The sequence below is a fragment of the Haliotis rufescens genome, unplaced genomic scaffold (assembly GCF_023055435.1).
Source record: "Haliotis rufescens isolate VD_foot unplaced genomic scaffold, xgHalRufe1.0.p SCAF_59, whole genome shotgun sequence".
Classification (NCBI taxonomy): domain Eukaryota; kingdom Metazoa; phylum Mollusca; class Gastropoda; order Lepetellida; family Haliotidae; genus Haliotis; species Haliotis rufescens.
The window spans coordinates 308,958-514,926 of NW_025964323.1; the positions used below are offsets into that span (position 1 = coordinate 308,958).

The 205,969-nt window shown below is 40.0% G+C and overlaps 8 protein-coding genes across 11 annotated transcripts; 3 read left to right on the forward strand and 5 right to left on the reverse strand.

The window, feature by feature from the left end:
• Positions 1 to 756: 756 nt before the first annotated feature.
• Positions 757 to 19,735, reverse strand: LOC124142815 (amiloride-sensitive sodium channel subunit gamma-like). The gene is made up of 11 exons (XM_046511482.2): positions 18,364 to 19,735; positions 14,904 to 15,100; positions 13,822 to 14,030; positions 13,374 to 13,474; positions 11,828 to 11,994; positions 10,941 to 11,057; positions 10,332 to 10,482; positions 9,744 to 9,822; positions 4,006 to 4,164; positions 2,797 to 2,872; positions 757 to 1,392 (listed from the first exon to the last, which is right to left on the reverse strand). The coding sequence occupies exons 1-11, from the start codon at positions 18,521 to 18,523 to the stop codon at positions 1,210 to 1,212; spliced, it is 1,599 nt and encodes a 532-aa protein (XP_046367438.2). The 5' UTR covers positions 18,524 to 19,735; the 3' UTR covers positions 757 to 1,209.
• A 7,258-nt stretch (positions 19,736 to 26,993) lies between these two features.
• On the reverse strand, positions 26,994 to 29,958 carry LOC124142813. The gene is made up of 3 exons (XM_046511479.2): positions 29,829 to 29,958; positions 29,349 to 29,511; positions 26,994 to 28,832 (listed from the first exon to the last, which is right to left on the reverse strand). The coding sequence occupies exons 1-3, from the start codon at positions 29,883 to 29,885 to the stop codon at positions 27,940 to 27,942; spliced, it is 1,113 nt and encodes a 370-aa protein (XP_046367435.2). The 5' UTR covers positions 29,886 to 29,958; the 3' UTR covers positions 26,994 to 27,939.
• Positions 29,959 to 34,083: 4,125 nt separating this feature from the next.
• LOC124142872 (monocarboxylate transporter 13-like) lies at positions 34,084 to 54,664 on the forward strand. 2 transcript variants are annotated; one of them, XM_046511559.2, is made up of 6 exons: positions 34,084 to 34,207; positions 48,065 to 48,285; positions 49,884 to 50,027; positions 51,322 to 52,095; positions 52,929 to 52,979; positions 54,146 to 54,664. In XM_046511559.2, exons 2-6 carry the CDS (start codon positions 48,090 to 48,092, stop codon positions 54,334 to 54,336), a joined length of 1,356 nt encoding a protein of 451 aa, XP_046367515.2. In that variant the 5' UTR covers positions 34,084 to 34,207; positions 48,065 to 48,089; the 3' UTR covers positions 54,337 to 54,664. The 2 variants fall into 2 exon arrangements, with proteins under 2 accessions (XP_046367515.2, XP_046367514.2); XM_046511558.2 differs by lacking the exon at positions 34,084 to 34,207 and adding an exon at positions 45,131 to 45,348.
• Positions 54,665 to 57,666: 3,002 nt separating this feature from the next.
• On the forward strand, positions 57,667 to 64,031 carry LOC124142812 (Sjoegren syndrome nuclear autoantigen 1 homolog). Its single transcript, XM_046511478.2, has 3 exons — positions 57,667 to 57,821; positions 61,504 to 61,703; positions 62,701 to 64,031. The coding sequence occupies exons 1-3, from the start codon at positions 57,770 to 57,772 to the stop codon at positions 62,812 to 62,814; spliced, it is 366 nt and encodes a 121-aa protein (XP_046367434.1). The 5' UTR covers positions 57,667 to 57,769; the 3' UTR covers positions 62,815 to 64,031.
• A 1,222-nt stretch (positions 64,032 to 65,253) lies between these two features.
• LOC124142811 (B-cell lymphoma/leukemia 10-like) lies at positions 65,254 to 78,012 on the reverse strand. Its single transcript, XM_046511476.2, has 3 exons — positions 77,642 to 78,012; positions 67,720 to 67,999; positions 65,254 to 66,072 (listed from the first exon to the last, which is right to left on the reverse strand). The coding sequence occupies exons 1-3, from the start codon at positions 77,741 to 77,743 to the stop codon at positions 65,939 to 65,941; spliced, it is 516 nt and encodes a 171-aa protein (XP_046367432.1). The 5' UTR covers positions 77,744 to 78,012; the 3' UTR covers positions 65,254 to 65,938.
• Positions 78,013 to 81,661: 3,649 nt separating this feature from the next.
• Positions 81,662 to 184,912, reverse strand: LOC124142808 (dipeptidyl peptidase 2-like). Its single transcript, XM_046511472.2, has 11 exons — positions 184,734 to 184,912; positions 180,136 to 180,275; positions 100,533 to 100,696; positions 97,267 to 97,402; positions 93,364 to 93,451; positions 91,069 to 91,235; positions 89,592 to 89,774; positions 88,737 to 88,893; positions 87,535 to 87,599; positions 86,011 to 86,081; positions 81,662 to 83,768 (listed from the first exon to the last, which is right to left on the reverse strand). Exons 1-11 carry the CDS (start codon positions 184,897 to 184,899, stop codon positions 83,681 to 83,683), a joined length of 1,425 nt encoding a protein of 474 aa, XP_046367428.2. The 5' UTR covers positions 184,900 to 184,912; the 3' UTR covers positions 81,662 to 83,680.
• Positions 122,834 to 166,372, reverse strand: LOC124142810 (5-hydroxytryptamine receptor 1-like). 3 transcript variants are annotated; one of them, XM_046511474.2, is made up of 2 exons: positions 166,203 to 166,372; positions 122,834 to 127,919 (listed from the first exon to the last, which is right to left on the reverse strand). In XM_046511474.2, the coding sequence occupies exon 2, from the start codon at positions 127,249 to 127,251 to the stop codon at positions 126,301 to 126,303; it is 951 nt and encodes a 316-aa protein (XP_046367430.1). In that variant the 5' UTR covers positions 127,252 to 127,919; positions 166,203 to 166,372; the 3' UTR covers positions 122,834 to 126,300. The 3 variants fall into 3 exon arrangements, with proteins under 3 accessions (XP_046367430.1, XP_046367431.1, XP_046367429.1); XM_046511475.2 differs by lacking the exon at positions 166,203 to 166,372 and adding an exon at positions 147,534 to 147,695; XM_046511473.2 differs by lacking the exon at positions 166,203 to 166,372 and adding an exon at positions 144,258 to 144,417.
• Positions 184,913 to 191,584: 6,672 nt separating the features above from the next.
• LOC124142871 (3-oxoacyl-[acyl-carrier-protein] reductase FabG-like) lies at positions 191,585 to 203,147 on the forward strand. The gene is made up of 9 exons (XM_046511557.2): positions 191,585 to 191,718; positions 193,324 to 193,463; positions 195,102 to 195,194; positions 196,348 to 196,486; positions 198,265 to 198,305; positions 198,726 to 198,795; positions 200,188 to 200,224; positions 201,521 to 201,584; positions 202,681 to 203,147. Exons 1-9 carry the CDS (start codon positions 191,661 to 191,663, stop codon positions 202,837 to 202,839), a joined length of 801 nt encoding a protein of 266 aa, XP_046367513.2. The 5' UTR covers positions 191,585 to 191,660; the 3' UTR covers positions 202,840 to 203,147.
• The last annotated feature ends 2,822 nt before the right edge of the window (positions 203,148 to 205,969 follow it).

Consider the following 205,969-nt stretch of genomic DNA (forward strand, 5'->3'; position numbering starts at 1 on the left):
GTTATGAGGTAGACTGCTTATTCCAAACTGTCAATATTTGATGCATAGGATTTTCATGACTGCAGTGTTGTAATCATTATTTGAAAACATTTAAACATTATATCTTTTCTTTGATTTATGTTTTTAACATTGGCGATTTATCTGTAGTCACATGCAAATTTTGTTTCCTTATTATTCTCAAACGGTTTTGTCAAGATGTGCCAACATGTTGACAGCAAAATTTGTTTTCGTAAAATGTCGATTGTTTAGAACGTTTTGAAGGTAACCTATCCACGCTAATCAAATATGTTGTTTGACTAAAGTTTGAAATCACTTATAATCACAAGTAGTGCAGTATTTGTTCACAGCGATTTAATACTAACATGCCAATATGTCATTGTAAAATAGATCCAAAGTGTGTTTTAGCAAACTGAAAAATGTCAAGATCTGCGTTCTTTAGAAACAAAAGGATATGTGCGTGTGTGTGCGTGTGCGTGTGTGTGTGCGTGCGTGTACGTGTGTGTGCATGTGTGCGTTGGTTCGGGCGGGGGTACGGGTTTGGGGGCAAGGGTGTGCTTTATTTCAAAACACGTATGTGGATTCAATAAACCTCAATTCACACACACATACACACAGAAGACACAGACACACGCCGCTGTATAGTAAAGTAAGGACACTAACAAAGTAATGTGTAACTACTAGTATTTAGTTTTGTATGACTTGAATCAAAGCTGGAATTTCGGCAAACCTATGGCACGATCAAATGATTGTTGAACAACATCATGAAGCTTCAGTCCCCGTCTTCACTCTGACAATATCTAGCAAAGCTAAAGCAATCTCATTATTTATAGAAAATGTTAGTATTAGTTTTGAAAACATGACACATGTGTACTTGCATTAGCGTTGAACTCATGGCTCACTGCAAAGTATTATTGTTGAAATCATGACTTTTGTTGAGATTATAAGTGTTGAAATAATCGCATTTGTGCAAGATTATTAGTGTTGAAACAATAGCATTCAGCAATAGATTATTAGCGTTTTGTGCAAAAGTATTAGTGTTGAAATGATAGCATTTAGCAATAGATTATTAGTGTTGAAATGGTGGATTTTAAGAGTGAATTCGTATTGAAATTATATCTTAACGTATTCGTGTAGAAGTCACGTAATTGAGTACAGAAATATATTGACTGTCATTAGGACGACATCACGGCTAAAACAACAAATGGACTTCTAAAAGTGCACCTCGCCCCTTTTCTCGCCTGGATTCACCCGTCCTTTGTTTGATCGGAAAGGTTTTGTGCATAGATGGATGACAACGTCCACGATGAGTTCGAGAATCTCGGCCAGGGTGAGGAGGGAGAAGCCCAGCCACAGTCCAGCCTGTCCGCCGACATCCGACAACAGACTCCTCCACTGGAACACAGACACACTTTGTCAGATAGGTGCATCTCTTCAAAATACATTTGGAAAATTACATTTCAGATTTAATTCTCGTTGGTCGCCCATGTTTCAGGATTTCTATACACGTAATCATAGTTTATGGTTTAACACAAGCAACATGTATATATTTTTAGGTTCAGCAGTCACAAAGACACATGTACGTATTCCTTGAGAAAATATATCCCACTACTCCATTCTCGCCAAAACAGCCGAGGAAAATGTTATTATGTTTGTTTGTTGTTTAACGCCTCACTCAGCAATATTCCAGATACCTGATACGATGATGCTCATGATATCAATCACTGGATTGTTTGGTCCAGATTCGATAATTTACAGACCGCCGTCATATAGATGAAATATTGCTGAGTGCGGCGAAAACAGTGTTTGACATCATGATCATCGATCTACACAGCTGGGATACGATGACATGCAACAACCAAGTCAACGAGCCTGACCAAAAGATCTCGTTGGTCGCCTTTTAGGACAAGCACAATCGCCTCTCACAACAAGCATCGGTTGCTAGGGATCAATTCTAACTCGGATCATCACGGGTATGTTACTATGTGTCAGCAGTGTGGGACCTGGTGTATATTGTGTGACATCGTATCCTGAGGTCATGAACCGTTGATCTCACTATCACCTACACATTTGGTATGTTACTATGTGGCAGCAGTGTGTGACCTGGTGTATATTGTGTGACATCGTATCCTGAGGTCATGAACCGTTGATCACATTATCGCTTACACATTTGGTATGTTACTATGTGGCAGCAGTGTGTGACCTGGTGTATATTGTGTGACATCGTATCCTGAGGTCATGAACCGTTGATCACATTATCGCTTACACATTTGGTATGTTACTATGTGTCAGCAGTGTGGGACCTGGTGTATATTGTGTGACATCGTATCCTGAGGTCTTGAACCGTTGATCTCACTATCACCTACACATTTGGTATGTTACTATGTGGTAGCAGTGTGTGACCTGGTGTATATTGTTTGACATCGTATCCTGAGGTCATGAACCGTTGATCACACTATCACCTACACATTTGGTATGTTACTGTGTGGTAGCAGTGTGGGACCTGGTGTATATTGTGTGACATCGTATCCTGAGGTCATGAACCGTTGATCACACTATCACCTACACATTTGGTATGTTACTATGTGGTAGCAGTGTGTGACCTGGTGTAAATTGCGTGACATCGTATCCTGAGGCCTTGAACCGTTGACCACACTATCACCTACACCCAGTGTCCCAGATGTATTTTTCACTGGTGGTCGTGATGTAGCCTGCATATGAGGCTGAACATTTTACTTACTCCAAATCTACATAATCTATCATATGATATGTTCTTACTCATTCACTCACTCTACTTACGTCATATGCCGGCTTTGTCTGTATCTTCTGATAGTTTAGTTGCTTGTAGAACACGTTTAATCTCATCATGTTTCTCCTACATAAACAGACGCATGTTATAATAGTAAGTATGTAAATGTATTTATTTAAAGGAGGCCATCGAGAGGTGCACAAAGGCTGGAAGACCCAAAGTAACACGTGGCCTATATACGTCACAATAAAGTTCTATTTCAGCACATGACACCAATGTAAGATCTACCAGTTACATACGTGTAGAAGAGCCAGTGACGCTAAGAATAGAACGATAATTTAAGTCTCGATGACTATCTTTACGGTCCACTGAAATGAGTGACGCAATTTTGTCATGAATCAAAATACTCAGGTGAACACTCAACTTGCCGTCGCATGTGTTTGTGACGGGCGCCACCTATAGGGGCGGGATACGCACGCCTTGTCGCAAACACATAACATATTCACTATTTGAAAGTGATTCATAAACACGTGCTCATGAAATATTCGAATCTTACAATCGACACTGCTCTTTGCAGAGATGTCCATTGAATATGGAAAGGTTTTTGTCTCTGTTGTTTACAATATACGAAAGTTGAGTGACTCCCTAACTCAATTTCTTTTTCCTGTTTTCATTTGTTTCTATCCAGATGCTTCACGTGCTCCAACTTACTTTTCATTGTTCACATTTTTGAAACATTTTAATATATAATTCAAGACTCATTAATGATTCAAATATTTTAGCCACTTGCCTACCAGTCTACCATTGTCATTCTTTTGGGGTGTTACAAAAACCTTACCTTATATATTATTTTCCCTTTTATTAAGGTACTCGTTTCTGATTTGTTACTGAATGGGCCATGGTTTTGCTCCGTACCCCGCGGACAGATAAGGCACAAATTTCATATTACCTGCTGGGAAACTCCAAACAAAATATTCCAACTTTTTATTTCTGTCTATGCTGAACTTATTGCGTGTTCCTTTCGTTCTTACGGATGGCAGATGATACAAAAATGTTGGCTTTTCGTCACTATTCCTGCACTTAACTCTCACCTGACCCGTGACTCTTAACCCTAACCTTGACCCTAACCCTGACCCTGACCCTAACCCTAACCCTGACCCTAACCCTGACCCCGAGCCTAATCTTGATCCTGATTCTAACCCTGTCTAACCGTGACTTAAATCCTGACAATGAGATTTGATTTAACATATATAACGCACCTGAAAAAGTCATCTTTTTCATCGGCAGAAGCATTCTTGTTGATAGGCGGTGCACGCTGCCTTTTCGTGAAGCCTTTGATGAAGGTATCTACAAGGCCGGAAAGATGACTACTAGCTGGCCACATGGCTGTGGAGATCTCCAACTGATGAGACTCATCTCTGAATCAAGCAATAGTCGTATAATATTCTGCAACATGCTTTCGACATTTTAAGATCATTTGTTGTCTCGAAACACAGTTAAGTTGTTAAAAACGTATAATTTCTTATTCCATAATGAGCAATCGCTGGGTTGAAAATATTTAACACAATGTGATATCACACATCACATAGTAAGGTTGTTGAATATATTCAACATCACATAGTAAAGTTGTTGAATATATACAACATAATGTGATATCACTCATCACATAGTAAAGTTGTTGAATATATCCAACATAATATGATATCACACATCACATAGAAAGGTTGTTGAATATATTTAACATAATGTGATATCACACATCATATAGTTAAGTTGTCGAATATATTCAACATAATTTGATATCACACATCACTTAATAAGGTTGTTGAATATATTTAACATAATGCGATATCACACATCACAAAGATATTTATTCAACATAACGTGATCTCACAAAGCACACAGTAAAGTTGTTGAATATATCCAACACACTATGATATCACACAGCACTTAGTAAGGTTGTCGAATATATCCAACATAGGATGACATCACACAGCACATAGTAAGGTTGTTGAATATATCCAACATAATGTGATATAACGCAGCACATAGTAAGGTTTTGTTTGTTTGATCGTGTAAGGTTTCTGAATATGAGCTTGGGCGGAGAGAGGTTGGGGAAGGACTGGACAGTTCACAGAAGACACCTGAAACCCCAGTGGAGACGAACAGAAAGTACACGTAAGACAGCAGCCTAGACGTAGAAGACAGCAGACTGTAGACAGTACAGGAATATAACCAAAAGACAAAATACACGACACAGAAGAAAGCGAGCAGAACACATTAAACAAAGACAACATACAGTAAACAGAAGATAACAAAAATTATACAGTACACGGAAAATAACAGAGAGAAGCAGGTAGTACCCTATTAAAAGACGACAGAAGACAACAGAGAATACACAAAAGCCGGTAGACTATACACAGCAGAAAACAACAGACAGTACTCAATACCCAGGCAACAACAGGAGTGCACAGAAAATATTACATAGTTCACAGGAGACATGGAAAACAGCAGACAGTACGCAATACCCGGAAGATAAGATTCAACACATACGACAACAGACAGTACTCAATATCCGGGCAACAACAGGAGTGCACAGAAAATATTACATAGTTCACAGGAGACATGGAAAACAGCAGACAGTTCGCAATACCCAGAAGACAAGATTCTACACAGACGACAATAGACAGTACACAAAACCCGGAAGATAAGATTCAAAACATACAACAACAGACAGTACTCAATACCAAGAAGACAAGATTCTACACAGACTACAACAGACAGTACTCAATACCCTGAAGACAAGATTCTACACGGACCACAACAGACAGTACTCAATACCCAGAAGACACATTTCTACACAGGCGAAAACAGACAGTACTTAATACCCAGAAGACAAGATTCTACACAGACGACAATAGACAATACTTAATACCCAGAAGACAAGGTTCTACACAGACGACAACAAACAGTACTCAATACTCAGAAGACAAGATTCTACACAGACTACAACAGATAGTACTCAATACTCAGAAGACAAGATTCTACACAGACTACAATAGACAGTACGCAATACCCAGAAGACAAGGTTCTACACAGACGACAACAGACAGTACTCAATACCCAGAAGACAAGGTTCTACACAGACGACAACAGACAGTACTCAATACCCAGAAGACAAGATTCTACACAGACGACAACAGACAGTACACAATACCCAGAATACACATTTCTACACAGGCCACAACAGACAGTACGTAATACCCAGAAGACAAGATTCTTCACAGACCACAACAGACAGTACTCAATACCCAGAAGACAAGGTTCTACACAGACGACAACAGACAGTACTCAATACCCAGAAGACAAGATTCTACACAGACGACAACAAACAGTACTTAATACCCAGAAGACAAGATTCTACACAGACGACAATAGACAATACTTAATACCCAGAAGACAAGGTTCTACACAGACGACAACAGACAGTACTCAATACTCAGAAGACAAGATTCTACACAGACTACAACAGACAGTACGCAATACCCAGAAGACAAGATTCTACACAGACGACAACAAACAGTACTCAATACTCAGAAGACAAGATTCTACACAGACTACAATAGACAGTACGCAATACCCAGAAGACAAGGTTCTACACAGACCACAACAGACAGTATTCAATACCCAGAAGACAAGGTTCTACACAGACGACAACAGACAGTACTCAATACCCAGAAGACAAGATTCTACACAGACGACAACAGACAGTACACAATACCCAGAATACACATTTCTACTCAGGCGACAACAGACAGTACGTAATACCCAGAAGACAAGATTCTTCACAGACCACAACAGACAGTACTCAATACCCAGAAGACAAGGTTCTACACAGACGACAACAGACAGTACGTAATACCCAGAAGACAAGATTCTACACAGACGACAACAGACAGTACACAATACTCAGAAGACAAGATTCTACACAGACCACAACAGACAGTACGCAATACCCTGAAGACAAGATTCTACACAGACTACAATAGACAGTACGCAATACCCAGAAGACAAGATTCTACACAGACGACAACAGACAGTACTCAATACCCAGAAGACAAGATTCTACAACAGACGACAACAGACAGTACGCAATACCCAGAAGACAAGATTCTACACAGACGACAACAGACAGTACTCAATACCCAGAAGACAAGATTCTACACAGACCACAACAGACAGTACTCAATACCCAGAAGACAAGATTCTACACAGGCGACAACAGACAGTACGCAATACCCAGAAGACAAGATTCTACAACAGACGACAACAGACAGTACGCAATACCCAGAAGACAAGATTCTACACAAGCGACAACAGACAGTACACAATACCCAGAATACACATTTCTACACAGGCGAAAACAGACAGTACTCAATACCCAGAAGACAAGATTCTACACAGGCGACAACAGACAGTACGCAATACCCAGAAGACAAGATTCTACAACAGACGACAACAGACAGTACGCAATACCCAGAAGACAAGATTCTACACAGGCGACAACAGACAGTACACAATACCCAGAATACACATTTCTACACAGGCGACAACAGACAGTACACAATACCCAGAATACACATTTCTACACAGGCGACAACAGACAGTACGTAATACCCAGAAGACAAGATTCTTCACAGACGACAATAGACAATACTTAATACCCAGAAGACAAGGTTCTACACAGACGACAACAAACAGTACTCAATACTCAGAAGACAAGATTCTACACAGACTACAACAGACAGTACGCAATACCCAGAAGACAAGATTCTACACAGACGACAACAAACAGTACTCAATACTCAGAAGACAAGATTCTACACAGACTACAATAGACAGTACGCAATACCCAGAAGACAAGATTCTACACAGACCACAACAGACAGTACTCAATACCCAGAAGACAAGGTTCTACACAGACGACAACAGACAGTACTCAATACCCAGAAGACAAGATTCTACACAGACGACAACAGACAGTACTCAATACCCAGAATACACATTTCTACACAGGCGACAACAGACAGTACGTAATACCCAGAAGACAAGATTCTTCACAGACCACAACAGACAGTACTCAATACCCAGAAGACAAGGTTCTACACAGACGACAACAGACAGTACTCAATACCCAGAAGACAAGATTCTACACAGACGACAACAGACAGTACACAATACTCAGAAGACAAGATTCTACACAGACCACAACAGACAGTACGCAATACCCTGAAGACAAGATTCTACACAGACTACAATAGACAGTACGCAATACCCAGAAGACAAGATTCTACACAGACGACAACAGACAGTACTCAATACCCAGAAGACAAGGTTCTACACAGACCACAACAGACAGTACTCAATACCCAGAAGACAAGATTCTACACAGGCGACAACAGACAGTACGCAATACCCAGAAGACAAGATTCTACAACAGACGACAACAGACAGTACGCAATACCCAGAAGACAAGATTCTACACAGACGACAACAGACAGTACTCAATACCCAGAAGACAAGGTTCTACACAGACCACAACAGACAGTACTCAATACCCTGAAGACAAGATTCTACACAGGCGACAAAAGACAGTACGCAATACCCAGAAGACAAGATTCTACAACAGACGACAACAGACAGTACGCAATACCCAGAAGACAAGATTCTACACAGGCGACAACAGACAGTACACAATACCCAGAATACACATTTCTACACAGGCGAAAACAGACAGTACTCAATACCCAGAATACACATTTCTACACAGGCGAAAACAGACAGTACTCAATACCCAGAAGACAAGATTCTACACAGGCGACAACAGACAGTACGCAATACCCAGAAGACAAGATTCTACAACAGACGACAACAGACAGTACGCAATACCCAGAAGACAAGATTCTACACAGGCGACAACAGACAGTACACAATACCCAGAATACACATTTCTACACAGGCGAAAACAGACAGTACTCAATACCCAGAATACACATTTCTACACAGGCGAAAACAGACAGTACTCAATACCCAGAAGACAAGGCTCTACACAGACGACAACAGACAGTACTCAATACCCAGAAGACAAGATTCTTCACAGACGACAACAGAAGAAAACAAGTAGTAGACAGAAGACAGCAGACTCTACACAAAAGGCATCAGCAAGTACGCCGAAGAGAGCAGACAGTACTCAATCTACTGAAGACAACATGTACTTCATAGAAGCTGGTACACAGTGCCAGTAGATTGTTCGCAGTTGAGAGCAGAAGGTTAACAGAAGACAGCAATTCACATTGACAATTAATCAGCAGACAGAGAAAAAGTGCGGTGAAATGGGGTTTAAGACAGAACATTACAGTACACATCTCATTGCAGCCTGAAGACAGAAGAGAGCAGACAGTGCAAAGAGGACAATACATAGCAAAAGGTATATATCAGGCAATACATGGTGCAAAGGAGACACTAGACGGTAGACAGTGGACAGTACACAGTTCATTGTAGACATCATACGGTAAACAGAAGACAGTACATAGCAGACAGTAGACGTACACAGTGGATAGTATTCAGTATGTAGAAGACGTTATACGGTAAACAACACACAGTATGCAGTATGCAGAAGAGCAGCAGCAGACAAAACATAGACGACGGTACACAGCAGATAGTAGACAGAAGAGGGTACACAGTACATAGCAGACAGTAGGCGGAAGAGAGTTGACTATACTCAGTGCATAGCAGACGTAGACGACAGACAGTACATATCAAATATCAAATATGCGGCAGGCGGTAGACAGTGAAAACGGTAGACAGTACGCAGCAGACGATAGACAGTCCATATCAGACGGTAGACAGTTCACATCACATAGCAGACGGTAGACAGTAGATGTGTGATGTACACAGGAAACAGCAGTCAGCAGCTACATTGATCACGACAACGTACTTGCAGTTTGGGTCACAGCTGTCTGGACAAAACATCTGGTTATTTTCTAGCTTATCCGACACCGCTGATGCACAAGCCGCTGGAATACAAGTCCGACAATCAGCATGTATGTGTAGGAAATGTGGAGACAGACACATACAGATTACGTTCTCGCATTTCGCACATTCTACATTTCTAACCAAAGGTCTTCATTCCACTATATACTGTCTCGCCATGTACAATTCCATTGTGACGCTTAGGCCACGTGTTCCTCTTGGTCTTCGAGCCTTAAAGTATAACTCGATGACCATCTGTAAGCCTAATCATATCCGCACATGTACATCGGGGGAATCCATAACGTTCTTAAACTTCGAGAATATCGCGTGTATGCCAATGTGATGTTTAATTCACTCCACATTCAAAAAGCCGAAGGTCACACCTAAGACTCCAGTTCTATTACCCACAAAGATACAATACGTGAAACTAATTATTAGTTTCTCCATCGATATAATACTTAAATACAATTGCTTACTATCGTGCGGCGTAAAACACCCACCCAGTGAGGACGACACTTCCAGTTGACACCAATAACGTTATTTGCTAACGTACCTTTCGTCTCGTCTTGAAGGATACAAAACCCGACTGTGTTTGTGATGCTAGAGTTGATGATGCTGAGGGCTTTGTGGTCGCAGGGATAGAGGTTGTTACAGCAGCCGCACTCCGACACAAGCATCTTCTGCACACACGTCTTCTTGCACGTCTACTTAGAAGTAACCACAAGTTACATATCCCCATAGCAACCGGATCAGTCAGCTTTCAGTCTACGTTATAATCTCATTACTTTAAAGTAATAATAACAATAATAATAATAATGATGATGATGATGATGATAATAACAACAACAACAACAATAATAATAATGATAATGAGATTGATCGCCAGATGTAGCCTTTGGAACTGCTTTCTAACAAGCAAATGCCAGCGAGGCGAACCAAGGGTAATATTCAGGTTACTCTAGGATTCGAACCAGTGATCAGCGGATCCTTACACCCCTTATCAGAACTCATCTCTGCACCAAGATATCGCTACCAATGCCCGCTTAGCAATCACTTATTACCGAACGTGTTGCCTGACATATTCAGGGTAATCAAATGTTTCATGAATTCAGTCAAAGATTATTTTGTTAACTGTTTTGTCATTTAATGTCAACGCCCCCACCTGATCACTGTAGGTGATGTTAGGAACCTGGGTGGTGAATATATTGGGTGGTTCTTCTACCCCCGATCCGTAGCCCTTGCAGTTACCGTAGGGGGCCGAAACACGTTCTGTGGTTACCTGACAACATGCAAGGTTGTTTGAGGGTGAGACAAATCAGATAATGATAAGAATTGTATGACATTTGGTTTAACCGGTTCGTGTTCATATATAGATTATTTGTTTAGAAAGTTGGGGAATATGCCGCATTAAGTAATATTCCAGTCTTTTCATGAAAACAAAGGCCTACAAAACGCCGAAAATAAGATGTGATGATTTTTCTCCACTTCTTGAATTTATATGTCCACTTCGATAGGCATCCTGATTACATTCCTGATGCGTTTAGGTTTCGGAGGTGAGTCCATGGCGCACAGATGACCGGTATCGTCTGCCCGTCAATGTCGGTCAAGGGAATTCCCTTATGACGTCACGGGAAAAACACCATACTCTTTCTATCTTCGACAGAAGAGAGCTCCCTGTCTTAGCCGCGACAGCTGTCGTAGCTAGGACACGGCTACGATAGGTTTAAGTCAGCTTCAAGAATAGCTCTTATGGCAGTCGTATTTTTTTGTCGTAAGTCGCTAAGATTTGTCTTAGCAAAGACAGCTTCGTGAATATGCCGCCTGGTTATTTGACAAGCCAACTTTCTAACCACTGGGCTATCCGACCGCCCCAGTAAGATATAGGACAGACGATATGTTGCACTACTGTATTCAGTAAACCCCGGAGGCATCAGAATCTCGTGCTAACATACAGTGACACATCAAGTGTTCCCGATACTGTCGAGAGAGTGACTGTACATCTCATGAAGGCCTCTGTCCAGTTCATCCTAACACTACATTTATCCTCACCTTCGTGACGCCGACGGATGTGGCAAACCCAGGGCTTGTGTCGAACCCCTCGTCCTCTGGGAATGGCATGGTATTGTGGTTGTGGACGACCACCTTGAAGCCCACGCCGCTGCTGCCAAGGCTGGAGATATACTTCTCCTCCTCAACGTATAGCATCAGAGCCAGACCTGTTGGAAAACATATAGCACTAGACACAGACAGCAGCAGATACAAACAGTATTAGACGGACAGCATTAAAACACGGACCTGTGGAAACACAGACATCAGAGACAGACCTGCGGGGACACATACAACAACAGTAGACAGACAGCAGGCAGCAGATACAAACAATATTAGACAGACAGCACTAAAACACAGACCTGTAGGAAAACATATATTATCAGTCGCAGACAGCATCAGAGACGGACCCGCGGGGACACAAACAGTATCAAAGACAGGTCTACGAGAAAAGAAACAACATCTGAGACAAGCCTGTGAGACCAGGAACAGCATCAGAGACGGGCCTGCGGGGTACCGACAACATCAGAGGGAAACCTGTGGAGACCTGTGGAACACTAACAGTATCAAAGACAGAACTGCGGGGACACAGACAACAACAGAGTAAGACCCGCGGAGACACAAATAATAGAGACAGGCATGTGGGGACACAGACAACATCAGAGACAGACCTGCGGGATCAAAGACAACATCAGAGACAGACCTGCGGGCACACATACAACATAAGGGACAGACCAGCGGGAACACATACAACATAAGAGACTGACCTGCGGGGACTCCGACAACATCAGAGACTGAGCTGCGGGGACACAGACGACATCAGAGACAGACCTGCGGGCACACATACAACAGAAGGGACAGACCTGCGGGGACACAGACAACATAAGGGACAGATCTGCGGGCACACATACAACATAAGAGACTGACCTGCGGGGACTCCGACAACATCAGAGACTGAGCTGCGGGGACACAGACGACATCAGAGACAGACCTGCGGGCACACATACAACAGAAGGGACAGACCTGCGGGGACACAGACAACATAAGGGACAGACCTGCGGGCACACATACAACATAAGAGACTGGCCTGCGGGGACACAGACAACATCAGAGACAGACCTGCGGGCACACATACAACATAAGAGACTGGCCTGTGGGGACACAGACATCATCAGAGACTGAGCTGCGGGGACACAGACAACATCAGAGACAGACCTGCGGGGACACAGACAACATCAGAGACAGACCTGTGGGGACACAGACAACATCAGAGACAGGCCTGCGGGGACACAGACAACATCAGAGACAGACCTGCGGGGACACAGACAACATCAGAGACAGACCTGCGGGGACACAGACATCATCAGAGACTGAGCTGCGGGGACACAGACAACATCAGAGACAGACCTGCGGAGACACATGCAACATCAGAGACTGACCTGCGGGGACACATGCAACATCAGAGAGAGACCTGCGGGCACACATACAACATCAGAGACAAATTGTGTAAAAGTTGAACATTGGATACATAAAGTGTGACAGTATGTACCGTACAACGGCCCCGTCTTGCTGATAAAGGTGAAGGCTTCGTCTTTTGGGATGAAGGTGTAGCAGTTCCCGTGCATGTAGTTGTAGAAGTGGGTGAAGTTGCTGTAATTTCATGTTAGAATTATTATTCTCTTCAGTTTTAAGCCATTGTGTTATCAATTAATTCATATTTATTCACATTCAGTTCTAATGTTTCACTGGTTCGTACATTAAGTTCACTTCCCCGCTTTCTATGTATCCATCTATCCATCCATCTACCCAACCGTCATCCATCCATCATCCCTCTCTGTCCCTCCCTCTCTCTCTTTCCCTCTACCCCTTCTCTCTCTCTCTCTCTCTCCACTCGAACTCACTCCTTCCACCTCTCTCCCTCCATCTATCTCTCCCCTCCTCTCTCTCTCTCTCTCTCTCTCTCTCTCTCTCTCTCTCTCTCATTCTTTCAGTCTTACCTAGGTGTGCAAACTTTTCCTTGAAAGGAGCAATCCAACAGCATATCTTGGATCTGATGGCCGATTTGGACTTTCAGTGCCTTCTTCGTTGTTGCCATTACTTTCTGGAAGTCGATGGCTGTCCGGTGGTCGCTGTCGTAGGCATCGAATGAGATTGAGGAATTCCCCCAGTCTGGGAAGTCTTCATCCCTTGTACGTGCACTGTTGTTCTGTGAACAGATGCTGGCCACTGAGTAACCTCGCATTTTACCAATGCCTACTTAAAATCATTACGTTAAATGTTTGCTTTCTTAAAGAAAATATAACCGTCAATCATTTTCAGTTGGAAATATAGAACGCCAACGCCAAATAACACCAATCTCAACTCTCCAACGAAACAGATTCCATTAGATGTAAAAGGCAAAATAGCATTAAACGTTATAAGAATTGATCATTGAAAATCAATGATGACTACAGGTGTGAGCAAAATGAGGAATCATGTCCTGCTCTACCTGTAGCAACCGACACTCAAAATGTTCACAAAAATGTATGTTTGTTGCCAGATACCGCACAGCAGCACTCCGACCATGCGACGGTATGTAAACTTGACAATCAAGTGGATAGACAGTCACATTTTTGCTGATTTTGTTATCACTAAAAACGATATAAGCAAATTTTAAATTACGTCTGCTGTGTACAATTGAAGAGAATCTGCTGTATGTTATATGATGTTGTCTTCAAGTACTTAAACCACAAAACAGGGAATTGTTTTGAAAAAAGGCATCTGTTCTTGAAAATGCTGAGACCAATACTAGTAAATTGTAAATTGAGTAGTAAATTGGCCAACGGACAAGCTGGAAGTTCCGAAATATAATGTGTAAAGGGAGGAAATACATTCTTTTTCTCCTCTTTCAGAAAAGAAAAGTATGTGTCTTTTAACGCTGAGTGAAAATATGTGTTGCAAACAAACCTCGAGTATTTTCCATATTCATGGTTGAACCAGAAACAGAGATGCAAACGGATTTTCGATTTCGTCAATTTCCGGTAGATTTCGTAAATTTCTACATCAAATGATGTGTTGTTGCTTTACAGTAAGCCATTACCTCGTATCGTAAAGCTGTTTTCAAGTCGTCAAATTCCGCCTGTACCCCATCAATACTTGTCTTCCTCACTGGGTTGAGGTTGCAAATGGTCACGGCTGGGAATCGAAGTTTGGAGTTGTATTCGAGTTTGATCACCGTAGATACCTTCCAACTGCTGTAGGCGGTGCCTATCGTCCAGATGTTGTACATAGCAACGCCTTTAAAAGATTATGGAAATAAACTGGACATACAAAATTATATTAATTTACATTATCATTCTTTATGATAATCAATATATATGAAATGTTTCTCAAAGCATACACGTTTAATATCATAAAATAAGATATCACCATGGCATTGTCATTGTAATCAATCTGTTACTTTGAATTCATGGCTTTTCCACTCTCAACCCTTCAGTCACACACGCACTCATACTCTCCCTCTCTCTCTCTCTCTCTCTCTCTCTCTCTCTCTCTCACACACACACACACACACACACACACACACACACACACACACACGAGGGCTCATAAAGTTCTAAACCTGACTAACTTTCAACTATGGACAATAACCAAGTGAACTAGTCAATTTTGTTCATTGTTTGAGCAGTTCATTGCAAGTGTATTTGGTCTGTTGAGGCCGCTTGTATAATAGTGACAGCCAGATGAACGTGATAGGGGTCAAAATGGACACAGAAATGGAAAAGAACGAGTACCGAGCAGTCATCAAGTTTTATCATTTACAGAAAAGTACTCCCCAAGAAATTCATAACCTCATGTCACAAGTGTATGGGGATTCCACTGTTAAACGTTGTGCAGCTCTGTTTAAGGCTGGCACCATTCCACTTCTCCGGCACCAAAGAAATTCAAGTCTTCAAGATCAATGAAGAAAGTTATGGCTACTGTATTCTGGGATACAAAGGGTGTGATCCTGGTTGATAACTTAGAAAGCCAAAACACGATTACCGGTGTCTGCTATGCTGACTTGGTTCATCGCCTGAGAGATTCTATCAAAGAAAAGCGGCGAGGAATACCTCTTCTAACACCTCTCGACTTGAAAGGCTGCTGTGCGACAATGTGGGTTCGAAGCGCTTCCTCACCCTCCATATTCGCCAGACCTGACACCAAGTGATTTCAACCTGTTTCCTAAACTGAATGAACACCTTCGTGAAAAGCACTATGACGATGACCTCAAAGCTGCTGTGAATGGGTGTTTCAGGGTGGCTTCGGAAAACTTCTTCCTGACTGGTATTGAACAACTATCGACATGAGAAGTGTATTAAAAACCAGGGAGAATATGTTGAAAAATAAAATTAAAAACACATTTACGGTTGTTGGTTTTGTTTGTTAGGTTTAGAACTTTTTGACCAGCCCTCGTACACACACACAAATACTAATACACACATATACACTCTCACTCACTCTCATATACACATATTCATCCTTTTTTAAGCTTGGACACACTTGTTAAAATGAAGCAAGGCATCAACTGCTTTAATTGCACACTGCACTTTATGTGCATTTAGCAGACAGTTTTCAAGAAGTGTTTTGACTTTATAATTCATGCATGGGTTGTCAGCGTTAGGTTGGGTTAGTCATGTGATACACAGCCATTGTGAAAACAACCATACTGGAATCATTGTCTTTACATCTTGATGTAATAAAAACAATGTTTTTAAATGTTGTTTGCTCTTCACCGTCAGAGTATGAGATACTATGCGAGTGTGTACTCCGTATACTGTTATGATTAGAAGTGAGAGAGTGAGTATGGTTTTACGCCGCTTTTAGCTATATTCCAGCAATATCACGGCGGGGGACACACATTGTACCCATGTCGGGAATCTAACCCGGGTTTTCGGGGTGACGAGCGAACGCTTTAACCACTATGCTTCCAGACCGCCCCTATGCTTTTTAGCGATGTCATATGATTATAGAAAATGTTTTGTCGCATTAATAATAAACATACGAAAATATCAGTTTCCTTGGCATGATATCCCCCTTGGAATATGTGAATTGTATATCTACCTAAGAATATGATGGATTCAAAGACGATCAAGGACAGAAAATCAAAACCAGTCGGACAATACTTAAAAATGGTGGAAAAACATTTCCAGGATCATAAGCACTAGAAACTCTACCGAAAGTAAAGTCCATATCATAAGCATGTGTGAATCAAGATCATATGAAGAGGATGCCAGGCGCTCATTCATGCCTATTTATCTTTCAATATTCCAAATTGAATATCTGGGCATCAAGTATCAGACATGAAAACTAAATATTCATGCATGTAACTCAAATAAATCTCAAGAGTTATTATGCAGTTCCACCGACAGCAAATACCATTTGCAGACCACATGCAGGGCAACAACGCATGCAACGAGTACATACATAACAATAAATGTAATTTGAAATGGTCTTTCTGTAAATTTTGACAAATGTGTCTGTGTAAGAAAATGTTTCTTTAAGTAATCCCTTAAGATATCTTGTTCTACATCATGGACAGCATCATTTCTCATGAAATCTCTTTCTGTATAAACAATTCGATCTTCAAGAACACTAACATGTGCGTTTGTCTGGTGGTATATGACGGCGACCTGTATATAATCAAGTCAGAACCAAACAATCCAGTGATTGATATTATGAGCAACATCCTACTCCTTCGGAGTATTGACCGCCTCCGTGGTCTTGTGGTAGAGCGTCCGCCCGGAGAGCGGAAGGTCCAGGGTTCGATCCCGGGCCGCGTCATACAAAAAGACGTTAAAAGATTGTACTTGTTGTTACCCTGTCTGGCGCTCGGCATTAAGGGGCTAAAACAAGGACTGATCGGCTCGGAGTCAGTATACTGTGTCTGAGTGGGGTATTCATGTTAAACTGCGGCATGGTATCTCAGTGAGCTAGCACTATAAATCGGCATCAGTCCGGACTAGTACAAGCAGCCACACACACACATACACGTGCATGCACGTCGCTATATAAGTGCAATAACCTTGGACGCGACGTTAAACCCAATTTCACCTCACCTCACCTCACCTTCGGGGTATTATGACACACAACCAACCACGTCACCGTCTCTGGCCGCCCGATTAGCACCTCTGACAAGCATGGGTTGTTGGGGACATAATCTGACCCGGAACTACAGGACTTATACCACAATAATTTCATTCATTCAGATGAACAAAAGACACAAAGATTCAGAAAACGCCAACTTAAGCAATATGAGAAATTAAATACAAGTCATTCAGATTTTTCTCTAACGACAGAGCATATCACTGCTGCAAGCCATATATTTAGTCTTGGGTTCTTTTAACGAGCTATATATTAATTTAGAAAAGTTGCGTGTGTGTTTTGTGGAGAAAGAACTATTCGGCCCACGAAAAGCATGACAGCATAAAAATAGCAAAGAGTTGATGGATCGTCTAAACATCTGTGTTGGGTAAAATAAAACACAAGAGATGAAACGTAAGAAAAATTAGGCCACTCACCAGCTCCGGTTAACACCGCCAGAACCCAAAATGTTCTTCTGAAAAAACCCGTTTTTCCAATAAACCTTGATATCCCATGCATGCTCGTGTTTTCCGCGAAGTAATTGATGAGGGAAGGAAACGATTCATTCCCATTACTGTCCATTTTGTTTCCATGCATTGCGTCACTGTCTCACAAGTCCTCGGCCCTCCGAGTGTATAACTAATACCAGTCCTCGCTCAAGCTGAATAAGAAAACATCCTTCATAATCAGACAGGGTTAATACGGTAGGCCTTCACCCATCCAGTCAAGTGGTGTCCTGCTGTGTGAGGTTGGACAACGACAATTAATGATTGTGTAAGTAACCAAGAACAAATGAAAATCCTGACAAAATAGCAATGATACGACTGTATATCAAGACGTTTCGGCTTAATTAAATAATAATTTACAAATCTTGTAATTGGTAGTCAATTGTCACATGACAGGAACACCAGAAGATCAATGACGCTCGGGATTTGGCCTTCGCGAGTGAAGTTGGCAGTCAGTCAGAACATCTTTCCTGTACAAGACGAAGGCCCATCAATAATTCCTTTATTCTCTGGGTGCACGTTGATATATTTGAATCAATACAACAGAAGAAAGAATGACTTAACTTCCTTCGTCATGCAAAACAAGCGGAAACAAAGCCAAGCATAAAGTTTTCATGTTAACGGTAGCTATTGGTATTAGTCACAGTTGTTGCAGACGGGCCTTTAAATATTAAACACTTGAACATCTTAAAAGCATAACGACAACTGTATTGTTTTTAAGTACTGTCCTTGATTTATAACAGGAACTGATGTATTCACATGTCACATTACATTTGTGACGTCATTCTATTTAAAACGTTCCATTAGTTTTCTGGAATGGACAGTTGGTTATATCCATACACGCGTGTCGGTTGTTTCCGTGGATCACACGCAGCGGATTACAAGACACTGAGTCTTGTGCAAAAGCTCTACTAATCCAATTACAAGTAACGTTAGTCACTTATTATGCTCGAAACTGACCACTGATCTGCTCCTACTGCTGACCATTGAAGAGTTCTGGGCCCCGTTCCTCAAAGCGATCGTAGCACTACGATTGTCGTAGGTCTATGTTTAAGTATGGGTTTTTTACGATCGTCTTAACGTTACGATCGATTTGTGGAACGGGGCCCTGCACCTGACTACTAAACAGCCCGTACCTGACATCTGACCACACAAGACCTAACCCACCGATGACGGATGACTAAGCTATCAGAGCCTTAAGTGACAGTAGTACAGTATAGACCATAGACTGCATGTCACTGGGCTACCTTGGGCTGTGGGTGAGAGTACAGTATGGACCATATGTAGACTGCATGTCACTAGGCTACCTTGGCCTGTGGATGAGAGGACAGTGTAGACCATGGACTGCATGTCACTAGGCTACCTTGGCCTGTAGGTAAGAGTACAGTGTAGACCATAGACTGCATGTCACTAGGCTACCTTGGCCTGTAGGTGAGAGTACAGTGTAGACCATGGACTGCATGTCACTAGGCTACCTTGGCCTGTAGGTAAGAGTACAGTGCAGACCATAGACTGCATGTCACTAGGCTACCTTGGCCTGTAGGTGAGAGTACAGTGCAGACCATAGACTGCATGTCACTAGGCTACCTTGGCCTGTAGGTGAGAGTACAGTGTAGACCATGGACTGCATGTCACTAGGCTACCTTGGCCTGTAGGTAAGAGTACAGTGCAGACCATAGACTGCATGTTACTAGGCTACCCAGGCATGTGGGTGATAGTACAGTGCAGACCATAGACTGCATTGTCACTAAGCTACCGAGGCCTGTAGGTTAGAGTACAGCATAGACCATATGTAGACTGCGTGTTACTAGGCTACCTAGGCCTCTGGGTGAGAGTTCAGTGTAGACAATAGACGGCATGTCACTAGGCTACCTAGGCCTGTGGGTGAGGGTAAAGTTTAGACCATAGACTGCATAACACTAGGCTACCCAGGCCTGTAGGTGAGAGTACAGTGTAGACCATAGACTGCATAACACTAGGCTACCCAGGCCTGTAGGTGAGAGTACAGTGTAGACCATAGACTGCATAACACTAGGCTACCCAGGCCTGTAGGTGAGAGTACAGTGTAGACCATAGACTGCATATCACTAGGCTACCTTGGCCTGTAGTAAGAGTACAGTGTAGACCATGGACTGTGTGTTACTAGGCTACCTTGGCCTGTAGTAAGAGTACAGTAAAACCCATAGACTGCGTGTTACTAGGCTACCCAGAACTGTAGGTGGGAGTACAGTGTAGACCATAGACTGCATGTCACTAGGCTACCCAGGACTGAAGATGAGAGTACAGTGTAGACCATAGACTGCATGTCACTAGGCTACCAAGGCCTATGGGTGAAGGTACAGTGTAGACCATAGACTGATTGTTACTAGGCTACCTTGGCCTGTGGGTGAAGGTACAGTTTAGACAGTAGACTGCATGTCACTAGGTTACCCAGACCAATTGGTGAGAGTAGATTGTAGACCATGGACTGCATGTCATAAGACTACCCAGGCCTGTAGGTGAGAGTACTGTGTAGACCATAGACTGCATGTCACTAGGTTACCCAGACCAATTGATGAGAGTAGATTGTAGACCATGGACTGCATGTCACAAGACTACCAGGCCTGTAGGTGAGAGTACAGTGCAGACCATAGACTGCATGCCACTAGGCTACCCAGACCTGTAGGTGAGAGTACAGTGCAGACCATAGACTGCATGTCACTAGGTTACCCAGACCAATTGATGAGAGTAGATTGTAGACCATGGACTGCATGTCACAAGACTACCCAGGCCTGTAGGTGAGAGTACAGTGCAGACCATAGACTGCATGTCACTAGGTTACCCAGGCCTGTAGGTGAGAGTACAGTGCAGACCATAGACTGCATGTCACTAGGTTACCCAGGCCTGTAGGTAAGAGTACAGTGCAGACCATAGACTGCATGTCACTAGGCTACCCAGGCCTGTAGGTGAGAGTACAGTGCAGACCATAGACTGCATGTCACTAGGTTACCCAGACCAATTGATGAGAGTAGATTGTAGACCATAGACTGCATGTCACTAGGCTACTCAGGCCTGTAGGTGAGAGGAGTAGAGTGCAGACTATAGCCAGTTTCACGAGCTACTCTGGGTTAAAGGAGGAAGCAGACAGTGTAGAACATTGACTGCATACTGCTAAATTACCAAACTCTCCGTGTGGCATTAACACCTTAAAACAAACAGAATCTCATTGTCCTAATGTTTTAATGCATATCATGTGGATGTAGTTTAAGATCTAACGGTATGATTAGCCTAATGAAAGATTTAGCAAGTATGTATAGTGGAAGAGAGGGTTAACACTACACAACATTACACACCATTACACCACAGTACACAAAATAACACTACATTACACAACATTACTACACAGTACACAACATTACACATTATTACACAACATTACACTCCATTACAGCACAGTACAGGGACCGTCTCCGTGGTCTTGTGGTAGAGCGTCCGCCCGGAGAGCGGAAGGTCCGGGGTTCGATCCCGGGCCGCGTCATACAAAAAGACGTTAAAAGATTGTACTTGTTGTTACCCTGTCTGGCGCTCGGCATTAAGGGGCTAAAACAAGGACTGGTCGGCTCGGAGTCAGTATACTGTGTCTGAGTGGGGTATTCATGTTAAACTGCGGCATGGTATCTCAGTGAGCTAGCACTATAAATCGGCATCAGTCCGGACTAGTACAAGCAGCCACACACACACATACACGTGCATGCACGTCGCTATATAAGTGCAATAATCTTGGACGCGACGTTAAACCCAATTTCACCTCACCTCACAGCACAGTACACGACATTAAACACCATTATACCACAGTACACAACATTACACACCATTACACCACAGTACATAACATTATACACCATTACACACCATAACACCACAGTACACAACATTACACAGCATTACATGATAGTACACATCATCACACCACAGTACATAACATTATACACCATTACACACCATTACACCACAGTTACACTACCTTACAATGAGGCAGAAAAGGTAGAAGGATTCATTCACATTATTTGTGATTCGCGGACATCCTAACCATTGCGAACTTGCTGGCGAGTGGAAATAAACTCTATGTATGAAGTTAGAATCCTGTGAACTTCAAGGTTCAAAACATCCAAACACTGTCTTGTGACTCCGATGTACGATTTTATCACTTTATGTTGTTATGATGAAATCTTTGCTTATGAACTTTTCACTAATTGTCATCAAGAAAACAGTTCTGACATCCAAACATTTTGTGACTGTCTTCATAAACTTGGAAGGAATTGCAATTTTATGTTATAAAGTTTGTTTGGAAACCACAGGTACTTAGGACAGCACATATATATGTTTGTAGGTTATACACTTAGTTAGGACAGGACATATATATGTTTGTAGGTTATACACTTAGTTAGGACAGCACATATCTATGTGTGTAGGTTATACCCTTAGTAAGGACAGGACATATATATGTTTGTAGGTTATACACTTAGTTAGGACAGGACATATATATGTTTGTAGGTTATACACTTAGTTAGGACAGGACAGATATATGTTTGTAGGTTATACACGAAGCTAGGAGAGCACATATATGTTTGTAGGACATTCATTTTGCTAGGAAACCACATATATATATGTTAATATATTATGTGTGCGTGCCCGAGTGTGTGTGAGTTGCATATGCGCTCGCTCTTCTATATTTTTCAGGCGTAACGTGAAGGCTTAACGCCCATCACTACGTGTGACCTACGAGGAGGTACATTCGTATTGCGAGAAGGTACATTTTATATTGTACATCGTATCGTACATTTGTACGGCAACTCTCTGGTGAGACAGTTAACACTTTTCTTGGCACTGGTGATTTTATTGAAGAATGACCTATCAAACCTTTCACTGAGTAAGGGCTGCACTTACCATGAGTGAACTGGTCAGACGGTAAAGGTAAGATTTTTTTACGATAGTAAAACCGTTTTCATTCTTATACACTATTACCCCTTGCTGTCACTGTACACGTTACACAGCAGTACACAACTGTACATATTACACTACAGTACTCAACATGACACACCATTACTCCACAGTACACACCATTACACACCATAATACCATAGTACACAACATTACACCACAGTACACAACATCACACGCCATTACTCCACAGTACACAGCATTACGAACCATTACACAACATTACACACCATTACACCGCAGTACACAACATTACACACCATTATACCACAGTACACAGCATTACGAACCATTACACAACATTACACACCATTACACCACAGTACACAAAATTACACTACATTGCACAGCATTACTACACAGTACACAACATTACACATCATTACACAACATTACACTCCATTACAGCACAGTACACGACATTAAACACCATTATACCACAGTACATAACATTACACACCATTACACCACAATACACAACATTACACACCATTACAGCACAGTACACGACATTAAACACCATTATACCACAGTACACAACATTACACACCATTACACCACAATACACAACATTACACACCATTACACCACATTACACACCATTACACCACAGTACACAACATTACACACCATTACACCACAATACACAACATTACACACCATTACACCACATTACACTCCATTACAGCACAGTACACAACATTACACACCATTACACCACAATACACAACATTACACACCATTACAGCACAGTACACGACATTAAACACCATTATACCACAGTACATAACATTGCACACCATTACACCACAATACACAACATTACACACCATTACAGCACAGTACACGACATTAAACACCATTATACCACAGTACACAACATTACACACCATTACACCACAATACACAACATTACACACCATTACACCACATTACACACCATTACACCACAGTACACACCATTACATCGCAGTACACAACATGACACACCATTATACCACAGTACACAACATTACACACCTTTACACCACATTACACACCATTACACCACAGTACACAACATTACACCACAGTACACAACATTACACACCATTACACCACAGTACACAACATTACATACCTTTACACCACATTACACACCATTACACCACAGTACACAACATTACATACCTTTATACCACATTACACACGATTACACCACAGTACACAACATTACACACCATTACACCACAGTACACAACATTACACAACATTACACCACATTACACACGATTACACCGCAGTACACAACATTACACACCTTTACACCACATTACACACGATTACACCGCAGTACACAACATTACACACCATTACACCACAGTACACAACATTACACACCATTACACCACAGTACAAAACATTACACACCTTTACACCACATTACACACCATTACACCACAGTACACAACATTACACACCTTTACACCACAGTTCACACCATTACACACCATTACACCACAGTACACACCATTACACCGCAGTACACAACATTACACACCATTACAGCACAGTACACGACATTAAACACCATTATACCACAGTACATAACATTACACACCATTACACCACAATACACAACATTACACACCATTACAGCACAGTACACGACATTAAACACCATTATACCACAGTACACAACATTACACACCATTACACCACAATACACAACATTACACACCATTACACCACATTACACACCATTACACCACAGTACACACCATTACATCGCAGTACACAACATGACACACCATTATACCACAGTACACAACATTACACACCTTTACACCACATTACACACCATTACACCACAGTACACAACATTACACCACAGTACACAACATTACACACCATTACACCACAGTACACAACATTACATACCTTTACACCACATTACACACCATTACACCACAGTACACAACATTACATACCTTTATACCACATTACACACGATTACACCACAGTACACAACATTACACACCATTACACCACAGTACACAACATTACACAACATTACACCACATTACACACGATTACACCGCAGTACACAACATTACACACCTTTACACCACATTACACACGATTACACCGCAGTACACAACATTACACACCATTACACCACAGTACACAACATTACACACCATTACACCACAGTACAAAACATTACACACCTTTACACCACATTACACACCATTACACCACAGTACACAACATTACACACCTTTACACCACAGTTCACACCATTACACACCATTACACCACAGTACACACCATTACACCGCAGTACACAACATTACACACCATTATACCACAGTACACAACATTATACACCATTACACCTAAGTACATAACATTATACACCATTACACACCAGTACACCACAGTACACCACAGTACACCACAGTACACCACAGTACACACCATTACCGCACAGTACACACCATTACACATCATTACACATCATTACACCACAGTACATAACATTACACCACAGAACACACCAGTATACAAGATTATACCACAGTACATAACAATACACACTATTGAGGAAAGTTGCCTTCAGGCTCTAAAATGATCAAATATCAAGGTAATACATCAACTGGATTCCTCCATACATCAAGGATGGGTTCAATACATGTGGCCATATAAACGTTATAGTTGATACATTTAATATTCACGTGGCTGCATAAAGGTTCAAGTTAATATATTTATCATTCACGTGACTCAAAGGGCCATCTATTATTATATTGTTGTGAGTGGTCTGTTGACGTTCATTCATAAACAATTTCGCTTCTTTCGCAATACCAATTGCTTGGATAGAGCTGAAATATTCTGACCTTCAGAAATTTGTGCTTGCTTATGCCATGAAAATCAGTATTCATTATTCATGATCAGTACAACATGTAAGCATGGTGGTCTTCATTGAATGTTCTTCGTGTATGTGCGTGCGTGCGTGCGTGCGTGCGCGCTATATAAGTGCAATAATCTCAATCTCATTAAAATCAAATCTTAGTTCTCGCTATCGCTTAACAAAGCTCTGAGGACATCCCAGTAGGGGGTCACGTCTGAACGACCTTTCATCCGACCAATCAGAGCGTCGCTTACCAGATCATGAAAGTGACAGTCGGGATGTGATTTCTAATCATGCATCCTCGAAACCGGGGTATTCCGAACGATAGTTTAGGGTTTAACGACCAAATCCATACAATCCATGTATTAGCCATTCCAGAATGTTCTTTTGTTCAGGTTTCAAATTTTTAATCGAGAATTTGTCAAAATATGTTTCGAAGTGCAGTCGCCAATTCAAAATTAGTGCCGTAAAGCTCGAGGAAGCTGTCTTCTGATTGGACATGCCATTGGTCGGTCAAAGTTCGCGCAAGGTCGGTCTGACGTGACTCGTAATGGGGTATCCTCAGATCTTTGTTTAGCGGCAGCGAGAACTTACGAGCGTAGATCTGATTTTAATGAGATTGCAATAATCTAGAACGCGACGTTAAACCCCACTTCATCTCACAGACAACACGAATAGCACAACCAGCACATGATTGAAGCATATTTTATTGCCAATAGGACAAATAGACAGTACACAAGTTCACGGCGTCACCAGCACACCCCCGTTATATCGTCATTACATTATTGTTTGCTTGTTGTTTAACGCCGCACTCGGTGGTCTGTAAGTAATCGAGTCCGAACCAGACAATCCAGTGATTGACATCATGAAAATCGATCCTCGCAATTGGGATACAATGACATGCATCAACCAAATCAACGAGCCTCACCACCCGGTCACGTTAGTCGCCTCTTAAGACAAGCATAGTCGCAAGCATGGGTTGCTGAAGACCTATTCTCTACCCGGAACTGCACGGGTCCATTACATTACTCACACAGAGGGAACAGTAACAGAGTATACAAATAGAGCATCACAGTTCACATGTATACACCACGAGGACTGCTGCAACGAAAAATCATATATTTAGAAGTTAGAACACTTTCACTCACTTTTTGTTTTGTAAGGTAATTGGTAACTGTTTTCAAATGGGTAGTGAACCAGAAGGATGAGTTAATGTACAAGGGGTTTAGCTAATGCAGGTCGTGAAGGAGTATGCCTTGCATAAGGTAACTCGTACAGCTCGGAATACAATAGCCCATACCAAGATTCATTGTATGAAAGATTTACGGAGCATTTCCGCATAACATATTGGAATCTTATTGTTGATGGCTTTAATCAGATTGTATCTATGCGACCTCACATTATTACCTGAGGAGAAATAAGAAAGAAGCAGTACCCAAGCTTCAAATTACATCGATAACGCCTTTCCTTTATCGTCCTCAGCATCAATGATAGTTCTGTTTAAATTTTGAACATTTTTGTATGAAGTGAAAAATACTCAACCTTCACCTTGATAGAAACGCACTGAAAAACCGCAAGGTGATTACCGGTGACCAACCTCGTTACCAGAACATGAGGTGACCGCACTCTCTCTTCCCCTAACACGTTGAACGTACGGACAACGTAAACGTCTCTTTGATCCGCCCACTCCCACTCTGGGCCGTACAAATATAGCGACCGGAACTAGCAGTGGTTGCATTCCTGAAGCGGAAAATTGTGTGTTTATAATACGCTTCTTCAATGTCCAGACGATCTACCGTCAGGCTGAGGTCAGTGCCATTCTTCGCAAGCGTGATACGGGGCGTGGGGTTGCCCAAAGCATACACATGTAAGTCGGCATCCTCGTGCTTGTCCACCACCACATCATTCTGCCAGCCGAAGAACATAACAGTATTACGTTCTATGAAGTCGCTGTTAACGATGGCTGGTTTGAAGAATGTGCGCTGAACGGTGTGTACTGACTTAATTGGGCTGGTCGGGGGAGAGAACGTGGAACTGACAGCAAGCATTCCCCGCGACCCTGTTGGGCGGGACACTGACACAAGGTTAACCCTCTCGGCTGCCGTCTGGCCAGGCGAAAGGCTGCCTATCCAGTCGGTTCGACCACGGACAGCCTCTATCATCGTTGGTACAGACGAGTGAACACCAACCAGCGGTCGGACAGGCCGGCTACAGTAGTCAGGCATGATCATCATGCTGTGAAGTCGAAGATTGCTTGCCAGCGAGTCGCCGCCGACCCACATAACGGCGTCGACGTGGAAGTCCCCGATGTCCTCCTGTGCGTACGTGACAGCCTCTTTGGGGGTGACATGTAGGGTGTGGTTTGAGATAGTGTATCTGCCTGGAGTTACCTCCCCTACCCGGAAGTACACGCTTTCCTGATACGCCGGCAAGATGATTGTGGCCATTACCGACGTGTCTGGGTCAACACGCACCAGACGCAGAGACGCAGAGTTTTGACCGGACATTGTGGCGAAGTTTGTGTCGAAGTCTGAAATGTTATATAGATTCGTCGTACTGAACTTATTTCTATCATAGTACTAGAATATGAGGTACATGTCACTCAGATTCACTGTAGCTTTGCCATTATTACTTTCGATTGCCGATGAAAAATCAATCAATTCGTTAAATACATTACATCGCATCCACATATTATTAGTAGTGTGTGAGTGAGTGGGCATTGTTTTACGCCGCTTTTAGCAATATTCCAGCAACATCGCGGTTGGAAACACAAGGAATGGGCTTCACATATTGTACACATGTGGGAATCAAACCCGGGCCTTGTGACGATTGAACGCTTCAACCACTAGGCTACAGCATCGCCCCCTTGAAACATTCACACAAAGAAGATTATGCATTACAATCCAATCCTCCCTGAACGTTTACGGTGAAAGTATAAGATATGTATGCAGGTGCATAATGAACAATTGTCAATGTATAAACAAATTCAAAAATATCATTTTATATTTTTTTATGGATCACTTAATTAATGTATCATGGTACTTACGCATCACCTCTTTTCCATCAACTTGCCACAGCACATGAGTCGTGCTTGTTGCGGTGTAGGAGACACTCACCACCCGACCTCCGATGTTCGGCACATCTTGTATGTCCACAGCCTGGATTTGGACGTACCCGGGCAGCTGGCCTGATAACGGACGCCAGGTGACCTGTGGGGTCGAGATGCTACTTATTGTAAAATAAAAGACAAGTCACATTGTGAGGGAAGAGTACAGAATTTCAAGAGAAAATTGCGCCGATTGGTAGCAAACCCGTTTCGGAATGGCCGCTGCATTTAAGGTTGTTAAATACCGATTACACCGTAACAGCAGCAAATTTGACCACCCACTCCCCATGTCAGTGGTCCAGTAGGTGGTCAAGGGCCAATGCAGCCCCAGGTCCCCAACAGCGGTTCTCCTTTTATAAGTAATAGAGTACATGAACTACATGAGAACAAACATAGGTAAGGTGCCTCCATTCCCATCACCTCAGTCAGCACAAGGTCCAAGGCCAATAGTAGAACGACCAGAAAGCGTCCCTCCATGTTCGACTTCGTTAGATAACTACGGCGTGTAGAGGAGGGCCGGACGGAACAATCAGTCCCTCTGGTGCCGGTCATTAAAGTCAATTTATATTCTATTCTATTTATCTGTCAGCACTGATACAGAATCAGAATGAAGGATGTCAGCATTGTTACAAGGACAGATGGAAAGGTTTCAGCACATATGCTTCACAAGGAGACTCATGATCAAGTTGAAAATATTAAGCAGTGCACATAAGGAAGAGAATGTATGGATGTAGACTTCTTTATTATGAGTAACACAACGTTTTGAAGTAAATGAATATACTTACAGTTTGTTTGTTTGTTTGTTTACCACCGTACTCAGCAATATTCCAGCTATATGACGGCGGTCTGTAAATAATCGAGTCTGGACCAGACAATCCAGTTAGTGACATCATGAGCATCGATTTACGCTATTGGGATACAAAAACAAAAATCTATAAATCAGCGAGCCTGATCCCGTTAGTCGCATCTTACGACAAGCATCGTCGCCTTTTACGGCAAGCATGGGTTGCTGAAGACCTATTCTACCCCGGATCTTCACGGGTCACACCTTCATCAGGTTAGTACATACTCCGAAACGTTGTGTTCCTCATAATGAAGAAGTTGACATCCGTAAATTATCTTCCTTTAGTGCATCACTTCCAAATGCCTTTCAAAGACTTGATTAAGCAGCACACATTGAAACGGATCATACAAAGACTTTCATGTTGTACCGGACGTGCTTACATAGATGACGTCTGAATCAGTGTTTTATTGGCCATTTACTGCACTTACTGCAATAAAAGGTCACGATGAAATGGTAGAGGCCTGAACGCCTGAAATATTTCAATTGATGTTATTTATATCATTACATGTGGTCCGAGAACAGGCTGGTCTGTATCTAAACGTCATACTGTCAACACTTAATGCATGACTTTTGGTACTCTTGTATTTGACACAGCCGTATGTTTGAACAGTAGCACATACCGATTCGCATTGAAATAATTACCAAACAGGCATATGCAAAACGTTTGTCGTGCAACACCGCGCCTTCCCCAGAACGTTTGTCCTCGTGGGTTTGGGAGGCAGGACAATACCGGCTTCATTTTTCCAGAACAATTAATACAAATGCGAACAATACACTGACAAATACACATTGAGCGAATTGTACTCAAGGGGATCCATGAGCGGAGTTTCCAGGGCCCACTTGCACAAAGCAATCTTAGCGCTAAGATCATCTTAACCCCCATACTTTAACATAGGCTTACGGTAGTCTTAGCGCTTAGATCGTTTCGGGCAAGTGGGCCCAGCTCAGACAAACATGTGGTGAGCGGAATTTCACCTCGTTAGCTTCCCGCGACTCAAATTGACTGTAAATTACAGAACAACAAGATGTGCGAAATCGTATCTTCAGGATACAGTCAAACTCTGGAATTCCTTGCCTACTGCATATACTGAAGCAAGTACATTGAAAGATTTCAAAAGAATTATAAAAGGTAATGAAAAGCATTGCAACAGGCATGATCTAAACGATGGCTCTAGATTCAACCAAATTGTGCATTATTACTTGAGACTTGGCTGTTGTGACATCTATGCTCACAGATATAAAGTGTTTTTATCAGCTAATCCAAATTGTTATTTTGGCTACCACCACAAAGATGCACTTCACTATTCTTTTACCTGTACCAACTACACCGGCATAAGAAAAAACATGTATTTTTACTCCAAAGATTATGATCTAAACTCTATTCTTTATTGAAATGCAAATGCTACAGCAAAGACTAATTTAGAAATACTAAAATTTGTTCATAATTTCATAACAGCCTCTGGCAGATTTCCAACCTTTGTCAAAATGCAAACTATCGTTTAATCTCTCATGTAACTGATGTTGTATTCATACGCCACTGTTATATCAACGTGTTTTTTTATAATTTAGATGAATATGTAAAATTAAATGAGTAATAAATAATGTTCAGATACACACATTGTAATAAAAACAGTATCTAATGCGACCCGTGGAGATCCGGGGTAGAATAGGTCTTCAGCAACCCATGCTTGACGTAAAAAGCGACTATGCTTGTCGTAAGAAGCGGTTTACGGGATCGGGGGGTCAAGCTCGCTGGCTTAGTTGATGTATGTCATCGTATCCAAACTGTGTGGATCGATGCTAATGATGTCAATCACTGGATTGTCCGGTCCAGACTCAATTATTTACAAACCGCCGTCATATAGTAATATTGCTGAGTGCGACGTTAACCAACAAACAAACAGTATCTAATGGGGAGGAGTTTAGTAATCTATATATAGTGTGGCACTCAACACATATTTGCATTGTATTTAAATACTTTACCTTTTTCCTTGTTACCAGCTTTGTTAAGAGGCGTCTTTGTTGCCTGTGGACTACATATCTACGAAAGCCTAACTGTGCCACTTTGGTGGCTTCATTTTATTTTTCGTGAATAGCAATTTCTCGTTATTCCAATTATTTTCTCGTAATTTCGGGTTCTTTCTCTTTACCTCGAACTTTTTCTCATTGTTTCGATTATTTTTCTCCTTACTTCGATTATTTTCTCGAAATTACATGTTCTTTCTCGTAATATCGATTTATTTCTTTTTAATGTCAAGTTTATTATTTCAAATCGAAGTTACAAATATACTAATTGAAAAAACAAGAATTTAAAAATCAGAAATTAATCAACTGTGTGATAACATACAACATTCGTCCATGCCATCAGTGCCACTGTTTTGACTTCCTTGACTTTGTTAACCCTCTGGAAGTGTGACACCGTGCCAATGACATTCTAACTAATGTCACGTGCCAAATGTATTGATCTTTAAGAACGTGAGCAGCATGAACACAACGTCAGTTTGTTTTAATATATTGACTTATCCGTAGTTTGATACATGCCGGGTTTTGTTATTAGACCATGGTGATAAAGATTCTGAAAAGCATAACGCAACCATGAAGTTATCATCAAAATGTTGCCTTGGTAACTGTAACAGACAAATAGATGTGTTCATATTCTGGTTTTAACTACACGGTTATGGGGAAATATATTGTTTTGAATGTTTTAATTTCTAAGTATGGTATGAAGAGTTGTCATGGTAACGTTTTTAATAATGTTCCACCACTTCTATGTTTCTTCTTTTTTTTGTGTGATTGTGCACACATATGAGTAATAACAACTGGCACTTCTTCTTCTGCAATTTGTGTATGGTTAGTATGGGTTTTGTTCGCAGACTGACTGGACTCCGTGTGGTCTAGAGAAATAAGAAACTCTTAGAAAGTAGGTCCAGCAATAACACACCACACTAATAATAGACGAAGTAGACCTATCTCATGTTTCTTCACATATCACACATTTTTAGTACCTTTGTGACAGTTCATGACAAATTAAGGAGGTGGGAGGCATCATCTGTAAAATGGAAGACATCCCTGTCAGTCCTGTTTCAGTAGATTCAGGCTTCTGTTATTGTGTGTGTATTTCTATTTCGGGTGACGTGGGAACGAACATTTGATGTGTCTATTGATTTGCCATCGTTGAAAGTAATAGCGTCTCAAATTATTTCGGTATTTATACACTAACAACCAAAGTGAGTGGGCTCAGATTAGCACATATTTGTTTGAGTTACTATGTGGGTGAACTTAAATCATATACCTGCAGTTGAACTCACTGATTGGCCGTAAGTAAGCTCAAACTCAAATAATGTAGTCTCTATTTGAATAATGTTTTCGGAACACAGAAGCACTTTTCAGCTTGCCCAGTCAAGGCCGTAGTTTATCTTTTGACATGGGGGGTGGTGGCAAATATTTGTACAAGTTTGACTTGTCCCAAACTTGTTTCAAATAAAACTGTTTTCTATAGAAAAAGTTGGGGGGGGGGGGGGGGGGGGGGGGCAACTGCCTCCTGCCCCGCCGGCTGGCTACGGCACTGCCAGTGTTTAATCCCTAAAAATAACACATCACAATGCCTGCAGGCAACTTTCTGTGCCACAAAGGCCGATCTCCACGTAAGACACCCACTGTGCTTAATGCATGGAGAAGTCTTATTCAACCTGCACAAATCGATATTAGCACCAGATTAAGACAGAAATCTTCAGCGGAGGTGTTAGAAAACTGCGAGTCAAGCGTCGCTGATTACTGTATAAAGTTATCTCCCTTGTCGCACCTGGCAGACGACACATTGTGCTGTTGAATGTTGCGACTCGATGGGCTTACCGATGAAGTTGCGTGAAAAACAATGTTTTAATCGCCAAATGTTCGCCGACTGGGAGGAATAAACAGAAGACATATCTGGGGCGTTGACGGACTTCAGTCAAAAGTAAGAAAAATTGGATTGTATTAAATTAATAACACGTAATCTGATCTCACTTTTAATATATTTGTGTCATGTTGAAGATGGATTTTGTGTGTAAGGTAGATGTGTTTTCAGTTATGTAGATATTTAAATGCTCGAAACACCATTCCATTATCACACCTTCGCCATGAAAGACTCAAACCTTTACCATGTTTACAGTGTTAAATAACGTGATAGTGTCCGTGCCTCCACCTCCAGTAGAAGGAATTGGACGAATGTAAGAAAGAAGTGACTCTACGCACAAGTAAGCTGTTAATCATGTGTTAACACGTGGTTACATTATGCTTCGCCGGTCACTGGCTTTACGTACCGAGCGAATAATAAGCATCATCTGTGCACAGGAATTCGTAGGCAAACTGACTAGCGACCAGTTATCTCAGTTATAGCCCCGTTATAGCGTACACGTACACGTACACGTATTCGAACTTCGTTTTACTTTTGCTCGTTTCATAAGGAGAGAAATATTTATACACAAATGATGAACAAAACTGTCTCTTGTGAGGAAGTAAAAACGCACCATATAATCACCTTGCTCAAATACAACTTTAAAAGTGAGTGAGTGAGTGTGGTTTTACGCCGCTTTTAGCAATATTCCAGCAATATCATGGCGGGGGACACCAGAAATGGGCTTCACACATTGTACCCATGTCGGAAATCGAACCCGGGTCTTCGATTTAACCACTAGGCTATCTGAACGCCCCAACTTTAGAAGAGACATACGGGCGGAGTCACGTGACTAATTCACATGTAAACCAAAATCCAACAACACGATGATGCACATTCAGTTATGTCATAGTTTACTATCTTTTTGTCAATTCTTCCCCAAATTACAATTCTAAAACCTATTTGAGCTAGCTACTTTCCCCCAAATGCATAAACATGAGTGTATATAACGCAAAACCCAAAGTACATGGTATTGCGGATGAGCATGTTCTAAATCGAATTTGGGAAATATAAGTTTGCAGACGACAAATTGATAAAAGCATTTGTTATTGATTTCAATAAATATACAAATTGAGTGCAATACCAGAGATAATAGAAAATTTAATTTGTATAACTGAAGCGGTGTGAGTGATCACGTGACAGGTGCTGTTTAGACAATGACGATAACTGGTACAGTTGGTTGGTCGAAGAGAAATGTCTATTTCAACTTTTTTGATTCCCTGTCGTAGCGTTATAACAGAAATCTACTGATTTACTTTCCGCGGACAGAAATACGCTTTACTCACAGTTTCAAACAAATCAAAGTAATTTGCACAGTTAACTTAGCACATGGAATAGTTAAGAAATAACATGAAAACAATGGCGATACCTGGTCGGTGACCAGCACACAAATATAAATACTGTTTTATTACTCCTATGTCCTACGAGAAGGAAGTCCTCGGGGCATTGAAGCTATGCAGTCTCTCTGGTTGGATACATGGGCCATTAAATGTATATTTATGTTTGTGTAAAACTAGGCCGTGATGTGGATACTTGAATTGTTCACATTGAGGTTGTGTATAGAGCCTAAGTGGGCCTCATTACTGCGTTGAATACGAAAGATAATCATGAAGGGTATAGTTCAGTTAACTACATGAGTTACACCCAACTCGACACAACAAATTCAGCATATCCAGGAACAGGTTGGCTGGGGTAACAGTTGTGATATACATGTTATCTGACAATAGGACAAACGTTCTATTTATAATATATTTTGTTGCACTATCTTCATCATTTCACTCTGAAAAACATTGTGTCATTGAGGTACACTGTAAGTAGTTCTTGCTTAAAATATTGTATCCGATTCGTTATTTCACTAGATTTGAATATCATATCCATTTTTGGAGATAAATATAGTAATTCATCACAACCTTTAATACATACTAAATGATTTTTTTATAATATTTTTTTTCGCCGTTTTTTCTTTATCAAATATATTCACAGAGAAATGTATATTATATCATCCAGAAGAATACAATATATTAGTGTCATTATTTCATGAGTACTCAGCATTATATTGTCTGCCATAGATCAAAAAGGGGTTAATTGAGCTCTATGTTGCGCTGTATACAAAGGAATACACGAAAAACAGATTTGCTGCGTGGGAAGACATCGGCGAAAGGTGGGATGAATTCGATTGTGAAACTTTAAAACACGTAAAACACGAACTAACATTAAAGATATACTGGTATTTAAACCATGTCACACATGAATTAAACGCGTGGTCGATGGGTTTTCAGCAAAATAGATATTTACATGCCCGAAACACTATTCCATTATCACACGTTCGTCTTCAAAGAAGCATACGTGGCTCCTACACTAAGCAGCGTTACATAACGTTTGGCGTCCATATCTTCTTTTCGAGTAGAAAGTAAGGGACGAATGTAAGGAGCAGGTGCAATATATAAGTAAATTTCATAAAGATCAGCAGTTGGTCATATTACACGAGGGTAGAATTACTTTGCCCGCCTCTATCTTTATGAACCTAGCGAATATTATAAGTTCAACCTGACAGTGTCCTATTCAAAATTATTATTTCACCGCCATGTAATTGTTTAAATATACACACAGAACATAATTAAGCACCCTCTGGGTTTTTCACCATGGCTCTCAACAAAATGCATTAACTTCCCGTCTCATCTGAATTATACTCTTCCAAAACACCCAACACAAAGCCAGATTTGTGTGAGATAGGAAAATACATTTATACGAGGAACCCTATCAGGTATAGAGCCAAAATGTTGTGGAGAGAACACTTGGTGATTTTAGTCATCCCAATTATCGGTACATATGAAAAGTCCAAGGTGAAGGTCAGCTACCATTAATAACGCGCATGTCCCCCGTTGGAATCGACAGCGGCCTGGCATTTCCTGCCCATGGAAGAGACGATTATGCGAATCTCATCCTGGGGAATGGTAGCCCACTCGGCCTGCAACGCAAAAAGCCAACTGCTGCAAAGTCTGGGGTTGTGGTTGACGTCGGCGTAGCCGTCTATCCAGTTCATCCCACAGGTGCTCTATCGGGTTCAAATCCGGGGATCTGGAGGGCGAGGGGAGAACACCAACATTGTTGTTGTGTAGACAGGCTCTTATGATCCGTGCTGAATGCGGCCGAGCGTTGTACTGCGTTGGCTGCAATTGGGAGGACGTGTGGTAGGGGAATTTCGTTGATGTATCGTTGAGCCGTAAAATTGCCCTGGATATGGGACAAACCTGTCCTGCCATGGTGAGAGATATTCGCCCACATCATAACACTACCCCCACCAAACCTGTCCACTTCCTGTACGCTGTTTCCGGCGTAATGTCATCCCTAACGTCTGAAGACCCGTGCCCTTCCATCCCCTCGACGGAGGAGACATCTTGATTCGTCGCTGAACCAGACATCTCTCCATCGCCGTTGAGGCCATACCCTGTGTTGACGACACCAATGCAGTCGTTGTTGACGATATTGCCGACTCAATATGTCGCGTCGAACAGGACGTCTTGCTGGTAGAGCTGCTGCTCTTAAACGGTTTCGTACGGTCTGGTCGGAGATTCTGCGCAGTCCGGATATTTGAGGTGCGGTTGATGTGCCTGTGTTCGTCCACACACGTAGGTGGCGCAGTCGGATGTAGCGATCTTGGGCGGGCTGGTTACTCTTGGTCGTTCCGACCTTGGCCGATCACGTGTTGACCATGCTGTTGAAACCGATCCCATAGCCTTGTGATGGTGCTGGGCACTACATTGAAAATCCTGGCTACAGCTGATCGGGATTCCCCTGGCTGCAAGCGGCATATGACGTTGTTTCTTTGCACTTCTGTTAATCTTTGTAAGTTGTTGAACTGTCAATATTCGATTGACGCAGATGCCAGGCAATCAAAAGCCCTGCACTTTAATACCGTTCATAGTGCTGCTGCACATGCAGTGCGTGCAACGCCATGGCCCTTTTGTTAATGCAATCCGTATTTCGTTTCTTTTTTTTAACAGTATATGTGTGACGAAAAAAATACACTTTATCTGAATGATAAGTCTCCTGACTACCAAAAGCACAAAAAATGATGCATAAGTTCAATATTTTCACATTTTAAAAGCCAAATTTCTACAGTGCTGTATTTAAGTTACCAGATGAACTAAGGATCTTGAGAGTTACACGGGCTGTTGAAATTGACTCTTTGAAACATTCATTGTAGTCCCGTTGAGATATCTCAAATCCAAAAGGCAGTAGCGAGTGTCACCGCCGCGTGACCGGATGACAACCTGTCCCCTTGACCTCATACTGGGCACGCGTGATACGGTCAAGAGGAAGCTGCTGCCGCTCCCTATGTAAGGCAGCCCACATAGCTGCCAGATTCTGCACAGGTGGGTCCATTACCTGCACACGAGGTCCAATAATATCCCAAACATGTTCAAGATTCAGATCAGGGCTCTGGGCAATAAGGTGATTGGGATGGTCTGCAGAAACGCTGTCAAGGGACGGGACCGCTGAGACCTGGTGTTGTCATCCATAAATACAGGCCAAAAGACAAGTTCATGGTTGTTACAATGGGGAAGACTAACTGGATTGAGGATGTTTTGGATGTTGCGATTGCCGTTATGGTTACCCTGCACTGTCACCATGTCACTTTCATGTTTAATCAAAGTCCAAGTACTTGCTGAAACGAGAAAATCTCGTAGATAACAATGGGTCGTCAGCGGAGGTTTTTATTGATGGCGTGAAAACCATTCCTCTGGCGATGGGGTCTCATACTGGATAGTCAAGACATATTGCCCGTCGGACCCCATCGCGGCTCCCGGCTAGCGCGGCATTTCTCACCACAGACTTTGTCCAGTCGGAACATTGTGTATCGTAGACGCCACCTGGGGCAATATGCGCTCCGGACCAGTCGTACATTTCAGTATTGAAGCTCTCAATGATATTAGCCAACACTCGCTTTGTAAAGTGGGTGGCAATTGTAGCTGAAGAGTGTTAGTTTATGTCTGATCTTGAACTGAAAATCGTGAACAGAAAAGAAACTCCGTTACTGATTGAGTATAACTCGATTGAAGGATACAATACTGCTGGACAGAGTGCACCGTCTGGAGCCCTGGCCGACCGCCAATGACGTGAACCGGTCAGGGGAGCAGCGCCCGGTCAGCGAACATAAGCTAAGAACGACCACGAGTTATGAATATAATAAGAAAGCCTATGATATCTCTGTTCAGACAGACTTAAAGCAAAGGACAGCACACCAAACTGGTAAGAGACAGACTGTTTGTAGATGGCGAGCGAGTTTTCCCTGATGAGCACAGGCACTCCATGAGTTAGGGAAGTCGCGGTGGCTAATCATGGCTATTAATTACTTGATATGTGTAAAAATTATCGATTGTGTATAGTAAATGGAGGGATGGCTGAGTGGGTTATATCACTGACTTTGTGTGCTGGCGATTAGGTGCCTCACTCTGAGAGTGTGGGTTCGAATCCCGGAAGGGACTCAACCCCCAAATGTACGCGAATTTGTAGTTTACTCAGAAAGTGTTATCCCACGTTTATTACATCAGATATTATTTGTCAATGCAAGAAAATAACCAATCTAGATTATCCACCGGAATAGATTCCAATTGGCGCGATAGTCAGATAAATTTAGCTGTGAATATTTTGTGAATGGACCACTGAAAAACAGTGATTTCATGGGTGTTCGCGAAAAAACGTGTTCTAACTTAAAGAATGGTTTGGACGTGAGTGCAAAGTAACAGGTAGATTTGTTTATGTACCTGAACGACGATTTAATACAAATTGTATTGTACAATTGTACAAATTGTGTGCTGCCGATTAAGTGCCTCACTCTGAGAGTGTGCGTTCGAATCCTGCATGGACTCAACCGCAAAACACGAATTGGTAGTTTACTCAGAAGTGTTATCCCTGATTTGTTGCATCTAAATATTAATTATTAATGCAAGAGTATAACCAGTATAGATTTTCACCGAAAAGGATTCAAATTGGCGCGAAAGGCAAAATAGCTGTGAAAATGACGTAAGTGGACCACTGAAAATCAGTGATTTCACCATGTGTTCGCGAAAAACGTTTTTCAAGAATGATTTGGACGTGAGTGCAAAGTAACAGGTAGACCGTTTATTTACCTGAACGACAATTTAATGATATTAGAATTAAGTAACAGAAGAAATTCGATGCTTTGCATCTGAATGATGAGTGTGTAAAAGTGATGAGAGACTACCGCCCCTTGACAAACTCTTTGATTCGTTCAAAAATATATACAACGAATCAACAGAGACATCAATATACACTCTTCAAAAAAAGAAACGCATAGTTAAAAATAAGGATATATATTAAGCGGATGTAAAAGTATCTACACAGAATATACGTGAACACAATCAAATGAAATTAGACACAGTGATCGACAAAAGCATTGTCGTCATTGTCAGCATTAATTCAGTTCAGTCATTGCGCATGTGTAGCCACAAGGGGGCGTCATGGTCAGTACCTGGCCACCCCACCTCTTGCAGCCGTCACTGCTCGACACCTCCTTGGCACAGATTGCACAAGTCGTCGGATTTTTTCGTGGGGAATTCTTTGCAATGCCTCCTATAAGGCGTTGGCGAGTTGTGCCAGTGTGTAGGGACGCTGGTGACGTTGACGGACGCGTCAATCAAGTTCGTCTCACAAATGTTCAATCGGGTTGAGATCAGGCGATTTGGACGGCCATGGAAAGACATTGATGTTCTCATTAACAAGGAAATTAACTGTTGCACGTGCTGTGTGGGACCGAGCGTTGTCATGTTGGAACGGCTCCCTCTGGCGGTCCAAAGTTGGGAGGAGGTGAGGACGCAGAATTTGGTCTATGTATCGGTTTGCTGTAAGATTGCCCTGGACAATCATCTGCCCGTGTAGGATATGGCTCCCCACACCATGACACCCCCTCCACCAAATCGGTCCAACGGTCGAACGTAGTTCGGCGCAAAACGTTCATGTCGACGTCGGTATAGACGTTGTCTTCCATCCCGTCGTTGAAGTTGAAAACGTGACTCATCGCTGAGCCAAACGCGTCGCCAGTTCCTGAGATCCCATGCCTGTACTCTGTTGCACCAGCGGACACGTCGTTGACGGTGTAGACGTCGCAAGACAGGTCCAAAGTTTGGTCGTCTCGCTCGTATTCCCACTTCCCTCAGACGATTTCTGGCGGTTTGGTCGGATATTCTTCGCATACCGTGTCCGTTGCTGTAGCAAATCGATTCCGAAGGTGATGCAACCGGATGTACCGATCCTGAGCAGGGGTGGTCACTCTTGGTCTTCCACTTCTGGGATGATTTGGAGTCGAATTAGTGCGGGTATATCGATCCAATAGTCGAGATATGATGCTTTGGTGAACGTTGAAGTGTCTTGCAACGGAAGGCTGGGACTCCCCTGCTTCCAAACGTCCAATAGCGATATTTCGGTCAGCTGACGTTAATCTTGGCATTTTTCGATCTCCGTTCACGTCAGAAAATTCGTAATGAACTGATGAATTTTGTACGGTCTTTTATAGTCAGTGTCACTACTTTTGTTTCCAACACTTTGCACGTGCATTGTGCTGAAAACTTTTTCTGAAAGCAATTTCCGTGCATCCTTTGCATTTTTGCTGATAAACGTTTACAAAAAAACATTTTGAGATTTGTTTGCGCGCATTGCACAACAAACATGACATGGTTAACGGGAATCAAACATAAGAATTGTCTTTATGACGGTGCTTGGAAAAAATCTAATTGGAATTCTCAAAACACCTATGCTTTTCTTTTGTTTTGAAGAGTGTAGTTACTAATGAAGCAAATGTCTTTCTTGATCGTCCAATTACGGAGGAAGAAATATTCTGCACACAATTAGACTTAATATACTGAACGGCAAAGGAAACGTCACCCCAAGTAACATTGCATGAAAAAATTAAATTTAAATATCTGGGTAATCTTTGTCAAAGTTTCTAAAATTTAACATTACCTTGTCCTGAAAAATGAAATTGGATGATAAAAAACCCAAAGCAGATGACAATAAAACCGATCGCCCAGAAATCAGCGACACCAAGCACTTGGACGATTGCAAGCTGGACAAACCGCCCGGCAAGTAGCCAATGCATTTCAAGTCAACGTAAGGACCATATACAGGCTCCAGCAACGTAACCAGACCACCAACACTAAAGAAGACCGACCACCTAGTGGCAGACCCAGGGTCACCCCCTGACGTCAGGATGGTCAGATTGTGTGACAGCATCTTCAAGATCGCTTTGTTACTGCTGCGGACAGACCAAGGGGACACACCAATGACACATTAGTGCGGACACCGTGCGTCGACGATTGGCGAGCAGACCCCTCCACTGTCACAGGCCACACCGAGGACTGATTCTGACACCACGTCATCGTTGGGAACGCCTTCAGTGGGCAACACAGCACCAGCATTGGCGCCACCAGCAGTGGAGAAGAGTCCTCTTCTCAGACGCGAGCCGTTACTGTATCTCAACAGCAGATGGCAGAGAGAGTCTGGCGATGCCGTGGGGAACGTTATTCGGATGCTTGTGTTGTTGAGAGAGACTTGTTGGGTGGTCCGAGCATCATGGTGTGGGGTGGAATTTGTCTTGCACAGAGGGTCGGCCCTGTGGTCTTCCAGAACATCGATCCAGGGAGAGGCAATGGTATGACAGCAGCTCGGTACATTGATCAAGTTTTGAGACCACACGCCCTACCTCATTTGGCACGTCGCCGCAACCACGAGTTTCAGCATGATAACGCCCGTGCCCACACTGCGAGAGCAACAAGAGACTTCCTCCAGCAGAATGGCATCAGAACCATGCAGTGGCCTGCCCTCGGTCCCGATTTAGATCCCATTGAGCACCTGTGGGACGAGATTCAAAGACGGCCGAATGACACCTGTGGGACGAGATTCAAAGACGGCCGAATGACGCCCGACCAACTAGTGTTGTGTTTTACTTTAAGAACATTTGACACTTGAATTTCAACCTTGATGATCAGTTTTGCCAAGTTTCATCTTTTTAATATGTCTCAAAGTATGTTTACAGTGTTTGGACAAATAAGGTTTCTCATATATCTATCCATTGTGACGTTTATTTTGCGGTTCAGTATATATATTAAACAGAGAGACTACAAAGAGATCCTTAGATATATATACCAATGCTCTGTTATCATTTACATCTGCACTGAACAATAGACTACATGTACCTGCATAATTAGACTCATAGTCAAAACTGGCAGTACAACAGGTGAACAAAAGTATAGTATTGTACAACTATTGAGAAAGCTTAAAAAAGCAAATTGTTCTGTGCATTTATAGACTTAAAAAGCCTTTGATTGTGTCTGGAGAATAGGTCTGTGAAGCAAACATCTAAATATGGATTCACTGGAAAATGTCAAATCATGTCTGTGAAGCAAGGGTTACACTACTGGATATTGTAATTGTCTCAGAGGAGTTAGACAAGGAGATAATTTGTCCCCTATCCTATTTCACATTTCCTTCATGTTCCTAATCAATGTAGTGATGCCACTGTTGATGACAAACTGTTGAATATGTTCATACAATCATTTGCCCTGTTATATGGTGATGATGACACTGTGTTATTATAGCTACTACGAAAGTGGAACTACAACAATTGTATGTTTTATTTTTGCGAATATTGTTATAAATGGAAGCTTTAAGATAAATGTCAATAAAATAGATGTAAATGTCTAATATTCAATGGAAGTAAGAAAGAATATGAAAATACTTTTATCCTACAAAGCAATCTTCAGAATGTTGAAGAGTATAGATATTTGGGATTAATATTCCATTAGCAATGTACTGTAACATCAACAACAGAATCACTATGTGATAAAGGCCTTTATGCTATGAACTTAAAAAATATCAAAAGCTAGATCTTACAATGTGTCCAGAAGTTCCCAACTGAAGCTACTTGATGTCATTGCAACTCCTATTTTAACATACGGTTCGGAAATTGGGGGCTTTCAGAACTTAACAATGATTAACAAAATTAACAGTGATTAACAATCTTAACAACGATTGACAAAATTAACAATGATTGAAAGTGTTCCCCTGCCTTTTACAAGACAATTGCTTCGAGTTGAGAAAAACACACCCCTTTGTATACTGTATGGTGAAAGTGGAAGAAAACCTTCATATATTGATGTGTACTCAAAATTGATCACCTAATAGGCAAAACCTGTAACAGGAATATCAACAGGACTTCCTTGTCTCATATACAAATTTCGTCCATGTTATTTTTGAAAAATAGTAATGATTGACCAGAAAATAAGTGACTCAATTGTATCTAAACCATTCCCTTCCAGGCTGGTAATATTTACATTTGAACTTCTCCTACAATAGAAAAAAACAAACTTCCTGAAATTGGAAATAAGAAACTGTCACAAATTACCATTATATTTAAAATTTGGAGATCTGACATAGAATCCTCACCTAAGGGTGAATTCTATGAGATACTAATCAAGGATACTATTGAAAATGATTTTTTTTACAAAATCTGCCAAATAAATGGATTTCAACTTTAATACAAGTTAGACTTTTAGACCACCAATTACCAGTTGAGCTTGGTCGATGGCACCATAAAACTTTGAAGGAATGAAAATGTGTTTATGCCAATCTAATCAAATTGGAGACGAGTATCACTATTTATTTATTTGTGAATACTTTTCAGAAGTAGAAAGAAATTATTGTCATTATACTTTCTAAAGAAGCCGACTGTGTTCAGTATAATAATTCATTTTAAAGTAAAAATACTTTTATATTAAAGACTCGTGCTAGAATATGCTGTATATAATCAATATATGTAATATGTAATTGTCGCCATAAGTTTGTATATTGATCTCTGATAACTACCTAGTTATCATATGCTGTGTAGCCTTGTGTGAATAAAGTTCTGCTCTGTCAGATCATATGGCGGTTCCTGGCTAGCCTCAGGGGTTATCAACCCCAGGGGAAATATGAGGTCCGGACCAGTCGTTCATTCAACTATTGTGACTCACAATAGCTTTGTACAAGTGGGTAGGATCGAGATCGTATCACAGAAGACTGATAGTTCATGACTTATCGTGAGCAGACTGGCTTAGCTATAGGGCAAGGCCACTTCAAATAGGACACTATGGCGGATATCTGTTGTAAGTATATCTTGTTAATGCTTAGTTCACGCCTTATTTACAACGTGAAGGTAGTTAACGCGGCGTTAACACGTACAGGAGAGCAAGGTCAACACACTCGACGATTACCTGTTTACCTAGTTGTCACATGGTCGAAATTCAAAGTTAAAAAATGAGCGTGGTCGTTTAGGATAGTACTATGAATACAACATTCGTAGCTTATTATTCGACTATAGACAGTTCTCTCACGGTGCAATATGGCAATAAAGTGTGCAGCTGAATTCGAGATCGATTACAAGAAACGATTAAAAGCCGATTCTAAAATCGTGTTCATTATAGCATTTATATACATAAACATATGCCTTCAGTGGATTATCTTGCTTCAAACTCGGTTCAGTGTAGGCGTGGGGGCCCGCGAGACGAGCGATTCATTAAGGCTAATTGTCATGTTGGCTATCTGACTTCGTAGGAGTTATAAGCATGGTTATATCTATTTTGAATTTGATTGTAACTACAGGGTACAGTTGCACATTGCTACCGACGCCACCATTCGAATGACCAGCTGTTGCCAAACCTATTCCCGACCGCACCTGATATCACACAATGTGTAATGGAGGTGTATGTGACACGCAGTGCAAGAGATAACCGAGTTCATAAGCATCGTATGTGGACTTGTGCAAATATCACTTCACGCTCACCGGTGCATTGTTTCCGTCATCCAGACGGCATTCTTGAAGTTATTCGAATCTTATTGTAACGTAAGGTCAGGCGACGTCACACTATAGAAACTGAAGCTGAAGATTGTTGATGTTATGCGATAATTGTGGTTTTCTGAGACAGCGTTCGTGAAAGGGGAGCTCTAAAGGATGAAGATCTGAAGTAACAAAGAAATTATTACACTCGCATGTGTACTCTCTATGTTGTTATTAAACGGGTGGGACGCCGGGTGATGAGCATCTACCATTTGGGACAAAACACATGTTAATCTCGCCATAGCCATTCAGATGTTCTATTCCAACAAAACGAGTTTATCATTTTTAAGTATATCAATCGTCCATGTCGATATATTTAACGTTATGTCGTGTTACAAGCCATATATTGCATGTTGTGACAAATACCAATAAGTAGACCATCAGAACACGCAAACCCATAATGGGTCGCATTGATATTATTATAGATAACATTGATGTGTATCTTTTAACTTCAGTATTGATGTATGTCATATATAGTAGCAGCGAAAATATAAGATGAAGTGCGGATATATGCTGACCAAAAACAGATGGGGATCTTAAATATTGTGGGGATATTTTTGTAGTGATGATTGAGCTCATAATGTCAAAACAATATCCAAAAACATATTTATGATCCTCAACGTGTCTATTGTTGTTAACTAACATGTTTATTTCATCGTTCCTCTGACAAAAGGGATAAGTTCAGGACGGACGCACGAGTGAAAATGTGAACGTGTTCAGGTCACGCGATGCATAAATGTGTTACTGCCTATATCATGTTTGAGAGACCAGAGTGTAGTGACGTGTGGTGGTTCTCATATAGATTGATGCTGGAGTCCACGTGCGGGAAATACACACAGATGATACTTTATACAATTTACTATTCATTCCCCTTTAAATAAAGCCGTCTAGACATTACACCCCACCATACACATGGAATAATTATTTCAACCAGATTGTCATTACAATTCATCATTAACGTGGTTAAAATACATGCATTGTAATTACACTCCCTATAAACATTGTTTAAATACAGTCCTGTAACCATTAGACCTCACATTAAACGTGGTTTAAATACAGTTAGATAACCATTACACTTCACTCCAAACATAAGCGTGCCTTTGTCCTATATTCATCTGTAGTACGCCTCATGAGTTGAACTCTTAGTTCTTAGGACAGACATGCCTTTTGTATTGCTACGCATGCAACGGCAGGGCAGAGTATGGATGCGCATAAAAATTAGTATTAGGTAATTAAATGGCACCTATCCTTACCATGGAAATGTAAGCTTATTTATTGAAACCACACTCACTATGCTAACCCAGACACCCATGGCATAACATCATCTACTGGCCACCATGACAGCTGAAATGTTGCTGAATGCATCATTTAACAACCAAATGGAAAAAAGATACATGTTCATATGATTTTTTTAAATAGAGAATCTCTCCCCCTAAATCCCCTCCCTAACCCCGTATCTTCTGATATCAAATATATCGACACGAGTCGATAAAAATGAAAACAAAATCCTATTCTTAATCATTCCTCCAACTTTATCGGCATCTCTTAATCTGGTGTGGTGAAGCTGGATGTTTGTGTATTTGCAATGGAGGTGGATCTTCACAGACCTTTTATTCAATTCTAAACATGTCCCCGGTGGCAGCGATACCTAAACTGAATTGAAAAAGATTTATACACCCATGTTTGATGGTGGCTAAAATGAAACAAACAAGAAATGATTATCCAACAGTGATGTTTTTGATACGGGTATCATAGTTGTGCTTTGGAACTTTAGTTTGTTTCGGCCACTGTTTTCAACATTTTGATAACCTTTGTAATTTTTTCATCCAGTTTTCAAGTGTATACTTTCTTTTCCCGACCAGTTTATAACGTCATGTTTGCCAGAATCAGGCATACACGTACAGGAAGTCTATATAACACTGTTGTATCACAGTCTGCCAAGACACCAAATTGTTCATATCATTTGTGTTCTGCTGCGCTTTCAGAGGCGATCAGACAACAAGAACAGCCATGCTTTCTGACAAGGACATCGATGGAGGATGGGCGTGGGTGGTTCTGGTGGCCACATCACTTGGCATGGTTTTCAGAGGCAGCACGGCAATATCTCCTGGGTTTCTTCAAGTAGAGTTCTTGAAGTATTTTTCTCAAAGTACAGGCTACACCAGCCTTGTGACGTCCACGTTTCTGTGTCTGGAGTTCGTTATGGGTAGGTTACTTAGGACTCCCCTCAAGTTCAATTTTTAAGTTTGTTTTGATATTTGCGGTCATCGTTCCATCTGTACTTTGTAGACTTTTTCTCTAAAATCAAAGGCACACGTGATAGGGAATAGACGTTTCTCACCGATTTCAAAAATGTCATTTTAAACGGTATATGGTCTTTTCCATCCTTGAGTTCTGTGACGATGTCCTTCACGAACATATTAATTCTTTCGACATGTATTCGAAACCACGAGTCTATAAAGCACATATGTTGCATGGAAATTCCAAGCAATAGTATCATATATACTACTAAAAAAAGTTACGGGCAACGCCATTCTATTTTATTTTCTAATATATTTGAGTAGTATACATTCTCCCATACTTGATATTTTTATATTTACTCCATATTTGATTTAGACATAATCACAACATTGAAATATGTTTTCTTATAACGCAGGCTTTTAATTCGTTACGAACGTTAATATGCAGTAATTACAGTTGCATGTAATATTCCAAAATGACAAATGGCCCATTCACACAGACAGGACATCTTTTAACATCTTTTCGTTTGACGCTTTCGGGAATCGAATCCCTGACCTTACCATTAGAGGACTGTGTGCAGTGAATACAGTGCTACCTTTGTCTAATATCAGACGGTAGTATGCTTCAAATTAATAGTGGCTAGATTGTATTGAAACAGTAGATCTTTTACCTTTGGCTGCTACCTAAGAGAGGCGAGATTGCATTTCAACTGTAAATCTTCTATCATTGTTCATTTAGAAAATACACCTACTGTGTTTTGAAAGTTGATGTAATCCCACTGTAGATTGTTTAATTTGCAACCGAGCCCTTTAGCGCGAGGTTTCAAATTAAAATAAGAGATAACTAATCCACAGTGGGACTACACCAGGTTTATCTCCTTTCTACCATGACGACCAGAACGATTTGAAAATGGTGCTCTCTTTGACGCGTAATTACACATGGCTTCAATGGGTACATTGGTAGTTATAAATGTATCAAATAATACATTCAAGATCAAGATCACAGTCTTGTTTTGTTCAAAATAAAGATTCAAACACATGTCTTTTTAAAAGAAGCTGTCAAACAACCCTCCAAAGATATATTTGCACTGCTTGGACTCAACCAAGTCATTTCTCGGACATGGACGTAACATGACATCTCCTATTGTAGGGGTGACAGGTTTATTATTCAAACAAACTATTAAAAAACAGGATTTAAGTTATCATGAAGTTGTACGTATGTGGCACTTGGTTTGAAATATCTCCCCAACAGCAATACATATAATTACAAATAACTATCTCTCAACCCCGAAGGGGGCGGTCGGGTAGCCTTGTAGTTAAAGCGTTCGCCCGAAGACCCGGGTTCGATTCCTGACATGATATTGCTGGAATATTGCTAAAAGCGGCGTAAACCAATTTAAAGGGGCATCAATAGGAAAAGGGATACTAATCAGAATCAAGCATTCTTTAATGTCATTGTAGAATTCTTTAAATTTACTAGATTGTATTACATCTGTTCTACCCACTGTCTATTTTACCATATCCACCGCTTGTATGGCATATTATACATTTGGTTTTTTTTAAGGTCCAATATCCAGCGTGTTTTGTAACGTGTTCAGCGTCAGGACGGCCATGATGACCGGTGGCGTGTTGATGTCGCTGGGTCTTGTCATCGCTAGCTTCACCACAGACATCGTGCAGCTGCTTCTAGCATACGGAATCTTTGGTGGTGAGCATCTTTTTGTGCAGAACCCAACTAAACCTGGTCATGATACATTATTGCATACTATCACTGAATGTGATAAAAACACAGATTGTGAATGCGTTTGGTTTAATGCCGTTTTGAACAATAATTCAGTTATGTCACAGCATGTCAACTTTATGAGGGATTAAAAGCCCAAAGTGATGCAGGCCTTTTATTTCTCGACTTTGGTACTTAGATATCAGCTGAAATCTGATATTCGAACCCAAATTGTGAATAATTAGCAGTGCAATAAGCACTTTATTTGACACAGGCACCAATACCGACTAAAGGTGATGATGTGGGCACTGTATGAGATACAAGAAACACAATGGAATACTGGCACTATAGACACTAAATGTTATACAGGAAACTAGGGTTTTACAATTTATCAGTGAATCAATGCATCCCGATTTTACACCAGAATGTAGGATACACGATATGCCTTCTGACACCCCTGATCATTGGAGCAGAGATCCGTGACACCCTCCAATGTATCCGGTTGTTTTTTAATTCTGTACCGATTGTCAAAATGTCAAAAAATAATATTATTCATCATCTTTTTCAATGTTTGTTTAAAGTAATCGAGCGGTGGAGCAGTCTAAAGTGAGTGAGTGAGTATGGTTTTACGCCGCTTTTAGCAATATTCAAGCAATATCACGGCGGGGGACACCAGAAATGGGCTTCACACATTGTACCCATGTCGGGAATCGAACCCGGGTCTTCGGCGTGACGAGCGAACGCTTTAACCACCCGGAGCAGTCCAGAGGTTACAGCCTTCGGTCGTCACGCAGAGGCCAGGGTTTGATTCCCCACATGAATAGATAGTGTGAAGTTCGCTCGTGATAATGTTCGAATGTTCCCAAAAACGGTGTTACGCCATACTCAATTTCTTTTTATAAAAAAACGACAAAAGCAGTAAATTTCCATAATCATGATACGGAAGCTAAAAGCATTATACGATTGAGACTAAATTTTACCCTACTAAAGTGTGTCTATGAATCACAAGCAAATGGTAATGTTACCATGTATTCGCGAACAGGTACGCGTATTCTGCCCAATCGGTGGGACCCGTCACAAACACATGCAAAGGTAAGTCAGTTGATGATCTTCCAAAATTGCATCCAACATCATTTTTGTCACTGATGCGTCAAATTTGGAAATATCCTCAACATGTCTACCTTAAACGTTTGGAAGCATTGACAGCTTTGTTGAGGCTTTGAATGCTGTAACTTTGCTCAAACAACTTTTAAAGAATAACGACTTTGTTTCTGTCTTTCAGGTTTGGGGTTCGGCTTATCCTACACGCCTCACAACATAATTCTTGGTTATTACTTCAATCGGCACCAACCTTTAGCAAACGGGGTTTCCCTAGCTGCTTGTGGTTTTGGCCTCGCCGTGGGACCATTCTTTGTAATGTGGCTTATAGAATCGAGGGGATGGCGAGCCACAATCGCAGCTTTAGCTTGCTGTAGTTTGCAGTTCTGTGTGGTTGGCTCTTTGTTTTTCCCTACAAAACGTGAACGATCAACGAAATATGGCCCAGGGAGAATGAAAATCCAATGTGGCAAGTGTCATACACCGGAAACATGTTTATGGTATTTTAAAGACGTCCGATTTTGGATAATGTGCATGAACTATGGACTTTTAATGGTTGGCTATGGAATCCAGATTGTCCACTTTCCCGCATATGCTGAATCACTGAATATACGTCCAGACCTCCTTTCATGGTTGTACACTACCTTTGGAATCGTCGTAACTATAGCACGGGTGCTGTGTGGAGTTTTATGTAACGACAAAGCGGTGGACCTCCTGATGGTATATTTCAGCACCCAAGCCCTACAGGGACTAGTCATCGTGTTTATGCCACTGTACGCTAAAGACTACTTTGGTATGATGGCCTATCAGGTACTGGTGTCCATCTTCTATGGATCTAGCCAGGTCCCTCTGTCACCGCTCGTTGTGGAACTGTTTGGTGTTGACAAATTGTCCACAGTATTCGGGTGGATGATGCTGTGGGGAGGTGTAGGAGCTCTGGTTGGACCGGTAATTGCAGGTAAAAATGTTTGTTGCGTTCGGATTTAGGGTGTCACGATTTACCGATATATCGATGCATCGCGAATTTACACCTGACGATACTGTATACCATACGCCTGCCAATGTATCGATTCATGTTTTAATTCTGTACCGATTTCCAAAAAGAACTATTTACGAAGTTTTGCAATAACCCTCCTTGATGTCTACTCGGGTAAAATAGTAACAAATATTTACGTAACACAATTAAAACAAAGCAACAAATATCAACAAACTGTATTATTTGTGAAAACTGCAAAATGTCTGTTTCATATCAATAAAATGTAGTGTTAATTGCTAAACAAAAAACTACTGTTAGCTCCGCCTTTTCAACAGGCTTACTCCAGCGAGGGCAGTCGTCTGCTCCGCTGTCAGCAGTCGTAATTTAACACCAGTGCCTAGATAAAAGTAGATAAAACATAATTTTATGGACCTATTTTGAGTGATGTCGATGCGAGGATCTGTTCATGAAAGATTTATATATGACTATTTTATATCTGCTGATCCCGAGCTGCAGTAATGATTACGGAAATAACATTTGAAGAGCGAAAGTTATGAAGTAAAACGTTGGTTGTATCTATCTATTTTTACGTTACATTGATCGGACGTGCTCAGAAATAGTTCTGATGTATGCTCAACTGTGATGTGCGTAACAATGCTTCAAAATGTCCAACATTTTATGCCTAAAACTCGGTTAATGAACTATTCTAACAACCAACCACCATCTACGACGTGGTCTGGTCTGCTTCAAAATGAGCACACACTTCATGTTGGAAAAGGTTGTAAATTCTCTCTAGACAGCTTTCCTTTTTGCAGGCTGGCTTCATGACGTCACCACTTCGTACTCCAGTGGGTTTCATGTCGGAGGTAAGGGGGATAACATTTTGTTTGATACCACTGTGACAAAGCATGGATATGCCTTATTCGGGTTGAGGAGAGGTGGAATGTTGTCAGAGAGTACAACTCATGAGCGTCTGAGAGTACAACGGGTAGGTCAGAGCGTACAACGGATGAGTCAGAGAGTTCAACACATGTGCGTCTGAGAGTACAACTGGTGAAAGGAAGAGAGTACAACGGGTGAGTCAGAGAGTTCAACAGATGAGCGTCGGAGAGTACAACTGATACAAATCTGAGAGTATGACCATACGAGTCAGAGAGTACAACGGTTGAGTCAGAGAGTTCAACAGATGAGCGTCGGAAAGTACAACGGATGAGTCAGAGAGTTCAACATATGAGCGTCTGAGAGTACTGGTGATAGTAAGAGAGTACAAAGGGTGAGTCAGAGAGTTCAACAGATGAGCGTCGGAGAGTACAACGGATGAGTCAGAGAGTTTAACAGATGAGAGTCAGAGAGTAGAGCGGATGAATATCTGAGAGTACAACCAATGAGAGTACGAGAGTACAATAGCGAATATCAAGTACAATCGAAGAGAAAAGCTTCTGCGACAGTAACTTTTATTGAAAATCTTGAATCATATTAAATCATCTCAAAGTACTAAGTTCATTATCACTATTAGATCATTTGAAATTCAGCGGCACAACAATGGACAAGAAAACATCTTGAGAAAGATCACTAGCGCGAATACATCCTTCTGGAGAAGGAGGGGTGCACTATGGAATCGCGAATTAACGTACAAGATAAATACGATTAAACCGAGACGCTATTAATTGTATTTGGTTGTGTTAAATTTCTAAGAAATAAGCAAATAACTGGATACTACATGCTTACCCTTTTTGCGATCACCTGGTGTCATCACTGATTTTTAGTGGTCCATTCATGTAATTCCCACAGCTATTCGCATTTACGCCAAGTGGAATCTGTTTTGGCAGAACATCTAGGCTGGCTATTCTCTTGTATTGACAATTTATATTTCCATATACCAGACAGCTGGCAACAATACTATCGACTACAATGATCACTGGTGATATTCTAAACGTTATATAATACATCCAAACAACAGCAATTTACTTCACATGCTAATTGTTATGTTTAACACATACAATTGCTTACTATTCTCCCTTATCCATTCTAGGTGTTCTGGTGATGTTAGCTGCAGTGCTCGTTCTGTTCATCCCCGTGTGTAAACATGAAGAAAATAGAGAAGAAATCACAGAACCGGAACTAGCGGAAAAACTTGTACACAAAGACAAAACTATTGTTGTGACGTCTGACTTTCAAACAGACGATGTGTTGTGTCGAAGATCATTAGAACTTGAAGAATAGAAGAAAAACTTCTCGTTCGAACCAAGCCATGTTATCCAAGCCCCTCGCCAACGGGGGGTATTTATCTCAGGACATGTTTCATTCTCAGGGATTGGGACAGGCATGATACGTTCAGAAGCTTGAGGATATCCAGATAGTCAGGGAACTGGACAATCCGTAGCCACGGAGATCCTTTTTTAAAATGTATTTCGCAATAGGTTCCACCGTTTTACAACAGACCCTGGCCCGTGAAGATCTTCAACAACCCATGCTTGCCGTAAACGGCGACTATGCTTGTCGTAAGAGGCGACTAACGGGATCGGGTGGTCAGGCTCGCTGACTTGGTTGATGCATGTCATCGATTACAATTGCGAGGATCGATGCTCATCACTGGATTGTCTGGTCGAGGCTCGATTACTTACAGACCGCCGTCGTATAGCTGGAATATTGCTTAGTGCGGCGTTAAACACTCCGACTAAACACTAAACCCGATCCCGTTAGTCGCCTCTTACGACAAGCACAATCGCCTGTGACGACAAGCATGGGTTGTTGCTGAAGACCTATTCTACCCCGGATATTCACGGGTCCCGAAATAAAGTACGAATGCTCCAAATCAGGTACGGATCGGACGAAAGTTTTAGGTACAGGTTAGCCCTTTTCGGTGGGTAAGAATCTCCGTGGGTACGGATCGTCTTGTATCCGTCAGTATCTGACATCATATTGTTTCATCAATATCATGAATACTAAGTATTGATTTGATCTCATTCAAGATTTGAAGTATATACGTAGTTAAGGAATAAAGTGCATATTGATTAATGTGTTTCGTTGAAAGATAAAATTATATTTAAAGTTGAACATAACTATACATCAAGATCTACGAGAAGAATGTAAATGGTTTTACAGGGGACATAAATCTGTAATTCCTTGCGCGGAGTAGGTATGTTTTCTCTTTTTAACCACAGTTACATCATTTCCAGTCACCTCGTGTCTCATACTATCAACCATAAAAGCGTCGACCTGGAAATGTATTGAGTTTCAACATTGGTTGGAAGGAGCTTGTGAAGTTTCAGGGCCATTGGTCCAGTAGCTTCTGATGACGTCTCCAGTGCGAGGAAATCCACTTTGAGAGAAGTTAGGAGCATGGTTAAAGTGAAAATGTCAAATAAACGTCAACATTTTAAATATCGCAAAACACGTAACGAATTGTTAGTCCCACTACTAACTACATTAAATCTTGAACAAGAGTGGCTTAGAAATGGTCACAAATAGGTTTTTCATGGAGGCGGCCATGTTGAAAATCGAATTCGCACCTCTCGAAAAACAGGGGTTGTTATCATTGGTGGGTACAAGTATGTGAAGTGTCAGCTTCATTGGTCCAGTGCTTTCTGTGGAGATGACATACACGACGCCCGACTGACCTTGAACAGTATTTCAGTTATTACACTATGTGCCAGCTTGGTGCTAGTGGAAATCCCAAAGTGATGCAGGTCTCAGATGCTTACCACTTTGGTGAAGCCCACGAACACGGATATGGTGCTGAAAAACCAAGAAACATATTTAAGGCGATTCTGGTCTTCTGTCACGCCTAAGGGACGCAACTCTACACACAAATTGCCAGTCGGTCAAGTGAACGAGATAATTCATTTAAAATGGTGGTGTTCTAGATTTTGCTAGGATGATTTCAGTATCAGACGATTCGTTGGTTCATTGGATGATTTGAGGGCTATATTATTGAATAAACAATGTAGAATTCCGTTTGGACAGCATTCTCCTTTTGAAAACTATTTTTGTTTTCAATTTGAAGGGTCCACATAAGTAGCTTTCAGATCTTTACTAGACTCAAACTTGAATATGTAAAAGTGTTTCCTCCTATGCTGGCTTACGAACCATTGTGTGAAGCCCATTTCTGGTGTCCCCCGCCGTGATATTGCTGGAATATTGCTAAAAGCGGCGTAAAACCACACTCACTCACTACGAATAACCATGCATTATATACCTGTGTGCATACACATCACATGTATATATAGCGCGGTCGGTTTCATGTAACAGGAATCTACTGTGATAAAACATGCAATGCCTGGTTGGTCAAATCATCGGGGTTGCAGCGTTCCTGCTTTTCAGACCAGCTAGGATAACTAGGCCACTACATGGATCGAGTGGTCAGAGTCAGTGACTTGGTTTATACAGACCATATCGCTGGAATTTACTAAGAACGGCGTTAAAACAACAGACAAATGAAACAAAACGAACAAACATATTTTCACATCTTCATACAAATCCAATGTATCCCTATCTCAGGGTAAGGATAGTGATATCGAACAGGGAGGCTAAATACAAGGACCCCTAAGTACAGTCTCCGCGGTGTGAGGTGAGGTGAAATTGCGTTTAACGTCGCGTCCAAGATTATTGCAATTATATGGCGACGTGCATGCACGTGTGTGTGTGTGGCTGCTTGTACTAGTCCGGACTGATGCCGATTTATAGTGCTAGCCCACTGAAATACCATGCCGCAGTTTAACATGAATACCCCACTCAGACACAGTATACGGACTCCGAGCCGACCAGTCCTTGTTTTAGCCCCTTAATGCCGAGCGCCAGACAGTGTAACAACAAGTACCATCTTTTAACGTCTTTAAAAGACGCGTATGACGCGTCCGGGGATCGAACCCCGGACCTTCCGCTCTCCGGGCGGACGCTCTACCACTAGACCACGGAGGCGGTGCAGTCTCCACGAAGGTCCCGAGAAGAGCGCCTGATCAAGTGCATGAATTCACGTCTAGATTGCCTCAGTTCCTGAATGAAATTATTTTGTTCACATATAATTTTAAATAAGTTCGGGAACTAATTATCAGTTTATTAGGGTCAGTCTACACCTTTACTTGTTTGTTTGACTGCCATCACTACACTGTTCTGAAAATTTGGAAAACAGTTTTGAAAATTGGATTATATGATAATAATTCTATGATTGCATGTATGCCTTGGGCATTTTGACACAACATTTTCCATTAACTGTATTATAAACAGGAACGCCGTGATATAACTGGAATGCTGTTAAAAGCGACGTTAAACCCAACTCACTCACTCACTCACTATAAACAGGATATTTGTTTGAAAAAAGCTGAAATACCTTATTGTTATTGAGATTTGTGTGTTTATTGTCAAGTGGACTTTATAACCCAACACAGACCTTTAAAAACCACATAGAACCGCCTGAGATGTACGCTAAAATTCTCCATTTCATGCTGCATTCCACGAGAAGAAATATGGCATCGGAAAATATCATCAGCCCTAGGAACAAGGGAGAGAACTCTGTATGTCATAGTGGATTTTGTTATTATCATAAGCGACTCCTTTTTCCTGTACACACATTTTGTGACGTAGTCCACACACAGTTGTTTGGGCACGTTCAAAAGAGTGGTTGCCAACGCGCGTTTCCACTAAAACTATTCTCAAAATGTCACAACAAGGAGCTGCTTTGCAAAGTTATAACAACGAATTGGTCAAATGTAAGTTCCCAGGCATATTTGCGATACCCCATGGTCAATTAGGTGAATTGTGAATTCCGTCGACAATCGAGTGAAATTTTGATTTGTTTACAAATCAGGTGTTTCCAATGTTTGATCAGACACATATGTTATGATCAGCTGATCATTAATTTGACACAATTGTCGTTAGTTTTTGTTTTGACCGTCCGTTACACAATGAGCTAAACGAAATGGAAGTCATAATGTGAATTGCTGGCTGTACATCAGGTTTTCTTTTTGTCAGATATTCTGTTATTTATAAATATAATATTCTTTGGCAAAACGTCAAATTTATTGTAGATTTGCAGTCTATGTTAAATACTTTTAACACTACAAGCCAAACCTAGTCTATTGGCATGTTTCAGTCGATTTTAGTGGTAATTTATGGGCTATTATTATTAGAGTTGTGATTATTGCTGGGTGCAATTATTAAATCTGTTCACCCCCCAGTATAATAAAAGCTCAATATATCTCAAGAACAATTATTTGGTGTTTGCTTCATCTCATGTGCCTCTCCGATCAATCCTTAGGGTTAGTTGGGTAAGGGTAAGGGGATAGGTACCCCCAACTCAATCCTTAGTCCTTTGATCCTTGAATGAAAATATTCCAATTTTCAGTACACATGCATTATACCGGACACCTATCCGCCATGTTTGTTTGATGCTACTGATAAAGCCGCACGTGACAGAATCAATATTTTAAAAATAGGCTTTACTGACGAAAGAATTTAATTCGAGCTGTTGAGTGGGGGGGCAAGCCCCTCAAAGCCCCTGTTATTTTAGCAAGGCGACATAAATGGTGTCTGAAAAACCGTTACTAAGGTAACATCCCTTACCAAAATGGTTGCAGGTGTCGGGTATACTGCATTCTTGCCTAATTTTCTTTATCAGCTCTGATTGCAGTATACCAGATACCTTCCACAACTTTCGAAAGGAATGTTTACAAGACATTGAAATTGAACACGATTCAGGTTTGGGACTTTGGCTACAAACATGGTACTGTAGGTATATGTGCTCTTTAACCACACAAGCTGATACATATTAAAGTTTAACATAGTTAAGATACCACTGAATTTAACAAATATTTATATTATAGAAAAAATCCAGTTTTGAACATTTTGTTCTACTTTGCCTGGTTAGGCCATTTAGTTTCCAAGATAAATCCTTGCAGGTGGTCAGGCTCAGTGACTTGGTTGATGCTGTGTCATCATACACCAGTGTTTGGGATATAAACCACTTGATCCAAACTCAGTTATTTACAGACCTTTGCATATAGCTGGAATATTTGTTATGTCCTTCACTCCAACACTGATGATACAAACAAGGGGGAAGGAGGGTGTTAGCCTAGTGGTTGAAGTGCTCACTTGTCACGCCAAAGACCCAGGTTTGAGTTCCCCAGATGTGTACACTGTTTGAAGCCCATTTCTGGTGTCACCTGCAGTGATATTGCTGGAATATTGCAAAAAGCAGCGTGAAACCATACTCACTCAGTCTGTATCACTTTCTACTTTACTTTTTTGTACTACTTTGAGGAAAACTGACTCATTTTTAATATGACTGCCCTAATGACTTGCCAATATGATATGAGTTATGAAATATATCTGTCCTTATCTGTTCAGGTATGAAATCTGACTGCCCTGAGATGCTGATATTTGAATGCAATTGCCTGGTCAATACGCATATTTACAGAATGCCGTCATATTGCTGGAATATTGCTGTTTTTTGCGTTAAACAACAATGAAAGAAAATGATATGTGAATACAAGCATGAAATCTGACAGTGCTGAAATGAATATGATGAATGTCACTGTTAAAGTGAATTTGACTGGTGAATATCAGTATGACGCAGGGTTAGAATTTAATTTTTATAGGCACAAGCAAATTTTTGCTTGTGGTTTTAAAAGTTACAAGCAAAATCAAAAATCAACAAGCAATTATTTTTTCTCAACTCAAAACTTCAAAATATATATCACAAGATTGCATGATCATGATTTATGCTGCATATAAATAATGGCTGATTATGCATGTTATGACATTCAGATAACAAAGTAATTAAATTACACTCATAAAACATTTATCAAAGAAAATATCTGCATGTTTGTAAAACATCTTTGCTACCACATATTATACATCATTTCAAGTTCCAATCCTATTGTTTATAACATATGTTATGTTTATCACATTATTTAGATAATGCATTTACAACTTAATTATGTTCGTTGTAAATAATGAAAATGTAAACACATTCATAACGTCCAGATTAAGGACCAAGGAAGCGCAAAATTGACGATATTTGCAAACAGAATCTATAAGATTTCATAAAAAACGCAATTCGAAAAATATTTTTAAAAGAATTGTAAATAGATCTGGTATCTGCCATCACCCATTTCCCGATAACAGCGGCTGTCCGTTCAGTAACATGAAGAGATACCTCCGTTTTCAAATAACACGTTCGTCGAAGACTGCCATGTGACACGTCGCTAGAAAGCTTCGATAAAATTGGTTTCTAATGACTCTGTCTTTGCCAAAATCTGCTACAAGGTTCGTGACTGGTCAAATCTGAGCACGTGACCTAAGTCGGCCAATCAAATTACATCTATGGTATGATAAATTTCAGAATTTGACGAAAGAATTTTGTTAAATCGTGTTATTCTGAACGTTTTAAGCAGGAAATTGCGATCTATATTAGAAATATGGAACTTCATAGATGTAATCGTGCCAGGTTACGAGCTGTGACAAAGATTTTTCATGCTTATATTTTTGCATTAAACATCGTCTCCGAACCGAGGAAATTGAGACGACGAAAGCCGAGATGTCATTTGACTTACATTACACGCGATCGCACGAAAAGATGGAAATAATAACTTATATGTAAGTTTGACAACTTTAAGATATATTTTTAAAATTGTATCTATTACTTTGTATAATATATAGCTTGAAATGTCTTTACATTGCTCTTTGACATGTTCGATGTGGACCCGTTGTCGAAAAGTGTTTTCGAGATTTTATTTTCAATAACATTGCGGGAAATAGCCTAGTGAATATTTTTTAATTTATCGATAAGAAATGATAAATTGAAATGGAATACGTATTTAAGACATTGTGAAATGTGATAGATTAAATAAATTAATCATAGGACAGGTAGGTTGATAAAATTATATACTATTTTGACGTGCCTACGGGTGTCGTCTGGGATTCGAGGATGGCATGTCATCTTAAAATAAGAAACGACCTTGGGTCAATTGAATAAATTACCGATGACATAGTTTTTACGGCATTTGATTGGTCTCCCGAAAATAGACATACGTCATTTGCATAATATTAATCTCCGTGCTATATGTTCATTGGTCAAAAAGAGCTCGGAATAGTCCGCGTTCACGAAAGTTGAAAAGAAGTAAAAGTTTTTCCCGGAAACGCGAATGGGGAGGTAACTCTAAATTGGAGGTAAACAAATCAAGGATAATCTTCGCGAAATCAAATGTTATCACGGTGAATTTAGAAATTTAGGTATTTCTCAACCAATTGTTAAACGGAAAAAAGCAAGACGCAAAAAATATCGTCTTTATTTTGATTTATAGACGCAAAATCATAAATTAAGACGCATTTTGCGTCTTAGCGTCCCTAAATTTCGAACCCTGCAATGAGTAACAAGGAACTGTGTTGCAGGTATTGAGGACCTGTGCGGCAAAAGGGATGAGCTCCACAAACACATCCTCCAGGAGGAGGAAGAGAAGCAGAAACTACAGAATGACATGCGCATCCTGAGTGAGAGGCTGGCAAAGGTTAATGAAAGTCTGGCCAAGAAGATGGCATCCAGGAACGAATTTGACAAAACAATAGCTGAAACGGAGACTGCATACATGAAGGTAGGTGAACACACTTACCTTACCAGGCTGCAAATATATCTTGATTACTGATTCAGCTTACACATATTTTAGTCAGGTTAAGCATGTGTTAAGTGGACTTTTAGTTCCCTTGAACCAGCATTAATATCAGGGTTGAAATTGTTTGTATAACTATGCCAGTGGCCAAGTTTAATGAGTTCCCAGTCCTTAAAAAATGTTAAGGGCACACTTGATAATCTTTCATTTTTTAAGAAAAATACCATGTGCATGTTGTGGTGGTGTTTATTATATGAAGTCAGTGATAAATGTTGGTGAAAAACTGATATCAATAAATCATTGAGTAGGTGCATTAACTAGAGCAACACCAGCAATGACAAGGTAGTCAGATGCCTGATATATAGTAATGATTATGTGTGTCATATCATCACACCATCAGCTGCCAGTGTCATTGCTGGCAACAGCAGTATTTGACAAATACCCTGGTCCAGTGATTTCTACAAATACCAGTGAACATTAATCAGGACCATCAATTTCTTTTTAAGGTGGTTCACAGACTTTTCCACAAATTCCAATTCGGTCGGATTTTTTATTGAATAAAAGATTCTGACAACAAAGTCAAGGTACCCAGATGTCGCTGGAGTTATTACCCTTACTGTCAACACTGAATTGTCACATAAATCATTAGAAGCGTTCCTTCTGCAAAGTAGAGTTTTGATGTCCAGTTGTCTCATAACAGTGTTGCAAATTATAGAAATTAGTTTTTGTTCTGATACCCACCAAAATTCAGGTCGATGGTGATAAATATATGTTATAAAATTATATATGTTTTTCCATTTTCCCAATATTTTGGGTCAGAGGATCATGATAATTATTCTTGTTATGACCCAGTCTATTTTCTGAGAATATGTTTTGCTTTTCTGATCACAAATCGAGACATCAGCATGATCAGCCCAGTGGTTATTAACAAGGGAGATAGTTCTGTAGATATTTGAGATGACTGTTTTCTTGTTTTTCCCAGATATTGGAGAGTTCGCAGACACTATTGAATGTTCTGAAGAGAGAGTCTCACAGTTTGAGAGAGAAGTCCATGAGCCAAGGCGGCTCCACACAGCGAACACTGACACAAACCTAACCACATCATCCTTATCTCCACTTGTACAGATCCATGTGTATATAGACCCAGTGTTCCCTACCCCCAACTGTTTCTGTGATTGCTGGTGTGCCTGTGACAGTCATGAGCTTATGTATTTGATAGATATTATCTTTAACATGAAAACAGATACTTACCATGTAGATCATGGTGAAAACATTTCATTTTTTAAAAAAATAAAAAATAATGTAGATGTATTGCCTGAAAAATTTTGCCTCCAGTTAGGATCTATATTTATTTCTAGGAGAGATTCAAAATAATGTAAAATATTTGCCTGGAATGTTTGCCACCAGTTAGTCTCTATATTTATTTCTAGGAGAGATTCAAAATAATGTAAAACATTTGCCTGGAACGTTTGTCTCCAGTTAGTCTCTATATTTATTTCTGGGAGAGATTCAAAATGATGTAAAATATTTGCCTCGAACGTTTGCCACCAGTAAGTCTATATTTGGATATTTGGGAAGTCTGTAAGTTATTTTCTTAAATATCCTGGCGCTAATGGAGAGAACTAAATGCAACTAGTCCAAAATTCATTTCGAACTAGTTTTTCATGTGACATTACATGTACATTTTTTTTGGGAAGACTACCAGTCTACCGGTACTTTTCATAGTGATCCAGTCAAAGACTGTTAACATGTTTCAATGCATCTTTTTCTGCCTTAATCATTAAATTGAATTACATCTTTTGTCACAGGTCTAGTAACAATTTATAAATGTATCTAATAGGTGGCACAAGTATGACAGAGCATGTTGTATCTGCAGTGTATGAAATGAACTTGTCAAAAATCATGAAGAGTTGAATTAATGGCATAAGGGGCGGTTGGGTAGCCTAGTGGTGAAAGTGTTCGCCACCCTGGTTTGATTCCCGACATGGGTACAATGTGTGAAGCCCATTTCTGGTGTCTCCCACCGTGATATTGCTGGAATATTGCTAAAAGTGGTGTAAAACCATACTCACTCACTCACTCACTCTAAATGGCATACATTTTACATTACCATGTTAGAAATATTTGTCAGTGTCAGCCTTATTCTTGTGTTAATGGAAATGCCCCAAAGTGGCCTTTGATATTTTTTTGCTCACTCTACCCTGAATGTATGGTCCTGATGGTCCTTGTATAGTACACACTGTGCAACTCATGCTGTGTATTCAGGCCAGGCATCTGCTCATGGTGTCCTTGTATATAAATTTTGTAATGAAACCTTCATGTCTTCCTTGTTGATTTTTCGCCTTTGCAAACCAAAGTGAGCTTGCATTGTGGCCTGTTCTTGCTTCCAAGATGTCAATTATTTTCTCCTTTTTCGGAGAATCAGTTTGGATGTTTGTCACCATAACGATGTTGAAATGTCAAACTAATAATAATTTTTTAATTTGAAGTTCCGACGTTCATACAGTTTGGCCCTCACTCTATGTAGGTTCATACTCCAATGAACTCACACAAAGTGAGGGTTAATTCTTAAATATACTATGTTTGCATGTCATCACACCTAGATGGACAGAAATTAATATGATGTGTTTTGCATGTCAGCATACCTGATGGAGTGGATCTGTTGCTCATGATATCGGTCACTGGTTTGTCTGGCCCAAAATATGATATTTACATGGTGCTATAATATAACTGGAATATTGCTGATAAACATTCATTTCTTAATAAAATTAAGAATTGAAAAAATCTTGACAGTTTCTTGCTGATAGAATTTTTTCCCCAAACAGGAAGTGTTATCATCAGTCAGAAGTGCTTCCATTTTGTGCATCAGATCCTGCTGCAACACCCTTTTATTTTCTGAAATTTCTCATATTTACCTTTATGTTATACCATTATACAGGCTTTGGAATGTTGGGGGCATTTATATTCCGCTTTTGTAAATCAAATAAATAAGGCCTGGTCAAGGGCAACGAAGATCATGATCAAAGACCCATGCCATTCTGTACAAACAATCACCTACACCTACATGTAAGTCGCAGAGCCCGACCACTTGTGCCCTTTTCAAAGTACTCACTCTGCATTCTGATCTGTGACTCCAGCACTGGCTTTATCAGATAACTGGGATCTGCCTCTAGCCAAAGAATAACACTGTGATGGATGATTTTATCACATCACACATTTTATTAGTGGAACATTTCCACATCACATATTTTCACTTAAAGCATATTTCATTAGTGCAAGGCGACTACGGGGATCAGGCTCACTGATTTGGTTGATGCATGTCACCATATCCCAATTGAGTGGATCGATGCTCATGATGTCAATCACTGGATTGTCTGGTCCAGACTCGATTATTTCAAACCGCCGTCTTATAGCTGGAATATTGCTGAGTGCAGCGTTAAATAACAAACAAACAAAACATTATTGCACCATAAACCGTGGTGGTTGACTTCAGTACAGTTACAATGATGACCAATGTGTAGGTAACATGCTTGACTAAAGTGCATCATTAGGTTTTTATTCAACAATGTGCAGTTGGAGAATATGAATGTGTGGAAGTTGTTGTCTTAGGAACACATTCACACTACTGGTGGAATTAGAATGAGATGTCCTGAAGGTTATTTAAGATAAAAGAAATGTTTGAACACTTTTGGACCATATCCTATGTATGTCATTTTCTTGGCAGTATCAATGCAGCAAACATTTCCAAGACATTTTGGTGATGTTCACTATTTCCTTCATGTCATCCTATGGCCATACCTTTCACCTCAAACTTTCCAATACTTTTCAAACTTAACCATCACATTGACCAGCTTCAAATTCACACCATGTGATCAAATGAAAATTGCTCATTCATCAAGAACATTTTGCTGCATCAAATAAGACTAGAAATTGCTTCGGTGTCCCTGAGTCTTTAGAGGGGAGGGGGTAGCATGACTTCCAGTTACATTGGACATCACTACCAGCGCGTTATTGGTGGTACAGCATGCCGAAGTTCTTTGTGGTGCAAGAGTTGACACTATCAAATCGAAGACGGACTGCACGAAGTATTCTTGGTGTTTTGCAGTGGTTCAACTCATCTCAGTACCCAAACGTAAAGAAAACGCAGATGTCAGTAAATGTTCCAGATAGACTGTCACTTAACATTCTGTCCAGGGGCAGTCTTGCTCCCGTGTGTGGAGTTATGCTGTTGAGTCATCTGAGATACTCCACTGCTTCGTGCTTGCGAGCGTGGGTGGGGGAGGGCGTGGCAGGGTGTCTGTGTCCACGGCCAGCTTAATGGTGGTAGATCTGTTCACACTGGCCTGGAACAGTGCTGAAACAAAGAGAATTGCTGAAGTTCAATCTGAGCAGAAGCAGAAATGGGATGGTCTTTTCAGTTGACCAGAATCCTGGTATTTGAAAAAAATAAAGTAAATGACAAAACACTGTTTTATATCAGTAACGACCCATGAAGATCCGGGGTAGAATAAGTCTTCCGCAACACATGCTTGCCGTAAAAGCATACTATGCTTGTCGTAAAAGGCGACTAACGGGATCGGCTGGTCAGGCTCGCTGACTTGGTTGATGCATGTCATCGATCCCAATCACTGGATCGATGTTCATGATGTAAATCACTGGATTGTCTGGTCCAGACTCGATTATTTACAGACCGCCGTCATATATAGCTGGAATATTGCTGGGTGCGGCGTTAAGCAACAAACAAACAAACAAATTATATCAGTAACAAGGTAAGAAAAAAACATCTCATGTAGAGTTGCTGTTTCAAAAATAATGTAAAAGTTATGACGAACGCCTATTCCTCCCGCTACCACTTTTTCTTTCTTTTACTAATTACCATTTTTAGAAAATTAAAAAAAAAATGTTTGAAATTGAAATTCTGTAAAAAAGGTCCGGCCCATGTGGATTTTTCATTTGTCAAGGAAGGGGCATTTATGTTACTAAGCAATAACAGCACTAGAACCCTTTTGCAACTTTTGCACACACAAAATGTAAAGCCCACTAGTTCAGCCCGGGTTCGATTCCCCACACGGGTACATTGTGTGAAGCCCATGTCTGGTGTACCCTGCCGTGATATTGCTGGAAAATTGCCAAAAGCAGCGTAAAATCATATCACTCACTTACTCACTTGGTTCGAAACCAAAACCAAATACATGTATTGCCAAGGCCGATAGCATTCATTGGTCCATCCTGTGTTTTGGCCATGTGTTGAGTTACGAGAAAATATTGGGCACAGGCGATTGTATAATCAAGATGTTCCACCACGAGTGCTATGGACTATGGTTTATCCTTCGCCAACCTACACCAGAGATTTATCAAGGATTCCAAACTCGGTTCCATTGGCAAGTGAACTATTGTGTTCAAAATTTGACTTGATTGAAGTTCTTATTTTCTTAGGTTTAAATGCATATTGCATTCAATGAAATGGTGTAAATTACAGCCATTTCCCCTTTATTGTTTCCGATTCCTGTTACCACTGAAATACAAGTCACCTGTACAAATCCATAACATTAATTGGAGCTTTATTGACATGAATTAGGAAACATTAAATTCCAATTTGCGATTTTCAACGGACATTTGCTGCAGACTTCGGGCCGAATATCGGCCTCTGGGCAGGTCTAGATGAATACCTGCACCCCTTCCTGCAGAGAGACATCTGAATGGGGAGTTGGGGAAGAATACAGGTCCCATGCACCCTACGGTTGTCTTAAGAGCCGAATCCTGTTGACCTCCGTCGTGATATGGCAAGGATGTTGCTGAAAGCAGCGTAAAACCAACCCATTCACTCGAATATTTACAGGCCTTTAATACTGGGTGCGGCATAAAACAACATGTATTCACTCGTACAGGAGGAGGCGATATATGGCTGAAATATTGCCGACGCGACGGTACATATTAACTAATTCCCTCTGTCATGGGAATGGTGATCTATCACCACAGTATGTTACACCAGCACACACACCTTTACAGTTGTTCATCTTGTTCTCGTACTCCATGTTGAGGGATTTGAGCAGGAACATCTGAGTTCTCTCCCTTAGAAGACTCTCGCACAGGCGGTCATACGCGCTGCCTCCGTGGTCAAGTAGTTTGTCCAGCATGAGGCTCGCCTTCTGCCGCCGGGTCACCTTGTGGTTTATTTCCTCACAATCTTCCCCCGACAGGACACACTGTGAACGCAGGAAGTCGTAATGTCGATCTGGGTTCAGGAATTTTACCAACTGCGCTCGCTTCTCTCTCAGGATCTGCGGAAAAGAACCGACGGCAGCGATCATTAGGATATGGAATTAGAGAGTGGTCATTTATCATAAGCAAGAGGAGGGGTACATTTTATGCAACATGTATGAAGTAGAGCAGCAAGAGAGGAACGGTCAGTTGAGTTGCCAAAAAAAAGCATCGATCAAAGGATGAACCTGTAATCTCTGCTGACCAATGCAATGACACCTATGTGAAACACATGTTTGATTCTTTGTTTCTTAGTTGTTTAACGCCCCACTCAGCAATATTCCAGCTATGTGACGGCGGTGTGTGATTAATCGGGTCTGGACCAGACAATCCAGAAAATCGATCCACGAAATTGGGATACAGTGACATGCATCAACCAAGCCAGTGGGCCTGACCACCCGATCCCGTTAGTCGGCTCTTACGACAAGTGTAGGTTGCTGAAGGTGATGCAGGTCTCAGGCGTTTGGTGGAACGGGTATGGTGCTGACAAAAAACCTAGAAACATAATCGGGGCGAAACGGGATTCGAAGCCACGATCACAGGTTTCTGGTGTGTCCAAGGGACGCAACTCTGCACAGTGAATTGCGGCGCCTTGGGCGACTGGGCCACCAATGCCCCTACTTCATTGTAAAAGCCGACTTAACGTTATGTGGCTGCTGAATTTGACTTGACTTTATCTTTGGATTCCGACAGCATGGATCGTTGTGGTTGGTTGGTTTGTTGTTTTACGCCGCACTCAGCAATATTCCAGCTATTTGACGGCGGTCTGTAAATAATCGAGTCTGGACCAGACAATCCAGTGATTGGGATCGATGACATGCTTCAACCAAGTCAGCGAGCCTAACCACCCGATCCCGTTAGTCGCCTCTTACGACAAGCATATAGTCGACTTTTACGGCAAGCATGGGTTGCTGAAGACTTATTCTACCCCGGATCTTCACGGGTGGGATCGTTGTCCAAACTCGATTGTTTATCGGCCACAGTGTCCTTGTATGCTGAAGACAGCATTCACTTACACGGGACAGAGAAACAGGAAAATAGAAGTAACTCGTGTCCCTTGTTTTCCCACGAGAATTAGCTGAACGATAATGTCGATTTCATCACAATACACCATGTCAATCATTAAATACAATACAATAAATCATTTTGCATCCTGATCCTATTGACAGACAAGACGGAGGAGGAAAGTCTTGTGTCATAAAATATGTCAGGTCATCACAATAAACATCCCGTTCAGGTTCAGATCAATCTCAGATTTTAAAAAAATAAAATAAAGTGTTATAACCGTGCTTCGCAGTCAACCGGAACTGTCGTGAAGGCGTCACAATGACAGACAGACAGACAATAATTTATTTGCGTCTCACCCATAAGGTACATTGTACAGTATACATATAAATCAAAACATGTTTAAAACTTACGGCCAGTCGTAAAACGACTTATGAGAGACGATATGATCATAAAACCAACTTATATACTAAAATGAGTATACATACAATATATACATCATGAATATAAAATAGATCGGCGCTTCAATAAAATATCATAGCAGGTTTTGGCCACGTAAAAGGTGAGATCGGAACTGGATAAAAGTAGTGTAAATTGCTCACAGTAGGAATAGCCTTTGAAATACGGATCGGTAAAAGTACATCGTTTAAGAAGATCTGTTCTCACATCATTATATAATGGGCATAAAAGTAAGACGTGTATCTCGTCCTCCACACAGTCTCTACAGTTAAAACAAAATCGCTCTTCTGCTGGAATATTAGAATAGCGGCCAGTTTCTAACTTTAATGGGGCTACCCCGCATCTAAATTTAGCGAGCGCACTTCTGTGGCAACGACTCAGTGGTTTCTTCACGTATTCTTCATAACAATGTGTTATAACGTGGCTGTCAAAGATACACAAGGAAAAGGGTTGTTTTTATATATATCCCGAACTTAGAAGTGACATGTTTCACGATGACATTGAAGCCTAGAAGGGAAATTGTCGCCCTTACTACTAAATATCAAAGCCCCCGACACTGCAACCACGCGACAATTTGCCAATTTTTCGCATTGTCGTCTTTTGAACGACAACTCTACATTTTCTTAGGACAAATTATGTCGCCTTGTCGTCCCATTTAAAAGGTGTAAAAGTTGTTGAAAGTGGCGATCTAATGAGGCATGCTGATATTGAATTAAGGGGAAACAACACTCAGTCGTCTAGCTGGCGCCATTTAAATAAGCGCTATCACCAGATGCGACCCAACAAACTGGGCTTCGACCACCTCGTTGACAGCGAGGGGGAATCCCCTTGAATTCACGCATTTGATTGGATAATGCTTACTATAACCTTGCAAAGTTCGTATTATTTTTGCAACAATACAGGCAAATTGCATATGCATAACAGCATTACTACTCCCAACTAAACCCTACAGCTGTGTATTTGTCGTCATTCCCTTGATTTTTCAGTTAATGGCTTTATTACATGTATAATTAGTGATAGAACCACTTAGATTACCCGACAGACTATGCAAACTCAATAACGTTCACCCCTGCCTCTGAGGGTGTCAAGGATAAGTAGCAATCATTGGTTCGCATTTGGCTTTTCTTGTGGGTTAAAAAAATCATATGTGCCCTAGGGTAATATTACGTCACGAGACAACAGTGTATTGTTTCCGTCATCCGGACGGTATTGTTGACGTCAATCGAATCTTATTTTGAATCCTATATTTAGAAACGACGTCATAGCTGAAGATTGTTGACGTCATTCGACAAATTGTGGCTCTGCTGCTGATGCGATTTTCTGTCCTTATAGGTGAACACTAAAATTCGTCTCTGTATGTAGTCATCTTCTTCGGTAATAAATAGATAGAGGATATTTCATGTGAAAATCATGTTGCTCTTCTCCAGTGACGGAGAGAAAGGAGATATTTTCACGAAAAATATCGTGAAAATATCACCTTTTCCCTCAGTCACGACACATCGACAAAATGTGGAACTAACGTTAAAAGGAAGTCAACAGATGGTGTACGGACCAGAAACTTACGATAAAGGGAGACAATGTGAGGGAAGGTCACTTCTGTATGACAATAGTTCCGTCAAAGTGTTATGTTCACTGCAATGAAAATATCATTTTCTCAATTTCGGAAAATTCAGTTTTCCGGTAGATTGGTAGAAATGTGCGTAGAGCTGATTGCTATATCCGGCTCAGCTTATGAGAAAAATACACACGGTAATCAAAACAAAAACAGATGTCAGTTTAGCTGCAGTTCGTTATTGTATACCTTTCTTATGATATACAGCTTCTCATTCTTCGATCCTTGGATAGGTCTCGCTTCGCGCAGAATAGCGCCGAACACAAGTAAAACCAGTCGAAATATTAATCCATAATAAACAAATTTTGAATCCGCGAAGAAAAGGCCGATCCATGTTTCAATACTTTCAAAGTTGGAGTGTTGTTTCCCTTTTACTGTACACATACGCCGAAATTGTTCTACTCCTTTTAAAAATCCAGTAGTCTTTTATCTTTCGCTCCAATGGTGGTACAGGTTGCTTTTCTTAAAATGAAAATAAATCTTTGGTCGTTTCTTAGAAAATATTTCCCATGTTGAAACAAACTCTTCGTACTTCTATTTCATAAATTCCAATCTCCAATAGCTTTCCAAATCGATGAGGGACAATGGGTGACGCGACCGGCTAAGGCGGCGTCACTCGCTGTGCAGAGTTGCGTCCCCTTGGCCTGCCAGCAACCTGTGATCGTGGGTTTAAAATCCCAGAACCATGCACATGCATCACCCATAAGTGCTATTTTTATTAACATTTTTATAGATGGCATAGCTTGAAATGATTTATTTCTAGAAAGAAAAAAAAAGTTGGAAAAAAGAAAGAAACCAAACATAAAAGTGAACGATTTGTAATGGCAAAAAATATTCTATTAAAACAGTTTCCAATTAAACATGGCATTTTGTGCTAGAGTGTATCGTGTATTACATTTGGTTGATGTTGGCTGATGGTCGGCAATCCGCGTGAAAGTTAGCAATGAAACAATGCTGCACTAAGGTTGAGAGAGACACCAGTGTGTTTATTTAGGCCAAGAGGATGTTCTAACCGGAACTTCGGCTACATTATCTAATACACCAACTGACTTCGTCCCACCAGACCAGGGCAAGACTTACTGAGGCTGTTAAATTAAACAAACATGATGTGTGTATAGTAGACTGTACTGTAGACTGGTTACAGTGTTCTAATGATGTACAAGACTGTTAGACTATCATTCTGCGTGCAGAGTATTGTACACTGCTTTGTAGACTTGTTACAGTGTTCTATAGATGTACACGACTGTTAAACTATCATACTGCGTGCAGAGTATTGTAGAGTGTATTGTAGGCTGGTTACAGTGTTCTAAAGATGTACACGACTGTTAGACTATCATTCTGCGTGCAGAGTATTGTACACTGCTTTGTAGACTTGTTACAGTGTTCTATAGATGTACACGACTGTTAAACTATCATACTGCGTGCAGAGTATTGTAGACTGTATTGTAGGCTGGTTACACTGTTCTAAAGATGTACACGACTGTTAGACTATCATTCTGCGTGCAGAGTATTGTACACTGCTTTGTAGACTTGTTACAGTGTTCTATAGATGTACACGACTGTTAAACTATCATACTGCGTGCAGAGTATTGTAGACTGTATTGTAGGCTGGTTACAGTGTTCTATAGATGTACACGACTGTTAAACTATCATACTGCGTGCAGAGTATTGTAGACTGTATTGTAGGCTGGTTACAGTGTTCTAAAGATGTACACGACTGTTAGACTATCATTCTGCGTGCAGAGTATTGTCCACTGCTTTGTAGACTTGTTACAGTGTTCTATAGATGTACACGACTGTTAAACTATCATACTGCGTGCAGAGTATTGTAGACTGTTTTGTAGGCTGGTTACAGTGTTCTATAGATGTACACGACTGTTAAATTATCCTACTGCGTGCAGAGTATTGTAGACTGTATTGTAGGCTGGTTACAGTGTTCTAAAGATGTACACGACTGTTAGACTATCATTCTGCGTGCAGAGTATTGTACACTGCTTTGTAGACTTGTTACAGTGTTCTATAGATGCACACGACTGTTAAACTATCATTCTCCGTGCAGAGTATTGTAGACTGTATTGTAGGCTGGTTACAGTGTTCTATAGATGTACACGACTGTTAAACTATCATACTGCGTTCAGAGTATTGTAGACTGTATTGTAGGCTGGTTACAGTGTTCTATAGATGTACACGACTGTTAGACTATCATACTGCGTGCAGAGTATTGTAGACTGTATTGTAGGCTGGTTACAGTGTTCTATAGATGTACACGACTGTTAAACTATCATACTGCGTGCAGAGTATTGTAGACTGTATTGTAGGCTGGTTACGGTGTTCTATAGATGTACACGACTGTTAAACTATCATACTGCGTGCGGAGTATTGTAGACTGTATTGTAGGCTGGTTACAGTGTTCTATAGATGTACACGACTGTTAAACTATCATACTGCGTGCAGAGTATTGTAGACTGTATTGTAGGCTGGTTACACTGTTCTAAAGATGTACACGACTGTTAGACTATCATTCTGCGTGCAGCGTATTGTACACTGCTTTGTAGACTTGTTACAGTGATCTTGGATGTACACGACTGTTAAACTATCATACTGCGTGCAGAGTATTGTAGAGTGTATTGTAGGCTGGTTACAGTGTTCTATAGATGTACACGACTGTTAAACTATCATACTGCGTGCAGAGTATTGTAGACTGTATTGTAGGCTGGTTACAGTGCTCTATAGATGTACACGACTGTTAGACTATCATACTGCGTTCAGAGTATTGTAGACTGTATTGTAGGCTGGTTACAGTGTTCTATAGATGTACACGACTGTTAAACTATCATACTGCGTGCAGAGTATTGTAGACTGTATTGTAGGCTGGTTACGGTGTTCTATAGATGTACACGACTGTTAAACTATCATACTGCGTGCAGAGTATTGTACACTGTATTGTAGGCTGGTTACAGTGTTCTATAGATGTACACGACTGTTAAACTATCATACTGCGTGCAGAGTATTGTAGACTGTATTGTAGGCTGGTTACAGTGTTCTAAAGATGTACACGACTGTTAGACTATCATTCTGCGTGCAGAGTATTGTACACTGCTTTGTAGACTTGTTACAGTGATCTTGGATGTACACGACTGTTAAACTATCATACTGCGTGCAGAGTATTGTAGAGTGTATTGTAGGCTGGTTACAGTGTTCTATAGATGTACACGACTGTTAAACTATCATACTGCGTGCAGAGTATTGTAGACTGTATTGTAGGCTGGTTACAGTGTTCTATAGATGTACACGACTGTTAGACTATCATACTGCGTTCAGAGTATTGTAGACTGTATTGTAGGCTGGTTACACTGTTCTAAAGATGTACACGACTGTTAGACTATCATTCTGCGTGCAGAGTATTGTACACTGCTTTGTAGACTTGTAACAGTGTTCTATAGATGTACACGACTGTTAAACTATCATACTGCGTGCAGAGTATTGTACACTGCTTTGTAGGCTGGTTACAGTGTTCTATAGATGTACACGACTGTTAAACTATCATACTGCGTGCAGAGTATTGTAGACTGTATTGTAGGCTGGTTACAGTGTTCTATAGATGTACACGACTGTTAGACTATCATACTGCGTTCAGAGTATTGTAGACTGTATTGTAGGCTGGTTACAGTGTTCTATAGATGTACACGACTGTTAAACTATCATACTGCGTGCAGAGTATTGTAGACTGTATTGTAGGCTGGTTACAGTGTTCTATAGATGTACACGACTGTTAAACTATCATACTGCGTGCAGATTATTGTAGACTGTATTGTAGGCTGGTTACAGTGTTCTATAGATGTACACGACTGTTAAACTATTATACTGCGTGCAGAGTATTGTAGAGTGTATTGTAGGCTGGTTACAGTGTTCTATAGATGTACACGACTGTTAAACTATCATACTGCGTGCAGAGTATTGTAGACTGTATTGTAGGCTGGTTACAGTGTTCTATAGATGTACGAGACTGTTAGACTATCATACTGCGTTCAGAGTATTGTAGACTGTATTGTAGGCTGGTTACAGTGTTCTATAGATGTACACGACTGTTAAACTATCATACTGCGTGCAGAGTATTGTAGACTGTATTGTAGGCTGGTTACGGTGTTCTATAGATGTACACGACTGTTAAACTATCATACTGCGTGCAGAGTATTGTAGACTGTATTGTAGGCTGGTTACAGTGTTCTATAGATGTACACGACTGTTAGACTATCATACTGCGTGCAGAGTATTGTAGACTGTATTGTAGGCTGGTTACAGTGTTCTATAGATGTACACGACTGTTAAACTATCATACTGCGTGCAGATTATTGTAGACTGTATTGTAGGCTGGTTACAGTGTTCTATAAATGTACACGACTGTTAAACTATCATACTGCGTGCAGAGTATTGTAGACTGTATTGTAGGCTGGTTACAGTGTTCTATAGATGTACACGACTGTTAGACTATCATACTGCGTGCAGAGTATTGTAGACTGTATTGTAGGCTGGTTACAGTGTTCTATAGATGTACACGACTGTTAAACTATCATACTGCGTGCAAAGTATTGTAGACTGTATTGTAGGCTGGTTACAGTGTTCTATAGATGTACACGACTGTTAAATTATCATACTGCGTGCAGAGTATTGTAGACTGTATTGTAGGCTGGTTACAGTGTTCTATAGATGTACACGGCTGTTAGACTATCATACTGCGTGCAGAGTATTGTAGACTGTATTGTAGACTGGTTACAGTGTTCTATAGATGTACACGACTGTTAAACTATCATACTGCGTGCAGAGTATTGTAGACTGTATTGTGGGCTGGTTACAGTGTTCTAAAGATGTACACGACTGTTAGACTATCATTCTGCGTGCAGAGTATTGTACACTGCTTTGTAGACTTGTTACAGTGTTCTATAGATGAACACGACTGTTAAACTATCATACTGCGTGCAGAGTATTGTAGACTGTATTGTAGGCTGGTTACAGTGCTCTAAAGATGTACACGACTGTTAGACTATCATTCTGCGTGCAGAGTATTGTACACTGCTTTGTAGACTTGTTACAGTGTTCTATAGATGTACACGACTGTTAAACTATCATACTGCGTGCAGAGTATTGTAGACTGTATTGTAGGCTGGTTACAGTGTTCTATAGATGTACACGACTGTTAAACTATCATACTGCGTGCAGAGTATTGTAGACTGTATTGTAGGCTAGTTACACTGTTCTAAAGATGTACACGACTGTTAGACTATCATTCTGCGTGCAGAGTATTGTACACTGCTTTGTAGACTTGTTACAGTGTTCTATAGATGTACACGACTGTTAAACTATCATACTGCGTTCAGAATATTGTAGACTGTATTGTAGGCTGGTTACAGTGTTCTATAGATGTACACGACTGTTAAACTATCATACTGCGTGCAGAGTATTGTAGACTGTATTGTAGGCTGGTTACAGTGTTCTATAGATGTACACGACTGTTAAACTATCATACTGCGTGCAGAGTATTGTAGACTGTATTGTAGGCTGGTTACAGTGTTCTATAGATGTACACGGCTGTTAAACTATCATACTGCGTGCAGATTATTGTAGACTGTATTGTAGGCCTGTTACAGTGTTCTATAAATGTACACGACTGTTAAACTATTATACTGCGTGCAGAGTATTGTAGACTGTATTGTAGACTGGTTACAGTGTTCTATAGATGTACACGACTGTTAGACTATCATACTGCGTGCAGAGTATTGTAGACTGTACTGTAGACTTGTTACAGTGTTCTATAGATGTACACGACTGTTAAACTATCATACTGCGTGCAGAGTATTGTAGACTGTACTGTAGACTGGTTACAGTGTTCTATAGATGTACACGACTGTTAGACTATCAATCTGCGTGCAGAGTATAGTAGACTGCTTTGTAGCCTGGTTACAGTGTTCTATAGATGTACAAGACTGTTAGACTATCATTCTGCGTGTAGAGCATTGTAGACTGCTTTGTAAACTGGTTACAGTGTTATATAGATATACTAGACTGTAAGACTATCATTCTGCGTGCAGAGAATTGTAGACATCTTTGTAGACTGGTTACAGTGTTCTATAGATGTACTAGACTGTTAGACTATCATTCTGCATGTAGAGTATTGTAGACTGCTTTGTAGCTGGTTACAATGTTCTATAGATGTACTAGACTGTTAGACTATCATTCTGCGTGCAGAGTATTGTAGACTGCTTTGTAGACAGTGTTCTTTAGATGTACTAGACTGTTAAGACTATCAAACTAGGTGCCTTTTAGGGTAAGGATCTATCTGCCTAGGAAGAAAAGTCAATATTTACATAGTCCTTTATCTGCCTCCAACCTGCTGTTGAACCACTCCTTCACGAGAACTACAACTATTTTTATCACAACTCTATTATCGATATAGACCGACAGGAGACACTCTCCATTAAGAATCCCTGGGTATACAGTAGACGTGTAGGTCGGTGTTCTGTATGTTACTCTACTGTGGCATACTGAAATACGGGAGTCACGTGATCAAGTTCGGACCCCTGCCTCTTACCTCGACTTTGATCCCGTTCAGAATGCTGGCCTCGTCCATAGTGTCACAGTCACTTCTTGAATACACGATTTCATCCTTTGGGTATACCATCCTACTGCTCATGGATACGTGTGCGGTTGTCACCACGTTCCCAAGGCCGACTGTACCCGAAGCCTGATTCGCTTTAAGTTTCGTCTATGGGGAATCGCGTTGATTCGCCTATGGGGAATCGAGTAGTTGATATGAATTGCCCAACTGCAAAATAGGTAATTAAACCCAATGAGGAAAACAAAACTCCGGTGACAGCTTGACGTAACGACCCGGCTATTTAGGTGTGTGTGTGTGTGTTTGTCAACTTCCTGGTAAGAGGTCAGGTCAATAACGACCGCCGCTCATATGAATACTCAGATTCACGATGAAGTTAAAGGTCAATACGATGACGTCATCTTTGTTACTGAAATGTGATATCAATTCTTGGAAGCCTCAGCTTAAAGGTTATGCTGAGAATAATACATGTTTATAAAGGCGTGAAGTATCGAGAGCTCTCTGGTCCAGTGAGGTCTAAGGGACATAACTCTTGTACCCTTACCTGACCCGGATTCTTGTCCGTGAATTTCTGGTGTGCATGGATGGAATGGGTGAGTGTTCTTTTACGCCACGTATGTCGGTATCGATCTCAAATGCTATGATGTTGATCATAATATCAATCACTTGATTGTCTGGTCTCACCGTTTCGTGGATTCGTGAGTTCAAATTGTACATCGCACGGGAAATATTGCTTCAATATAATGATGGGAACAAGTTATTTATTTATAAATAATACATTTGAGTTTTAAACAATTTATTGAGGATCATGGAGGCTTACAGTACCTTTGCTTCCTTTATTCTCCGCTTCAAAGCAAAGAGTCTCACGCTTTTTCCAAGCCGATGGATGTCACGTGATAAAGCGCAAGCTAACCTCCGCTCAATCGAGCAGCTATCAATTTGGAATTTATTTGAATTATTTTACAATGTCATATTAAAACATGTCGGCAAGATGAATTCATTGTACAAAGATCACAATGGGTACATGGGGTTTTATGCGTCCCTCGTTAGGTGTTATACCACGAGCAGGATATGCTCCTGCGTTAGGTGACCGCCTCCGTGGTCTAATGGTAGAGCGTCCGCCCGGAGAGCGGAAGGTCCGAGGTTCGATCCCCGGCCGCGTCATACCAAATGACGTTAAAAGATGGTACTTGTTGTTACCTTGTCTGGCGCTCGGCATTAAGGGGCTAAAACAAGGACTGGTCGGCTCGGAGTCAGTATACTGTGTCTGAGTGGGGTATTCATGTTAAACTGCGGCATGGTATCTCAGTGTGCTAGCACTATAAATCGGCATCAGTCTGGACTAGTACAAGCAGCCACACACACACACACACACACACACACACACACGTGCATGCACGTCGCTATATAAGTGCAATAATCTTGGACGCGACGTTAAACCCAATTTCACCTCACCTCACCTGCGTTAGGTTGTGTACCACGAGCCAGAGGCAGGCTCTCTCAGTCGGGATTATATATCTCACCCAAAATGTATTTACAAACAACATCTTACTTTTTAAACCCTATTCAAACGTGGAGTGGTCTCTGTGGTTTTATACTGGTTATGTAACATTTGATATTTCAATAAAAAAATAGAATAGAGATGTCCGTCTATTTATGCTCCTGAAAATAAGTGTTTATGTTACATGAGAAATATGTAGGCGAGCTGTATCACTGAACAACATGGGTACAAAAACAAGATACACATGTGCAAGTCTTTCTATAGCGACCCGTCAAGATCCTGATTATAATAGGTCTTCAGCAACCCATGCTTGACGTAAAAGGCGACTAACAGGATCGGGTGGTCAGGCTCGCTGACTTGGTTGATGCCTGTCATCTATCCCAATTGCGTGGAAGGATGCGTCCAGACTCGATTTTTTTACAGACTGTCTTCATATAGCTAGAATAATGCTGAGTGAGGCGTTAAACAACAAACAAACTATAAAGCAAACATCAAATAGACCAATACAGATCATTTAATGTTTGTTTGTTGTTTAACGCTGCTCTCAGCAATTGTCCAGCTATATGACAGCGGTCTGTAAATAATCGTGTCTGGACCAGACAATCCAGTGATTGACATCATAAGCATCTATCCACGCAATTGTGATACGATGACATGCATGAACCAAGTCAGCGAACATGGGTTGCTGAAGACCAGCTCTACTCACGGGTAGATAATTTAATGAGAAATGACACCGTAAATGCGAAGATATGCACCAGAAGGGCCTTTTTCTGCATGCACTCAGTGAGATTTGGTACAAAACGGAAATGTTGTGTGTCTCGTCAGCAGTCAATTTTCGCCACAACACAGCCGTAAAATGCCACATTTCACATTCTGCAAAAGTCACAAGGTCATCTGTCTTCTTGAGCCATGTTTCCCAGCAGGAAGTTGCCAGGGTCATGAATGTTGCAAGTACGGTAAGGTCTTGACGTATTTCACAGTATATTCTCTCTAACTTAACCCCACCTGGCTTCTTCTCTCACGACTTCCAGAATATATACATGAGGTAGGCATTCGTGACACTAAACTGGTTCCCTGTTGGTTTGCTCAGCAAGATTAGTCCAGTGAAGGAAGACAGGAGCCCAGCCAAATGTAGAAGAAGGCATGTATCAAAAACCATAATCATCTGCTCCAGCACCCTTATCTTGTTTCTTTGAATAAGAGGGTACTGTATCCAGTCATCCAAGATGGGCAATTTGATATGCAGAGTTGCATCCCTTTGGCATGCCAGAATCCTGATTTACACTGATTAGACTACAATTTTTATTTCATGGTTTTCCAACATTTGCTGGTTAGCTTGATCGTTCTGATCACATTTCACCATACCATGTGAAAAGGACAGAATGCTTGAATCCTGTACACGGTATAACCTCAATTCAACCTCAAAACCATAATTATGGAAATATGGGATGATATTCACTGACCAACCCTGTCGGACACTGTTTCCGTAGTTGCCGCCCACATGTTCTGACAACACCCTTGCATCTTGGACACAGGTTCCAGACAGCAACTCCCACAGCCAGTACCACCCAGGCCTATCTGCTGGGACAGTCAAGAGGGGCAACCCAGGCCTATCTGCTAGGACAGTCAAGAGGGGCAACCCAGGCCTATCTGCTAGGACAGTCAAGAGGGGCAACCCAGCCCTATCTGCTAGGACAGTCAAGAGGGGCAACCCAGCCCTATCTGCTAGGACAGTCAAGAGGGGCAATCCAGGCCTATCTGCTAGGACAGTCAAGAGGGGCAACCCAGGCCTATCTGCTAGGACAGTCGAGAGGGGCAACCCAGGCCTATCTGCTAGGACAGTCAAGAGGGGCAACCTAGGCCTATCTGCTGGGACAGTCAAGAGGGGCAACCCAGGCCTATCTGCTAGGACAGTCAAGAGGGGCAACCCAGGCCTATCTGCAAGGACAGTCAAGAGGGGCAACCCAGGCCTATCCCCTATGACAGTGAGGAGGGGCAACCTAGGCCTATCTGCTAGATCAGTCAAGAGGGGCAATCCAGGCCTATCCCCTACGACAGTTAGGAGGGGCAACCCAGGCCTATCTGCTAGATCAGTCAAGAGGGGCTACTCAGGCCTATCCACTAGGACAGTTAGGAGGGGCAACCCAGGCCTATCCACTAGGACAGTCAAGAGGGGGAATCCTGGCAGCAGAACATCAAGGTTTCTAGTGGTGCAAACAACAGTATTTATATGGCATTTGGCATTAAGTTGTTAGGGTGGTTTAAAACCAACTCCATCCCTCAATATTTGAATAAATGTCTAATTAAAGAAAAGAATTTTTTTGGTTTAAAATATATAGCAATAGAAATTGGCACAAGCCCTACAGTCCAAACTGCCCAATAGTTAAGATATAATAAGGACTAGTAGAAAGGGATTCGCTTTTTGTGATCATTATAAGAACTAGAGGACTACAACTGTGAGACTGAAATACCAACAGAAACAATAAACAAAAATCATCAGTAAACATAACTTTATTATTTACATAATACCAGTAAAACTGAGCCAGTACAAACAATGTATCAAAAAGGAATGTTTCTCCATGTAACCTACCTACATCAGTGACAATGTGTTCAAGATGATAAGGTATATATCCCCACCTTCTGAAGCACATGTCCATCCTGGTCGAGCCATTGTAAATAACTCTGTGTAATAAGTGTGGCCATTAACTGCTGCATTGATATACATCATATGAGTTACTTTGTGACTGTGTTGTGATTAACCCTGCTTTGAACAGTATGACAACATTTCAGCTTGATGTGGGAGGAAATCCTGAAGTGGTTGGTTGGTTTGTTGTTTAACGCCGCACTCAGCAATATTCAAGCTGTATGACAGTGGTCTGTAAATAATCAAGTCTGGACCAGACAATCCAGTGATTGACATCATGAGCATCGATCCACGCAATTGGGATCGATGACATGCATCAACCAAGTCAGCAAGCCCGAAGTGATGTAGATCTTTGACATTTACTACTTGGGCAAAAATTCACAAGCATGGAATGGTGCTGACATACCTCAAAACATAATCACAGCAAATCTGGGATTCAAACTCTTTACTTTCTATGTCCAATGACTCAAGACAAGAATCCTCTCAAAGATAGGAACAAGGAGAGGTGGACATTATACAGTCTTCATGCGATTTTTTTTTTCTGATTCTATTGTGATGATAGTGAGTGAGTGAGTGAGTTGGGTTTAACGTCGCTTTTAACAGTATTCCAGTTATATCACAGAGTGTCAGCTTAATGTGGGAGGAAAGCCTGAAGTAATGCATGTCTCAGATGTTTACCCCTTTGGTGAAACCCACAAGCACGGGTATGGTGCTGACAAACCTAGAAACATAATTGGGGCGAACCGGGATTCAAACCCATAATCATAGGTTTCTGGCATGCCCAAGGTACGCAACTGTGCACAACAAATTGCAGTGCCTTAGACAACTGGGCCACCCATGCCCCCCTTGTCATGATAAGATGCATATGACAATACACTATTTCAGGAAAAAAACAAAGATTTTCTCTAACAATTGCTTTAAACAATAAAGTGTAGACCTCATATGATCACGTTATTTTAAGACAATACCAATTCATGATCAGACTATAAAAGTGGCATCCTTCTTTAAAAAAAACTTAGATAATAATCAGAAGCTGCAAGGTTAACAACCTGATGTCCAGGGTGCCGTTGTAGAAATCGTTCTTAGCACTAGGGTGACTCCCATACCTTAACATAAGGATAATTACAGCTCTAACATAGTTTTGTACAATAGCACCCAGATAAAAAAAATACTTTTAAACATGAATTTGGAAGAAAAGCAAGAGGACAAAATCTTCAATATCCTCCGCAAATACCGGTACTTGGGAATAAATAAATAAAACTTGTTGTTGTCAAAAACTCGAATAATATCTTTTTATAACTCCCAAACTATCAAAAGGCACCAGTCCATCACTAGACCTATCTACGTACCAAATTTGGTGAAGAAATATTTTGTTTTCAAGATCTGCTCTGGAAACGACATCTTGCAGGGATGGACGAATGGTGTCCTTTTTAAAAAAAACACCCACACACACAAAACATAGTGCTGGAATAACCAGATGACTTCTAGAGTCCTTGATAGGAATGTGTTCCATGATGATACACAAGACTAACAGTCATCACACAACACACAAGTCAATATTTCTTGCATGTTTAAATAAGAGAATAGAGATTTTCAGATTACTAAAGATGAAGCAACAATAGACAAGCGAATATACACATCTTGCACTGATATGTTTTACTCATTATGTTTTATAGATAATATAACAATATGACAGTAGGTACCTGGTTTTTCAATAAAAAACATACATCTAGACAAACATAGACACTAAGATTTTTTTGGATCTTTATTTCAAATAGATAAAGAATGGTAAAAAATTAAGTCATTATTAATGTACAGCTGTACAGCGGTTATGTTGACGTCCATGTCAGTGCTGTTGTTGTTGATGGGCCTAGGGAGCATTTACCCACTGTCTGATGTTGGACTTCTCGAATTCCCGGGCCTTCCATACACCAATAGGGTCAGATGGGTTCCAGTGCCTGCAGATATACAACAGTGTGTGGCTACATTGGCCATACAGACACAGATCTTGCACACACCAACAGGGTTTAGATGCGTTCCAGTGCCTGCAGATATACAACAGTGTGTGGCTACATTGGACATACAGACACAGATCTTGCACACACCAATAGGGTTTAGATGCGTTCCAGTGCCTGCAGATATACAACAGTGTGTGGCTACATTGGACATACAGACACAGATCTTGCACACACCAATAGGGTTTAGATGTGTTCCAGTGCCTGCAGATATACAACAGTGTGTGGCTACATTGGACATACAGACACAGATCTTGCACACACCAATAGGGTTTAGATGTGTTCCAGTGCCTGCAGATATACAACAGTGTGTGGCTACATTGGCCATACAGACACAGATCTTGCACACACCAATAGGGTTTAGATGCGTTCCAGTGCCTGCAGATATACAACAGTGTGTGGCTACATTGGACATACAGACACAGATCTTGCACACACCAATAGGGTTTAGATGCGTTCCAGTGCCTGCAGATATACAACAGTGTGTGGCTACATTGGCCATACAGACACAGATCTTGCACACACCAACAGGGTTTAGATGCATTCCAGTGCCTGCAGATATACAACAGTGTGTGGCTACATTGGCCATACAGACACAGATCTTGCACACACCAATAGGGTTTAGATGCGTTCCAGTGCCTGCAGATATACAACAGTGTGTGGCTACATTGGACATACAGACACTGATCTTGCACACACCAATAGTCAGATGGGTTCCAGTGCCTGCAGATATACAACAGTGTTTGGCTACAATGGCCATACAGACACTGATCTTGCTGTTACCAATAGGGTCAGATGGGTTATAGTGTGTGCTGATAACTATGCCATCATATAACTCACTTGACAATCAGCCACGTGAGCCACAAATCACGATGTTTTTTCCCAAATTCTGTGAGTAGGACGATTATTGAGATCACAATAATACATCGTAATTTAAGAAACTGCTGATTGGATATTTTCTTTGACTTTTCTTCTCATAATTTTGGATATGTCTGGGGGGATTTTTCAATTACCCAACTTTGTCAACTGTATAGGTTCTGCAGAAACAAACAAGATACTGTATTTTAATAATTTTGTTCATCATTTGTGACACTTGTGGTCTGCAGGTAAATATTTGACAAGAGCCTGGATATGGAACGTGAAAATGTTTGTGACACTTGTGGTCGGCAGGTAAATATTTGACAAGAGTCTGGATATGGAACGTGAAGATGTTTGTGACACTTGTGGTCTGCAGGTAAATATTTGACAAGAGCCTGGATATAGAACATGAAGATGTTTGTGACACTTGTGGTCTGCAGGTAAATATTTGACAAGAGTCTTGATATGGAACGTGAAAATGTTTGTGACACTTGTGGTCTGCAGGTAAATATTTGACAAGAGTCTGGATATAGAACGTGCAGATATTTGTGACACTTGTCGTCTGCAGGTAAATATTTGACAAGAGTCTTGATATGGAATGTGAAGATGTTTGTGACACTTCTGGTCTGCAGGTAAATATTTGACAAGAGCCTGGATATAGAACGTGAAGATGTTTGTGACACTTGTGGTCTGCAGGTAAATATTTGACAAGAGTCTGGATATAGAACTTGAAGATGTTTGTGACACTTGAGGTCTGCAGGTAAATATTTGACAAGAGTCTTGATATGGAACGTGAAGATGTTTGTGACACTTGTGGTCTGCAGGTAAATATTTGACAAGAGCCTGGATATAGAACGTGAAGATGTTTGTGACACTTGTGGTCTGCAGGTAAATATTTGACAAGAGCCTGGATATAGAACGTGAAGATGTTTGTGACACTTGTGGTCTGCAGGTAAATATTTGACAAGAGTCTTGATATGGAATGTGAAGATGTTTGTGACACTTGTGGTCTGCAGGTAAATATTTGACAAGAGTCTGGATATAGAACGTGAAGATGTTTGTGACACTTGTGGTCTGCAGGTAAATATTTGACAAGAGTCTTGATATTGAAGGTGAAGATGTTTGTGACACTTGTGGTCTGCAGGTAAATATTTGACAAGAGTCTTGATATTGAAGGTGAAGATGTTTGTGACACTTGTGGTCTGAAGGTAAATATTTGACAAGAGCCTGGATATAGAACGTGAAGATGTTTGTGACACTTGTGGTCTGCAGGTAAATATTTGACAAGAGCCTGGATATGGAACTTGAAGATGTTTGTGACACTGACCTGAGGTCAAGATGGTGAGCTCCACCCTGCACCCACACTGCTCTCACTGTACTGGACACATCCTTCGTTACCTAGCAACACATCAACCAACGTCAGGCTGTCATTCATCCACCATTATCGAGAATTTCACACCTCCCTTCTATAAAGACCAGTACCCTGGAACCATTTGCCACCTCAGCTTCTATTTGAGGGAATTTTGAATAAAACAACCAAATTGCACTGTTTCTTCATGATTTAAAGAAGCAACCATATCACAAGTACTCAAATTTTGCATTGCAAATACAAACACAATCTCATTAAAATCAGATCTAAGCTCTCACTGCCGCTAAACAAAGATCTGAGGACATCCCATTACGGATCACGCCAGAACAACCTTTCGCGAACTTTGACCGACCACTGAAATGACTAACAAGAAGTCGACATCAGCCAATTAAAAAAAGCAGCTTTCTCAAGCTTTACGGCACTCGTTTCAACCTAGCAACTGCCATTTCAGACTACGCTTGAAAAGTATGTTGACACAGTTCTCGATTAAAATTTAAAAAACTAAACAAACGAACATTCTGGAATGTCTAATAAATGGTTGCGATTGTATGGCAGTGCTTCCCACATACTGTGCAATGCCTCCTCCATTCAAATGTTTATCCCAAGGAAATGAGAGATAGACAATAACTTTGATGGAGTCAGTCGTACTGGCCGTGACTGTAGTTCGGAATAACCCGTGTTAAAGTTTTCAAGGTTGCATGATCAGAAAACACATTCTGACTGTCACTTTCATGATTTGGTAAGCGATGCTCTGATTGGTCGGATGAAAGGTCGTTCTGACGAAATGGGATGTCTTTGTTTAGCGATAGCGAGAACTAAGATCTGATTTTAATGACATTGATACAAACAGAGCGTCTTGTATCTTAGTTACTTCCATCCCCTTGTCATAGCATAAAGGAACACATCTTTTTCCTGAAAAAAATCTCTTATAACAGTCTTTTAATTCATTTATTCACACTGAGAGCATCTGAATGAGGTTGCAATTTTGAAAATCTGTCTTTGTCAAACTTATGTACAGGAGAGGGATTTTGATTGGTTGTTTATTTTAAGCTTGCAGGTGATAACATTTTGAACGATTGTTTCCCTGTTTGACTGAAAAAAGCATTTTAGAATCCTTGATAAATCCCTGGTATTTTTCATAAGAGACGGGAGATAAGACACAGTGAGTAATGACTGTCATTGGGAGACATAAACCAATATAGAAAGACAAGATATTCAGGATGTCACTGCACAACATGACATCACGTCTGTCTCACGGCTGTTCAGGACAGTATGGTATTTTCAATGTCAATAAATATTATGCATTTCCATATTTTCTGCTCTTATTGAGAATTGGTTGCCATCCTGACCGATTTTAACTTTGACAAGAATTACCATAATGTTTATCGTGCTTGTCATAGATATATATATTACACAAAACAAATTCTTCTGCTACTTTATGACATCAGTTTTACATTTTAAACACATGAAAAATATATCTACCCCAGCTCCGCTCCATGGGTCAAGGTTACCGTTGGAGAAGACAAGGTTACTGGTACTCTTGATATCTGCAAGAATACATTAAGGTTGCACTGATCCTATGAATATTTTTTTCAATACGGCATTGTGTCGATGGAACCCTCCATGCAGACACTTTTATCGACCTGTGGTCACCAAGATGATTTTGGATGGTAAAATATCAATTAAATTGTGTCTTTTACTAACTTTTACTTACTCTCTTTGTAAAGGCCTAACAAACCCACCTTAGAAGGTCATGTCAGGTTAACTTTATCATCAGCCAATCAATGTTGAGGCTTTTTATTTCTTAGTACGAACAAGATATAAGCATAAACAAACCTAATGGGCAGTTCCAAATGAAAGTAATTAAGGCTGTGCTTTATGGGTTGTTGATACTTCTGAGTGTCAGAGCATCTAGAACCAAATGGGTGGGGCAGTGGGGTAGCCTGAGGGTTAAAGCTCTTGATGCTCAAGGACCATGTTCGATTCCCAAAATGGGTGCCTCAGTGAAGCACATTTTTGGTGTTCCTAGACATGAAATTGCTGGGGTATTGCTAAAATGGGTGAAGCAGTTCGTGCTCACTCACCAAAATGGGTGTTTATCTCGGAAATATTGGTGTTCAGTGTTAAAATCAAGACTTCTTGTATCCTTCATATCAATTCGGAGGTCGTATTCGAATAGGGTTCACCTGCGAGAACCTCCAATGAAGGGTTTGTGAGATCTTCACCTAGACATCATATCGGAGAAAAAGATCTAACTGACTCCATGGTGCCCAAGTAAGGATAAACATATTCATTAACTCACCACAGGATGAGCTCGAAACTTCTATAATTAGCATTTCAGTGACACCTTAATGTGGCAGGAAAACCTAAAGTGACACAGTTACCATGATGTATATCATTTGTTGAAACCCATATGGTGCTGACAAACCAAGAATAATAAGCAGAGGAATCTTGGATTAGAACCCATGATCATGACATCAGAGCACCCCTGAGGGATGCAACTCTCCCCAGTGACTGGGTGACCTGTTAAATCATTCTGGGCTAAATCTGGGATTCCAACCAACAGCACCAGATCCTGGCATGGCTAAGGAACATAACTCTGCAAAGAGAGTTGCGACCCCTTTGACACCTGGATCCCCCAATAAATAGAATTATGTCCATCAGGAATACTAATTGAGACTTACTTTGGCCGAAGAACTGTACAAAGGACCACTGATCTCGTGGCGTGACACCCCATGTTTTCTGGCAGTACTGGTTCCTCATGTCAGTGGTGAAGGGCAGCACTGGAAACATGTCCGTCATGTTGTTGCTGCCAGCGGGGAGCTTGATCTCTGTACAAGCCTAAGGAGGAAATACTGAAGAGGGACTGGTCATCTATTACAGGGAAGGTGGGATTGGGGATAGTGAGATTAAGAGCAGTCATGAAAAAATGGCACAGTGAAAGATGGGGAGTTAGGGACTGGTCATGTATCATAGGAAGTAGGGGTCATGGACAATTGTTACCGTATTTGACGTAATAAGCGCCCAGGGTGCTCTAAAAATTAGAAATAGGGGGCTCTTATTAGAATAAACTTTTGGTGAAAAAAAACAGTGTTGAAAGATTGTAAATTTAGTGGTTTATGCTGACAGCCTGAAATGATACAAAAGAAAAGTCTGTGTGTATTATACACGACAGATATATTTTTCCAGAATTTAATTGCCCATAATTAAGGGTGCATATAACACAGGAGTGCATATTATACATAAATAAATAAGTTTTGTGTACATTTATCAATTGGAAGGGGTGCTAATTAGGATCGTTCACTAGCCAATATATTAGCAAATATCGCCGTGGGCGTTTATTACGTCGAATACAGCATATGAAATAGGGGGCAGTGTCAACAAGATATGATATGGTTCTAGGACCAATCTCAACCCCCACTCCCTCCCTAGCAAATTTAAGTAAGTGGTCCAATGGTTTCAGAGTAGAATCTAAACCGTGAGTTCTTGTTCACAGAACACATTTTAAAGACAAATGAGAGAGCCTCCGTTCTCATTACCTGGTAGTCCCATGCTAGAGCATTGTTGCCAGTGCCACAGCCTGTAGGGTCAGCACACTCGATAAACTCTGCGTCAATGTCGTAACACTTAAGTGTACCTGCTGTGCCGTTGTAGAAGATGCCTGCTGCTTCAGCCAGCCCTGTCACCACGCTGCTGGCAGAGTTGATAGCCACACAGCCTGCCTGGATGGAGACAGAAACATCAGTGTTTGTAAGCATTTAGTGACTTCGGCCAGGCTAATTTGTTGTATGGAGTTTCGTAGTCAACATGCATGGATGCAGGTATTGAAATTAAGAAAACTTGCAACTTTATAGATTTATAGACTTTATAGAACTTCTGGTTTATGTTTAGATGTAGATTCTTACACCATTATCAAGCTGGGGTGACTACAACCAAGTTTGTTTGTATATTTGTTGTTTAACGCCGCACTCAGCAATGTTCCATCTATATGATGGCAGTCTGTAAATAATCAAGTCTGGACCAGACAATCCAGTCATTGATATCATGAGCATCGATCCACGCAATTGGGATACGATGACATGCATCAACCGAGTCAGTGAGTCTGACCATCGGATCCCGTTTGTCGCCTCTTACGACAAGCCTTTTATAATGAGAGGTATATATATGCATGACATGTTGTGATAAGCAGCAGATGAACATTAACAACAACAGGTGGACAACAAGTAGCACACAAATAAAAAAACACATTTTTTCATATTTTAAGGCACTATTTTAAGTGAAGTTTTTAAAATTATAATTATAGGTATTTCATTTTCAATTTAAATTCATTTCATGTGAGCTGGAAAAGAGAGAAAGTGTATGGATTTACACCTTACATATTTGTATTTCCCTATCACTCTATAGTATTTTCTCACTGGCAAGGGGTAGCGTAGTGGTTAAAGCGTTCGTTAGTCTCTGAAAATATATATTTTTGATTTTTTTAACAAATACCTCTATTTACAATGAAAAGGTGCCTCTGTGAGATGGGAGCCTGAGAAATCTTGACTTGCTTCATTTAGAGCTATAGCATTACATAAAGTGCTGGGCGAAATGGAAAATAACATGGTTCAGGGACTGTAAGACAGACTAAAGGACCAACTTTATCATATTCACGAAGGTCTGGGATTATTTTGAAAAAAACTGTTCTGTGAAAAGATTTAATTCTTTCACTACTCCTTTCACAGAAAAATATTGTGTGTTTCGAAGCTGTGAAAACATAATTTATCTGCACATGCCGGATGTTGATATATAATGTTACAGGAAGAAATATTGAAGGGTTTTCAAGTTCAGCTTCATAACTGTATGTGATGGACGGATGGGGGGGGGGGGGGGGGAATATAGAATGCCATGGAACAATTTTATTTTTGGGGTAAATCCTGGGAATATATAACAATTTTTTTAGAGTACAATTTAGAAATTAAAATTAAAAATCACATCCCCCTCCACTCCCAGAAATCAAGTTGTCGGGCCCCTTACCTTGACAGGATTGGCTGGGAGCTGAGCCTCGAATGATGCCTTGTAAGGGTAGTCCAGCATAGCCATGAAGGTGAAGGCGTTCCTCACCCACCCCAGGAGATGCTGGAACGCCTTGGTGTCTGCCAGAGGCTTGCACAGGTTGAACATGCGAGAGATCTCACTCAGGCCTGGAGAAACACATTGTGATTAGGGAGGGTTTAAGTTATTTTACAGTTATGTTTTTCAGGTTTGTTCTTGTGTTGCCACGTTCAGCAAAATTCCAGCTATATAACGATGGCCTGTAAATAATTGTCTGGACCAGACAATACAGCGATTGATATTATGAGCAATGATCCATGTCATTATCTCATCACTGCATAGGTTGCTTGGAACAAATTCTAACCCGTACTACCTTCGATTTTTAAAAATTTAATTTCTAAATTTGTATATGCCTCTCACAAGTTTTACAATTCTTTCCAGGAGGAGGGGATCAAGGGCAGATCCAATATTTTTAAAAGGGAGAGGTCCAATAACAACAGTGAATTTGACACAAAAGACTATATATAAGTCAATGATTTTGACCCAAGAAATATAGTAAGTCAATGGCGTCAGTCAGCATGGTCAGTCAGTCAGTCAGTCTGTCAGTCAGTATTGTGGGGTATGTAGCAAATGTGATGCTTTTAAAAAAAACAACATAAAAATGCTGGAAAATGTATTTCTTCAAACAGCATATTTAAAATTAAGGCAACTTCTCTGCATATGTCAGTGTGGGTTATGGCAGTAAAAATCCAGAGTTAAATCAGTAATTTTAAAAAAAGCAGGCATAGCTTCCGTGCACTGGGATACCTGCCTTAAACTTCACCCCCCATCCCGCAGACACAAGGACAAATGTCACAAGCGTGCAATGTCTGACCCTTTCCCAATGTTGAAGCATATTGAAAAAAACTTACTGTGTACTTACTTATGTTATGTTGAAAAAACAAGACAACATTGCCAACAGAAGACATTAATACAACATATACCGGGTAATATCATTGTGTCATAATAAAGGCATGGCGTTTGAAAACAGGACAATATTTGTACTGTACATTCTCAGAATGACAAAACTTTATGAGAGCATTTCATTGTCATCAAAATCGATGCGGTAAGTAGGAATAATCCTTACAATTTACTTTTTAATCCCGAAGTTATGAAAGCCAAAGCACATAGCCAATGACTTTCCATTTTTTCTGAATATGCTTCACACATTTGTCCCCATGTCGCTAATCGAACCTGTGATCGTCAAGTGAACGCTTCATGTAATCAACTTGGTAAAGTCTTCACACAAACTTAGAGTGGGAAAGTCTTCAAGGCTATTTTCTAAATATCACAAAGATGCTACTTGCAACCACTTGTTTATACTCTAGTGAAACAAGCTGTACTTAAGAGAAAAGGAATTGCAAGGGCTAAGGATTCTTTGACAAAGTACTTAAAGTCATATGCGCATTCTGACTGGTTTGTCATGTTTTCGCAAATAATATCGATTGATAGTCTTTTGGCTGTTGATGGAAAGAGGTGAGTGGTGATGAATGCTGGCTGATTTTGTGATATTGAACTCTGATTGATGCTCACACTGTCAACCTGTGGTTTGGTTTAATGCTGCTTTTAGCAATATCACTGTCACACCGGTTCGCCCCGATTATGTTTCTAGGTTTGTCAGCACCATACCTGTGCTCGTGGGTTTCACCGAAGTGGTAAACGTCTGAAACCTGCATCACTTCGGGCTTTCCTCCCACATTAAGCTGACACGCCGCAATATTACTGTTAAAAGCGGCGTTAAACCCAACTCACTCACTCACTCACTCACTCACTCACTGTCACAGAATGTCAGCTTCATGTCGATATAAAGCCCAAAGTGGTAGCTGACAATCAAATACAAGTGTGGGTGCTCTCAGACCAATATCATCATCAAAGTGAACCTGGAATTTAAAACTTCCAACTGTCTATGGATCCTGGTATCACAAAGGGAGGCAACTACTCACTGCCAACTTCAACCACTTTGCCACCAGGATCTGCTGTTAGTGGGTTCTAGTCAAGGATGGAAAGGCACCATTATTCACTGTGCACATTTGTCTTCCTTAGGTGAGCCCGGATCCTATGATTGTGGGTTTGAATCCAGCAGGGTGAAATTTGAGAAAAATGTCATGAAAGGATTGCTGCTTATCTTTTTATAATATAATGACACAATGAATGACAACACAAAGAGTTACCTCCCTTGCAATACTGACCTACTTCATATTTTGCAGTTAGAGTGCCATGCTTGTGAATGTCACTGACCTGACTGGCCTTGGGCGGCCATGTCGTTGAGCTGACTGAAGGCCTTCTTCACATTGTCCTCACAGCCTGGCATGGCCTGGTTGAAATCCTGGTTCACACAAACAACCAGTCATCATCCTAGCTCAGAATATTTTACCGGATTCAAATTATTGCATCCTCTATGTACACAAATTGAGAATTGACACAAATAATTTACATTGCGAGTCCCGTGGGACTGTTTGAATTTATAATGATAATATTGACACTTCTATACTGGTTAGATGTATAGTCAAAGTTTAGAGTATAAGTTGTTGATTTTCTTCAATGTTTAGTGAGCATGCGTGGCGCATGTCTGTCTGCAGTTTAATGGAGCACTAACCAATATTCTAATTAAATGGCAGCATCTTGTACATACTCGTGTCTGGACCAGACAATCATTTGAAATAATTATCAACAATCCATGGGGGGATGTTGACATGCCGATCCATTAAGTCACTTAGCTCAGTGACTACTGAGACGGATTGCTATTGGCCAGTTTTAAGCCAGAATCCAAAAGGTTCTTAATTTAGTCCCCTCTCATGACAAGAAATGGGGTGTGGGGACATATTCTTCCCCAGTCCCCATGGGGTTACCTCCAGTGATATAAAAAATGATACAGGTCGCCAGCCATGGATGCCTATGTTCATGATTTACTGCTCATGAATTACTGTTAATAAAGTACAGCTCATGAATTACTGTTAATAAAGTACTGCCCATGAATTACTGTTAATAAAGTACTGCCCATGAATTACTGTTAATAAAGTACTGCCCATGAATTACTGTTAATAAAGTACTGCCCATGAATTTCTGTTAATAAAGTACTGCCCATGAATTTCTGTTAATAAAGTACTGCCCATGAATCACTGTTTATGAATAACTGTTCATAAATTATTGCTCATGAATAACTGTTAATGAATTACTGTTAATAAAGTACTGCCCATGAATTACTGTTAATAAAGTACTGCCCATGAATTACTGTTTATGAATAACTGTTCATAAATTATTGCTCATGAATAACTGTTAATGAATTACTGTTAATAAAGTACTGCTCATGAATTACTGTTAATAAAGTACTGCCCATGAATTACTGTTAATAAAGTACTGCCCATGAATTACTGCTCATGAATTACTGTTAATAAAGTACTTCTCATGAATTACTGTTAATAAAGTACTGCCCATGAATTACTGTTAATAAAGTACTGCCCATGAATTACTGCTCATGAATTACTGTGAATAAAGTACTGCTCATGAATTACTGTTAATAAAGTACTGCCCATGAATTACTGTTAATAAAGTACTGCTCATGAATTACTGTTAATAAAGTACTGCCCATGAATTACTGTTAATAAAGTACTGCCCATGAATTACTGCTCATGAATTACTGTTAATAAAGTACTGCTCATGAATTTCTGCTCATGAATTACTGTTAATAAAGTACTGCTGATGAATTACTGTTCATGAATAACTGTTCATAAATTATTGCTCATGAATAACTGTTAATGAATTACTGTTAATAAAGTACTGCCCATGAATTACTGCTCATGAATTACTGTTAATAAAGTACTGCTCATGAATTACTGTTAATAAAGTACTGCTCATGAATTACTGTTCATGAATAACTGTTCATAAATTATTGCTCATGAATAACTGTTAATGAATTACTGTTAATAAAGTACTGCTCATGAATTACTGTTAATAAAGTAATGCTCATGAATTACTGTTAATAAAGTACTGCTCATGAATTACTGTTAATAAAGTACTGCTCATAAAGTACTTCTCATGAATTACTGTTAATAAAGTACTGCTCATGAATTACTGTTCATGAATAACTGTTCATAAATTATTGCTCATGAATAACTGTTCATGAATTACTGCTCATGAATTACTGTTAATAAAGTACTACTCATGAATTACTGTTCATGAATAACTGTTCATAAATTATTGCTCATGAATAAATAACTTTTCATGAATTACTGCTCATGAATTACTGTTAATAAAGTACTGCTCATGAATTACTGTTCATGAATTACTGTTCGGGAATTACTGTAAATAAATTACTGTTCATGATTTACTGACAGTTCCCTTGATTACAAAATAGATATATCCAGGAAAGTGCGTGGATACGTGACATGAGTGATAGGGGACTAGCCAATCAGACGCTATATACCAAGGGACAGTGTCAGTGGTAGACAGGCAATCAGATCTGCATGTGTTTGGGTCAATATCAACTTTTTGTTTTGACTGTGCTGGAATACAGGCATTGTTTCTTTGCAAACTTGCTGTAGCTGTACATGCGTTTTGTCAACATGTGTTCAACAAAGATAATATCACATGGCCTGCAAAGGAAAATGGTTACGGAACTGTAACTTGACACACAATAGGCAATCTCATTAAAATCAGATCTTAGTTCTGGCTATCACTAAACAAAGACATCCCATTACGGGTCAAGTCAGAACGACCTTTCATCCGACCAATCAGAGCATCGCTTACCAAATCATGAAAGTGACAGTCAGAATGTGCTTTCTGATCATGCAACCTCGAAAATGTTTACACGTGGTATTGCGAAAGATAGTTACGGCTTGTATGACTGATTCCATCAAAATTATCGTCTATCTCTCGCTTCCGTGGAAAGAACATTTGAATGGAGGAGACGTTGCACAGTATATGTGGGAAGCACTGCTATACAATCTGAACCATATATTAGACGATCCGGAATGTTCCTTTGTTCAGTTTCCAAATTTCTAATCGAGAACTGTGTCAACATATTGTTAGTAGTCTGAAATGGAAGTCGCCAGGTTGAAACGAGTGCTGTAAAGCTTGAGAAAGCTGCTTTCTAATTGGCTGATGTCAACTTCTTGTTAGTCTTTTCATTGGTCGGTTAAAGTTCGTGAAAGGTCATTCTGACGAGACCCGTAATGGGATGTATAAGTGCACAACAGGTGATAAAGTTATAAAAGAAATGTCAATCAGTAATAGAAAGGGTCTCAAGGATAATTACAGACTATTCACTGGCCCACCCTGCAAGTGAATGAGTGAGTGGGTGGGTGGATGGTAATGAGTGAGTGAGTGAGTGAGTGAGTGAGTGAGTGAGTGAGTGAGTTGGGCTTCATGCTGCTTTGAACAGTATTCCAGTATCATGGGTTGTCAGCTTAACATGAGAGGAAAGCCCAAACTGTCAGATGTACCCCTTTAGTGAAACCGACAAGCATGAGTGTGGTGCTGACAAACCTAGAAACATAATTGGGATGAACCAGAATTAGAACCCACAATGATAGGTTTCTGGCATGACCAAGGGATGCAACTCTGTACTGCACTTTGCTGCACCAAAGACAACAGGGCCACGAGTGTCCCTGTTAATTTTTGGAGACCTAATTTCCGATTAATTTATCTAAAGCTTTCAAACTGTGACAGAGATAATTTATCAATGATGTGTCAGTTTATTAGGTCACTAGTTTTTCTGTCAAGAGTGACTTTGGTTCAGGGCCACTTGAACAAAATTTCATTGACATCGTGGTACTGTCAACTTCACACGAGGAGTAAGGCTGAATTGGCCCCAATTTTAGATAATTACCACTTTTCTGAAAACATGAACCATTCCATGGCAAGGACCATATATAGGGTGAGTGTGGAAATAGAATTCATTTGTTATAAGTGGGGAAGGGGCTGTTAATGTTAGAGGCAGAATATGTTTTTCTTTTAACAGAAGCCGAACATTTTTCTATATTTTCAAAACAAAATTCATGACATCCAGCATATCTGTTGAACAATTATTTGGTATGTGTAAAACCTGAGGCAAAATTATATTTTTGTATTTAGTCTGTTACAGGTGAGTAGTGGTATGTGAGTCTGACACAGACAAAAGTGTTTCACAAAAGTTGTACGTACATTTGACACAATGGGGAAGAAAAAATCTCTGGGATAGGAGGCATCCAGCATGTAGATCGGGGCACTGGCTGCGATGCCACCATCGATGATGTTTGGATACTTGAACCTCATGTATGCAGTCAGCATTCCGCCATAACTACAACAAGAATCACATAACCTGCATACACCTCACTCTCTCATGTCGATGTAGGCAGTCTGCATCACCTCACTCATGTAGGCAGTCTGCATCACCTTACTCATGTAGGCAGTCTGCATCACCTCACTCACTCATGTAGGCAGTCTGCATCACCTCACTCACTCATGTAGGCAGTCTGCATCACCTCACTCACACATGTAGGCAGTCAGCATCACCTCACTCTCACATGTAGGCAGTCTGCATCACCTAGCTCATGTAGGCAGCCTGCATCACCTCACTCACTCATGTAGGCAGTCTGCATCACCTCACTCACTCATGTAGGCAGTCTGAATCACCTCACTCATGTAGGCAGTCAGCATCACCTCACTCACTTATGTAGGCAGTCTGCATCACTTAACTCATGTAGGCAGTCAGAATCACCTCACTCACTCATGTAGGCAGTCTGCATCACCTCACCCATGTAGGCAGTCTGCATCACCTCACTCACTCATGTAGGCAGTCTGCATCACCTCACTCATGTAGGCAGTCTGCACAACCTCACTCACTCATGTAGGCAGTCTGCATCACCTCACTCACTCATGTAGGCAGTCTGCATCACCTCACTCATGTAGGCAGTCTGCATCACCTCACTAACTCATGTAGGCAGTCTGCATCACCTTACCAATGTAGGCTGTCTGCATCACCTCACTCACTCATGTAGGCAGTCTGCATCACCTAGCTTATGTAGGCAGTCTGCATCACCTCACTTACTCATATAGGCAGTCTGCATCACCTCACTCATGTAGGCAGTCAGCATCACCTCACTCACTCATGTAGGCAGTCTGCATCACCTCACCCATGTAGGCAGTCTGCATCACCTCACTCACTCATGTAGGCAGTCAGCATCACCTCACTCATGTAGGCAGTCTGCATCACCTCACTCACTCATGTAGGCAGTCTGCATCACCTCACTCTCTCATGTAGGCAGTCTGCATCACCTCACTTACTCATGTAGGCAGTCTGCATCACCTCACTCACTCATGTAGGCAGTCTGCATCACCTCACTTACGCAGGCAGTCTGCACCGCCTCACTCACTCATGTAGGCAGTCAGAATCACCTCACTCACTCATGTAGGCAGTCAGAATCACCTCACTCACTCATGTAGGCAGTCTGCACAACCTCACTCACTCATGTAGGCAGTCTGCATCACCTCACTCACTCATGTAGGCAGTCAGAATCACCTCACTCACTCATGTAGGCAGTCTGCATCACCTCACTTACTCATGTAGGCAGTCTGAATCACCTCACTCACTCATGTAGGCAGTCTGCATCACCTCACTCACTCATGTTGGCAGTCAGAATCACCTCACTCACTCCTGTAGGCAGTCTGCATCACCTCACTCTCTAATGTTAGCAGTCTGCATCACCTCACTCACTCATGTAGGCAGTCTGAATCACCTAGCTCATGTAGGCAGTCAGAATCACCTAGCTCATGTAGGCAGTCTGCATCACCTCACTCTCTAATGTTAGCAGTCTGCATCACCTCACTCACTCATGTAAGCGGTCTGCATCACTTAGCTCATGTAGGCACTCAGCATCACCTCACTTACTCATGTAGGCAGTCTGAATCACCTCACTCACTCATGTAGGCAGTCTGCACAACCTCACTCACTCATGTAGGCAGTCTGCATCACCTCACTCACTCATGAAGGCAGTCTGCATCACCTCACTCACTCATGTTGGCAGTCAGAATCACCTCACTCACTCATGTAGGCAGTCTGCATCACCTCACTCACTCATGTTGGCAGTCAGAATCACCTCACTCACTCATGTAGGCAGTCTGCATCACCTCACTCACTCATGTTGGCAGTCAGAATCACCTCACTCACTACTGTAGGCAGTCTGCATCACCTCACTCTCTAATGTTAGCAGTCTGCATCACCTCACTCACTCATGTAGGCAGTCTGCATCACCTAGCTCATGTAGGCAGTCTGCATCACCTAGCTCATGTAGGCACTCAGCATCACCTCACTCACTCATGTAGGCAGTCTGTATCACCTCACTCACTCATGTAGGCAGTCTGCATCACCTCACTCTCTCATGTTAGCAGTCTGCATCACCTCACTCTCTCATGTTAGTAGTCTGCATCACCTCACTCTCTCATGTTAGCAGTCTGCATCACCTCACTCACTCATGTAGGCAGTCTGAATCACCTCACTCACTCATGTAGGCAGTCTGCATCACCTAGCTCATGTAGGCACTCAGCATCACCTCACTCACTCATGTAGGCAGTCTGTATCACCTCACTCTCTCATGTTAGCAGTCTGCATCACCTCACTCTCTCATGTTAGTAGTCTGCATCACCTCACTCTCTCATGTTAGCAGTCTGCATCACCTCACTCACTCATGTAGGCAGTCTGAATCACCTCACTCACTCATGTAGGCAGTCTGCATCACCTAGCTCATGTAGGCACTCAGTATCACCTCACTCATGTAGGCAGTCTGAATCACCTCACTCACTCATGTAGGCAGTCTGCATCACCTCACTCTCTCATGTTGGCAGTCAGAATCACCTCACTTACTCATGTAGGCAGTCTGAATCACCTCACTCACTCATGTCGGCAGTCTGCATAACCTCACTCACTCATGTTGGCAGTCAGAATCACCTCACTCACTCATGTAGGCAGTCTGCATCACCTCACTCTCTAATGTTAGCAGTCTGCATCACCTCACTCACTCATGTAGGCAGTCTGCATCACCTAGCTTATGTAGGCAGTCTGCATCACCTCACTCTCTCATGTTAGCAGTCTGCATCACCTCACTCACTCATGTAGGCAGTCTGCATCACCTAGCTCATGTAGGCAGTCTGCATCACCTCACCCATGTAGGCAGTCTGCATCACCTCACTCTCTCATGTAGGCAGTCTGAATCACCTCACTCATGTAGGCAGTCAGCATCACCTCACTCACTCATGTAGGCACTCTGCATCACCTTACTCTCTCATGTTAGCAGTCTGCATCACCTCACTCTCACACTTTCTTTCTGAATTAAATGTTGAGTCTGTTCTGTTTAAAGGGGGTCTGGACAACAAAGGTATCCTGTATTTGCTTTCTGTTACAAGCTCAACGTTTTAAGGATCCAGTTTCTCACCTTCCACCAAAGGAGATGACACGGCACTTTGTAGCATTGAGTTGTTGCTTGAGGTCTGTGAGGAAGACAGCGTAGTCGGCAAGGGCTTGTTCCATCGTCAGGAGCCCGATCTGGGGAGACTTGAAACTGTCAGCGCCAAACGGGAGGGACTTGCCATAGAATCTCTGTTGATTAAGGAAGAAACTCTGTGAAAAGGCGTGTATATCTGTGTTGATCGCCAAATTGTAACAACATAATTGTTACAGTGTTACAATTGTGTTGTCTTTATTTGAAGTCTCCCATCTGTTTTATAGAGATGCTAAAAAGAGTATCGATGAAAAGATGAACCTGTAACCGCAGACATCATGCACATAGTTGTCACGTTGTTATCTCTGCTGACCAATGACACCTATGTGAAACACATGTTTGATTCTTTGATTCTTTGGCGTTTAATGCCGCACTCAGCAACATTCCAGCTTTATGACGGCGGTCGGTAAAAAATAGAGTCAAGTCCAGACAATCCAGTGACTAAAATCATGAGCATTGATTGGGATACGATGACATGCATCAACCAAGTTGTGTACATGACTGTCCTTAGATCAGATTATTTCACATGAAACACTGATGTTGAACTGGGTAAATGACGTATTTCACTCAGTTAAACAACAGAGAACACACTTTCAGAAAATCTAAAATCGATTTTGTCAGTGATATAAATATAGAATACAACGTTTATAACAAAGACGCTTATATCGAACTGATAAATATAACAAAACGTTGTTTTGGTCCCGGCCATTTGCTGTATATTATATCATATAAAATTGATGGATATAACGAACACGCTTTTAACAAAATAACGGATATAGCGAATTCACTTCGCTGTCTCATATGAACTCTGTCAATGACAATTTTCATGTTATAATGAACTGTTAATCTTTGAGCTGCTCACAAGTCACCAATCAGCCTATCAAGACACCTCTTGACGGCTCTTCAAAGCAGAAATAAACAATTAAAGTCCAGTGATTAACTGGATTAAGTACTGACCCTCAATAAAGAATAGTAAAACAGTGATAAGGCTGTAGGTTTTTGGTGTAGATATATTCTTTAAAATGCGACAACTAGTGTGGGGAAATCAGTAGTGAAAAATTATGATGGCAGACACCTTGCATTTATTAGCGGAAAGCTTATGTGTCTGTATGCTAATGAAGCTGTATCAAAATATATTGATAACGTGTATTTACTTGTCTGTCTGTTTGCTTGTGTGTGGTCTGCATGTGTGCATGTGTGTGTGCCTGCTTGCTTGCATGTGTGTGTCTGCACGCACTTCTACTATGTATAAGTCCAGATTTATGCTGATTTTACAGTGCCAGACCACTCAGATACCATGCCGCAGTTTCAACATATAAAACCCCACTCCAACAGTGTCCGTATACTGACTCCGAGCTGACCAGTCCTTGTTTTAGCCCCTTAATGCTGAGCGCCAGGCAGGGTAACAACAAGTACCATATTTTGGTAGGACTCAGACGCGTACGGGGGATCAAACCACCGACCTTGAACAGATTTCCTTGCAGATGCCATGGAAGCTGAAGATACCAGGATAGCGAGGTGTGAAACAGTGTCGTTATGAATACATTTCAACTTCCATGCCAAAGGGAGCTAAAAGCCATGACATACATTCTGTCATGAGCTATATCACCTCAACAACAAGTCTATCACAATGATTGAAAAAGTGTGCATCTCTCATGCAGGCGGCCACAAAGTATGGAACTTGGCAGGTTAGGGACCCACTGGGATTACTTTGAGAGACAGGCTATATAACAGGTCACCGTTTTTTTCTCTGAAATTAGGAGAAGGAGATTTTCAATTTTTAAGGACATCCAACATGGCCAACATACAATTCACTTTTTTTCTGGAACAAATGAAGAAATTATCAGCGATCACTTAGATGATATCGTGGTCTTGTCACATGCATCTCCTAAATCTTGACTGCATGTCACATCGCTGTCTTGCCTGCATATTTTAGTGTAGATTAAGAGAAGACATCAGGCAACAGCCATATCTATTTTTTCACTATGCAAGTAGGTTTTAAAGGGGGAAGTTCAAATATATGCTCACAGTTATTCTGATAAGGATATTTTCTTCAACCATTTAAAGTCATAATATTGATTGGAATAGGAGAAACACTGGCGTTTGAAATATAAGTAAAAGTATAATTCCCAAGCATTTTTTTTACAGTGATTTCTAAAGGAATAAAAGGCATAAAAAATAATTCTGTTTAATGGTCTATTTTCATAAATATATTTTTTGTCAAAATGTTACAAACTATATATAAGTCCTTTTCCATTATTGAAAGTTCGAAACAGATGCACTTGATTGTGAAACATTCTTAAATCTTGATTAACCAAGTCATAAAAGTTTAGTTCTCTAGTTCTAGTTCTTTAGTTCTCTGGAACATGAGCTTGACAAGTACCGGTAGTACAGCTCATTATCACACAGCTAAACCCAGTGTTATTTTCCCCCCAAACAGTAATTTACATTCTTGAAATGCCAAACAGGATATTTACCAAAACAAGAGTTAAAAAAGACAGTAAATAAGTTCCATAAGACACAGAAATGTCAAAAAATATATGAGATATTGCTTCAAAAACATGTTCAAAGTCAGACACAAGAGATAATGGCGCCATTACAAGATGACTGAAGTACCAGACAGAAATTCCTTATTTACCTGATGGTAATGTCAAAACATCACAGACACTATATCAGGTGCAGTAAACATTGACTAGTGGTGCTGAAGAGAATTCATTATAATACTCATCGAGACATATTCTAATCCTTTGATTTCAACATCAAACAGGAGTTCAAATATCTATTGGATATCAACTTGAACACTTTTAATGTTAAAGTATTGTTAACATTAAACACTATTGTTGTGACTGTTGTTGCAAACTGCACCTGTGAATGTTGTTTTAAGTTCAATGCATGTGTATGTTTGGGGTGTATTGGATGTCATGATGTACATATGGATCACAATATTGCTGTTGTATGGCTGAGAAACTGTTTTTTTTAGACAATTCCAAGTCAAATGGATTGCAGTGAATAAACTCTGAACTGGGACATTTGAAACAGTATTGATTCGGGACTGTAACAGTACAGCAGTATGTATGAAACAGTACTAATTAGTCTTAATGTTTGTTTGTTTGTTGTTGAACGCTGCACTCAGCAATATTCCAGCTATATGACGGCGGTCTGTAAATAATCGAGTCTGGACCAGACAATCCAGTGATTGACATCATGAGCATAGATCAGCGCAATTGGGATACGATGACATGCATCAACCAAGTCAGCGAGCCTGACCACCAGATCCCGTTAGTCGCCTCTTACGACAAGCATTGTCGCCATTTACAGCAAGCATGGGTTGCTGAAGACCTATTCTACCCTGGATCTTCACGGGTCAATTCGTCTTAATGATGATAACAGTACAGCATTACATATAAAACAGTACTAATTAGTCTGAATATGTTTGTTTGTTTGTTGTTTATATTTCAGCAATATTTCAGCTATATGATTGACATCATGAGCACTAACTGGAATAACCATGACATGCATCAAGTTTAGCAAAACCATGTCATAAGCAGTAAAACATGATGAGCAACAATAAAATATGATAAGCAGTAAAACATCATGTGATGAGCAGTAAAACATCATGTGATGAGCAGTTAAACCATGTGATGAGCAGTAAAACATGTGATGAGCAGTAAAACATGAAATGAACAGTAAGAACATATGTGGTGGGCAGTAAAACTATATGATGACTGACGTGTGTACTCAGTAAAGCCAAGAAACTGGTGGTAAACCAAGCATATTCAAACCATTGGGATGTCAATCTTGAAACCATGTGATGAACAGTAAGACCGACATGTAGTGATGGGCATCAAGCTGTGTGTGCACACACTGCACAGTATACCGGTAACCATATGATTGGTAACAAAACCATGTAATGATTAGTAAAACCATGGTATAAATAGTAAAACCTGATGATGTAATGATTAGTAAAACTATGGTTTAAATAGTAACACCCTGTAATGATTAGTAAAATGATGGGATAATTAGTAAAACCATGGGATAGTTATAAAAACCATTGGGATAGTTAAAAAACTTGGGATTATTAGTTAAGAAAACCATAGGATAGTTATGAAAACCATGGAATAGTTACGAAAACCATGGGATAGTTATGAAAACCATGGGATAGTTAATGAAAACCTTGTGATTATAATAAGTTATGAAAACAATGGGATAGTTAAGAAAACCATTGGATGATTAGTGAAACCATGGGGTGACTAGAAAACCATGGGGTAAGTAGTTAAACCATGGATAATGAGTATAATCATTTGGATACTTGAAGGAGTTGATCAATGTCTGCAAACCATCAAGATGGCTAAGATCAGAGCAGAAACAACTACTCTTAGTGCCATATAGAACAAACAAACCAGCTGAAACAGCATTTTCAGTCAAAGCTCCAACTCTGTGGTACAGTCTCCCTGAAAACCTAAAACTCATAAAAACTGTGTCTTCCTTTCAGGCCCGGCTGAAAACCTTTATCTTCTCCAAAGCCTACCCAGAATAACAAGCTCTTCTTTTTTCAGCAAGCGCCATTGGGCAGCATATAGTTAGAAACAAGGTGCTATACAAATCCATCATTATTATTATTAGTATTAGTAGTAGTAGTAGTAGTAGTAGTAGTAGTAGTAAAACCATGGGAGGATTAGTAAAGCCATGGGATGATAATAGTAGTAGTAGTAGTAGTAAAACCATGGGAGGATTAGTAAAGCCATGGGATGATAATAGTAGTAGTAGTAGTAGTAGTAGTAGTAGTAGTAAAACCATGGGAGGATTAGTAAAGCCATGGGATGATAATAGTAGTAGTAGTAGTAGTAGTAGTAGTAGTAGTAGTAGTAAAACCATGGGAGGATTAGTAAAGCCATGGGATGATTTGTGAATCCATGGGATATGTAGTAAAACCATTTAATGACATGAATGATTAGTTAACCCATGGATGAGACAGAACATTAGATATCCTTCATCAAGACCACATGCTGATTGTTTACCAGTGAGAAATAAAAAGGTCCACATGCTCTGGTGGAACACAGCTCCTGGGAGCTCTGGATATATTCACTGATAACCTTATCGATTTGAGATCTCTGAGGAGCCATCAAATATTCATTAAAAGGGCAGTTTTACTTCTCAAGTGTACAATCAAGGAAATATTTTACACCAAAATGAAATTACAAGGAAGGTTTTTTAAAATCTACAATCACATTTATCTTTAAGCATTTTCCCATAAATATCTAAAAATATATTGTTTCCTACACTCAACGGTTAAACTTGTTACATGATGAAACATCAGGCAAGCTTGTGTACCCTTTTCAAAGAAGTTTAATGGGAAATCAATTTGTTAAAAGTGTCTTGGCAGCTTGTGTTCTGTAGATAATCAAGTTATTTCAGTCCACTAAGCAATGTATGGATGAATAAGTTATACAAAGGTAGTGATCAACTTTTTAAGGGCTCCCAAGGCCTACTTGGAAGAGATGAATATATCAGCCTCCAAGCAGATTGTGTCTTGAGAGATTTTGTGAAAAAGTATTGTCTTGGGACATAATGTCAATGAAGTATCGTTTTCAGAACTTTGGGGTTGTATTTCAATAGAATCAAGATGCTTCTCGAAGATTGGTTCTCTGCCACTGAAGCAGAGATGCCCAGCTGAAATGCGGGTGTGTAGACCAGTGTGAATACCCTTGTGTGTAGACCCTTGCTGTTAAGACCCTTGCTGTTAAGACCCTTGGTGTGTAGACCCTTTATGTGAATACCCTTGTGTGTAGACCCTTGCTGTTAAGGCCCTTGGTGTGTAGACCCTTTATGTGAATACCCTTGTGTGTAGACCCTTGCTGTTAAGGCCCTTGGTGTGTAGACCCTTTATGTGAATACCCTTGTGTGTAGACCCTTGCTGTTAAGGCCCTTGGTGTGTTTATCCTTGGTGGGTACACAATCTCTACGAATACCCTTGTGTGTAGACCCTTGCTGTTAAGACCCTTGGTGTGTAGACAATCTGTGTGAATACCCTTGTGTGTAGACCCTTGCTGTGTTTATCCTTGGTGTGTATATCCTTGGTGTGTAGACCATCTGTGTGAATACCCTTGTGTGTAGACCCTTGCTGTGTTTATCCTTGGTGTGTAGACCATCTGTGTGAATACCCTTGTGTGTAGACCCTTGCTGTTAAGGCCCTTTGTGTGTTTATCCTTGGTGGGTAGACCCTTTATGTGAATACCCTTGTGTGTAGACCCTTGCTGTTAAGGCCCTTGGTGTGTAGACCCTTTATGTGAATACCCTTTTGTGTAGACCCTTGCTGTTAAGACATTCTACGGTTTAGACCCTTGGTGTAAGACCTTCGGTGTGTAGATCCTTGGTGTGTAGAACCTTGGTGCAGAGACTCTCTTCAGTAGATACTTTGTAGCATAATATTTCAGATGTTCAGTGTCATTGTCAACTCAGTAGAGCAGATTATAAGTGTTCCCTGTGCAATTGGTCATGAGTGAGTGAGTGAGTGAGTGAGTTAAAATTTAACGTCGCATCGGCATTATCTCAGCCACATAGCGACGAGACCAAGTTGGTCATGAGACAACTGACAGATTGTATAAGGTGAGAACAGCAAAGTTGGAATTTATGGCAATAACGTAAAAGAGGTGTTTAAAGGAATTATACAAAATCAACAAGGCTTGAAGTCTAACAAGACTTAGTCTTCTAAGATGTCCCTTACTATTTTCAAACACAGTTGCAATGAACAGGTCTCAATAATGAACACAGTTAATGACATATCCCAACCATTTCTAGACAGTGTAGACAAATATACATCCTACCCAAGATAGATACCCTATCCCAACAGAATCATAAATCATAGGTACACTCCACTAATATTCTCCATCTGTGTTTTACAGTGGTTAGTTAGCCATGGACATACTGTCATTTAGAACTTGTTAACCCAGGCACGGTTTGTGCATCTGACTTAATGAGCTCCACTCCTCCAATGTGCAGTACAGTGTGTCTGTGTAAAGGTAAGTATTCTCTTCAGGAGGAACACATGTTCCTCTCACCAGCTTGCTGGAATCTTGAGAATGTTCCCGAACAGACAGATTGTATAAGTCCTTCTGCTACTCAATCATCTTCACATTCATCTATATCTTTTTGTTTGTTGTTTAACACACTCAACAATATTCCAGTTATATGTAAATATGTCTGTAAATCATCCACCAGACAATCCAGTGATTGAAATCATAAGCATCGATCTATGCAACTGGAATACAATGACACGCATCAACCAAGTCAGACCACCAAATCCCATTCGTTGCCTCTTACGACAAGCCTGGTTGCTGAAAACCAATTCTAACCTGGATCCAAACAAGTCACATGCATCTGTATTGCACCTGACAATCATGTTTCCTTAGTTCAGATATTTTATTTCCACATCTATTTATTGCTAACAGATAGTTTTCTAGGGTCAATCATCTAACACAAATGGAAATGTTTGTACAATAAACACAGTGGCTCCTTGACTTTCTACAACTTGTTTCTGAAATGTTCCAGTATTTAGGAGGGGCATGGTGGGTATGTTGTTTAGGGTGCTACAATTCGCTGTGATTTGTTGCATAGCACGATTTTGGGTTCGAATCTTGTTTCACCCTGATTACGTTTCTAGGTTTGTCAGCACCATCCCTGTGCTTGTGGATTTTCCCAAAGTAGTAAGTGTCTAAGAACTACATCACTTCAGGATTTCCTGCCACATCACTTGTGTTCTTTAACCTGAAATACAGCCAGTATCTCTCAGTGTCATTTCTACACACAGGGAGGATCTTTGCTGTCAGTATCTCATGTTAAACAACACAAGAGACATTGGCAAGTCTAGACATGCAGAAAATACATTGAGAGATGGTGGCTGTCAATATCTCAGGTTAAACAACAAAGAGGCAAGGGCAAGTCTAGACAGGTGGAAATGACACAAAGAGATGGTGGTTGTCAATATCTCATGTTAAACAACAAAAGAGATGTGGGCAAGTCTAGACAGGTGGAAATGACACAAAGAGATGGTGGTTGTCAATATCTCATGTTAAACAACAAAGAGGCATGGGCAAGTCTAGACCGCAGAAATGACACGGAGAGATGGTGTCTGTCAGAATCAGGTGTGTAAGGCATCAGGTATTCCTGTGAACTTCTGGGAGAAAGAGGCAGTAAACACACACACAAACACATGGTGTTGTTGATGCTCACCAGCTACAAGGGAGGAAAAAAATACCCTGGGTTGATTTCAGCTCACATACCGAGCCAACTGACAGGGTTTAGCTACCAGACTGACATATAAATGTGGGCCATCTATAGAGGATTCATCATGTAGACTGCCAATGTGCCAAATACCAATCCAATCTTTGTCCATGCAGTGTTATTTGTCAGCCTTGGCATGGCCATGATAATTAAGGGCTGACCATTTGATATTCTGGGAGGGAGATGGTCTGGCTTCTGGGGGCTGGATTCTGGCTTCAGGGGACTGGATCCTGGCTTCTTGGGACTGGGGACTGAGACTGTGGACCAGGAACTGGGGACTGGCTTTTGGGGACTGGGGATTGGGGACTGGATTCTGGCTTCCGGGGAATGGGGACTGGCTTCTGGCTTCTGGGGACTGGGGACTGGGGACTGGATTCTGGCTTCTGGGGACTGGATTCTGGCTTCTTTGGACTGGCTTCCGGCTTCTGGGGACTGGATTCTGGCATCTGGGGAATGGGGACTGGCTTCTGGGGACTTGGGACTGGATTCTGGCTTCTGGGGACTGGGGACTAGGGACTGGATTCTGGCTTCTTGGGACTGGGGACTGGATTCTGGCTTCTGGGGACTGGCTTCTGGCTTCTGGGGACTCAAGGCTTCTGGCTTCTTGGAACTGGAGAGTGGGTTCCAGGTTCCAGATTCTTGGTTCTAGGTTCTGGGGTCTGGGGACTTAGATTTATTTAAACAATTTGTCCTTAGGTTTTACCCCAAAAATAAATTGTTCACTTGTCATGTCCTTATATAATGTGTGTTGAATTTTTAAATGTTCAGTTCTTCCATTTACAGAATGACATTATGTATCTTGAAATTGTGTGCCTACCAAAATCCCAGAAAGAGTCACAAATACTGTTTTCAAATAAAGTGAGTGATACTGCATCAGGATTCCGACAGTTACTTGTGGTAAAAATGCAAATTAGAATCCCAGGGGTTCTTTAAAATGCCAACCTAAATCACACACATTATCAATGGGAGAATAACCTTTCAACAGACACTTTACATTATGTTCTCTTCATGCATGTCAAAAAGTTTACATTGTTTTAAGACTGCCTTATAACAAAACATATTTTAACTTTCTCAACACATACAAATCAGCATGTATTAATGATTAAGTAGACAAAATGCAAGTCTGGGAGACACGTCACTATTGTCCGGATCCTTGACCTAATTCCACAAAGCGATCTCTTGTCTATGACTAGTGTAAATCCCAGGACTTGTTAATAGATCATGGTAATTTTACAACTGATGAGATGGCTTTGATGAATAGGCCACAGCTTTAGGTTCTTTCATGTACCATATTCTCTGTAGTAAGCACCCTGCTCCAATAAGCACCTTCTGACCAATTTCTGAACCAATCTGAACGTCATCTTTATAAACAGCCCCTGCTATTAAAATATTACTGACAGTCCATATTGTCTTGTTTATTTTGTTTACTGAAAACAGCAGTGTACAAGGGTTAAGTAACTGCCTAGTAGCTATTATCAAAACAGTTATCAAAACAGGTTTACTTTCATCGATGTTTGAACTAAGTTTGTTCACTCCCAATTGATCTCTGAAAACAAATTTTACTCATTGTCAATGGTTGTCCACTTTTGTCAATAGGGCCTTTATTATGGCGAATATGGTATACCTTCGATTATTTATTTTAGGGATTGGGTGGGTGGGTGAGTTGAGTTTAACACCGGTTTTATCAGTATTCCAATTATATCATGGCATGTCAGCTTAATGAGGGAGGAAAGCCCGAAGTGATGCAGGTCTCAGACATTTACCATTTTGGCGAAACCAATGGTGCTAACAAACCTAGAAACTCAATCGAGGCGAACCGGAATTCGAACCTACAAATCATAGGTTTCTTGCCTGCCCAAGGGATGCAACTCTGCACAGCAAAGCGGTGCCTTAGACGACTGGGCCAGCCATGCCCCCATTTATTTTAGGCAATATTCAGTTTCATAATTATATAATTTTGTTGGTGACAGATTGTTTCAGTTACTGTCCCATAACATACCATGTTTAGAACAACACATTTTTTCAGCACATCCAGTATATTCAATAATTCTTTAAATCATTTTCTTGAACAAAATATTTTTTTCAAAAACACCCCAGGCATATGAATGGTTGGTGCTATAGTCAGTTTGTCTTGGCCAAAGGGATGGGTCATTAATTACAGTGATGGGTGGGTCAGACGTTTTTGATGCTCCCATGTACTGAAAGTAAGTACCCTCACCTAAAGCTTGTCATATTTTTCATTGACTCTAACAATGTCCTGGTTCATTCTTTCCATGACTCTCCCCAAATATGTGTATTATTTTTATGACCCCCTCACACCTTCTATCCCCCACCCCCATCCCACCCCACCTTATACAAGGGTTAAGGACTGGTCCCTAATAAAGAAACAGATGTGGATAACTACACAACAATTGTAAACCAGTTCCTGAATTATTTGTCGTAATTTGATCAAGACATGAACATATGATCTGATGGCTTTATGTACAACATAAACGGGGGGGAAAAGGTTTTCACACATTTTCTGATAATTACCCTTGGGAACAAAGACTGGCACAAAGTATTTTCTTTTCTCATGTTTTGATGCATAATTGATGATGTACCATCAGGTCGTCTGGATGAATTACATCACTGTTGATCATGTTACAAAGCAAATGCTACAAACATCGCTGTCTCTGTCTGATGTTTGACAATCGTTGCATGACACATCCAGGCTCCCTGGAGAATGTTTTACTTTAATAATTAAGCATACTTCTGTTTCTGTCTAGCGGATCAGGTACATCTGTTGATGATGCTCAGCTTCAGTTTAACATCAAAGCTAATGCAAGTCTGCAGCTGTATCAAACCATCTTGTCAATGATTGGGCTTATTTATTGATTTAACGTTTTTTTAATTTCTTATTCCAATGAAAAATATTTTTACAGAATAAGGAGACAGACTTATGTCTACAGTCTTCAACCATTTCTGTTTACTGATTCAAGCTAAAAGGGACAAAAAGAAAATAGAAAAAGTTTGAATATATTTCTCTTTGCCAAGCCACTCTCTATTCAATGGATTAAAACAGAAAGAAAGGTTGAGCCACAAACAATTCCAATAAAAAGAAGTTTTTAAATAATGATTGATCAAATATGATTCTCTGACATTTGTTCATAAACTATTCTTCACAATTAAAAAATAGACACTTTTTTTGGAGAGTCATCGTTTATTGTGCAATCGTGAAACTCTTCACAACACACAAGTCACTGCTCTATCTACTCATCTCTAACAGGTCTGCAAAAGAACACATAAATATCTTTCATTCTTTAACTCAAAAGTGTTCCAGGTAAGGATACAGGGTCACGTTCCACAGAATGATCTTAGCATTAAGACGATTGTATTTCTCACATCATAACATTGGCCTATGGTAGTCATAGTGCTCAGATCCTGCAACAGGACCCTAGTCCCCACAACCAATGCTGGTTGTATGCAGCGATTTCATGGATCAGGTGGTCAGATGGGCTGATTTGGCGGATGGCATGTCAGCATATCCTGATGGCGTGGATGATAATGCTCATATTATCAATCATTGGATTTTCACAAACGCACACACGGACACGACGCACACTTTAACTGACTATATAGTCATCAGATTTACCAAAATATCCACTTGATTTCAACAGATGAAGAAGATGCTTTGCCATGAAACATCATTACAAAACATAAGACATTATCTACAAATAATAAAGACATTATCTGCAATAAAGTAAGACATTTTTTCTACAAAAATATAAATGTTATCTACAAAAAAATGAAGATGTTATCTACAAAGGTTTCATGTTATCTACAAAAAAATAAAGATGTTATCTACAAAGGTTTGATGTTCCCCTGACCGACCACCACACTGACATGTAATCCACGACACATTTGTAACACATTTGTGTGAAATGTCTTTCACATAAACAAGGTAAATGTTTTCAAAACACATTTTCGAGTCAGATCTGAATCTAAACAAGCATAACCTTTCCTGATCATATGTGCCAAATACAGCGAATGGATACCTTGTGCTGGGAGCTATATATATGCTGGTAGAACACCTCAGTAACACACAACACATGCAGGTAGTCCCATGGAAATAATCATGCCTTCCTCTTCAGTTTCAACTCAACTCATAGATGTACATTTAGAGAACCAGCAACGAGGTCATATGGGTTATCTGTCCTGAGTGAATAAATTTCCTAAATCCTGAGCCTTTGGCGAGCATTGCATGATTCACAAGGGACATATAATCCTTAATCCCGATGTTTCCAGTAGGTTATTCTATAAACAGTAAACGTTTATAACAAACTGACCGATATAACAAACTTATTTTTTAGTCCCATTTGTTGTATATATATATGCTGTATATATGCTTATAACGAACTACGGTTATTATGAATTAAATTTCGTGGTCCCTTCTTGTTCGTTACAACTGTAGTGTACTATATTACTCATTGAGATTATAAGAGAAAATGAAGAAAACCATATGAAATGACAACCCTACCGAGAAACTTCACTGAAGGCAGCCACTTGTTCAGATGATGTCATGGTATCAATTTGAGACTTCATGAACAATGGATGACATCACAATGGATGACATCATAAATGGATGACATCATAAAAAAACACTAAACTTCAACCATCAAGATATTGAGTAAATAAGCCATTTCCGACCATATGAGCAACTGCCCAAATCACAACTTCAGGTGGGAAAACACCCAAATCCTCTCCAACAACATCACTCAAAGGAGTCCAGATTCGCCGCCACAAGCCTTCTATCAACAGAGATCTTGGCTATCTGTACTATGAACTCATGAACTATGAACTCATCCAGCAGTAGTTTTTCCAGTCATCCCACCTAGCAATTTAATCTGGCTAAAGTGGCTTCCTCATTGTGTTCTCTGTCCATCATATTGCAATATTATCCTTTTGTTGTTTTCAGTTGACCTACTCATGTTAATCCCTCACATGTATGACAATTGTTGTTACTCTTAATCCTTCACCTACCATATATACTTCTGTACCATGTTCATTGGTCAGTCTTGCTTGACAACAGTAGAGGGATCAATACTGAAACAGTGTCTGCAGCTAGGGCAGTGTCTGTGACAGGACAGTGTCCACAGCTTGGCAGTGTCTGAGGCTGGACAGTGTCTGTGGCTGGACAGTGTCTACAGCTTGGCAGTGTCTGTGGCTGGACAGTGTCTACAACTTGGCAGTGTCTGTGGCTGGACAGTGTCTACAGCTTGGCAGTGTCTGTGACTGGACAGTGTCTACAGCTTGGCAGCGTCTGAGGCTGGACAGTGTCTGTGGCTGGACAGTGTCTACAGCTCGGTAGTTGTGGCTGGACAGTGTCTACAGCTTGGCAGTGTCTGTGGCTGGACAGTGTCTACAGCTTGGCAGTGTCTGTGGCTGGACAGTGTCTATAGCTTGGCAGTGTCTGAGGCTGGACAGTGTCTACAGCTTGTCAGTGTCTGAGGCTGGACAGTCTCTTTAGATTGAACCATGTATAACAGTTATGTATGATGTACTCATAAGTCATGGCAAAAAATATCTTTATGTGAAATCAAAAATAAACACAATAATAAGTATGAGTAATGTCCTGAGGAGACTGTGATACTTATTTTAAGAAACCTCCTGTAAACGCCAAGGGCTGCCATTGCAATAACTAGCAGCACTATAATGCAAGCAGTAATGAGGAAAATAAACCACCAGTACGAAGTGATGTGAGTAAAAAGCATGGCCTGTCATGGCATCAAGGCATCACTCATCCACCTGCCAGCAAACAACCTTTTTGACTGCGATATATAATTACAACCAGTACATGTTGTTGAATAAATTCAGAATACTTTACCAGAAATAGACAGTAATGCAGTTTCTCCTGAAATCAATAGTTTCAATTCAATTGATGCTGCATGTTTTCTGCACCTGAGACTGATCTAAGTAGATCACAGAGGCCAGGGAATGGGTGTTTGATGTGGCTTGTCATGTAGTAGGAAATGATAATCTAATGAATTGTGAATTAACAGTGTTTGTGCCTGACAGACCAATTGCTGTCAGCACGGCAACTTGATCAATGATTATACTTTCTTCATGGCAAACTCATTTCATTGAAACAACAATAATAACAACAATAAAAATAATAACAACAATGATAATAATAATAATGATGATGATGATGGTGATGATAATAATAATAATAATAATAATAATAATGAGGATAAAATATGAGGATAAATTATAATAATAACAGCATCAAAACTGATCAGTTATTAAAAACAATGCAATTTATCATAGCACAACAATTATAAAACATGATAGCAAATTATTACAGTCACCAGCCTACAGCTGCACCAAAGGAAATAAAAGGACTAAGTTAAACACTTCAATCACTAAATGCATAGCACATTGAATTCACTGTTGACAAGAATAATACAAAAAAAAAGGGTGAAACATTTTTTTTCTAAATCAACAAACTGTCCAGATATCAAATTGATGTTTGATTTTTTTTTTAAGGTAATATCTTCAAATATTCTCAAAACTTGTTAAGTGTGTAATATACATAATAAAAAACAATACGCCCTCTCAGACACTCAAGGCGCTACATTGTTACACTAGTCAATTGATCAGTGTGCACGTTTGTTTGGTTGGTTATTTGCATGTCTTGTGAAGATTCCGGGTTAGAATTGGTCTTCAGCAACCTAATCGCTTGTCCTAAGAGGCGATGAACGGGATCGGGAGGTCAGACTTGCTGACTTGGTTGATGCAAGTATCCCAATTGTATCCCAATCGTAATAGATCTATGCTGGATTGTCTTGTCCAGATTTGATTATTTACAGACGGCCATCATATACCGTATTCGACGTAATAAGCGCCCCGCTCTAATAAGCGCCCACGGCGATATTTGCTAATATATTGGCTAGTGAACAATCCCAATTAGCACCCTTCCGATTGATCAATGTACACAAGACCTATTTTTCGTGTATAATACGCACTCGTGTGTTATATGCACCCTTAATTATGGGCAATTAAATTCTGGAATATATATATCTGTCTATATATACTTTTCTTTTGTATCATTTCAGGCTGTCAGCATAAACTACGAAATGTACAATCTTTCAACTCTGTTTTTTTTCTCACCAAAATTATATTCTAATAAGAGCCCCCTATTTCTAATTTTGAGAGCGCCCCGGGCGCTTATTACGTCGAATACGGGAGTTGGAATATTGCCGAGTGTGTTATGAAGAAAAAACAAGTAACTTCACTTGATTTGGGACCAGTGTGTGGACCATGTGCCACCATATATATAACTGTACCATGATGCACAGACAAGAAGGAAAGCTATGGAAATAAAAGCGACAAAACCCTTTCAATATTCTCAAGAAATCTCTTCGAAAAGCAGAGTATATTGTACGATTCTGACTATATCACTAGAATGTGTTTATGAATCACTATCAAATAGCGATGATATCAGGTGTTCGTGAAAAGGTGAGTTTATCCTGCCCCACCAGTGTCGACTGCCCAAAACACATGCAACGGAAGGTCAATTGATATCCCGTTGGTTCATTTAGATGCACTGCAGGATTTGCAAAGTATTTGTATTGTCAACTGGGCATCTATCGATATTTTCCCAATTTGTTCATGCTTCAAATCAAGGTGCTCATGTAATTTGAAGCATTTAGTGAGGTAAGGCTGTTTCATAACACTATAGATCTTGATTATTGATCAGATCATCTTGACAGGGGGCTGCGATTTTGTTTGAAACAAATGCAAGTATTAAGATATATGACTCGAAATAGTCACTGGTGGTGCTACCATCAAGCCATGAAATTCCAGCAAGGGTAGAAACTGGAATTTTAATGTCAATAAACTTCCTTGCCTTGGGGAGATACAGAAATTGTTGCTATATGTGAAACATATCGTTTTTATTGGTTCATCAGTTCTGAAAATTGATATGTATCATATATAATTCCTGTGTGTCAACAACAATGAGTGAGTGAGGGAATTGGTTTAACGCCGCCTTGAGTGGTATTTCAGTTATACCACGGCATGTCAGCTTGACGTGGGAGGAAAGACTGAAGTGATGCAGGCTGTGGATGTTTCCCAATTGGTGAGACCCTGATGAGCAAAACAAGGATTATAAGGCTAACCGTTTCTACATATTTACATGGTTTACATATTATTGGTTAACCTGTCAGTAAGGGAAGTATTATTTATATTTGGGTAACTCAATATGTTCTCATTTTATTTTGCATAAAGTTGAGTCTCTTTAGGAGGAAGGATAAATGCTAATAATGTTTAAAGTGCAGGATGTTTACATTTCCAGTAGACTGTACCAATTTACTCTTGTTTGCATTTCTTACAGTAACAGATAAAATTTGGTGTCATTTCTGACAGTACCAATTTACTCTTGTTTACATTTCTGACAGTACCAATATAATCTTGTTTACATTTCTGACAGTAAGAATATAATCTTGTTTACATTTCTGACATTAACAATATAATCTTGTTTACTTGTCTTATATCAAAAGAAAAACATATTTTCTTTATAGTTATATCAGGTTATTTTCCTATGAAAGATAGACACAATAGAGTATTAGGCAAATAGAAATAAATAAAACTATGTGTAAATTTCTGTATGTAAATTGTTTTTTATGTTTATCATTTTTTATTCTGAATCTGTAAAAGATATGTCGCATGATCTGCATATCAGGGTTTCAAATCAATGATCTGTGTATCCTGGCACAACAAAGGAATGCAACTCTGCACTACAAAAGGCAGGGGCCCAGATAACAAGGCCACCCTTGTCTCCATTCAGTCGTGAGGTGTCCTGGAATGATACACAACGTGCCTCCAAGTCACTGACAGCACCCTGCATTATATACCAGGAACCAGCCGTTAGTCAGCTCAGCTCAGCTCAAGTACATGTGTCTGTAAGTTTCCTGTACACTGCCTTCTGAAGGTAAGGAAGTCTCCTAACTTCCATCACATTCCTCTGCCCTGCTGTAAACCTGACTTAGCTATTGGCTTAGGAAATGAATATCCCAGTCAGTTTCAAGGAGGAACATCTCTACATATTCCTGGTAATTGAAGAAGTAAATGATATCATGCATGTGTAAATGGCGCCATCAGAAGATGCTTCACTATAACATAGCTCTCATGCAAAGGAGGTGCTCAAGTCATACATCTTTAGGAATCTTAAGAGATCTAAAATATTTTCAAACCCGTAGGAATATTTTGACCAAAAGTACAACTATGATATGTTATAAACTGTTTAAGAAAATAGAAATGCATGTACCTTTATTCAATTAACCATAAGTCCCATATGCAATTACCAATAAGTCCCACAGATTTTTCAGAAAACTATTACCAACAGACCACGGCTGCATGGTCACACTTTGGGAGGAAAATATAATTTGGATACAGAAAGTAAATAAATGTTAAGTTTATTATTGTCCCATCCTATGAGTGAAACCTTTGTGGTGACATCGCACTGATGTTGTTGAAGTGGTTTCAGAGACAGGAATTCACTGGCCATTCTAAATATACATAAGCAAATCTGACGCAACTATAAGTCATTATGCAAAATTATAAAGAAATTATATGTCAACCATAACATAGTTTAAGTCGGAAAACATCACTTGAATTTCTAGATTCCAGAAGTGGAACCCACAGATTTTCATGATTTCTCCATTATGTAATAAAAAATGCAGGTTAAAAATACCCAAAAGACCACCCCTGAACAAATGGATGGTCCCTCAAATTTGAAATGTGGAACCACAACTGTCCGGAATCAGTTTAATTGATATCCTGGGTACATCCTGACTAAACCCAAGTAACTGCTGAGATAATTGCACCTGCATCCTTGGTGACTGGAGTCAGCATTGTAGAGCAAGCAGGCTTCAAGATGCCAACAGAATATCAATCTGCTCCCCACTGGGACCATAACACTATTTCCCAGCCTGATCAATTACCACCTGTCACCTGCACACTTATGTAGATGCTATGTGAAGATGCAGGAATGCTGTGTGCCTATTACAGATTACTATGGCAAGTCAGGCATTTACCTTGGGCTATATTTGTGGTTTGTGGGGATTCATGGTTCATACAGAAATGAAACACTAAAATTTGAGGCCTTTTTATGGCTTTCAAGGCTTTTTTAGTTGGATTATTTGCCTTAGACTGTCAATATTTTTTGTAAATCCAGCTTTCTGTTAAGTCATTAGACATAAAATGCAGCATGAAAATCACACATTTTTCAAGATTTACTTTAACCAACAAATAAAATAAAATAAGTCTGTCATGAATTTTAATACTTTTATAAACAAGTATATGTCAAGTTGTACAAATTCAAAGCTTTTTAAGCCATTTTGGTTATTTTCAAGGCTTTTCAAGGTTGACACTAAAAATCAAGGCTTTTCAAGAGGGACCTTAACGTTCAAGGCATCTTCAAGCCATATGTACCTTGTAATAGATTTTTGGGGTTCTTATATGAGTTATTAAGAAGGTAATCCAAGGATGATCCAAGTATGAGATGGGTAACTGAGCGAGAATGATTTTACACTACTTTTCACAATATTCCTGCAATATCACCACTGGCTTTCCATAATGCACCCATGAGGGGAATAGAACCCAGGCAGTGTGACGAGCTAATGCTGTAACCACCAGGCTACACCACCAACCATTATACCCAGGACGATCAGTGTTGGACCATACAACATGTACAGTACAAGGAATGTGTGATGTCTGTCAATATGCTTGTTATAGATGGTGATTTCCTTGAAGAAGCAGTGCAGTAGCCAGCCGGGGGGCAGGGGGGGCAGTTGCCCCCCTGGATTTTTTATAGAAAACATTTTTCCTTGTGAAAGTTGAATAAAAAATGAATAATCTAATTTGCCCCCCCGTCAAAAAAAGTTAACTACTGCCTTGAGAAGTTGTTACTTGATTGATTGTCCAAACAGATTGTATTTCTTATTAGAACAGAAGTGCCAGAATTCTTACGTACATGTTTCAATTGAATTGGCTTTGCTTAGTACAAAGTCGGTAATCTTTTGCATCCAATAGTATTCATAATCCAAAATTTGCACATGGGCTGGTAGTCCAAATTTACTACCCGGGTACCCAAACCACTATCACCCAACCCTATCCGGTTCCCCACTGTCTCAAGCTGGGTAGTAAATGTTAAACTGTTTTACCGGAACCCTGGTAAAGTATTTAGAAATAGTATAAAACAATCTGATCATGCATATACACTGAAGTTGACTGAAGCTTCATCTTTACTCAAACATATAAAAGTCAGAAGGAATGCATGCATAGTCAGAAAGAAAAGCCAACATTGTACCAGTGTAACCATGGAATTTTATTGTTATTGTCTTTAAACAATATACCACATGACTGATCACGTAGACCATGTTTCTGTCCTGCCTGTGCCAGATTGCCTTGGCAGCTGAGCATAACTTGCCCTCGACTACATGTCAAGAAACATCCTGAAGAGCAGTGGGACTAGTGAATGCTTGATGATGCGTCTTCGCCATACCGGAACATGGCCACCGATCCATTTAGATGCCTCTTCTGACCAGCATGGGTTGGTGGCAAGTTATATAGTTTTTTGGTTTTTTTAAATATATTTTTTTCAATTCAGTAGACATAAATGTAACATTGGGGTATATAAGTATAAGTTTGTATGGGGTATATAAGAGTAGCAATTCATAGAATCTTAAAACATGGTCAGATATGGGTATGTACAAATATTGGATTGACTGAGAAATTATGTTAAGTAGGCTGGTAATGCCTTCCATTTTCTGTCAAATATATTGATACTACTATATTTCATTGCAATAAATGTTTCTATTTAACATACATCTTTCAATATTTCTATGAAGAAAGGAAAGCATAATGGAGTTTTCTTAATGCTTGACCGGTGAATGTATTTTTTTGCATGTAATATAGTTGTGCAAGTGTCCTTGAATGTCTCCACATCCTGCATCAGACTTCAGCATTATTTATCAGGCTACACCAATTTGTTTTCTTGTTTTATTGATGAGTGGATGAGTTTTGCAAAATTAAAGATATAAGAAGAGCAAGAATGTCATGTTTGAAAAATGTATTTTTTGGAGTAAAATATCATTCATTCTTATCCTCCTACTCATACTAATTGCTCATCTCTCTCTTTTCTGAAAGGTAGTGGAAATTTCCTGAACTGTGTTTCCAGAGAACAGCTCTCCCAAATGGACCTCCTGAACTGCACATGCACACTGGAACCACGTGACCAAGCAGTTTTTTGTTTGAACTTTACTTCTAACATTTAACTGAAGAGAATTTTTGGAAATTAAAGTGACAACATTTTTATACCCACACCAATTTACTCTTCTACATTTCTGACAGTAATAGCTTACACATTAACATTTCTGACAGTAATAACTTACATATCTACATTTCTGACAGTACCAATTTACTCTTGTTTACATTTCTGACAGCACCAATTTACTCGTTTACATTTCTGACAGTACCAATTTACTCTTGTTTACATTTCTGACAGCACCAATTTACTCGTTTACATTTCTGACAGTAAAAATTTACTCTTGTTTACATTTCTGACAGCACCAATTTACTCATTTACATTTCTGACAGTACCAATTTACTCTTGTTTACATTTCTGACAGCACCAATTTACTCGTTTACATTAATGACAGTACAAATTTACTCTTGTTTACATTTCTGACAGCACCAATTTACACATTTACATTTCTTACAGTACCAATTTACTCTTGTTTACATTTCTGACAGAAAGATATAAGAAGAGCAAGAATGTCATGTTTGAAAAATGAATCTTTTGGAGTAAAATATCATTTATTCTTATCCTCCTACTCATATCATATACTCATACTAATTGCTTATCTCTCTCTTTTCCAAAAGGTAGTGGAATTTTCCTGAACTGTGTTTCCAGAGAACAGAAAAAACAGCTCTCCCAAATGGACCTCCTGAACGGCACCTGCGCACTGGAACAAACTGACCAAGCCGTTTTTTGTTTGAACTTTACTTCTAACATTTAATTCAAGAGCGTTTTAGGAAATTAAAGTGACAACATTTTTATACCATCTCCCAGAATCAAGTAGTGGTTAAATTATCGCAAAAAACACTGAAATCATCTAAACGATGTTTTCAACTTTGGGTTCATTGCTTTGAGATATAAGCTCTAAAGATGTTACCTGTGCTGTTAAGGTTCTGAGTAGGACAAGAATCCTTTGTTGAGCTGAGGTTCTACTTTAGGCCCCCACGACTCGTGTTTCAGGTAACCTGACCGTACCGACCCACTGCTTTACTTGTGACCGAATAGTTTTTATCACAGCAGGAAACAGCCTGATTTATCAAGAAACACATTCGGGGCAAAAATTGGATGCTTCTGCCTATTATCATTGCTGCAGCTACTAAGTCTTGGCCTACAAGTTTGAGAAACATTCAGTTAACATCAGTTCTAAACTAACCATCAATGTTAACCATTATAAAAAGATCTTAAATTAAAAAAAACCTAACACCTACTGACCCTTTTCTGTGGGGCCATGTTACCTGAAACTCAAGTACTTTATTGGGTGGTCAGGCTCGCTGACTTGGTTGATGCATGTCATCGATCCCAATCGCGTTGATGTCAATGATGTCAATCACTGGATTGTCTGGTCCAGACTCGATTATTTACAGATCGCCGTCATATAGCTGGAATATTGCTGAGCGGAGTGTGAAACAACAAACAAATTTTATTTGGGGTCTGAACTTACAGCAGGAAAAACTGTTCAAAACAAGGCAGAAAGTGAGTTGTTTTCAAGTTATAGGTCACTCCAAACAATATCCTCGGAAGGAAGGATGGACGGACGGACGGACGTAATTCCTTGGAATAACTATATACCCCCGCCCTTTTAGGTTGGGGGTACAATAAAAACTCTTGGGCAGTATTCACAAACATCAAGCATCTTTAATCATGTTCTTCAGCATACAAGATCACAATAACACCTTGGCTATGGAGAACATTAGCAGCATTATGTTACAGCTGAACATTTACAAATATCAATGAATGACAAGACTTGTGAGTGAGTAAGTTGGGCTTAATGCTGTTGTGAACAGCATCCCAGTAATATCAGCGTGTAAACTTAATTAATGCTGGCGGAAAGCCTAAAGTGATACAGGTCTCAGACGTTTACCACTTTGGAGAAACACATGAGCACGGGTATGGTGCTCACAAACCTTCAAATATAATTCAGGTGAACCGGGATTCGAACCCATGATCATAGGTTTCTGGTGTGTCCAAGGGACACAAGTGCTCAGTGAATTGTGGTGCCTAAATAGACGACTGGGCCCCCTTTCCCCCTCCCAGAAGACTTGAATATACCAGGTTTTCAAAATAGACTAAACTATACAATAACAACATGTCACAGTTACTTTTACCCTTGAGTATACCTTACCTTCATGTGACAACACACTTGAATGTGATATTTACCCCTCATTCTGGAGCGAACAGAGGCCCACAAACCTGGTCATGACATCTTTGTAATTGTCATAAATGATTAATTGACATGATTATTTATCATCCAAACCTGGCTTTCATAGGAGATATCGCTTGGTGAGGTCAAATGATATCATCTAGGACATATCGCTACAGTGAATTGCATCACCATGCTTTTGAGATCATTTTGGTGTCATTTGTTACCATGCTCTCACAATCAAATTACATCACCAATCTTTTTCCCATTGAGTGAGTGAGTGAGTACGGTTTGATGCCGCTTTTAGCAATATTCCAGCAATATCACGGCAGGGGACACCAGCAATGGGCTTCACACAATGTCCCCCCGATGGGGAATCAAACCCGGGTCTTCGGCGTAATGAGTGAATGCTTTAACCACTAGGCTACCCCACCGCCCCTCTTTGCCATTAAAGCTGGCTAGCTGTAATTTTTACATTCCAGATACTGGTTATCCCTGTTTACAAACTCAAAAAAGTTGGAAGAATGATTTCGGATGATAAATAGAATCTCATCCTCTGTGACCTTAATATCAAATATGCCAACTCTCATCGAAGAAATCTTAAAATTCCATGGCAATCCTTGGCGTTTTAAACTTTTATTGACTTTTTCTTTGCAATTCTTTGTATATCCCTGTCATGCTTGTTTGTTTGCTTGTTGTTTAACGCCGCACTCAGCAATATTCCAGCCATATGACGGCAGTCTATAAATAATTGAGTCTGTACCAGACAATCCAGTGACTGACATCATGAGCATCGATCCACACAATTGGGATCAATGAAATTCCTGTTATGGTACACATTGTTTTATACGTGATTATATGGACACAGTAATCACCTGAATACCTTTGCCCTTGTGATCTACTGGTGTTTCACCAGAAAATTACCAATATTTATTACTCCAGTGATTTGATCACAATGATTATAAGAATAAAATCTGAACCTCTTGCCTTTGAGTATAGACCTAACAATACAATTATGTGCAGTTATGTTTCTCCCTGAAAGACTCATGTGATGAGTATAGTCCACCAGTGTGGTGTCTGATGTACTTGATGGTAGTGAGGACTTGAAGGGGATCAGACCAAGCACAAGTTTTTTTGTTTGATTATGTCTTCACAGGGCCCATTCTGAATATGACTGTAGTGTATTGCGCGCCTTGCTGTAGTGTGGTTTATTGTGTGAAATGAGGAGACCAGCTTGGGCCCATACTGAATCTGACTGTAGTGTGGTTTATTGTGTGAAATGAGGAGGCCAGCTTGGGCCCATACTGAATCTGACTGTAGTGTGGTTTATTGTGTGAAATGAGGAGGCCAGCTTGGGCCCATATTGAATCTGACTGTAGTGTGGTTTATTGTGTGAAATGAGGCCAGTTTGGGCCCATATTGAATTGACTTGAACAATAGTTGATGAGATTCAGGCTGCGGCTTATCAATGATTGAACAGATCCTAAATGCAACTTACCAATAGTTAATGAGATTCAGGCTGTAACTTATCAATAGTTGATGAGATTCAGGCTGTAACTTATCAATAGTTGATGAAGTTCAGACTGCAACTTATCAATAGTTGATGAGATTCAGACTGCAACTTATCAATGTTAGACCAGATTCAGATTGCAACGCAGCAATTCTTTATCACATCCAAATAGACTCATTTCAATATCTGACCTGATCCACATACAAACATTTTCACGTCAAATTACTTTCAGAGAATGTGTGCAGTGTTATTCATCACACATATATTGAACATTTATATTGCCCCAAGACATCTAATCAATACTACAAAGTGATAAATTATCTACATTTTATTTTCCGATTATCCCAGCTACAGTGAGGTCACTAGAAGGTCATCACAGAACAGGATCAGGATATAATGTACCATATTTGTCATAATAAGAACCCTGGGTGCTTAGAAAAATGACAAGGGGGTAGCTTATTAAAACCATACACAACGAGTTAAATCTGTTTTCAGAGATTGACTTAGTTCAAACGTTGATAAAACTAAAACCTTTCCTGTAAGTTACAATTCACTGCTGTCTACGGTAAAAATCATCCATAAAATACACAAGAAAATATTGACTGTCATGTAAAGTTATGGTCTTTGTAGGGCCCCCATAAGGATTGCTTACAGATTAGTCTGGAAGTTGGTTAGAAGCTTATTGGAGCAAAGCGATATGGCGAATATGGTAAAAATATTACTGTCAACACAACTGTTGTCCAACATTGTTCCACTGTACAGCCAGCCTCTCCAACAGAGCTATTGTGAAGTTCATCTTACTTGTTGTGTCACCAACAGAGCTATTGTGAAGTTCATCTTGCTTGTTGTGAAGTTGATTTGGAGCTTTTGCAGAATAAATGTCCATAAACACATCCCCTCTTTATTGCAAACTGCACAGCATGGATGCCATAATTTTTGTTTAAATTTTAAATTTCCACTTTCTCCACTGTTTCAAACTTTAAAAAAATAACAAAACACATACATCTCTATCACTGTGGCCAACCATCATCCCTTGTTGGCTATCTGTGTCTAACTGCAGACATTTTGATCACATAGTCATTTTGATTAAATACACATCTCAATACATTCGAAGATGTGCTTAGTTTCATGTATATTCACATTAACATCATCTTGAAGCTGTTTACCTCAGACCCTGCACAGAACAGACACATTTTTTTAAAAGTGTACAGAACAGACACGTTTCTTGAAAAGTGTACACCTCACACCATAAAACAAAACAGGCATGTTTCTTGAAAACTGTACACCTCATACCATATTGAGAACAGACACATGTTCTCAGGAAACAAAACCACAAAATCCTGAATCAATGTTCTCCTCTTTTGGAGTCCAGACTGTTGATTCCGTTTCGGGCATTATCACATAAAACTTTCAGCAAATCAATCAACAGGATCTATTTCTCTGCTATGGTAATAAAATTGACGTTCATATCATTGGTTGTCTTGCATCCTACACAGGCACAGTCCAAACTGTGGGCATAGAATATCTCATTGATTCCTTGTCGGAATTCTTGACTCATCACCAGATAGATGAAGAACTTGAGGAAAGCGTTGCTGAAACCCAGCCAGAGGAAATAGAAGTGCAAGAGACCAGGGGACAAGCCAGCGTAGTTAGTACTCACTTCATAAAGACGAAGGATGCAAAACGGCAACCAGCAAAAAGAATACACAAGAGAAATTACAAAGTTGATATGATAGTTCCATGGCCGTGTTTTCCTATCTCGGAACACTCTCTCGTATAAGTGGATATTGCCCTTGAAGGCCTTGGTGAAAAGATATGCATTCGTTACAATAAGTGTTATGACTGCAGGGCCGGTTACTAATAGGCCAGCAGTTATGAAGTATGCTTGCTGGTTTTTGGCATCAACAATGCAAACAAAGGCTTCGGCATAATACTTGGCCTTCTTGAGAGAAAACAATGGAGGACAACTGAAGCAGAATGCTGCCACCCATGCAAATCCGATCCAACACAAGGAGCGTGGTGTTGACATCATGATGTCGTAACGTTCGGGTTTCCGCACGGCGACGTAGTGATCGACATTAATCCAAGCCATTGAGTAGAGTCCGGCGATGAGGAAGATGGCCACAAGGTATGCTTCGATGCAACAGAAGATGTCATTCTGAAAAACCCACTCTTTGTACAAGGAGTTGAATATTGCAAACGGAGTGACAAACAATCCAAGGAAGAGGTCGCTGAGGATGAGGGAGTACAAGAAGCACTTGTTGACATTTCTAAATGACTCGGTCCAGCATGCTACCATCAGGATCAAACAGTTGAGGCAGATGATGGCAAGAGTGAGGAATATTGTCACAAAAGTCTCGAAGGTGAACACTGCTTCAGACATCACGAAGCTCTGTCCGCTCCGCTGGGAAATAAACCCGTCACCTCAGTGAAGGGAGAAATATGTGCAGAGCATCCTCGGTTTCAACAGAACACAGCTTTACTAATTGACAAATTAATCTGACACTTTCAAATGTCAGACGACAACAGCAATTAGTTTCTGAGCCCAAGGCAACAGCTTCATGGTCTGTGTTTCTGTGCTGTCCAACATAACAGATGTGAGAAATAATTATGTAAACTCACAACTGAAACATTTTAATAGGATGAATTATTCCCACAAAATAAATTCTTCAGGTTTGCATATTACAGTTCATACATGACTCTCCTTCAATTGTACATTTGTATAAATCCACTCAAAATGGCTTCTGAATAAAACGATGGTTCACTGATATTTCTTAGCTTAATCCAAATACCATGAAAGTTTCTGGTGATGACAAAGTATCAAAAAGCAGATATTGGTCCACCTCTTGAATATGATTCACATATCAATCTTGTCAATCATTCACATATCCTGTTTATCACTTGTTCAATCATCAATCCTTGAATTCTCTTTGAACTGTTGTGTTCATCCCTAATGAATCCACTTCTTCAATAATTAACACATATATTCCTTGAATCATTCACTCCCAAAATCGATGAATTATCTCTTCATCTGGAAGGTCTTCTCACCATCTGCAATTGATAAGGTCATAACTATAACCTGTTATCAATAATTAATCACTCATAAATCACATGATATCAGCTGATAACAGCCAACATTCCTATGAATAAAATTAAAATCATTTGACATAATTGGTTAACATGATAAAATGATTTGTTTTCATCACTTTATTCTCGTGGATTATGGTATGTTTTGATTAGATTTCCTGTTACCACACACATAAATAACAGTAACATATATAGTGAGACACATTGAAAATGGATCTTCGATTGGGAGATATAAGCAAAAAAAATAAATCTTTTCTGATTTTGAGGTAAAGTTGATTATGTATTGTCAATGTGTTTCATTATACTATGGTAGCAGTCAATGCTATTACATTGACACAGCTTCTGTGTTCAAACATCATGTGTTACATAAATAATACATTTCCAGTTAAGTTACATGCACGCTTTGAATATATTAATTCAAATTTTCAGTTACTCAAATCATGTATCAGTTCAGCATAAGTACAGTTTGCTAATAATACAACTGGACAACAACTGATACCTATGCTTAGGTAAATCATTCTGAAACATGATGTTCAACCATTCTAAATCCTAGAGGACTAAGTGTGTGCACCAACAAGAACAGAAATATTGAGGATCTTGGTCAATGGTACCAGGCACTAAGAACAAACCCAACAAAGTTCACCTGATAACAAACCCAACAAAGTTCACCTTACAACAAAGTTCACCTTACAACAAACCCAACAAAGTTCACCTGATAACAAACCCAACAAAGTTCACCTGACAACAAAGTCCACCTGACAACAAACCCAACAAAGTTCACCTGACAACAAAGTTCACCTGACAACGAACCCAACAAAGTTCACCTTACAACAAAGTTCACCTGATAACAAACCCAACAAAGTTCACCTTACAACAGAGTTCACCTTACAACAAACCCAACAAAGTTCACCTGACAACAAAGTTCACCTGACAACAAACCCAACAAAGTTCACCTGACAACAAACCCAACAAAGTTTAACTTACAACAGAGTTCACCTTACAACAAACCCAACAAAGTTCACCTGACAACAAAGTTCACCTGACAACAAACCCAACAAAGTTCACCTTACAACAAACCCAACAAAGTTCACCTGACAACAAAGTTCACCTGACAACAAACCCAACAAAGTTCAGCTTACAACAGAGTTCACCTTACAACAAACCCAACAAAGTTCACCTGACAACAAAGTCCACCTGACAACAAACCCAACAAAGTTCACCTGACAACAAACCCAACAAAGTTTAACTTACAACAAAGTTCACCTTACAACAAACCCAACAAAGTTCACCTGACAACAAAGTTCACCTGACAACGAACCCAACAAAGTTCACCTTACAACAAAGTTCACCTGACAACAAAGTCCACCTGACAACAAACCCAACAAAGTTCACCTGACAACAAACCCAACAAAGTTTAACTTACAACAAAGTTCACCTTACAACAAACCCAACAAAGTTCACCTGACAACAAAGTTCACCTGACAACAAACCCAACAAAGTTCACCTGACAACAAACCCAACAAAGTTCACCTAACAACAAAGTTCACCTGACAACAAACCCAACAAAGTTTAACTTACAACAGAGTTCAACTTACAACAAACCCAACAAAGTTCACCTGATAACAAACCCAACAAAGTTCACCTTACAACAAAGTTCACCTGACAACAAACCCAACAAAGTTCACCTTACAACAAAGTTCACCTGACAACAAACCCAACAAAGTTCACCTTACAACAAAGTTCACCTGACAACAAACCCAACAAAGTTCAACTTACAACAAAGTTCACCTGACAACAAACCCAACAAAGTTCATCTTACAACAAAGTTCACCTTACAACAAACCAAACAGAGTTCACCTGACAACAAACCCAACAAAGTTCACCTTACAACAAAACCACTATCTTAGCAGTAAGATCGCTTTTTGGAATGATGCTTTGGCCAGGAGATTAGGTTTTGCCTGGCACACCAGGTCCCACTCTGAGACAGCAGTTTGTTTGTTAAACACCACACTCAGCAAAATACCAGCTATATGACAATATGGGCATCAATTCACACATTTGGGATACAATGACATGCATCAACCATTAAGTCAGTAAGTCCAACCACCCGATCCCGTTAGTCGCCTCTTACAGCAAGCATGGGTTGCTGAAGACCTATTGTCCATGTTCTACACAGCAGTCCAAGTTGAACCAAGTCCGTTACCTCCCAGATTGTACTTACATCTAACCCTGTATAACAATAACACTGCCATGCTATTGATCACTGTCAATTTACATGATGGCTTGAGCTTGCTACTAAACACAGCAGAATTGATGCATGACATCAGCTATCCTGACACAACAATAAAACCTTTTATGCTTGCAAATGTCCTGAACACAAGCATCCCTTTCACTGATCTGTGATAGACATTTCACAAAGGCCACATCAGCTTGACCACATGGCATGTCAACCACGCTAATTGCATGTGAAATTGACATCCATACGTTGATTAAATGGACCATCAAGTCAATATACAATTAAACAGCTAATTGAAAGGTTACAGAATAATGCCTGAGCAGTGAGTTAGATGATGGTTGTATTTCAGTTGTATGGGTGGGTGGGTGAGTTGGGTTTAACTTCGCTTTTAACAGTATTTCAGTTATATCACGGCGTGTCAGCTTAACGTGGGACTGGGTGGAAAGCTGGAAATGATGCAGGCCTCAGACGTTTACCACTTCTGTGAAACCCACGACCATGGGTATGGTGCTGACAAATCTAGAAACATAATCGGGGCAAACCGGGATTCGAACCCACAATGATAGGTGTCTGGCGTACCCAAGGGACACAACTCTGCACAGCAAATTTGGGCACCTAAGATGACTGGGCCACCCGTGCCCCCACAGTTGTATGGAAATAAACTAATCTCAAATGATTTCTGATAAACTATCTCCATATTAATACAGGAGTTAACATGACAATTACGTACACTGTGGCATCCTATACATATTGAAACGCTGACCTTCATACAGTGGTAGGCAGTATACATGATGAATGTCAAACGGTTATTCATAGCTAGCTGATGCAGAACTCTACATTCTCTAGCTCTCCAAAAATGGCCACAGGACATGCAACACAACATGCATAAAGAACTATTGCCAAAATTGTGGAGTTAATCATAGCTAGAACTCTGGCCCAGATGAACACATACTGACATAGCCCTTTATTTGTTTCAAAGCTGTTGTGTTGCATACCTGGGAGTTGAGAAGGCACAATGAATGTTCACATATGTCCTGTATGTGGGGTGGGGTTACTGAGCGTGTGTTGTTTGCAGTTTGCAGCGTCAAAATGTATTATTGTTTTTATTATTATCAATATCACTATTTTTATCATTATTGTGATAATTATTAGTTACTAAGCAGCAGTAGTTTTAGTAGCAGTAGTATTAGTAGTAGACAGATTTAGTAGAAGCAGTAGTTTTAGTAGTAGAAGCAGTTTTAGTAGTAGCAGTAGTTTTAGTAGTAGCAGTAGTAATTAAGTCATAGCAGATGTAGTAGTATGTTTGGTAGAAGTAGTAGTTTTAGTAGTTGTAGTAGATTAGTCTACGTAGTAGTAGTAACTTTAGTAGTAGAAGTAGTAGTAGTAGTAGTAGTAGTAGTAGTGTCATTATTGTTGTTAACATCAAGTACAGAGTAAAAACATTAAGGCATTAGATTACAAGGATTACAGTATTAGTTGAACGTTTCACTCTGTGATGAACATTTAACAGTCACTGTACATACCACAGACAGATCCAGGATATTATCTCAAGACAACAATTATGTCATTCTGAAGTGTCGCGTAAGTCTGATAGCACCAGACAAAATATACATCAAACCCACTTACAACAAGAAAGAGAATATTAATGTATGGATGTCAACTTCTTTATTATGAGGAACACAATGTTTCTTAGCATATATACCTACGCCTCATACTCTGAAATGATGTGTTCCTCATAATAGAAGTTGACATCTTATCCATATATTCTCTTACTTATGTTTATCACTTCTAAATGCCATTCAAAGATACTTAGAACAAGGAATAAAATACAAAACAAAATGTTGTTACACAATTTCTCACAACTCAATCCCTTTCTCACCATCCCCTGCATGGGATAACTCGTTAACTGCACTTACGGTAACAATAACCAGCTACAGAGGCTGCTGTCCCAGCCAAGCCATTTGACACCTACAGTGTGATGGGCACATGACCCTACACACAAGAGTCTGGAACCACAGAGACAGTAATAACGTTCGGTACCGCAGCCTTGGACTTATGATCGTGATCAATCATCCTCAAAAAGATCATCTGATATAGTGATGAAATGCACACCTGAGTGACAGCTATGAACGTTTTGGCAATTAACGTCTACAAAGAAACTCTAAGGTCTGTCATTGCATGAAATGAGTAAAACTTACCGGGAAATTTGTATGTTTGGACATATGCCATATTTCTGTACTCCACACAGGTCACAAATAGGGAAAGTTCAGGTATATTGATTGCAGAGAGTAGATGACTGAGGTAATGTGTTAGGCAGCATAACACTGAGTTTCTTGGGCTTCGGTTATGCCACACACTGAAACACAGGTTTCTCCTTAGGCAAGCAGTGTTCAAAATATGCCAATGTTCACCCAGCCAGGAATGGGTACCCGGTAGGATGGGGTGGTAATATGACTGCAAACATATCGTCTCAGCAGCAGGAAAGTCTGTAATCTGTTATTGTTATTCTTGCAAATGAATAAATTTGAAATACGGCCTTAAAAAGACAGTTTTCTTACATATATTTTATGTTTTAGTTGTGACTAATTGCAACGACTGAAACTATCGCTTGTTATGCATACTGTCAACAATAAAGACAATTATAAAATCATATTGATATAATACAATCGTAGAGCAAACAACTGCAATACATTGATAGTTTGATATATCATCACTTTCATTCCTACTGGAGGAAGCAATTGCTTACTTTAATTAAGACCAAGAAGTCTGAAATTAGAACATGTTTAGTGCAGTGTTTACCAGAAACCGATTCATCTCTATGTTTACGCTGTAGGCTGCCTCCATCAGCTTATATACTCCCACCTGTCTTTAGTTACTGGGTTATCTGAACTGCTCAATTATTTACAATTCCTGTCAATACAATGGACTTGCTAAAATTAGCGGTACTGATGAATAAAATATACAGTTGTCTTGACCCAGAAACCTGCCAAGAGTGCGGTCACCTCAAATTGTGCTGATTCAACACTGTTGAAATAGTATTGCGAAATACAAATCTTAAATGATGACTTTGACATTTTAACATATTTTACCATACTTAATCTTTAGATTAACATCTTTGTACCGGATACTCATTTTCTCAGACATTGAAATACGAGTTTAATGTTCATCAGACAAGTCTTTCCCATTAACCTGATATCCCCAGGAATCGTACATTATGGGAAATTTATAATAATTCTTCGTATCACTCTTTTCAAAGGGAAGAAAATGAGCTGAGCTGTTTGTCTGGTTTGTCTTATTGTTTCAACAGAATTTTAATATATCTTCACATTCTTTTGACAAATGTTCATAGCTCAATTTCTCATGTTCTCATAAGTTCCAGAGATTAAATGTTATTGATTTCTGACTTTAAGCAGCTTCATTCAGCTGATGCTAAGCTTGGGTTATAATATGTTCTCAACCTTTATTGCCCGTGTTTGTTTTTTAGCTTATAGACTTCAGTTAGATATCTAAATTATATACCTACCGTATTCGACGTAATAAGCGCCCAGGGCACTCTCATAATTACAAACAGGGGCCTCTTATTAGAATATTATTTGGTGAAAAAAAAACAGAGTTGAAAGATAAATTTCGTGGTTTATGCTGACAGCCTGAAATGTTTATGTACGACAGATATATTTTTCCAGAATTTAATTGCCCATAATTAAGGGTGCATATAGCACACGGGTGCGTATTATACGTGAAAAAATAAGTCTTGTGTACATTGATCAATCTGAAGCGGTGCCAATTGGGATTGTTCACTAGCCAATATATTAGCAAATATCGCTGTGGGCGCTTATTAGAGCGGGGCGCTTATTACGTCGAATAAAGTATTTACATATTTAGATAAACATTAAGTGTCTTGAGATATGCAGGTTTTTTTTGTGGATACTACACATGAAAATTTCATTTGGAACCAACAGCATTAGCCAGAAGTTTCAAATTATAAAATTTCCAAGCATGAGTACTCAATAACACCTGCAAAACTGAAAACACATAATGCTCATCAAGAGCTATTGGAAAGTTTCCATTGAACTCTCTTTCTACAAACACTCACAGCTTGAGACATATACTGATGGAAACGAATAATTAGGAAACAATGAAAATTATAGGGTAATAAGCTTTACTGTCAGTACATATAAAATAGCACGAATACAATTCAACACGTCAGAATCAAATGTTGAGATGTGTTTGTGTGCGTTGTTTCCAATGTGTATTTGGTAGACGAGACTGGAAACCCACGATAGCATATCACTTTACTCTGTACAAAGAGTTTCCTTATTCATTTCCATCAGTATATATGACGTTAGTCAGGAATACTTTTAATGACGTCATGATACAGCGGATGATCTGATCTTGAGACGGGGTCTTGAAAAATTAAATAAATCAAAGTCTATTTCTGGTAACGATTAATCCAGTAATATATAATGGATGCAGTATTCTTGATAGCATGCCGAGTGTTGCATTTTGTCAATTTTGAGATACTGTATTTATCATGTAAAATATTCATATGCAGTGAAAAGTCCAGACGATTTCCTGGATTTAAATCCGAATTTATAATGTTTTTCAACCAATCAGATTGCAACACACATTCTGAATCGTTTTACAGTAGTAACTTATTCATGATTACAACATGAACAAATCAGAACCAAACATAAGAAGAGTCATCAGGAGATGACATATCCCCCCAGTCTGGTGCAGTTCGGAAATGGAGTTTGGTTCATTGCCATTGGATACGCTATTTCCCCCCGTTTTGAAAAAAGTGGGGAAAAACAGACTTTGCAGACAAATAGATGAGAAGATTCTTCAGAACAAATAAATAATTCACCATGACCTTAGATCATTTGAACACTCAATCAATTCAGGTGAACCATTAATCCATAAAAGGTTGCAATTTAACAAGTGATGTTTGCCAGATTCGAATTTGGAAATGACTTAGATTTCTTTCAACATGATGATGATTGACTCGTCACGCAGAATAGTGTTGTTATGAGTGTAAACCCAACTCACTAACTTACGCTAAGTAATACCTGGATGACTCATGAAGAGAATCCTCCCAGAAAGACTCTCCTCTGAGAACACTCCCTGTGAGACAACAAATTCCAGAGACACATCATACAGTCACGTTCACCTTTGGCTACCTGACAACTTGAGTGTACTCCATCATATAGTCTGATTGTTTACTTACACCACTCTTGCACAAACATTTCATGTTAAAATGGCCATTAACGTACATTTTCAGATCCTAAGTTCTTTAAGAAGTCTTGAATCTGTTTCCTACAATTCCAATAGACTGCATCCCTACATGTTTCCATAGATTCAATGATCTTCAAAATAATAACCTCCCCAAACTGTACATGTAACTTCTTTATACATCTTCAACGTCATAAATTTAAACTGTGGTTACATTAAAATAAACTAACAATATTTATTTGGATTTGTTGGTCGTGGGTTCGAACCGAGATTATGAACAAGCCCCAGGTAAATTTTATCGTCACACATTTCACTGAGATACTGTTTGTCTTCTTTTGTTTGTTTTGTATGATCATTGTTTAACTCTGCACTCATCAATATTCCAGCTATATATGACAGCCCTTTAAATATATGGGTATGGACAAGACAACACAGTGATTGACATCATGAGCATCAATCTTCACATTTGTGGTACAATGACATGCATCAACCAAGTCAGCAAGGCTCATCCGATCCTGTCAGTTGCCTTTCTTGACAAGCAAAGGGGACTGAGAATAATAAAACTCTACTCACAGAGACGTTAAGCACACCTTTTACATATAGCTGATCAACCCTGTGTTATATCTTACTATGTTGGTCACATCTGACCTCATATCACTAGCGCTTGTTATGTTTTGTGCACATGCTGAGATTGGACTGGTGGGGGGTGGTGGTGCTGACAGAATACTTACAGTACACACAGTGATAAAGGATTCAACCTTCTCAGCTAATGCCTACAGTGCTGAAGTACCTATCATGCTTCCGGAGGTTGCTGACAGAATGATGTACAGATACTTCCAATTCACATCCTGGCCCTAATCTCCTGTAGGGTTTCCCTGGACACAATACATCATCTGAATTCTGTGCTCAAAATGCTTTAGCGTTTGATCTGGCTGATTGTGTGACATGGATTGTTGCTCATGACATCAACCACCAGTTTTCCTGACCAAGAATCATTACTTGTAGGACAATCTTAGTGGATCTGTAACATGAGGATCTAAAACAACAATCACATCCCGTAAGAGTGAGTGAGTGAGAGATGGAGAGAGAAACAGTATTTCAGTTATATCACAGCATTTCGGATTGATGAGGGAGGAAAGCCCGAAGCAATGCAGGTGTTAGACGTTTACCACGGATGAAACCCACGCAATGGGGCTGACAAACCTTAGTAAGAAACATAATCAGGGATTCCAGCCCACACGTTTCTGGCACGCCTAAAGGATGAAATAAAGCACAGAGAACTGTGGACACCCAGCGGTGCCTCCTCCTTACTGGAACAATTCAGAAACCAACTGTAGAATATCAAGTGGCCACTGAACATTTAGGCCACACTTTTTTAATTTTATGTTTCACGTATTTATTCCAGCTTTTCCACACAAGGTCAGTTGAAATAACAATTAAAATAAATAGCTATATGAATCATTTGTTTATTTATATGAAAGTCATTCTGCCATGGAGTTCAAACTGCAGCTGGCTACTTGAATCACTGATAGTGATCTAGACATGGAATTTATATATAACATTTAATATTGTATAAGAGGGTCCATATTACTAGCGGGAGATATAATAAAAATATATATTTTTATGTTTAATTTATTTCTTTTCCAGCTGCTTTTCAGTAGGGGTGACAGGCCCATGAAACGAAAAAAACAAAACGTGTGGCCTTATTGTACAAAACTGGTGTTGTTTCTGTCACAGACCCTGTCAATAATGGGAGAAGTTGGTGGATTTCTGACTGAAGGACACCATCAGTTTAGCCCAAAGGATCAATATTTCAGACTCATGAAATAACCGTTTCCCATCAACATATTTACATACTAGACACCCACTGGGGTTTCCAGTGCAGAACAGGTCACACGGAAAAATACTTACCACATTAATTATTGAATGAGTTCACACAGTTCGGTTTGCATATACATGAATTGTCAAACCATGCATGAATAATCCTGTTTTGTGCCTGGCATAACTGACAATTACTTAAAAAGAGATTTTGGCAAGGCTAAAATTTGAATCATCATAGCTATTTTGATTGGACATGTAGTCATTTTCTGTCTGCAGGGATGGTTGACACATTGGTTATGAAATCCAACTTCCCAGATTCATTAACTCAGTTGTTTCATTGGTGATTGGTCTGACCTGACTTTCATACTGCAATTTTTTATGTACGACAACATATCATATGCCTTCTTTCATCTGTAATTTCTTACGAATCTGAATAAAAATAACCCAAATCACTTGGTCCAAAATTCACCCATATGTTGTACTTCCCCAGCACATTTTTTAGCTGTCTGCCATTTTGTTGGATATTTCTATGGTGACACTGCTACACAATACACATATACAGGATGCTGCCCAAGAATTGTTTCACAGAAATCAGTTGGTTATTTCGGAATTTCAATGAAAGAGGTCAAAAGCAACAAATGTTATGTGTGGGATAACACTTTGTTAGTAAAGGTCAAATTCTTGTACTTTTGGGGGTTGAGTAAGATCCAGGATTTCAACCCACACTGTGAGACTGAGGCACCCAATCAACAGCACCCAAAGTCAGCGTTCTAACCCACTCAGCCACCGAGGCGTTTCTTCCACAAGGTCCGACAACTGGTAGTCTAAATCACATACTTTGTGTACCCCTCTGACAAATATAATTAGGCACAGCTCCTATGGCTGAAAGTTATGAATACATAATGCCATTTAGAAAGTGGAAAAGATGAAAATAGGCATGATTTTGAAATATGCAATAAACCTGATTTTCCAAAAGTATTGTAATATGTATTCACTAGTATTTCAAATCACGGCAAACCAATACTACCACACACCTGTTTGTTTTATCATCACTAAATATGATAGCTAGGAAGGAAGAATATTCTTTAAATTTTATCTATTTGTGAAATTTGCCTTAAATCCTCTCAAAGAACTTCATAACAGACAGATATTAATTATCACACAAAAAACAAAACACATACAAAATAATAATTGATAGTCTGCTAAAAATATTTATCCAAACATAAAGCATACAGTCATGTTCATATTTACTTACTCCACATGCAAACAGTGTTGCACCCAGTGTCACACACCTGAGTTCGACCTATCACCATATCAATATGTCCTGACACCAAATTGAGAACATGTGCCTAGACCTAATCTCTACTTTACTGCCTGAAGCTACACTAAGATCTGGGCCATTGTATATTACATGATCATTGCATTTGATCCTGACTACCAGCTGATGCCTCCCTTAGGGGGTTGCCATAAAAACCAATGGACAGATCAGTTTCCATGGTAACAGATATCTACTTAATAAATAAACATGTATGAATTGCAATTTATATCAGAAGGGGGGGGGGGTTGTTTGCGACAGAATATATATATTTAAAGTGAGTCCTTTAAGACGTACATGTTTCTCTCAAAGGACAAGCCTTACAACCTCATTTTCTTCAGAACATCAGCCTGTCCAGTGAAAGATTTTTGTTTGCTTAAACATATAATTTTATTTTTCCCAGCATTTTCACAAACAGATTATTATTTTTGTCCAAAAACATCCCAGGACCCTTAAGTACACATGTACTAAAGCCTATAACCCATTCTGAATGGAGCACCGTTTACATCTCTTCAAACGGAATAGATTCTGTTCTTTTTCCTTCCAATTGTTGTCACTGATGTCCAGTCAAGTTCACTGGGCCACGGTCACGTACCTAAGATCAACTCACACTTGTCTGACAAATAAAAATACTGTCCATGGTCGTGGGGCAATGAGTACTTCTAAACCCTGATAATCTTTAAACATGAGGTACCCGTGCGTACACGTCAGTGGTAAAATCAATGTATCAGTAATGTCAATATTTCAAACATCATGAACTTGACTTCATCCCAGAGGATGGGATGATATTGCTAGAAAATCTTTAGAAAACACACTTTCTGTTTTAGTCTTGATAACACCATGCCATGCTTCTAATCAGTATGTCATCAGTATGCCATCTGTATGTCATCAGCATGCCATCTGTATGTCATCTATATGTCATCAGTATGCCATCTGTATGTCATCAGTATGCATCTGTATGTCATCTGTATGTCATGAGTATGCCATCTGTATGCCATCAGTATGTCATCTGTATGCCATCAGTATGTCATCAGTATGTCATCTGTATGCCATCTGTATGTCATCAGTATGTCATCTGTATGTCATCAGTATGTCATCAGTATGCCATCTGTATGTCACCTGTATGTCATCAGCATGTCATCAGTATGTCATCTGTAAGTCATCAATATGCCATCTGTATGTCTTCAGTATGTCATCAGTATGCCATCTGTATGTCATCAATATGTCATCTGCATGTCATCAGCATGTCATTAGTATGTCATCAGTATGTCATCAGTATGTCATCTGTATATCTTCTGTATGTAATCTGTACAAAATTCTTCCTTTTATTCTTCTGACAATTCATTACAGAACCCACTGGGGTATAATAATCCACACATTACTTACTGCTGCTGTATTGCATGCGAACTAAGCTCCCATGAACTGATTCTGATGTGTCTATTTCTGACCAACTTTCACATCAATATGCCAGAACTCATTGTTTTAACAAGGGAAGCCAAGCAGAAATGGTGCTTCAGCCTGTCAAAAATATACAGCTGGAGATCAATAATCAATATATTTACCCTCATATGTAATCACTTATACTTTGTGAATCAGTATTGAACATGGGATCAATGATTGTCTTGTTGGATAAATGCTCCTTGGTTGATGCGTTGAATTTTATCTGTAGAACTTACAGATAAAAATATTGAATAATCCCTCAATTTGTAACTGTATATACAAAAATGTTCTCAAAGTATTGACAGAATGAACATCCCACTGGCAGTGAGATGACAAAATCATAATATTGACTAAAAAATCAAAGACTGACATGTTATATGCTGTAAAACGAACTTAATATTTCACAATCTTGGTCGAGAAGATGGTGGGCTTGAAATCAATAACTCTTCCATAGCTGACAATGGTGCTTTAAGGCGTAACTGGAGGGAATGTGTGCTCTCTTACAGCATGGACGATCAATGGCCACGACTTCACACCCCCTCCCAAAATATTAGCGTTGTTCCCAATGGAAGTCACAACAAATTGAACACACATTCACCTCATTCCTTGCACACACTGCCAACACGAGGTCCCGCCAGCCCTTGACTGTGAGTGTCAGACATGCATACAGACAGGCAGTAATCTGTTGGTTGTTTTATGCCACACTCAGTTACTATTCCACCTATATGACAGAAACCTGTGAACAATTGTGTCTGGACCCAGCAAACCTGTGTGTCATAGTATAAGCAATGTCGATCACTGTCTGGTATGATGACACACAATCAGAAGCCAGACAACGAGCATCAGACCTGCTGAACCCAGAACCCCGAGTAGAGTGTCAGTAATAAATGGAGTCATTCAGCTTTTGTCTACAGCATGTCAAATCTACATGTGAGTGAGATATTCCTGCTATTCTAGGTAATTCTAAAAAAAGTCAGCCAAGGCAAAGGTTGATGACATGCCTTTATGTCATTAAACATGCCATCATGACCACCCATTATAGACTCTACTTGAAACTTGAAGTCTATACTAAGGCTTATGCTGGTTTTATGGTAAAAAACTCATTTATCAAATTAATTTTTTTGATGTTTTAATTGTTAAGATTCATGATAAGTTATAACATAGTTTCATTGCAGTTTTCTGGGTGACATATTCCAACTGGTGATAATATTGCATTTCTTTCTGTATTGTACAAAGGACAGGGTAACAGAAAGTGTTCTCGTTTTCAATAGGCCCCGTGTCAGTCGTCACTTTAAATTACCTATTAGAAAGTACCCACTTGTTTTGACAATCTCATCAAAATCAGATCTATTTCTCCAATACAATATCAGTCTGCCACGGTTTTATAGTGTAAACCCACGCCACAGTTTAACATGGATACCCCTGAGATACATTATACAGACTCTGACCTGGCCAGTCCTTGTTTGATCCCCTTTAAATGCTTAGCACCAAGGGACAAAACAAGTACCATCTTTCAACATCCTATTTTTTATGACATGTCAGGGGTTTGAACCACCGACCTTCCGCTCTCCTGGCAGATGGCCTCTATCCACTCGACCACTGAGGCGGTACCTATTATGACAAGAATGGGGTACTGGGGCCTATTCAGCACCAAAATCCTTACGCGATTACTCATGCCGTTTCTTACCAAGATTAACAGCATCAGTAAACATGAACATTTTTAATAGGACCGGTCCATCCTTACTTTAAAACTTTGCATACAAGTGATGATTTTAAGGACTTGTTATTCCAGAATGTTTATAATTATATAATTAGGTTTAATAAATTCCTCAGACAAAAGATACTGAGTAAATTATTTAATAGACCGGCCAAAATTCACCATCCCTCATTGCCAGCATTGCTTTTTTCAAAACTTGCTATTTACTCACTGCACTCTCGCTGCGTGGTGTTGTAATATAGCAAGGCACTACACTACCTCCCCCTGGTAATATGGCTGATTACTTACACTCTCACCACAGATGCAGTGTTACCTCATCTCTGGCATATGCAGGATGCACAAGATGATTTGTGGCTATGGCAGCAGTTGAACTCATCATCTTTAATATAATTGGGAACATTCTTCATTTCCTAACTTTTGAGTTCCTTTGGTATTCAATTACATAATGAAGAGACCAGTATTTTCAGAGAATATTAATTGGGATTACCACATATTGAACAATATACTTGTAATGCCATATTAAGGGAGTGAACACCTCTGTGATCAGTATTCCAGTTACTGTATTCGACATAATAAGCTCCCAGGGCGCACTCAAAATTAGAAATATCAAGGCTCTTATTAGAATATTATTTTGGTGAAAAAAACAGAGTTGAAAGATAAATTTCGTGGTTTATGCTGACAGCCTGAAATGTTTATATACGACAGATATATTTTTCCAGAATTTAATTGACCATAATTAAGGGTGCACATAACACACGAGTTGGTATTATACGTGAATAAATAAGTCTTGTGTACATTGATCAATCGGAAGGGGTGCTAATTGGGATTGTTCACCAGCCAATATATGAGCAAATATAGCCGTGGGCGCTTATTAGAGCGATGCGCTTAATACGATGAATACGGTATATCATCTGGGTACGTCAGCATCATAAATGTGGGAGGAAAGCCTGAAGTGATGCAGGTCTAGACATTTACCACTTTGGTGAAACCCACAAGCACGGTGAGGTGCTGACAAACCAAGGATCATTATCAGCATAATCTGAGATTCATGACGCCCGTGAAGGTCTAGGTTAGAATTGGTCTTCAGCAACCCATGCTTGTCGCAAGAGGTGACTAACAGGATCTGGTGGTCAGGCTCGCTGACTTGGTTGATGCATGTCATCGTACCAGATCTATGCTCGTGATATCAATCACTGGATTATCTGGTCCAAACTCAATTATTTACAGATCGCCGTCATATAGCTGGAATATTGCTGAGTGGGGCGTTAAACAACAAACAAACAAACAAACAAACAAACCCTGATCTGGTAAACCAGTGTAAGTCCATCATAACCAGCAGGCAACACTGAGATGAGCGGACACGAATCATATTTCAATTGTGTGTCATGTTTCTTTCCATAATGTTGTATTTCCTTAAATGTACACACACACACTGAAGACTTATAACTTGAGGTGATCAATATTAAATACAATCATATTTTCCTTACAACATATGCCAACATACTAATGATATAGAATAAAGTTGAACATACAAAGATCAAATTTTGGAAAGAAGACGCATGAATAACCGAAATGCGGAGAAAATAAAACATTAAGAGAAGTTGTGTTCAACAGTTTGCAATCTTCTGAGCAGTAAACCTGTATTACAGTGTACTTAGTAATCTATAGTACCTAAAATCTATCAACAAATATAAATTTACACATGTTGATTGACAATTTTTCTGATCTACTTAATTTTAATTAATACCACCATTAGTCACTTCAATATGATAATGAAAAATGATAAGGAGGGTCTTATTTGAACAAGTTGATGATCAAGTTCAATTTGTACACTGTAAGGCTGATCCTTTTAAGTGACTCTCAAGAATTGTTGTAGTGTATATAAAGTGTAATATTTACACTAACAGTAACCATTACTCATGATTTAAGGAAGACATAAGTATTTTGCATTAATGGCTTAACATTCTAAGACATTTGTAGACAATATGAAACCACTATTATACTCACTGAATTACCATAAATCACTATCAACTATCACTACCGTATACGACATGAATAAGCACCCAGGGCGCTCTCAAAATTAGAAATGGGGGCTCCTATTAGAATATTATTTTGGTGAAAAACAACAGTTGAAAAGATCGTAAATTTCATGGTTTATGCTGACAGTCTGAAATGTTTATATACGACAGATATATTTTTCCAGAATTTAATTTCTATAATTGAGGATGCATATAACACACATATTATACACGAATAAATAAGTCTTGTGTACATTGAACAATCGGAAGGGGTGCTAATTGGGATTGTTACACTAGCCAATATATTAGCAAATATTGCCGTGGGCGCTTATTAGAACGGGTCGCTCATTACGTCGAATATGGTATTATAAAAATAAACAGAAAACACTGACATTGAACAGTTACAATCAATATACATTTACATCATAAGAATAATTGTTTAAAATCCTCACAGTAAATGAAAAAGAAACATCATAATGATACCAAATATTAAAACAATAAACTAAATAAACGAAGACCAACAAACCTCATCAGATTGCTATATCCCGTCCTCCCAATAACTTATCTTCTGTTACACAACCCAAACCTCCTTGCATCCACCAAAGCTCCTAGCAGCCTTACAAGACTCCAAATATCACTCCCCCGATCTATAAATTCATCTTCCTCAGAAATGGTTGGGACTGCAAAGCATTGTGGGACAGGAGAAAGCGGGAAGATTCAGTAAGCTAATTAGCACCACATGTCGACATAGTCTGGAAATGAGGCTTACAGCTACGCAACACAATAACCCCATGATACAGAAGTCATTTACCAGTGGCAGCGTGTACTTGCACTGTTCTGGGAATACCTCTCAAGTGATGACCTTAACAAGATACACAAATATTGATGTCTTTCTTGGGTTCTCAATGAAGCCACTATTACTTGGTTTACAAACATATATGGTTACTATTTAATAGATGTGTAATGACGCATTGATTTATCGATATGGCTATAACTGATTGTACATATATTGGTGCATTAGTGCTTGCACTTTGACCTTTAGAGGGACACTTGGCATTGAGGACAAAGAAACTACATCATTATATCAACTTTTGATATGACATTTTATTACACACTATAGGGTTTCACATCACTAATTTTTCTTGGGTGTTGACTGATTGTTGCAAAAATATCCTAAGATATATTTTTCAAATTTGGTAATGTTACAGAAGAATGTCCTAAAGAAAGTTGAGAAAAGAGGAACACATCTCTTAAAGCCATTGTCTCCAGCAAAAGCACTGTTAAATTATCATTAACACATTTGAAAAAGAGTGTGTGTGTTTGTTGTCTAACATTCCAACTATATGATGGAAGTCTGTAAATAATTTATTCTGAACCAGTCAATCCAGTGATTGATAAGATGAGCAACGATTCACATCATCAGGGTCAACCTAGTAATCACCTTATCTATTAATAGATCGCTATAGGGACCTAATTCAACCCCAAATACCCATGGGTTCCCCATCTAGTTGCCCACAGAGAATCTGAAAAAGAAATCTTGAGATATTCTGGATGACAATAAGTGTCCTGGAAAATTAACCAATTAATTGGTGATTTGTTTGCATGTCATCGTACCACACTGCTTACAACATCAATCACTGGATTGTCTGGTCCAGACTTGATTATGTACAGGCTGTAGCCATATAGGATGGATATTGCTAAGTGTGGTAACACAGGTGTTGGAATATGGTTTGTTAATATATTTCTGTAACAAATGTATACCAGGATACATTGTATCATGATTGTGGTTACCATACCATCTCTAAAAGAAATCAACAAGATTTATTTCTAACTCCACAAACACCGTCAACTGAATAAGTAAAAGAAACTGGCTTGTGTAATTCAAACTCATAATGATACCAAACTCACTATAGTATACCAACTAATCAATGCTCATTAATAATGCCGAACCCACAATATTAAAAACTCTTTATAAAATATCAATGACAATTTAACATGTTTAATGCCAAACCTAGCTTACAAATGTCTTCATCATATGCACAAAGGACATTCACTGCATCTAACAACAAGCTCTAAACCATTTATCTAACAGAATGGCCAACTAATTATAATGCCAAACACATTACATAATGCCAAACTCATAATAATGCCATAGCATCTGCAATATAACAAAGGAAAATTTCTTGATCTTCTAAGAGCAAAAGAATACTTGAATGTTACAAAATGTTCATGTGTTCAGGTTGCTGAAGATAATTAGTTATGGCTTACAATGTAGACACAAATTATGGCTTATTGACTACTTTTGGAAAGTAATAAAACTAATATTATTATGTCATGTCGTAAAACATAAACATGGTTTATTTTCAAAATTCAATAAATGAAGTCTTAATTTTTCGGTGACACTATAAAGGTATGTTCAGGTAAAGGAATTTTCAACTACAACAAAGTTGAATATAAGGAAGAGAATTTATGGAAGTGATACACATAAGGAAGAGAATATATGGATATCAACTTCTTTATTATGAGGAACACAACGTTTCGGAGTGTATGCTTACTGCGTTGTGTTCCTCATAATAAAGAAGTTGACATCCATATATTCTCTTCCTTATGTGTATCACTTCTAAATGCCTTTCAAAGTCCAATATGACAAAACCTAGGAGAGAGTGGAAAAAGGCCTTCCAGGACTCATCTGAGAGGCATATTGATTTTTACAGGAATGTGGCTGAAGAGAAAAGATATTTATATAGCAAGGATGATCATTACTTTTAACATCTTCTAAATTTCAAAAGAAACATTAATTATCAAAGATGAGATATTCCCATAGGCCTTCTAATTAATTTAGTCAGTTGACTTTCACATTGTCAAGAATCTAAAACAATCATGACAGCAAATACGGCATGGCACATCCTTTATGCCTTATTCCTGTGAAGATATTTCCTACATATCTAAGAAATATTTTTCTATAGTTATTATAAATTTAATGCATATTTTCTTTATTCTACCTTTCAGTCCATATGTTTAAGAAATAGATTTTTGCAATTTCATGTTTTTTTCAATCAGGACGCAACTTGGCACTTAAGGTCGCTAGCCTGAGCCAGGTCATCTAACGTTAAAGGTATCCCTAAGGTTTTTAAGGAATGTCCCTATATGTTAGCACTATTCAGGCTAGTGGATGTTGCAGGTTATTTGGCATTCCTGTATTTTTAATTGTTTTGAAACAACAACATCATAAACAAATTGTAAAGCCAAACGTTCTTCAGATGGAAGATTTGGAGTTCTGGTATTAAGACTTTGGTTTGACATCCTGCAGTGCACTCACTGTGTGACAAGAGATTGTTTTGCAAAACAGGGACTCACCAGATACTAACAAATTCTTGCAACATGGCAAGTTAAAGTGGTGCAAAACCAACTTCCCCCCCCTCACTCACTCACTGAAAACACTGGTTTTAAGCAGTCTCCAAGATAATCAAGAACACCCACATTCCAATTATTTTTTGTGAACTGATACCAAACCATCTCCATATGATTCAGATTCAAAACATTTTTTTGAAACAAATATTACACAAATTGAAGAATTGACAATCTCAACTTTGCCACCCTTGCTAATAAACTTTGGACAATTAAGTTAACAGATTTCAAATAACCTCTACCCGATTAAAAATATATTTGATAAAAATATTACACACATTCACAAGGCATAAACGTTTAGGACCTTGCTGTTCTTGCTTCTAAAATTGGAAGACAAATGACAAGTTCTATTGATCATGGCATGTGCACATAATGACGACAATGTAATACTTACGTCAACCACAAAGCAGGGCAATACGTGACTCCAACCTGAAATATACCACTGACAGAGACGTCTTACCCTGGACACTGAGAGAAACAAATGCACAACATCCAGGTTCTCCTGATAATATCTGCGCTATGTGCATGTTAACGATGTTACATCTCATCTTCTTGAAGCATGATTTTCCCAGATCAATAGCGCGGATAGCTCGCTGATTGCAGCTTAGTTTGAGTGACAGAGAGAGACACCAGGCGAAACTGACACCAAGCGAAGCTGACTCCATGTGGGTATCTGACTTGCTGATGCAGAAATATCTAATTAGGGTATGGATCATTGGATCTGTTGGAGATGATGATGATGATGATGATGATGATGATGATGATGATGAGATGGTCATGTCATCATTATTGTTTTATCATTATTATTGTCACTACCTTAACTGTCATATTTCTGTCTTATACCACCTGGTCATGACTTGTTCTGAATTACCATCATCTTCCTTGTCACCATTGCATCACCATCAAGTCAATTTATTGTCACCATCACGTCACAATCAAGTGAATGTATTGTCACCATCTCATCACCATCAAGTAAATTTATTGTCACCATTGCGTCACCATCAAGTCAATTTATTGTCACTATCACATCACAATCAAGTGAATGTATTGTCACCATCTCATCACCATCAAGTCAATTTATTGTCACCATCACGTCACAATCAAGTGAATGTATTGTCACCATCTCATCACCATCAAGTAAATTTATTGTCACCATCAAGTGAATTTATTGTCACCATCAAGTGAATTTATTGTCACCATTATGTTACCATCAAGTGAATTTATTGTTACCATCGCGTCGCCATATTGTCCCCTGCACATCATCATTGAAATGTCGCCATCACATCATCACTGACATGTCACCATCACATCACCATCCCGTCACTGTCAAGTCACCTTCACATCATCACCTGATGATTACATCACCATCTCTCATCAGCATCACACCATCTCTCATCAGCATCACTGACATGTCACCATCATATAATGATTACCCTCATTCATTGCATTTTCCATTGAAAATCACCATCATCACTTTCTTTTTTGTTGTTTACTGCTGCAGTCAGCAATATTCCAGCAATAAGATAGCGACCTGTACATAAACAAGTATGGAGTAGACAAACTAGTGACTGATATTATGAGCAACACCCTATACCATTGCATTCAACCAAGTCACCAACCACATGATCATCCATTTAGCTGTCTCTCCCAACAAGCAGAGGTCTGACCCTCTTGGTGCTCTTGGTTAGAATAAATACCCAGTTAAACCTTTTGTGACCTTATGTGAAAACAAAATGGATCTTGATGGCATGGCTCAGTGACATGGCTGATCATCAATCCCTAATTTGTCCAGATTCAATTATTTACAGGACACAATCATAATAATTGGTGCATAGCTGTCACAGCACATCTTAAACAACAAACAAACAAGGAAATAACACTCTCACTATCCCTTATAATGGCCACACACCTCTTAAGGCATAACACATCATTTTCACTGTTAATAATGTCAATTTGGGTGGTGTCAATTTGGGCGGTGGGGTCGCCTAGTGGTTAAAGCGTTCCCATGTCATGCCGAAGACCCGGGTTTGATTCCCCACATGGGTACAATGTGTGCAGCCCATTTCTGGTTTCCGCCGCTGTGATAATGCTGGAATATTGCTAAAGTAGCATAAAACAATACTCACTCAGAATGTCAATTAAACTGTACCATCCACCCTTTTCATTATGTCATACACATATATACAATGTCACCTCAATGACAAACCCCAAAATACTCAGTTTGCATAATGTAAAGCTATTTATAAGGATCTACTTGGGACTTTTCACTGATCAATTAGGCCCCAAGATAGACTGTGCATGTAAGACCGTCAATATTTACCACTGACAAATATGTACCCAGCCATCGCAATCCTGATATACTACTCAAAAGAAGTAAAAGAACACAATTCTTTCATGACTATAGTTAATCTGTCATGACTGTTGGGTATTGCGACACAGGCATCCAATTGTGGGCATTCCTTAACTTGTTTTGAGTGATATATACATGAGCATCATCAGAGTGTCGCAACCTTCCACTTGTGACTATGTACACTTTACTGAACATTTTCTATTGTGTCATATCAGTGACAAATAGGATCAGAATAGACATTATTCATTGATTAACCTGGTACTGAAGGAGAATATTCAGTTTCCATGTTAATGTCCGCAGATGCAGGATGAATCACATAATGCACTATTGACAAAATAACATGAGAAAGGAGGAGGATGCAGCTCACTAAACTGATTTACATCCTAGGTAATCAGAACATTTCGTTTGGGCTTCAACTTTGTCATTTTCAAAGGTTATTTTGACTTGGATATTATGAGTGCATAATATTTCAGAAATAAAAAACGAGTGGAAGTTGTTGATCGTAAACACTAAAAGACAAGTTGTTTATCGTATCGAGTGGTTTCTCCTCCCTGCATTGAACGAGGACCACGGGGCATTTATTTCTTATATGAGATATCAACATTATTTACAGCCTCTTTAAGGATAATGATAAAATGTACAAGCTTTAAAAATATTTACCAGTATCTTAATAATTATTACTCCCTCAATAGAATCCGACCTAGGCAATGTAGGACCAGTCCATTTTACACACAGGTGAATATTTCCTGCATATCCTCATGTCGATTACCTGTACCTTTTCTCCCAATACTGATTGTCATATTTCTCCCGTTTTGGATGCGAACATTCGGCCATCATATTTATCTACGTTGCTCAGCTATATCTGTAGGGATCAACTCACAAGACACTCCCCTCTCAAAAATAACGTTGTCCCACATACATCATCAAGTTGTAGAGCGCATGTTAGAATCTCCAGAAATGAAGTCATGATAGAACAATGACCATCTATTCTGCATTGAAACCAATCAAATACCTTGCAGAGATGTCTTTCTGCCCAATCAAAATGTTGCATAATGCTCTGGTACACTGGCAAGGTTCATCAATACTCAAATCTCCTTTCTCAACAAAACAGTTGGATGGAAGTAACACTGATAATAAATTCTGATCTTGCAGTAACATAACTCTCACAACCTGTCCACTTTCCCTTTAAACAGTCAATAATGGATCCTCTATATCTCCAGGGCTCGCATGTCAGTAAACCTACACTAACCCCTGGATCCCCTGGCAATTCAACACTGAAAAACTGACTGACATGCAAAATAAAACTATCAAAAAACATTTTGATGAAATAGTAAAGGGTTTCTTCATGTCTGGTGGTGCCAAGTCCTCCCGGACCCATTTCCTTATCTCAACAACTGATTGGTTGGTAAAAGTGTATGGGAAAACATTTGGTTGTGTGTAACAACCTCCAGGGGTTGGTGTAGGTCTACCAAAACGTGAGCCCAGGAGATACAGAGGATGCATGATACTGCACAGTCAGCACACTTACAGCTCCACATGTCATTCTGTGTATGCAAGCCTAAGGAGACTGATGCTTGAGTCTATAGTAACAACTATTTTGGTCTTGCTGGTAAAAGTTCAAACTAAATTATACTTAAAAGTCTGATCAGTAAACTCAAAATTTTGTGGCAAACACAGCCAGTGAAATCAATGCACTCCAGCTACTAAGGAGCCAACCGCTTGACATTCTGGGTGATAAAGTGGGGAGGAAAGAGGAGGAGAAAGCGGGATTTTGATTTTGTGATTACCCGGTAAATTAGAAAAAAAATATTCTTGGTCACAAAGCTTGAAGACATATACTTTCTCTAAAAGAAAGAGACGAAGAATTATTTTTTTTCCCACAATGTATTTTTTTTCATGACATCTAGTACGTCCAGTGGATCCCGCGATTATGTTTCTGGAATATTATTTTGTTCTTTTTAAGAAGTCCCAGGCCCCCAAGAATATCAAATTGTTGTCCCTGATGTCGGATAGGTCAAACAACATTATAAGAATATTCATACAGTTATGGTCATGAAATTTCATCCTGTCTTGCATATATCTTGAATATTATAGGTATATTCTTTATCTGGACATACGTAAAAACTTTTGTGCACAACAACAACATTGTGATCAGTAAATAATGGTTTGCAGATATTTCTTTTTTAATTTTTTGTAAAAATTAACAAAACATTTTCAAATGATTATCGCAAGTGTGAAATAATATTAAACAATGACATGAAAGAGACATATCCTGTTTGAAATGTATTTGAAACTGTTACTTCTTTTGATTAATCTACGATTTTACAGAAATTTGTCAACAGGCTTAAAAAAAGAATAGGAATTAAAGAAATCTGTCATTAGCTTTTTTTTATTTTTGTAAAACTTTCCCCAGATCTGTTCAATAATTAATAATAAAAAAAATATGTACTTTAGTACACATGTAATCCGATAATGGCATCAGCTTCAGTTCAACCAACCATGCAATAAGCTTACCGTACTTCATCTGTGGCTTGTCTACTCAGTGACATTACTGGTAATGTTGTCAGAATATTCAGCCAGATCAGTCGCTCAACGCCCTTCATGTTAAAAGCCACATTGATCAATTACCATTAATTATTGAGCATCTCATCAAAGGAGATTGCTATACCTATATTTTCTGGTTGCTTCAACATTAATGACCATCATCACCACAGGCGCCTTAATATACTGTAGGTTCCTTGGGGGTATTTAAGGGTAGAATAGATCCTTGACATCATCTGCTTGTCTCACCATTGGGATTCTCGGGTAGAATAGGCCCCTAACACTTGTCTCACTGTAGGGATTCTGGTGTATAATATTTCTCTTAATGCTTGTTTCACCATTGGGATACTGGGGGTTTAATAGGACTCTTAGTGCTTATCACATCTTTTGGATTCTGGGGGTAGATAAGGACCCTGAGTCCTTGTCTCACATTGAGATTCTGGGGTAGAATAGGCCCTGAATGGTTGTCATTGTAGGGATTCTTGGGTAGAACAGGTTGATTAGTGCTTGTGTCTCACCATTGGGATTTGGGTGTAGAATTGGCCCCTAATGCTTGACAACTGTCGGGATTTGTGGGTAGAATAGGCCCTTAATGCTTGACAACTGATGGGATTTTGGGGGTAGAATGGCCCCTAATGCTTGACAACTGATGGGATTTTTGGGGTAGAATGGCCCCTAATGCTTGACAACTGTCGGGATTTAGGGTGTGGAATAGGCCCCTAATGCTTGACAACTGTTGGGATTTGGGGGGTAGAATAGGCCCCTAATGCTTGACAACCGTTGGGATTTTGGGGGTAGAATAGGCCCCTAACACTTGACATTTGAGGCTAGACTAGGTTCCCAGAAACCCATGCTTGTCTCCCAATGGGGATTCCAGTGTAGAAGAGGTCCATGGGACACCATGCTAGTCTCCCATTTAAATTCCTGGGCAGATTAAGTCTTCTGAGTATCCCATGCATGTTATAAGAGCAGACTGAAATAAAAACCTAACAGCATGGTCTGTTCTACATGCTATCAACCACTGGTGTGCCTGTTTTGTGCATATATGTGTATATAGGGGCAGCCAGGGGAAGACTAGTCACACCGAAGGCCTGGGTGAAACTCCCCACATGGGTACAATGTGTGAAGCCCACTTCTGGTGTCCTTTCACCATGATATTGCTGGAATATTGCTCTGCGGGATTCATAAAAATCATATGTGCTCTAGGGTCATATCATGTCACAAAACAACAGTGTATTGTTGACTGCATTGTTGACGTCATTCAAATCTTATTGTGACGTGAGGTCAGAATGACGTCACACTAGAAACAACGTCATGGCTGAAGATTGTTGACGTCAATTGACAAATTGAGGTTCTGCTGCTATTATAGATAAACACTAAACACTAAAATTCGTCTCTGTATGTAGACATAGAACATTATATTCATGTTCATGTCATACTATGTTTACGACACTCGTGCCTAAATTCCGGCATTTAGACACTTGTGTTGTAAACATACTATGAACACGAATATAATATCCTCTATATATGCAATATATATGCAATTCAAATACATGTCAAACACTTAATACAAGAACAACATTTTGATATAATATGTATAAACAACACTATAATTCAATAATGCATCAGGGAATCAGCAATAGAATTAATTGGTGACTAAGCCAGTTGAGATTATGGTTTAATACCCTGGCATCTGCTTGGACTTTGGAGCCATCAAGACAACACTGTTGAAATGTTACTGAAGAATGATATCAGTTGTTGGATCTTGTACTGCTGAGGATTTCACAACTCCCTCTCTACAGTTTCTCTAAACACACACGCATGCAACCCAATTAGAACCTTTTAGTCTATTCATGGCTTTTTTGAAGCACTGCATTTATCAATGTATACAAAGTCAACAAACCACTTGGAAACACAAGCTCTGTCCATGACTAATTCAGCCACAATAAGCAGTGGATGCCAGGCAATGATAGGCCTAAATACACAGTCCCAACAAGAAAAGCTCATTTTCATCAATTTTCTATTTCTATACCACAGTGTGGGATGTGAGTACCCGGGACAACATGGTCCCTGATATAGACTTGCGCTATATTGTTCTACCTGTGCGTAAAGGTGACGGACACCCACACAATTCCAGCATGTGTGGTCGAAGATTCCTGGGTTTGAAATGTGAGGAATCGAGCAGGAATTGCGATGTTTTCTATGACAGAAAGAACACAAGCCAATATGTGAGGTGTTTTTTTTCCCATTACTTGGTATACCGATCTGCTCATGCTACATGTTGTAAATGTGGATTAAATTAAAATCATGAGGACCCCAAATCTTTTTATTCCCGCAGAGTTAATATATGTCATATTTTAAACAAAAATGAGTGTGGATGAAATAGGAACATTAAAATGGCTAGTTATGTTTGTTTGTTGTTGAACACACATGACACTCCAGCAATAACTTCAGCAGAATGACAACTGTCTAGGTTGGGAGGGGTAACTTGGATACTTGGGGTTGGGTGGGTCCATGGTCCAGGGTCCAGGGTAGGACCTGGGCACCCACAGGACTACCCGGACCCGTTTTATGACAATACCAGTCATGGTTACACTGCAGCCAGGGGAAGCCTAGTCATGCCAAAGGCCTGGGTGTGACTCCCCACACGTGTACAATGTGTGAAGCCCACTCCTGGTGACTCCTCCACCGTTGATATTGCTGGAATATTGCTCATAAAAATCATATGTGCCCTAGGGTCATATCACGTCACGAGACAACAGTGTATTGTTGATGTCATTCAAATCTTATAGTGACCTGAGGTCGGAATGACATCACACTAGAAACGACGTCATAGCTGAAGATTGTTGACGTCTATTGACAAATTGACAATTAAAATGGGTGGTTTGTTTGTTGTTGAACACACATGACACTCCAGCAATAACTTCAGCAGAATGACAACTGTCCAGGATGGGAAGGGTAATTTGGATACTCGGGGTTGGGTGGGTCCGGGGTAGAAACCGGGGACCCACAGGACTACCCGGACCCGTTTTATGACAATAACAGTCACTGTTACACTACAAGTCGCTAAATGTTCGCATTATTTTTTGACAATGCACAGAATCCTTCTGACTTTTATATGTTTGAATAAAGATAGAGCTTCGGTCAACGTCAGTGTGTGCATGATCAGTTGTATCATGCAGGTATTTAACATGATTTAAGTAAACAATTCAATAGAGGACATTCTGTACCCAACTTGAGACCTACGATGGGTACCCGGGAAGGGTCAGGTAATAGGGCATCGGGTACCGGGTAGTAAATGTGGACTCGTCCCAGCCCTGCATACAGCCTGTAAATAATCAAATCTGGACCAGACAATCCTGTGATTGATATCGTGAGGAACGATCCACGCTGTCGGAGTACAAGGACATGCTATCAACCAAGTCACTGCGCTAGACCACCTAATCCTGTGAGTGAGTGAGTTTTGGGTAAATGGGTGAATGAGTGACTGAGTGAGTAGGGGAGATGGGGAGTTGTGGAGTTGGGTTTAAAAACTTTGAACAGTATATCATGGTGTGTCAGCATAATGTGGGAGGAAAGCTGATCTCCGATGTTTACCACTTCTGTGAAACCTATGAACATGGGTATGGTGCCGACAAACATAGAAACATAATCAGTCACTTACGATCAGTGATGCAACTCTGCACAGCAAATTGCGGCTGGGCCACCCATGCCCCCTGAAGTCAAGAGACTAAAGGTTGCTTTATAAACTTATTCCATTGAACCTTGCACTTCATGTCACTTCATGGGCCACAGTAAAGTCTCAGACACAAGCTAGCATTCCCTATCATCATATACACTCTCATTTACCACACGAAAACAACATTACATCAAATGACTCCAAAGAATTAATGGTAATACATATGAAATTCAAAAAGTTACATCACTGATACATACGCCAGACTTTTTTCCATTTGATATTCTCTACTGGAAAAAATTACAGTCATGCAAATGTTGATGAGAAACTCAGTGTCAAAGATGAAATGAGGAAAAGAGCCCCAATCGATACGTAACCATTATTCCTGAAGGAATCCTATTAGGAATACAAATCTCACACACCGCCCCTCAGGCACAGAGTGGAGTTTAATGCTGATAGTTTAGGTTGATCTCCTGGGAAGAGCAATTTGTTGTGAAGGTTATAAAATCGTATTATGGATACATGGAGATTGAGGACTTCCTGGAGCCAGACGTGCAGATTGTGATCTTCTTTACATAATGCTTACTGAGTCTTCACTCCGGGTTCCAGCACGGATCTTATTGTGATGAATTGTCCGAGGAATGTGCTTAAATCAGATGGGTTACTTAACAAAATGTGTTTATTCTCATGAAAGTTTGTTTTGGTGGCATAACTTTCCATGGTACATTGCGGCAACTGGTCTAAGGTGCTGGATTTGCTGTGCAGAGTTGTGTCCCTTAGAGGTACCAGAATCCTATGGTCATGAGTTCAATCCAGTTTGCCCTGTTTATGTTTCGAGATTTGTCCGCACCATAGCTTGAGGTTTCACCAACATGGAAAATGTCTATTCGGGCTTTCCTCCCACATCATGCTGACATAACTTAACTCACTTGCATTTGTGATTGTTTTAAATTAACTTATTGAAATATATTTCTGGTGACTTATTTACTGACAATGATTGGATTGGATTGTCAAGCTTGTTGGCAGGTTCCCAAATGGTATTTTTCAGTAGGTTTATACAGAATGTATAGCTTTAACATAGTGAAGATTATATAGATCATCTTGACAAATGACATGTTTATCTTATCGAGTGACTTGACAAAGTTGATGTTATCATAAGTGACAAGTCGCAACATTTCAGGAAAATAAATAGGACTACATGTAAAAGACATTAGGCAAAATAATATGTTTTTGACTCATCAGCATTAAGTCTAAAAACAACCAATAACATCAAGGTGGACTGAAGATTTTTCGTGAATTGACACATCACATTTTTGTTTGGGTTTATGGATCCAAAGTTCAGAAGAAAAAATATACATCAGAATGACAATTTAACAATAATTCAGAACAAATTATAATGCATTTAAAGAATAATAATTCAGACCTACCCACTAACTGTTTCACTATAAAAATAAAAATACCCGCCAAAAGATGTCTGGCCTCAGGGGTCCATCACTCCATAAAAGGAGTTCTCCAATTATTTAATGCATCATTTTCTTACACGCCTAACTGAATGATAATCATATTACTATTAAGGACATGTTGTTCATCATGCAGACACTGGCTCAATGGAGGGATATACAAATGAACAAAAATATCAATTTGCATGGAATACAATACATTTAGGCATCAAAAATAATGTGTCATAAAATTGTCCAACTACTCCATTAGTGTACAAGGAAGTATATTTTGACAGTAATGGATAACTCATCAGGAAAATAAACACCCTAATCAGATTAACCTCTTTGTAAGAGGATATACAAATAAGACACACTGATTGCCTAGTGCTCTCTATCAGATGTGAGATGGGATGATCGCGCCATGGTTGTCATGGATACAGCCCAAACAACAAGCTGTAATGTTTTTTGATTGAGCATCACTCCTGTACCGAAATGTATCATTGAAAGAAATTCGAAGTTAAAATCCAATGTCAACCCTCTCTTCCTTAAAACTACAGGTTCCAAAATGTGACTTTAAGATACTGAGTAGCCTATAAACAGTTTTCACCGAAAATATCAGTCCTCAGTACCGTGCATAAATTTGCATATCAATTTCTACATTAATGATAGCCATAGATGGAGAATGTGATTCAATTACAATAGCAGCTCAAACATAAAGCAAGTCAAGTGATGCAGTGTCAGTATGACCTCACACATCATTTCTATCTCAACCATCTCCTGTCTATAGTACAAAGAAAAGTGAACAGTATGCCTAGCACTTCATCTGGAGCTCTCATCACAGTTTTATTCTCCAAGAATAACAGCTCCTGGCAGTTTTGTGCTTCACCGAGCTCCAGACGGTGCCCTAATGTGTTATAGTCTGTCATACAGACTCTGAAACAAATACATCCAATACAGTCCATGCAAGTCTATAATATTTGGCAAGTCTGGATTACTGCTGTATAAATATCTGAAAATGATGAGAGTCTCTGGGCTCCTTTTTATTATATTTTTTATAACTATAATTTAACAACTGTATTTATCTGTAAAATATGTTCATTTCAGAGACGAGGTGTTAGTCTACATGTGTTACTGCACACTGACGGCAACTGAAAGTAAGGGAGCTTTGTTTAATGCTGCTCTGAACAGTACTCCAGTGATAATACAGCATGTCAACTTGATGTGGGAGGAAAGCCAGGTGAAGGGATGCAGGTCTCAGACGTTTACTTTGGTGAATGTTTTTAATGCCGTAGTCAACAATAATTGCAGTTCTATCATGGTGGCCTGTAAACATATGAGTATGCAAACCCATGGTTGACAAGAGCAATGATCAAACAATCCAACAGTCAGCCAGGTAAGAAACAATCAGCTAGCTTAAGACACAATCAGCCAGCTTAAGACACAATCAGCCACATCAGACACAATCAGCCAGGTAAGACACAATCAGCCAGGTAAGACACAATCAGCCAGGTAAGACACAATCAGCCAGGTAAGACACAATCAGCCAGGTCAGACACAATCAGACACAACCAGCCAGGTCAGACACATCAGACACAATCAGCCATGCCAGACAAAATCACTGGTTCATGGCAATATCCCCCATAATATATAATTCCAGTGAGATGATGAGTCCCTGTTTATCCTGTTAGTGTCAGCATTAAAATGTTGATCATAATGTCTGTCAAGTACAGGACATCCTCCCATCCCATGATAAGCTGAAAACCTGGAGGTAAGCCAAACACAGCTCTACACACTATAAGCACACATCACTGGAAATCCCTACACGCAGCTCTACACACTGTAAATACACATCACTGGAAATCCCTACACGCAGCTCTACACACTGTAAATACACATCACTGGAAATCCCTACACGCAGCTCTACACACTGTAAATACACATCACTGGAAATCCCTAAACGCAGCTCTACACACTATAAGCACACATCACTGGAAATCCCTACACGCAGCTCTACACACTGTAAATACACATCACTGGAAATCCCTACACGCAGCTCTACACACTGTAAATACACATCACTGGAAATCCCTAAACGCAGCTCTACACACTATAAGCACACATCACTGGAAATCCCTACACGCAGCTCTACACACTGTAAATACACATCACTGGAAATCCCTACACACTGTAAATACACATCACTGGAAATCCCTAAACGCAGCTCTACACACTATAAGCACACATCACTGGAAATCCCTACACGCAGCTCTACACACTGTAAATACACATCACTGGAAATCCCTACACGCAGCTCTACACACTGTAAATACACATCACTGGAAATCACTAAACGCAGCTCTACACACTATAAGCACACATCACTGGAAATCCCTACACGCAGCTCTACACACTGTAAATACACATCACTGGAAATCCCTACACGCAGCTCTACACACTGTAAATACACATCACTGGAAATCCCTAAACGCAGCTCTACACACTATAAGCACACATCACTGGAAATCCCTACACGCAGCTCTACACACTGTAAATACACATCACTGGAAATCCCTAAACGCAGCTCTACACACTATAAGCACACATCACTGGAAATCCCTAAACACAGCTCTACACACTATAAGCACACATCACTCGAAATCCCTCAACACAGCTCTACACACTATAAGCACACATCACTGGAAATCCCTAAACACAGCTCTACACACTGTAAATACACATCACTGGAAATCTCTAAATGAAGCTCTACACACTATAAGTACACATCACTCGAAATCCCTCAACACAGCTCCACACACTATATGCACACTTCACTGGAAATCCCTTTAAAACACAACTCTTAACACTAAAAACACACATCGCTGAGAAAATCCTACTTTTATTTCATTCCTTGCTGAGTGGTCTCCTTGCGGAGTAGAGGTACTCCTCCTATATGCAGCACATATTACGTCATACAGTCACCTCCTCCAACAAGTGGTTGGGTGAGGCTGTAAACAAGATTTGCTTGGTTTGTTTGTTGTTAAATGCTGCACTCAGCACTATTCCAGCAATTTGACTTTGGTTTGTAAATAATCGAGTCTGGACTAGACAATCCGGTGATTGATATCGATCCACGCAATCAACCAAGTCACTGAGCCACCCAATCCACTTACAGGTAGTCACCTCTTATGACCAGCATTCATGCCAATATCCAGGATTGTTGTGTCCTGTGACAAGCAGGCTTGCTGCCATGTTGCACAAACCAAGAGCCAGTATCCCAATTTAATCTGAATCCACAGTTCAGTGACACTAAACTGCTAGAAACAGGCTGTACCAACACTCATAACATATGGTCCCCAGGAAACCAAATCAAAAGTTATAAATAAGGATTAATACAATAATTCTATGGAGTTGAACTTATGAGCCCTCGAGTCTCCTAATTTCCTAACTCAATTTGTGAAAGGACTGGTTTGTTTGTTTGTTTGTTTGTTTAACGCAGCACTCAGCAATATTCCAGCTATATGACGGCGGTCTGTAAATAATCGAATCTGGACCAGACAGTCCAGTGATTGACATCTGGTGCATCGATCCATGCAATTCGGATACGATGACATGCATCAACCAAGTCAGCGAGCCTGACCATCCAATCATGTTAGTCGCCTGTTACGACAAGCATAGACGCCTTTCAGGGCAAAAGCATGGGTTGCTGAAGACCTATTCTATCCCAGATCTTCACAGATCTGTAAGGGCTGGTAGATCTGCAAATGTGGACAGACCCTAGATCTGAAAGGGGGATTAGAATGGGATTCTAGATCTCAGAAGGGGATGAGTCTAGAGCTGAAAATGGGGTGAAAGTGGGATGGGGTGACACGCTAGCGCATGTACACAAAACATCTTCACATAGCTCAATGTATTCAGAAACACATGGGGATTCCGTATTAGAATAAGTCCCGAGCAATATGTCGGAATAAATGGATTGGGTGTTCATGATGAATAATTTCGTGTTTCTTTTGCAAGTCATCGTAATCTAACAGTTTTGGATGTTGCTGATAATATCAATCACTGGTTGGTCTGGTCTGGTCTGGTCTGGACTCATATATTCACGCTGCCATCCTAAAGAGTGCAGCCTTAACAAAGTATTCTGTACAACTATCACACAATGACCTGCCATACACACAGCCCCTTGATCCTAACGCATACCTAACTGAAGCTAAACTCTTTCCATACACATTTCCTTCGGGATGATTGACATGATTGAGAAGCAATTGATATGAACTCATAACCTCGAAATGGGAATTAGAAGTCTGGAGTTGAGAAAATTAAACATCATTTACAGAGTAAGTAGTTAGTCTGGCAAACAGATGGCACTGTCAGGACAGCCTGGCAGCCTGTTCACTCAAAGACCTTGATGAAAGTCAGAGCACTTTGTGCCAATGCACAATCTCAAACAACATTTCAGTTACAAATCTGACTTCCTCTTCTGAATTGGATCCTAGTACTCCTGGATGCTGCAGAGATGCAGAGATGCTGCCTGGATAAGATGAATCAATCAATGAGGAATGGCTCAAATTTGCTCTCTGATTTATTTATTTCTCATATTCTTGACAAAACTCATTATATATTTTGGATAATGGATCTGTCGACAAAAGTCCTCCCCTACAAAAAATGCAGAGATGATAGACGATCTAAATTTATTTGCCTGACTGTTCTTTCATTGATATTTTAAAAAAAATATTATTAGAGATCTATTTTTTTCAAAGTTGAAGCTCATAGTTTAGACTGCAGCACAAACTAAATATTTCTAAGTTACTTCTTCGGATCAAAGAAAGGATTCCTGCTACCAGATATAGCATATACTTCTTTGATGCACCAACTGACCCTGCTGTATCATGCCCCCCCCCCCCCCCCGAACTAAGATATAATCTGACTGTGCAACCCTGGCATCTAACAATAAACACTTCCAAACATCTACACAATACAAGAATACCTTGAAGAGGGGCATTGACATGGCGCCAAGATCAATGTTGTATCTTGAGATGACTATCTTTGTGCAGAAATGTATTTTTTAAATTCTGTGCCAAACATTATTGCAATCAGGTGCTGCCATTATAATGCTAAGTATGAGATGCTGAAGTTGATCAAAGTTAAAATGTGTCGCATGACTATACATGCTGTGTAATGTCTTGCCCTGCACACCTATCTAAGCACCGGTCTAGGAATGAAACAAAATTTCTCCCGAGGTGGATGTAAAAACCCTCTAGCGCTTGTATACTCACCAGGGAGTTGAGAATGATAACTGGAATTAACAAATAAAATTGTATTTGAGCAGATACTAGAACTTGGATACCTGTGGTATAAAATAATAATAATTAATTAATAATAATAAATAAATAAATAAATAAATAAATGAATGAATGAATGAATGAATGAATGAATGAATGAATGAATGAATGAATGAATGAATGAATGAATAAATAAATAAATAAAGATGATTTTATATATTTCATCAATAGACCCCATGTATAGAACACATTTTGCGCTGAACCAAATGACAAGAACACACTTTGAATTAATTGACAATGCATGTATTTCTCATTCAACTAATTAATGGCCTCAAGCTTTGTTATTGCATGCTAGCCATGATGATATATTTGGATAAAAATCATCATTCTGTCAATTCTGTCCAGATGTGCATCAATGCTCTCCGATCATCACCTTGACAGTTACCATGAAACCAGTCACGCACATACTGTATTCAACATTAATGTCTACACACACGGTGCAGTATAACATACTCAACAACACTGTAATGAACACAATTGCACGTAGGCCTAATCCTAAAATCAAATCAACACGAAATGGATATATCTGTTTCAATTATCTGTTGTTTAACTCTGCACTCTGCAATATTTATCCAGCTATGTCATGACGGTCTGTAAATAATCGAGTCTTGGACAGACAATCCAGTGATCAATATTGTGAACACCAATCCATTCATAAGTTGCTGGGGACCAATTCTAGCCTATCCCCACGGGGTGGTAGTTCCTATAACTGTTACCAGTACACTATTGTGTCCCATACTTAAACAAATCAATCTAGCAGATTATAAGGATGCATTGACTGATAGAGCAGCAACCAGCATCCATCACCAGACATTATCCTGCAACGTGTGTTTTCAATGCTCATTAGTATGGTTATCAAAACCCAATGCCAAATTAGCTGCCAGTGTTTGCGTGTATCAAGGATATATGCCAGTCGATCCATTCATTAGCTGCACAGAAAGGAAATATATACCCCACCAACATGATCCTTATAATAGCTAATTATTTTAAACTAAGGCAATACCTGTTGTTTTTTCTCGTTTAACAGTTTTTGTGGTCAATTAGGAGAATAAACACACTATGTAGAGATGTTATCTGTAGATCTGACGTCACCGACCTGAATTTGAACTGAACATGCTGCAGTAAGTTACAGGACTCTAAATATTTTGAGTGAGTGAGTATGGTTTTACGCCGCTTTTAGCAATATTCCAGCAATATCACGGTGGGGGACACCAGAAATGGGCTTCACACATGTCAGGAATTGAACCCGGATCTTCGGCGTGATGAATGAATGCTTTAACCACTAGGCTACCCAACCACCCCTATACTATTTTGAGCTATTGAGTACTGTATTTACTCACAAGTTATCATGGTATTGATAGTTTACTTTGGGGGGTCAATACCTGTAAAACTTTAAGGAACTTAACTTAAAGGAATTACACACTAGGCATCCGGTGAGCTATCACTGCTGGGGTCAAGAGTTCTACCCACTCATGTCAAACTAGGCATCATTGACCACTCCAGCAGTCCAGACATCCCCCCCCCCCCCAACACTTTGTCAAAGGCCGACATGACCAAACGTGCACCGATTGGCTTCATCACACTCCTCAGATCTACAGCCTTTGTCTTGTCATCTGCCTTCAAGTTTGTGAAAAAACTGCACTACAAAATGATGATTTACAATAATAGGTGACATGGCAAACAATTCTGATAGTTGCAGATCTCACCCCTGATACTGCAGAAATCTAGACTTGCCAAACAGTATACACTTGCATGGGCTGTATTTGATATATTTGTATCAGGTTATGTAAGACAGACTACAGATCTCACTTTGGTTAACCCACGTACCTTCATAGGATATATATTTAGAAGTGTAACTATTACCAAATATAAGATACCTATGCGATAAAGCACACACAAAAATTGAAGAAAGAGTCGTGGCTTATGTCACACTAAAACTTAGTCCTATCATGACATTATTTCTGGAGATTCAACAATGTAACATTTGAAACTGGACGACGTCATAAGTTGAAAGATGCTATTTTTGAAAGGCTAGTGAGTATGTTTGGGAATAAAAGATATAGATGCTGATTTTTCATTGTTTTGATGTTTGTGAGAATATTCAGGAAATAACACTGAACTCTGGGCCTGTTCATAATGGACTTGTCAGATAATGCCGAGATCGGATTGCATTCAGGGAGTCATCAATATTTAAATGTGGGTAAATCTATCTAAAGTTGTAAATTTTATTAACATTCTTAAGGAGACTGTACATAGTGTTGATACCTCATATAAGAAATAAACAACTCTTGGTAATTGTTTATTGTATCATAAAACACTAGAGAGACCAAACCATTCAGGGAGGCGCCCCTCATAATTTATTCTCCCTGCAGAGAATATCCCTTAAATATCAATACCTGTAAAAAAGTATTGCAACATATGTGATACTTATATTTGTAATATATAAAATAATGTTTGGTTGAGTTTTTAAATATCATCCAAGATACTAATGAGTGAGTGAGTGAGTATATACACTTAGCAATATTCCAGCAATATGCCAGGGGACATCACAAATAGGCTTCACACATTGTACCCATGTTGGGAATAGAACCCGGGGCTTTGGCATGATAAGCAAACACTTTAACCACTAGGCTACCCCACCGCCCCAGATAATCATAATATAATTTGGATATACTGCCAATGTTACTCAACAGACTCACTTAGAAAATTCAAGAACATACATATTGCAAGAACATGACATCACTGACAGAAATGGACACAAATTTACGGTCGCAGAGAGTATTCAAACACAACCAGGCATATAGCAAACAGTCAAAATGATGATTCAGTAACCACTCCAATGACAATTATATCAGACTTGTAGAATAATCCAGAACGAACATCACAAAAGTAGTCTGAACCCTACAAAAATGTCCAAACATCGATCCATTACGAGGACTGTTTACATCTACATCTCCAAATGCCAGGACATTTCATGTCAACAAGCAATTACTTCAACTTGATGCACCAAGTAATCAATAGCCATCTAATTCCACATACTACCAATATTATTGCCCCTACTAAAAATACAACTGTAGTTTGTCCCTCAAACCAAACACAATTAAATAACCAGTTAACTCAATAATATAAGTCAAATCTGTAAAGAAATCACTAAATACCCAACAAACCTGTATCAAAGATCCACAGGGATTACCGTATTTGACGTAATAAGCACCCCGCTCTAATAAGCGCCCATAGCGATATTTGCTAATATAATGGCTAAAGAACAATCCCAATTAGCACCTCTTCCGATTGATCAATGTACACAAGACATATTTATTTTATGTATAATGCGCACTCGTTTGTTATATGCACCCTTAATTATGGGCAATTTAATTCTGGAAAATATATCTGTCGTGTATAATACGGACAGACTTTTCTTTTGTATCATTTCAGGCTGTCAGCATGAACCAGGAAATTTACAATCTTTCAACTCTGTTTTTTTTTCAACAAAATAATATTCTAATAAGCATGATAAGGGCCCCCTATTTTTAATTTTGAGAGCGCCCTGGGCACTTATTACGTCGAATACGGTACGTATTCCTCCCAGAACGGTCCTGCAGTGAATCTGAACGGTACCAGCACTACTAGAGGCTGTAGTAGTGCTCAAGAACTAACTAACCAGTCCACAAACTAACAGAACATACCAAATAACCAAGATTGGTAATACACAACAAACCTGTATCGAAGATCCATGAGTATCAGGTATAGTTCCTCCAGGAAATAGTGGTGAGGTAGTCAATGATACCACTACCAGGTTAGTCACCACTTAGACTGGGAGCGCTGGCTGCTTCTGTGGGTGTGATTGTTCTTGACATCTGCGTGTACTTGCAGCCTGTTCCTCCCAGAGGTAACTGATACTGGTGGTAATGTCAGACCTACTACCTCGCTTCCCACTGCTCACATCATACTACAGGCTACAGTGCTGGCATTGTCTGTTTCAAGGTCTTCACCATTGTAGTCTAGTCTGATGGATGTTGATGGTACTGCAGTGTTCAAAATAAAGGGGGTCTAAGAAATTTGCTGGAGAAGAATTTGAGTCTGGGGACCTGGGGATATTTAACTTTTTACAATCCAGGGTTGATGAGGACTGTGTGCCTTTCATGCTTCTTTGCGACTGTTGGTGTTAGAAAAGTTATCATGTGTACTTGGTTGGATAAAGGGGTGGGAGAGTAGATTTCAACTGTATTACAGCATGTCAGCTTTATGTTTGACGTGAACCTGAAGTGATGGCATCATGCAGGTCTTAGATGTTTACCCATTAGTGAGGTGAGGTGAAATGGGACTAATGCCGATTTAACAGTGCTAGCCCACTCAGAGATACCATGCCGCAGTTTGACATGAATACCCCACTCAGACACAGTATACTGACTACGAGCCTACCAGTCCTTGTTTTAGCCCGTTAATGCTGAGCGACAGGCTGGGTAACAACAAGTACCATACTTTTAACGTCTTTAGGTTACTAAGGCGGCCAGGAATCAAACCCCTGACCTTCTGCTCTCCGATAGGATGCTCTACCACTAGACCACAGAGGCAGTCTGTTTCCGTAAGGCCATAGAGAATTAATTACACAAGATTTTCATCCTGCTCGCCTCTGAATTTACTACCAAACATGTGCTACAGTGTGGGGGCAGGACTGAAGCCCAAGAAAATCTCAAGAGTCTGCCAAACACATCACTATTCCAAGACCTCTCAGCGACCACCATTGCTTAACTTCACTTGGTTTGTGCCCTGTGCCCTATACAGAGGGCCATGTGTCACACGTAGAAGACCTCCAAATTGTAAAGACATTTGGGGAATTACTGCCACCATCTTCTGAATGCAATCTTTGTTGATACGCCAGAGACAGATCACACAAACAAGGATCCGTCTGACAAGGAATTAGTCCAGTAATTACTGCTTGTTGTTTCTGTGGCCCAAACACAGACAGCGGTGAGACACATGCATTAACAGTGATTTAGACAGAAAAAAAACAGTATATATATAGGACCATGACTTGGACCCAAGAAATGTAATAAGTCAATCGCAAATGTCAATAAGTCAAATCCACAAAAATAGAGGATGAACCATAACAACAAATCAATGCAATAACGTTTGTGATCGAATGAATATATATGACCTGGCCATGACCTTCGCGATAAGAAATGCATTTGACTAAGTCACTATAGCTCCTGACAGTGTTTCCCTATGATACAGAAAGTATGATGCAAAGACTCGCTGCTCAGAATTTCAATTACGATTTTTGATGGCTGTATATGTTTTATTAAATTGATACTGTGAGTAGGACTAATCCTTACTATTTACATTTTATTTATGAAATTATGAAACATGTGACGTCTTGCTTAGCATTTGTATGGTTAAAAGTCTGACTACTTAAACAAACCATCAGTCAAATTGAAATTTTATCGGTCAATGACCTGTGATTGACGTCAGTCTGAAACTCTGATAAAGCATAGTGCGACATAGTGCTGTACCTGATATTTCTCTTTTGACCTGAATAAACCAACATGTATGATATGTCAATGTCAGTGAAATGTGTTTATGTATATTACACAGACTACCCTCATTAACAATATTCAAATTGCCATGGTTTTGTCTATTATATCGTAAGACAGCATCATTTGTCTTTCTTGTCCCATTGGGGTATAATAATCAATAACAGTCTAGCAAATGATTGACCTAACTACAAAATAATGATGTATGGATGAAGGACTACATTGTATATGGTTTCACTTCCAACCTCGATCCAATTTACAAGTCAGACTGGAAAATCCAGCAGGTTTGATGACGGCCTATAAACCCAGCTACCAAGCATCACCACCCAATCCATTCTCCTCATATATATAAGGTTTAATGCTAAGGATCGCCTGAAATCCTCACAGGGACCAAACAAGTTTGGTTTCAAGCTGGGACCCAATATGGGAAATCTTGTATTTGAACCCAGAACTATGTGCTATGTACGTACTGCAGGTCCTACTATGACTGGGCAACCCATGACCCTATTGTCAGTTGACTTCTAAGACATGATTTACCATGATTACATCAAAATCAAATGACTCACAACAAGCCTAAAAAAATCCATCAATGATTCAATTAGGAGATAAACATACTGTGTTTTCAATGTAGAGCTAGGTTACCTGTAAATTTAACCCTGCTAAATTGAATTTGGAACCGAAGGCGCAGCGTGAGGTTTCAAATGTTAAATATAGCGCAGTTAAATCTACAGGTAACCTAGCTCTTCATTGAAAACACAGTATGTTTATCTCCATTCTACCATGATTAAAAAAAACGCGAACTCTTTGGTGCAAGCAAATATACTGAGTGAAGCGACATGGGTTGAGTCCAGTGTTTTGAGTTGGTTATCGATCTGAATTACGGAATCACTGAACAAAATATGATGCTGTATATACTCAGTTTGTTTACACCGTAATACTTCACTCGAACATATGACAGGCATTGAAAGAATATAAGCATGGCAACTTGGTAAGCTAACATGAGGTGGGCATCCCTAAAGAAAACAAAGCAAACTTTGCAAGGCTTTCACTCTACATCGCACGTCACCATTATGATTATTCAAATATGCCTACCGACAATGACTGAAAATAGTACTATTCTATGAATATTAGCTTCCGCGGTGATGCAGCCGTCAAACCAGCTGTTTCAATCAGAGGGGGTTTATTGTGATTTAATAGCTTCTGATTGACCAATCAGAATCGAGTAAATTCCAAATTCATGGTAGAATCATCCTTTAACCATATTTCGTACGGATTAGTCTTGATGTACACAGTTCTTGTATCTGAGGCTTTCCATCCATACTAAGCCAGGATGCTGTGAAATGACTGAAATAGTGTAAAGCTGTACGTACTAACCAAAATCCCTACCTTACCCTTAAAAAAGACCTTCCATATGCCATGATATTATCTCACCTTGCATTAACGTGTGTTTGCGTCTTATCTACATGCGTGTGTGCTGTCTGCTTGTACTAGTCCGGACTAATGCCAGTTTTATAGTGCTAGCCTCAGTAAGTGTGATACCCCCCCCATCAGGGTTTACACCTGTGCATCCAATACACACAAATATATAGCATGGATGCATATAAAATTTCATTGTAACACATTCTTGACAAGAAATATAAAGGCCCTGAGTAATTATCAAATCTTACAGTACAGTTCACTACAACATCTTTTTACTTTACTGGACCCTCATATTTCCTGAAAGGGCCCTTGAAATAAATTATTGGGGGTCCCGGGGGGGGGGGGACCACTATTATACTGGACCTGCAGTATACTTGGAGGCAACCAGTCGTGGTTTAATCCCTTGATGCCAAGCTGCAGGCAGGGGAGTGTCAGAAGAACAACAGAAGGGCAAAAACACAAGACATAACAGTCGTCTCATGATCTACGCAAGCAATGGCGTGCCTCAGTTCAACAAGTTCTGAAATTGGATAGTTTCTCATTTCTTGTCTCTAAGGGATTAGTGAATTATTCATCCCACCTCAAGAATAACACCTCGCAGCAGAATCAGCATTATCATGACATTTACAGTCCAGACAAAAGATAAAGAACTGTTTTTAAAAATTAAATCAAGCTGCTATACAATGAAAGATTAATGTGAATTCTGACATAACAACGTAATGATTGTCTTAAAGGAAAAAATGCATGGCCAGATCAATTTAACTATTTGTTTTACAGTCTTTTATCCATAAAATCTCAAGGCATTTGGGATAACAAAATATAAATTGTTGTTTAAAGTAGAAAAAAATGACTTAATCATATACTGCATTGTGCCTTTTACCGATACCTTATTTTCTTCTTAGGATTAATTTTTTTTGAAAAAAATGCCATCCTTTCACTGTAGGTGACTTTGCTTTATCATCCAAAACTTGCTCCCACAGGAGATATGGCTTTGGTGAGATCAAGCGATATCTACACTGTAGATATCGCTGCAATGAAATTGCATCACAATACTTTGCAGACCATTGGTTACCATGACGTCACAATCAAATGACATCACTAATGGCTCTGCTACTGAACTCTGCTCTTACACTTAAGACACTGCTTATTACTGCTGTCTTCAAACTGAAAAAGTTGGAAAAATGATGTTGGATGATAAATAAAATCTCACCCTCGTGTCTTTTGATATCAAATATATCAACACTTGTTGATATATTTGATATCAAAAGACACGAGGGTGAGATTCTCTATGAAGCAACCAGGAGAGAACGAACAGTGAAGATGTCAGGGTAAATGTACAGTAGGATATAAAAGGTCATTGGGCATAATTTATGGTCATGGAATTATTTTCTTTTCAATTTAAGTAGGATTTGTAAAGCAAAAGATGACAAGATGATGTGTCAAGAATATCATGAAAGAAATGCCATGCCCTTCAGAATCATTATCTTGAGTGAATGGTGGTTTCACACTCTTTTAGCTACATTCCAAACTATCTTGGTCAGGGACATCAACAATGAGCTTCTGGTATATTCGTCCCATGTATGGATCAATCCCTGAACGAAATATGGAAAAGTAACTAATACTCGGGAAAATTTAACATTTTTAAGATGAGGCCCACCTTTTACACTTTGGCCGTAATTGGAATGATTAATAATTCAAGTTGTAACCTGTGAGTAACCATGGTAACACAATTTTTAATTTTTTTGCCTTTCTCTGAAATTATCCAAGTGAAAACTGGCTACAACTTTTTATATTATTGCCTTTCTCTAAAACTTTCCAAGTAAAAAACTGGTTACTTGGTCTTGTTAAGTCATACTTTTATAATTAGGTAAAGGTAAATTAGCCTTTGCAAAAGTGTTTTTACTTTTTTTTCAGTTTCAATGCCCGATCTACATCCTGCTCCGATGTCGTTTTTTTGCGCTGGAGTATTCAGGGCTGACATAAAAATGGCAAGCAATCTTATTGTGATTTCTCCTGGGATTCTGTGAAAGGTCTGCTTCTGATAGAGTAACGAGGTGAAACTAATTACGTAGCCACTTTCAACCACCGACTGTCCGGCCCACCTGGCACACACATCACACGCAGGAACACATCTGATTACTTCTGCTCTCAGGCTATGGTTTGAATGTCCTGCTTAACACTGAATTCAGCAATATCTCACATATGGTGTGCCAGCCTTATGTGGAAGGTCAAGGTTGAAGTGATGCAGGTCTTTGAATCCCATGCGTATGCTGACAGACCAAGATTGACAGATCATAATTGAAGTAAATCAGAGATCCAAGTTCCAGATCAGAGACTCTGGCTAACAAGGGATGTAACTCTGCAGAGTTATCAGGGATTCTGGCTAACAAGGGATGTAACTCTGCACAGTTATCAGGGATTCTGGCTAACAAGGGATGTAACTCTGCAGTTATCAGGGATTCTGGCTAACAAGGGATGTAACTCTGCAGTTATCAGGGATTCTGGCTAACAAGGGATGTAACTCTGCAGTTATCATGGATTCTGGCTAACAAGGGATGTAATTCTGCAGTTATCAGGGATTCTGGCTAACAAAGGATGTAATTCTGCACAACTAAGTACAGTGCCTGAGACTACCAGGCTGTGGAATTCAATTGATTCAAAGTGACCACTTTTACAACCGTTGGGCTATTTGCTTGAGTTGATTGTGTGCCCCTTTGAGTAGTAAGTGAGTGAGTGAGTTGGGTTTAACGCCGCTTTTAACAGTATTCCAGTTATATCACTGCGTGTCAGCTTAATGTGGGAGGAAAGCCCGAAGTGATGCAGGTCTTAGACGTTTACCACTTCGGTGAAACCCACGAGCACGGGTATGGTGCTGACAAACCTAGAAACATAATTGGGACAAACTGGGATTCGAACCCACGATCATAGGTTTCTGCCGTGCCCATGGGACGCAACTCTGCACAGCGAATCGCGGCGCCTTAGACGACTGGGCCACCCGTGCCCCCGCTTTGTGTAGTAGTGGGATGACACACCTATGCATCTTTGGATCACAATGTTTTTACTTCTCGATACAGGTTAGCGATCGTAGTTGCACACTATGTAAAAAATATTGATTCTTACCTTAAATAACTGCTACACCAAACATTAATAAGTAGTGAAAACTTGTAGTGAAAACCTGCAGTAAAAATGTAAATATTTTCATCTATTGCGCCATACTTGACACTGACAACTGTAAATTGTCAGTGTGCCAGCTATTAAGTGGCCGTCCTGTCTATGAAAAAGATGGCTTATGCACCACAGACAAGAGACATGCAAGTATTGTGATTGGTATCGGATCGTGAGCGAGGTATCACAATACAAATCTGATCACACACTGGGTGTATCCTCCCTGGGTCCTAGTTCTAGATAGTGAGATTTGGGGCTTTTGTCTGTTGGCAGCTAGATCTGGGGCGGTTGGTCAGTCAGAAGGCAATGACTTTTTGAATCTTGAAGTCCCAAGTGTGCTGAAATCTGATCCTTGCGTAATAGCATCACTCACTCAAATCAATGCACATGAAAATTTCCTCCGTTTCGATACTGTTAATTACAGGTCGCCATGATGTAACTGGTATCTTGCTAGCAGCAGTATGTTGTGTTTGTTTCCTCTGTTGTGTAACGCTGCACTCAGCATTTTACAGCTATATGATGGAGGTCTGTAAATAGTCCAGTCTGGACCAGACAATCCAGTGATTGACATCATGAGCATCGATCAACACAACTGGGATACAATGACATGCCAGCGAGCCTGACCACCCGATCCTGCTTTAAGTCAGCTCTTATGACAAGTATGCGTTGCTGAAGACCAATTCTAACCCAGATCTTCAAGGGTTGCATTATCTTGCGATGACTTCTGGCCAGGCCACATTGCAAGCTGGTCATTAAGGTCATAGACTCAACCTCTGTGATTAAATAGGCTGAACTGTGGTTGAAGTTGGCTAATTTTTGTGAGTGAGTTATGGTTTTATGCAGCTTTAAGCAATATTACAGCAATATCACGGCGGGGGACACCAGAAATGGGCTTCACACATTGTACCCATGGGGGAATCGGACCCAGGACTTCTGTGTGACGAGTGAATGCTGTAACCACAAGGCTACCCCACCACCCCAGGCTAATTAAGGTTTTGGTGATTCATATTGAGAACCTATACTTCAGAGCATGTATTTAAATAACGTGAGTATTTGTGGTAGCCAACAGACATTCATAACCATAAGCAAAATAGCCAAGTTCATGTAAACATAACATCTTGAAGATGTCTTCTGAATCTCAAATCTGATATCAAATTTGTATCTTTTCTTATCTTGTCACATGACATTTGATTAGCCTGTGGACATGGTGGATCTATAAATAGTTACATTTTTTTCAAAAACATCAACATGTCTGCGAACGGCAGTGCTTGGTAACATGTAATGTAGGCTAAATAAATCAGTATCACCAAACAATGATTCTTCAAGAATTGCATGTGATGGCCGGCAGTCAACAGTCGGTATTCTCAAATGGTCCCCGTCACATGTTGATTATTATAACTGGTTCCATATTTGGTTTGATCTCATATGGGCATCACATGATCTCATATGGTCATCACATGATCTCATATGGGCATCACATGATCTCATCTCAAGTCTAGTGAGAAATAAAGTCAAAGTTAAATGTAGGTCAATGGACCAAAACAGCAGTTTAAAACAAACTTATTTACAAATATTCAAATACAATCTTTAGGACTGTCAGATTTTGACAACATTTTTGAGTACTGATATCATCAGATGTGGTAGAAACAGAGGTAACTGGCATGAGTGAGTGAGTGAGTGAGTGAGTGAGTGAGTGAAAAAGTGAGTGAGTGAGTGAGTGACACAGTTTTGAACAGTATTCCAGTGGCATGATGAGAAAACCCTAATGTGATGCGGGTCTCCGATGTTAAAAGCTTTGGTGAAACCTACGAGCATTATAAGTATGTTGCTGAGAAACCTAGAAACAGAAATCAGGACTGGGACCTATGCTCCCAGGTTTCTGGCACTAACTGGAATGAACGACAATTTTCGAACTAGGCCACTTCACCTATTCAAAGTCCTGGTACAATCAACGCCACAGCACCATTTCAGCATGAAGAGCTGAGGCTTGAGGCCATGTTGTCCACAGCTACCACTATATGTTGCTGATTGTGGCATGAAACACCATTCACTAATTCCATATTTGTGTAGCGGGATGGGATTCGAACCACGGACATTCTGATCAGAAGTCGGACGCCTTGTCAACATGACCACAGAGGTTAACCCCGTCAGCAAGCTGACAAGGTAAGGATGTGGCATGACTCCAACCCCCCTCTACATTTGCAAAAAAAGATGACCGACACTCCTCAATCTCCTCAGGTCCCATCTTGCGATAAAATCAATACAAGTATAACCACCTTATGAACATCATGAGTTATTTATCGGACTAGATCTGTTCAATAATATCGTTAGAGGCCACCGGTTTATTAATTAATTACACCCAGCCCTATGTCCCCAGTACAAAACACTAAGTGTTGATTGCCTGTCAGCAGATAATAAATCTGGGAAGAAAGGTTTAATTGATGCGAGCAATGCACATGTTGACAGATCGATACTGATATCCCTTGATGACAATGACATCAATGTTTTGACACTGATTCTGCTATTTACATATTAGACTTGCTTTAAACAGACCAAATCAATCAGAGTAGTTTCAAGTTTTATTTTTTTTTGTCCCAGGTTTCATCAGCTTCTGGTCGATTGTAAACAATATATGCAGATTTGAGATTTGAGATTGAGGTATGTTTTGATCGAAAGTGTCAGGAAAGATTGATCCGACGATCAGTGCATTGCAATTGTTCATGGACTGGTGGCAAGACATCAGCAACAGGTTTAAATATCACCCAGTGACAATAATACCAAGACGTTTAACCTGTGAGTGAGTGAGTGAGTTGAGTTTTAACGCTGCTTTAAACAGTATTACAGTTATATCACGACATGTCAGCTTAATGTCGATGGAAAGCCTGAAATGATGCGTGTCTCAGATGTTTATCACTTCGGTGAAACCCATGAGCATGGGTATGGTGCTGACAAACCTAGAAACAGAATCGGGGCAAACTGGAATTTTAACCCACAATCATAGGTTTCTGGCGTGCCCAAGGGACGCAACTCGGCACAATGAATCCCAGCGCCTTAGACGACTGGGCCACCTGTGACCCCCTTATTAACCTGTGAAGATACGGGGTAGAATAGGTCTTTTAGCAACCAATGCTTGCTGTAAGAGGTGACTAAAGGTATTGGGTGGTCAGGCTTGCTGACTTGGTTGATGCATGTCATTGTATCTTAATTGCGTGGATTGATGCTCATGATATCAACCACTGGATTGTCTGACATGATTATTTACAGACCGCCTTCATAGTGGCGTTAAACAACAAACAGACAAACAAGCAAACAAACCAAGACTATCATTTTGTGAAAACACATAATGAACATCCCCCAAGTGACGAAGATAACAAAACCCCATGGAAGGAGTCAAGCTGACACAGAGCAGGATGCAGCCTTCTCTACTACTCTGAAACCAGAGTCCAGTAAGTTACAGCCTCACTCAGACATAGTCCAGCCATATGACAGCGGCCTGTAAAGAATTTAACTGAGTCTGGAAAAGGATGGATTTATGCAAAATGTGCACACAATATTTTTACATTTATTGATCCATTAACACAAAAACATATTGAAGTCACTTCTTACATGTCTGATCAATAAATATGTCAATAAAAAAACTAAATAATATTATTTAATTTCATTATTTAAAACAAACAAAACTGTAACAATATGAAATCAGTGACATCATTCAGCGCAATAATCCAACACAAGTCCTAACAATTCTACTATCGGCCAGTCAGGAATAAGTAGTCTGGCCTAAGGTGTGGCATAATGTTGTTTTTTTTTACGGAACCTAAACGCATAAATAATATTCTTGGTCAGCCAATCAAATGACATGTAATCACTTACAAATTATTTACTGTAGATTACAACCAATAGTAGGGCTGGGACGGGTAACTTGGGTAACTTTGGTAGTCGGGTACTCGGATTGGGTGGTAACTGAGTAGGACTCGGGTACTACAATAGTGAACACAGACATTACTTGCTTTATTTAAGCACTTTCTGGCTATCATTGAAACTGAACATCCAAACTGAAACATCAACTAAACTGAACCAGAGGGTTTAAACATGAAAAACACTTTCACACACAAGCTAGCATTGACAGCCAGATGATTGTACATGTAACCAGTAGCTTGATGTCTTGATTAACATGATTGTTTCACTCTATATTCAACAGGACTATGAAGTTCTTGATATAGTTACCACTGAAGTAATTCAGTAATTACTTTATCTTCATTACTGCTGAAAAATCAAGTTAGTTTTGCTTGTGATGTATACTACTCAAAAGAAGTTAAGGATCACCCGATTCTTTCATATTGGTAATGTTAATCTGTCATGGCATGAGAGATAAATTATTGTAATATGAAAGAATCATGTGATCATTACCTTCTTTCGAGTAGTATATACCAGATGTGACTGTATGCATGATATAGAATATGCTCAAAGAACATTATAAAATTCTCAAAAGAATGGACCCACTTCATATGAAACGCCTTTCCGTGGTCTCAAAGATTGGATGTAGAAGTCGGTGCCGGTGAGGCTTGTTGTCAGACTTACACAACAGACAAAACAAATAATCAATGAATCCTGTAGGGAACTGTTTGTTTCTGAAGACCTATTCCAACCCGGATCTTCAGGGTGTGTTATTGAAAGGGTACATTTAGAGGGATACATCCATGTCAACAGAAAAGTTGCTGTTATACATGTTGTATACTATTCAAAACAAGTAAAGAGCACCCCAATTGGAAGGCTGTGTGTTGCAATACCCACCTGCCATGATGGGTGTTAATCTTCTTTTGTCTCAGTAGTACATATAAACGATTTGAAAGTTTAGCAAAATCTTAGGCTACTTAAATATGTTGCTATATGTCATCCCTCTTCAGAACGGGTAAACTGTTATGTCCAGTGCATGCCCGCAATGTTACATTTGTGTGTTGTTAATGCTGCACTCCAGCTATATCGCAGCAACCTGAAAGTCAGAGTTAGGACCAGACAAGCCAGTGATTGATATTATAAACAATAACCCACCCTGGTATCAAGCAAGTCATGTCTGGCCGATCCATTAAGATGCAACCTAAGTAAAGCATCAGTTGCTGGGGACTGATTCTTACCAAGAATCCCCCCAGTTTAAACTTTTGTGTCAGGTGCTGATCTAAACTGGCCTCTATCATGGACAGAGTTTTACACGACACACAAATGTGCGTCCAGTACGTACAAATGGAGAGAATGGACGTAAAAATAATATATAATGCATCACAGGAGACCACAATAATATTCACTGTACCTACAGCGCATCAAGAGCAGTTATGGGTGCCTGTTATTTCATCCATCAATCATGACCACTATCCACATGATCATTGATTCATTCGAGGCTCTAAAGTAATATCAAAACATACAGTACACTACATCATTTCGTTACTTTACAGGACCCCCATACTGCCTACAAGGACCCTTAAAATGAATTATGGGGGTCCCCTGGATTCTAGTACTTTTGGGGGTTGATTCCTGTCTGGGATTCGAATCCACACTGTCAGAGTGAACCATCTAATAGCCAGCACACAAAGTCAGTGATCTAACCCACTCAGGTTCAACAATGTTTGGTCATAATGAGTTCAACAATGTTTGATCATAATAATGTATTCAACAATGTTCCACCATATTAATTATGATATGTGTACCCCAGTGTTTGATCATAACGTGTTCAAAAGTATGTTTGATCTCATAACATGAAAATATATATGTTCAACAATATGTATCATATGTTCAACAATAATAAATATGACAATATATACAACAACAGGATGTAAGATAATATGAACAACAATATGATGTAAGATAATATGTACAACGTTATGACTTAAATAATATGTAGTATGCTATGTAATGATGAAAGATAACATGTACAATGTTATGACATAAAATAATATGTACAACCTATAATGTTAGATAATATGTACAACACAGTGAAATACAACATACAATAACAGTCATTATAGCTTAAATGGATAGAATTATCATTAAACTGCCTGCACGTTATCAGAAATGTGTGGGCCACTGTAACTTCATAATGCCCTCATATGGCTTGACTACGGGCCATTCTCAAGCCCATTGTTAGGTGACGTCATAGGGTAGAGAAAGTGACGTCACGTATGTATTATAGTGACGTCATCTGGTTTGTTCTATGACGTTTCCATATTTGTAAAATGGGGTCAGTGACATTCGTGTTGATTGCAGTAAATGTTTCAAAACCGATGTTGTTGTTTCTTTTTATTTGATACTAATTCTATCCATTTAAGCTATAATAACGGTAACGCTATTTTTCAGGGCATTATCATTTTGCAAAAGCACTCGGTCTTTTCAACTGCCCTCCTTCGTCGGGCAGTTAATGGAAGACCTCGGGCTTCTGCAAATGATAATGCCCTGAAAAATAGCGTTACCCTTATATCATGGTTATCTTCAACATGAGAGATGACGATGTCAATAGTGCTGAAAGTGAAACTTTCCAACTACACAAGCTGGAAACTAAACTGCATTATTAGGAATAATCATAACGTATAATATGTCTCATAACAAAAATATAAATCATGTACAATCCAGTGACAAATATGCAGAAATATATTAGGCTAATATCTAATATTAATGATACATTTTAATATCAGGTCCAAGTTCTGTAGGTCACACTTCTAACATCTACTGAGAACTCAAACACAAGTCATCATCACTCTTCAATATATTAACAAATATAAATATCAAGATACAATTTTTTTTCCATAATCATAAAAAGATCTACTTAAAGCAGAGTCTATTGTACGATTCTTACTACATCAAAAGCATGTGTTTATGAATCACTATCAAACTGTGATAATATCAGGTGATCTGTGTAACCAATGTTTGTTCATGCTGCACAAGGGTGTGTTCTAATATTTTATGGGTGCTTCATTCTAGTGTCCAAACTCCTCAGTCTCAGATCATGCAGATTGCATACATGATGCTGCAGTGAGTGAGTGAGTGAGTGAGTGAGTGAGTGAGTAAGTGAGTGAGTGAGTGAGTGAGTGAGTAGGGGTTAACGCAGCTGTTAACAGTATTCCAGTTATATCGCGACATGTCAGCTTAATGTGGGAGGAAAGCCCGAAGTGATGCAGGTCTCAGACGTTTACCACTTTGGTGAAACCAACTAGCATGGGTATGGTGCTGACAAACCTAGAAACATAACCGGGGTGACCTGAGATTCAAACCCACCATTACAGGTTTCTGGTGCGCCTAAGGGATGCAACTCTGCACAGCGCAGCGCCTTAGACAACTGGGCCACCCGTGCCCCCACAAGATGCTGCAGAGAGTTTTTGGTCCAGGGTGACTTATGAAACAGCCTTAGCGCTACGACTGTCGTAAATATGTGTTAAGGTATGGGGGTTACAATCACCTCAGCCCTAAGATCGCTTTGAACAACGGAACCTAGTCTAGCAGAGTTTCGTACAGATTCATGGACATGAAGCAAAAGTAAAAAGTACTCACATGTTCAGCAAAGACTACAAGGGCCCCAAACTGTGGTGCGATGTCAGTGACGAATCCGGTTGCATCCCAGAAATCAGTAATGGCTCCTTCATTGCCCGTGTAGAAGAAGATGGGTCCCACACCGCGATTCCACCATTTATCTGACAATGGTAAACAAAGATTTGAATATCATTGTAGTTTAGTACCGATGACATGGTAAAAGGCCTAAAATGGACAGTTAAAATAAGTTCCTGGTGCCTGGGTAAAGTACACACACCGAAATAATATGTTTGTCAAACAACCTCAAGTTTAGGCTACACATTTTTGATTTTCACTGATCCCCCCCCCCACACACTGAAAAGCAGCCGGTCTAAGAATTAAATTAAACATAAAAATATTTATTTATCCTGCTTGTAATATAAACCCTCTTATCTCTTGTACAGTACAAAATGTTATACATAAATTCCATCACCCTCAGTGACTCAAGAGGCAACCTGCAGTTTTAACATGTTTAACTCCACAGCAGATTGACTTTAATATAAATATATAATTGACATTTCTTTTTTTCTTTTTTTCGACCAACTTGTGGAAAAGCTGGAATAAATCTGTGAAACATAACATTAAAAAAGTGTGGCCTTAATGTATGAAATCACAAAGAAAATGATGATCATCTAGATATACTAAATAGACAGTATGATTCTGTAATGAAATGCAGGTACACAAACAGAAAATGCAACATTGGGTATTCATTCTCCATGTTGTCAAACTGTTGGCATATATGATTGGAATATTTCAAGGGCAACAATACTCCAACTGTGTTGTCTCACCGGCACTACTTTAATTAGTCTGCGAAATTACCAGATTAGCGTCAGCGTCCTAACACACTGATGAGAGAAGTGCTGAGTGCATTCCGCAAAGAAAAAAGCCAGACCGAAAGTTGTTCATGCACATTTGTAAATCAGCCACTCAAAAGTAATTGTGAGTGAGTATGGTTTTACACTGCTTTTACCAATATTCAAGCAATATCAGGGAGGGAGACACCAGAAATGGGCTTCACACATAGTACCCATGTGGAGAATTGAACCAGGGCCTTCGGTGTGACGAGCAAACGCTTTAGCCAATAGGCTACCCCACAGCTAAAGCTACCCCACTGCTTCTAAAAGTAATTGTGCAATGTGATATATTTTATGTATGTTATGCAGGCAATCTGGAGCACAGTCCTCCCACTAACCAGAAAATCTCAGATCTACTGAGGCTGGCTGTTCAACATGTCAATATAGCTATGCCAGACCATTTTTTCTTGTTCTCGGTTTTTGACCGGCTCTGTAGTCTTTGTGGTAGAGCGTCCGCCCGGAGTTCGATCCCCGGCCATGCCATACCAAAAGATGTTAAAAGATGGTATTTGTTGTTACCCTGTCAGGTGCTCAGCATTAAGGGGCTAAAACAATTCATGTTAAACTGCGGCATGGTATCTCAGTGAGCTGGTACTATAAATCGGCATCAGTCTGAACTAGTACAAGCAGCCACACACACACAGATGCTTGCACGTTGCTGTATAAGTGCAATAATCTTGGACGCGACGTTAAACCTAATTTAACCTCATCATCTCAGATTTAAAGATCTTGTGAAGAAATTGGGCTGGCAGTTGACAAAAAAAGACATTTCATATTTATTTTCTTATTTAATAACTTATCGCATATGTTGTTGTTTGTGCCATGTTTGATAAGCTTGTCTCTTATCGGTTTTACGTGTCATAAGATTTATATGCATCATAGAGTTAGGAGGTAAGGAACAAGAGTAGCCTCCCTTTCATAATAGTTCTAATAATTTAGATTTTGAAAGATTATTGGCCCTTTTTTTATCACTGACCATTTTGCTCCTATTTACTAATTATTTCCTCTTACTTTGAAAAAAGTGTTGGTTTTCAAGGGAAAGAGTCCCAAATTCACAGCCAAATTTTGCCAAATTAGTGATAAGTACATACAGATCATGCTGCCTCTTGATATGATTGGGGGCGGTCTGGTAGCCTAGTGGTTAAAGCGTTCGCTCGTCACGCCGAAGGCCCGGGTTCGATTCCCAAAATGGGTACAATGTGTGAAACCCATTTCTGGTGTCCCCCGCCATGATATTGCTGGAATATTGCTAAAAGCGGCGTAAAACCATACTCACTCACACACTCTTGACATGATTGACAGCTAAATCAAACAACTGTTGCAGATTTCAGATTTTTCAGCAAAACAAAATCTTATAATATTTAGATGGCACTATTCCTACAAATGTCAATACATATGATACACTGTCCTAGGAATGTCAGGTGTCTACATAAAAGACGATTCACTGAAGTGTTGACTATGTATATATACTTTAATTCTGTCTCAGCCAAACTACATCCTCCCAAGGCAAAGTTAACTAACTGTAAAACTAGGCTGGAATTTCTGGGCTTGATCATAGCGCCACAAGTTCTGTCCCTTCTATGTCCCTCCCACTGACCAATCAGATTCCACCTCTCATATCACATGCATTTGCTTCAAACAAAATGGCAGCTCCAAGTCAAGTCAATCTGATCAATAATCAAGATCTAGATTGCAAAAAAATGTGTCACACTTCACAAAGTGTATCAAATCATGTTAGCACATAGATTAAAAACATGAAAATATTTGAAACATATTTGTTTGCTAAGTTGACCGTGCACATGCTTTGCAAATCCTGCAATTGATCGAAATTAGCACGACAGTTAACAAACCGGACGTTGATTTCATTATGCAATTTTGATTGAACTAGGCATAGAGTTGGTAGTCCAGCCAAAATATAACTACGTAATTCTGGCCTAGTCCAGGCAAGAGTTGAAACAGGACTTTACTGGTCAATTAACTCCCTTGTCTAGGGAAGATGGCCAAGCTAACACATTGAAAGCAAAACAAATAATTAACATGGCCTGGTTTTATCATGATAAGGTAAGCTGCTGACTGGGTGTATCTATATGACCTGTGTCACAAGCAAAAGATTAAAGAAATGTGATACAAAGCTTCCATCAATGTAAACTTCACAAGTTGTCATCTATGCAAATTGCTTACCCACCTGCTACTATGGCAATCAAATAATTGCTGCATCATTGTCAAGGGTTAAAACCCACATTAAATGTTTATAAAAATAAAATAAAAATACATATGTTTATGTCAACAGTTTTGTAAAGTCTGTGCACAATTATCTATTAAAATCATTAATGTTTTTAGAAACAAATTCAAATCAATTTAGTCAATGTTCAACCAGTCTATAGAAGTAACCAAACATATGTCATTTATCAGTCCAGACAGTGTTTGTACATGTCCTAGATCAGGTAGATAGTTTCGTGCTATCAGCAGTAGTTATAGCAATGTAAGATCGAGACCAACCTTGAACCTTCCGTGTAATTTTGTAACCTTGTTAGTGGTAGTTTTAAATCCAAGTAGTTTTGTCCTTCTGAGGTTGGATCATGCCCCAGATTGCTTTTATGGCATCATATATATTTGTGTGGTTTCATAAAAATGTGACATGAATTTAGTCAGACTTGTGGCAAGTTCAGTGGTACATTATTTTACTAAAAATATCCATTTTCACTTTGGTATGACAGGTTCTGTCCCTGTTTTTGTGTAGGTTTAATGGGCTGAACATTACCAGGGCTCATTTTAAGGAACTTTATTTAACTTGCAGCAGGTGTATGTAGACATGACAGCCCTGTGTCAACCACTTGGTATATTCTACTAAAATTTTCAATATAGCCAGGCTGAAATGCCAGGTGCTAATGCAACTTCCTGTCCTTGACAAAAACGCCTTCTACTGAACAACCTGTTTACAAATTACACAAGGAATACAAAAATACTAATTATGAAATGACACAAGATATATGAAACTATTGGGTCAGGACACTATTCCAAATAACCTGTTACCGGCTGACCGAGCAGTCCCCAATGTGTTTGATAAAAATACAAAAAATATTCTGCAGTCAGTTATTGTAAATTCTGCACCCAATTCTGCATCTTTTCAGCTAAATTTTCGCGAATTCCGTAGTTTTGCACCTATTTGACTTGTGGCAGGTATTTTTATGATAAACATATCCACGGCTACAACACCTTATTGAAGTGCAGCTGCTAATCACTAGTGTAAACATGCAGACATCCACTTTTGGTAAGCAATAATTCGAAAGTCGACTCTGCTTCAAAATGTTTACATGTTAAACCAGATTTGGACTCACATTTAAAAAGGAAACTTTCACCAGTTCTGCATAAAATGTGATTGTATGCAAGATAGGTAGATTTCTGTAGCGAGTAGGCATTTCTGCAAAATCTTCTCCGACTGACCGCAGTTTTCAGCGGGGACTGACACTAGTGACAGATGCTAACTTATCGGAGTAGAGGCCTTCATTTTGACAGGACCTGGTAGGCCTATATTGTGTACAAATAGGCAATGTATTTGATCCATGAATGACAACTTGATATACTTGGTACTCACAAACGCATGACAAAAATGTAATGTCTTTTATTTAATGTCAATAATTGAATCATGATGATTTTCACTATTTGTATAGTTTTACTTCTTCAAATCATACTATCACAGACGTACCGGTACTTCAAGTGACTCACCCTGAATGAGATATCGCTGCTGGAAGGTCTGATTGCCGTAGCTGAGGTAGTTGAAGTGGTCCACAGTTTGGGTATAGTACTTCTCTGTGTACGGCACACCCTGTCCATTCACAACAGCGCTAACAACACAGAGACAAAACACAAGTGGCACATAGGAAGTCGCCATTTTGAATGTCAGTTTGTCACATGACAACAATCACATGACGATTTTCTCTTTACAGTTATCTCCCCTTCACCATGCATGCATTTCTGAAAGCAATTAATATAATATGATCTGCAATTACGAACAGGTGAAAAAGAAAGAAGTTATACGTCGCATGGAGGAAAAAGTTTAGTGTGATTGTTAATTAGCTAATTATTCAAGCCAAACTGGCAACGCTGGATCGATCGTCCACCACTTTTGGGCTGTACGTGGCATCATCCAGAACGAGTCAAGTACTCTTTATTCGATCCTTATCTTCTGAAAATCTTACGACGGACACTGGAAAATAGAAGTTTTAATCCATAGGTTATTTACGCCTTGTAATAGATCTCGCTCCCTAATGTACATCGAACATTCATATATACAATGTATGCTCCCTCTTGTAACAGCATGGCGATCATTCCGGTGATCAGCAAATGTGCACGCCAACCTTATGAACTATATAAACTGTTCTAAAGACTGACAGTGTTTGTTATGCGGAGTTACCACACACCTATTGTTCCTTTTTTTGCTTTCGATCCAAACAATGTGACGTCGTAAAGTGCAGTCAGTCGACGGTGACGTCATCTATTGTTCATGACGTCACACGGGCTAGATACAGTGAATATTCACGTTTAGGGCAGCATTTCAGTTATATCACGGCGTGACATAATCGGCTTTACGTGGGAGGAACGCCCGCAGAGATGCAGGTCTCAGACCACTTTGGTGAAACCCACCAGCAAGTGTTGGTGCTGTGAAGCAATGTTCATTCAAGGGCGTGGTTTTAAATTTGTACCCATGATCAGCGGATCCTGGCTTCGCAGCGAGTTGCCCATAAAGGAGGGGTACTGATGACGTATTCTGACCCGGAGTCCTCACGGTTGGTTGGTTTGTTGTTTAACGCCGCACTCAGTAATATTCCAGCTTTATGACGGCGGTCTGTAAATAATCGAGTCTGGATCAGACAGTCCAGTGATTAATACCATGAGCATCGATCCACGCAAATGGGATACGATGACATGCATCAACCAAGTCAGCGAGCCTGACCACCCGATCCAGTTAGTCGCCTCTTACGACAAGCAAAGTCGCCTTTTACGGCAACCATGGGTTGCTGAAGACCTATTCCACCCCGGATCTTCACGGGTCCAAACAGATTGAGCTCATACGTAACTCTAACGTGAGTCCCTGACTATTCCGTTCCAACAGCAACTAACTGGTCCCCATTATAATTTCTAGACTTGATCGGTTTCCAGGCCCCCGTAACTGAACCAGCCAAGTGGCTGGGATCATACCGGGAGGGTAACGAAAGTGTCCCGCGGGGATGAGACTTGTGTTGTAACGGTCAAAGGGAGACAACTCAATCAACGGTTTCATGCACTCATCTCGGTGTTTGGTAGTTGTGTGTTGAATATATTCTAAGAGGACATGGCAGTGTTTTATTAGGCCGCGCACGTAAGATATCAGTTTAATTCAGGTCCATTCGGCTTATTCCCTTACCTACATACACTATTGATACGACTCATTAGATTTGAGGAGCCTTGTCGTGGATGTTCAAAGGGATATACTGTAAATCATGTTTGCCTTTGGGACAAGGGGCATAACTCTTGATTTGTTACACGCGGTTAACTCCCTTTGATCGAGGGCACACGCCGTGTGTGAAGTACCAAGAGAGACACTGTGCGGAGGTAAGGTAAGGGAGTTAACTCATGTACAAACACGATTGCCTCCCTTTGACTATAAACAAAACCACTCCCGCCAAACGTGTGGTCCTTTGCGATGTGGGTTATTCTCGACACCAAATCCAGTTTAAGAGAAAATTAATCGGTCCAAAAGGGAGACAACACAACCAACGGTTTCGTGTACTCTGACTCATGTCAGTGTTTGGTAGATTAGTTTGCGAAATATATGCCGAGTGAAATGGCGTGTCGTTGATGGTCAAAGGGAAGTAACTGTAAACCCTGCTTACCATTTGCTCAACAGACTTACCTCCCTTTGGGCTAAGGGACATAACTCCTGATTTTTTTATACGCGGTTAGCTCCCTTCTATGGAGGGAACACGCCGTGTGTGAAGTTTGAAACAAGACACTGTGTTGAGTTTAAGGCAATGTACAAATACGATTACCTCCCTTTGACCATAAACAAAACCACCCCTGCCTGGTGGTAGAGCCTACCGCGAGGTCCTTTGCGAATATTTTTTTATGCTAAATTCATTTAAAGAAGAAAAAGCATCATACAAAAGATGTTCAAACGTGCAATTTTATTTATTATTAATTCAGGCGTTTATTTAACACAATATTGCATGAATGCACGGATCAATCATTACGCGGTTATCTCCCTTAGACCGTCATCCGCTTCGGCTGCAGGATTATCTCCATTATGATCTGCATTTCCATGTTCGTTTATATACTCAGAGACATAAGAACATGGAGCAACAATGATACAAAATATCCTCAAGTAATACCTCAAAAATCGGATTTGGTACGCAGATCCAACATTTATAAAATGAATTAGCCTGCAACCTCGGGGTATCGCGGTACTTGTCATGTACGCTAAACAGAACAAAATGCACTCACTAACCTTTATGATTTTTCGTGTTCTCTGTATCAGATATCATTCATATTATCAAACAATACATATTTAACTCATAAAAGTTCATTATTTACATTAGTAGCTCCGAGTAAAAGCCGGGCCTCGCGCTCTGTTTGACAAGGGAGAGAACTCCATCGTATCGCGGTACAGAGAAAAGTTGTGTATGGAGGTCCGAATTGGACAAAAAGAGGACATAATTCTACCAACCACTTGGTATGATCATGCCAGACATCAGTGATTTGTCCAGACAATTGCAAAGACAGCGCAAGTAAAATTCGAAATGTGTTATCATCAATAGGTATTCCATGCATTTTTATCGAAAAGTAAGAGAAACATATTTTTATAAGTCAACAACAAAATATCAGAAATGATATTTTAAGATTGTTTAAACAAAATTGAATGACAATAATTTGTCACAAAATGGAAAAATGTTAAAAGTCAACAATAAATATATAAAAAGCACTCCTAGTATGCCCAAAGTATGTATTTATCTTTTGGTTACTAGTGAAAAACGTATTTTCTAAGTTTGGCATTATGGCCCTTATGATCTCCCAATAGATTCTGGGCACAGAGCGGGAAAAAATGTGCGGACTACGTAACTTCCGTTACCTCATTAGTCGCCACGAATAGGCAGATGATCTAGTTCAGGTCGATAGAGAAAGTTTACTTGGGGAACTGCGGGTTATATCGTTGGCCATTGAAAGATGGGGGTAAGGCAATATTACAACAGATGCCAGAAATATGTATCAACGGATTAATAACTCCTTATTAACAGCAGACGGAACATTCCGAGGAAATTGAAATTGTTTACGAAGTCAGCAGTTCCTGGTTACTGATTTGCATTAATAGACAGCCGCTAAGAGGCGTGTCCCGCGTGAACCACCGGAAATCACAAATGCCGCGATACGATGAATGCCGCGGTACCATGGGGTCCGAGTATATATATCAAAATAAAGGTGCATGTAAATATTTTCTTTATTTTATATATTATATGTTTTGATACTAGTATTCAACAGTAAATGAACTTCAAATCGCTCCCTTTTCTCAATACTATCGAGATTAGTGTTATGTAGTACTGATGGTATTCGAGGTTCACGGGAGTGTGTGTGTGTGTGTGTGGTGTTTTTGTGTGTGTGTGTGTGTGTGTTCGGGATTCAGGGGAGCATGTGTGTGTGTGTGTTCGGGATTCAAGGGAGTGTGTGTGTGTGTGTGTGTGTGTGTGTTCGGGATGCAGGGGAGCGTGTGTGTGTGTGTGTGTGTTCGGGATTCAGGGGAGTGTGTGTGTGTGTGTGTTCGGGATGCAGGGGAGCGTGTATTAGTGTGTGTGTGTGTGTTCGGGATTCAGGGGAGTGTGTTAGTGTTAGTGTGTGTGTGTGTGTTCGGGATGCAGGGGAGCGTGTATTAGTGTTAGTGTGTGTGTTCGGGATTCATGGGAGTATGTTAGTGTGTGTGTTCGGGATGCAGGGGAGCGCGCGCGTGTGTGTGTGTGTGTTAGTGTGTGTGTTCGGGATTCAGGGGATTATGTGTGTGTGTGTGTGTGTTCGGGATGCAGGGGTGTGTGTGTGTGTGTGTGTGTTCGGGATTCAGGGGAGTGTGTGTGTGTGTGTGTTCGGGATTCAGGGGAGTGTGTGTGTGTGTGTGTGTTCGGGATGCAGGGGAGCGTGTGTGTGTGTGTGTGTGTGTTCGGGATTCAGGGGAGCGTGTGTGTGTGTGTGTGTGTTCGGGATGCAGGGGAGCGTGTGTGTGTGTGTGTGTGTGTTCGGGATTCAGGGGAGTGTGTGTGTGTGTGTTCGGGATGCAGGGGAGCGCGCGCGCGTGTGTGTGTGTGTGTGTGTTCGGGATTCAGGGGAGCTTGTGTGTGTGTGTGTGTGTTTGTGTGTGTGTTCGGGATGCAGGGGAGCGTGTGTTAGTGCGTGTGTGTCTTCGGGATTCAGGGGAGTGAGTGTGTGTGTGTGTGTGTGTGTGTATGGGGGAAAGTGTGTGTGTGTGTGTGTTCGGGATGCAGGGGAGCGTTTGTGTGTGTGTGTGTTCGGGATTCAGGGGAGCGTGTGTGTGTGTGTGTGTTCGGGATTCAGGGGAGTGTGTGTGTGTGTGCTCGGGATTCAGGGGAGTGTGTGTGTATGTGTGTGTTCGGGATGCAGGGGAGTGTGTTAGTGTGTGTGTGTGTGTGTGTTCGGGATGCAGGGGAGCGTGTGTGTGTGTGTGTGTGTGTTCGGGATTCAGGGGAGCGCGCGCGTGTGTGTGTGTGTTCGGGATTCAGGGGAGCGTGTGTGTTCCGGATGCAGGGGAGTGTGTGTGTGTGTGTGTGTGTTCGGGATTCAGGGGAGTCTGTTAGTGTGTGTGTGTTCGGGATGCAGGGGAGCGCGTGTGTGTGTGTGTGTGTGTGTGTGTGTGTGTTCGGGATTCAGGGGAGTGAGTGTGTGTGTGTGTGTGTGTGTTCGGTATGCAGGGGAGCGTGTTTGTGTGTGTTCGGGATGCAGGGGAGCGTGTGTTAGTGCGTGTGTGTGTGTGTGTTCGGGATTCAGGGGAGTGAGTGTGTGTGTGTGTATGGGGGAAAGTGTGTGTGTGTGTGTGTGTGTGTGTTCGGGATTCAGGGGAGCGTGTGTTTGTGTGTGTTCGGGATGCAGGGGAGCGTGTGTTAGTGCGTGTGTGTGTTCGGGATTCAGGGGAGTGAGTGTGTGTGTGTATGGGGGAAAGTGTGTGTGTGTGTGTGTGTTCGGGATGCAGGGGAGCGTGCGTGTGTTTGTGTGTGTTCGGGATTCAGGGGAGGGGGGTGGGGGGGTATTGGGGAAAGTGTGTGTGTTCGGGATTTTGGGGAGCGTGTGTCTGTGTCACAATGTTTATAAGCGGTAGCGAGAACCAAGGTCTGATTTTAATGAGATTATATATATCATTGTTGGAAATAAACATTCCCACTTCTCTCACTAAAGAGGGCGTGTCTTTTCCAGCTGCAGTTGAATATGTATGCGTTTATTGATCGTACGACGACTGAGGGTGTTAGAATATCAAGAACTATGTATATGTAATACGTGGTAAATTATCAAGTTTTCTTGTGACAAGTATACAAAATTGAAAATATAATGAAGAAGATATGTTCGAGGCTCGTGGTTTTGCTTCAATGTATGTTATTATCATGTACCAGAACAGGTAAATGTCGTCTCATTAAAATCGGAGTTTACTCCGTTAGATACGATTGAATTTCAATAATTGACTGAATGTAGGCTGTATTAAAGCAAAATGAAATAAACGTATTTTAGCACTATTTCTGCTTTAGTTATTTTTTGTATATTACATTGCTAAATAATTGATTATAGTTAATTACGCATATAGATATGATTGTGTTTGTTTGTTGTTTAACGCCGCACTCAGCGATATTCCAGCTATATGACGGCGGTCTGTAAAGTAATCGAGTCTGGACCAGGCAATCCAGTGATTGACATCATGAGCATCGACCCACGCAGTAAGTCAGCGAGCCTGACCACCCGATCCCGTTAGTCGCATTTTACGACAAGCATAGTCGCCTTTTACGGCAAGTATGGGTTGCTGAAGACCTATTCTACCCCGGAATCTTCACGGGTCCATATAGATATGAAATACTATATTAACATGTTTAGGACAGGTGGTTTTTATCTAGCATTTTACTATTTTGTATCCCTTCTTGGTACCTCAAACCATTGAGGGCAATTTAAGTATCATTGAATCAATTGTGCTTAAGATGTTATTTTTAGACGCGCTTATATTGTGGTTGGTTGGTTTGTTGTTTAACGACGCACTCAGCAATATTCCAGCTGTATGACGTCGGTCTGTAAAATAATCGAGTCTGGACTAGACAATCCAGTGGATGACCTCATGAGCATCGATCCACGCAATTGGGAAACGATGACATCCATTCAACAGAATACTGGTACTGCTGAAGTATTCTTTCACACGCTGACTAGTACTGACGAAAAGGAAAACTGAGTGTTTTTCAAACAGGTTAACGTGCGACCGTATCCACTGTTTGGTGTTACATACATATTGAATTGTAACTGTAACTGTCAGGTTTTTCATTTGTGATTACCAGAATCGAACCGGCAACTCCAAATCTTTGAAGTTAGTGAATGGCTTTCACGCCTACAGCTTCATCAGAGTTACCTCCCTTGTAATATATCCACGTCATGGCAGCGATAACGAAGAGTTTGAGTTCTGTTAAAGGCAAAGTAGTGCTTGTCACAGGTAAGGACATATATCATATACATATTGCTGTCTTAACATATCCATTGCAGGGCATTCTGTGACTACAGCCGGTTTTTGACGCCATTTGCACCCCAGGTCGCATTCGGCTCAGCTGTCGTGTGTTCTATTTACGGAATAAGTCGAATAGACCCGAATGGACCCTTATGCCTGAAGTCGGCGATTCAGGTTGGATGAGGTTCTGTCAAAAGTGTCATCAGAAAATATACGAAAAGGGTAGAATTTAATTTGTTTCAATGAATTGTCCCTGTGATGATATTATTGAAACAAAATTCACAATTTTCAGACACATTGTCTCAGTAATGTTACAAATACGACATGCGATAATTGTTATATAAATAGCAAAGACATTTGAGAAACCACCACAAAACAAGTACTAAGTCATAGTCAGCTGGGTTGGAACGATTCACTGAAATATCGCTAAATTAAATTGTGATTCGAAGTATCTGCTTGTATATGTGGAAATCTGATTGAAATCAGATTGACTTATAATTATTCAGAAGTTCAAAAAAGGTTTTAGAACATCACAACAGACTAATTATACTTGGATGAGAGGCAAAATTAATAATAAAAAAATAAAAAATAAATGAACAGATTTTTCAGTCAATTTGTAAAATAACTGAAATATGTAAGCATTTTGTAAATTGTCCAAGTGAAAGTGACTAATTATGATTAGAGGTAAAAAGTAAAACAAAATAATGTTCATTGACTTTCGTGTTCTTTTCATCTGAAGGAGCGGTCGGGTAGCCTAGTGGTTATCGGTTCGCTCGTCAGGCCGACGACCCGGGTTCGATTCCCCTCATGGGTACAATGTGTGAAACACATTTCTAATTTCCCCTGCCGTGTTATTGCTTGAATATTGCTAACAGCGGCGTAAAACTATACTCACTCACGCTTTTCATCTAAACCTAAATAATGTGGAATTCGTTATCATGATAAAATAAATGAACATGTTTATCAGTCAATGTGTGAACTAATTGACATATTCAGGCATGTTGTAAATTTCCTAAGTGAAAATTTCTGCTATTTTATACATTGACTGATTTTACACAATTAGTACTCAGCGTCGTTGTTTTGAGGGGTCGAATGGGTATTAAAAGTATTGAAAAAGCGTCACATTTTCAACATAAGTTGCAGTTCAGTTGCATCTGTAATGAACAATTTTATACCGACATTGACTGTTACTTGTCATGTATCGCACGTGCATGGACTAAATGTGTTTTGTGAAGCTTTTTCCATCCCCTTCAATCTTTCACTTTTCATTGTTTTTAATAGTCGTTGATCAGTTTTCTAGCTTCACAAAAGTATAAACAACATTGGCTTGACTGTTTATCACATTGTCAACGTTCTCAGACCTATTGACGCTTGTTGGCACATGTGCGTGTTTAACACTCCACACAGTTGGGTGACCCTTCAGTAATGAGTTTACAAGACATAGGTGTCTTAAAGCCATTGTCTTATAAATATTTGTGGGAATATGTCACTTTGTAAACAAATGTCTTTTATATGGAGTTATATAGTAAGAGGTGATTAGTATTTTTACAGGTGTCTTTATGATGTAAGACAAAGTATGTTCCGTTTCCACAGGAGCGAGTTCTGGTATTGGCGCGGGGACAGCAATACTTCTGGCAGACTATGGAGCTAAGTTGTCAATCACAGGGCGTAACCATGACAATCTACAGAAAGTAGCCAATCAGTGCTACGAAAGAGGTCTTGGTAAAGGCGATGTTAGTGATTTATTATACACATCCATTGATGAAAGGCTTGTTTGTTTGTTTGATACTCCGCACTCAGCAATATTGCAGCTCTATGACGGCGGTCCCTAAATAATATGAGCATGTACCAAACAATCCAGTGATTTACGTCATGAGCATGACCTACGCAATTGGGATACGATGACATGTGTGAACCAAGTCAGCGAGCCTGACCATCCGATCCTGTTAGTCGCCTCTTACGAAAAGGATGGGTTGCTGAAGAACAGTTCTAACCCGGATTTTCACAGGACGTTGATTATAGGTGATAACCTGAATTAAATAGCAAAACGTTACCACTTTCCAGAAAAAGCATTACAACAACCAAAATGGCTGACTGCATTATACATAGTTACTGGTCTATTTGATTGTGAAGTGTGTTACCAAGGTCGACTCGCGTGCACAGATGGCACAGTCTTCAGAGGCGTCGCATTTCGCTGTACAATTTGCGTCCCATAGGCGTGGCATAAACCCATGGTTCGAGGTTCGAATCCAAGATTTGCCCTGAGTATGTTTCTAGGTTTGTCAGCACCATAACCATGCTCATGGGTTTCACAAATAGGTAAATGTCTGAGACCTGCATCGCTTCCCCCATACCAAGCTGACACACCTTGAAATACCGTCCGAAGCCCCGTTAGAAAACTCACTCACTCATACGCAATCTTAAGATACGTCACGAGGACAGTATTGTTGCAATGTTATCACTATCATCATTAAACACTATTTTTTATTATGAATTTTAAAAAAAGGCTTTATACAGAATCTCCTTGCAAGGTAATATTCATTATTATGTTGCGTTCACATGTAGCCTACACATCTAAAGTGTCGGAATTCTCTATTGCCTCCCTTAGTCACGTCGGGGTCGTCACACTGATGCTGATCCTTGGATCGTCAGGTACACAATGTGGCTCGTGGTAAATGTCTACATCTTGCCACTTCAGTCTTTCCACTGTATAGAAGGGTTGGTGGTTCGATCATACCGAAAACGTTAATAATACTTGTCGTTACCCTGCCTGGCGTTGGGGATAAAACGACTCGTAGTCAGTATACTGTGTCTGAGTGGGGTATTCATGTGAAACTGCGACATGATATTCTCAGTGGGCTAGCACTATAAAACAGGCAACTTCAGTAACACTTCAGCAACCCATGCTTGTCGTAAAAGGCGACTATGTTTGTCGTAAAAGGCGACTAACGGATCGGGTGGTCAGGCTCGCTGACTTGGTTGAAGCATGTCATCGATCCCATTTGCGTTGATCGGTGTTCATGATATCAATCACTGGATTGTCTCGTCCAGACTCGATTATTTACAGACCGCCGTCATATAGCTGGAATACTGCTGAGTGCGGCGTAAACCAGCCAACTAAACAACCAACCAACAACCCCACCACCGTTCTTTAAGCTTATCCGCTGTAAAACGGCATTAAACTAAACTGCATCACCACTGTCATATTACATGTATATTACATGCAACCAGACATCCTACATCGGTTTGGATGAATAAGCTTTATATGTGCAGCATGATCCTAATGTGCAATATTTTGCAGACTTGGTACAGAATGCAAGAGAAAACACGATCCTGTTATATTGTGTTTTTAAATTATATTTTTGTTCCAGGTTCTGACCACCATATGTGACCTGAGTGAGGAGGGCAGCAATGAGCGTCTGGTGGAGGCAACCCTGACCCACTTCCGTCAGCTGGATTGTCTGGTAAATATGCAATGCCATTTATACTACTCCAAATAGTCAAAGAACACCCGATGTTTTCATATTTCATATTACTATCTGTCATAACAGATAAATCATAGTAAAACGAACAAATCACGCGTTCTTTAACTTCTTTTGAGTGGTAAATATGATTAATATGTATCCATGCTCAGACTCGCGGCCTGTCTGTTCCGATTAACACCCCTGTTCAGTTTGTTGTGTTTTGTTTGTTGTTTTTCGCATTATCGTTGTCAGCTATATTCCAGCTTGAACAGAACAGTCTGTACATCATCGGGTCGGGTCAGAATGTGATAAATCTGAGTTATAAGCCTTCATGAGAAAATTTACTCTTAAAAGCATATGGCCCTGATATTATTTCATAAGCCGATTCCACTATGACTCGGAATTATTGGAAACTTCTTGCTCTTCAAAAAATGAACCCGTCCATGCTATGTTTGTGAAAAGTAACACATAGTTGACAAATCATACACGTAAGGCAGCAGATCAACGTGTAACAACCTCGTGCATGCAATTCCTGAGATAAGTCATCATAGGGCGGACCCGTGGAGATCCGGGTTAGAATAGGGCTTCAGCAACCCATGTTTGCCGTAAGAGGCGATAACGCTTGTAAGAGGCGACTAACGGAATCGGGTGGCCAGGCTCGCTGACTTGGTTGATGCATGATATCGTATCCCAAGTGATGTCAATCACTGGAGTGTCTGGTCCAGACTCGATTCCTTACTGGCCGTCATCATATAGTTGAACGATTGCTCAGTGTGGCGTTAAACAGCAAACACACATTATAGGGCGACCTCCTTCGTTGTCTAGTGGATAGAGCTTCCGCCCGAAGAGCAGAAGGTCGGTGGTTCGATCCCCATACCAAAAGATGGTACTTGTTATTAACCTACCTGACGTTCAGGAGATAAAACAACGATTGGTCAGCCCAGAGTCAGTATTCCGTGTCTGTGTGGGGTATCCATGTTACACTGCTGCATGGTATCTCAGGGCTCGCACTATGTTGTATCAAACGATCATGCACGTAGCTTTTTAAGTGCAATAATCTTGAACGAAACGTTAGTCCCCATTTCGCCCCATCTCATCTCACCTCATTGAAGGAAGGATAAGCTCTCACATTTTACCGGGAACTATGTTGTAGGTCAACAACGCGGGGGGTGCTCAATATGGCGACACTATTGACGTTCCACTTCCGGTGTTTGACGAGGTCATGAGCACAAACATCAGGGCACCCTTCTATCTGTGTCAGCTCGCTGTGCCTCATCTGAAGAAAACTAAAGGTACACGTTGAAGACAACACTCATTCAGCTCTATTCAATCTGATGTTGGTAACATGAGTGAGTGAGTATGGTTTTACGCCGCTTTTAGCAATTTTCCAGCAATATCACGGCGGGGGGGGGCACAGAAATGGTACACATTGTACCCATGTCAGGAATCGAACCCGGTCGTCGGCGTGACGAGCGAACGCTTTAACCATTAGGCTACCCGACCGCCCCATTTATAGGTACAAGAGGGAGAACACAGGTGCCCAGTCGTCGAGTTGCGTTCCTTAGGAGTACCAGAAACTGATGCACTCTCCTACCCAGAGTTCCATGCGACCAGGGGCGGTCGGGTAGCCCAGTGGTTAAAACGTTCGCTCATCACGCCGAAGACCCGAGTTCGATTCCTGACATGGGTACAATGTGTACCCATTTAAGGTGTCCCCCGCCGTGATATCGCTGGAATATTGCTAAAAGCGGCGTTAAACCATACTCACTCACTCCATGCGACCAGCATATAGTACCTCTGTCACAGGCCAGCGCCATGTGACGATTCCTCACATCTTACACAGTCCATCAAAGATATTTTTTTATGTTTTTCATCTGTTCCATTTTTGACAAGTCTACACATCTAGATAAACATATGTCATAGAATGGTTAACTATCATTGAGAAAATATCCAAAATCGTGAAAAACTATTTCCATTTGCGTAGTTATCCTGTGTTTACATTGGTTGTACGGCTCCACGTGCTGTCATCGAAGCCCTACGGAGAACTAGCGATACGGTCACTTTGTGTTAAAATGTATTGAAATGCAACTCACTGTCGCAGTTGTAGCATATTTATATAATTATGCAAAACAGTATGTAAAGCGCCCCAAAATACTTGCATTAGTCCGTTCTATTCTGAAAAAAGCACAATTGTTTACAAACAAGAGAAAAGTCCGGTCATGTGATATGCAAATTAGCCAGTGGTGTTTTGCCAAGTCTCCAACTGCGTCGGAGTGTGAAACGGATGGTCGTAGGTTTGAGTTGCAGATTCTCCCCTGTTGTGTTTCTTGGTTTTGCCAGCATCATACCCGTGTTGGTGATTTTCATCAAAGTGGTCTGAGAGTAATTTTCTGTTGCACTTCTTTTTTTTCCACATTTTAGTTATCCATCGAGATTTCACTTCAAACGTGTTTTTTCCTTTCATTATGGTGCGATTTTTTAACGTCACGATTTATATTTCTAGAAATACGTCCTAACTTATAGTTACAACACATGTGTTTTTGTGCAGAAAGGGCATTCTATTGTGACCGATGTAAGTTATGTGAAGTCGTCCAGTTTTCGCTCCATGTTTTCTTTTAAGCTCGGGCACGGGTGGCCCAGTCGTCTAACGCACCGCAATTCGTTGTGCAGAGTTGTATCCCTTGGGCAAGCGAGAAACGTATGATCGTGGTTCGAATCCCGGCTCGATCCGATTATGTTTCTAGCTCTGTCAGCACAATACCCGTGCTCGTGGGTTTCACCCAAGTAGTAAACGTCTGAGACCTACATCACTTCGGGCTTTCCCCCACATTAAGCTGACACGCCCTGATATAACTGGAATACTATTCAAAGCGGCGTTGAACCCAACTCACTTGAGCCATAATCGACTTAATCTAAAACCAAGTTTTACATAACTTACGTTACCAGTGACCCCGGTCGCTGACCCTCCACGTCTTAACCATATGGGGGAGTTGGACTCCTCTCAATCTTTGATTATGCTTATGGATAATATAAATATTCACGTCATACTGATCTGTTGTTTATATTTCAGGTTCAATTATCAACGTGTCCAGCGTCTCGGCACAGCTTGCAGTAAGTCGCCACTTTGGTTCCAAAAGTATACGACAGCATCCTGACCCGTGAAGATTGTGGGGTAGAATAGGTCTTCAGCAACCCATGCTTGCCATAAAAGGCGACTATGCTTGTCATAAAAGGCGACTAAAGGGATCGGGTGGTCAGGCTCGCTGACTTGGTTGATGCATGTCATCGTATCCCAATTGCGTGGATCGATGCTCATGATGTCAATCACTGGGTTGTCTGGTCCAGACTCGATTATTTACAGACCGCCGTCATATAGCTGGAATATGGCTGAGTGCGGCGTTAAGCAACAAACAAACAAACAAACAAACGACAGCATCACCATTTACACATTTCAACAACCATTTCATTAGTTGAGATATCGCTATTAGCACAATTCATATGTCGCTATAGACTGCTCCAAATCTGTTTCAGTTTCAGGGATCAACGCCATATTGCCTTGCCAAAGCAGGAGTAGATCACATGACGAAGATTTTCGCAACAGGTATTGATATTTGTGTTTTGTTTTTGGTTATGAATGACGAGTTCCTGTTTTTACAGATTCATCAGTCATTGGAAAAGACTGGACCCCATGTTGCTTATAGCCGACTAAACTGCGAATTATATGCCCACAACGAATATTGATAATATATAAGTGAGTGAGTATGGTTTTACGCCGCTTTTAGCAATATTCCAGCAATATCACGGCGGGGGACACCAGAAATGGGCTTCACACATTTTGCTCATGTGGCGAATCGAACGAGCGAACGCTTTAACCACAGGTTTAACCACCGCCCCTGGATAATATATGAATAGGATATAAACAGTATATGGAACATTTGTAATAACTAACAGCATTGTCTGACACCCGTACGGTAGACACAGGTACATTATATGCCAGGTAGATTATAACAGAAAATTAACTTTGCGTGAAAACAAAATATGTCTTTTTGATACAGTCGGGTTTGAATACGTGTGGAAGGAACAGCCAGTGTGATTTCCCAAATCTTTTCACTCTGAATTCATTTGACGTACTCCCCGTGAAGATTCCTGGTTAGCATTACTCTTCAGCAACCCATGCTTGTGGCACTCTCCTACCCAGAGTTCCATGCGACCAGCATAGTACCTCTGCCACAGGCCAGCGCAATGTGACGATTCCCCACATCTTACACAGTCCATCAAAGCTATTTCATATGTTTTTCATCTGTTTCATTTTTGACAAGTCTACATATCTAGATAAACATATGTCATAGAATGGTTAACTTTCATTGAGAAAATGTCCTAAATCGTGAAAAACTATTATTTCCATTTGCGTAGCTATCCTATGTTTACATTGGTTGTACGGCTCCACGTGCTGTCACCGAAGCCCTTTGGAGAGCTAGCGATACGGTCACTTTGATGTGTAAATATGTATTGTGATGCAACTCAGTGTCGCAGTTGGAGTTGCATATTTATATAATTATGCAAAACAACATGTATAGCGCCCCCAAATACTTGCATTAGTCCGTTCTATTCAGATTTCTGAAAAAGCTCGTTTGTTTAAAAACAAGAGAAAAGTCCGCTCACGTGATATGCAAACTAGACTGTGGCAGTGGTGTTATGATTGTGTCGTTGCTCCGACAATCGACGACTGGTTTATCTGAGCCAGAGGTATTTGTTTCTGGCCACGTTGTGGGAACCAGAGTGCAGAATCAGCCTTTAGTTACTAATCGCGATCATATCTGTAAGATCTTTATCATAAGGAGCACCTACACATTTGACAATACGTATATTAACTGTTGTACTGCCCAGTATATTTATGTTTACACAATTTACAATGCCCTTTCAGTTCCGAAGTTTTTTTTCGCATTTTATCAATGTCATATCCATGCACAAGAATGTTTTATCTTACTTACAGAGTTAGCGCCCTACGGAGTCCGCGTCAATGCCGTGAGGTAGGTACATGCCATATATTCTTTTTAAGAAAATTACAAATCTACTAATGTAAGCTTGATTATTTTTTCAATCCGCAAACAAACTTTTAACCTGGTGCAAAAACAAACTTTGAATTGAAAACAATTGTTTCTTAACAGTTTGCTTAATTAATATATCGTCCAAAGAAACAAGAAATATATATTTCAACGAACCTAATAATTATACATGTATATCGCTGTGCATGGATTCATCCCGTGTTTGTGTCGTAGTTGTTAGGATACATAGGATGAGGTAGGAACAAATGGAATTCCACAGTAAAATATAAAGCAACCGTATCGTGATTCATTATTTTACACTTGCCCTCCGCTCAGTCAGCTTTTTGATTACGTTTGCACCGAGTATTTTATGCAAATGACAATCATCTTCCCGAAGCAAGGGCGTTAACTGACAGTAAAAGTCCAGTTTCCACCCTTGCTGGGCAAGGCTGGGCTCGATCGCAACGCCACCAGTGGCTATTTCGAGTTATGTCCCTTTTATGTCCTTCCTACTGACCCATCAGGTTCCATCTCTCGTGCATTTGCTTCAAACAAAATGGCGGCGCCCAAGCCAAGACAATCTGATCGATAATCAAGAGCTTAATTGTAATGAAGAGGGTTCTACATCGGGAAGTGCATCAAATTACTTGAGCACCTTGATTAAAAACATGAAAAGTTTTGGAATATATCTGTCGACACCCAGTTGACGGTACACATGCTCTGCATATCCTGCAGTCGACCGAAATGCGCACGGCAGTTGCCATGTTGTTTATGTCGGTTTCGTTACGCGATTTTGATTGGACCATACACAGACTCTTTAGTCCAGCCAAAATATAACTCCATTATTCCAGCCTTTTATGGTCAGTTAACTCCTTTGCGTCGGGAAGATGAATGATAAAAGACCCCGTTGGCCTCGTTCTAAGTGATTTCAGTCTATATTGTCGTACGTCTATGACCCGTGAAGACCCGGGCTGGAATAGGTAAAAGGTGACTATGCTTGTCGTAAAAGGCGACTAACGGGATCGGGTGGTCAGGCTCGCTGACTTTGTTGATGCATGTCATCGTATCCCGATTGCGTGGATCGATGCTCATGATATTAATCACTGGATTGTCTGGTCCAGGCTCGATTATTTACAGACCGCCGTCATATAGATGGAATATTGCTGAGTGCGGCGTTAAACAACCAAACAACCAACAAACCAACAAACAAACCAACGTACGTCTATGTTAAAGTATCGCTTTGTGGAACGAGCCCCAGAATCATTGTTGACCTTGTTTCAGCCCTGGTGTCATTTTGTCCGAGTTTCAAAGACGAGCTGGCATGGAGTCCACCAAGTACAGCTCGGTAAGTCAGGCTGATGCCAGCCCCTGCGGAAACACATGCACAGTGAATCTCCAGTACTGTTCTTTGGGGATTCCAGCAACGCATGCAAGTATTTGAAGACGACTAAACTGTTTGGGCTGGTAACACTCGGTGGTTCGTTGGTCATGCGACCCGTGAAATCCGGGGTAGAATAGGTATTCAGCAACCCATGCTTGCCGTAAAAGTTGACTATGCTTGTCGTAAAAGGCGACTAACGGGATCGCGTGGTCAGGCTCGCTGACTTGGTTGATGCATGTCATCGATCTCAAGTGCGTGGATTGATGATCATGATATTAATCACTTGATTGTCTGGTCCAGACTCGATCATTTACAGACCGCCGTCATATAGCTGGAATATTGCTGAGTGCGGCGTTAAACAACAAACCAACCAACCAACCAACCAATCGTTGGTCATGCTTTCAGTCGCTGGTTTGTTTGGTCCACCTTGATATGGACGCACGCGGGGATTCCGGAGTTGAAAAGACCACCAGCAACCCCTATGGTTGTCGTACGAGGCCACAACACGGATCGGATGTCAGGTTCACATGGTTGATTGCGTGTCGCGACTGAATCGTTGGGTGGTCAGGGTTGGTGACTTTGCTGATTGTGTGTTATAATGTCCCGTTTAGAAAAACAACTTTCATGGTTTGTTTGGTCCAAGCTCGATTGCATGCCGCCGTGATATTGTTGGAATGTTGCAGCATTAAACATAATTAACGTAGGCTCCGTTGAAATCGTACTGATTCAAAAATTGATATCAAGATGTCAATTACTGATATCTATAAATTATTATACAAGCGAGGATGCAGCGTTTTGGAAAAGAGGTTTGAAGCACTTATAAAATGTTAAGACATAATTCGGGAAACAACATGTTTGTAAGCCAGAAATTAGACAATTAATTGTTATTGTTGTTGAAAAGTATATCCGAATTTAGTTATATGTTTTTTACACGTATACATACACGTATATTGCATGTTAAAGAGTAAGGATATTTTGACGCATTGATCACTGTTTGAAAAATGAGTACAGTGGTGGAATACATTGAAGTCTAACAACTTACGGCCTGTTTTGTTTTCAGTACTTGGAAAGACAAGCGACTCTTCAACCGCTAGGAGGCGCAGGGACACCGGAAGATGTGGCGAAGGTTATAAAATTCCTGTTGTCTGATGATGCCAGCTTCGTGACTGGGCAGATAATCGCGGTTGATGGAGGAAGACTGGTGCAGACCGCTAAATAAACAGCGAGATCACACTGGTCAATAGTAAAAATGACAGTGTTACAACAGTGACCGACCGCCGCTTTGAACAGTATTTCAGTTAAACCACGTAGTATCAACTTGATGTGGGAGGATATCCAGTGATCCAGTTTTAGGCGTTTGCCACTGTGGTCAAAACTATGCATGACTATGGGTATAGAATTGACGTATCAAGAACCACAATCAGACATTTGAAAATATATTTAAGCAAGATTCCAGAAATCCATATATCTTACGTGTCTGGGTCAATATGGCAAATAAAGTACCTCTTTGACTTGACTGTAAAAACACATAATCTTTCATTTGTTATTTAATATATCTTCGAGAGATGACTTTTAAGAGAAAATATTTTACATTTTCTTTTCATTTCGATCTCTTACTCTTCAATCCAACTACTCTCCGCCGCCGGCGCTGTACAGGAACACGAACATTGTTTCGGGTTTCTTGTTATATATCATCAATTGATACTTCACGGGTTTGTAAACACAACGTTCCTTCCTTCCTTTTCCTCTTACCTACCTACCTACCTACCTACCTACCTACCTACCTACCTACCTACCTACCTTAATTAAACTGCATTGTAGCGGGTGTCTATATCAAGTCGAGCAGTAAAATTAGACACATCTCATAGAAGTCACAAGAGTCCTAACTTCCTCATATTAAAGCAGTGTGTAGAGAAGATGGCCACAAGGGTGCAAGGGGTTGGGGGTTGGGGGGGGGGGGGGGGGGGGCATCCTCGGTGGGATGCTAGGTTAAAATTGGTCTCAAGTAACTAATGCTTGTGGCATTAAGGAGGTGAAGTTGTGGAACGGTTGGTCAGGCTCGGTGAATTGGTTGAATGTTTGTTTGTTTGTTGTTTTACGCCGTACTCAGCAATATTCCAGCTATATGACAGCGGTCTGTAATTAATCGAGTCTGGACCAGTCAGTCCAGTGATTGACATCATGAGCATCGATCCACGCAATTGGGACACGATGACATGCATCAACCAAGTCAGTGGGTCTGACCACCCGATCCCGTTAGTCGCCTCTTACGACAAGCGGGATCTTCACGGGCCTGGTTGAAGGTGTTTTACCGTACACAACGGATGGATTCGTTGCTCTTAATATTAATCACTGGTTTGTGTGCTCCAGACTCGATCATTTGCATGCAGCCGTCATATAACTGGAATATAGCTGAGTGAAGCTTTAAATAACAACCAAGCAAACAATTATGTGAGCTGATGCTTTAACCAGGAAACCATACAGGCTAAGCAAACCTTACAAAGTTTGAATGCGTGAGTGAGTATGTTTTTACGCCGCCTTCAGCAATATTACGTCAGGGACACCAGAAATAGGCGTCATACATTGTACCCATGTGGGGAATCGAACCCGGTACTTCGTAACGAGCAAACGCTTCATCCGCTAGGCTACCCCACCGCCCACCAAACAATGCATGACAATTTGCTTGTTACATTGAATTCGAAGTATGTCTAGTGAGTGAGTGTGGTTTTGCGCCATCCCCTTACCGTTATCCCCGCAATATTGAGGGGGGTGACACCAGAAATAAGTTTCACATTGGATGTCATGTGTGAAATTGACCCCATAGTTCCGCGTGACGGGCTAGCGCGTGCGGCGTTAAATAACACACAAACATAAAACAACATTAGACTTTTGTTTCAGTGCAGGGTCCGCGACTTGCATGTTAGTGTGACCGGACGGCATGGGACGTGATCATGATATTAACCATAGAGAAAGTGCCGTTATGTAAGAGAAAGAAAACCTTATGAATATTACAGGAGAGCTAGTTCCATAACGCAATAGACAAAGTGCTCATGAACATTCACATTAGAGGGAATACTATTATGAAAGAATGAACACTCGTGATACCAGACAGGTACCATTATGCAAGGTGAGATGAAATGAGATTTAACGTCGCGTTCAAGATTGTTGCACTAATATAGCAACGCGCGCGTGTGCGTGTTCTAAAGACTGGTGTGAATTTTTAGTCAAGTTCCCAGACAAACATGTGTCGCCTCGACGCGATTTCGGGGATCGGGTGGTCCTATCGGGTGACCTTATAATGTCAGTATGTACCAATATGTCCTGAAGTCGTCAATCGATACTAATATTATTAACCACTGATGTGTCTCCACAGCGTCCTAGCCAATGTGGCATGAGTTGAATATTCATTAAGGGAACTAGGGTCGGGCAAATTATCAGTCCCACCTGATTCAAAAACTACTATGCATGTCTTCTACTTCACATATTAAGATTCACAACAGCATAACAGTTAACTATTACGTCATTACGTAAAGACAAATTGTTTCCGTTCCACCCATGACCTTCGAGCAAACCCTGCATTAAAACAATATTTACTCACCCATTCACTGCACGTTCGATCAATTACCCCGGCATGGATACTTTCGTGCATTTCATATACATACATACATGCAACAAAATGTAATTCCTATCAAAATGGCCGTGCTGCTTATTATCTGTTATAAACCTGTGAGCAAAATCTGAATGCTATGTTACAATATGTATAATTTTAAGAGACTTTTTACTATATTATTACTCATATCGCCTCGACCAGAAATGGTATAACGCCTGTAAAATCTACAGGTTATGGAATCTTAAGATTTTCTTTTGGCTGCTGATAGTAAATCTCATTTCAAACCTGTGAGCAGAATCTGAATGCAATGGGTCAATATTTCTAAGTTTAAGAGATTATTGACTATATTATTACTCACATCCCCTCAACCAGTAGTGGCATAAATGTAATGCTTTCAAGAATGAAAGGAACCTTGAGAGTTTTGTTTTCTGATAATTGTCATTCACATTTTAAACCATGAGAAACATGTTCTTTGATAATAAGCTTTGCATAGGAATTGCATGTTTTCATTAGCGATCTGTATAAAAAGAAGAAATTGTATTCCGCTTTAGTTCCGCATTACCACTTTTATGCGGTGCTATATTTAGCTACAAATGGTGGATATCGAGTCAGAAGCACTGCCATTGGCGCACTTTGCAGAAGGGAGTAAAAATAAAAAAACACAAGAAGTGCAGATGATTTTGCTCTTATTAATTTTTTGTTAATTAAACACATAGTTGCACGTGACAGATATAATTCT

What these genes read in the sequence shown, in the direction of transcription:
- LOC124142815 (XM_046511482.2), bottom strand. Translation starts at nt 18,523, where the DNA reads ATGCATGGAAACAAAATGGACAGTAATGGGAATGAATCGTTTCCTTCC. An exon ending in AAACAGCTTTACGATACGAG is followed by an intron (nt 14,031 to 14,903) that starts GTAATGGCTTAC and finishes ATCTGTTCACAG; the next exon opens with AACAACAGTGCACGTACAAG. An exon ending in ACATCACCTACAGTGATCAG is followed by an intron (nt 10,483 to 10,940) that starts GTGGGGGCGTTG and finishes ACTTCTAAGTAG; the next exon opens with ACGTGCAAGAAGACGTGTGT.
- LOC124142813 (XM_046511479.2), bottom strand. Translation starts at nt 29,885, where the DNA reads ATGGAGGGACGCTTTCTGGTCGTTCTACTATTGGCCTTGGACCTTGTG. An exon ending in TGGACCTTGTGCTGACTGAG is followed by an intron (nt 29,512 to 29,828) that starts GTGATGGGAATG and finishes TCGACCCCACAG; the next exon opens with GTCACCTGGCGTCCGTTATC. An exon ending in TGATGGAAAAGAGGTGATGC is followed by an intron (nt 28,833 to 29,348) that starts GTAAGTACCATG and finishes ATAACATTTCAG; the next exon opens with ACTTCGACACAAACTTCGCC.
- LOC124142872 (XM_046511559.2), top strand. Translation starts at nt 48,090, where the DNA reads ATGCTTTCTGACAAGGACATCGATGGAGGATGGGCGTGGGTGGTTCTG. An exon ending in AGCATACGGAATCTTTGGTG is followed by an intron (nt 50,028 to 51,321) that starts GTGAGCATCTTT and finishes TCTGTCTTTCAG; the next exon opens with GTTTGGGGTTCGGCTTATCC. An exon ending in GGTTGGACCGGTAATTGCAG is followed by an intron (nt 52,096 to 52,928) that starts GTAAAAATGTTT and finishes TCCTTTTTGCAG; the next exon opens with GCTGGCTTCATGACGTCACC.
- LOC124142812 (XM_046511478.2), top strand. Translation starts at nt 57,770, where the DNA reads ATGTCACAACAAGGAGCTGCTTTGCAAAGTTATAACAACGAATTGGTC. An exon ending in TAACAACGAATTGGTCAAAT is followed by an intron (nt 57,822 to 61,503) that starts GTAAGTTCCCAG and finishes ACTGTGTTGCAG; the next exon opens with GTATTGAGGACCTGTGCGGC. An exon ending in CGGAGACTGCATACATGAAG is followed by an intron (nt 61,704 to 62,700) that starts GTAGGTGAACAC and finishes TGTTTTTCCCAG; the next exon opens with ATATTGGAGAGTTCGCAGAC.
- LOC124142811 (XM_046511476.2), bottom strand. Translation starts at nt 77,743, where the DNA reads ATGAGCAGTAGGATGGTATACCCAAAGGATGAAATCGTGTATTCAAGA. An exon ending in TGAACGGGATCAAAGTCGAG is followed by an intron (nt 68,000 to 77,641) that starts GTAAGAGGCAGG and finishes TCTTTTCCGCAG; the next exon opens with ATCCTGAGAGAGAAGCGAGC. An exon ending in CAAGATGAACAACTGTAAAG is followed by an intron (nt 66,073 to 67,719) that starts GTGTGTGTGCTG and finishes TCTTTGTTTCAG; the next exon opens with CACTGTTCCAGGCCAGTGTG.
- LOC124142810 (XM_046511474.2), bottom strand. Translation starts at nt 127,251, where the DNA reads ATGTCTGAAGCAGTGTTCACCTTCGAGACTTTTGTGACAATATTCCTC.
- LOC124142808 (XM_046511472.2), bottom strand. Translation starts at nt 184,899, where the DNA reads ATGGCGACTTCCTATGTGCCACTTGTGTTTTGTCTCTGTGTTGTTAGC. An exon ending in TCTTCCCCATTGTGTCAAAT is followed by an intron (nt 93,452 to 97,266) that starts GTACGTACAACT and finishes TGTGTGAACCAG; the next exon opens with GATTTCAACCAGGCCATGCC. An exon ending in GCTCACCATCTTGACCTCAG is followed by an intron (nt 83,769 to 86,010) that starts GTCAGTGTCACA and finishes GTATATCTGCAG; the next exon opens with GCACTGGAACCCATCTGACC.
- LOC124142871 (XM_046511557.2), top strand. Translation starts at nt 191,661, where the DNA reads ATGGCAGCGATAACGAAGAGTTTGAGTTCTGTTAAAGGCAAAGTAGTG. An exon ending in GAGGTCTTGGTAAAGGCGAT is followed by an intron (nt 193,464 to 195,101) that starts GTTAGTGATTTA and finishes TTTTTGTTCCAG; the next exon opens with GTTCTGACCACCATATGTGA. An exon ending in GTCCGCGTCAATGCCGTGAG is followed by an intron (nt 200,225 to 201,520) that starts GTAGGTACATGC and finishes ACCTTGTTTCAG; the next exon opens with CCCTGGTGTCATTTTGTCCG.